Source organism: Falco punctatus, assembly GCF_963210335.1.
Source record: "Falco punctatus genome assembly, chromosome: 5".
In the NCBI taxonomy this organism is placed as follows: domain Eukaryota; kingdom Metazoa; phylum Chordata; class Aves; order Falconiformes; family Falconidae; genus Falco; species Falco punctatus.
In genome coordinates, this window is record NC_137584.1 from 33,718,489 (window position 1) to 34,006,846 (window position 288,358).

At 38.4% G+C, this 288,358-nt stretch overlaps 1 long non-coding RNA gene across 1 annotated transcript; it reads right to left on the reverse strand.

The window, feature by feature from the left end:
* Window positions 1–31,633: 31,633 nt before the first annotated feature.
* On the reverse strand, window positions 31,634–157,522 carry LOC308064076. The gene is made up of 2 exons (XR_013928197.1): window positions 120,383–157,522; window positions 31,634–70,177 (listed from the first exon to the last, which is right to left on the reverse strand). It is a non-coding gene; the product is annotated as an uncharacterized lncRNA (long non-coding RNA).
* Between the last annotated feature and the right edge of the window lie 130,836 nt (window positions 157,523–288,358).

Sequence of the window (288,358 nt, forward strand, 5' to 3'; positions counted from 1 at the left end):
ATTTGCTACAGATTGACCAGCTGAAAAACTTTGTGGGTTAGTTAAACCATCTCTGTTTCCTTTGGCAAAAACAAAGCTTACTTCTTCAGTGGAATAAGGTTCCAAGTGAGTGCCCTCAACATCAGTCTACAGGTACAGTTTCTCTTGGGGGAGGTTGAACAACAGAGAAAGTGGATGGAGATCAGCCATCAAAGACACACTAACCTGAGAGGAAATATAGAAAACTGCTCTTACTGTTTAGGAAATGGCTAGAGGGAGGACCACTTTTTATTAGCCCTTATTATGGTCTTAGGGATGCTCTAGGAATATTTGTCGCCTTTGGCATTGCTGGTGAGGTAGGCAGAGGAGGACAGCACAGGCATATGGCATCTGTACCCAGAGAAGAATTAGCACAGAGGAGTGAATACTGCAAATGCAAAGGCATCACTAGTCCCTGAACTGAAAGCAAGGCTTAACAGTCTGACAAATGCCATCACGGCTTTGCTATTTGCTTTCCACAGCACAGCCTGATGCAGTGAGTGTGTACCTCGCAGGGGCTTCTGCACTCTGCTCCACTGCTCAGCCAATGTGTGCCCCAGACAGAGAGTTTGCACCTGGTTTGGAAACTCTTGGAGGTATCTTGAGTTGGGCTGAGGTACCTAAAATAATTACACAGCACTGAAGTATATTTGCGAAGCAGCCATGTGATGACTACAGGTCAACTATTATTTACAGTCAGGAATATATGCACAAGGTCTTGGTATTGCCAGTGTTACTGTTATCCCCCAGTCAGCTACAAAATATGAAGCTTTAAGTGGGGGGGAAAAAACCTGCTGGACATTTTTGTTGCCCTTTTCTTTCATGGATTTCCTTTTGCTTGGTAGGGTCTCTGGGATGAGGCATCCAGAAATACAGCGTTCCTGTGCTGAGGTGTCTTAGTCGTGTAGGCTAGGTTTGTACTAACAAAGCAAACAGTGCCAGTGCCTGTTCTCTGACCATGGGGCCAGCTGGCATTGTCTTGACATTTATGTATTATTAGGCTTTCTTCATTTCAAAAATGGGGACTATTTCAAACTGCCTGTTCCGAGTGGTCATTCTCCCATATTAACTCCTGTACTGTGCCAAGAAGTTGTTTGGGAAATGCTAGGTGATTTTAACAAAACCATGCCATGGGCCATTCTTACAATTTAACCATGTAAGCAATCGAGTCACAGTGCCCAACATATTCCCTGGCACTGGTTAATTTATTAGCATAGGTATAGTCATAGAAAGGGACTATTGTGTCCATAAGTGGCAATATGATGCCTTCTTGCTTGCAAGCCAGAACATATTTTTGGCATCCAAATTACTCTACAAACTCGTGTCTGTTCTGTTCCTGTGTATTCAAATCACATTTGAGATAAAGATTAAAACAAGAGAGCAAATTAACAGGCTGTTTATCCATCTTCGGTGTTTACATATTCTGGGTAAGAAATTAGAGGCTGCCCATTCCATTATTTGAGGTTTGATTTATGTTCTGAAGTTTAGTTGATCTGCACTACTTCATTTTTCATTTTAAAATAGACCCAAGGACCCTGACCCTCTTAAAAAGAAAGAGCATTAGCTTTGTGGTATTGCTGTACAAAAAGTAAACAGCTAGTTTTATGAGGAAAATGTCTTCGGGATGCATAATTCTTGCATGCCAAAGCCTGAATGTGGGATGCAGTGTGTGACAAAGAAGCAAAATGAGGGACACACAGAAACTATTCATCCAGTAAATTTAAAATGTGGTGGGACCCAGTCCTGCAGTATAAAAAGTCTTGCTGTAACCTCAAAATTATGATTCTTCATTTCTGATGTAAATAGTTGTCAACAATAAAAGTGTGGTACAGCCAAATTTGTGTAGAATGAAGGAATCTGAGTCTGAAACTTAGATGTTGGCTGTTGGAAAGCATGTTATGTACCTATTTAGTTCTTGTTATTGTTTGTGGAAGTCTGAGTCTAGAAGTGACAAATGATTCTTTCACTTATTATATCATATATTTTAGACTGACTCCTCATTAATATAAACTGGCTACTAACCTGAAATCAACACGTCAAAGTCAAATGAGGGAAACGTGGGGCTGTTCTGATTTCCACCAGCTGAGAGTTTGGAATTTTTTTCCTCCTTTTTTTCTTTCTTTTTTTCATTTCTTTTTTCTGTTTCTTCTTTCTTCTCTTATCTTTTTAATACAATTAAGTGGTTTTAATTCTCAGCAGGAAGATGCAAGTAAAAAGTGATAAACAAAATATTACTTTATGCAAAGCTTGTTTATTACTTTATGCAAAACAGTGTTATTCAGTGTCATGAATACTACTCTACTTGGTAGCTAAAGCAAGCCAATCAACTGGAATACTTATTTATGTGCCTGAAATCTTGCTGCAAATTGGAACTTGTAAGGAAGTGCTAATGCAGCCTCTGCTGTGAGATAAGAGTGAAAGTGTGGTTAGTCATGTAGCTAACAAGCAATTTCTGTTGCTTTCTTTACTAAGCATATGGGTTAAAATCCGTTAGACTTGATAGTAACAACATGTTTCTAATCCAGACAGATTTTATAGTCGAATAACACCTTTGACTTCAGTGAAATAATTCCTGGATTAATCTGATGAAAATGAGAAAAGAATCAGGCCACAAACGCTGCAGTTCTAATGAAACCCTTCTCCCTGATCCTGTCTCTGACCTCCCATACTTTATCTTCCAAAGATCAGCTTTGTGGTGTTAATTATGGGGTAAGTAAGCAGTTACTTCCTAGAGCAAATCAGCAAAAGTCCAGGTTTGCTCTGGAGGTCCCAGAGATCAGAGCTCTGTGTTTCTTCAGGTTTCAATTTACCAGGCTCAAAACACTTAAAAGCACAAGGAGGAAAGACTGGGGAGTGATCAGTTTACAAGTGACCTGGGAGTTCACAGTCTCCATCCCGTGAAATTACAGCACATATAATAGGTCTTGTGCAGACAAAACCGCAACAAATTAACTCTAGCATCTTTGTTTGGAGGAGAAAAACACCTCTGGTTTATCAGCAATTCCCAGGTTGTCCTTCACTCTGGTGCCAAACTTTTTTCCAGAAGGAATGTTTTGGACCTGACACACACTTTGCTACCCTGCCAAGCCTGTGTACAGCACTTAACAGTAGTATGACTAGGTTTGAGTCAAAACTAATACTGCAGACCTTCAAACGTTAACATGCACCAAGGGCTTCTCTCACATGTGTAGTTAAACTGAATCTCATCACCCTTTGGCTGTTACCACTCAACTGAGTTCCTACCAAGATTTGATGGTCAAAAACTTGTGTGACTGGTACGAATTTAAAGGCACATAGAAATGTTTGAAAGACTTTGTATGTGGCAAGCAGTGTGTTTTGTCATCCCATGTCATCCGTCGTGCTTGATGCCATCTTATAGGTGCGTCTAGAAATGTATGCATGTCTATATTCTGTTGACTTCCACCAAAACATGAGCATAATGAGTGACCATATCTAGTTGAAATTAACAGACATATCAGAAGCATTGGCTTGTAAAAAGAAGAATGTGCTTTAAAAAGCAACAGTGTTATCTGCAGAAGTGGGGACATTTTTTGTAAAAATGTTTTGAGAAAATATTTTCTCAAGTCATGTTCATTTTTTCCACTCCTCTGTCAAAGGTCATTTTTTTTCAGGTGTCAAGACTGACTCACTGTGAAATCTGCCAATTTTGCAAAAACGGGCAATTTTAATTCCAGGGTTTTAAAATTTACGGTTAGTTCCAGCACTGAATCCCATCACTCCTTTTCAAAACACTTGTATTTGCAGCTAGGGTGTACTGCAGCAATCCTAAAGTTAGACTGCAAGATCAGATTCAAGGTGGTTAAATTAATCTGTCCAGGAAGAATACATTCAGCCATGTATATAATCTGCAGCAAAGAATTTAAACAAAGACCCTGAAGATGGAAGCACATTGCCTTCTCTGAGATATGCAGTTGTTTCTAGGCCCTCACCTACTAGTGCAGTTTCCTTGGAAGGGTTCCAGAGGATAACTTCTCTGCATATAAAAACACCTTATAAATAACATTAGGAATATGTTTTGGTGGGGTTCTGTGCTTAAGACAAAATGTTGCCTGATCCTTCTGTGTATCTGGGGAATAAAAAGAAACTAGTTTCTATTTAGAAAATCATTAGGGCCCTAAAGGACCCAGAAGGGTGTAAGTGTGGCTGCATTTATGTTCTCCCGAGGTACACCCGTCTGTAAAAGCAGGGAGGCAAGCAGAAGGCAGAGATGCACAAAGGAGAAATAAGCTGCCCTTTGTATGCATGCGCTGAGAACAAGAAATATCTAGAAAATACTTACCACTACTGTGTAGCTGCAGTGCATATGCTTAGCTCAAACCAATCAGTTATTACAATTGTGTGATGTTTTGCACTCCAGCCATTTGAGCAGAGTAGCTGGACAGTCATTTATGTGGGTTTTGTGACTTCCCAGTATCTGCATGTATAGAGACTGAAGAATATGCGTGCTCACAAAAGTCCCAAAGGCACTGGAGGAGTGCTTCAGGTTATACCTGGGCATGCACCACAGCCATCTGCAAAGGTGTGCAGAAGACATATAAAGGCAGCCCTTGCCTGCCTGTTGGAGATGTTTACAGCCAGGGTAGGGGAGAGAAACATTGGTAAGGAAACGGGTACAGGATATGACAGTCGTGCAGTGCCTGATCTAATGGGGGATAAGGCATGGATGGCAGACTTCACTTCTGGGCAGAGAGCAAGATTGCTGGGGAAATGGAACAGCAATCATTCCAGCAGATGATTGAAGTCAGAAACCTTCACATAAGGCAGTATTGGGATAACTGTAGGCTCCACAGTGGAACAACACAAGGAGAACATAATCTTATGCTCTTACTCTGCAACACTTGCAACATAAACTTAATCCTATGGAATAATTGGTACTGTGTGAGGCTTAGCTAGCAGGCAACAGTGAGTAGCTCTCCTACTGCCTGAGTACAGCACTGCAGACCTCCCTCATGCTCCTTCGTGCCTCAAGAGGCCATTCCTGCAAACAATTTACTGGTGCCCAGCTGCTGGGAGGTGGTTAGAAGTAGTTTCTCAAACCGCCCTTGTTCATTTCAGCCTGCAAAACAGACCTGAGCATCATATTCTGTCTCACCTTGGACCTTAGCAGCCCCAAGGACTTAAAAACCTGCCATCGAGGGAATTGCAACCTTGTTTTAGGGTTGTAAATTTTTGCACTGTTGGTAAGTTAGAGTTCAGATCCAGAATGCTGACCTGAGCTTGACATGCAATATAAATGTATCCTATGATGGGTTTATTACATCCTGAAGTCTGTTGTTGTTGTGGATCCAGACTGTAGACTTTTTAGCTGTATCCTAAGGTTTCATTTTTACCAGCAACCTAAACAGGGCACAGGCACAGACACTAAAACTATTATCTGTAACGTTAAATGGTGCCTTGCCTGATTCTGACTCAAGATAACTAGCACTCTCCCTGATGATTCCCAGGTGTGGTTTGGGGATAATGTATGGGATGAAGATATTCCAAATGTTGAGTCTGAATGTGGCCATCTTATTTTGGAGGTGAACAGAGTTTAATACTATGGAGATAACCGTATCATGCTCTGCTAACTTCAGGGCCATAACACCATTTGTTTTACTGGTATAGATGCAGGCTTTGAGGGGAACCCAGGAGCTACCATTCTTACCTGGCCGAGACCCCCAGCTGATGGAGAGTCTGTCTTGTCACTTGGGAGAAGGTAGAAAGTGTCTCTGTGGAAAGGGTGCAAGGAGTGTTTCAGTACATACATGCCCTAAAGCAAACCCTCCACTGAAAATGTACAGAATAGCAATATGATGAGTATATTTGCATGGAAAAGTCTAGATTGAGTTACTGCCTAGTAGCTGCTCAAGACAAATTGTCTGAGACATCCCAAAAGGCAATTGCAAGGGTGATTGTGTATTAAATGCTATTTCCTGATAAGTTGCACAGCACATGCTCTTGACGTAACACTTTTCCTTGTAAAATCATGAAAAGGCTGATCTGTGGTCTGTGCTTCAGCAAGGAAATACACCAAAGAGCATGAAGAGAAAAAGAGTGAATGAAGATGAATAAGCACATCATAATCCATTATAAAATATCTTATTTCTGCCTGATGTGGCCTGCAGTTACTATCACAGCTTTGGATCCTCCAGCTTTTATTACTAGAAACTCACCTCTCTCAAATCATTAGAATTGGTGTTTCCTAAATTATTCTTTTAGCATCTCACTAACTCCAGTCACAGCAATACAGAGAGCTGAAGAAGGCATCCTGGATCATTGAGGTCAGTTCTGGGAAACCACATCGTAGAGTCCCCATTACAAAACTGCGAGAACCTTCTTAAGAGTAGGCAGGTTTCAGTCTTCATCCCTGCAGTTTAGCACTGTTTCAATTCTTTGTTGCTCTTTTGGTTCCAAAATTCCCACTTTCAGACTGCATTTATTCCCAGTGAGTTTCCACCCATGCATTCCATCTTCCTTAGCTCTTCTGTTTGCTGCTAATCTCCCTAAATTGTTTGCAATCCACAGACATATCCCTTCACAACAGCATAATTTCCACATGATCTTTTGAAGTTTTTCAGCTGCCTCCCCTTCTTTTCTGAGTCCAAACCAAAATTCTGGTGCATACGTTCCAAGACCCTTCCTCAGTTACCTCCAGTTTGCTTATCCACCGTATTTTGTTTTTTACAGTTAACTAGTACAATCAATGAATAGCACTGTCCCTTCCCTTCTCTTAAACGAGTGTTGTATCTTTATGCACCACTAGCCCTAGTAAGAAACAAGTACAGATACCTGAAGCCACGAGTTGACTTCTCAGTTGAATAAGTGACATCTCTCAGAAGAGACATGCATCTCTGTGGGTTAAAAACTTAATAATCTGTACTAGTCCAGAAAGAATTCACCCGCAAGAGTGCAGTGCAGCCTGTCCTTTCAAAAATGTTGGCAGCAAAAGAACAAAAATAATCTCTGCTTTCTTCACAGAAATTGTTATAATCATGAAACAAGACAATAAAGTCTTCTGCTACTGGTGCAGTTCCTTCTGTAGCACCTCTGATTCTGTGCAAGAACCTGACTCATAACCAGTACAGAAAATCTACTCAAATCTGAATACGAGTTTAGGCAGAGAAAAGAAAATTAATGTATTGGCACTTCAAAAAGAAGCCCACTTTTTTTTTTGTCAAAATACTACCATGGCTTCATTTTTCATAATTTTTAACAGACACTGCTATAATCATTTATGCAATGAGTTTAGAGAATTTTCTATCTACTTTGCAGCTCTTCTAAACATGTCCTTGCTTGCAGTGTAATCATGACGTTCTTTGTCATAAACATGCAGAAAATAAAGGTAAAGCATCCTTTGTAAAATATTCTTGCATTTAGCAGTTTCAGTTTTTCTTTAAAATGTATGAACATTCTCATTTTGCTGTAGAAAAAAAATCTTAGATATCTTTATTTTGACATGGAAATATTTGAGATAAAAATGTTTCAGTGCAGCTGTCAGATATGTACCAAAAATATTAGTTCAGATTACACATATTTAGAGCACTGAAAATGTGGGATATGAGAACTGAGTTAAGAAAGAACGTTTTAATTGTAAACTAGCGGTGTAGAAATTTTTAAACAATGGTAATGAGACCCAGGATATAGACATCTTGAATTCTGCAGCCCCTGTTAAACAAAGTACAGCCAGACGCAACAGTTAAGAATACGTAACCACACAAGTTCTCCATTTGCCCTCTTTTATTTGCTCTGTGTTTTCAATTTGTAATGACAATTTTGTATCAGAACAATAAACCAAGAGGATCATCTTTCTTTTGCCAGCTGTGACCCAAAAGACTAGATTTGACTGTCCCATGAATGGAAACTGACAAATGAGACTTCAAAAGACTTCCCATTGCCAAGTTTAACAAAATTCTGCTATCTTTTAACCAAATATTTATGTATTACATGACTGTGTTTTATTATATTTATGTATTACATGGCTGTGTCCTATTAAATTTAAGTCTCCTCTGATCAGAGATACTCTCTTTCAGTGACATTTGTAATATTTGGTTTCAATTAATATACATGGAACTGAAAGAAATGCACAAAACCTTGTTTATTTTCTAGCAGTTGATGGTAACTGATTAAATCATTGCACATGGCATGCTCTCCATCCCCTGTTTACTGTACAAAGCAGCTGGCAGGCCACACCTGTCAGCCTAGGAGAGAATCTCATAAAGCTGCCAGTAAAACAGTGTAGCTGAATACACATCTGCTAATAAATTCTTTTCATCATATTCTAATCAAACAGCATATGTACTTTATGGCCTTGCTAATAAAGAGTTTGAAATATCTGCTTGTGGGCTTGATTTTATCAATGCCAACCCGTATGACCAGTTTTTATTTACTCCTCTGCTCGGTGGAAAGGTGTGTGGTAAAACAGCGGAAGCACAGGAAAAGGGGAATGAAAACTGGTCTTTACCATAGACAAAAAAACTAATCCCATTCTTTTATTAATCTTCATTGTCCATTAGTGGGGCTGCATTCCTGCTTTGCTTGTGAGTCATTCTGTTCCTGACTCCAGCCACCACCTGCAAATACTTTCCAAGTGGTTCTGATGGGCAATTTTCTAATAGCATGTACTATAACACACAGAGTGTGATTCACAGCTTGAGTTTCAAGGTGGTCATGTCCAACTGCCTTGTTGAATGACTGGAGCTTAAAATATCAGGCAAATAATGATGGAGGATGCTTTTTAACTAAGATATGAGAACAAGGATGTTAACACGGCACTGGCTTGAAGGCTTGATGTTCAATAACGTGATGGTTTTTTCATAGGACAATCCACTGGTAGTAATCAAGAATGCCTATAACTAGAATATAAAAAAGTGTTATTAGCAGTTGAAATGAGCATTTGTGAGACAGATTTTGTTTTTTAGATTGGAATAGATCTCATCCAGGGTGACTTTTCTTGTGACTGATCTTCCTTCTGGACCAATGCTCAGTCCTCTACATAACCCAGTGTTGTGTAATGTGTCAGCACCGCTTGTCACCTAACGTACTCTTCCTCCTTGAAGTTTCAGTGAGGGATACAGCAGAAATACATTGCACAGGCAGAACAGCCCTCTGTGGAGTTGCTGACCCCACTACATTAGTTTCTGGAGTGCTATAGTCCTCAGTAGATGAATAAAAACTAGTGGTTCCTTTTCCTTGCCAGTCCCAAAGATGTCTAGCAAGTGTCCAGCACAGTTTGCTCTTTGCTGTGGTTATTTATGCTATCCCTGATCTCAGCAAAGTCTTTCACCATAAGATAATATCTTTCACAATGATCTAGCAAAATGTCACCCGTAATGTAGCTCCTTTTTAGGTTTTCTAAAGATGTGCCATTTTGTAGCCAACTCTTGCATTTCTATAATGTTAACTACAGGCACACTGTTCCATTGCTTCATATGGGAGCAATGCTACTATTCATGTATTCAAATTAAGGTTCTTCTTCAGTGTCTTCCTAATCTCTCTCTCTCTCAAAGATCTCCTGGAAGGTGTTGTGAGTTACAAAGTCAGGAGCTGGATGCAAGTGTAACCTCTGCATCACTTTTTGCAGCACTTTGCTGCTTCAGGAGTCCCTGCCCACAGCTCTTTTTCACTGTAGCCCACTCACACCCGATGTCTAACTTCTTTATTACCTTTTCTTTGGCACCACTGAGCTGTACAACATCACTATGTGAAGCCTAGATTACTTTCTTTTCCTAGGTGTGCAACACTGTCCTTCTAGCCTGCTCATCTCCCTTCACTTGTGTGGTGTTGGTATCCATGTGAACTACAATAAGTGGAAAATCCTCGGTATTCTTCAGGATATCCTTTGCTCTTTTAGTCACAGAAATCTTTTGAAAATTTTTACGTGTAAAAGACAATCACACAGATGATTCAGCTATGACTGTAACTTTTTTTGTCACCTTCATTCAATATATTTTTTTCTTCTTTTTTTTTTTTTTTTTTTTTGTTTCTTTCACTTTATGCTACATTGTCAGCAGCAGGAAGTTTCACTCACCTTGTCTCATTGTTTTTGTGTCTCTGGACTTTGGATAAACCATAGGACTGTTATCTTCTGTGTATCTAGCTCCAAAGAGCCTAAAGAGGAAGGAAAGGAAAACAAAGTCAAGACATTGGCAATGTCACATCACTTCCTCTCTGAATTAGAAAACAGCATTGTCCTGCCTTTGGAAAAAACTTTGTGTGGAGAAAAAAACTGGGAAATTACAAGGTTTGTAAATGTTATTCCTACTTCAAAGGAAAGGACACCCCTACTACGCCCTGGTATTACACCTTGAGCGTGTGTATTTTAAATACAATTTCCACTCAAAGGATTTCGAATATTTTTAAAATAAATATTTAATATCTTCAATACCTGATAATTCATTCAAAACCTGCAGTGCTTTACATGCCTAGGCTATTAAAACACACCCTTATTTTGCATAAAGACTGACAGAGGATGTCCGTGGAGGCTTGGTGTTTTCTGTAGTCTGAGCACATTTCCCCAGCAAATCAACCTTTACCAACAAGAATTATTCAGTTCCTCAGAAACTGTGTTTCATGGAGCCTAAGAAATATTTTTACTTTATTTGTGATGTTTATAGCACTGACAATTGTATTTTCACATTTCTTTGGGCAAGGAAAACAGTCTCCTGAGGTGATTTGCAGTACTGCAGAAGGACACATGGCTGAGGCACCTGATAGAAGAGAGCTGCCATAAATAAAAAGAGAATAGATTTTGGTGCAGAAGCAGCTGACTTACCCAGAGACACCTAGAAATATCCTTGAAGAAATGTCACAGCCCCATAGCTACCTCTCTTTCTCATCAGCTTTCTCCTGATGCTTACTGTTAAGCTCAGGCAGATGTTAAACATATGATTTCCCTGCCCTGTTGGGAAACCAAAGCAGAAAAAGTGTCCAGCTGAGAGTTTAGAACTTAAGACTAAATCTAGGATGTGGGAAGTGTCCTGCATCATGCCTCCAAAAAGGAGAAACCTATCATGCTGTCTCAGGTGAGTGTCCTGTTCAGGCAGGTGTATATCCCATAATTGTCTCTCATGTTCAAAGCAAACTATCCCTTTACCTTTGGTAGCCCATATTGGATATTCTTTGTACGTACCAGAGGATTAAGCTTGACTAGTGAGAGTTTCCTAGCAAAGCTTCAAAATTCACTGTGAAGCCTTTGGCTGTAGCCTGCAGATGACCTCTGCACAGTTTGTGACATGTAAAGCGTACTCACGGCTGAGGGGAGCTTGGACATACTGACTGACAAAAACTGAATTTATTTATAGAGAAAGAGACATCTGAGAAACAATTCTGGGAATCTCTGTACCTACATGGTAGGTGTCTAAAGATACAGACAGATGCTGAAGCCGTCTGGAATGCACGGCTTCTCTGAAAGCCAGAAATTAAGCCTGTGTATTCAGGCATTTTAACAGCAATTTCCAATCAGCAGCCTAAGGATTTCCACATAGGTTATAAGAAGACAACAAAGCATTGACAAAAATATTGAGTAGGGATTTTTGGGACAGAAGGGTAAGGAACAAGATTCAGCAATAATCTCTGTGAATGGGGAAAAGTTCTACTGGATAGCTACAGCTTATTTCTTTTATACATCCTTGTAGAATCTTAAATCAGATCCCAGATGCCTAGCTGATACAGGATAAATTCTCATTCTAGTGCTACATTTTGGTGCAGAGACCACTTCTGGGCAGCAAAACATTATTAAAAAAAAAAAAAAAGTGCTCAATGAATATGGGATTGAAGCAGACCTTTTAAATTATTTAGGCTGTCACATAAAACAGGCAGTGGCCACTATTTAGAATGTTTTTAAATTTCATGACCAGGGGCTGTACAATGCATTAATCTCAAAACTGGGAATATAATCCCTCCTGGGTCTGTATTTGGCTGTAATACTTTAAGCAGATATCTGTAATTTTGTAATCAAAGCCAAACCAAGATGAACTCTGACCAAAGGTATTCTGAGGTGGTTTCTGTTTGCAACTTCTGAAAAGAGGCTTTCTGCCATAACACTCATTTTACTTTTCAGCTTGTGAAAGAGTCAACAGATCAAAGGCAAAGACTGCCAAAGACATGGGGTAAATATATTTACTAAGTAAATATTGTATTATTAAATGAAATGTGTCATACTTAGTTTCAGCACACGAAGCAAAACTGGCAGAACTGGACAGGGATCCTTTGGTTTCACTGTGGGTTTTTTGACTTTTACTAGCGCAGAAAGTCGGTTTGTGTCTGTCAGAATTTTTAGACGGATATAACAAGCTATTCTTTGCAGTAGTGGAAAACATGGAAAAAGTATCCATTTTTATCTTTAGCAATCTGGGATGAAAAATGTTAATATTGTAGCAGGTGAGTCTGGGAAGAACAGAAGAAGTGATCTTATCTCTCCATTTGACCCAAGAAAAGATCAAGTAGACCAAAACCATTCCTGGCATGTTTGTGTAACCTGTTCTTACAACCTGTCAGCAAGAAAAACTGCACCAGTTGCCAGGCGAGCTACTCCAGGGCTTAAACTCTTCTCACCGTCAGAGAGTTCTTTCCACTGTCTAACCTAATTCTCCCTTCCTGCAATTTAAACATACTGTTTTTCTTCCTGTCGTCAGGGGATCTGGAGAACAGACTATTCTGCTCCTCTTTGCAGAAACCTTTTAATTGCTTCACACCATGGTGCTGCTCCCCAGGCTGTCCACACTGTGTATTGGGTCGCCTCCAGGATGCATTCTGGAGCTGAGCGATTAGGTCTTTCCTCAAACAGCCTGTGGTTCATTTTCTAGATCGTCCAAGGACTGATCCAGTAAATCCGTCAAGCACCTAACATCTCTTCTTATCTGCTAAACCTGGTTCTTCAACTTATACTCAGCCCATTGGACCTTAAGCCTTCTTTGTCCTCACACCATGTCCTTCTGCCCATAATGTCTACTCATATTTTCACTGTGTAGAAAAGCATGTATGTGAAAGATGGTAAAGCAGCCACTCTTCATACCTAAAACAACCCAAAAGAGTATTTCCTCTTAAATACCAAAAGTTTCAGGCCTAAAGATAGGCCACATGGGGGCAGGAGGAGATCTAGGCTTGCAATAGGGTACCTCAGGCTGCCCTCGGCTGAGGTGAGAAAGGGTGTGGAGGAAAGAAAAGGAGTGTGAGAATGTCCCTAGCTGCTGACAGGGATGTGGCAGGGCAGCCACAGCTGTGAGCCTCGAGTGGGAAGAGAGTGATAGACAAATTTTGTGCAGTCCATGAGAGGCCAGTGAATTAGTTTGTGCAGAAGTTCACGGGGTAGGTACCAAGCCAGGCTTTACTCCAGGTGCTGCAGTGTGTGGACACAATCAGTTAGTGTTACAGGGAGTGAACAAAAACATAAGGCAATTGTTAGAAATCAGGAAAATAATAGAGAATTGTTAAAAGGGAGCATGATATTCTACTGTATAAATTTACAAAACCTATAAAAGTTGTGCACAGTGCTGAAAACCCAGATACAGTAACAGGGCTGAAAATGATTTGGAAAAAGGGGTGTGGAAGGGCTTTTTTGTGGAGAATGACTAAAGAAACAGGGGCTCTGGTGTGGGAAAGCAATGACTGGTGGAAACATGGCAAAGGGCTATACACCCTAGATTGATGTTGAGGAGGACATAAGGATTGACTGTTTAGCTGGAGGTAGAAGAGAGACAAAAAAACAAGACACCCATTCACTTGGGATTCAGTTGAGCAGTGGAGTTCCTTGGCATAGGATTCTGTGTGCCAAAATTCAAGAGGAGAAAGAGAAATTCAAGAGAGGGAAATCCGCTGAGCTCAGGAAGTTCCTTACAAGTAGTTGGAGGTAGGTGCAGTTTTACTACGTGTTTACCCTGTTTTTACGCTTTTGGCTTCTGCTTTTCGTGTCTGTTTTTGCAGCTAGGTTGGCTTTTTGTTGGATACAGTGCAACTACTCCAATGTAGGAACACTATGGATATGAGCCATTTTGGGCCAGCTGGTCTTTCCAAGAAGGAGACCAGAAAGGTCACAGGAACACTGCCACGAGGGTCTTGCTCCAACCTTTGGCTCTTCCTACCACCCACCTTCCTAGCAATCCTTCCATCCTGCTGCCCTCAACCTCACCAGCTGTGTCAGCAGAAGCACACTTTGCTGCTAGCAGTTTACATGCTGCTATTTCTTCTTGCTCAGCAAAAGCAGTATTCATCTGTAAGTTCCCCCATTCTTTGGACTGGCAAGTTTTTGTGGTCCCTCATCTTTTTCAGAGATATTCTTAGCATTTCCTGAAAAAGTATGTTTTCCCACATCCACGTGGGCATCACACTGGCTAATTTCCAGTCTTCTGGGACCTCCTAGGTTAACCAGGACAGTCGATAAGTTATAGAGAGCAATTTGGTAAGCTCCTTCTCTAGCTCCCTCAGTTCCATTGGGTGGATCCCATCTAGCCCCATAGATTTGTACACATCTAAGTGGAGCAGCAGGTCACTGACCATTTCCTCCTGGACTGTGGGGACGTCATTCTGCTCCTCCTCATCCTTGTCTTCCAGCTCAGGGGACTAAGTACCCAAAGGGAAGCTGGTCTTGCTGTTAAAGACTGAGGAAAAGAAATCATTAAGTACCTCAGCCTCTTCCTCATCCTTTCTGGCAACGTTCCCCACCACATCCAATAAAGATGCAGATTATCCTTGGCCCTCCTTTTGTTTCTGATATATTTGTAAAAATGTTTTTTGTTATCTTTTACGGCAGTGGCCAGCCTGAGTTCTAGCTGGGCTTTCACCTCTCTAATTTTCACCTTGCATAACCTCATGACATCCTTGTGGTCATCCAGAGTTGGCTGCCCCTTCTTCCAAAGCTGGTAAACTTTCCTTTTTTCCTCGAGTTCCAGCCAAAGCTCTCTGTTCAGCCAGACTGGTCTTGTTCCCTGCCAGCTCATCTTTCAGCACATGGGGACGGTCTGTTCCTGTGCCTTTAAATGTCCAGCCTTCCTGGACGACATGGCCCTTCAGAACTATCTCCCAAAGGACTCTGTCAACCAGTCTCTTAAACAGGCCAACATCATCCCTCCAAGTCCAAAGCAGTGGTTCTGCTGACCCCCTTCCTTTTCTGAGATCTGAAAACTCTAATATCTCACGACTGCTATGCTCAAGATGGTCTCAGACCACCACATCACCACCAGTCCTTCCCTGTTTGCAAACAGCAGGTCCAGCAGGGCACCTCCCCTGGTTGCCTCACTGACCTGATTTTGGTGTAATTTTTTGTATGCCTTTGCTGATGTCTACAAATAATAGAAATAGCAGCACAGAGAAATGTATTTTGAACTTCAAGAAGATGTTAAAGTGTGTTAGCTCACTAATTAGATAGTTAACCAGTGAATTTCCAAGTCTTTATGTGGTCTATTTTATAACTGTATTCTGAGCAATCTTAAAAATGTGATCTAAAAAAAGACATGCTGAGATTTTTTTCCCAATTATATTGTAGCAAGGAGTTCCACAAATGAGGTGATTTTTAGGGAGAAAATTTTTCTGTTATTATTTTAACAGTATTAATCTTTTCACTGTTTTCAGTAAGGAGAAATAGATGTTCCAAGTTACATGTATCTATAACATTAATTATTATACAGAGTTAATGTATAATGTTCAAATTGAATCCTACCATTTTTAGATGCTCCACAAGTGCCTCTGTTAAGTCTTTAATAATTTTCATTGTTTGTATAATGTTCTCATATAAGTAAGTAGTCTCTCTAGAAAAATCATTGTAAACCTTAAAATAGATATAGGTGAAATGTTCTTTAATATTAACAGGTCTCTTAAAAAAAAAAAATTGGTAATAACTATTTAATGAGAAATGTGGTCCAAGCATTGTACATGCTAGCTGTTCTTAAATCACTACAGAAATGGGTTTGGATTGCAGCTTTTCCTTTCAATTTAAGTTGGTGAGCAACCAAATTATAATCAACATCAATAAAGCATACAGGCTAGAACAGTAAAAAATAATGTTGAAACAAAATAGTTCATGTCAGTTGAAAGAAGAAGATAGATTCCCAGGTGGCTCATAAAGAGAAGGAAAATAGCCATAACGAACAGTACATTGAATCCAACCCTCTAGTCCTTCCTGAGGCAAATCTTCCCTTAGCTTCAAGCTGTGTTGTTTGTGTAAAAGGTTGACCAGGGCTCTGGTGTAGGAGATTTTGCTTATTTCCAAACACAAAACCTCTCAATCTGCACAAGTCCTTTAACTCTGTGTGTGTTCCTGTGCCTGCTCCCAGCGACTGAGGCTTGTTGTCCATTAAGAGCTGTGACTTATTTCATTCTCAGTTTTTCTTCTGTTGTTGGGAATATTTATTCTGCCTTGTTTTAGAGTGAGCAAAGCAAACAGGAAAACATCCCAAAACTCAGAATCACAGTGAGATCTTACTTCACACTGGATATCATTTTGTTGTGTCTTCCCACTGGGCTGGATTACTGGGTGGCAATGGAAAGCTGGGCCCTTAGCAAATAAAGACATTTGATGCCTCGTCTTTAATTCCCTTTTGAAAATCTCTTTTTAAAACATAGGGAAAGCATAAATTTTTATTATTAGGTTTTAAAATATGTTTGAGCCTGAAACAGATGGAAGGCAAAATTTAAATAAATACGTGTAAACAGCTACACCTCAAGCACAGAAGAAATGCTGTAAACCTCCACCTCACCTAACCCTAGCAGAAATCCAGGTACTGCCTCTCCTGCTGAACTAGATTTACTGCTCAGGATTGTTTGTCAAAAAGCCTTCTTGACACTCAGACAGAAAACCTAGGTAGGATTCACCTCAATGTATGCATGTATTTTCAGTGGAAATCTCTACATCAGAGCTAGTTATTCAAATTCCCTTTACTCCTTTTTGTTCCCTTTATAGCATCTCCTTTATAATAGAGAGAAACAGGCACTTTTCAGGATTACTCTCATCCTAATGCAGGTTTCTAAAATTGGTGAGATGAATCCAGCCCCCCCAAGTGTTGACTCTGAAGCAACCTTAGGCTACTTAAGGTTCAGATGTCTGCATTACAGACAACTAAAGTTAAATGAGTTGTAACCTACATAAAGTGTTTAAATTCAGAAGGAATAATTGGGCAATTTAATATATTAAATTGAGCAAAAATATCTGACTAAAGAATAGGCTTTGTTTGGCTAAAGTACATCTTTCTGAAACGCAGCCAATGTTGGCACGAAGGGAAGGAGAATTTGCTACTTTCCTTTGTAGCTGCTTTTTCTGACTAATCTCCATCACTGGTGAAAAATGTGCCGTATTTCCAAGCTGAATTTGTCTGGTTTTAGCTTGTACCCATTGATTTTCTTTAGGCCTTTTTTCTTTGGTTTAAAGGTCCTTTCAATGTTCAGTGTTTTTCCTAATGAATGTACATGCATATATAATCAAGCCACCCTTAAATCTACTATAATCTAAACAGATTGAGTATTTCCAGTGCCCCACTGTAAGGCATTTTCTCCATCCTGAAATGATTTTTAAGCTCCTTTCTGCATCCTTTCCAATTTTTCAACTTTTCTTTTCACCAAATATGGACACCAGATGTGTATGCGATATTCTAGTATCAATCTCATCAATATTACAAACTGTGGTAAAATCATCACCCTGCTTGTATTTGTTACTCAATTTATACAATAGAAGGTTCATATATGTTGGGGGGGGGGTGTTCAGAATCACAATAGGAACTTCTTCTCTGTTGTTTGTGTTTTAAGATCCGTTTTAGAACAGCTGCAGAAATTTGGTATTAAAATTGTTAGTTGAAATTGTCTCACCTGGCTAAATAAGTCAGCTAAATTTGTGTGCCATTATATGCTCTTCCACCAGCTTTTGTTTCATTCACAACTGTCTTCTCCCAAAGTTTTAGGAATGTTTTACATTGGATGTGGTCACTCTTCAGGCAATCCTTGAAAGCTGACGATAGAGGTAGAAGTGTGCCCTGGGGCTGGTTACCTTTGGGAACTGTCAGCAAGTTCTTAATCATACCAGTTTATTCCTTTATCAGCTTTTCCATTGTTTTGGCTGGAATTGATGTCCAGTAACTTGCCTAATCTAATCTTTTTGGATATTGGTACAGTATTTGTACTCTTCTAGCCTTCTGGAATTTCTCCAGTATTTCAAGTTTTCAAGTAACAGTGATTCAGCTGCCTCCTTGGGAAGCTGCTGAGGACTCTTGGATCCAAGCTATCTGGCCTAGTGATTTAAAAATATTTAGTAGGTTTTGTCTAAAATCCTTCTTAGTAACTGAAGGACTGGAAAGATCTTAATCATCCTCATGTGAAGTGATTAAATGATCCTGGTTTTCTCCCAGTATTAAAAGTCAATGTTTACTGAACATTTATTTTTTTTCTTTATCATTATTAACACATTTAACATCCTTAACTAATGACAGCATTAAATTACTTCTAGCATATTATTATCTTGTTAATAAAAATTTAACATATTCTTTCCTTTTTTGTTAAAGATAGTGTTGTGTTAAAGGGGAATGGAATAATTTTACAACAGACAGCAATTATTTTCCCAAGATTTTAGCATCTCATATTAATTCTTTTCTTTTGTTCAGAATTTCTCATTCATGCTGCTAACTAAATCGGCCATTTCTGTCTATTTTCACTGTTATACATTGCTTCTATATTCCAAATTTCCACAAAATGAGGTTGGGCTTTTAGCAAAAGTTCTTTCTTGATTGTGAAATCATGGGGATTTAGCCATCTAATAAACTCTTCTAAAAGAATGCCTAAGTTTCATTCAAACTTCTCTGCTTACCTTTCACTTTCCAGGAATTTTGCTCATAACATTCCTCACCTTTTGGAAATTATGTCTTTTTAAAGCACAAACTATGTGACTAATTGGGAATTTTCTTTGTTTCTCTTAGAAGAGGGCAGATCATGATTGCTTGTCTCCAGGTTGCCACCATTCTTTGGTCTAGAGAGACCATCTTTGGTAGACAGAGTAAGTCAGCAACCTGTATCTAACATTAAAGGGCTGTATCTAACATAACAAAGAACAAACTTGTCATAGGCATGTTGTCTTTAGATGAATTACTATGTATTTAATTTTTTAAGATTTTGGTCTTTTACTGCTGTTTGAACTGAACTTCCAATGTTCCTGTTCCAAGCTGAAGCTTGCACATAGCAAGATAAAGTATTTATTTTGTTGGGATGTGTAAGATGTTTTAGAAAGAGCAACTAAAATGATTTGGATTTTTGTCACCTGTGTTTCAACAGACCCTGTGCTGAATAGATATTGCACAAACCAAACTGTTTTGTTCATTTAACCACATATGTTTAGGCATACAGCATTATAACAATGCTTTATGCCTAATAAAGTGATAAGCTGTCTTAAAAACAACTAGAGCTGCAGTGAACTTTGGAAAACAAGTCTCCTAAAGTTTGTAAGTTTTATTGCCATTTTCCAGGTGAGCTCATAAAGAAAAGGGGGGCCTTAAAATGATGGAAATAGCCAAAACACACACAAGGGTGATTCAGAAATTTGGAGGCACAGCAGTCAATACAAATAGCATGCTGTGATGAAAATTCAAGTCAGAACAACAGTCTTGCAGGTCTTTGAAATATGAAATGTTAACTTTCAGTAGGTACATCTTGGAGGGGACATGTCAAGAGGGGCAAATGCCTAAGACAGAGGTAAAGAGAGTGGTAAAGAGGAAGGAAAGTATATTATTCCAAATTCAGGCCAGATTGTGGATCTGCTATCAGTTGTGGAAGACAAGATGTGGTAATAAAAGGCACTTTTTTTGATTTATAAAATGAAGCAATGATTTTCCCTTCCTCCCTTCCATCTGCAAAGGAAGATAGTGGTGACGAGAAATTGCAATGAGGTTGTTACAGCAAGACACTCAGACATCCTCCCACAGATGCTAGATGACTTTCTGGGTCCTGACTCATGTTTCCACCTCTTCCTGAGCATGAATTGCTGTGGATAACCAGAATCCAACCAGTGCTTAAATTCCGAACCCCAAAGTGTAGGTATCCCACATAGAAACTGAAGTGTAGGCGTGCCTTGCCATTCTGTGTGCACTATATCCACTGGTAGTCCAGAAAACAACCTGAAGAGTGTGCCATCTTCTTTCTGCTGAACTGCCTGTGCAATCCTAATATTCATAATGTGACTGCTACCCTGTCATTAATGTCAGGTATTTATTTCCCATTAAAAATCCCAAAGCAAATCTTGGCAAAGACCCAAGGTCTCGGGCAATTAATTCAGGCCTAGATACGAAAAGAAATTGAGTCTCCTGAGCCTTGATTTCTTATGTACAAGTATGTAATAGTGCACAGGGCAAGTTTTTGCAAACAAACAAAAAAGTTGTCCTGCCCTGATCCAATTTGTGTCTAAACATGCACAGTTAGATCCAGTGCTTCCTGGCTGTGGCAAGTCCCATATGCAGATCATCCCAGGACATTTCTCAAGGACCTTACCTACTGTAGGTGCTTGATAGCTCTGCACACAGCCTTGTTCCCTGCTCAGGAGAGGAGCAAACAGGAAAGATCATGGTTTAGATTAGTTTAATGCTTCCAAAGCATGAGTCCCACAAAGCACAATACCATCATGATATTCATATATGTATAGATCTCTTGAAGGAGTCCCTTACAGAGCAAGAAGAGAGACGGCTAAAAATTCTATAAAAACATGCAAAAAACTCAGCAGAGAAGAATCAGTTTCTAAAATAAAATATTTAACAACATTTTTCCTGAAAAGTTTCAGTTTTCATGCACTCTGTAATGAGATCTGGAAGCGAGTGACCAGGAAGAGAGGATAAACTGCAAAAATCTGTTGTAAAGCTTGAAAGTCAGTAGCACAAGAAAGTCATTGCACTTTGATGCATTTTTATGGTTCCCTGTAAGAGATTTTTGTGTGTAAATAATGTAGCTGAGATCACCCAGAGTAAAGTAAACCTTTTCCTTCAGATGCTCTGATTTCCTTCAAGAGCTATTTGTGTATATGCATGTGTGTGTGTGTGTTCCTATATAGCTGAGAGTAGTCAGTGAATTAAATGCTTTCAATCACATTCAAACAACAGCTGAGAATATTCCTGACCCCCATAGTGTTTGGTTCTTTACAAAACAGAACAATCCTAACTCCTACTTTTAGAGCATTTTGTTGTGTTTTCTAAACTACAGAAATTGAGAAATTCAGCTGCTTTAGGGCCTGGAGTAAAAAGGTACAACTTTATCATCATAGGGATATTTCCCATCTATGTCAGATGAGGATCAGATACAAAGATGCCACTTTTAAATTGATGGGTTTTACATTTGCTCCAGTGTCTTACCCTGACTCAATCAACTCAATGAAAGAGGAAAACCACAAATATTATATTTGGAAGAGATGCTATTGCTGTTCCACCAATCTGATCAGGCAGGGCTGTTTCAGCGCCCAGCCTCAGTTAGATCAACGACTGCAGAATTCAGAAGGTATTTGGCATCTCTCAATGAGTGGCAGAGAGACATTGCTTCTTTGTGATCACTACAGACCACAAGCCACACTCTAATGAGCTAGCACAAACTTTTAGGAGCACTGACTGAGACTTTTACACAGCTCTTTTCTGGCCTGTACACAGTATTTGACACCACTAAGGGTTTGCAAATAAATAACCAATGGTTATTTCTTCTGAAATTGTTATGTTCCCAACCCAATCTAACTTTAATCGGAGACTAAACTGCCATTTCATTAATGTCAGTGACAAATGTTGAGTGCAGACCTGCATTTTGTATTTCTATAACTGACTTTCCTGAGTCAGCTTTCAAACTCATGCAGTCTATGCTTTTTTGCAAAGGGGTTATGAGCTTGCTTGGATTAATGTTGATTAGATCAGTTGATCTGAGGTTAGACCACAATTCTTTCACAAATGGAAATATTCCTGGTCATTTTTCTCCACCCACAGAGGGCACTTGGTAGAGAACCTGCCATTCACTACTTTCAGACAGAACTGTCCCTGTTTGCCATCATCCCTTCTTCAAGTCAGTGCTGTCAGTTACATTAGTTATTTCCTGAGGACTACTTTTATCCAATAAAGAAAAACAAATAAACAAATGAGAAGCACGTTAAGCAATCTTCTCTGTTCCCTTCAGTAAAGCATAATGGAACAATTGTGTAAATAAAATTGTCATTTTTATAGACCTCAAGCCAACATAGCTCTCAAATGCAGCAGAGTCTGTGGGATGTGGTTCTACATTGTAGTGGCTGCAGCCTGTCCTATTGCATGACCAACACAATGTGTGATTTCTTGACCAGAGGAGGAAAGACTCACCCAAGGACATTAGCACCTGCGCTAGGAGTCAGACAGCATGCGTTTCTAGTCTCTGTCAGTTGTGGTGGCTGCTGCTTGTACTTCCATGTACTTCAAAGCCCTGTTCTAGTGCATAGTCTTATACCATACCTTTGAACAGTATTTTTCCATTTTCCAATAAATTATAGGTTTCACAAGCTCATTTGCAGTGGGCAGGGAACCTGTTCACCCAGCAGTAAGGTAAACTGTACCCACTGAATATCTTTGATTTGAAGGATGTATATGGCACGGTTTTAGCTTTAGCTCATCATCTTTCTAAAGTAGTTATTAAAAGGCAGTTTCCATTGTGTATCACACATAGGACTGAAAAGATTGAACTTGGTGCATCAGAAAACATACATATGGAAAAAGTATGGAAAAATTGCCATCCCCTCTAATGACTGACTAGTCTAACACAAGTGTCTTTGAAAGATAATGAAAGATACATGTATGGAGTATTCTCGGTTGCATATGACAGAACCTTTTGAAAATGTTTTTCCTCTCAGACAGTATCCTTTGAATAAGTTTTATAAGTAAAAGATATATTGACTTCATTATGGAAACACTGATAGTCTGCAGCTGGATGCTTTTGGTGAAAAAAGCGCTAACTGCTTTGGCATGTATTAGCTGGATTGGGAGCTGTGAGACACGTTATCCAATCAACCACTTGCATCTGGCTAACGGACATCTTATCCAATAGCGCTATAGGTGAATTAATAAACAGAGTATTACCTTTATACTTGTCATTCACTGCTATTAACAGTAATGAATTAATTAACTGATCCCTGATTAGCTGATTTGTGAGAACTTCGTGGTAGGCAACAAAGGTAAAAATCAGAACTTAAACGGTTACCATGTCATTTCATGCTTATTTTTGTATTATCATTTGGCAGAATGTTATGTACCAATTTAAAACAGCTGGTCCAAGTCAGTTAAACCAGTTTAATATCCGGGACATATCACCAAGGGGATTACTTATTAAATTATAGGAAGTGATCTTAGATTTCAATAGTGGTTTATTATTCAAAATTGTTTTGCCTTACAACAAATTGTAGTTTTTGACCTCAGAGTTTGTATCTTTCATTTTAATATTGTGATAGTTTATTAGAATCATAAATATTAAGATATAAAAGTTTATTATCCCAAAATTTCAACAGAGTCTCATTGGAAACTATTATTCCCAAATGATTTTTGATGACAGTAAAATGTACTGTAAGCTAAGTGAAAACTTTTATTCAACAGTTCAGCTACAATGCTATTTCTTTCTGTTACATAAAAAAGACCACACCATTTCATTAGAACTAAATTGTATCATCCTATCAATCATGTAGTGTAAGCTTTGCTGCTATTTTTAAAACATTTGGACCAGGTTCTCACTTCCTAGTAGGTTATCTCCATCAATTTTGATGTAATTAGTCCTAATTTACACTAGTTTCAGTGAGTTCATGAACAAATTCCAATCTTGTTCAGCCACAAGGAGAAAATATGGTTTCTGGTTTCCTCACAAAACAAAACTTTTTCTGAGTATGTCTTTGGACAGATAGAAAGGTAAGGCATAGTGCAGACCTGAATGAGTAGACTCTGACAAGGCAAGATAGATGGAAAGGTTTGTCTAAATCTGAGATATGAGTAACCTTTTGTGGACTTCATCATTCCTGCAGTGAGTCCCATATTTTGGTGTTCACTCTGGGAGAGCAGCTATACAGTATTCATTTGCTTTGGGCTGAGCAGATTGCAGAACAATTCTCAGTGGATCAGTGTAAAAAATATTGAATAGATTTAGGTTTTGTCTTGCCTGCTGGCTCTGTGACTTGTTAGTCTCCCTGCACAGGGTTCATGTGACTGGCTGGAGACATCTATAACAGTTTTTTTTTTTTTTTCTTTCTCAAGTAGTCACCCAAAGCTCCCTTTTCATCAATGAGAAAAACAGGCTTTTCTGGGATATGAGTCAGCTCACAGACATTTAAACATAGGCCAGATGAATTTTGTTCCAAAATTGTTGATTTGTCTTCATGGGCGATTAAGACAATCTATGGTGACTATGGTGGCATACAGTTATCTACAATGCTGACACTAAAATTTTGTAAGTTGTGTCCCACTGCAAGACCACAGTCTATCCAGTTGGGTGAGAAAATTGCAAACTGCCTCCTTTCTCAGCTGTAAGAATAAGATCTCAAGAATTTAAATTGAATATAATAACCTCAGCCAAGATGTTCTTTCCCCAGAACGTAGGATAATCTTTCTGTATGGTGCTGCTTTACACTGTGTATATGCACAGGCTGCTCAGCAATAACGTATGACCCGTGCCAATGCAGGCCCTGCTCAGTGCGCTTACGCTGGTCATATTTATCCAGCAGCAGTCCTATCGCAGAAGTCAATCTATAGCATTTGGTGGTTGGAGGTGCCATATTCCAGAGGCAAAATAACACAACTATCCTGAGATGGTACAGGCAGTAAGGTTGGATTGTGACTTCCTCTGCAATGAATAAACAGGCAATATTAAGATGTCCAGTTCCTGGAGACAATTCCAGTCACTAACTGTAAAAAAATTTTCAGTGATTCATAGCGCATGTTTTGGCACAAAGTGTGATGAGTGATGCAGCTGGACACAAAGTTATCATTTCTTCTCCAGCCTCCTTCTACTGCATTGGTGAAGAGATGCAAAGAACTAGCCATGTCTCCATACTTACTCTTTTGCAAGTGGAATTTCTCTTCCCTTGAATAGGCATAGCAAAACTCTATCTGGCCTTTCCTATTCTGCTTTGTGTACAAAACAGTTCCGCTGTGCACTGTTTTATGTATGCTGAAACTGTGAGTTTGGTGCTTTTCTGGTAAGGGAAGACTGAAGGTTTGCCTTGCCTTTTTAGCCAAGTATCACAGCAATAACTGTGATATTAATAAGGGCAAGAAGTTGGGAGTGACTGTGCTTTTTATCTGTGAAGCTGCACAGAGCAGAGCAAGTGGAACAACTTCTTTGCTTATATTTTTAAAAGGTCAGATTCCAGGCCTGTTATTCATGGTTTATACTACTGAATAGAATCATCTTCTGTATGAAATCTCAGTGATATTTGCATATAACATTGCATGCTAGCTGGGGCCCAAACCCCCTTCTGTCCGTAGCCTTTTGCATTTAAAATTATTTGTGCTTTAGACTTGAGATAACTGGCTGGAATTATGGGACTAATATTGGGTTTTCTTTTCCATGTGGAAAAAAACTAACTACTCACTCCCAAATAAGGTTAAGGACAAATATTAAAAGGCTGGGCATCTTACAGTAGCCACCCATAAGTCCCCAAACTGGCTTGGTACAGGCCAATTCTCTAGTCATTCATCAGGAAAGCATCAGGGAGTCTGCAGAAAGGAGAATTTTGGGAAGCATTATCTTAGACGTCTGTAATAACACTTAAGTAACTACAGTACTGTCACTTTCCTTACAGCTTTATGGCTAGAGAAGGATGACTTGTATACACCAATACTGATGTCATTCTTCTACAGTTCTGTCATGAAAACATATCCTCTATGTCAATTCAATAGGGAATCTTTTTTTCCCCTAAAAATTAAGAAACTTCTGACTTTTTTTTACTTGCTTTGGTGAATTGTTTTAAGCATGATTCCCTTTCTTTTATCCTCATGGTAACCCTCATAAAATATTTCTATTTCTGCCTGTCCATATCTTCCGATTCCTCAACCTGTGATTCATTGTCTGGGAGATCTGCTGGGAATACTGAGTCAGGTTTTCTTCTCCTCTAAGCCAGGATGACTTTTGCTGCTACTGGATGTACTACTAGCACATATGGTAATAACACCTGCTCCAAATTCTGAAGTACTCTGAAACAGCTCTGGCTTGCACTTTGAACTGCCTCTCAACTAATCCCTTCTTTTAAAGAGGTAGGGAAGAAGACGACAGTGGTTCTTTGATGTTTTTAAACAGTACCACTGCTAGGTTTTTTTCTGGTGATTACAGAAGCAGGGTTTTTTGTAGTGGATCCATAGCTTTAAAATATTTTGAGTATGGTTTTGTAGTGAATTTGAGCTTGGAATGTGTATTTTTATCATCAAACTATTAAATATAATTGATCTTTATTGTTACTTTTTCTTACCCCCCTGCCCTGATTTACATAATGTTTTAATTAAAAACCTGATGTATATTATTATCAAAATATGAGTAAAGATGAGGATATTAGATGAAACAGCAGAACAGAACATACAATGAATGTGAGGCAATGTGGAAAATTGTCAGAATACGTTTTCCATTAGTTAAATGGCAATTAGACTTTTATGGGTGAATGTGTATAGATGGCAGTAAGGACTTCAAAAGATGATATTTCTGACAGCACTGCAAACTCAAGCTGAAACATGAGAGACAAGCTTTGTTCTTTCTCCTCACCCTTTCATCATAAGAATTAATAGAAAAGTGCAGTAATCAGAATATAGCTGGCATCTTTGATGACACATGAAGCAGAATGGAATAGATTTTGCTCCCTCATAGATTCACTGTCTGTCTGCTGCTGAAAACAGAAAATAGTTTGTCTTGGTGAAACAAGCAAATGTGATCTGAAGATAGCTGAGGCAGGGTAGGCCACATATCATATTTGCATTACTATTCTTCTGATGGCAAATGTACTTTGAAAAGTGAGGCTTCCCCCTAAAACCAGGAAATGAATTAACCAAAATTTTGGTCTAGCGATTTGTTTCAGAACACTCCAAGTGTTCAGGTCTGTCTGTATGTAAAGAAAGTTAAAGAAGATTTCACTAAAATTAGTCAATCCTCTCTCACTGATAAGAGCTGTTAAAATTGCACAAAGCATCCCTCTTTTCTTATGCATCGTATTTTGAAATATATAACATGATATTCTCATGCCATACATATTGCAAGTGACTGAAAAAAAAAAAAAAGCTACAGAATTTAATAAGCAGAAGAAACCCATCCACCCAGGTATTCCCAGAACAGTCTCATTGGCTGTGGGTGCCTTTCACAGAGAATAATATGGCAAAACCCTCACCAAAAAGAAAACCCAAACCAAAACCAAACCCAAAACCAAACCACCACCACCCCCCCACTTATATAGAATCTGGCAGTTTTCCCTAAACAAGAAATTGTCAAAGCATCAGGGAGAGGGTTTGACCAAACCATCATGGAAACAGATGATGTATATCTTCATATAAAAATTGAGACTGACATGCGCCTCTGCTATATGCTTTTTGCAAAGAGGAATGCAATCGGATGGGCACACGAGCTGCAGTCTGTGTGACAAATGCCATTGTGTCCATCGTCAGATTGTGAAGCACGGCGAAACGTAGGAGCCCTTGTTGTCAAAAGAACCAGCTGAGATTTGAAGCAGATTCATAACCATTGAAGAGCAGCCACAGATGGAATCACATCTCACATGCTTACCAGTGAGAGAAGCCTGATAATTCTGTGCAGGCTTTCCCATCCTCCCCACTACTTGGCTTGCAAGATGCAATGAACTCTTTCTTCTTGTCAAGTATGCAATTGCCTCCTTTGCAAAGGACATGAAATAAAGCATTGTTATGTTGCTTGAACTTCGTAAAGTAGTAAAAAGATAGCAAACTTCACAATAACTAAGGTTGGGCATTCTGGCCTTGATTCAACAGTGCACTTAATATGTGCTCAAGATCATCCCCATTAAGCAAAGCACTTAAGCACATTCTTAATTTTTAACATATGTATAAGTGCTTTTCTGAGTAATGATAGATTTAAGCACATGCTTGTGTGTCATACTGGATTGGGGCTAAAATCAGCACATATTAGTTCTTTCCAACAAATCAAAGCATCTGTTTCAAAAATAACAATGGGTCCTTCATAGCAAACAGCTGTCCTCATCTACAAAGTGTTTCAGCCCAAGGCATGACTTGATGCCTTGATGTGCATAATAAGAGAAATACTATTTAAGATGGACTCAAGTTTGCAGAAAAGGTATTGGTCCTTTTTGAAGAGGAAAGCTGAAAAAAAAAGACCATTACATCTTTTGTGTCTGTAAATCTCTCTTTGTAATAAGAATAGAAATATATGGATCTGAATCCATACTGAGGGAGAAAAAGAGGAAAATGTCACAGTTTGGATTTCACGTCTCTTCAGTGCTGTATTTAGAACAGCTAGAATTTCAGTTTGCTAAACCATTTCCAAAACTATGGCTATTTTCATTTTTCCATGGGCAAAGGTTTGCATACTTTTAGTGTTAATTCACTTTAATAAATAAGAACCCTTTAAAAAGCTGCACAATAGAGACAATAATAGTTGTAATACAAATCATCTAGGGATTAAGAACGAATAATATAACACTACCTATCCCAAAGGAAGTATCAGTCCTCAATCAATCACTCTTTCCCTTTTGGGATAAACCATACTAATGATTTATCAATGCATAGCATTACATTTAAGAACAGAAGGAAAAGGGTATTAACTTTGACTACAACAAAAGAGAGAATTTTACGTACTGTAGACAGAATAATTACCCAAATTGGAATTGGCCAGAGCAGAGGAAAAAAATGGAGGAGGTGAACAGAAGGTCAAAATGAAGAGATGGGTGACTTCTGGAGAGCCATTTGTCACCTAAAGGGGAGGGAAGAAGGAGAGAGAGAAGCAGAGAAGAATTATGATTCTCTGTGGAAATCAAAGCAAAAGTATGCATTCCTGCCTTCAACATTGTTGTTTGGTAATATAAGGTTGTGGGGAGCTTGACAAGGAGCCAGAAATAAGTTTCTTTTACCCAGAGAGACAAGACAGATATAGCTGGGAAAGAGCCTTGGGAGCCCTGTAACATGCTGAACTTGAGCCAAATATTATTGGAAAGGACCTGGGATAAAAGAGAAACTCCAGGCACTGCACTGGCTTTCTTTGTTGGAAAGATCAGATTTTTTTGTATGTGATTTGAGATGTTATTATTTGTATGAGTGTGCATGTGAGGGGGTGGGGGTGGCGGGTTTATTTTGCTTTTACAGGAGCAACTCTTTACCAGCAGAGAGTTCATCTGAGTCTTTGGCTATTTCCAGACTTCGGGGCCAGCATAAATTTCTCTGTAAGCAGTTCAGGCCATGTATTTATTTGGCATCTCAGAGCACATTGGCACTACAATATTGATTGAAGACTATTGCTGCTACTGAATGATTATTTACTATTCATAATCAAGGATGCTTTTAAAATCTCTTGCATCCTGTCTAACGGTATTACAGAGCAAAGACAATTGTGTTGAAATATAAAGGTCACAGCTATACTGTTAGAAGATTAAGCAGAAGGATTTGTCTGGACAGAAAGATCTGAGTTTTTCTCTACTAAGGTCCCTAGGTATGATTCAGAAAATAAAAGATCTGTAACAATTAATCTGTGGAGTCACTGTTACTGCACAAATCAAAAAGGGAGAGGTGGAAAATCTGAATGTTATGCAAATTGCATATCTTGCAATCGTGGCTATGTAGATCATCTGTGAGTCCCTATTTACTGAAGATGGATCATTTATCACTCTGAGTAGGAATTTGGAAATCTAAGTTTTGCAAATTCTTCCATTCCAAAATATGCTTTCATTTCAATCATTTGAAAGCAGCCATAACAAAAGTGGTTTGAGTCAGTTGAAAAGTTGTGTTTTGATAAAACAGAGATATTTTGATTCAACTTTCTTATTGCATCAGATAACATTCATTTAAAATGAAAAATCATTTAAAATGAAACATTCCTTTCTGTTTGTTATCCAAATTCTTCCTAACTATTTTTTTCCTCTAAACATAAGTGAACCAGCTAGATACGGGCAAATATAAAGTCAGATTTTAATGAAACCTCACATTCTGTCAAAATAACAGGACTTTGGTACAAGAAAAAGAACCTCCCTTTTACTTAACATGAGCAAACCTTGTTTCCCTCATGTCCTTGGAAGGACAGAAGGAAAGTAAAGCCTAGGTAGGACTCCAGGGTATCTGTAGATGTCAAACCAAACACCAAAACGCACACATTTTTCTTGACAACTTTATCCTTAAGCATACGTACATGCAAACATATAACAGATCTTCTGGTTATTGTCACCTACTTCTAATTTTCATTGCAGGACTGTGTATCTACGACTTCTTTGGTTTCTTTGCTCTTTGCTTCTTGTTTTGTGTACCATCTGTTTTACATACAGCAGCAACCATTCTTCTAATCTCTGTTTTTATGTGTGTTATTAATCCAAAGTAAACCCCTTTTTCTTCCTATATTTGTTGTTGTACTTATAATTTGGGTGATTATTGTTTCAGCTCTTTGGCTCCATTGATATGTGTCTGAATAAAGGGCTGTTCTTACACCTAACAGATTTGATGAGGTTTCTCCCAACCTCCAGCACAGCTTTATAAATAGCAGTACCTATCTATCTCACACTCTAAATGCAGGAAAAGAATGTTGCATTAAAGAAACAAAAAGGCCACTGGGTTGGACAGGATGGTTGTAAAAATATTTTAAAAGTATTTCAGTGAAGATACCTCCTTAATCTGATTATCTTCAACATAAAAAATATTTTTTTAAGGTTACAACCACTCCAACTAAACCATTTTGCAGGTATCTATAGATACATGTATTAAGAAGCTTGACAAGCATATTCTGTGTAATTGTGCAGCATGGCATGATGTATCCTGGGCACTTATGTGAGTTTCATTCCCTACTTGTCTCTGGCATTCTTCTCTCCCTGGGAAAAGGAATGTAAATAAGCCAACCTCTGTGGAATCAGATTTTTTCAGAGACTGAAAGGTGTTTCTCTTGCCAAGTAGTTCCTCCAGCACCCCTTTTGTTGTCTGCGGGAAGCCGTATGAAGGAACTTTTTGCTTATGGCAATCAAATGCACAGTGCCCAACTTTCCTTAGCAAAATGACAAATAAGAGCATGCATCCCATATAGTAATTCACACTTAATTATTTATCCTGACTTTTGGCAGGTTTATTCACTACACATCACAGAAAAAATGACATCAGCTAGAACAATTTTTGTTTGTGATAGCATTAACCTGAAGGTTTAGAATCATGCCTGTATTGCACATAAAGCAATGATGTGGTGACAAGGAGAAAGCCAGACATTGAATTTGTACCAAGAGTAGTACAACCAGGCTTTGCAGTTCCCTGAAATTGCATTAATTCTAACAAAAATTCACTGGCCTGTAGTTACATCTTTGCTAGTTATGCATGTACTGGTAATTTAGCAGTGCTAGGATTTGTCCTCTGGCATGGAGGCCAACTTGCACAGTTTAGCTATTCCATGTGAAAATATATTATTCAAAACAAAGTGGTTATACTAAAACTGACTGTTATGAATGGTTTGATTCCCAGACTGCGCTGGGCAATTATTTTTTTTTCTTTTCTTTCTCTCTCTCTCTCTTTTTTTTTTTTTTTATTATGATAGGTAGACTTACAAAATGTCTGTCAAAATTTGCCCTAGCAATCCAGAAGATCTAGTTCTCTCTGGCACCTGGGTCTGGGCCCTAGCAGTATTTAAATCTAGCAGTATTTAATTTGTCACTATAGACATAATGTCAGTCTACCTGAGCTTTTTGCTCTTCAGTCTATACTTACACATCAGAACAATCGCAGCCTGGCAGTTAGCATTCCCAAGTCAGCCAGGCATCTTTCTGCATCCTGAATTTAGTGATACAACTGCTACTGATTCAGCAGAGCTCTGCCTGTGATGTGTTTGTTGCTGTGTATATGTGACGATTAATCATCTCTCTATTAACACAAAACTGAAATGAAATTCAGCCCAAGTAAGGAAAAGAGAAACAGAAGGACTAAGAAGAGAGGAAAACAGTACTGTAAGAAACATGCCATGTTTTAGCTTAAATTTGTAGAATAGTTTTCAGACAATCAGTTTAAACAAGATGTTACCTGCCTGGCTGATGTTAGATGTTTTTTTCAATGATGTTCTACAGAAACTTTTTTCAGGCACGAGATGCATAAATTGGGTTTGGAAAGAAATATAAAGCAGTGTTGGAGGGAGCTGTTGTTGACAGAGGAAAGCAGAAACTTCCTCCTAAACCAATGCTGCCATAGCTTGCATCAGTTTATAGTGAGAAAGACTTCAACATAGTTCGGATCCAATATTAAGGGGGGTGGGGGGGTGGGGGCCGTTGGGAAGAGAGAGAATATTCCACTTTACTGATAACCACTGACCTCTATACTGGTGTCTTTATACATAGTGACGGCTTTCTCACAAATCAGCAAAGACTGGATGCCCAACTAATGTAAACTGGTACTCCACTGAATTAAGTCGGATAATTGATTGGAAGCTAGTGCACAGAATTAACCTTTCCCCTGCTAGCCAGACTTCTGATATATTTTAGGAACATTGCCAAATTCATCACAGGCTCAGTACAGGAGTAGTTATGTGTCCCTGTGAACCTTTAGCCCATGAACTCGTCAGCACACTTTCTGAAACTAAGAAGAAAAACTCACTTGTAAGAGGTCCCAAAACTTTTATATGGGAAAATGAGATTTGCCAAGCTTCTTTCTTCTTTCCTGTCAACAGCAATGAGCACCAGCTTTCAGCAAATTCCTCATGCACCTTTCTCAGTGACATGTCGTTGCTTTCTTGAGTTTCTCTGTGCCTCTGGATCTTGCCTGCTTGGCTCCACATGGCAGGTCAGGCTTCCTTGGATAACCTGTGGGCTTCCAGTCAGCCGTAACCAAGGCACTAAGCTTGTAGGAAGACACATTTCAGTCATGAACTAGATCAACAGTAAATAATTAGAAATTAGTGAACTCCTCCTTAGGAATAGACAGGAGGTAGCACTGGTATTTTAGTGAGGTGCACAACAGTTTTTTGTAAGAGGCTGCAAACTCCTGACTTATGAAGACAAACCCTGAGAAAGGCTGGGAAGTAGAAAGCCCAGATATTTCCCCAGTAAATTGCTCAGCAGATGTACAGATTGTATTTTGACATGGTCTGAACTATAAGACTTGAAGTAAACTTGGCACTGCTGTGTGAAAAATGAAATCCTTTTATGTTCACCTAACATTTCACTATGATATATGGATAATGAGTGTTATGATTTTTTTTTTTTTTTGCAAAATATTATTACAACTCTGGAAAAGATTTTTGTGCCTACACATCTTTGGCATTGACATTGACTTCAAAGCAAAGGGAAGAAAACCAAAAGAAATCACATTAATTATATTAGATATAGAGATATTTAGAGAGACCTAAAAGATCTGATTTTGGTCTAAAAGCTTGGGGTTTAATCATTAAATTAATGACATAGGTAACAGTTTTTGTTATTTCCGTCATAAACTCTCATTCCCTTCAGACAAGATTTGTTCTCCAGACATGCAAAATGAATCATCTTTGCTTAAATCAGACATACAGTTCATCTGACAAACCTTAGATACCTTTATTAGGAAAGATTAACTCCACCATTAAGTTTCTTTTCCATACTAACAACAGAATTATAATTGTATTTTATGAATAGTGATATTTTATATTGTACTACTAATATAAATATTATGATTAGAGGCAGAATTTTAACAGGTTCAGATTTTTTTAACTCTTGTTGGTTGCAGCTTCTCAACATGTTCACAAACAGAAGATCAAGAGATTTTTGAGCACTAGTCCCATTACAATAAGTAATGTAGGTACCTGAGAGTGCTAAGTGGTAATTGGACTTCTTTGCCTGTATTGCGTATATTGTGGTCTGTACTGTTACCATGACTTCTTTAAAATATCATTAATTTAACAAATCCAAAGAACTTAAAAAAGAAGAAAAAAGAAAGCATAAGAAAGTTGTAGAAAAAAATCTTCCCTCTTCGAAACATTCAGGTTTTTAAACAAAAAAAAAAAAAGAAATAAATTTTAGAAGGAACTTGGCATTTTCCCTGATGGATAACAACGGCAACATATTTCAGCTGTCAGTGTCTTGAGGTTCTGTGCATTAGTTCCTACAAATGCAGACTCTGAGGTATCCAAGATAGCTAAGTAATGTAAGTAGCTGAGTGAGAGTAGAAGGGGAAAAACAACAACAAACAAATCTATTTGGCTTTGTTTCAGAATGAATGAATTTTTCCTGGATGGTTCATTCCAGAGGCTGAAATATTTGAACTAAGCCATGTTAGCAATGATCGTAGTTCTAGTGTCTTTTCTACATTTTATTATAAATTATTTTGGGGAAAGGAAAAGTTTTGTGTATTTTTAAAAGTCAAAACATGTCTTTAAATATTCATATTTTCTGAAAGAAAGCATATTGCTTTTCTATTGAGTCATGCTATGGGAATAGAACCCAGACCATGCTGCTGGGATTCCTGCAAGAACTTTCTGTTGCTTGTGCATATTGTATAATCTGAGAATCAAGGGACTCAGCTGCAGTTAATTTTCATTTGCTGTTTGTATATAAATGCTTTTAGTACTTAAACTAAATTCAGATCAATTAAACTAATGTTGTTTGACATAATATTCCTTGTTCCAAAATCAATATCCCTTCATTTGACAGACTTATTCTTGAATTCAGGATGTTTATTATTCTTAAAGCTTACCTATAGACCTGGTTTTTGTCTTTGATGATGTAAAACAGTTCTTCCTTATGTACCATGAGCCAGAGTATAATGGGGTTCAAATTTCTCTGGTAAATATCTTTAATTGTAAGATCATGTCCGTTAACCTTTTACTACCATAGTGCTAACTTCCTATCCTTTCCTTTTGTCTTTGCTGTTTTCTCTTTGATGCCGTATTCTCCCAAAGAAGATACTTTTTGTTGTTGTTTTTACAGTACTCTGCTACTTCTTTTTCTGAGACTGTGGTATTTGATGATGTTCCTCCACCAGATTTTGGAGGATGAAATCTTTCAATTTCAGTTCAACGAACCAAAAATCTTTCTCCAGGCTGCATTTGATAACATTTATGCCTGTCTGTCTAGAGACAGACATCTCTCTGTCTAGAGAGGAAGGAGGAAGGGGACCTCTAGGGCAACACTACCTCTTCCAGTGTTTGTTGTCTGTGCATCGGTGGAATGCACAGTGCTGGTCCCCTGCCTTTCATGGCGATCCAGAGTTGAAGTGAGTCATGGAGTCATAATGCTACTTGCTTTCTACCACTTTCTACTGCTTGTTTCATAAGCCCATTCGTACAAAAGGAAAGTGGTTGTGGGGAAATACTGTACTGCCAGGCTGGGACTTTCTTGTCCCACCACCACAAAAAGCATGAATCATAATTTGATCCTCAGTTGTGTAGTTCTTCAGATCTATCCAGAGCAATGGCTGCAAGAGCTTGCCTGAATGATGGCTGGTGAAGGATTGAATGGAGTCCTTAGGATTTGGTCCACCAGGAGTATTTTTCTTGAGCTTTTGTTCTGAGACAGAGCAGGGCTCAAGCCCTTCAGATCCTCTTTACCCTCCCACTGCGGTACTTATAAATCTTGTGATTTTGTTTTGTCTGGCCCTTGTCCAAAAACAGACCTGTCGAATGAAAGGCAGCTTTGGGATCATTTATCAATGTAACGGTGGGAATAGTGGGCTGAACAGTAGTTTTGTGCTGTTACCAAGTGAAACCACCATGAGCAGTTACCTAATTGGAATAATACGGCACATGTTCCCATAATTGCTCTCCTTTGATAACTTTACTTAGGTCATGTTTTCCCAGTTAATTATCATTAGAAAAATATCTAATGATGGTAACAAGGACTAAGGGTTGCAAAAAAATGGGTATAGGCTGCAGTGTGACTTATTTTCAGACACAAATATTTTCTTTACATTAATGGTAATAGAAATGATATAACTTGGCATCAACTGCAAATGTAATCAACAACTATGGTTCCCAGGTATTTATTATGACTGAAGGTCAGAGTGGAAGAGGTGTTATTAATGAAACTTAAACCGAACTGTTTCAATTATTCTGCGGGAGGGCAGAGTCCTGACCTCATCCTCCTCTGCAGCTGCCCAGACCTCCAGACACAGATGAGAAATGAAATCCTGCAGCTTCAGGTAGATCCTCCCAGGCACTCGAGCCTTGCTCTGACTTGAGACCAAAATGAATGAAACAAGTATTACTCCACGCTTAGAACAAGAATGAAGACAGCACAGCTGCAGAGAAATTATATCATGCTTCTCTGACAGACATGAGAGAATATTATAGCTCTGGACAACTGCTCTAGAAAAAGATCTTTTCACCATTCTATAGTCTGTTCTGTTCTGTGGAGAACAATTTAAATCTTCTGACAGGGAAACTTCTCTGTAAGCAGTTCCACAGTTTTCCTTGAGTAAAAACCTATACATTAGTCTCCATGGTCTTTAAAGGTGTGTCTTAACCTGGAAGATATGCTCATAAATTTATTAGTATGTATTAGGCTGGTATCTGTCTCACGTTATCTCAGGTGCCTAATAGCTAGAGGTCTAAGTTTGACCCGGTGACCTCAGACTCACTTTACAGTCAGAAGCAAAAATGGGCATTCCCAGATTGCAATCCATCTTATTTGAGCTAAGTACACAAGACAGGTCAGATGAATTGCGGCCTGGATTTGCTTCCACTAGGTATAACAGGAAGCCAGGGTAACTAGCAGAGGTTTAAATGCTGAACTTTCAAATGTCTACATTAAGGTACATGAATTACACCCTGAAGTTACGCACACTAATAAATTAAACAGTAGAAGGGAACATGCCCTGCCACTTTGTTGCCCACGATGCAAGCAGGTTTGGATGGTACCTGGCTGGTTTTGACCCAGGAGAGCTATTGCCATCCAAATCAGTTCTGGAGTGAGCTGGGGCCAAAGACGGTTGTTAAAGGCAGTTTGGATGTGGCTGCTCAGTGCCTGAGGGCACAAAGATGCGGTAAGATGGATGTAGCCTTTCTGTGCTGGTTAGCTGCAGTGCCAGGCTGGCTGTGAGCACATGTGATTTTCTAGTATGGACATAGTCTCAGTAGCTACGGGAAACAATTCACATCAAACCCACTTTAAAGCTACAGAAGTCAAGTCATGCTTTCCTACAGATTTCAGTGGAAGCAGTCTCTAGACAGGTAGACAAATAGAAATCCCTTCCTCTAGCCTCCAAAGGCCTCCAGAAACCACCAGCAATCTCTTTTCAGAAAGTCTGAAACACTAATCTTACTGATAGAAAATAACAAAGATGTGAGCAACTGTGTGACAACATTTAGCCAAAATATTGTATTTTAAGACTATGATTCTGTTCCCACTGACTTCAAAGCTACAGGATCAGGCCTGAAAAGTTTCTGAGGTTTTTTGCTGGAATGATAATGGCCAGAAGTGCAGTTATTTTTATTCTTTATGAGAAACAACAAATAAGAGACCATGCTTATTTTTCACTGGAAATTCTGAAACAACTAGTTCACTTCAGGGGGGAAAAAAAAAAAAAAAAAAAAAAAAAAAAAAAAAAAAAAAAAAGAAGCCCTCTGCACTGAATTATTTTTTTTCCACTATGGTCATGAACACTTTCAAAGAAGCCTGAGTCAGGACAGCCAATGCAGGATAAAGCCAAGCTACTAAAACATCTTCTCTTTCCGTAGATATTTGGGGCCCGTATCATCTTCGTGTATGTTGTCACTGGGAAATAAAACAGCTGTATTCTTAAATCCCCATTTCTCTTTCTTGTTAGATCAATTCACTTTTATGCATTGTGTTTGACCTTGCTAATATCTGTGAGGGAACCTGTGCTCTGATTAATAGCATTTTGCCTTTTTTTTTCTTTAAACCTGGTTATTGGCAGTGGTTTTCATTAACCAAGCCAGTAACAAGAATCAATTTAACTAAAGCAGCATGTAAAACTGTGGAAAGATGAGGACAATAATAATAACTAAAGCCGATTACACACAAAGTTCCCCAGCAAAAATAATTAAAACCAACTTACGCCACCATAACTTTTGCTTCAAAAATTATATGAAAAGCTGATATACTGTGTTGCAATGTTACTCACAGAATTCTAGAATAATTTAGGTGGAAAGGGTTCTAGAGGTTTCTAGTACAACCTCCTGATAAAAGCAAAGTCAGCTATGGGGGTCAGGCCAGGTCTTCATCCAGTCAGGTCTTCAAAAACTTCCAAGGACAGAGATGGTACTACCACTCTTTGCAGCCTGATCCACCTCTTCACTATTTTCATGTGGGAAAAGTAGTTCATTGTATCTGGTCTGAACTGCTCTTGTTTCAATTCATCTTTGTTGCTCATCTTCCCACCATTTGCTACTGTAAAGAACTTGGCTTTTGATTCATTCAGAGTATCAGCTAGCCCCTCTGTGTTGGTGTCATCTTCACACCTAATGAGACTGCACTCCAACATCTCCTCCAAGTCACCAGTGAAAATGTTAAACAGAAGAGGAACCATGACATATCCCTGCAGTACTCCACTAGTTACCAGCCTCCAGAGTATGGTAACTCCAGTTGCCAGAGTGTGATCCTTTAACCAGTATCCTCTAAGCCCAACCATCAAATCAGATTTTATCCATCTAGTTGTTCACCAGTCCAGATCTTGAATGCTAGGGAGACAGTGTTAAAAGCCCAGGTAAATGATATACACTGCTCTCACCTCATCCACAATTCTAGTTACTTTCCACGTAAGACAATCATGTTGTCAGGCATAAGATTTGCACAGAAATGGCTTCCAAGAGGACTTGCTCAATGATTTTCCTAGGGACCAAAATAAGGCTGACCGGTTTGTAGTTTTTGGATCATCCTTTTGGGCTTTTCTTTAAAAATATGCACAGCATTTACTTTCCTCCAGTCTTTGGGGTCTGCCCCTTATCTCCATGACCTTTAAGAGATGGTAGAGATTGGTCTTGCTATGACATTGGCTGGCACTCAGACACAGCCTATATGCTTCCAAGGACTCACATGGGTTGAGTTCCCTGACACAGTCCCTGACTTGATCCTCCTTCACTGCTCGTACCTCTCTGAACACTTTTTGTAACCACTGGGAAACCCTCTTGGTGAAGACTGAGGCAAAGAAGGTATTGAGTACCCCAACCTTATCTGTGTCTGCTGTCACTGAGCCACGTGCTCCATTCAACAACAATTCCATGTTGTCTTTGTTCAGCTTTTTACTACTAAAATAATATCAGAAGCTCTTGCTGATTTTGATGTCCCTGGCAAGGCTCAACTCTAAGTGAGCTTTGGCTTACCTGACACCATTGCTGTATTCCTGGGTAACACTTAAATTTTTTTTCTTTGTAGCACATCCCTGCTTCCATGTTGCACATCCAGAAGATATCAGGCAGATTAATTTCCCATTAGAACCAGGGTTTGTGATCTAGAGACTGGATTTACTTCCAAATTATGATATTTCACAAAACAAGCCCTGATGGAAAGGTTTTGCCAAGAAATTTCATTACTGAATCCACAGTTAACATGGATATTTAACTGTGGTGTTAATAACTGTGAAAATTACTTATTTCTCTTGACTTGTTTTGATGGAGCTAAAACCACATCAGGTACAGGAATTTTTCAAGATAATTATGAGTCATTTTTACTACAGAGGACTCAGGAATGTTTTATATTTTATTGATGTTCCATAAAACGTTTCTTAAATGTCAACAGTTTTGGTTGGAACAAATTATAGTGTTTTGTTCAGCTTCATTGCTAAGGACCAGAGTGCAGTATTCACTATCACAGCAGATAGTAACTTCTCAAATTGTCTTGTTTAATTTAAGTCAGCTTGACTCCAAAAAGAAGCATACAGCTCAATATGAGTAAAGTTGTCAATATAGTTAAGAACAAGGCATCTATTTCCCCTTCTTTCACTAGAAGGAAGAAAATTATGACAGACATAAATAGGACATGTTTTGCAGAGTAATCCAGCTCAGCAGCATGACGGCCCTTTTCTCCAGACACCAACACAAATGCCCTGTATTTAATCAACATTTGAATCCTGATGTAATTTCCCAGAGCTTTTAAAGAAAGTGAGAACACTGTATCTCATCTAAGTCCAAACTTGAATTATTGAAGGTCTATCTAAAAACTGGAAATTATTTGGAACAAACCGTTCAGAGTTCTAAAACAATGTCCTTTCCCTGGTTGCCAGAAACAGATAATAATATGAAGTTCTAAATTTCATCAAATGTACCTGTGGTACTTTTTTTCTTTTGTAAGTGAAAGGGGAAATCTCACAACAGAAATACAGTTACAGCCTCTCCGCAAAGTCAGGCTAATATCATTGTACTTGTTATAACTGGGACATATTTGGATGCTTTTACTATAATCAAAGTAACAAGAGACATAACAAAATTTATGAAATCTCTAAAGTGCCATTTAAATGTTGTCTACCCCCAGTGTTATCCGTGTTCTAAGCTTCCAACATTAAAATCCCTGGTTATCTTGTTATTTATGCATATGTTTGTAGGCATGCCCAGATGGGTTTAAGTCCTAATAAACATTTAATTGATGCTTGTGTTATTTGGAGATTTACAGTTCAAGTATTCTCTTGCACAAAAGAAGAATTTTTTTCCTGCTTTTTACTAGTTAGTCCTATGATTTCCTGCAGGATTAAACCTGGCTTTGGTCTGGGTGTTTTCTAGCTCTTTCTTTGATGATGTCACAGTACTGTATGTACAGGAATATTACCCAGTAAACAGTATGGATCCAACCATTCTGCTTCTGAAGTAAAAGAGTTTAGTTGTGTGGACAGAAGTCATGCTGTGTCATGCCTCAAGGTCAAACCAGGGTTTCTGGCAGGTTTTATTCACTAGTATGGACATGGTTTATCCAAGCAAATATTCATTTATTCCTTGAGAGACGGCACTGCTTTAATTGCCACATCTCATAGTACCCTATAGCTAATGAGAGGGCAATATTTTAGGAGACAAGAGACCTGAATCCAGATGTTTTATACAAAATAAAAGCATCAAAACAAGAAAATAAAAATTACCTTCCCACATAGCCTCTAACCTGGTTGGTACAGTGATGGGAGGGGCCAAATATACATTCAGTCTGCCCAGGTGAAAATAAATGTGGACACAATTCTTTGACAACTAGGTGCAATCTAGGCACCACTACTCCCACAACTGTTTTGTGAGACAGAGCTTGCTAAAATGTCAGAGCCCAAGACATATTTTGTACCCTTGACTTCCAGATGACAGTCATGACCTTTTCTCCAACCTCCTGATCTAGATGACCTTCTGTCCAGCAGGCTGAATTTTATGACTGCTTTTTTATGTATTTGACACTTCCATTTTGTCATGCAGGGCAGTCCTTGTGCCCACCATAGGGCACATGGGTAGAATGATGCATGGGAAGTAGTAGGGAAGTATTCCCAAAGAATAATATTAGCACCCGGGGGGGTGGTAGAAAAAAAGAAATAATCAGAACAGCAAAGTTAGTAAGTGCTCTGGTAAAATTCTTTTTAATACAATCTTTGTGAATCCCTCTTGCTTCTTCTACGAATCTAACCATTCAAACAGGAAAAAAATCAACTTGGAACAAACTCATCAAAATTTCTAGAGACTGAGAGATCTGCCTGTCTCTTTCCTTACATAACATTTCATCTCACAACACTTTGGCCAAGCAGGACTTGTCCACATTTTGGAAAACTGCCTCTCCAGTCCTTTCCTACAGCCATAAAGGGAGAGCTCATGGCAATACTACTTTCTGGCTCATCCACTCTGCTGTTGAGACACTGGTCAGGACAAATCCTTGATCCAAATGGAGACAAAATGACACCAAAATGATACTTTAGGAACCTAAAGAGTCATTCCCCACCAGTGCATCAAAAAAAAATCACTCTGACTCACAATGTACAGAAAATACACTTAAGTGTATGGAAGTCATGTCAGTCCATCTCTGTTCAGGAAACCAGTTAACAATATCCTTAAACGATGTCCTGACTTGGAATTCTTTAATACAAAGAGACTCAGGTATTTTTTCTCTGGTGGTTTGTAAAAATAATTTCAGTCCTATCAAAAAGTACAGCTGCTATGTAAATAGAACACATTTTCTACAAGGAACTGCACCCAAAGTGAACACATCTATTTCTGTTTCAAGAAAATATATGCCCATTTTTTTAACTCAACAAGGAACTTTCTTGTTTTCATCCTTTCTAAATTTGCTTGTAAGTATATTAACATTATTGTCCTCATGTGTACTAGAAAAGCTTCTACCTTGTTTGCAGTGCTTAGCATTGACACCAAGGTGAAGGACATACAAAAGAGTGACACCATAGTTGTAAATATGATGTCAGAAATCATTATTGCATATAATTTCCATGCACTAAAGGGACTCTGTCAGGTCAAATTAGATCCCAGATTTTGTTTTGATAAAGAAAAGCCTTCAAAGGTCTTAAAAATGAAACATTTTCAGGTTTATTTTTTCAAAATTCCAGTGGAAACTTCCTTTTTTTTTTTTTCCTCTCTGTTGGTTTTTTTTTTTTTGGCAAACAGGCATTGACCTACAGTGTTCATAATGCAAACATTACACTGTTGGGCTGATCAGTGCTGGCCTCTGAGAATCTAAAAGCTCTGAACTCGGTCTAAAAAGTTTGTAAATCTTTACATGAGAAGACTGTTTATTCTGTCAGAATTTCTTTTTAAATATAAATAAACAATATAAAAGATAGGCAAAGGTATTCTCACATATAAGAAAGAAATGAAAGGAGATTTGTTAATGCCCATTTAAAGTAATATGGATGTGTTTGTTTGTTTTTGTAATGGCAGGTGATCCGTATTGAAGAATATTCAATCCAATAAATAAAATACAGACACTACCTTTATGTTACAATAATAATCTGCTTAAATATAGTATTTTATACCTAGAGAACAAATCTAAAGCAAATGATTTCAAGGTTATAATAGATTCAAAATTAAACATGTCAACATACTATAGCTGCAAAATGTATAATATCACACATGCAAACAGGTTGTGAAACATTCCAAAATGGAGGTTTTTAAGTAAACCTTTAATAGCATATATTCTGCCTTATTCTTGAGGATTTTAAGGAAATATGTTCTCTCTAAAGTGAGGGGGGAAAAAAAGATTTGAGGCTGTTATACATCTGCCTGAAAGCCTGAATTTTCTCAGAAAAAGATTAGCCTTTGTGTCTATTTTTTTTTGCATGGAAACTTGACAATGAAAATTGTAGTTAAAACACCAAACTTATGAACTTAGATGGTTTTTCTTTTTTTTTCCCAATGTTTTAATTATCAGAAATACATCTTTCATGTACTCTTAATAACTTTCATAAATTTTTGTATAACTTTTTTTTAGAATACTTTGTTAAAATAATTAATAACAACAGTAGTAGTGATTCAGATGTGTAAGTAGAAATATATACTGATTCAAAAGGAAGATAATTGAGACACCAATATATATGGGGCATTTCAAATGGTGATAAGTATCCATGGTGATCAGATAATTAATATCCCTGTTCTTGAACTGACTACCAACATTTATTTCTGGTCTCATCTCTGGTTTTGATCTTCCAGGTGATGTTAAAGTTGGCCATCTCTACCTTACTAATCTTAATGGTGAAATGGGAATTATATATTTGTTCATACAATTCTTTATGTCTAGTGATGGAAATAAAGAGTCATTGTTACATAAAATTTAGTAGTATTATTTAGTATTAGCCTTAGAATTTTACATGGGCCCAAGACTCCTAAATCTTAGGATCACTTTCTGAATGTAGCAGATTATTTCCTTCATGAATAGAAAAGCCATAAAATCCTTGGTGGTTCTTGTTTTATCCAAAATATTGAGACAATCTTCCCTTACCCTCTTCATTTTATTGATTTAGATTTTAAGATCTTTTCTGAAAGTATTTTGCCTAAGTAAATATTTATACATTACTTAAGAGCCACTGTAAATACATACATATAGAAATGTTTTATGTGGACTCAATTAAGTCAGATTCCTCATAGATGTTCTTTTCAAACTTTTGTGCTTTTTCCTCATTTGACCCTCAGCCTCAAGCTAACATTAATCCTCTCCTCATCTTCTTCTGTTGAACAGCATCTCAGCTCCCAAACCAGCTTCTGGGAAACTGCCTGTGCAGTTTTGGTCCTCTTGCTGTCTTCAAATAACCTGTAAATACAACTGCCCTCTAGCATTTGCCCATCTCAACTCTCTTTTGCTTTGCCTTTTTTATTATAACCTGTGATTGCTCTGCTCTTGCAAGACAGAAATATTTCCTAGTACAGGCATGCTCTGAGATAGAAAAGTCTCTTCAAGGTAAGAAATACAAGCTGATTGTAGTACCAGTGTGAGTGTGTTTATAACAGAGGCAAAATAATTCAAATTCCACTATGCTGCAAAAGCATCCTAGTCTGTAATTCATAGAAGCAGGCTCTCTTTTGTTTTCTGTGTTCTAAACAGATCATTTTTAGTCTTGTGCTGCCAAGAAACCCAGCTTCAATAAGAAGACTAAAGGATATTCCTGTCCTTCTGTCTATCCCACTTACATTGTCTATAGTCTGACAATCAGGGTAGGAGTATCCTTAAAAAGATGCTATAATTTTTTTCACTTCAAAAAGAAAAGGCAGCAAGATCATAGTTGTCATTGTTTGTCTTGCTTTAGCAAATTAGAATAATGGAAAAGCAATTATTTTATAAAACAAATTACATTTTCTTTTCAACGAATTGAGACATCTACTGCTTTGTATTACACCGGTAGGAAAGCAACTAATGCGGTTACTCTGGCAGTAAACCAGAATGAAAAGCAAAGACTGTAGCTCAGAAGTCTAAAAAGAATACAGTGATATCTTGATTTCTTCTAATGAGAGACAAGGAAGAGCAAATTGTCTTTTATTAACCTTTTAACAATACTGGGTTTGAATTCTCAGATAGTTGGGCTGCATGGGCTTGCATCAGCTTGACTTTAAGTGCCCAGTTTAAAAATGAAAAGCCAAAGTCTCCTAAACAGGCCAGAAACTTATCCAGGGATCCAGGAGTTGTTTATTTCTTTTGGATGATGTAAACCCACGTTTTTACTCATAGCATATCTACTGGTTCCAATCAGTCCAAAAGGCTGGAGAAAAATGGAGGGAAATGATTGTGAAGAAGACATTTACATGGAGTTCACCAAATTATTTAGTGAAAGGGTCATTCATATTTTTGCCCATACCTCCATGTATAGGAAAATGCATAGTTTGTCTTTTCCAGGACCAGACTAGAAAATAGCAACTCTTTGCCTTTGCACTCTCACCTCTCTAGCAAAGCAGTGATTCACCCCATAGTGACCTCTCAATTCTCTCCTGTCCCACTGCATGAGCCACTTCCTAGCAGCTGGTTGGGTGGCCATGGCGCACATATTTTTCAGGTTGTAGGACCCAGCGAAATGTTGCACTCAGGAAAGAAGTATCCCCAGACAAGTGCAGTAGAATTGAGAACCAGGAATTTGAATGCCTGAATTTATTTTAGAGTTTCTCATTACCTGGAATTAGACACCTACACTTGATCAGGGCTTTTCTGACTAGACTCTTTTGACCAGAGGTTTTCACCAGGTGGTATGAAAACCTGCAGCTTCTGTTCTCCAGAGCCCTGGGCTTCATTTGCTACCAAGTCACTGGATGAAAGATTGGCCAGTTAGTTCAGTCTGGTATACAGCATCCCCTGAGGGGCTGGCCAACTGCATTTCATGTTTGGAAATGCACAAGCTATGGATATCATGTGAGGGCTACACTGAACAAGTCCAACTTGGATATTGTGACTACATAAATACGAGTAAATAAACCCAAGATGTGGATTTGAATACTGGTACTTCATTATGTGCTTCTTCACAAGGCCTTTGCCTACTAACATGCTCCTTTAGTAAAAGAAAGACATGGACCTCTTGGAGTAGGTCCAGAGGAGTACCACAGAAATGATCAGAGGGCTGGAGCACCTCCTTTGTGAGGACAGGCTGAGAGAGTTGGGGCTGTTTAGCCTGGAGAAGAGAAGGCTTTAGTGAAACGTCTTCTGGTCTTTCAATACTTTCAATACAATGGGGCTTATAAGAAAGATGGAAACAGACTTTTTAGTAGAGCAGGTAGTGAAAGGACAAGAGGTAATAGTTTTAAACTAAAGGAGAGTAGATCCAAACTAGATACAAGGAAGAATTTTTTTCAACAATGAGGGTAGTGAAACACTGTAATATGTTGCCCAGACAGGTGGCATGTGCCCCATCACTGGAAACATTCAAGGTCAGGTTGAACAGGGCTCTGAGCAACCTGATCATGTGGAAGATATCCTTGCTCATTGCAGGGGGGTTGGGTTAGATGACCTTTAAAGGTCCCTTCCAACCCAAATCATTCTATGATTCTGTGATTCCAGGAGCTTGTCCCCCAACAGTGTCCAGGCTCAAGTCACCTGTTTTAGGTAAAAAGAGAATTTAGCTAGATTGACACAACTTACAGAGATATTTGGTATGATGTCCAGAGGATAGACCTGACACATTACCAGCATATATGTAACCTGTGAGACCTACCAGAAGTTGGATGTACAAAGTCTAGCTTTGTTTGAGGCCTGTTCCTAAGCAGCTTTGTTAAACCTGAATTCTTCTTTCTCATGCTGTCCATGGTATCATTAGCCAATGTGAAGCAATAAAAATATGCTCTAACCCTCCCTACTCCCCTACACATGTACAAGTCAAGCTACAATCTGGTTTTGATTAAGTTAAATGTAATCTAAGTCTTGAGCAAAAAGGAAAGAAACACCTTGACCTTTTTTTTTTTTTTTTTCTTTTTTTTTTCATTTTGGTACAAAGCAGACACCATTACTGGTTTAAAACCAACAAGCATACAGGATTTTTATAAACCAGTAATATTTCAGGAAGCTGTCCTGAGAAACACAGAATCTGTTGTCCTGACCATGCTGTAACCCTGAAGTTCCTATGTTTATACAATGTATTTTACTCCCTGTTAAACTGCAAAGGACTTCTGATATGCATCATGCTACTCAGGTAAAAGTTCAGACTTATTTGCCTTATTTCCCATCCTTAAGTCATTAAACACTTTCATTCTCTTTGCTCCTCTTCTACCTATTTTTACAGTGGAAAATATCTGGAAGAGCTCAAAAGGATTTCTAGAAGATCAGGACTTCTGAACTTCGAGCCACTGTTTTAGTGGGACTGTTTTTGACATTTCAGCCTCTCAAAAGAAAGCTGATACAGGCTGGATCCAAAGTATGGCAGGTGCATGTTCAAAGCCTTATGGGGTCACTTACAGATAGCAGCAGCATTTTATCCATCGTGTATTTAAAGCAAGATTTATGTATAGGGGTAAAACATTTAGAACTTGCTGGTTAGTAAAATCACTACCTCCAACAGAAACCTTGATGCTTGACAGACACTTGTTACCTTCACGAATGACACGTCCCCTCTCCAGAGAGTAAGCTCTTACCGCAGCTTTGCACTGACTAGATTTTAGGGAGCCTTTGCATGTGTAGCAAAATCAGAACTTTAAAAGAAGAAATCCTTTGTAAACATAATCTTTCATATGCTTAATTTAGACTAATGTATGTATTAACATTGCAGCAACCTCAGTCTGAAGACAGACATGCAGAAACTTCAGTTTCACATAGGTCACAACAGGTATATTTCAGGGAAAAATAAAAGGGTTCCTGACATTTACAAAGTGTTTTGCTTTGTATTTATTTGTTTGTTTAGGCTGGTTAGTTAATGGGAATATGGCACTTTTGCCACAGCTCCCTGCCTTGGTGGGTTTCTGTTATCTGAAGGGCTTACATTTGCACAAAGCATTCTGTAAATGGCAATTTGTCATCAATAGAGGAGGATTAAAGAGGGATCAGTTGCAAGACAGTCTTCTGCTTATATTTACTCTATCTACATCAACACTTCTTCCTACACTAGTGAAATCACAGCCTAGCACATGAGTAATTTGTGTGTCTATAACAAGTTTACCTGATATCAAGAGCTGACTGAATACAAACCACAGGCTGGAGCCTTTTGTCTCACTATTTGCCCTTCTCGTGTTGTCACGAATCACCCATTGATTTCAAGAGTGCAAACATTTCTCAATGGTGAGAGTTAATCTCTTTTTCATGCTTGTTTACACACTCTGTTCAGTCCAAGAAACCAGTTGCACTTTTCACCTTGGTCTACAAGTAGTCATGCAAACAAATGTCCCAAACCCATGCAATGCCCTTTTGTGTCCACCCCTGTTTAACTCATGCTTCTGCTCACAGTTTCTAACTTGGTTATGTATTCATTTTAGAGCTAGGACCCTGAGATCAAAGGGTCTGAGGGTACACTGTGAAAACACTAGTGAGCAAAGAGCTGGAATGACCTTTGTGCAAATCCTTTATTTTCAAAACTGTGACTGCTGGTAGTCAAATCTTGTGTGTGCATATATATATATATGTGTGTGTGTGTCTGTGTGTATAGCTGCCTATGTATATGTACACTTATACTAAGTAGTGAGTATAGTATAGTAAATACAGAGACATTACACATTTATGTTAAGAGAAAGATGCAAAACATTACTTAACATGAAGGAAAAATAAGCGCATGTTTAATTTAAATCCAAGATTTCTTGGGACAGGGGCTGTAGGTTTTCTTCGAATACGATAGCAAGGATAGCTGGAAAAAAATAGCTTTGTTTTGATGTATCTGTTAGGCGAGCTGCTCAATACATATTTTTTTTCTTCTTGGGATGGTTCAAAATTCATAAATTCATTGTTCTATGATGTGCACATAAGTAATGACCTTGGAAGGGCCAAGCTAATGTGAAAATAGTGATGGACAGTAGTAAGACCCAAATGATCATGAGTGACTTTTACGGAGTGATAAGCACTCTGGCTCCAATTCAGCAAAGCACCTAAGTGAGAGCACGTGTCTATTGAAGACATTATCCCCAAAGCAATTGGGAGCAATACAATCTCATACAGTAAAACTGTTTTTCTTCAACGGTCACTATTCAGGTTTCTTGTGCTTTATCCTTTGATGAACAATATGGAAGGAAAATTAGCTACAATAATACTGTTCTAACTCCAATTTACATATGCAGATAAATTTCAAAATAATCCACTTATTCCAAGAAATAGTAATGGGGATTTTTTGCATTTTTAAAGACTGTTTCTTAAAGACAACTGAATATAACACACTTAGAAGCCACACTGTTGGTTCAGACCAGAGGTCTATGCATAGCCACGCTCTGTTACTTCAGAAGAATGAACCAATGATGGTGCCCCAATGCAGAGTTCATGTGAACATTGGTTTTCACCAAACTACCCCAGTTATGCTGACATTGGCTCTCAGGTAGACATTGAGGTTACATATCTTTATAGCCCATCCTTTCAGGGCCCATCACAACTCTGCTCCATCTACTACCACATCATTCCCCAATATATCTAAATATGAGACTACCTACCTCACAGTGTTATTTACCTTAATAGCAAAACAGAGAGGGAGAGGGACGAGAAAAGTTCTACCATGTCCTGAACCCAGTAAAAACTGTTTTCTATGTGTACCTGGGAGCTCACATAGGACAAAATGATCTTAACTACTGTCCTGGGGACTCAAACTCCTTAGTTCCTACAAAGAAAGATGCCCCTTTTCAGTTTGACTCCTAAGCCAGCACACATCATTGCCCTGACAATTACTTTCATCTCACTGGCATGTAGCTGAGGGCTTTAATATTTTATTTTTTGGAAGGAGCTCATGATCCCAGTCCAGTATTAAGAGAGTTTGCAGGATCCAGGTGCACAGAATGAACTATTGGTAATAGTTGTTCATATGTTGTTAATACATGCATGTGTGTGTATGTTAGTTTTTGGAAATTTTGCACATAAAGCTTCTTTCCACAGACATAAAGTCAACAGATGCCATGTAGTCTACCTGCACATTTTAACCCCGGAGAGAACAAGACTATAATAACCTTACCTCCACAATTTTCTCTCTCCTCTGGTGTGTAAACTTTCATTGCAAGATCCCAGAGAAGAGCATTACCAAGACTCAGTAACCAACAGCTGTCCAGAAGGTATGTAAGACAGTAAACATATGAGTCACTGTCTCCTTAGAAAAAGGGCATTTATCAAGGAGTCGGCTTCAACTCTGACTTCAAGATTCCACAAAATCCAGGTAATATGAGGAGACTTGAAAGGGTCTCTTAAGCAACCATACTTGGAGGGAAATGGGACTAAGCCACGACATACTATGCAAGCAGCTAAAAAGCAGTTATGCTTGCATAACCTATTCGATGTGAGGTGGGTCTCTGCCACCACAGCAGATGATTGGAAGATCACACCAAGGTATCCATAGTTTTTCAGTTTTTCTCAGAATTTCAAACCTAAAGATACCAGTAAAAATGCAGACAGATACTGATGGGCTGAATCTTTGACAGTGGCATGATGTGCAGTTTTCTCCTAAGTCAAACACGTTCTCCGTAGCCTAATTTCTACCTGTTTGCTTTTGTTTTCTTGCATAATGAATCCACTGGGTGTTCAGAAATAGCACATCTACCTGGGCTGGCTGCAGCAGCCTAGCATGTCTGAGCACCCACTGGACATGGCTACTTACAGGAGTTGACAGAAGAGTCAGTGGCTTAGGTTACATGCACGTGTTTGGGGTTGGCATCAAATTGTACTGATGTTATCCTGAACTCTGGTGTACCTTGCTGCTAGACAGATTTGGTTTGTCTGGCAAACTTGGTCTTGGCACTCAACCTCCAATATCAGAAAACAGATCCCTGGTTGGGGCAGCAAAATTTTGAGAAAGCCTGAGAAGTGATGGGAATAAAGGGAAAAATGTGATTGTCTTCACGGGCCTTTTCCCATTTGCCAGTAACAGACAGACATCTTTTAAGGAGCTAAATTTAATACTTAGTCCTTACTAGTAAGAGATTGATATGGGATTTTTGTGCAATATGGAGAAGCCTTCCTCTTAGGGGCATTTTCTTGCTAGCATAAAAACATGGAAAAACTAACAAATGAGAGACTATTGTGTGCTACCTCTGCCACAAAGCTTTTGAAGAGACATATGGGACTGGAATATGCTCACAGCTGTGTTGCATTTCAGGTTGCTCCATGTCGTGAGGCACCGCGGTGTAAGTTTTCCTGGTGGCTTCAAAGGGTGCACTGAAAGGCTTTGTGGCACCTGGGGCTTGTTAGGGTTTTCCTTCAGGCATTCCAGATGGAGCACTTCAGTGGTACTTTGGCGCACGCTCTGAGGCCAAGACTAGTGTATCTACAACAGCAATTTACTTCAGTTCAGAAACATGCTTCTGAAGCTAATAATCCAGTTAACCCTCCAACTGCTTCTTGGATTGCATCATGGAGTGGTCTTGTATCACAGGAAATCAATAATTTTTGGGTCAACACAAACCAAAAGGTGCTCTTTGGCATTGCACCTTACATGCAGCAAGTGATAATGTGCTGAAATTTACAGGACAAAACCAGAGCTAGTTCAAAACCAGGCTCCTGGAAAAATGTGTATAAAGGGGTTATTGCATCCTGAACACTAACAGCCTAATAGACATGCTCCCATCAAACCTTGCTAATGTAAACGTAGTCTGTGTAGACAGTTGGGAAATTGAACTTGAGGGTGCAGCTGGAGGCATTTTGTAATGGCTGATATTTCAGAAGACAGTGTACAAAAGCATCACTTGAGCCTCACCACATATAGGGAAAGGTTGCTTCATACCCTCACTAGAAACAACTATTGTTACAATTATCACACTTTGTTTTTGTGACGGTTGTTACTACAACAGCGTAGTATTTCAGTGGAACCTGGTGATCCCATTGTGCTAGGCAATGCACATGAACTGAGTAACAAGATTTAATCCTTGTAACTTTTAGTCTGACTGTAAAGCCTTTGTTGATCTATGCCCCGAAGCACAAGAGTTTATTTTGTTTCCATACTTTATTTATACCAGTGATATTTGTGCTGTGTTATTGCAATGGATTGTTTAGAAGCCTTTCAGAGCATGTACTTTATGTTATGGCTTACTCATAATGCTCCTGCTTGAGCGATAACTTGCTTGAGTGCTAATATGACAAAGCATGCTCTGTCAGTCCTGAGATCTTCACACCAGCTTTTGATGGCACATTTAAATAAGAAAAGTAAAATACAAGTGAATGTGATACATGAATTCACACCTCCTATATTGTTGTACTAAAAGCTGAAGGCTAAGAACCATTAGTAAAAATAGCTGTAAGTTCATATAACACAATCTTCATGTTGCAAAGATGTCTTTTTGAGATGATAAATAATTATGAAATGTTATTTTAAGTGAAGAAAATGTCTCTGTCACTCACAAGCTCCAAACCCACTGAGTTTTGCATGATTACTATCACAGATCTTGGAATCCAGGCTAACTTTCCCAAGCTTTCAATTATGCATAAGTGGGGAGTCTCATAAATTCTGAGTCTTTCTGAAATCTTGTTATGTTCCAGCGATTGCTATCCCAATCCCACCTGCTAAGTGATGATAGAACCAGGCTTCAAGTTCCTAGCAGCTACTTAGGTCTCCTGATTTCTATTAAACTTTTGTGTGCTTGATTCTGCCTTTTTGCTCATTAATCTGACTTTAACTTAGGTGATGTCTCTGCACGGTATCATCTAAAAAATCAGCTCAGTAAGGAATTAGAAGAAGGAAGACCTGAGAGATACTGACGTCTTTTGCATAGAATAATTGTGTGACCCAGGATAATACTTCTAAAATATACTGACTGACTTTAGAGAAGTCCCTTGACTACATGACCTCCTTTACTTGTTCTACCCTATCTCTCATTCTCCCCCTTTCCTTTTTCCTTCTATCCATTATCACTTTCCTCACTGACAGAAGTGTTTAGAATTTTCTGTTGTCTGATTTATGATCTTTACACTAAAGAAAGGTAATGCAAATTACAAATGGTGGCTCTCCCATGTTTTAACCCTCACTGATTTTTATCTCAATGAAAATCTCAGGTGTCTCAGCACCAGATTTGTACCTCCCTCACCACAGAACCAGACAATTCCCAAAGTTTTTGCTTGGCTTCATGTTTCAGTCTTTAGAACTAATTAGGATACTTCAGAGTATTTGTTTAGGTTTAACATGTAATTAATTTCCTACCGGCAGCTGTGACCCATCATAGAATTACAGAATGGGTTGGGTTGGAAGGGACCTTAAAGATCACCTAGTTCCAACCCCCCTGCCACGGGCAGGGACACCTTCCACTAGACCAGGTTGCTCAAAGCCCCATCTAGCCTGGCCTCGAACACTTCCAGGAATGGGGCATCCACAGCTGCTCTGGGCAACCTGGTCCAGTGCCTCAACACCCTCACAGTAAAGAATTTCTTCCTTATATCTAATTTAAATCTGAATAAACCTATGGGTAATAATCCAATGTCTATAAAGAATCAAAGCGTTTCAGAGGGGAAAAGGTGACCCATAACAAGGCTATCTGCATGCTTAGCTTATCAGCATGCTTATTATTCCTCATATCAAGTTTTCTGGTACATCTGATATTCTAGTATGTCTAAAAACTTCTGTAATTATCTTCTAAATAAATACTGGGATCCTCTATCATAGGAATTTTGTTTTCTTACTATCACAGTAAGAAACGAAGCCAACTGAAGACACTCATAACAGAAATGGATGCTTCTAGTTCTCTTGAACAGGAATGTTATTTAGGAATGATGGCAACCTGGAAATTATTAATATTATGCTCATGTTATTAGTTTCATAAAAACATATGTACTTTTTCCTTCTTGAAATTGTGACCAATATTTGCTGCTATATTGTAGCCCTGGATTATTTGAGTTAGGGGACCCCTGTTTTCATGACCTAGATGAAGATCCTTCCTTTAGAGTTTGAGAAATAATGTGAATATAGCCATAAATGTTTTGAGTTTTAAAAGAAAAAAGAAAACTTGAAATGCAAAGTATGGTAGTGTTACGATGTAATGGCCATGTCCTTGTTGAATAGTAACTTATCTCAAAGAAAGTAACACTGAACTGCATGAGTCCCTATTAACATTTTAGTCAGTATGAGTTAAACCATTAGAACTAAACCCAGAAAAAACAAAAGAAGTTTTTGATAAATGCTCCAAACTACCTCATCTATTATTAAAAGTATAATGAGGAGACAGAAGACAGAGACAATAGAAATGTCTTATATTATTATTATGTTTTGCTTATGTTATTCCATGTTAAATATTTTTCAGTGACATTGTTGCAGTTTACTTTGGGAACTTTTAGACATGCTTGACCTATAATGTGCACACTATAAAATTAATTTAATGTTTTAATACATTTGCCTTTGAACATGGGTCCTCTTCATTTTTTATGGTTAAGTGAAATGTGGAATGTTAAATTCCAGAGTTGGCAGCCGTGTGCTCTAGTAGTTATTCATTTCTACACCACAGATTTTGTTTCAAAGGCATCATTCCTGAGCTGGATTGTATCCATTTTTCTGGGTGTTGCTCTACAAACTACCCCCCAAACATGAACAGTCAGTCTTGTTCTTGCTGATTTTTTAAGTGTATCAGAATCTGTAACTTAATACATGGAAAACTAATTTTGAGAGGATTTTATAAGCAAACTATGTATATGAAGGGGTATAAAAACTTCTATTGTTCTTCTGAATACAGGGATTTCCAATATTTCTTCCACAAAAAACTCTGAAACTTTATTTATAATAATCCTGTAAAATTGTCCTGAAATTTTGCCTGTTGTTGAAGATATAAAGAAGGTTTTATTGACAGCAGGAAAAGAATTTAAATCTAAACTTATGCTAGATTATAACAATACTCAAAATCTTGTGTAGGAGTACAGACTCTAGTCAAAATAGGAGTTGTAGTGACCTCTAAGTAAAGTCTGCCCTCAAAATCTAAAAGAAACATTTTTTAAGAAAATTAATCAATAATGATCATATTGAAACATGTATCTTTGACTCCTGTACAGTTAATAGGTGAAGCGGGGGTTCCTGTTAAACAGTTTTCCCAGAGCGGAAACACCAACTAAGTTTCATGAGAGAAACTAAACCAGTCAATAAAGAACATCTAAAACCATAGTTATTTTTTGTGGTACAATGGAAAATTACATGAGTTTCTAATTACTGACTGTAGAACATTTATTAATAGGGCAGATTTTTATTCCAGTGAACTAATTCCAACTTACCTTTTTCCAGTGATTTTACCTAGCTGTAATTAACTTACCTATTTCATAGATGGCAGAGATATTTCATAAGCAGAAGGAAGTCTTCAACATGCTAAGTAATGGATGTGATGTCAAAGGTTACCTCATGCAGTATAATAACTGTAAAAATTGTTTGGCACTATGTAAGTATATCATGGATTGCAAGATGCCAAAGTTGTTGAAACTAATTTTGATTGAGATTATCACACAAAACTTTAGTCTGAATACAGCTCCCAGCCATATCTCTTTGGAGACAACTAATTGTGTCAAATGTTTAAGATAACAAATGATTGTCAATTATCTCTAATTGAACCTAAACTGACCTCTGGTCAGTGGTTTTGCTTCTCTCAAGTTTGCTTTGCATGGAAACCAGAGTAAGGAAGGAGACAGGTGAGCACCTGTGTCTCTTACAATGGAGTCAGGGCACAGCTGAGATGTGCACAGGCTTTTTTTCTCAGATAACCTAGTCTGGGCAGAGAGTTGGATGTCTATCAAAGCTTAAAATGATTGTGCTGCTAGAAGTTATCTATGTCTTTTTGACTATGATGAGCAAAGGATGACTAGCTTACATTTAGACATAAAACTCTTAGCTGTCTAAGGTTGTTTTGCTTCTTGTTTCTGATTCCTGGAGAAATAGCTCATTCTTATGTATTCTAAACCCTTCATCCCTCACTGAAGGAATAATTGCTCCTCAGCTGTGGTCTATTTATTCAAACAAGAACTATTTTCAAAAATAAATTCAGCAGAGTAGTCCCTGACATTCTACACAGAGAGATATTTTATTTTATAGATGGTCTTATTTACATTGAACTTTTGAAATAGCAGCTCTTTTCCTGTAGCAAATAAAATTTAAGTCCTTAGTTGTTCCAAGACAGAGAAATGGTGTCTTCTTTATTTCCTCCTCCTACCCATGAACTTCTATTTCCAGCAACATTTTTTTTTCAGAACGAAGAAAAGTGATTGCCGTTTTAGAACCTGTGTTTATCCTTCTGTCTTTCCTCTGTAAAGCAACACTGTTTATCTTAGCTGTATTGTGTTTTCAGAGAAGAACAACAGCTAGACATTTCGGAGATTGGTATCATGCTGATAAATTGCTACGGACCGAGAAAAAGCTGCAGTAGAGCCATCATTTCTGTTTCACTCTGCAAAAAGTCTGCATAGAAACCACTCAAACCGCTCTGGCTCCAGGACAAAATTCATGGCAAACACTAAGAAAACTTAACATTTCCACCTCGTTCAAAAGCATTCTTTTGGCCTCTGTTCTGCTGTCGTTTGCTCACAACATCACACCAGTTTTCATGCACTTTAAATAGAAGCTGAGCAAAATGGCTGGCTGTTTTAAAACTACAGTGTTGGTATTCTGCTGCCACACTACCTACATGTATGTCAGGTTGTATTAGACTGAAATAAGAAGTAGATGGCTAATGCATGTCATGTTGACAGATTTTTAGTAGAAATAGTTAAACTTTTGAAAGGGACAAGTTTTGCCACACTGAATCTGTTTTGGCTGCTTAGTTTGTCTCGATTATTGCAAACCTCAGGATGTATCCTAGTATTTGGTATTTTTTTCCATTTACTTTAGCTTGCTACATCAATATAACAGATCAGAATCTACTTCATCTTGTACACATTATTATTCTAGACTCAAAATGATCACTTCTTTAATAAACAGTGTGGTTTAATCAGAGGCTGGAATGGCTAGTCTTTGCTGCCAGCTTGATAGATTACCTATGAAAACATCTTATTGCATCTATTACATTTTCAGTCTTTTGCCTTTCTTGTCTTTTTGGTTTGTAATTTTTTCTGAGCTGAACTGTCTCCTAGTATAACAATGCACAGAATTTAGTATAGGGGGATCCCAAACTCAGTTATCATGTCTATGAATCAAAAAAACCCCAACAAACTAATGCAACTTCACCATTCAGAAGATCTGAAGAGCAGCTTTTTAATTAAAGTAGCTTTAACTGCAAAGAGAGGTTTGATGCACATTTCAGGAAGCACACATAAAGTTTTAAGCATTATCACATTTTTTATAAAAAGTTATCTATGTGCTTATCATGTTAATAAATAATGTTCTTTCTCTTAGAGTTTTACCAATTCCTCTCTGTAATGCTAAATCCCTTAGTTTATTCACAATAATCTAGATCTATTTCACAATGAAAGCCCACCCCCAAAACCCCTGCATAGTTCAGCAACAGTTACACTGATTAAAAGAAAATGAGGCAATACCCTGGGAGAAATATCCTTTGGTGACCAAGTAACAAGTGTGCATATGAAATGACATTGGAATTATAGGTTTGACTTAAATTGTACGAGCTATATGTGCCTTTATCCCAAAAGACACTCATGAGGCTAGAAGCCTACATGTGCTAGTGCACATACAAGACTGGCTTTGACCGTAATTACACAGCAGTATGAACATTGAAATCTGTCTGAATGGGAAAGAGCTGAGTAGAAAGGATGCAGCCCATATAGGAGGGAGTCAGGAGACCTGGACTTCATTCTCAGCACTGTTTCTGACTCCCACTACCTTTCTGATGCCCTTGTTTCTCCAGTAGCTACTGCCTTCTTTCCCCTTGGTGATGGCAAATTCTGTGCGATGATGGCATCCTCCCATTGATTTAAGATCATTATGGAAATCTAGGAATTTAATGTAAAATAGAAAGCGGAAAAAAGTACAAATAGTCACGGCAACACCTTAGGCAAGAGAAATGCCTTTTCTGCAGTTGGTTTTCTTCTTATATCCACTGGACTGAGAAGCCAAGACTCCAGGGCACAAGTGTATAAATATTGTGCAGGAAACTGTGTCATCATTCCCTCCTCCACAATAACAATGTGTAAGGCCGGGGCCAGTTCTTTGCCAGGCATTTGTCTGGGGTTTTCCAGTAGCAGCAGCTAGGCCTAAGGCTTTTTCTTTGGCAGACTGTTCTGATGATCTTTGGCACTACCCTGTTGCTGGTTTGGTTGGCTTCTGTGTAATAGAAATAAGCTTAGAGTTAGGCAACTGCTGAGGATCTGGTTTGTCTTTATTTCTTTCTGACATTTTTTCTGGTTTGAACATAAAATGCAACACTAAACTGAGGTTGGATTTATAACATGGGCCTTGCATTGCAAGAAAAGAAATTGTACAGTAAAAAATCAGTTACTATCCTTAACAGAGCTATGTTTTTTGTAATTGATTTAAGAAGGCTGGAGTCTTTACTGCAAATAAACGCACAGAACAGTGATGACCAGTAATTCAGTTTAAACTTGTAGGGTTATAGGATCACAGAACAATTCAGGATGGAAAAGTCTTTGGGAGGCTCAATGCAGGGACTACTACTAGGTCAGACCAGGTTGTTCAGGGATTTTTCCAACTGGGTCTTGGAAACATCCAAGGATGGAGCCTATGCAACCTCTTTACATATATCCCAGCCGAACCCCTTTTGTTTCAACTTGTGGCTTTTGCATCTTATCATCTCACCAAGTGCCACAGTAAGTAATCCACCTTCTTGCTGCTTTCCTGGGGCACAGGCTGGCTGCTGTTGGGTCCCCCAAAGCTGCCCCTTACCCAGGCTGAACAAGGCCCAGCCCCCTCCTCCCTTTGCTGTTCAGGGATGACAGTGACCCTGGAGCTCCTGGCCCGCAGCCCACTGGTGGCCCTGGCTGCTGCCATGCACACTGTTGGCTCTTGCAGTTTCCCCTGCCCAGAATCCCAGTCTATTTCTACAGAGCTGTTCCTCAACCACAAGCTTTGTACTTTTACTTAGGCCATCTATCCAAAATCAAAGAAATTCAGATATGGAGTGTCAAACTTCAGCTACCTCATATGATTAAGTCAGGAATACAGCTCTTTCGGTTCTGTAGAGCTTCAAGTACTTTGAATTTTCATATGCTAGTATTTTTGTAATGCCACTGATGACTCATTTCTGTATTTTTTTCTGTCTTAACTCTCATCTCCTTTCCTGTGGTCTGAGGCAAGGTTCTGTAAACTGGCTTAGCCTTGTTCACAAAGGAAAATTATCTTTAATTTTCACATCTGATTTAATCTAATTTCTTGTTCCTACTCTTTAACAACTCTCAGGTACTGTTACATGTTGTATTCATACATTTCTTCAGTGATAAATATCCTTGTGACATTACTCAGGAGGAAACAGGCAAAAATCAGAAGCATCATTGCCGAGTGTAACCAGTGTGACAAGAAGGGATGGTCAGGGACTGAGCCCTGTGAGTGCGGTAGTAAAACAAACTGTGAGGAAATTCCGCCAGCTGCTCCATGTGGTCCTTGGCTCAGGGCTGTCTGGAGCTGCAGGCGTTCACTCAGGCTGCCCTGGGCACTGCTGGGGAGCTGGCGCTGGGCAGGGTCCATTGCCCATGGATGGTTGGAATGCATTGCTTCTCTTTGGAGGGTAAGAAGTTTGAGTAGGGGGGGAGTGATGTCAACATGTGACATTTCCTCAGGCCTACAGAAAGGGGTGGGAGTTTTTCAGGTTAATGAAACAATCTGATCTGAGCCCATACTCAGGCTGAGACTTCCATTTCATTTTTATTAAAGACACATCAGGTTAAACATGATGACGTTATTCTTCACCTATCAGGGGCACTCAGTGGATAAATACATCTATTCTTGGTTGTGGAGTCAGGGATCCTATTATCCTCCTTGCTTTTCATAATTTTCTTCTATGCAGTGAGGCTTTGTAAGGCAAAACCAAGGCACATTGTGGGCAATTGTGAGGCTTGAAATAACTCCTGGGGGGTTACGGAGTTCCTGCTCCCACTTAGCCTGCAGCCTGGGATCTTTCAGTGTGGAAAGGGAAAAGCTTTAGTTACTCACTGTTGTGGTTCAACCCATACCACTCACTGTTCAACTCATGGATGTGGCATTCCACTAATACTTCTATTTATTTTAATCTCCCTTCTTGCAGAAGAAATTAAGCCACAGATGAACGACTTTGTGTATGGTAAAGTGGGAAGTCTATCAAACTGCATGGAATTCCTAGCTGAATGCAGCTATGCTGAAGAGAAATTTGGTTTGGTTTGGGGTTTTTTCCTTCTTCTTTTTAATGTTTATCTGTAAGAGCAAGGAAAACTTCTGAAACGTGGTTTAAAGCTGACAGACAAAAACAATACTTGCTGCATAACAGCAGCAAGATTGCCTTTATAAAATACATCTAATAAAACTGAGATCTACTACTGTTTAAAACTGAGCAGGTCAAAGAATTTGACTTAACCCTGACAAATTCTAATTAAAGTGTCTGTAGTTCAAAAGACTTCAGGTTGTTTAACTTTTGGTTTTCTGCATATGTGGTATCTGAGTTTTCCATGCATACACAGAAAACGTGCACGTCTGGGCACATAGAAATAGATACACATATACACACTCACGCAGGCACAAGCACATTAGAACTAGAAACAAAACATGGTGTAGGCTTTTCTTTTCAGGAAAAAGCTAAAGGCTTCTATGAAAACATTCTCTTTCAAATCAAAGAATTTTATTTCTTTGTATATATGAGGGAAAAATGCAAGACAGGAATTATTTTCAAAAATACTTATTAAGTTTTTTGGTTTAGCATGGAAAATTTACAAAAGATATCTCATTTAAAATCACATAATTCATCTGCCCATGACTGCAGGAGACTGGTGTCAGGACAATTTTCTTCAGTTGATAACCCTTTCACCTTTAAATTATTTTTTTATTTCAGGCTGTCATGTCTTCTGGAAGTGAATGCATTTAACCTACTAATTCGAGATCAATTTTGAACCCCTTGAGGAGAAAAAAAAAAAAAAGCACAACAAAGAAAACCAAAAAAACCCCAATAACCCACACTTTGCTGTATGCTGTATGTAATTTTCCAGTTAGAAAAGTGCTCATAGGCCACACAACAAAAACTGAAGGCTCCTTAAGAAATGGTAGTAATTTATGCTCATCTTGAAAAGAAGTACACATTTTTCTTGCAGTTCAAAACTGAATTCTTTTCAAGTCTCTTAGCCAACAGTTACAAATCTGGTTAGTTGTAACACCCAAAGGAAAGTCAGCTCCCCTGGACAAAATCCCCACAGCCCTTTGATATGAATTTATCAACACTACATACTACGTTCAGGCAAATCAGTTCTTAAACCAGTTCTCTTTGTGTTCAGTATTAGATACAGATTGTTCCAAAGATTTTGCATTTGGGACAATTTTTTTGAGAGCCAAAAGTAAAAGCTGGTTTCCACTTTACACCTAAAATATGTTTATAGATTTAGTTTGTGGAATATGACCACTGATACTGAACATGTGCATGGGGTGGTGATTTCAGACCAAACTGCTGAATGTTCACTTGCATTGTGATGCTTTCAGTTTTAAGAAGCCTGTTCTCCACTGCTGGTATCGTACTTACATTGCTGTGGAATATGCAAGTGTATACTCTAGGCAGTTGTGTTTTCTTCCCCTTACTTTTACCAAAGAAACTAGTGCACACTACAGTCAGTGTGCATTCTTGGAGCACAGCTTTTATATTTATGCACCTGTAAAATGAGCTCATCTTGTATTTAATCTGGTTTCATGTTATAAATCAGGAAATAATATACATGGGAAAAACAAAAGGTCTAATTCTGTAATTGCTGGCCAGTTAAGAGGAATTCCACATCCACCTGGATGGGAGCATCACTGCAATATAGGAGCATCACTTAAATTTCTGATCCTAGGAATATATATACATTAATTTAACATCTATCAAACTTACAAAAAATAACCATGTACATGTGTTTAGTAATGAGATGCATCCCCTAGCACTTTACAGCAGAGGTTCTGAACCTCAATATTTCCATTCCAGCAACAACTTCTCATTTACCAATATAAAAAGGCTGAAATATCCTCCCCTCTGGAGAAAAAGGCCTTCCCTTTTCAGAGCCAAATGTAGAATTTCAGTGAATAGCACTTTCTTATTTCCAGTAAAGAAAAGGGGAGAAACCCAAAACAACAAAAAACCTCAGCAGAAACATTTGGTGAGAGTTAAGTTCCTGCAATCAACAGACAAATGCTATGTGATTTTATCTGAAAGGTCAACATCAGATGCATCCTTCTTTTGAAGAAATTAATTTTTTTCAGATTTCAACAAACAATTTAAAAGAAAAATGAGCTTTGGAAAGTAATGGACTCTTTTCAGAAAAACGATTTGGAAAAGGGGAAAAAAGTAAGAGTACAGTGACAGCAAAGCAAATCCCATTCAACAGAAAAATCAAGCTATTAAATTTGCTTTTACACTAGTTTGTAATTTAATAAAAAGTTTGGTATTAGATGCCTACTTTTACAGATGTGTAAACCAATCATCTATGATCTCCACTGAACATTTTTTTTTTTCTTAGAAATCTGTGAAATGTGTGTGCCATGGAAAGAGTGAGCCCTGGAGACTGGGGTAAATCTAGTCTGAAGAAACATCCTCAGCCTCATACAACAAAGTTCTACACATAACTAGCTTTAATATACTTATTTGCTCCTATTACACTGAATTGGTCACCAATACGAATATACACAATAAGATTCTGACAAAATCAGTACTTTTTCTCCAAGGTTTTTGAAGAGTCATATCTGTCCAAAGTGAAATTATCTTTTAAATCAGGATAATTTGGGTAAATAATTTTGGCTAGTGACACCCATACTGTAGTGTTTGGCCCTTTAGTAATCCGTGGAGAACTGTTAATGATTCAGAGCATGTCTGTGCTCATATAGCTCTTCTTCCTTGTATCCAGGTGTCTCTACAAGTATCAATAGCATATTTGGTAATTTCCTACACTCTTATTTTTTTCATGTAGAAGTTACAAATAAGGCTGCTACAGAATGGGGATTTGTATGTGGATTTTTTCTAAGAGGTCATCAGAAAAAAGCAAGCTGTTGAAAGAAAATTAAATGAAGAAATGGTGTCAGATGAGGAGCAGTGCTGGAAAAAAAATCCTAATTTGAAGTGGCAGTGTGGACAACAGAGCTGGAAATAAAAGTGGAAGTAGTGCAGGCTGATACTGTAGTGAGAATACCAGGAAATAACGTGATGTGAGATATTTGTCAGCAGCAAAGTTGTGAAGGGCTGCACAGATGAGTTCCTAGAGCCAACTTTTCCATAAATGGCTTTTAAGTTCAGGTATCTGAGCTGAAAAAAAACACACCCCAAACAAAAAACTTGGTTGATGGCCCAGTTATTCAGAGAGTGTTGAGAATCAGCCTCTCTTTAAGTTTGGAGAAGGTTGTTGTAATAACTAAGAATCCTCAAATTATCTTGTTTTCTAAACATAACTGGATGAATACTGTCTCTTGAAGAAATTTCACTGTTTATGAATTGGCGCTGAAAGATCTGGAAATTTTAGATCACTGAAAAATATTATAATTTAGGCCCTGGAATTTATTGTCTTCAAAACATAGTCTTTCACTAGAGAAATAAGAAGACTTTATAAGCCTAAAAAAGTGTAATACTTGCTTTCTGGTGCACATGTTTGACAGCGAGAGTCTTATCATTAGATAAGAGTTAGAGTAGCTACCACTGCACATTTTCGAAACATAGCCAGATGGTTTGAGGACTAAGTAGTGAAAAAGCTCAGTCTTCAATCAAACAAAGCAGTTTGCGTCTTTATTGTATCATTTGTTTAGTAAGCTGACATGGGATACCTCACATCCTTAAACATCAGTATTTAGGCAGCTGCCTCATTAAATTCTCAAGGCTGCATTTTGCTGGTGGTAATTTATTTTAAAGGAACAACAAAACATAAGCCCTTTCTTGCCCTCCTTTTCTCTTAGCAGATAAAACTCTGTTATCAGTTGCTTCTGGCTGACCACAAATAACAGTGACAGCTTGCAATGAGTCACTGATCTCCACAACCCCACCCCATCCCCTACAAATCTGTCTCAAAATCTGATGGAAATGAATGTAGATGTTTTATAATAGCTTCAAAAGATAAAATACATTTCTGGGTCCTTTGTATGACCCTTAAGTGTTAGAATCTGTATAGGAGAATACTCTTGTTCAGCAGCGGGAAGAGTTTTGCTGAACAAATTTTATCTGTTTATTTTTTACACAACAAAACAATTATTACTTTTACAAAAGCCTCTTCATTCTAAAAATTTAGAATAATCTAGAACTAATAATTGGGGTTTCTTTTATCTTATTGAAATTTATCTTATTTCTTTTATATATCTAAATACCCAACTCTAGTTTTTCAAGGTTGTCCAATTAAAATTGTCATTCAGAAAAAAGCCATGGGCTGTGTGTATTGTTTGCTGGTGGCAGGTAATGCAGAAGCAAGGAAATGTCTGGCCCATACCTGAGCTGTGGTTCTGCTCAGATAAGGTGTCTCAGACAGAGACGTTCTTGTGGTCCTCATTCAGATATCCTGTTTCTCTAAATGCTCATTTCCATAAAAGATCTAAAATAAGCACCAATATGTCTAATTTGCCTCCCAGCCTGACAGTTCTGGAGATGTCAGTCTTTCCTATTTCAAGTGGGGCAAAGAAATGATAAGGGGGAGGAAACTGATATAAGTTATCAGCTTATTTATTATTCATTATATACATATGTACATCTGTTTAATATCCAAGTTTTCTAAATTTAAAGAGGCACTCTCAAGTCAAATATGGCTTTACCATAAATAAGCCAGTTTAACACATTTTCAGGGGAGTTGCCATAAGAAATAAATATGTCCTCTTTTTTTCTCATTTGAGATACTTACAACGTGGTACTTCCTTTAAATTTCACACAGCTTAAAGCACATTGACAAATAATAGTAATAATGATGATGATGTTGATGAAGTAGAATTGTTGATCATGACAGTGATTACAAACCTTTAAAGTTGATTTACATTTTCTAATAGAAGGTGCTCTACCCTGTAAAATATTCACCAAGATTATTCTTCATCTCCTATTGTGATACTTCCTGTGATCATATCCCAGACAAAATTAGCTCCTACTGACTGCAGTGGCTTATCCCAGGAGCAACTAATCTTATCCGAATTTCACAAATACCTCAAATGGTAGCTTGTGACTTTGATTACTAGGAGAGTAGACCTAATCAGATTCCTTCCTTAAAACAGTGGTTCATTCAGATCCTTCACTCCAAGAGATCAAAGCTGTTTCTTCTCTCTATCTGCAGGGAAGCTCATTAGGAGGAGGCTGTCAGGGTTATAATCATGCAACAGTTTTACTTCTGGGTTATAATGCTTTTCCTTTCTTATCAGTCTGTGAGGTCTAAAGTGAGAGGAACAAAGCAGGTATCACTGACATATAATACTTTTAATACTTTTGGAAGTCATTATAGTTTGCTATATTTTATTAATTTCTTCATTCTGAAAGCATTTTGCAAATGTATCTCAACTATACAACCAGTTTGGAGGAGGTTTTATCTGGCTTCTAACATTTTAAAATCAGCAACTAAGTAAACAAGTTAGTTTTAAATTAAAACCTAATCAGTTTCACTGTGTCATAGATTTCATATACTAGCTGCTTCCACAAACTGATTTTAAGGACTATGTGTCATTTACTAATGTCCTCTTTATCATTTCCATGTATATTTTAAAATAGAAAACTATATTCAAATACATTTCTATTATAGACCACAAAAGCAGCTTGTACAGTGGCTAGACTATGTCTTGCAGCTAGGAACTATTTAACTTTAATTCTGGTATTGTCACTGAAATGTTTGGTAATTTCAAAAACATTGCATTTACTAGCTAATGCTACATCCTTTTTCCAGTGTCATTTTCTGTCTCCCACAGCTTTAAGTGCTCGGAGTGTTTGACTATGGATTTTTGATTGGAAGACCACATTTAATGATAATACATTACTGCTGATACCTGGTGAACTGATAGGTAACTAGCAATTGAACAGGATACTTGAAAAGTAAAATGACATGTATGATTTCAAAGCTGTAAATGCATCCTTCACTTCACTTTATTCAGAGCCCCAGAAAATGCAGGTGCAGTACTCATCCAGGTGGTCAAAATGTATTACCAGAGCTTCAGTTATAAATAATACAAACCACAGTGGCATGAAATAAAACCAGTATTTTTTAGGGTCTTCTAATGAGCAATTATTGAAAAAAACCACTTTCCTATAACTAGGTATGACCTTTGGCCATATTTTCCCTCTGAATCCAAAACATCAAAACTTCATAATGGGTCTTATATCTGTAAGAAGTGCATTAAAAAAATAATAAATTATTAGGATTGAATAATTGATTGCGAAATGATGGGACTGGAACAGTTATTGAATGAACTACTCACGGAGCTGAAAGCCGAATGATGACATCTGTATGTGCAAGCCAAACGAGAGTAATGTCATCCCAACGCACACAACTTCCAAGAACAGAGCCAGTGAGCCAGTGCCTACACCGAAGTGCGCTATATGTCTATAGCCTTCCTGTGCATGGGTCTAAGTCTTCCCATTCACTTAGAGCTGGCTCAGTAGTGATGTAGTTTAATGTAGTGAGTGTCTTATACAGCAATGTCCTTGCAGGTTCCTCCACATTCAGACATTGCACTGGGTTTTCCACCTTGACATTGGGTAAGCTCCACTATCTACTGCTTCATCCCTTTCATGAGCTGATCCATGCAAAATACTGTTACTGCCTCTCATGTCTGCCTCTGGGGTCCTCCTGCCGTTTCATCCTCTGCTCCTGCCCCTTCAAATTCCCCCTTCCAGGGCTCTACTATTGCCTTCCAGCAGCAGCTCTTTCTCACCACCATTTCAGCTGCCTGACAGCAAGTTAGTGGGCTGCAGAGCTCTGCTCTGCATCATAGTTAACTTTTAAGGGTGACATGTCTCATAGGCAACATGTGTTTTAGTCTCATGATCTGTTTTCTCCACAGTCAGCTCTCTGGAATCTACTCCCAAAGATATCCTCTGGACTAATGCAACTGAAATCATGCTTCAGCTTTAAAAGTAAGGGAAAAAAAACCCAAACAAAAACTCCCCATAGAACAAAGTAGGGGAAAAAAAAAAGAAAAAAAAGAAAAAAAGAAAAAAAGAAAAAAGAGACAAAGTAAAGGGAAATTTAGGGACAATATACACTTGAAAGGGACATTGAAAGGTGCCTTACAAATATGAAAATCTTGTCTTTAAACAACAAGCCTTTGCCCCTTCTCCAGCCTGAAACCTTTACTGTCCTCTACAGTTTCAGAGGTTGAAGTTAGTAGGTAGTTCATAGTGATCTGAATATCAGAGAAGCCGAACATTGCATTAAAAGCAGATGGAAACAGTTATAGCTGTGGATGCTTAGAATCACTCAGGCTTATATGTTGTCCATCCTAATATTTTATTTTAGAGTTGAACATGAAATTACTAAGCCATATTTACTGAGTCCTCCAGTTCCCTATGCCATGTTAGGCAACTCAGAAGTATTTTATAACTAATTTGAATAAAATAAATTATTTTTTAAATGTTCTAGGGATTAAGGCTTCCTGAAGCAAGCAAAGAATAGTAGAGATGGCTCTCCACCCAACTGTGCTGAAGAGGAGCTGAATAGGTTGTGTTTTCTGTATGCATCTTCTACATCTAATTTACCTGGTCTCCTCAAGATCAGAATGATGGAAGAAAATTAATCCGATGCCCTTTCCAAAACCACACTTATTCAAAGCATAGAGAAGGCAATGATTTTATGCGTTTGAAAATACTGGAAAAGGTAGCTTTAAACATTTACACACAAGTAAATTTAAAAGGGAGTATTTCCTGAAAATCTACTTTAGTTTAAAGATGTGCATGCTAGATCAAGAACTTCCTTGATGTACAAATGACATAAGGAATGAATAGTGCTGTTTTAGCAAATTCCAGCTGGTGGTTTGTTGCACTGGTCAGTGATATTTTCAAGGCTGAATTTCTCAAAGTGCCCAGCACTGAACACGTGTCCATATTCCTGTACAAAGCAACAGAGAATATTTGGCCAACTGGACTGAGTGATTGGCAGAACTTTCAGACGTTTCATTTTGGAAAAGAAATGTCACTTCATGGAATGGAACTTCCAGCAGACTATTCCACTGCCACTGCTGAAGGGGAAAGATTCTCTAATTTTTCCTTTATTTAAAAGTGGAATACAATATTATTAAAACATGGGCATGTGAATATAGGCTGCTGATTTCTAAAATATTATCTTGTCAGATTATAGGAAAAAAACCAACCGAACACTTTCTGTGGGCCTGTAGACTTCTCCAGCTTGTTCCAATGACATCATGGTATTTACAATAACTAATTTTATATCAAAAGTTGCTGGTTAATACTCTAAATATTCTTATGGGTTTACCACCTGTAGATTGAAAAGTACTTTTACAAAAGCTGATGAGGAAAGTTGCCTTCACTTTATATAAGGCAACTTTGAAGCACTGCATTTAATTCATTTAGATGGCCACCAATCTGAGCCTGAATGAAATGATGAAATTAAACAAAAGTAGGCTGTTCTACTTGTGTCAATAACATAAAGCATAGAAATGTTTCACAGCAAACACTTTAAGTCAAGATGTGAGAAAGAAGCAGCGAGAGGTACATCTTCTCTCCATTTTGTACTGGATATTGCAAAAAGTGATTGCAACAGAGGAAGAAAGAGCATTCAGGCACTAACTTTCTTTTACAAAAGAGAGGAACCAGGAAGAAGTAAGCTGTCCAGAGCTAGTGGTATTTTGTGGTCCTTCCTCATCTGTGTGAGGCTGCTGTCAGGTTGCTTAGAAAAGTTGTATTCCTTGGTGAATACCCTTAATAAGCTGTTTGACTAAAGGTACTAGATACTGGGACAGACAACAGAATGGAGGAAGGTTTCTCCATGCAGACCAGCAGATCTGAATATATTTTTTTTAATATAATCACAGGACTAGCTCCAGTTCTCACCAAAATCCTGCTGTTTTCCAGGAAATTGTTAAGAGCCAACAAGATGATTTTTGCTAAGTGACAACTTGGGACATTTTATTTGGAAGTCTGTAATATTTTATATTTTTCATATTAAAGCAAATTGGAAGGAAAACCAACCAAATCAAGGTTATGTCCTGGGAAAAGTAAAGACTTAGTTACTTTAGTCCTGGTCTTCACTCGGTGGGGCACAAGAAGGAGAGGAAGGAAAAAACTGGCTGTGTGCTTCTCTTCTGGAAATATTGCAGTCCAACTAGTGAGACGTCCACCTGGGATCTCAGCTGGATATTACTTTCTTTCTGACAGTTCTGTCCTGAGTAAGGATTTCCCGAGCTACAATCGGGGCTGGGGGGGGTGGGTGGGGGGTGGGTGGGGAGTGATGTATGAGCTGTTTTAGGGCAGATCTTGGGCAAGCACCAGTGTATCTCCTACTGAAGTCACCTGGGATGGGAGCACAACTAAAAACACTTGCAAGAAACATCTTTTCAGCTTATGTCTGGTGCAAGGATGAAATGCTTTTGGACTTAAGCAAGCAGACATGTTTCTTTAGTTGATTAATACTTCAGTTAAAAATAAATCAGTATGTTACATCAGAGGGTTTTACTCATCAAAATCCTGGCCATTGTAAATATAGATCCATGCTGATCATTTCTAGCTGAAATTTTGATTTTCCTGAAGTCTTCCAAATTTTTAAATTAACTTGGGTCAACGAGTGATGATTGACCTATGCATCTATTCCCAAATCCATCCTGATTAAGTTCACCCTTTTCTTCACAGGATATCTTGGCAATTGCTGTGAACTCCATTTTCTTCTAACGGTGTAGACACTCAGTAAGTTAAGATGTTCCTCCCATTTCCTTATTAAAATTTCTCATCATTAGCTTTCTGGAATGAGCAAACACAGGCCTTAAAGAGTTCTTAATGAAGACCTTCATCTTCTTTGGTCTCATTTAGGTTCTTTACCACTGACCCATCCAAAACCACTGTGGCTTTATTGGATGCAACCCATCTGTACATGTCCTTCAGGCAACAGCTTCTGGAATGGAAAAAAAATAGTTTTGTGATTCTCTGCAAGTCTGCATTCTAGACCTTTTTGCCCTCAACATCACCTCCAGAACTGGTTTGGTCTCTTCTACTGACACTGCTTCATTCTATTCAGATTTTCTCCCTGGTCAATGTGCAGTAGTTTTTGTTTATGAACCCAGTGAGGTGTTCCAAGGAAGCGTGACTTGACACATTAATACGTCTTGCTGTACATTCAAAGGCATAGCATGACGCACTGTCAGTGGCAGGGAATGGCTCACCACACAGCATGACACAATGTTCTTCACTTATGTGCATTATTCGCAAACAGATTAGCTGTGTATGGGGATCTCCTTACCTACAAAATGATGAAGCTTTTTGAATTGTGATGAAGATATGGAAAGAAGGGAAAGTAAGCCTTTGTCTCCATGTTATTTCAGCTATATCTCATTTTTTGTTTCTTTTTATTGCACAGAAATACTTGATTCATTTACCTCCCAATGATACAGCTGGTATGAATATTGTTTATAACTTGTTTTCAGCATTAAAAGTCTGAAAATCTCCATTAGAGATATCATATAACTAAAAGCTGAATTAAAGGATGACAGGAATTTGGCAGCAACAGAAAATATATTATTGTTTTAAATTTAAAGTGTATAGAGTTACTTTATTGTTCCATATATTCACTCTCTTTAACTAGTACTTCTATTGTTTTAAGCATCATTACAAATATGTAATATTCTACATACATTCATATTAGAACCTCCTTAGAAATGGAGTCCCATATAAATACATACATATATTTAATTTTCCTTTCCAAGTTATAATTGAACTCTGTTCAATTAAAAAAAGCAAAAAACCCAAAACAAAGCAATTTGAAGCACAATATATTTGGACCTTTTTCACAAATAATTTTAAAAGTAGAATTTTATAAAGCAGATTACTTGTCAAAGGACTGTGGTATAATAATATTTACGTTCTGTGGAGATCAGAAAGATCAAATAAAAGAAAAGAAATACTATTTCACAAAGGAAAAGAGGTGCAAAGAGAAGTGATTTGTGAACATCCCTTTGCAAACTAGAGGCAAAACTAGAAATAGAACCCAGCATTTTCTAGCTAGTGGTCCAATATTCAATTTATTAAACCATACTGCTCATATTGAAAAGAAATAATTAACTTACTGAAGACTTTTCATATCTATTTCTTCAGTTGATTTCAATGATCTTTATATATAACCTTTAATTGACTTCTGCTAGTGGCAGATAGTGAAACACTAAGCAAACTTATAAAATGGAAGTTGGAGGGCGAAGAAGTTCCATTTCTATGATTTGTGGATGAGGAACGCATTCTGTTTCACAAAAAGAAGAGCACAGACTTAGGCATAACAATAACTGCTGCTTTCCTGAAGAGTATTAGATGTTCAGGACTCTGACAATGGTGGACTGATGAGACATACTAGGTGGAAGAAAAATAAGATTCAGAATAGGCAGTTGCACACTATCATCATTTTAGGCTTGTAGAAAATCCCCTAGATGGGATAAGAACTCTAAATATACTGCATCAAGATGAAAGCAACACAGGTGGTGGAAGAACTGGAAGGCACACCCTATGAGGAGCATCTAAGGACTTTAGGTTTATCTAGCTTGGAGCAAAGGAGGGTGAGGGGTGACCTCATGGCTCTCTACAGCTTCCTGAGGAGGGGATGTGGAGAGGGAGGCGCCGAGCTCTTCTGCCTGGGATCCAGTGATAGAGTGGGTGAGAATGGTTCAAAGCTGCATCCAGAGACATTCAGACTGGACATTAGGAAGCATTTATTTACTGGGAGGGTGGTCAAACACTGGTACAGGCTTCCTAGAGAGGTGTCAATGCCCTCAACCTATCAATGTTTAAGAGGCATTTGAACAATTCCCTCAATAACATGCCTTTATTTTTGGTCAGCCCTGCATTGGCCTGGCAGTTGGACTAGGTGATCATTGTAGGCCCCTTCCAGCTGCAATTCCTATTCAGTTCTGTTCTATTCTAATTACCATTTCTTCTGTGAAGAGTTTTTCAGTGGGAGGATATGGGATCAAAGCGTGTCCCTAGTAAGTTGTGCTGCTAAGAGACAACCAAATTGGCACAGCTATAGAGCAGCCATGTCACACGTTCAAGTCTGCAGCAGTTCATGTTTCCCTGAGGTCACAGCTTGTGTTGTTGGCCTTTCCCTAAGAATTCCCCTAGCAAAGGAGGCAATGGCATGCAGGGATCTCTGGAAATAGAAAAAAGGCTTGTGATTAAGATGGGGACAATACTGGGCTGGGAGATAAAATGCCTTCTGTCCACAGATGCATTTGCACTCTGAGCCCACTGTTGGAAAAGCTTTTCTTTTGTTGCACCAAAAAGAGGTGTTTTTATTGTCACGGCAATGTTTCTGAAAGAGTTGAGCCCATAATGGCTAAGCGTTGCTCAACCCCATTCTCACTGTTCTGGTCATGGACAATTATTGGACTGATATCTTGCAAGGGACCATTTTTGTGTCATATACATGTGTAGCAACAACCTCAACTAAAGAAGAAACTCTGGTGGTAGCAGTTTTGGATTTGCTTGGTTTCCTTAAGAGTTTGTGACATGATAATATGGTACCCATACCCGACACTCACAATTTTACAGCAATATTTCAGAGTTACTGAGCAATTTGCAGAGATCTATCTCAAAGTCAAATGATTTTGTGAGATCTGTGCTGATTTTGCAGAAGTTTAGTGTCACATCCTTATTCAGCCACCCCTCAGAAGGCATTTTAATAGAGAAACAACGTACCTTATAAACGTTATTCATAGATCTTTCCTTAAAGACTCCCTCTTCATTCATGAAATGACCTCAGGGATAGAGCTGGAGCTTCTGTGCTGCCTGTGTGTGTGAAAGGTGGCAGAAGTATTCAAGCAAAGATTTTAGGACCAAGTATCTGAACTCACTACCTGCTTTTAACTACCACAGCTGGAGGGGACAAAATCATGTACTCTTTTCTCACTTCTTTCATGGGTCCGTCATCTATTGTTGTTGAAAACACATAAAGAATTTTGTATTATGATGTAATTTATGTAACTTGTCCAAAAAAATATTAGATTTATTCCATTTGCTATATGAAAGATATCGTTAGAATGCAGCCCATTTGGCAAAACTTGTCTCATAGTTCCAGGCAAGGATTCAATCACCTGTTGCTAAGATACTTAAAAAATATTGTCTGTTTTTAAATGTTCCTTTTTAATTGAATAAACTGTTAGTTTGAAATATTGCTGCCGAGGTTATAAAGGTTTAGAAAATTGTATAACTTTTTTTACTGGAAAGCAAGTTTTAGAAGGGCTTAAATACAACAGCTGCAGCTTTTATTTATTCTATTATTTAGGTAGACATTAAAAGTTGTATTGAAATAATGACCATTTGAGTATTTGGGAACTGAGTTATTAGAAGATTGCCACAGAGCAACTTAAATTTTGATTACTGATGCCTTTGATCTCCACTATCCACATCAGCTTTGTACCAATAATTTCCAGGAAATAAAACTGCTCTTAGAGGTTCTGAAAATTCACAGGAATGTTACACTGACACTAGTACATGTTACCTCCACGTAATAGGGCTGAAAACATAGAGCTGTATAATTCCTCTCACTGTACGTTTAGAATTATGTAACATAGTAATCAAAGACAAGACTTCTTTTTTTCCTTTTCTTTTTTTTTTTTTTTTTTTTTTTTTTTAAATTTCTAGAGTAATATTTCTCTTTGTCAGAGGGACATTGCCAGGATCTGGAATTACACTGACCTAATTAAATTACGAATCAGTTTGATGTGAAATTCATACAACACAGAACAGTAGAGTTCACCTACTCACTGATTCATTTTTATCTCATTTCAGTAGAATTTACAGGCAAAAGGAGCATTCTGCTTGCCTAATAAAATTGCACTTAGTATATTAACACTTCCCAGCCCCAACACTCTCAGGTAAATACTGAACAGGATTTTGGAGTCTGAAAAGAATTAAAGATCTGTTCTTTGAGTTTATCTTTTGTAGTCTGTAAAAAGAAAGGAGTGTTTTATATCACCACTCTGGCTGCTCAGCTGGAGAACTGAGTGATACCCAACAATTTAAGTATCCAGTTTTTATATTTCACTGAAGAATTTTGCCACAGAACTGTTTTGATGCAAGCAGGGATAAATTCATGCTTTTGGATAGGGGAAAAAGGCAAATTATTTTCCCAGTACTTGACAGGTCTGAGTTAAAAAAAAAACCCAAAGAAACAACAAAATTGCATAGATTCAGACTAGTTGTTGCTATCAAGATATGATTTATTCCCCTATAGGGAAAATATCTGGTGTAAAACTTGGATCTGAACCTATGCTAAGCTATATCTTAAAGCTAAGGTTTTAAAAATATAATGTCAAACAAAAAGTAATGTAGATGCAATGTTTTAATTTTTTTTCTTTTCTTCTTTTACGTGGAATTTAAAGTAAGTCTGTTTAAGAAAATGAACAAACCCAACACTGTAAGTGCTGATTTTTAATCTTTTTCCCACCCCAGAATGCTTTCCTTTTGACTTTTTATTAGCCCCATGAATAATGGGCTCAGTTAGCCTGGAAGATACTGCTGGTAGGTCACGAAGACCATCTCCCTGCTTCACAGTAGAATTGATTGCTTTACTTCTGAGCAGTTCCTAAATAGATGGGTGGCCCAGTCTTGACTCTCAAGTGATGGTGATTCCATGACCCCTGTTGGCAGTGTGCACTAATTCCCTCAGAGTTTATCTAGTTTTCCCTAACATTTAACCTAGGTCTTCTCAACTCTGTCACATTGTGTTCTCTCTTTGAGGATGAATGTGAACAATTGATCATCTGCTTTTATCGAACATCTGTGCATAAAATACTTCATTATGAACATAATTAGGAATTCAGGTCAGAGTGGCTGAAAAGTTTTCTAAGGTCTGCAAGACTATTGACAGTGCATACAACTGTAGATGTGCTTAGTTTTACTGTCAAAATTTTGAAAGAGGTATATCATTCACTGTAAACTTACAGTTTACAAATTATTGAACTACCAAAAGGATGGTTTAAGAATTGAAATTTGTTACAAGTGCTAAATTCTGAAATTTTGCAAGCACATGAAAAATGAGTAATGCAGAAAATTTTAACAAAAATATAGAAAGAATTTCCTGGTCTAGGACAAATAAATATAGATACCTAACAATCTGAGCAGCCTCTTCTGAAAACCTCATCTGGACAAAATGTTCCACACAGTGAGGTGTCCAGAGAAAGACATTACTGTGACTAAATCTTGATGTCTCTATCCAAGTTGCTTGCCTACACTTCCTTTACAATGACTGGAAATAATAGTGTCTTCTCTGCTGTGATTCATGTCATCTTAACATAGCTTTCTATTGTGGATCACATGAATCATGCCTCAAAAGTGCTTATTTTCCTTCCTCTGCTATTAAGCAATCTGCAGCAATCATTTTATCTGTGGACAGCTGCAGCTATAGACAAGTTGGTTTAGATGAGATGAACATCTTCTTGCTGTCTTTTTGACTAGCAAGTACCTGCAAATGCTCTTTTCTTCTTTTTTAGCTGAAGGAACACCTAACACAGAATCAGACGAAGCTTATTTCTTTGCCTTGTCACTGTGCAAAGTGTGTTTCAGGCTAGCTGGAAGTTGTCATAAAAAACTAATACTTCCACTCACTGATACATTTACTACATTTTAAATTGAAATCTCCCTTTGTCTGTATTTAAATGAAGACTGTAAATTTGCTTTTATCAACTAAGGAGATGAGGCCACTCAAACAGCCAGGAAGTTATTTCCAAGCACTGTCCTTAATCCATGAAGCAGTTAAGATTTGTCTTGGTTCCTGGGAACGAAGAGGCTCTAAACATATTAGTTAAGATTATACAGAGGGGCTGGCTCTGACAAATTTGTGGAATGGAGACTGTACAGGCTGTAGATGGATATAAATGTGTTCTCCACCTGCACACATGCACAGCAGCGTTGTCCAGCTCTGATGTATTTCAAATTGATTGAAACTATAAATAGTGCTGCTGGCAAAACTGCAAACGGTAACTTCTGGACTAAACTTCAGCCTTTGCACAGTAAAGCCAGCTAGATCAGTGAATAGTACAGTTTGTTGGGTTTAAGGTATGTCGTTGAGTCCTCTGCTTCTCATAACACTGTCAGACTTACTTCTGTTTAATCTCATGCAGTAACAAGCTAACAGAGTTTAAATAAAAAATTCCCAGTATTAAAAACAAAAGTGATTATCCTGCAATCCCCAAAGGCCCAGCGATTGCCAACAGTTAACCATTGATGTGTGAGAATGACCTGGAGGTCAAAAGAGATGCCTTTTGCTAACAAGCTTTGTTTGTGCACGGATCAGAGCTGTGACTTAACGCTTTCTACCTCTGGCAGATGACGGGATGTGACACTGGCAAAGCTTTATGATTAAAAATGAGAAAGGAAGACAACAAAAGTCTTTGCTGCTCAACTTTTGCCACTTACCTAAAATCAGCTCTGCAGGACTTCCCCACACTATGGTTATAAGCAAATCATAGCAACTAGTCCTCACAAGATAATTCCCTGAGTTTTACAGCTACAGCCTAAATTTTCAACCCAAATATGATTTTTCAATTAGAAAAACATGACTAAGGCTCAAGTTTTCCAGCCAGCTGTCCCAAAATTTCTAATCTTACATCAGCCACTGCCCTGCTGTGTGACTGCAGGCAATTTCTCAACTCATTTATTTTCATTTATGATTATTTGTATTGCTGTATATCTAGGATCCAAAGCCCTTTGTGCCAGGTGCTGTAAAAGAGAACAGAGGACAATTCCTGCTGGAGAAAACTGAGTCTACAGCTAGGGAACTGGGATGGACACGGACTGACAGCTGAGGACAATAAGAAATGAGCGACATCGTACCTCTGAGCATGATAAGCAATGGTCTTACCATGCCAGCAACATGTCAGTGTTTTCTGTATCCATCATACCAGAAAAGTGTCTTAAAGAGGGGACAAAAAGCCCTAGTAATTGGATGCCTACAGGGATCTCCTTCAAAAGGTGAGAAGCAGGATGTGAAAGAACAAAAGTGCTTAGGAAGCCCACAGGAGGAGGACATCTGCAGACCAGCTGGGAACTGCCTTGCTGGTGAAGGTCCATCCATGGCTGTCCTATGATATGAGGGAGGAGGAGGAGGAGGACTGCCACAAGGCAGCAGTGTGGATAGGGTGATGGCCTATAGGAACAAGCTGTTTGGCAGGACTGCATTTGTCAAGGCCATGGAAGAAGGACACAGCAGTGTTCAATGCACAGCAATGTAGTGAGAGCCTCCTTGAGTAGTAGCCATGGGGGCTGGTGGGAAAGGTTGCATTTTAGAAACATTCTGGTGAAAAATGACATTTGAGAGAGAGCCTGGATAGCAATACCCACAGAGATATGGCTCAGTGATTGCATGTAAATTGTGAACCTAAGTGATGGGACTAATGGCAGTGTGGTGACACTTCTATTCTTTGACTTAGGGATATTTTCTGTAACACTTAGCAGGATGTGTCCCCTCCTGCATCGTGGCAAATAACTAATAGAAAATACAGTATATAAATAGGTCCCTCGGCTCTGTTTAAATTCATTTTATGGATCTAGGTGCTGAAAAGCTCAATTTGAAGACTTAATTAAGAAAATAACAAACAAGGAAAAGGACCAAATATTTCCATGACACCTGCATATACTATGAATTCATTTTCCTTGGCAAAATGCAAAAATATTCATCTTCACATCTAAACTAACACAACTGTTAAGCTGACCACCAGATTTCATGTGATTAATATTTATCACTGCCACGTCCATAGTCCTCCAGGATTTAATTCAAAATGTGAATCTTTCCTAAATCACAGCACTTAAACTTCTAATCTTGTTTGTTTTGATTAAACAAAGATGTTCTGCTTTTTTTGCAGAAGTGATGTCACCTAATTGACTACAGGTTGGTTTAGCCTCTAAAGCCATAAAATGTGATTCTATTCTTCGTAGCTTTTAACCTTGATTAAAGCAAGCTCCCCAAGTTGTTCTCTAATAGCAGGCTCCCCAGAAATGGAGAGAGATTCTCAAGTGGTTTAATGTTTAGAAAATGAAGAAACATCTCCACCCCCTCATGTAACCACAGGAAACAAAGTATTAAACTTGGGGAGGGGGAAGGAATGAGGAAAAGAGAAGTTTGTTCTCTGTCTTCCCCCCCAAATATGAACCACAAAGGGTTGTTTTCCTTTCATGTGAAGAGATTTTCAGCATTTCATTTCCTTAGTTTTCTATATGGTACGAGCAAAACTCTTAAATCACTAGTTAGCGGTTTCGATCTAAATCTCATCATCTAATTATTTTTACAACGCATTCTTGGAAGGGTAGGAATGGTTCTGCCAGGAGATGTTTCACAATAATTAGAAACCCCAATGGGTCTCTTAAGAATGTTTAAAGGGTTCCATATGCAGGCTGCTATGGGGAACCATGCTGTACACAGCTCTTCGTTTGAAGCAATAAGTCTTGACAGCCCTTGTTGTATTTTATTATAGCAAACAAAATCCATGCCAACCAATTGGGTTCCTGGATGTCTTGCCATTCTTTACTGGGAAAAATAACAGCAGAGATCGGTTAGCTACAAAGGCACTGTCATACTCATGCAAATATAGGCTGCTTGGAAGGCTTTTCTCTCAAAGACAGTTCTTTGTGGCACAGTGAAGCATTAAAAGGTGTTTTTTGGCAAATAGAGAGCCTTAAAACCAGTGCATAAAGTTTCTTGTTTCCCTATTCACATGATGAACATGCAGAACTGGTTTTAGCAGTTAAAATGTATACACTGAAATCTGACTTGCTAACGCATGCAAATGGCCAAATCGAGAAGCTTAACCCTCCTCCTATTGTGTGGTAGCCAATGAATAACTGCTGTACACTTTTTAGCTCAGTATCTCTCACTTTCAGTCTTTTGTGCATAGTAAGAGATGCTGCAGAAAGTGTCCCAGACAAGGAGAGTTACACCATATATTTTAAGAATTTCTTTTTACATGATACGTACATGTTAAGTGATGGATAGTTACTTGACTAACAACAGGGGAGACAAAGCTAGAGATCCTCTAAAAGGCTAATTAAAGGACTAATAAGACAGTGTTCATAACGAACACACAAGCACAAATAGGTAATGGAAGCAAAGAAGGAAAGAGAAAACTCACCATTCAAACAATCATTATTACTATGAGGGCCTGGGAAGAGAACAGGACTTTCCATGAGCATCCTTGTCCTTCTCAGTGTCACATACTGCTCTGACTTCTCCACTAGCTGTTGAGGAAACCTTGCTGAAGCTAAGTATTGGTCTCTGAGGGTAACAGCATTTTTCTAGATAACTAGCGATGTCTGTTTTCAGAAATGTGATTTGCCTGCATATGTGAAATACTTGTGGCCATACTAGGCATGCTCAAATCTGTGCACGCAATTGCATGTGCCTACACTTTCAAATCTGCTCCATAATGTCTTCGTGTTAGGATACAGACACGTCTCCTGTGTCAACTGTAAAGTCATTGGCTTCATCTCTGCTTTATTTTAAGTGAATGCTTTGGCAAAGACTCAGTTTGAGACATTGTAGTATTGCACAGATATCTGTACATAATTTTATACCGAGTACTTTATGTGGGATTGCCCAGTATTTAAATATCACAAGATGCAAATTACTTCACTTACATACTTCATTAAAAAGGTTCATTTAAAATACTTTTTCAAGATATTTATGTTTCTTTTGAGAATGTGTTTTGCAGTTTTTATGACCATAATCTGAAACTTAATGGAGTTGTTTAGATAATTTCAGACAAAATTTAGAATTCATATGAGTTTTTTGATTCACTGTTTCTCTTACAGTTTTTAAAAGAGTGACTTGGATATCTGGTGTCTTTGTGATATGGGAGGAATATCTTTACAAACCATTCAATAAGGGTTGTCATTGCCATTTCCCTGTGACATATAGGACAGATAAGTATAAATCTGAAAGAGACCATATGGATCGTTGTTTTCAGCCCCCTACAAGTGCAAGGCATCATGCTGCAGGGATAGTAGCTCTAATTTCTCCACGTACATTTTTCATTAGTGAAAACTTAAGTCTTTTCCTGAAAACTCTGTTTTTCCTACATTTGTGTTGTGTGTTTCTGTGTTTTTCATAGCTCAGTGAGAGAAATAGGCTTGCTTAGATGGAAAAAAATTACAAATTGTTATGAATAGAATCTCCCCCTGGAAATGTCCATCTCAGTTCAGTGCCTGTAGGAGAAATTTAGAACAAAGAACCCTCAGATGTAGATGGCTCATGAAGGTGTCTACAATTAGGTTTGAAGAGTGTTATTCTAACTTTATGGATCTCTAAAGAGCATCGATGCCATTCCACCTGCCCTTCCTGTTGCCCATGGCAAGCTGCAAAGTATTCCCTAGCGAGGTACCAGGTGCAAAAGACAGTACTAAGCATCTCCAAAATATAATGAACCCAAAGGCTTTTTTCAGATGCATGAAATTTTACAGGTTATTGTGCCCAAGTGATCCTGAAGAATGAACTGTGACCTGTGCCACAGAAGACTGCAGGCAGTCCTCACTGACTTTGGCCAGCGTGACTTGGGAGAAGGTTTCTTCCCAACTCCAAACCTGGCAACTGCAAGACCAAGCTGCACTATTCCAACATGTGAGAGATTTTGCAGTGCCTCTGAATATACCAGCACATTCATGCCAATGTTGCAGATCCATTTTAGGTCTATCTCCAAAGGACTGGTGGAAGGAAAACATTCTTTCATTTCCTAATGCAGACAAGTTATGACTCAAAGAATTGTTTTAAAAATTATTTGTATATGTATGTATGTATATATATATATATATACACACTTTTCTTCCTAGACTCAGCAGGGGTCAGAAGAAACTTCAGAGTATAGGTTTAACATAAAATAAATGCAACAGAAAATGAAGCCTCATCAAATGGTGACCAAGTTAACTTTAGGGTGTTCTGTAGTGATATTAAAAATGGAGTACCATTTTTGACAAAAAAAGGATCCTTATTGCATCACTTTTGATTTCTAGTTGTAACATCACACTAGTCAGTTATGCAAGCCTTTTTTTATCCAAGTTTTCAGGTTTCATCTTGAAACAATTTAGGTTTATCATCCCTATCTACATTCTGTAGAGGACTGTCCTTGAAAATCACAATGTGGGTGATTAGAAATCTTCAAATTTCTACTCAGAGTTCTTTTATAAGTATTTTATGCTCTTCTGAACCTATACCAATATCAACTTATAAATGAAATAACAATTCTTTGTCTTCCACATTTATGATCCAGATGTCTTTATTACAAAGTTGTATACCCTAGTTGTTTTATGAGTTAAAACAAATGAAGATTTTTTTAAAGCTTTTTTCATAAAGTAAATATTTCATTATATATATCACCTGGTAACCCTTACCTATCTGTATTGCCATTTAAATAATTTTTATATGAGCAATCAGAATCACATTCTTTAAATGTGACCTTGCTATTCTGTAGTGACAGTAATGCTTCCCATTCCTGTAATTCATTTATTAGTCTTCCCTTTTAGCTGGAAAGCAATTTCAGATCAAGCTTTTTATTATGTTCAAATCCTTAATCTTCTCAGTGTAGGAACCTTTGCCAACTTGATCCCTTAGCTACTCAGTTTGTCTCCTGAAAATCCAAAACATTACTTTGATTCTGTTTTGTAGGTCTAAGATCAGCTTAATCAGCTCATGATCGCCTAATCCAAGAACAGTTTGTATATCTACCTCTTCTATGAAAACGTTGCTCTTCCATCTTACTCCCATCTTTTCTTTTAGTTCCCTTGACTTAGGGATACCTTCAGAAAGAACAGTGCTCATCATCCCAGGCCCAAAGCGTTCCAGCTGGGGCTGGTGCAATCATGAAAGAAATTGTATTGCCTGGCCTGTAGTAATTTTTTTCCTTACCAAGTGAAGATGCTCCCCCTGCTTCCCCCCCAACCCCCCCCACACACCACCATTGCCATTCTATATTATCATTTATTTGTTATTTCGTTCTATATTTACACCCAGCCTGTTCCAGGTGCTCTTTAGACAGTTCTCTACGTTGCAAAAGTCTAATCCATAGAAGTCTCCTTGAAGGCAATTCTTCCAAAATTCCCTGACTACTGCCATTCTGAAGCCATTTGTTGACCTTAATTATTTTGCCATGCATTCACTTCTCTTGACTAAGGGCTTGAAGGGTCTTGTTCTTTTCGCTGTCTTCCATAAGTTATCGTAGTCGGTTTTGATCTGTGTCGTCTAAAGGCTAGTCAAGAAACATTCCAGAATAAACAACTAGTTCTCAATTCCAACATATCCTCTTGAAAGTCAGAAATATTTCAAATCCTGGAAGAATTTTGTACTCTTTCTCAACTCTCATCCTAGTAGACCTGTCAGGTCATGAATCCCAGCTATGCAGAATAGTTTCGTTCTAGCAGTCGTCCAACCTCTTGTCATGACTTTTCCATTCTTCCATGTCTCAGGCAAGACTTTACAAGAAAGTGAGTTTTATTGGGAACCCTCCCCATAACCTTGCACAACTCCCTATATTCAATCACCTTCATGAAGGAATGATCAATGGGCTGTGTGCAAACAGTAACTTTGAAGCTGAAACGTGAAGTAATGAACTACAGTTCCATGAAGTGTACCTTTCTGGAAATAAAATACATCTCTTGAACCTTAGTAATGTAGAATAATTTAAGTTGGAAAGAACTTTGGATCTGTGATCCTCTGCTCAAGCAGGGTCTGAGTCCAAGTTACGTCAGGTTGCTCAGAGTATAGGACTATGTCTTCTCGAGTTTTGACTACATCCAAGGATGGAGATTCCACAGCAACTTTATGAAATCTGTCTTATGTTTAATTGGCATAGTTACTATTTTTTTTCTTTTATATCAATCCAGACTCTCCGTTTTTGCAACTTAAATGTCCCGTGCCTGCTTTCCTTTCAATATGCCAAAAGTGTCCAGATCCATTTCCTCTACATCTGCCTGATATCTAAAGTACAATAAGATTAATTTTTAACCTTCTCTTTTCCAGGTTATGCAAACCCAGTTTTGTCAGCCTTTCTTCACGTTTCATGTGCTGTGGGTCCCTACCCATCCTGGAGGTTCTCCACTGGGGTTTCTCCTGTATACCAATGCCTTTTTTGTTTTGGTGACCCAAAACAAACACATTATTACATGTCACCTCATGAATCCTGAATCAAAGGAAATAATTTCTTTTGATCTACTAGCCATGCTTTTGCTAGTGTAGACCAATATGTGGTTAACCTGTATTGCTGGAAGGGTGCAAAATTCAGTCCTCTGCAGCTGAGAAGGTGAAGACATTTTCCTCTATCAGAGCAGGAGTTTTACAGCACACTGACCACTGGCATGATATATCGCACCTGGGAGGTCTCTCAAGCAGCTAACTTACACAGATAACAGAGGTGTCACACAGAGATTCTGTGAAGCTGTCATTTGTGGAGTGGATTCTTTTGCCTATAGCTAGGGATAATGTGTTGGTGGTTATTTATTAAAAAAAAAAAAAAAAGAGGTAAAAAAAATAGACCATTCAATAATGGTTGGTTTCTTAACCGAATTCAAACCAAACAGAATATTTAAAATGTACAAGGTTGTTCTTGAGAGTTTTTCTTATTATTATTCTTAATGACCCCGAAGGACTTTAAAATTAAGTTTAATTTTTAATTGAAATATAGAAAGCAGCAAACTAAAAAGTCAATTTTTTGTTGTTATCTTGTTTTTTTCTTTACTAAAACATGTGACAAAATTGATGCTCATATGCATTAATATTCAGATCTTCCTGTTCTGGGTGAAAAAAAGCCTAAGGTTAGACACTTCAGTCATTCTCCTCTAGGTTTCCTTCTTAATCTTTCTTCTGGATGTTGATTTGCTCAGTAGAAAAAACCACCACTTCTAGAAAATCAACATTTCATTGACACTCCTTGAAGAGCCGGAAGAGCAAAGAGGAGGAAATATTTTATTTTTCCAGGCAGAATAAAAACCTGTTTTATGGTAGGGTAGGTTTTGTGGTCTTGATCAAGTTCAGTTTCAATCAGAGTTGATAATTCTGTCACTGGTATAAAAAATGGTCAATGCTAATTTTTTTTTATTCCCAGCACATATGCTAGCATGTATGTCATACTAACAGGCAATGTCAGCGGTGGGTGTGTTGAAATAGTCTTCTGAAGCCAAACCAAAAATATTTCTACTGACACCTGTGCAGGTGTGAGCAAGCTCTGCCTGTGCACTGTGTTGATGGGGAGTGGTATGGCACAAACCTGCTCTCACACAGCCTTCCAAGTCATCTGGCTTTGCAGTTGACTATACCTGGGTGGGATGTGGCTTTGTGGCAGCGTTCGCTTGTGTCTTTCAGGGCAAAGTCGATAAACCCATTGCCCCATTACTCTTGAAATCAGTCTGGAAACTGAAATTGCTTTCTTCCCCTCTGCTTGGTTTAGTACTGAGCTCTCAAAGACCAGTTCAGGACTTCTGTGATCACTTACTTGGAAAGATATAGCCTGTAGTATGATAAGTCATTATGCACTGGGTTCAAGGTTACTTAAGTTTGATGAAATTCCTAGCAACTGGTAATAGGGATCACAAGAAACAAGATTTTATTTTCTTTAATTCTTTCATAAAGGGTTTTGTTACCCAAGAATACAATTCCTGCTCTTTATATAGATATCTCTCATTCCAGTATCCAACAACTGTCCTCAGTTCCTCAATTAACCTCATTTTCAGGGGAAGCATAGAAAGAACAGTAGATGAAAAGGTAAAGAGAATATATGATAATCACATACAACAGTGAAAACATATGAAAGTAGGGATTGAGAGGTCCATTTCTTTGACTTTTGTCTGGGAGTAATCTAAGAGGTATATGGGCTGGTGAATGAATGGACCTAAACAGAGTAATCAAGGTGTTGTTATTCATCACACTAGTGTAAAAAACACAGTAGATTCACTGCAACACAGAATTACTTGATGATAAACACAGTAGATTCATTGCAACACAGATTACTTGATGATTTAAAAATAATTAACTCTGCAACCTTGACATCAAGTGAAATATGTTTTCAGTGGTGTGTAATCTTTCCAGTAAAGATACTGAAAGAAATGTGCTTCTTGATGTAACTAACACAGCAGAATTTGGCCCTAGATGAAAAAATATACTTCAGACTGCTCTAACTGGAGATAGACTGAGCTGTTTAAAAATTGTAAAAAAGTAATGGAAGTTTAGGGAACTATTTAACTTATTAACACCTAAATAGGAATCTGTGGCCTGAAAATGCAGACACCAGTGACTGCCATATTCCTGCACATACTATAGCTGATATTTTCAGCTTTCAGTAAAAGCAAAAGCTTCATTTGATGGAGGTTACCTGTATTTATTTAACACAATACAGACCTCCATGATTAGTAAAATGACACATGAAGCAGGTTTTGTAACCAAGTACTTGGCTTCCTGCCCAAAACTATTGGGTAACTATTTGCAGATTAGAAGAGAGGACTGAAGACAAATGGTGTCTTGAAAGTAAAAACGTAACCTTTCCCAAACAACATGATGCTAAAACGCAAAGCGGGAGATAGCCCTGCAGTGTGACTTAAAAGAAAACCACAAGTTGTGTTTGCTTTTCAGCATCCACAAGTTATTATTCTGTAATAACAGAGGGAAAAGTTTTCTCCAGGCAACCCTTCCAGTGGTTGCAAACTGGAAATAACTTGAGCCACTAAATGATGTTTAATTTTTTTTTTTCTTTCCCTTCCCCCACCCCCCCCTTTTCTTATTTCATGCATGTCCATGTTTGCACAGCAGAACAAACGCACTTCTAAGGACGTATCACTGTGAATGCAAAGCAAGCTACCCTGAAGAACAGAAATATGCCATGAGTTGTACACACACTGCCAAAGAAGCAATCTGTAATGACAGTTTCTGTTAGACCAGAGGTGAGTCAGAGCCTTTACGTGACTTTCTGGTACTTCTTATGTTACCATGGGCAAGTCACTTCTAACACCTCTGTACTCCAGTGCTTTAAAACATATCCAGCAAGGATGGTGAAAGATGGTGCACTGATTAGACACTTCAGGTTTTAAGTTTCACTTTCTCCAATATTGGAACTTACTACTACATGTACACTACTGAGACAGCATAAAGGCAAAATTGGTACAATATTAAAATCTTTTTTAAAAGCATATTGCAATGTCAATGTTTGTATTTTTATTTTATGAACACAATCCTATGGTTTTGCCTTTTTTTTTCTTTTCTTTTCTTTTCTTTTTTCTTGATACTCATGTTTATCAAGAGTTGGCTCTTTTGGGTGTTTCTTAGTTTTTCCTTCATCTACATTATGGAAAAGGAGGTAACTAAGAATAAATCTGAAGATTTACTTTAGGTGTACTGATTTACAGCAGGAATGCAAAATCATCCTTGAATAAAAAGTCACCAATTCTTTCTATTAGTAAGAGAGCAGACCTGCTGAATCAAATTTATTAAGGACAAAACCCCACTACTACTATCTATCTTGGCCTTCAATACAATGTAAGAAATTACATTCCAGAAGCAATGGCCTTGTTTTTTTAACAGAATATTTTGGGGTTTACTTAATTATCTGGTCTTGTTCTGAATGTATCATGAGCTGAAGGAAGCACCACTTCACTTACACAGTAGCATATCATTTTACCCTTCTTCTTTCCAACCTGTCATCCTGTGTCTCTGTCCCTTGTCCTGTCCCTGTCCCCCACTTTTTTTTTTTTTTTAGTTTATTTCAAGAATTGTATTAAATGCATGACTGCTGAAAATTCATGTTGGGTTGGCTGTCCACTCCAAATCCCATGCTATAGTAACACTTGCTACCAGCTGAGAAGAAACTAGAAAAAGAAGTTTTAAAATATCCATAATGTCTGATTAGGGTTCAGACAGATTAACTGTACTTCTGTCAGTAATCTCTGTAGATGGAAGATTTGGGAATAGGTAAGGAAATTACTGCTACTTAGTTCTCACAGAGGCAATTTCCTCAATGTCTTGTCCCTGGCAAAACAATCCCTACAAGTTGAATTCTATCCTAGGAGGTTACTTTATTATTATTTTTTTCTGTGCAGAAGCTGAAGTCTCAGTTGAAGTGTATTTCCCATTCCACTCATGTGTTTCTTAGCCACTGATTTTATTCGTGTGTGTTAAAAATCTTTTCTGTTGTCCCTTGCTGAAGCTGTTTCCATGGCTGTAACTTGGACTATATGTAAAGCACAACTGCAAGTAATATCATATTACTTAGTTCATTTTATGCAGCACATAGAAGGTATAGAACAGTCTAAAATATTTAGGATTATTGGCATTATCGAAGATAAAATGTAACTGCATTTGGAAATAATTTGAAAATACAGCTACAAGGTTTTTTTATAATCCAGTGCTCTATAGGAAACCTTCAAAGAGTTAAATTTATTTCTTTTATTAATGTATTTCTTTGCAAAATTCATTGTTCATAATGCACAGATGGTCCTTATGTGACTACCAACACCTCTTTCAGGTGGGATGTTCCTTTTGTATGTCACTTGCCAAAATGGCCTTCTAAAAGTGACATTCAATTGAGTTTTAATGGAAATCACATGCCTTTGAGCTATCTTTGAATATGCCAACTGAAATGTGTGTATTCCCTCCTCTCCTCTTTGTTTTCTTTCTCATGTATGTCTTTTGGGCCTCAGCCCCATAATGAAGTGCATATGCAGAGACCAGTGTATATGAAGGAGTCCATTGGCTGCTGTAAAGCTCCATATGGAGGTGGGTGTCCATCCAAAAGAGTAATGTTCAAGTTGGAGATGTTGAACAGTAAACCATTGGCAGCAGGGACCATCTTCATTTGTGTCCTGTACAATATCGGGCATGTTATGGGTTGCTTTGTCTTTTTCTCTCATTATACAACCAAATTATATATAGAAACCACATGGGCACAGCAGGGTTCCAAACAAGCTTCTTTACTAAATATAGAGAGCATAGGAGAACAAGTTACTTATACATGGAATTGCTCAGAGAATTTTCTAAAACATTAAATGCCACAGCATAGAAAAGTGTTAACAGACTACTTAGACAAATCTTACTCTGTCCACTACTCATTCCAAAATAATACATCATTGCTTAAAAAAAAAAAAAAAAAGAAAAAGTTGTCAGAAAATAAAAATGGGAATTGCTTCTGACTAAATATAATTAAAAGAAATTGTCACGAAATGGGTAAGTGAAGATTGTTATAGTCTGAAATCACATATTTTTCAATAATGCCAAACCACCAGCTTTAAATAGAACCTGATTTTCATTAATAATTCTGCTTTCCAGTTTTTTATGATTTTTTCAGCAGACCTTATGGATCATATGTAACAATAATATGAGACATGCCACAAAAGGTCCATTTTTAGATGAGATTCCAGGATTTTGCTTAGTTTTATGAGTACTGGATCCAAACTCCAACAGGAGTTGCCAAAATTCTAACTATTCATTAACTCAAGCTATCAACAAACTTGAATAAAAGAGCTATTTGTAAAGTTATTTATATATATATTCATACAGACAGATGCCCATATGCAAGCACACACGTATGTGTGCATATGTATACATATATGTTTCTCTGACTATGTATACATGTATGTGTGAGTTTGTGTATGGCATTTGTAAGAATATATGTACATGCACCCCTGGCATAAAATTATATAAAAAACAGCAGCATGCATAATACTGTAACCCTCTGACAGAGATAAAGGTCTCTTTGAAGTTCCAAGAATAAATGACAAAGTGTCCGCGGAACATTTAACTTCCTAAAAATGTGAAGATTCACACTGCAACCACAACCTCTGTTTCTGACTATATGGCCTGTTTGAGACATTCAGAGACATAATACAATTTAACTAAGCTAGCTACTTTGAGTTGTATTTTGGAGTCCTGATTAATTTCTTCCTAGACTTATGGCCAATTTGAGACAACTTGGAGACTGTTGACTTTAGGAAATAATAAGCCTCCCTATCCCCTGAACAATAGATCCACTGAATTTTAAGCCAACACCTTTGGAAAGCTAAGAGCTACGGATAAAACCCAGGCAGTCTAAGTCAGATACGCTTCCTTCATGTCTCTAAATCAGTCATTCCAAAAGTGTTTAAGTAATCTAAATTTGTTCTAAATAAAGGAAAGCAGGTAAGGGTGAAAGCGTGAAAGAATTCCAAGTGCCTAAAATCAAACTAAGAAGAACTCCTCCTTTACAGCTTCAGACACCTCCCTTCATCCATTCACTTTGTAGGAAATTTAGGCATTAACTTGAGGAAAAATGCTTAGAGGCACCTAGCATTCATCTGTAAGCTGGCTGCCAAATTTAGATGAAGTTCATCCACCAGTTTCATTACCTGAAATCTGAATACCCCTTACATAACACTAGCTATCAAAAAAAAAACACAGAAGATGTTTACATTGATTTGTACATCAGTTTCTGACATGTAATGGAATAGTATGATGATATCAAGCTGTTGGCCACTTAAATTACTTTTTGTCATTCTTTTGAGGGTCTTATTGTTGGGGATGTTTTCACTGTGGAAGTAGTAGGTGAACATTCAAGACCTTACAGTAATGCACACATGCATGCAGGTGAAGTTGCATTAGCTGAAGAAAACTAGACTTTCACCATTTTCTATATTTTTTACACTTGACTTCAAACTTTACCTTATCTTCTGACAGTGTTCTTGGGCTTGATTCATTTTACTGTGTCCAGTTCTGGGCTTCCCCATACAAGAGATACAGATGTAGTGGAGAGAGTTCCAACAAAGGGCCACTAATGTGACTAAGGAACTGGAGCATCTCTCATATGAGGAAGGTTTGAGAGAGCTGGGTCTGTTCAGCTGAGAGAAGAGAAGGCTCAGACTGGGGAGATCTTATCAATGTATAGAAATATCTGAAGGGAGGGTGTAAAGAAGAGATAGCCAGGCTTTTTTCAGTAGCACAAACTGAAACACAGGAGGTTCTTCCTGAGCACCAGAAAATACTTTTCACTGTGAGAGTTGACCAAGCACTGGCAGAGGTTGTCCAGAGAGGTTGTGTAGTCTCTCTTCTTAGAGTATTCAAAAGCCATGTGGACATGCTTGGGCAGAGTGTTGACTAGATGACCTCCAGAGGTCCCTTCCAACCTCACTTGTTCTCTGAATCTGTGTTTCTTCGTCAAAGGGCAGGCATAATCCATTTTATATCTTTTTAAAATGGAAGATGTCATGAGACTGTTCTGGTCCTGTTGGCTGTTATGATGTTTAATAGCTCACAGTACTGTATACCTGATTTTCTTTTTGCACTGGATATCTTGACTGTTCAGTTCCATATGAACTGAAGAGGATCCAAGTTCCATACATGGTCCACACTGCTTTCACTTAAAAATAGTCAAAACACTAGAGAATCATAGAATCGTATAATTGTTTAGGTTGGAAAAGACCTTTAAGAACATAGATCCCAACAATAAACATAAAACTAAGTCCATCACTAAACCATGTCCCTAAGTGTCACATCTACAAGTCTTTTAAGCACCTCCAGGGATGGTGACTCAATCGTTTCCCTGGGCAGCCTGTTCCAGTGCTTGGCAACCCTTTCAGTGAAGACATTTTTTCCTAATATCCAATCTAAACCTCCCCTGGTGCGGCTTGAGGCCGTTTCCTTTTGTCCTATTGCTTGTTACTCAGGAGAAGAGACTGACATCCACCTTGCTACAGTCTCCTTTCAAGTAGTTGTTTTCTTTGTTTCAGCTGAGGCAAAGTTAATTTTCTTCTCAGAGGCTGGTATGATGCTGTCTTTTGGATTTGGTGTGAGAATAATGTTGATAACACACTGATATTTTACTTGTTGTTAATTAGTGCTTACTCTACATCAAAACTTTTCCAATTTCCCCATGCTTTGCCAGTGAGCAGGTGTACAAGAAGCTGGGAGGGAGCATAACCAGGACAGCTGACCTGAACTAGGCAAAGGGATACCCCATACAATAGAATGTCATGCTCACTATTTAAAGCTGGGGAAAGAAGGAAGTTGCTGACATTTGGAGTAATGCCATTTGTCTTCCCAAGTAGCCATTACGCATGTTGGAGCCCTGCTTTCCTGGGGATGGCTGAACATCTGCCTGACCATGGGAAGTGGTGAGTGAATTCCTTCTTTTGCTTTCCTTGTGCACGCAGCTTTTGCTTTACCTATTAATCTGTCTTTATCTCAACCCACGAGTTTTCTCACTTTTACTCTTCCCACTGTGGGTGAGAGAGCAAGCAGCTGCGTGGTGCTTAGTGGCCAGCTGGGGTTAAAATCACAACAGTTCTCCAGGCTAAACAACCCCAGTTCCCTCATCTGCTCCTCATAAGACTTGTGCTCTAGACCCTTCACCAGTTTCATTACTCTCCTTTGGACATGCTCCAGCACCTCGATGTCTTTCTTGAAGTGAGGTGTCCAAAATTTAACACAGTACTTGAGGTGCAGCCTCACCAGTGCTGAGCACAGGGGGACAATCACTTCCCTTGTCCTGCTGGCCACGCTATTTCTGACACAAACCAGGATGTTATTTGGCTTTTTGGCTGCCTGGGCACACTGCTGGCTCATGTACAACCAGCTGTCAACCAGCACCACCAAGCCCTTTTCCTCCTGGCAGCTTTCCAGCCATTCTTCCCTAAGCCCGTAGTGTTGCATGGGGTGGTTGTGACCCAAGTGCAGGACGAGGCACTAAGCCTTGTTGAACCTCATGCAATTGGCCTCAGCCCATCGGTCCAGCATGTCCAGGTCCTTCTGCAGGGCCTTCCCACCCTCAAGCAGATCAACACTTCCCCCAATTTGTCATCTGCAAACTACCTGAGGGGGCACTCAGTCCCCTCATCCAGATCATCGATAAAGATATTAAAAAGAACGAGTCCCAGTATTGTGCCATGGGAAACACCACTTGTGACTGGTTGCCAATTGGATTAAACTCCATTGAACACCACTCTGGGCTCATCCTTCCAAACAAGTCTTTTACCCAGTGTAGACTACACCCATCCAAGCCTCGAGCAGCCAGCATCTCCAGGAGAATGCTGTGAGAGATGATGTCAAAGGCTTTACTAAGGTCCAGGGAGACAACATCCACAGCCTTTCCCTCCCCCACTAAGTGGATCACTTTGCCATAGGAGATCAAGTTCATCAAGCAGGACCTGCCTTTCCTAAACCCATGCTGGCTGGGCTTGATGCCCCGGTTGTCCTGTACGTGCCATGTGCTGACACTCATTATGATCTGCTCCATAACTTTCCCTGGCACCAAGGTCAGCCTGATGAGTGTATAGTTCTCCAGATACTTCTTCCTGCCCTTCTTGTAGATGGACATCACATTTACTAATTTCCAGTCAGCTGGGATCTCTCCGGTTAGCCAGGACTGATGATAAATTATTAAAAGTGTCTTGATGAGCATTTCTGACAGCTCCCACAGAAACATTGGGTGGATTCCATCCAGCTCCATAGATCTGTGTGTCTCTAAGTGGTGTGACAGGTTTCTGATCATTTCCCCTTGGATCATGGGCATTTCATTCTGTTCCCCATCTCTGTCGTCCAGCTCAAGGGGCTGGGTACCCAGAGAACAACTGGTCTTACTATTAGTTATTTGAATTCCAGTATTGATCTTCTTGATCAGCCTGTAGCTTAGCTAGGTACCCTAGCTCCATAAACTCATATCAAAGAGCTGGAAAGAGATGAGTAGTGTTACAGACATTTCCTAGCTCCCGTGAGAGTGTTCTGTCTGTGAGATTTTGTTTAGTTAACAAGAATTATGCAGAAGACAGCTTGAATAACCATCTTCAGGGTAACCAACATGTTACCAGGTGCCAGACAGATCAGAACTACATGCTTTTATTATCAGTCTTGTTATACTGGTACCCATAAACCAGAGTACAAGGACCTATTCTCTGGGTTTGAGGTCAACTGGAATGATCGGCCATATCTACACTATGGTCTCCCCAGAACAGGGTAGCCACGTAGTAAACCTTGAACTGTGTTTAGAAACCATTTTGGAAAATGCTAACTGGGCCAAGGCTAAAAATCTGTTAGCATCCATGCTATCAGTTTAGCAGCTTAGTTGATCAAATTTCAGTGGTCACAGCCAATCCCCAAACAGACCTTAATTTATTAAACTAGACATGACATTTGTATTTTAGAATACAGAGCACAAAAGTTCATGGCCATGGGAAACAGACATGTTTCCTCCAGCCCACAGGCTACATGTTGTCATAGTTCCTACTGGAAGAGGGAAGCTTGTGCTTCTCAGTTTGTCCTGTAAATTTCACAGTTAGGAAACAAAAGAAGCAGAAGATTTTGCTGGTTCAGTGTTTTATCTATAAACAAATTTTCCATGGTACATTAGGTATGTAGAGTTCCCATTGTATTTTGGATCTTGGATGAATGGATTTGTACCACATACAAATATTCCCTTGGAAAGGGAGACCTCAGACAAATTATGTACCCAACCTTTCCCTACTGGCTAGATGTTCTGTTTTGACCATTGTTCATGTTTAAATAAAAAACTTGACTTTGAAGGCAATTAACACTCTCCATTATTAGTTTACGGAGCCTTCATGCCTATTCTGGTCATTTAGGTTAGGCAATTATGATCTTGTCCCATACATTCATTCAGTAATTATCCTTGCTACTGAAGTTATTTATTCCAACCTAAAATCATCTCCTAGATGTTTTTTAGATTTCAGCATTCTCGAAGCAGAAATCTGAGACCAAATCCTGCTTTGTATTCCACTACTAAAAATCTGGAGCATTTAAACTGATGGATTTCATGGCTCTGTTCATGGGCTATATTCTGAACACTTTGTTCATTCACTCAGTGTATTTGCAAGCACGATAGATCCTCTTTCATTCACCCTAGCATCAACAGAATCAAACAGCCTCTGTAAAGCATTTGTATTTTGACAAATCGGCAAATTTCCATAAAATATTTTTCCCTGGAATTTTTATGACCAGCTTACCCATCGTCTTTTTCACTCATGCATGAAAAATGCCAAAAAGCCATATAAATATTTAGTTTGATTTATGATTGTGTTCTGGGCTTGGAAAAGGCTGTGAAACAGCTAAGACGAGCAAAGAAATCACAGTCCAGAGAGCATGTGGCAAGGCATCAATTGCTGTTCCTTATTAATCCCTAAAGTACATCCCAGTGAAATTAAATTAATTAGTTAAGCCTGTTCACCAGGCCTTACCATTGTCCCAAAAAGGAATGGCTCCTACTGCCTAAGAATCAACTGAAATGCAGATCATCAAATCACTGAAATTGGAAAGATATGCATAACCTCTGCAATTGCTCCATGCTCTTTCATTTCTGCAGAGATCTATACTAATTCCATGCAAAACGTATGAAAAGCTGAAAGAAAGTCTTTTCTTATAGAATTTCTATCCCATTTTTACAGCCCAAAGTAATTGGAATTCTTTGAACAAGGTTCCGAAAAGCATCCAAACTATCTAAAGTTCCTCCCTAAATTACAGGGGATGCTGGGGACACATTGAAGGATTTTAAAGGGTAGGAAATGTACTATATCATTTTTTGAGTCCATAAATGATTTTCTGTTCCTTCCAACTGTACTTGTGAGACTCAAGGGCACAAACAGACAGCCAAAGAGCATTTTTAATGGATTCTTTCACATAAAAATTTCCTCCGTTTTGCTGCCCTTGCTTATGCTTTTTTTGTTTTTCCCCCAAAAATATTCTGTAGCAATCACTTCTTAAGGAAAAGAGAGAGAAAATGTTTAAGCATCAAGATGTGAGTTTATTTTTAATAATCCCTCATGTTCATTGTGTTACGCATACAATGGTGTTTTTTAAAAGATTGGCAGGCAACCTACAAGTATAACACCAATACTGTAAGCTTTTTGTGTTACTGGTAAAACTTTATTTTCAGGAATTTAAAAAAATATTAGACACAAGCCATTTCAACAATAAACAGGTAGCTAACATGCTAAAAACCCAGGGAGTTTGCTATTTATTTGCTCACTCAGCAGCTCATTATAGAGTGAATTTTCAACCTTGTGTGGAGGAAATTAGGTACCCGTTGATTTCTATTATTTTGGGGGATTTAATTTCAAATATAACAAGTTTCACAGCAACCTATTTTCAGTGAAAAACCAAGCAATCTGATTTTTCTAGGAGTAATGTTTCTACTGGTTTCCGAGGACTCATTTCCTCAGGTTCATGTAAGGGTGTTTTTTTCCCTAAAAAAAAATTGCAAAACCCAATGATGAATGTTTCAACTTTTAACTTTCTTGAACAATTCACAAAATAAAAGAAGCTCTAAAGTCAGGATATTTTCAGTAAGACTGAATATATTTCAAATGTTTCACATGGAAGATTATTTTTATGACAAGTGACACACTATTTTTAGTCTTTATGCTAAAATGGCAAATAGGATAATGCCACAAAGTTTTGCTGTACAGACAAGCCCACATATCTGCCTCCATTCACCTGATTACCCTGACCTGTGTTTAAGTCATGCTGGTTTGGTGGGGACATGATATAGGAGAGAGTGACACAGCTAAACCGTTTCAGGCAGTTGTGAGTCTCCCAGCTCACAGGTGTCTTCTGGCTGAATCAGTAGCAAAAAACATTTAGTGAGAATCTGGATGCTTTGACCAGATACTATCACTAAAAAATCTTTAAACATCTCTTACAGTCATTTTCTATTCAAAATAAACCAACATATGCAGGATAAAGTATAGGAATGAAGAAAATTCTAACAAAAAACAGTTGAAGTATTTTAAAATGGGGTAACAATCTAACATATTGCCTTATCTATAGTCTCAGGTGAATTTTATGGAGCATTTTCTCCAAAAAACCCCATGATTTTAAAAAACTACAATGTAATCTTCTCTTTAATATTAGTGATACTCATAATGCAATTTGCTGAAAAAGGATTGTCTGGTAGAAACCAGAAGGCTGGAGAGAGCTGCAGTGTGAGTTGGCCATCTGCAAAGGTGGGGACACATAGAACACAGGTCAGTTCAGCTGCTCTTTGCCAGCCACCTGTAGGAATTGGAGCACATGTGTGTCCACAAATGGACCTACTTTAGTGCTTCTAGCAAGGATCTGTTTATCCAGGAGAAGATGTTAAACTAAAACATTAATGGGCCAGTGATGAAATGGAGAGTCATGTTTGTAAGCTGAAGCACAACATTGACATGGTTAAGTGACATTAACTACTGGGATTAATGGGCATCGTTGCCTCGCATAGCTGTCTAGTTTCACACAAACTGCTGAATGTATACCAAATGATAGTTTCTGTCAGTGTAGTTTTTAATTGATTTAAAATCATGGCCATAAGGTAGGAAGTCCTGGGTCTTAATACTAGTCCCCTGAGTTAGATAGAGTCCTGCAAAATTCCAGTTCAAAGGGTTTTTAAAAAATCTATTTATTTTCAAAACTCTTCTTTGATTAATATATATAGAATTTACAATTATTGATATAATAATGTATAATTTAAATAGCTCAAGACTTGCTGAACTTAAAAAAACCAAGATCCTTCCATTTTATGGCCTTCTTTCTTTTTTTTTAGGGATGTTGGGAGAAGCTGTGCATACTCAGCATTTCAAAAGGCAGCCGTTTACTGCATTGTGTTAGTTATTGCAAAGAACCCTACTGGAAGGTTGAACAAGTCACTCCATGGCAACTATATCTCCTACTTCAGCTATAATATTCAGTGGGTTGTTTCCTGATTCATGACACTGTCTGTTTCCTCTGCTTCTTATAGTTTAAACACCTAAATCACATTGTCGGGAAGATGCTTCTCCCCACCTGGGTGCTGACTGCCTCCTATGGCCACATAGGTATGCATTTTTCTAAAAGCAGTAGAAAAAGGTGAAACTGATGAAGCTGGTCCATTCAGAGAAAGGAAAATTGGTAGGAATTTGGAGAGTAAGGTTTGATTCTCTCGTCTTGGACTGAAGAAGTTATTACCATTGAGTTATACAGTAGTTTTCTTATTTCCTGTTGAACCCGAGCTCATTGTATTTGTGCAACAAATAGCGACTGGATGGGATTTACAAGAAAGTACAAGACAAGAAAGGTCTTTTTACCATGCATGCTAAAAGCATAAATACTGTTGGGCATTGGTTGCTCCTTGCTTGATGCAGGAACACTTCTGTTTTTATGGTACAATAGCACAGCTTCAGATGGAGTAGTAAGCAGGATCATATTTTATAACACACTGTTACCTGACAGATAGAGAACTCTGTAGAGTGTAAGAAGCTGGGGTTAAGTCCCTCTCAAGCTGTGGAAAGAATTGTACTCAGGTTTAAATACCTCATGGGTAAATCCACTCTTAAGCCGACTACTTTGCAAAAGCCAGTGAACACCATCTCCTTTTCCAGAAAGCTGTTTTAAAAGATAACACAAATGATTACAGCCTGTGAGAGGCCTGGTCCTACTAGAACATATGAACTGGGCTTTAGGCATGTTTATGGGATTAAGCCCTTTAGGGAACTTTGGCACCATGCAGCTGAGTTTCTGGATCCCATTAAGGCCTGGGTAGATCTGGGCATGCACACAATGCAGAACTGCAGGTGCCTAGAGAACATCCAGGTCCAAATGTGGTTTGCCTGAGGAGTTCAGATGCTTTCAGAGTTTCTCAAATGCTGGATGGGGGTTGAAATGGCAGGAGGAAAGAGAATGAGTTGCACTTTAGGGCTTACATATCTAAAGAATATATAAAATGCTATTTCAGATTAATATGTTTCTTCCTTTTTTTTTCTTTTTCTTTTCCTTCCCATCAGACCATTAAGTCTTTCAAATGTAACTGTAAGAGTAGAAAAGATGGCCTAAATTCTACTTACATGGATGGAAAATATTTTGATTTATGCTGATGCAAATAATAGAAGTTAGTCAAATAGCATGAAAAAAAGAGTGATTCAACACTTTCCCAAGAAATAAATTATTCCCCCTTCCCCCACATGGAAGGGTTAAGAATAAGCTAAGTAGATACCAAGTTTGGGGACTAAAATTCTTTGTTTGAGAAAGCAAATAAATCAATGAACATCAGAGAATAATGAGAACCAGATTTCCCTAAGTTAATTTCTGGGATATATCATGGCTTTGGCTAAAGTCTGGTATAAAATATTCATGATGCAAAAATTCTATCACCCATGGTAAACTGTATTTTGTGAACAAAGAAAAGGAAAAATCCTATACTGTACATGGGACCAATTTTTATTTTTTTCCCCTCCTGCTACAGTGTTGTCAATCTGGACTATTTCACTTACTTTCACATATGTGTGTGCATATATACACACACACACTTGTGCATATGTATACACCTATATATATGCACACACAAACAACTTTGTCATTACTGCAATGCTGCACTGTTTCCCAGAAGGCAGTAAATCAACTTGTTGTAATTATAGCAAGTATTTACTTTGCTACCTATCTGCCTAGATTCCCAAATTAAGCCAAAATCTATAGGAAGCCTTTTTACCACCAGTCAATTTTTCCTGTCCTTATGTGGCAAACCAGGTACAGCCTGACAGCGGTGGAGGGGCTTGGAGAGACCTTAACTGAACACGCTCTGATCACTTTCTTATAGTGTAACGTAGACTAGACATTTAATAGAGTGGTAAGAGCCTGCTGCCCATAGTCCTTGGAGCTAGTTGAGCTCTGAAAGTAAGAAGAGCTGAACAGTTAACTCAAATTCTTTGCCAGTCTTTGGAAAAATAGGATTTGAATATGAATTGTCAGGTCCTTAAGTGTTACTGGTGGAAATTGGCTCCAGGCAGCTGAGGTTATGCCCACATCTGTCAGTGCAGGCAGACCCAGGCTCACTGCCTGTGTGCTGAACTAGTTGCAGGCTGGATTACAGAGGACCGCTTCAGCACGACTCGATGCCTACGTTACTCTGCCTGTCATCTTGTTGGCCTGCAGCACAGCCAGAGGAACGACAGGTTTGCCCCTGCACAACATAGTGCAATATGCAGCTCATTATCATACGGACCAAGTTAGTGTGCCATGGATTCTTCTGAACACTGACCTGTGGTCCTCCTTTTTATTGCTTTAGTAATGTCGTCATTGTCAGATCAGTCCTTTGGAATATTACCATTGTTCCAGCCTGTAGTCCTGCTGTAGATAAAAAATCAAGTGTTTTCTCCGCTGGCAGGTCCCACCATCTCTTTCATATTCTGTCTGTCCTGTTTAGGCTCTGAGGCTGCTCTCACAAGCATGAAGACACAACTCCTGTGTAGGACTTCTCATCCATCGGCCACACGAATCTCCATAAAAAAGTCACATGCCAAGTTACAGCATGGCAAACTGAGGCATGCAGGGTGAGAAGCAAATCACCCTAAGTCACACAGCTGAACTGAGAAAAGAAGTAATTCTTCTTGGGACAAATGCTTTATCCTGTGGATGCTGCTGCCTCCTAGATGTTTGTATATACTCTGAGATTAATGAATCATTCACTGAGTAAAAAGGTGGGAAAAAAAGCTTTTACACAGCTCTCCATGGAGTTTATAACTCAAGCAAACAACTTAAACCCTTTCAGTAAAATACTGCTCATAAATAATTAATGATTGGCTTCCTAAAGTCAATATTTTGCAGTAATTTTGAATAAAATTGCTAGATATGGTAGGAGGAAAAATTTGTCAGGTCATAGTCTATCTGACCTAGAGCTATATAAAAATGGGTAACATTCAATTATGTTTAATGTCACAAATTTTGTTTGCTTTAGCTAATTTGCCTTGTGGGAAAAAAAATGTTTTCTAATGCATTCCAGAGTCTTTACAGTGTTGAAGTTGATTTTACTGATCTTAGGATAAAGCTTTCAATACACAACCACCTGAGCCTCCTAAACCTCCTTGGAGGTCTCACTGTCAGATGCTACCAAGATGAAACAGCACATGGTTGGTCTTTGAAAGTATTGGGTTAGCAGATACATTTCCCAGGTCTGTTTGTGACACTAAAACCTAGTTTACCCACACATCATCAGGCTGGGTAGTGACTTGCTTAATGAATAATCAAACTGAAATCAGCATGCTTCCACACGCTCAAGGCAGAAAGTGTCAAACCCTCAGGATCACTGCCTGAACTGGAAAAGGTGCCTAGTGCTTCTGGAAGAATTTGCGGACTCAAAAGACAGAAAGTTTTGACTGTAAGCATTTTCCTCTTCTTTGCAAGCGCGCTGAAGAAAGCATGTCACTTGGCCTTACTGGGTTCTTCCTAAGAATCAGTCTCCTGCACAGATGCACTTTTAAAAGCACAAATGGCATTTTGAGGTGGAAAGTGCTTTTTATGTGCAAGATATACTGTCAAACAAGCTCCAAACCACAAATGTCAGATCTTGAACCAGATATGCATCTCTGATTCCCCAAAGGATTTGTTAGTGGGGGAGGGATTGGACAGTACTGGGTCAGGAGTTCTGTCTTGGCTCAACAAGCAAATAAATTCAAGCCATAAAGTTTGGATCCAAATTTCCCCTGAAGTTAATTGGGGTTTGGATCAGATGTTCCATCACTAATTATGACTCATATTAATAACATTGGGGAGTGTGATTTTTTTTCCAAAGCACTCAGCATTGCTGTTACTCTGATCCCATTGAAAACTAGGGTAAAATTCTTATATTTAATGGGGGGGAGAAAGTCCACATTGAACATTTCTGAAAATTTCTTCTGCTTCACCCCTTCCCTCCTTGTCTCCCTCTACCACCTCTCCCCCTGGCCAAGTCAATGTGTTTAGCTCGTTCACTGTAAAAATTTCAAAGCTGTGAAAATATCATCTGTTAAAAAATCCAGCTCTTTGATAAAAGGGAAAGTTTTTTTGAGAAGTGCACCATTTCAGTGATGGCATGCTAGCTGAAGGAGGCAATGTTTGCAGCAACACTATTGGAATACAAATTCATTTAATGAGGAAGAGTCCTATACAGATAAAACTAGGTAAGATCAGATGCCTTGTGCTATTCAAGTTTTTCCTTCTGTCAGGATCTTGACGTTACAATAGGATCAGTTAAAACATTTTCCTTCAAATTTACTTTTGACTGAAAACTGGAGGGAGGAAGGGAGTCATTGATATGTTTTTTAAATAGAAAATGTTCTGCAGAAAAAATTATTTTTTTGTTGGAAAGGAAACTGGAATGATTAAGCAAAGCTGCTGCATTTGAGGTAGAGGATGGTGTGTGTGTTCTTGTTGCTGTTATGTTTGTGGAAGCTTGTTTTGTTTTTTTTTTTCTGTGGGAAACAGCCAATATTTCCAATCAGCTCAAGTTACACATGCTGCCAGGAAACTTTATAGACTACAAACTGATTAGAAATCCCTTAGTTGCTTTCTACATCTACTTCAGTATGTCAATGCCTGCACATCACCACCAGAAAAAAAAAAAAGAAAAAAAAAAAACAAACCAAAAAACCAAATCAGGCCAGTTTAGCCTGGTGGTTGTGACTTTGAAAAGAAATAATGCTGCAAAAGGTCTCATCTACATGCCATAGACACCTTGGCAGTGAATTCAAAGACAAGTATGTTTTGCTCCAGCTGTTCCTAGGACAGCTCAGCCAATATGCTCCATCTCTTACAGGATGGCAGAACACATTAGAAAATGCTATTTTCCTGTGATGCAGTGTATGTATGTGACTACTTATATATTTATCTGCCTGTGTGTATGGGCACACGCCCACCAGTGCAGAGGCAGCTGTCTAAAGGAAAGAGAGGTATAAGAAGAGTGTCTGTACATTCCATCTCTACTCATCTGAACACTTTTCTAGCAAACTCATGAACTGGGGCATGTAGGAGGTGTACGTGAGTTTTAATGCGACCCACTTAGGCTCTTTAGCCTCCAGCTTATCAAGAGGAAAGCTGCACATGAGCTGAGGTGAGCTGTTCAAGCAAAATTTACGATGACATTTAAAATCAGTAAAGCTTGCTGCGGCCCTAAAGGTTGAAGCATACATGCACACTTCATATAATCTGATCCCAAGCACCCACCAAATTGGAGGTTAAAAGTATCATATACATTGCTACCAGTTACCACATCAACGTTTCAGATATGTGCATGTGATTTAATAGCAGATGACCTGGAGCTTGCTGATGCCATAACTTAAAAAGCAATTGGGCTGTGTGCTGGCTAGAACAACAATGCAGGCATTATAACAATGTCACTTGAGCAGCCATTAAGACATCTCCAGCACACTGTTGCACTACTAAAACATAATTCCCAGTAGACAATAATCCTAGACCCCTCGGCTGTGAATCATGGGCAGTAAATGGCTGACAGGTTACAATGGGCCCTGTGGGCAGTCTGACATTGTACAGGTGCGCATCATCACAGTAAAGTAATTAACAGGTACTTAAAGGAATGTACATTTAAGCTCAAAAAACCTGTTAAGAGACTTCCTAAGTGGACTGCTATTTTTTTGTAAACCCCACTTATATTTTATGACCAGGTAAAAGGACTGCAGAGCACAAATCCAATCTAAAAGTAGATCTGCAATCAATAGCTCTCCTATCAGCACTAGGCTGCTCCATCAACAGTACCATTTTATAACTCTGACATGTTCCTGACTGAGGGTTTAAAGTGATTCAACAACGTGGTCTGATCCCAAGAAAGAAAGAAAGAAAGAAAGAAAGAAAAGAAAGAAAAGAAAAGAAAGAAAAGAAAGAAAGAAAGAAAGAAAGAAAGAAAGAAAGAAAACCCAGTAATTTAGCATTTTAACCCAGAAAAGACTGAGGAAAAAATAATTAAATGACACAAATAATTTATTAGGAAAAAAATGTTTTCTGTGTGCTGTGGTTATTTATAGAAATATGTATTTACGTACATGTGTGTATATGTGCATATATATACATATGTGTGCATATATACTTACACACTTGTGCAAGCCAGGAACTCCACCTGATATATGTCTGCACACTTTTCTGGATAGTATTGGAGTTATTTGAGCAGCAAACAAAGGCCAAATATGAAAAGAGAGGCATTGAATTGGGGGTTGCAGCAGGGACTGCAATTTTATATGCTGAACTAACGAGCAGTAATGGGACCAGCTGGAGTTCCCTCAGCATTTCCTCTTCTATTTCTTCTCTCTCCCCTCTAGTAAATCCAAGTCTGGCATATATAGCAGATAAAGAGTTTAAAATGTACAATTTTATCCAAGGTTCTTTATAAGAGTAACAAGATCATCTGATTAATAAACGGCTGATTCAGTCCTCTGCCTGCAAAATTGGCTGAATACCTTCTAGGCATTAAAGGATTATCCCCAAAGGGTTAGTGTCCTGCCTGCCTGGGTTGGCCACTGCAGGTTTACCAGCATTTTTCCTGATGGGCAGATTTGGACCTGGTGGGAAAGTTTTGATGATTGAACTGGTAGCAAACCAAGAAGCAAGTCATCAAAAACACGTTTCTCCACAAAATGGCATTTGCATAACCATTTTAAAATATGAAGCAACAAAACCAGCCACAGTGAAGTCATCACCCTGTGGCTGGTTACAGGTCTTTGAGTTTCTGAGAACTAAGGTGGGGCTGGTTTTACTGGATACAGTGCAGGACCCTGGGATCTGGAGGACCTGTAGTTCCTGTGTGTTTGCTGGTAAATATGATGGGGGAACCCTGCCTTGCCCCTTGTACTGGGGGCGATGTCTTGTGGTTCAACACAGTGACAATGCATTGATGTGCCTGCAAAGCCATAGGTCTTTCCACTGATTAGCATCTTGCTCCCTTCTCATAGATGAGGTTTTCATGGTCTTTGCCCTTGTAACACGGACAATTCCCTTCTGTAAAGCAAAGCCACCTTGGTTCTCTTGCATCTCATACTCAAGAAGGACACCTGGACTCTTTCCCCTCCACAATGCAGCAGTGTTCTCGCAATGCTTATGTTGCAGAGACTTCTGCACTGCCACAACTGCGCAGAGCTCCTGCTTTGCTTCTTGGCATGGTAAAAATGCTCCTATGGGAAATGTCTCAAACACTCTGGACTACTTTTGCTGCTGCAGGAGTTAAACCCTGAGGAAATCTGGCACACTTGTTTGGACATTTTTGCATTAATACATTTACCTCAAAAAAGTATTAGCATGAGCATATGTTTGTTTTATAAAGTCTTAATATCATCCAAAAGAAAATGCTTTGGAACCATTACACAGATACATGTCACTAGTGTACTTTCCAAGCTCTCCATGCACATTTCATGCTAAGCCTATGCATTCTATATTAGACCCTATTTTTGCCATCCATCTTAGTACTATCTCATTTTTCCCTTAGTGAGATTTTGATTTCATTTCATCTCCTCTAACTCAGGAAATTTTTCACTGAAGCCCTCTGTGTAAAAAAAATGCATATAAAAAACCCTAAACACTAATCCACCCTATTATGTCCTCCTTAAGGGACTAAAAGCATTCTTTGAAACCATTAAAATGTATTGCTATTTTTATTCAAAGTAGATATGGCAATTTATATTAAAAGTCCAGATCACCACCTGGAGTGGATTTGATTTTACTTACCTAAAGCTACCTAGAAGTTATAAGTCTTAAAGTAAACCACACCCTAGGTTCTCTTCAGAGTCAAGGGAAAGATAGAGGTGTTTCCAGTTTTTAGGATCCCATATGAACGTAAGTGTCAGACAGATGTGCATATCATCCTGTAGAAGTGCCTAATTCTCTATAATATATGTGCAATAGAAGCATACATAATTAATTTATACTAATTATCTGTGTTACACCAGACATCTAACATTATGCGAAATGAATTTCACCTCTCATGTAAAGAGCTCCACGGAGGGGTTTAATGTGAGACTGCTTTCTATCAGTTAGAATATGATTCTAAAAAGAGTATTTTTTCCTTCTTTTTTAATAAGCATATGTGAACAAACAGTTTTACTGATTGATGACTGATCTTAGGAAACATACTGAAACAAGGTATGTGCTATAACATGTGATTAATATACCGTTTTAATATCCCTTGTGTTATTTTTCCATTATAAGAATAATACAAGCAGGGAATAAAAATATTTCCAAATTGTCAGCATACCTAACTGGTCCAAAGTGAGCCTCAAAGTCTGATGAGTGCAGCCCTTAAAGCCTTGAATTTTTTGCTAATCAGGTAATTGAAATCATTTGCAAAGTTCTTTGGACATAAAAAGAAAAAGAAAAGAAAGACTAAGGAGGATACTAGTTACCACTAGCTTATTCAGAAGCAGGCTCAAAAAGATGAAATCTGATCAAAATAAATAAATACTTGCAAACTTTCAGGTTATCACTTTCAGACAAAAATGTCTCTAATGTTAATAAGGGATGTAGGCCAAAGGCTTTAGAAATTGCTATTCTTAAAAAACGCATGATTTATTTGATTTTTTCCAACTTGAATGTCATGAACCAGACATAGATAATTATATTATTTGTCTTATGCAAGCGAACAAGAATAAATTAAAACTGGACATGTTGCAACAGGGCTGTTGACATTATATACAAAGTCTGCTTATTGTCATAAGATACTCTTAACCTTTAAGCCAAAATCTTTCAAAACTATTAGTGTTAAATCTAGCAGCTGTTGTCAAATTTTTCCCTTTCTCTGCTTTATGCATTGTGCTTTATTTGAAATGTTTGTTATATTTGTGTATATTACTTTCTGCAAGCTGTCCTTTGAAAGCTCAAGGGATTAAATAAGTAGGTTGAGCTGGTTCAAAGGAACAAAAGTTAACAAATTAAAAGAAAACTTTCTGAAATGAATGTGTAAACCATTAAAATATTTAGCTGTATTTGCATTGGATAGTTTCCTCTATATAAAACAATATGGATTGTTTAAATAAATGGGGTTAAGAGAAACTTATTTCTACTGTAAAGTTTATTAAAGCTTTAGGAATGATGACCTCTATCCTTCAAGCGTTTACGTGTTTAACTTAAGGCATGGAATAATCTCATCCTGGCAGTACTAGCCCGCCATCACAGCTTCGTCTCCCAGCAAGAAAAAGGCACGGAGGGCATCCAAAGACTAGCAAAGGAGGCAAGGGTTTCCCCTGTGCTTCTGTCTACCCCTTGCCTGAATGTTTAAGCCACAGTGTAGAAAATGTGTTTTCTAGCTATTTGTGAATAGCAAGTGAGTCTTTAGATAATCTCAAACAAAAAAAGCCCTCAGAGTTCACAGAAGAAATAGAAGGACAAATTGACAGGTTTTGGGCTGTTGCAATGTTTGATTTTAAAAAAGTTAGTCTGCAGGAATATTAAGGCAGATGCCACATGTCTTATAGCATATGATGTAACCTACGCTAATTTATGGCACACCGTGAAGTGGGCTTAGAAAATCCTTTATCTGGCACAGACCAAAGCACAAGGACAAGCTTTTCTAAAGCCAGTGCGGTGCCTGGAGAATTAGACTCGATCATGAATCAAGTCACAGGGATGATTTGATGCACCTATGACTTTCTGAGGACTCAGGTTCTGTCTCTATCTAATTCAGTGCTGTGATACGTTGGCATACTGGCCTCACGGAATGGCTCAGGCAGACCTCCAGGTGCTTGTCTGTATGAAAAGCAGACATATCACATGGAGTAAACTTATTTCTGACTAAATCTCACACAGATGCTCTCATGACAAGAAAGGGATGACTTCTGGTAGGAAAAAAAGCAGAAAGCAAGGGGCTGGGAGTGTCCCTTCTCACTATGATAAGTGGTTTTAAACCTTGCTGGGTGTGTAATGGCTGCTTTTAATTCACACTGAGTTTGCAAAGCAATCAGAGCCCCTTTCTGGAAAGGGTCAATGAGGCAGTAAGTGCCTCACAGAGAGGAAGCTGTGTGTAAGTCTGGAGTAGGAATTAGCTATGCCAGCCAGAGGGGGTTGATTTTCTAAACTCAGTGTTGGGATTCAGTTAGATCAGCACAGATTTTTTTGTGAGAAGAATTAAAGGAGGAAAAAACCCCAAAAAGTATTCAGGAGGGAGCGGTAAGCCAAGAGGGTCCCATAGACAATAGGATTATGTGCATTAAAGGAAGACCTCTTTGTGGTCAGAAAGCTGGCTGAAGGATTCCCATTAGATGAACCAATGAAATTAAGTCAAGTCCCATCTTACTGAGTATTCCTCAGCTCAGCAAGGTAAGGTGTTACAGTCTATTTGCAAACAGGCAGGGCTGCATCAAAGAAATATCTATCTTAATCTGTGTTAAGAATTAAAAGATGTTCCAAGGTGCCAAATTTTGCCTTACCAAATTCCAGCTCCAGGTTAGAAAGGATGGAACTTTCCAAGAAGTTCACAGAGTTACTCAGTAAAAGCAGAGGGAACTTGGTACCTATTGTTTTTCCATGTCACTTTGATATTTCAAGCCAAATTGAGTAACGCTCTCCCTGAAATTTGTTTCTTTATAGGTAGAATTACAACTTGATGTCCAAATGGACTTTCAAATCTAGATTAGTGTTTGAAGTGCATATATCAGAACAGTCTTTACTATCATAGGTGCAGGTTTTAAAAATACATTTCCAAAATTGAGTCAATGCCTTTTTTTCCTCCCAGAGGAAAAAAGAAAAAACTGAGAAAAAAAAATGAGAAAAAGAATTCATGAAAGGTTTTGCTTTCCTGTGCAAGCCTTACAAATATTGTCACTAGATCTAATCAGTCTAACCTGCTGAGTACATGACATTTAATATAGGATTGTTTTGCAACTTTTTCTCTTCATTATTCTTGCACTATCTAGCCTATTATGTCTCATATAACTGTTAAAGAATTAAGACCTCTTACCTCGCATCCACAGCCAAAACCAAAGAATGTTGACTTTACTCACTAGTCAGTCAGGTTTTTCAGTTTTTCTTGCAGTCTTTACCACTGACATATAATTACCAGGAAAACCAAGCAGATTATTCTTTAGTATGTTCAGAAACCTGAATTCAGATAAAAAATATCTGACCCATGCAAAGATGCTACAGTTCTGAAAAATGTACACAAACAGTGAAATGTTAAAACTTAAGTTTAGTATCACCTCTGTGTTATGTAGTTATAATTATTGGAAAATTATATGCAAAAAAGTAAGATTAATATGTGCTTGATCTCACAGGCTGGAACTCAGCATGCAGGATGGATTCCTTTAGCTATCTGAAAGCCAAGCACAAAGCTCAAGCTGGTTCTTTAGACTCCACCTGTAATCAAGGTGAAATTTAAATACCTCCAGACGCTTTTTTTTTTTTTTTTTCTGTTTCAAAATGTTCTCCTCAGCTGCCCCTCTTTCTTGTTCTTCAGGGTAAACAGACAAAATGATTAACTTTATTTGCCTGCTATGAATGTCACCCTCATTCTTCATCTAAGTGGACAAGCCTGTGCACCGCAGCCCACGTAACAGGACTAGTGCAGTACACCAGAGCCAATACAAGTGAGTTAGTGCAGTTTGCCAGCCTGGAAAGTACAGCCTGCTTCTCAAAAAATCACTGCTGCATGCATTTCAGTAGTGCAGTAACACCATTTGTGGCAATAAGCCTGGTTGTGCATTTCTCTCCATCGCTGCACTCCACAAAAAACATTTCACATAGAGGAGTCATCAGGAAAACCTGCCCTGACCAGCTAGCAAAAGAAACAGATGAGCAAAATAGGTGCTGAAAATGACACATACAACTGAGGAATCGAAAATTATGACAAGCTTGGCACAAGATTTTTTAAGATTTTTTTGGTTTTGCCTGGGAACTTGATTAAACATCAATGTGAAGTAGGCAGGAAGGATCCCACAGGGAGGGGTAGGACAGAGCATTTTGGAAGCCAGGTGGGGCCAGGGGAGAGAATATGCCAGGCATGCTCCATCAGCACGGAGGTGAGGGCATGCAGAACCCCAAACATGCACAGCACCCTGACAGCGCTCAGAGCCCCGCAGAGTGCTCACTGCAGCTGCCAAAGCCGCATAGTGAACACCACCTTCCCGCTTCACGCAGACATTGCCTCTCCTTGCTGCCCCTGCTGCCAGCGACCCACAGCTGTAACAGCCCCTGTGCACCAAGCAAAGGGGAGTTGCAGTTCAGAAACCACCTTTCAGGGGAAAAGAAGAAAGATGTGTCCCAGATAATTTTTAATGACTGACCGACTAGCTGTGCTGTGCTCTTGTGTACCAAATATCCAGACGTGGAGAGGACCTTGACCGACAGATAGACTCCCTTCTGCAGAGGGAGGAAAGTAGTGGATTTTATTTTATTGTAATGGTTTCTGTAGTTTTTGGATGGCCTCCTCTTTAGACAATGTGATATACACAGAATGCCTTCCGCTTGCTGGTGGAGGCTGGGGAGGAGGAGGGTGGGGAGCCCAACCAGTAGAATCTTGTAACATTTATTTATTCAGATAATTTACTAAGGGTTTACTAGAATAATCCCATGGCAACATTCACTGCTCTTAGTTATAACATAGACTGGAAGCTTAAGTTTGTTTGTAAAGCTTTAAAATGACTGTAGGCTGATGGAAGATACGTTATTTAACAAGCATGCTGGTTAAAACAAAAAGCTTCTCTAGCTGCGATGAGCCCTATCACTTTGTATTAACTGAAGTTCAAGTTCATCTGTCTAGACACAGGCAAGATGCATGCTCTCTGGCTTTCGTGAGGCAAATCTGGAGGATGAAATGCAGATTTGAACAGGAGATATAAGGAAATTGTTTACCTGGGTCAGAAAACAAAAAAAGATATATTACAGAAAACATATGGTTGCTATTTAATTTATGCTTTATCATTTTTCATTCTGACATTAACATTGTTATGAGCAGGGTGAGAGCACTGTACATTGTACGATGTAATATAAAATGAGGGTTACCACTCCTTGCCAGAGGAAACGTGATTCAGAAACAATTTGGGGGCAATTGCAAGGTGATGTGGCACAGAGAACCAGAAGCTATTGAAACTTTAAACATCATTTCTGGACAATATAAGACTTGCTGAAAAACGACTTGTAAAAACATGAAAACATTACTTTCCTGACCCCAGAGAATTAGAAATCTTTAAATATCAGTTCAAACAATGCCTCTTAAAGGGCACCACACTTTTTCATTGCCAGCTACCATTATTTTTAACAGTTTGTTAAACATACTGCAATAAAGAAAGATTAATGGCCAAGATATAACCCAAAAATGCAGAAGGCCACTTTGAGATCTGTTACATGCAGGCCATCAGTGGTGAGGCATAAAGGGGCTATTTAAGTGGAAAATTTAGCCTCAAAACATTCATGAAAACCGAAGTGGGTGATTAAAATGGACATTAAGTGTTTGGAGAAAACAGAGTAGAAGACAGGAAAAAAATAGAAAGATAAAGCATAAACAATGTTTTATTAAGGAGAATGAAAAAACAATAATTGAAGGAATACTATTAATATGCAGGTATTAAGAGGATGAATAAATGACAAACATATACTTTCAAAAGTTACACTTATGAGCATATTAATTTTGTGTTTAACCAGCAAAGGAATCAAAACCACCTGTAAGCCGTATTTTAATGATTACTCTAGAACCATATCTGATTAAAAAATTCAGGAGAAAAGTAGTTTAAATAATGAGATCAATCTTACATAGTTGTTGCCATCAAAAATTTCATTGCCTATTTTAAGATACTTGTTTCCTGGAAATGGGGAAGGATAGGAGTTTCTGCAGAATGAAAATTCATCTACTTCTGAAGGATGAAAAGTATCCTGGAGGATGACTACCTGAGGTTAGAAACCAAATTTAAAATTGCTAGTCTTCAGTGAGACTAAAAATTGAGTGACTTTTAGGAGCTTTGGCTCAGTCCAGCTTGATCAGTTGGCAAGAAGGCAGGAAGGGTTATTTTTTGTGTTGTAAAGATTAACCCTTGCCCCAAACGGTGCCCAAACAAAGCCATGAGCAAATCAGTATTCTGTACTCTGTCCAACATATTTATGGGATTAAATGCATGCTGGACTGGTGATTTTTAAGAATACCAGTCTTGCTGCCTGCAGGTGCGGGATGAGAAAGCCCACTCAGCTAAACCTAGACACCTAGTTCCGTAGGTCAGAAGTCAGAAATGCTGAAAGTAACGCTAGTTTCATGTACAATTGGAAGTCATGCACCTTGATATATTCAGTTTAGGCAAATTTTTTTGACCATTTTTTGTTTTGACCAGCTTTGGGTATTTAAAAAAAAAAATATTCACTTTGTATGCTCACATCTATTGAACATTGGTTCCTCAAGTGTCATCTTCTCAAAGAATGACAGACCCTTCTGAGCTTTCCAGTGTTTACATTTGCAACATGAATTGGAAATCAGTATTGGGAAGAAAATTATTTTCTGATTTAAAAATAGAAAGATTTTTAGTATGCACCCTAAGATAATATCCTCAGTGTCAAATTGTAAGGTATTTTGGTGCCTGACTTTGGTTTTGGCCATAGCAATTTGTTTCAAAACCTGTTCACATGAAAAGACCAGTATTTTCTGATGAAAAAAACATGCAAAGAAATCTTAGCAGGGATTTCAGTATACCTTTCTGAGGCCTCCTTTGCGTCTCTAAGGCCTAAAACATACTTTCATTATGAATGCTACAATCCTCACAAAATAAGATAACTTGAAGAAATGGAACTTCAAGAAAATCGAAGCAAATAGAATTGGATTCATGTTAAGATCATGAAAGTATTAAAATGTAAATAAATGTCTTGATCATATTTCAGTAACCAAACAAAACCAAAGAGAGTTGACAGCTTCGGTTTTCCTTAATATGAACATTAATTTAAAGAGTAAAAAATATTCTGGTTTTACAAGGATTTTTATTTCATTTGTGATATGAAAATATTAGGATTTATGGGAAAATATTAAAAGTTATCTGAATGATAAATTATGTGTGTGCATATATATATACATATGTAATGTGCATATGCAGTAAGCATAGACACATGAAATTACACACCAACCCAGACACCAGTTCTGCTACATTTTCTCATGTTTTCTGATCTCCAGGCTGTCAGAGTTATTTATGCTTTTAGAACTTTTGTTCACTACAAAAATACTGGAAGCAGAATGGGCAAGATGTTCCTCGGCACTCTTGAAGCATGTTGCACATTTATGGACTGTTAGCCTGATGCTCACACTCATCGTGACCAGTTAAATCTACTGTGCACATCCTGGTGGGAACAAAGCTGGTGTAGAAAATGCAAATTCAGCTGGTTTTTTTTTCCTGGAAACCCAAGCTATCTATATAAGTCCCTGTCCGACTCAGATTTTTAGCTTAAGAGAAATCGTTCAAATGTAACGAATACCGAAATTCTGCACTGCTTGATTTCAGTATTTTTTAATATGGGTATCATTATTTTGTTATTTTTATTTTCATATGGACAGTATAACTTCAACCATGACTAACAATATCTTAATGGTTTGTTCAAAAGTTGATGAAGTGATCTCAGTAAAACTAATGGCAGAAATACTACAGTATTGGTTTATTAAACCTGATATAGTCATCACACTTGACAGTACTGAATATCAATAAATAATATATGAAGAGTTGATACTTGAGTAATAACCCATTTAGTAAATGGTAAATCATTTATCAGAGGTTATTATAGAACTAACAGATCAATAACACCTACTAATGTGCTTGTAACCATCCATAATAAATGCTACTAAAGTATGCAATATGCTTCTAATATCTAGTATTCAATTACTAACCTCTGTACAAACCATTTAGACTGGATCCTTAATATAATGTTTTATTACTATATTAAAATAGTGATTTACTTGTCATAATTATGCAGTTAATTTACTATATAAATCTTGTTTCTGATCCTACAGTCTCCATTATAGAGGAACCCTCTAAGAAGTCATTACAGAGAGTTAGCCAGAGAAGCAATTGTTGGGTTGCATCTCTTATTTTCTTACCCGAAATGTTTCATCTGCAATTTCTATCTTTGTCAATAGGCTGATGTTTTAAAGAGATTTAGTAGGAAACTTTCCTGAAAGTTATGAACTGCCCTTCAGAAACCTGAATGAAAGTGATGTTGCTATTTTATGGTCCTTGCACACTGGAGAAGCTAGAGTCCTGGTTTTGTTTCACTACCAGTGTGAACTGCCAGTGTGAACTACCAGTGTGAACAGTGTGAATATGCAATTGACTGGTAAGTATTTCTGAGGAGAAAGTGATCCTTCAAGATGTGAGAAGACTTAGAAGTCTGCAGACATGGAAACTTGTAAAACCAAGTGAAACTGATTAAAAAAAAAAAACACCAAAAAAACCCACCAAAAAAACCCCAGACCCCCAAATCTATAAGGGAAACGTCCTGGCAAGTTCAAATACACTGGCAAATCCTTAATGTATTTACCAAAGATCTCAACTCGGCTCTGGAAAGGGGCTACATAAGTAAGAAATTTTGTCCATGACTGTGAAGTCAAAATGTGCTTCTGGAGGCATATTCGGCACCCGTATTGGTTCACGTCTTTGGCTCTTCCTTTTACTTAAGCATTAGAGTCTGGTGCCTCTGCACCCATTTGCAACGATCTGTTGACATTTCATGGTGCAACAGATCAGTCCATGCTGGTAAAACAAATCAGAACTAGAACACCTATTTCCTGCTTCTGTCTCCCCCTTTTCCATAGCAAAACTGAAGGTTGCAGAGTTATCTGGGATATAAACTACTCTAATTCAGCTTTCCTCTGAAACATTTTGGAGCAGATCCATAATCTTTTGTATGAACAGAAGCGAGGGCTGCAATTCAGCCTCCTAAGGCAGCCATGTAACCTCAGAGTAAAGTTTTTCTAGCATTTTCTCTGTGACCCAGAGACTGATTAAAATCTTTGCAGTACAGTGCCACTTCAGAAGAGTCTGTAACCCCTTGACTGAGGTACCTCCACAGGAGATGAGGAAAAATGCAGTTCAAATTCTGCTAGGACTCAAGAATATGTCTGATTTTGGCTCAAATCCAAATATTCTAAGAAATTCCCTCTAGGACTAGGGAGAAGCTGAGTAGAGAAGAGAAAGAATGGGAAAGCTGTAATTTATAATTTTAAAAGTAGGAGTCCAAAGGGGTACTTATGAAGCATTTTTATAATTTGGAAAATCCCACTGTTTAGAACTTTGGGAAATGTTGTCCACTATCTTATTTGATTTCTTGTTTGATTTCTGCAATTGATTAAATACCATCGGGAGAAGATGACAACCATAAGTACAGTAGCAAATAATAATGATATGATAAATTACACAATTTTTAAAAACTTAAAAAATCAAACAAAGCAAAGTTTGTTTTCAATGTTGTGTAACTCTGATTTACCAGATTGTCGGTTTCTACATATCTTTCTTCCTGAAGACCAATAAAAGCCCAATTGATTTAAACTAGGTTATTAAACATTCATATGTTTTTGGATTTGAATACATTAACATAATAGAATAATGGATTGTAAGTAGTTCATCAGTAAATAATCCACAATTATGGAGTTTGCAGACTGATTGAAAATAAATAGCAGCATATTGTATAATTAAGCCATAATCAAATGTCTCTCTCTATACAAATGATAAAGTGTCCCCTTGGGCCATGGCCATGTGCTGAGGGTTTTATTTAGTTCAATAGCAAAAGTCTTTCTGTGCCAAGTTTACACAAAAGAAAGTTACTGGATTGCTAGGAATAAAGTTGACTGATCTCTCCATACAGTGTAATAATTAGAGCCAGCATTACTCCATGCACATTTTGGATACAGACTTTTGCAACAGCTAGAAAGATTAACCCTCACTGGTATTCAACAGTAGTGTTCCCTGGCCAAAGAAATACTATATTTTGGTTTGCATATAAAGCCGTAACATTTCAATTTAATTTTGATGTATATTCCATGATAAGTACAATTCAACTTCAGTTTCAAGCAAAGAAAGTTGAATTTGTTACATTTTAATGTCATCTTAAAAATGATGAGTTTGAGATTCTAAGCAAAGTCAGTCTGGGTCCTGAGTTCTCTCTGACACACTCAAGTTTTGGACAGGTAAAAAGATACAGAAGTTCAGCATCACAATTTACAAGGGCAGAAGCTGGGCAAGAGTATTTTAAAGCAAGAATCATCCCTTTTCAAGTGTAGCCTTTCACTTACAAAGTCATGTGATGGAAGAAAAGGGTTGATTACCTTTCTTCCAAAATAAAATTATTTACATTCAAGAGGGACAATATTTAGCAGAACATTTCAAAAGGTTAGAAAATCCTGAAACACAGAGAAAGTACATTAGTATCCAGAATAAATGTCTGAAAATAGCTTCTTTCAGAAGAGGTCTAGGTGCAGGTAGATGAATGTCACTTCATGAAAGAGCTCTCCTCTGCAGCCTATTAAACAATGCTTATAAAAATGCTGCTATACCTGATGTTGAACTTGGGGAGGGATAAACAGCAATAACTTTTTTATTTTTGGTGGTGCAAGCAACACCACTGCCTGGTATTGGGTCCACATAACACCCTTTGGTTACCCTTTTTCCATGCTGCGTGCTCAGATACCAGTAACGCCGCTCAGAATTCGATGCTGCTTTCTAATAACCTGATTTGTAAACAGCTCACAGCCCTAGAAAATTAGTCCTGGGAATTATGCAGCTGCAGGTGGTTTTGCAGGATCTGACCTACTGAGTAATTTTTAATCTTTGAGTGGTTCTCTGGGATTAAGAGTTCATGTAGTGGATTGAGTTTGATAAAGCCTCGAACAGCACTGGGAGGTATAGACCCTCCGGGGTTGTTGGCTTAGTGCTGAAAGCCAGTATCTCAAGGAAAACAAGCTCCAGACAAACTCTTAGGGTCTTCAGTTGTACTCTTAGTGTAGCACTACAGAACAGTCACTTCTCTGCTTTGATGCTACTTTTACTAATCACAGTACAATTCTGGAGTCTGATTCAGTGATGGTGAGAAGCTGAATGTGTTCACCCCAAATGACTCCTTTGTAACAACAACATGGACTCTCCTGTCTTTTGATTCAACTCTGTTGCTTTGTGCTATGAGTCTTCTATCCTATGAAGCTCCCTGACTGTTTAATGCATAATGTTGAACACTGTGTTCCTCATTGACTTCTTGATACTTATCTATTTTCTCACCTTTTTATAGCTTAAAACACATTGCTGGGATTTCAGCTGGAGTTTTGGACCAGAGGGAGCACCTTTTCAGTTCCTACTGTTTTCATGGGGTTCTCTAGGGAAACCTGTGTCTCGTATAAAGTTTCTCTTTATCAGGAAACTGATTTCCCATATCTATATATTTCTTACAAATGGCTATAAAAGATTAAACATCATGAATACTTCTGTTGAAGTCAAAACTTTGAAACAGGTAGCATCTCTTCTTGTGTGCTACCTTACTTGTTCAGTAATGTTCATGGCCATGTAAATAATTTACTTGGAGGGAAGACAGATCAGAACTAGAAAATTAAGCATAGGCTACCCTGAGGTAAGTGAATATATGGATTTTGTTTTGCTGCACTTAATGTGATCTCACTTGTCCCCTAATAAAAGTTCATGAGAGGTTGGAATATAAATATTACAGAGCAGCTGCTGTGAGTATAATCCACGTTCCATTAATGAAGATATTTTGCTCCCAGTGCTGGATCAGAACCAGACATTATTTTCATGCATTTCATGCTGTACACCTGAATGTCTTTGGTTAAAAATATGTGATATGCTTAGATAAACTGTTTTCTAAAACTAATTTTGGAATATTTATACATTTTTTTAAATAAGGGGAAATGCAGAAAAACAAACTACTGAATTGAGGTCTGACTGTACACTGGAGAGGGAAAGCTTTGCAAGCAGAGTATAAATATACTACCATGTCTAAAAGAAACAAAGCATAACACACAGTACTATATGACAGACAGGAAGGCACACAGTCCAAGAAGCAAGAACTTAGTCAAGACCTTCTTTCATCTCCTTTAAATGTTGTGAGTGTATATAATTCCAACTGAATTATTTATTTCCTAAGGTGCTGAGCAAGACTTAGTCTTATTTGAATCAGCTCTTGTACCAACACCACCAAAATCCTTCCCTTAACGCAAATCTGAAAAATAAAATATAAAACCTCAATCCTCTTAATACTGAGAGATAGAGTCTAGGAAAGGGGAAATGGTTATCACAGTTTAATTTGCTGGATAAGCCAAAAAGAAAAAAAAAAGGTCCCTGATAAATGAGAAATAGTCCCATTATGTTATTATTCTGTTACCTAAGAAACTATCTTCAAAACAGAAGCCCTCATAAATACTCTGGAGATGCATCAGACACTTTTCCCTGCTGTATGACACTGTGTATATGGTTTGGCAGGAGTTCATCGTGTAGAAGATAAACTAGCACATAGTGCCAGGATTCTATTACTCTTGACCCTGACCTTTGGCTGCATGCTGTTTCCAGTTGCACTCCATCTTTAAAAAAAAAGACAGCGCCCATTTTTTTACCCTTTCTTTTTTAACTTCTGTTTTTAAACTTCTCCATAATCTACCCTTCGTCTGATATATATTTGAAAAACAAGTTTTCTGATCTCTTTCTTCTCTCCCCCTTTTTTTTTTTTAACTTTTGTTTTTCATTCCTTAAAACCAGCGGTAGTGCTCCTGCCAAAGTTGGCTTTCCTATTCAGATTTCTCCTCCTTTTTTTTTTTTTTTTTTTTTTTTTTTTTGTCTCCAAACTCTCATTAGCTCAATAATATGGAATAGTATAACATTTCCTAACCACAGAGAAAATACATTCTTGGAAATGGTTTGTTTTTATATGCTATATTTACTGTTCTCTGAATCCAAGATATTCATTTATTGTTACCAACTGTAAGTTGTTAGTAAAGTCATGGGAAAGGATATGCTATTTTCATTGATATAGAATGACTGTTTAGAGCTGTCAACTCTATACAGAAGAGTATAGAACCACCTAGGGCATGTGAAATTTTTAAAAATGTTTCATTCCTACTAAATTATGATCTCTATCAAAAGTCCAAAAGTACTGCATAAGGATGTGATAATTTGCAAAGCACTTTGATACAGAGCTACAATATAAGTACTTGGTAAACTACAGAGATTAGATTAGGCCACAGGAAAGCAGAGGGATATTCTTGAAAGTTTATAGGGCTGCCTTCTGTGCTCTTAGTTCAGGCAAAACTCCCAGTGAAGTCATTGGGAATTCTATTTGTATTAAGCAGGACAAAATTAGGTCTCTGTTTTCCCAGTAGGGATCAGGCTAACTGCCATGGATGAAAATGTTTTCAAATAGAAAGCAAAATAAACTTTTTTTAACTACCTCTGTCTGTCTGGAGTGGACTTTAAAAAAATTAAATGCTGATATATCCAATGGCTTTTCATTTTGGGAACATTACTGTAGTATGATTATACTCATTTGTTTGAGCAACAATTGAATAACAGAACAGAATAAATACAAGAAAACTCCCAGAGCCAATATTTTTAAAGGACAACTGAGAGAGAATCAATAGAACTTCACAGAAATGCTATACTTGTAAGAACAGAAAAATTCAGAAACCTAGTGTATCATATCTGGTGCATTAGACAACAAAGATGTGTTGCAACAGAGCTTTCCTAAATGTTTAGCTTACTTTAGAAACAGAAAATGTTAACACTGTAATTATAAACTGTTAATACTGGTTTGTATTTGGGGGCCAGGACTGAAAACGATATAAACAAACTGTTGTTACAGAAATACCACAGAAAGTGTGGTATGATAAAAAGAAAGAATTTGAAAGCATGAAAGGAATAAAGCCCCAAACCCTGAGACTCACCATAAGTCCTAAATGTCTTGGATCGCTTATTACTGAAGCTGTGCAATTCATAATTACGATGCTTTGTGACCCCAGGACATATCTTTGCCTGAAAATTCTGTCTTATAAAGGACAGGCTATAAAATTATTATGAAGCTTGTGATAAACAGTAATTGAAATGCAGAAAAAATGCAGAAAAGAGCAGATGTGAAAGGAAGAGAGGCCCACATAAGCAGCGCTTTTGAAACTTGACTGAGTGACTTTATAGCAGGTGACACGGGCTGTCTCACAGCAGCATTACCTACTTTACATACTTGATGGTGGATTGCGTTGCAATGCAAATTAAAATTTCATTTTAATGCAAGGTTAAAAGAAGGTTTAATAATCTGTTTAACAGTGAATTTCCACTAAAAACCAAGATTTCATTTAACACCGTCAAAAGATGTAGTTAGCAGAAATACTTGTTTTTAAACTTCATAATTATGAAGCTTATTCCATAGGAAGTTTTTTAGTAATTCTAAAAATTATGGTAGGTATCAAAAAACATTACAGGCAAGATTTTAGGGAGTTATGTCATCCCCTCAAACTGTTGCTGAAAGGCTAAACAAACAGAGGGTAGCAAACGGTATCTAGACCCATTTGGTGGCCTAGAAGCCAGATGACAGAGTCTGGCCACAGTCACACTAATAAATTCTTGCACATTACAGAACAGGGTGGCTGCATCCAAAGTGCTCCCTGGGAATGGTCTTTGGCATGTGCTAGTTCCCAGACAGATAGTGTTATGTGACATGAGCCAAAAGGGCACCAGGGAATAGATTAACAATTTGACCATATGGATAACTATTCTTGGGCCACTGCCCTGATCCTGTCCACTTCACTAATACAACTATAGGCAAAGATTCTGGGTTCAAGCTGTTTTACTTACCTATTTTCAAAATGTGAAACCTCAGAATCACTCCTTAATATTGTATAGGCGTATATCAGTCAACATTAGAGGAATAAACACTTCTATATTTCATTATGCAGTTAGAGATATCCAGAAGAAATCCACTTCAGATGATGAATCTACTCTCCCAGAAAATAAAGTCTTGATGAAAACTGGTCCCCAATCCAAAAAGACAAGGATGTGTAACCAAAGCTTTAGGCAGGCATCATAAAACATATCCAGTCACAAGGAAGTAGGCTAAAGGAATATCTAACGTGTGTCTGGGTGGTCTTGCAGTGCTGAGCTCTTCAGGATTATAGGGATTATCTAGATGACTCAATTTCTATCAGTGTTTGGAGTAACACTGCAACTGGACAGTAGAGTGCAAAGAAAAGCTGACAAAGGAAGTAAGTTTTTGTCTAAAAGAAGACATGTCTACCAATTCACCCTAACTAGTATGTTGACATGTAGAAGAAAGCATGTAAAAGCTCAGGTTTATTCTTCCTTTTTAATTCAAAGCAACTTTTCCCTGTTGCTGCTACTATCACTTACTTTTTTCATCTAAATTTCATGATTGGTTAGGTAAATCTTAGCCTATGCTGTTATAAAAAGCGTTACTGCTCTTTTTTACCTTTTCCCCAATTATGTGGTCATGTCCTCTTCCTTGTTCTTGGCAGTATGCAGTCACTTGGCTTAGGGAGCTCATCCAGCAGTCTGTGTAGTCCCAGGAGTAACAGCACATGCAGATGATCATAAAGCTAGAAAACATGACCGTTTCTGAAAAACTGACAGCACTGGACATGCATAAACCAGAAGAGAGAAGATCTGAGGAGGAAGCATATTAACTATGTTCAAACCTAACACAGCCTGCTGCAGAGAAGAAATGCTCCCTTCTCTGTGCCAGAAGGGGATAGGACAAAAAAGAATGGGCTTACATTGCTGCAAAGGTGATTAAAGTTATACATTAGGAAAAAAATTCCAGCAGTACAGATAGTGAAGGACTGGAACACATTGCTTAAGGAGAGTGTGGAATTACCATCATTACAAGTATTTAAAACAGCTGGTTTTCTAACAGCTGTCCACAATGTCCTTAGCAGAGTTGGTTTTGCCTCGGGCAATGCAATGCACTGTATGACCTCTCAAAATTCTTTTTCAGTTCCGTTTTCTGTGATTGCTTGATTGGATTCAGCAAGTTGTTAATCCATGCCCTGTCACATTTTTTGATGAATAAAAGTTAAAGGGAAAAAAGTGACTATCCAAAAGAAATATTATCTTGTTCTCTGTGTAATCTAAATCTGAATTTGCCTGATTTCATCACCACAGTGCGTGAGTGGGAGAAGAGAGACTGAGTGAGGAGTCAGGAGTGAGTTGTGCCCCTGACAGAAACGGTTCCCTTTTGAGAGCTACATATTCTTTTTATGCATCATTTTCCTTCTTTCTAATGAGTATAATTATGTCACAATACCAATGACTGTGATTCTCCAGATGGAAGCCATTGTAGGTGTATTATGCCACTACTGTTCTATCCTCGACAGAATTATGCCCAAAAGCAGCCAGTGACGATGGTATCTAAACCCAAATACTTCTTAGGCAAATGGTACCTTCCTCTACAGGTTTTCCAAAGCACTTATCAAACAACTGTTTCCTCTGGCAAGGTAAGGAACCTGTTATTTCAGGAGCACTGTTTCTCTAATCCTCAACTATAGTAGTAAACTAACTATGCCAAGGACTGCTCTCTGGCCTCAAAGTCAAATGCCAAGGTCTGGCTCCATCCACACTATTAAATTGTTTTACCCTCCAAAACAGCTATTGGAAGAGTTTATGCCTAGTCCTGAGTTGTGCCAGAAATTGTTCTGAAATGTGCTGATTGACCTTGTTGAAAAAGAAAGTCAGAAAACTTAACAGTGTAGCTGCTGAAATTTGAGTGGTTGGGAGTATTCCATTTTTCTATTTAATTTACTAGTGTGGAGGGCACATGATGGCAAAAACTTTGGTGAAAGTCGTGTAGCCAAAGTCACAATGAATCTCACCATGATGAATGTTAAGCATATAAAGAATCACAGCACATTTTTTTAATATGAATAATACCTTTCCCTTCACTGCTGCTCTTGCTGTAGCTTCCTATGTTTGGGCAAGATGCACTGATTTGGTGAATCTGAAGATACTCCTCATAGCTTTCAAGAAGAGACTCATAAACCTGCAGCTGAAGAAGAGTACACCTCAGTGATAAAAGATGTGGCTTTGCAGGAGGCAACTGAGTACATAGGGAGGAAGGTCATAAGGAGACTGATAAATTCCTGCAGATGCAGCTGTAAAAATAATCTCTGTCCAGTTAAAAAAAAGTAAAATTGAACAAGCACCTGAAACATTCCTTTCCTCATGATAGTTTATCTGCCCCATGGTGCATTCCGGGGGCATAATCCCTGAGTTTATCTGAGAAACATACTTCAAAAACCTTCTTCAGTACATCAGCAGGGCATGCAAATAAAGGAATTCACATTAAAAAAGGCACCCTTCAGGAGATACCTGCTCCTCAGGTAAACATTGCAGAGACTCACACTCCCTAGGAGATGAGTCAAAAGAAAAATATCTAGGAAACTCTGATGCAGCAAGAGTAATTAAATGTATCACTATTTCAAGAACTCAAGTGATTATTTAGGGGTATTATTTAATAAATTTAAGATACTAGAAAAGTACTTACTTATCAAATATTTTTGGCAAAGAAAAAAAGAGAAGGATATCTGAGGTTTCAGCTATTTAAGGACCATGGGGGAAAGGCAAAGTAAATGGGATTATTTATATTTGGCTAAAAGAACAGCTAAGGCACCAAGATAGAAAGACAGCAAGAGGTACCAGGTTGAGAACTTGGTGTTATGATCATGCAGGCAATGTTCCCAGGACAGTTGTGAGGGACAAAAGGCCCCCGGAGAGCAATTAGAGAGAATCTACCCATTTATAGAGACTGTTTTATTTTAGAGGGGACTGTATGGTTAATTTTATTTATTTACAAGTGTCATGGTTACCCAGACAAGTTTTGGTCTGTGTGCTGGGCTCTAAGTGCATATGAGGCTGTCTGTGCCCCAAGCAGCGAACAGGCCATCTGAATGGGATAACACATTTAGATTCACCTGGAAAACAGATCTATGAGATGACAGGAAACATCCCAAAACTGGAGAGGTTCAGCAACCTAAGTTTGCCTTAGCCTCATGACAGCACGATACCTCAAACTCAAATATACCCTTTCTTAGGAACACGAGATTCTGGAAGCATTTTGGTCTTTAAAACAAGAACATGGCCACCACACAAAGTTGGAAATTAATTACTGGTGCTTTGAGCTACGTACTACCAAGGGTGTGTGATGGAGATCCAAAGAAAAAAGAAGCAGAAATAGGTACCACCTTTTGCAAGGGTGTGCCATGAAAATCCAAAGAAGAAAGAAACAGAAAGCTTCAAAGAAAGCTTGTTCCTTATGTCTGTAAGTCAGTGGACCTATAAAGTGTCTTCCCAAAAGACACATTAGATGCAAAAACTTACATGGGTTCAAGGGGCTACTGGACAAGAACATGAAAAAGAAATCTACTGAGGTTTACTGACTCAATAAATCATACCAGACTCAAGAAACCCCCTGAAAAATAGTTGGAAGCTGAGAGTATTTGGGGTTGCTTTTGCCACTGTTTAGGTGTCCATTACAGCCAATGTTAGAGATGGTATGTCTGTTGTTATGACCTTATGTACTGCAGCAGCAGCTGAGTAGAACCCTGATTCATATATGGATTATGTCCAAGGTGTACATATCTTGGTCTTGTGTAACAGGTACCACATGGCACCACATGGAGCAAGAGTATAGCATGGCAGTTTTCTTCTTTCCTTTTTCTTTCCCCCCCCTCCTCTTCAGCAATGCTCTAGCAGCAGATTTTTTTGTTACTCCTCCTTGGGCCAAAGAATGAATGATGTCTGCATTAGTTTGAAGGAATCCCTCTTTGAAGGAATTCCTTTTTCAACTGCTTTTTTGAGTTCCTACATAAAGGTCATGCATCCTTGCCTGGGAAGCAGAAGAACTGAAGTTTATGGACATATTTCAAAGTATTAACATCTAAGCAAGGATTGACATTTACAATATATCATGGGAGTCAAGAAACAAGGTTGGGGCTCTGGAAACTGGTCTCATAGGTAAAACTGAAAAATAAAGGAAGCATATTGAACTAATTCATCCTGTGTTCTTTATTTTTCTACTATTTCCTAAAATTTTCACATTTAATCCTACACTGAGAAGGAAAAAAAAACATACTGTCATGACAAAATTTGCACTGTTGCTTACAAAATAGTTAGTGATAAGAAGATCATTCAGTAGAAGCAAAGAGCAACACATAGAGCTGCCACTTTGGACAATCACCAGCTGTTCTGCTCTAAGCTTTAGCCAAGCACCAAGGGGAACTCTTCCTTCAATTGCCCATGAAGATTTTTCTTCTAATAGAACCTAAAATATAATAAATGTTGCTGATTTTTAATGGACAAGAATACACATACAAGCATACATATACATATATTCATATTTATATTCCAGTGCACCTATACATATATACTTTTACAACTACCTATCTATCTAGGAATAACTACTGTGTATACTAAGCTTACTGAGGTATGCTTTGAATAGTTCGAAATAACTCATCTTTATAATACACTAAAACCCAGAAAGTGAGCAGGCAAAAATACAGTGTAGAGCTAGCTAAGGTTTGGAAAGTATGTGAGTTAAATTAAAAAAAATGCAACAGACAAACCCAAGCCCACCAGAAGCTAGCTAATTTATCAGGTTTCCGTTAAGTTTAGAAGAGATTCTGTAGCACCAACTTTTTAATTTGCTTTTGTTTTGTATTTTTTTTCCTTCACAGCATAACTGGTCTTTTTCTCAAAGTATCACTAGCATATTAAGCAGTACTGCTCTTGCATATATGATTAAAGTTTTGGGTACTTATTATGGAGGTAATTTAGGGTGTTATTAAAATTTAAAATATAGCAAGACATGTTAAGTTTCAAGTTGATCCTAGCTTGGTTTCCCTTTGTCTCTGTGTATGTTTATGTGTTCTTTTGTATGCATACATTATATTTACTTATATTCTCAAATTGGTGTGTGCTAGATGTTTGGATAGCACTGCATGTCCTTGAAAGATATAATCAAATCACATGGACATGTCTTTTTTTTTTTTTTTTTTCTTTCTTTCTTTTCTAAAGGATGCTGCTATTAATGGAAATCCAGAAAGAAATACATATTCTCACAATCTTCTAAACACAGTTGGGCTAACAGGTTCAATATAATTCATGTTCTGCTTCCAATTTGACTTGAACCGAGCTATAATCAGTAGATCACAAAAGGTTTATATATGTGTGTGTGTATGTATGTATAAAATGCACAAGTCAGTTTAAACCCAGAACATATTTTTAAAATTAAGTCTTAATTTCCAGCTCCATATTTCCTAAAATAAATAAAGTCTACAGTATGAATATGTAAGTACAGACTGAAATCATGGAAATAAGTTTGACTTAAATGAAAGCTCAAGTTCACATATTTTCCAGCTTATACCTGGAAAATATCAGCTTTTATTGCAACTTATCTGTAAGGGCTGGTTTATAAGAATTAATGCAAATAATAAGAGTGAAAGTGAGATTAAAACACCAAGATTTCTCTCCACATGAAAATGTTCAGATTTTTCAGACCCATGTACTATTATTGTCCATGAGCCTGGAAACAAACCCTGATATAAACACAGAATCCAAACCACAGAACATGACTTGTTTAAAAAGCTAAATTCTGTGAAGTAAGGCAGGAAACGAGATTTATCCTTCTGGGAATTTTTTGGCATGAGCAAGGAACTAGGCATGCTCAGTGCATGTCATATCCTTCATCTATCACTGCTCTCTGAAGTAAATCAAATTTTTTCTATTTTTTTTTTTTTTAACTCTAACGAAGGGAAGGCAACACAGTCACCATCTGAAATGTGTAGAAATCCTTCTGTTTGACATGGCATTAAACAGAAGAAGGCAAATTACAGTGTGTTGCCTTAAGGATTATTGTTGCACATTTTGTGCCTTCTGGCTGTGGCAGTGTTTGTTCCTCCAAGTGAAATTAACTGGGCCCAAGCCATTTTGCAACACTGTAAAAATAAATTGCTGTACTTGATCAGTGAATGTTAAACTTGTCACTCTGAGCTAACTGCAAATTGTTTTTAGTGTCTTCAGGGTAAATTGGCAATCTCCGATAGGAACTACACAGAGGGTCAGCTTTCTTTCTTTGAAGCCACGTTTAGGTTATAGCTAAGGAACCAGAGCAAACACTCTTGCTTGTGAGTGGGAGAAGGAACATTTCCAATGTGGTCCAAATCTTCCAGATTAAACTGTATCACGATAAAAATTAGGGATCACGCTAACACTACATTACACCATGTTACACTTGTAGGATAATACTATGTAAACATCAAGATGACCTGATGTGTTTACTTAGGAGGTTGGAGAGGAGGGAAGCTCAGAGGAAAAGGATCTTTGGCTGGCCAGTTTTCTCGTGTAGTCCAGAGGGCTTGCTCTTGCAAGCACCCGTGGTGTCACCCTCTCAGGACATCTCAACCCAAATTGGATGCTGCATCTTTCTTCAAACACTGCAGGCTGATAGCAAGAAGGAAATGATGGTGTAAAACCAAGTTTGTTTGGGTGAGATTTGCGAATTAGATCCCTTACACACACAGCCTGTTTGGCATGTGTCACAGCCGAAAGGCAGTGACCTTTTTCTCATTCAGCCTTGCAAATCTGGGAGTCAGTCAGTCAGTCAACTGTTCTTTCAGAAAGTACCACTTCATAAAATCAGTATATCCCTTGGGGAATGTGGCATTTTGATAAAATAACAACTGATTTTTTTTTTTTACATGGAAAAACTGAAACAGTATCTTACTTATTACCTACCTCAGGATGCTTGCAAAGAGACAGTTCGGTTGATCATCAGGCAGCACCATTCCAACAGGCAGGCTGCTGGAAGGAAAATTCATGGCTGGAAAAGTCATCTCCAGTATCCCCCTTGCTGTGTCTCCATCCAGATCCTTCTGCAGGACCTGACTTGGGCCAGAAATGGAGCAAGTGGCTGCTCACATATCTGTGGAACAGATCCTCAGGTGCACCAGCAATCTTTCCCCAGATCTGGCACATAGGGGGGAAAAAATTGCTTCAGTTCTGCTTTTCAGGGAAGCTTCCTGGAAATCTTCTAAGGAAAACAAACAAACAAAACAACAACCAAGCAAAAAAACCACCAAACCACCAACCATCAAACCTTTCTGTCTATCTATTACTAAAGAATCAGTAAGATAATATCAAATGGTAGTTTTGAGAGTGAGTCAAGGAAAGAGAGGCAAAAGAAGGTGGAGATTGGGATATCTCACTACTGTTTGGTTTCTTGCTTTCTTGATAGGTCTGTTCTCTAGCAGGAGCAGTGTGAAATTTTTACCTTCTGTAGAAAGCACAGAGAACAGGAAAGACTTCCAACACACGCTTATTATGAGGTGATATAGCCTTACTACTAGTCTCATGTGGCCTGAGTGGGTGAGACAGTAGTTTAGAACTCAGCCTGCACAGTCCCTGGTCCCTATCTACCAAGACTGCGGCTACAGATGCTTGCTCTAGCAGTGGCTTTTGTGATAGCGGACACCTCCTCTGGGACCTGGATTAAGCCCAAGATTAAGTAACTATAGCAACAAGTTTTACAGAGTCATTGCCAGTAAATATTATGGTGATTGGTTACTGAAATCTAGGGTAAGTCATTATTCATAGCCTCGCTACCAAATGTAATGAAGAAACACATTTAATAGTGACTTCCCTAGACCAGTCCTTGAAAATTGCTTCAGGCATTTCAATACATTTTAAAGTACATTATTAAATAAAAAAAAAAAAAAGACATCTGTAATACAGTGAAAATGCACAATACATGGTTCAAAGTTATAATGGCACTCCAAGACGTTTTCAGGGCTTTAAGTGGAAGCCTTCGAAAGCAAAAGGACAAGAGAGGTTCTGAAGGTTTAAAAGGGATATATCTAAGAAGACAGAGATAATAATAAAATAAATCAGTTATGAAAGCTTGATGAGTTTATCTACTGAAGTACCACTACATTGTGTATAAAACAATACCTTACTCTCTGCCTCACCATGTTTTGCTAAGAACTCAGAACACAGGCTCAGGCAGACAGACTGCAGCTGTCAAGGCAGTTTAATATAGTTTCTCACCCTTCCCTCCATTCCCTTTCCTCTCCTTTTTTTTTCTCCTTTTGTTTCCTTTCCAGAGACACTGAGGGATATCATATCTCAATGTAACGTTATTTCCATTCAGGTGACTGGAAGGTGATGCATGCTTAGCTGCAGCCTCTAGAGAATGGGTTGCATTTATGGTGCAAATGAAGCATCTTTTAAAAGTGTTCTGGTACAACTGGAATTGCTGTTCTCACTATATTTCCAACTAACTCAACTTTCAATCAAGTACATATCTTCATTCATCTCAGAAATTATTTCTGATATTTTGCTGCATTATCTCTGTGCCTTTAACAGCAAATCTAGAACAGGAGTTGTCTTTTGATCAGTATTCTTTGCAATCGAAATACTTCATTGAATTTTGTACTAATAAAAGCTTAATAATGGAAGGGGTTTTTTTCTTCACTGCCATGACAATAAAGAACAGAAACCAGTATTGCCAAACTGACAGATCAGGATAGTATGAGAAAGCCCCACAGAAACTGTGAGATGTAGAAAAATATAATACAGGTAAACATAAATCAATACGTTCTGGGTTCTTTTGCTCTGTCTCCTGGTTTCTGAGCTACCACAGTGAATGCAGGTTACCAAATCAAAACTTTCTGTGCCATTAGAATGTCTGAAAAGTTACATTATTTTAAGTGTAAATGAGATTCTCAGATCACCACTAATTTCCAAGGGCACATATTTATGAAAAAAAAAAAAAAAAAAAAAAAAAAAAAAGATACCAAGAGAATTTTTGGTAAAATCAGGGACTCCAGGCATGATGGGAAATGTAACACCTTTCATCCTGCAAAAAAGCAGAAGTAAAAATCAACCTTTACCAAAGTCTGAAAAGAAAAGATGAATTCACTGTTCCACTATGGCAAGTCCTTGAAACATCCTTCACTTCACTTCTTGCTCATTAACAACAGATTTGCTGCTTTGCTGGGTGTGGGTAATGAGATTTTTCCCTTCTATTTCAAAGTTTGTGGGGTAGGAAGAAATTTTGAGGTGTTTTCACATGGCCAGTTCTGCTCACTCCCCATTGATATTTCTCCTGCAATGCCAACACAAATCTGCCAAGGGTGGAAATAAAAAACTGGATTCTCTTGTTCTGGACAAAAGGGGTTGCTGCTGTCTATGGCCTTGTGCTTCAGAGTTAAGCTTCAAGAAATTCTGTCAAGTGGAGAACTGAATAACCTGCCTCTACAGGAAACTTTTTTGCTTTCTTCTAGTAGCTGAGGTCATCTGCTGGATGAATATAGATGAGAGGGGGTGTGCTTGCTGTGAAAAAAATTATGCCTGAGACAGAGCCATAGGTCAGAAAACAGAAAAGAAAGTCAGAAAAAAAGTTCCATCCTTCCCCCCCCCCCATTTGTTTTTTCTGTCACTAAAATAAACTCCTCATTCTTTTTGATTGATGATCTCCACTTTATAAAAGAAATATCTGTGTAAAGGCAGTGTTTCTTTCCTTTTTGAATTAAAACTGTTGGTCAGTGAAGGTACCTTGGCATAAATTATTTTAAAAGAACTTGTTCTCAGACAACTGTGTTTGATGGTGATATAATCCCAGTTCAAGTCATATTTGGGGTGGCTATTTTTGTGGGTTTTATTAATCTGGTCTTGTTTCCAGCAAGAAAGGCAAGTTCTGACTAGTATACAGTTGGGTTTTTGTTTTGGTTCGGTTTGGTTTAATTTTAGTGAATATTGAATTAATTAATACTTTAACTTCAATCTAAATGTAACTTCCCCCTCCCTTTTTTTTTTTTATATTTTCCTTTTGATTTATAGCACTAAAACTTGAAGCCACATACTAGGTTAGGCATAAAAATCACAACATATTTTATGCACTTTGATAGTACATTTAAGAGTCCTTTCTACTGCCTGTGTGTCAAAATCTAGTCTAGTCCAAAGACTGTGGCGTGAGAACTTGGCCTTCAGAGCTTGTTCAAACACAGCATCCCTTTCTAGACTTAGAGGCATAGAACAGAGCTGGAAAGGACAGAATTTTAGAGCTTACAGAACTCCAAGGTACAATATTGCCAGTGCAGGAGACTCCTTAATCTCGTGTCCAATTATTCAAAGGATAGCCTCTAAGACAAAAAACTGGACAGCACCCGTGCTGCACTTTGAGGCAGCACGGAGCAGTATAAGAAATGTCAGCTCAACCTGCTTCTTGTCTCAGTGGAACTGCAGCAACTCTTTGTGGCATTATTAAGCCAGTACACGATCAGGTAGCAGAGGCAGGAGAGAAGCAGGTGGAGAACAGGAAGCTCAGGGAGGGCTGCAGCAGAGAGTCTTCAGCAGCGAGCGTTCTCAGGGAAAAGCCATCATCCTGCAGTCAGGGTGGACCTCTGTTCCACTGCCTGCAGCCCCGCGCCACGGATGTGGTGAAGGTATGAGTTACTGGAGGCGGAGCTGTGGTTACAGCTTGTACCACAGCTCAGTTGATGCATGACACTAGTTAAGTAGTAGCAACTTGATCGTGTGTCTAAGCTGTAATTGGTGTGGCTTTGTCTACTGTGGTGCTATCTGATCTGGTAAGGGAGATGACAAATATATGGATTTATTTAATTTCTTCATTTACATTTACGATAATTTAAGAAGACGCCTTTCCAAGGCATCTAGCCTCCCCCCAACATCGTTAATAATTCTATAAAATAAAAGCACCATTAAAGTAATCATTTCCACATGCACTGAGCCAGCCAGCTGCCTTCTGAAACTCCTTCCCATCCCTTTATCATTGTGGGAAGCCTACAATCAGCCCTCTCCAAAAACTCTATCGAACAAATGTCTGGACAGAGTGATGCTACATAGCGAGGCTGTACAACGTCTCCATGGAAGACATAAAGCTTTTTCAGAGTAAAAATAGATAGCATGGATTTATGTCATTTTCAACCTGTAATCTATAGCTCTCTTCGAGCTGGGTGCCAAAACAAGTTCCCATTAGAACTGCTGCCTCTTTTCCTCACTTAATAGTTGTTTCCACCAACATCTTAACTACAGACCAGAGTGGATCAGTTTTTTCCTTAAGTTCCTTTATTTATATAGTATCAATAGCCAGTCCATACTGAGGACTGGGCAGCTCACCACTGGCATGATAAAACAAAACTCTTTGATAAAAGAACTCAGAGAAAATACCTGTTGATTCTACCAGCTTTTTGTTGCAGTGTCCCCAGTATCATTGATTTTTCTGCAAAGTGCTCGTACAGGCCTTGTCTTATGTGAATTTGGCTCAGACTATAGCTAAGATAATACAACAGAGGTGGTATATTCAAAGAGAGCAGCTCTCAGTTTCTACCTCTGTCTACAGCCCAGTAGAAGTGCCATCTCCAAAGCCAAATTGCACTGGGGTACCAGAGGAATGGTAGTGGTTCTGCATTCTATCAGAAAGCATTAAATATTAGTCATGCAGTTTGATGAATTGAAGGCTGAAAATAGAAATTGTATCTGCCTATAAACATGCACAAATGGGAAAATTTACCATAAACAATAATATTGGGATAAAAAATAAATGGATTAAAATTGGTAAAGAATTTAAGCTGATAATTTTCTGAACATTGGAAAAGTTAGTGGATAACCTCTCAGGAACTGTAATAGCAGCAAAGGCCCCTAACTTTTAGCTGAAGAGCATGGAAAAATTGTACAATAAGAGGGACCTGGTTATGATCCCCCAAACCAAACCTTACTACAGCCTTACAACAGAGACAGAATACTAAAATATGAAGTGGGGTTAAAACGTGTTTTTGTGCTGAATGCATCCCATGTTAGCACCTAACATTATTCCTTGCAATATCGTACTGTGCAATGGTTCTAAATGCACTAACCACTTGTCATATATACTACTAGATTTTCATACCATGAAGAGTTTGCAATCAAAGCTCCTGAGCCTGCCCTTGTCCTGGCAGATCCCCTGGAGTTCATGAGTATTCTTCAGAGATCCCTCCATCCAGCTGCAAGTCAGCCCTTTTACTGAATGTGCAATGTAGATGTACCATAGCAGTAATTAATCAAAAGACCCACAAATGGTTTAATAGGTTCCCTAAGAGACTGTTGATATGGAGTGGATCCTGCTTTGGGTCAGAGGGGAACAGCAGGTGATCTACAGAGATTTCTTCCCAGCCTGTTTACTCTGTTGCAGCCTTGTGAGCATTGAAATGTCTTTCAGCAACCCATGAGTTCACTCAAGTTGCATCAATCTTGCCATGTTTGGGAACTAGCAGAGTATCAAGACTGAAAAAAATGTTGGGCCAAAAAAAAATTATAATTTACTAAACAGGAAATTATCTTTCCTCCTGAAAATCACAGTGCTAAAACGGGGAAATGTTTTCTTTCCTACTAGTTTTGTGATTATGATGAATAGAGGTAGTAAAATTCCAACATACAGAGCAAAATCTTTCTTTTTTAAAAAGGAGCAAATTGCTGTAACCCAAAGTAATTCAAGAAACACAAGCATTTCCTTCATTTTTTTCCTCAGCAGGGAAGAGAGTTCCTGGGGGAGCTAATGAAGCTCAGCTGAGCTTTGGAGGTCTACAGCAAACTGTCCTTACATTGCACGTTTCTTAAGATCTCATACTACTAGATTGAAGAATAATTATACTATGTAGACATCCAGCCTGAAGAGACAAGCATGATAAAGAATTGCTTTTAAATTACTCTCTCCATTCTGGTTCCTCAAATATGGCTCTCACCTGTGCCAAGAAAGAATAAAATTTAACATTTCTAATTTTTTTAAAAAAAGACACCTGGTGAGGAACAGTAGAGAATCAGGTCTCTATTTATTAGGGGTTTTGAATTTCATACAAGAAAAACATTTAATAATAGAGAGAAGCATGTGATATTTCTCCCACCTACACTCCCAACTACTTCATAGTTTAGCTAGTGAATGCATTTGCCCACTATCTCCTTCCCGCAAGCAGGGTCGTGTGGGACTGATGCCTGCATTTTTCCCTGTTTTGTATTACCTTTGCTAACTATGCTAGCTTATCTCAAACTGAAGTTTCGTTACCTACATATGCTATTCCTTCTCTCATCTCCACAAGAACTGCACCGACAGATGGATAATATATATGGCAAAGTTTTCTTACAACAGCAATAATGATTTTATTTATTCTTATATGATGTTCACTCTGCTTCTAGTTTTAGCCTACTTTTATGATTATTTGTGGGAAAGTCACATCAAATTAGATGTCACTGAATACCTTATCTCTTCAGTCTGCTCCCTCATCTCCCATTAGCACTTCATCACATCAGTTTGCTCCCAGAGTCTTTTCTAAAGTAAACCAGACAATTCCCCTGGAGACAAAAATTATGTGTGCATCTAGATAGGTTTGGTTCTTTGGTGTGCTTCCCCCCCTCCAAAGGTAAGACACAAATAAACAACAAGAATGTCTCAGGACTAAAGAGGTGTCACACAGAACACAAGATGATGATCCCTGTAGCAGAAGCATTGCCAGTTCATGCGAGTGTGCTGGCTCTGAGCATTGTGGACACCAGCCATCGCACTTTTGCCTTTAGAGTAAGTAATAGCCGTTCCCTAAAGCAGAACACTTAGAGATAGCCAAACTTACCAACCAATCACCTTATACCCACAATTCACAGAAACTGCAAAAAAGAAACACTTGAAATGACAACCTATCTACATTTATTTTTATTTTCTTTTAACTACCTTCCTTTACAGTAACTCAGATAAACATTTTTATTCCCCCTATATCTGAATGAATGCCATTGTCTTTTTATATACAACTCACACAACTCCCCCAATCTTATGAAACAAGCTGACACGTTGCATTTAACTTACAAACTTCTATGACCTATCTCTTCTCTGTTCACAACTCCTGGAGGCTTTATGGACGAAAAGCTGTTATAAGGGGCATGAGGAAGAGCAGTGGGACAATGCACAGGAGGGGGCTAGAACAGAAGATTGAGCGTGGATCTGATAAAAATGCACCAGGTCCAGAAAGTATTTGCTGCTGGGCTGCACAACGTTGGTACAGGACAGCTGCCAAATGGTAGCTTCATAAAGACCACCATCTTCTTTACAGTGTAGGGTGGAGTCACAGAAACTCATCCCATAACCCAGGGTGTATTTGGAGGCACCATAGCAGATATTTGATACAAAGATATATGTGTCAGGCCATTCTTTTTCCTTTCTTGCTTGATTTTTGCTTTGTTTGAGTTGAAATCATCTCAATACTGAGCTGAACGAACATAATCACCCATTCACCAGGTTCAGACAGGAGGCTAAAACAAAAGGTTGATTTGTTCACAGAATTATGTGACATCTCTTTTTCCCCCCATCTCTCTCTTGCCACCCAGAGGATATCCTCAGTGCCTAATTTAGATAAGACATTCAGCTTTGACAGACTAAAGTCTTGGGAGTTGAATCCCATACTAATGCAGCAGCTCCAAGTTTGTTGGGCTTCACACAGATGGTCACACGAGTGCCAAGTGCATTGTTGAATTTTACATTGTGCAGTCAGTTTACTGTCAACACTTTAGATGTTACATTTGGCACTGACAGGGTCTTGTGGGAGTCAACACTTTGTTACTAAGCTTTTATGCTCTAAATATTTTGGAATTTATTTGAGGAACTCTGCAATATCCTTGTTCTTTTCTCTGTGTTCAAGATAGGAGTTACCCAGTTAAAGGACAAGAAGCAGTCATTAAAAGTGAGACAAAGAAAATCCTGGGCATCGTGTAAAATATTATTCATGGGAGGAGTTAAGGGCTGGAACAGGTTCCCTAGAGAGGGAATGAAATCTCCATCCTTGGAGACTTTCAAAGCCTGGTGGGATAAGACCCTTAGAAATATGATCTTACTTTGAAGTTAGCATGCCTTTGAGCAGAAAGTTGGATTTGTCGCCTCCAGAGGTCCCTTGCAACCTAATTTTTTCTATGATTGTATGATGGAACTTCTTCATGCCATTTAGCTGCTGCAAGCATGTTTTTGGAAAAAAGATAGGATTCTCAAGTTTACTTTATTCTCCTGTCAGAGCTTGGGTTTACTAACCTTCTAGTTATGCTGAAATGACCGTTTCTCCTCAAAGAATTTTAATGACCTCAGGGATTTGTAAACAGAGGTCCTGTGGTTCGAAGAAGGATTTAGATGGAAGTTTATGACATAGTCAGGTAGTACTTCTAAAAGAGAATATTCAAAAATACTCAGTATTAGCCTAAGTAGTTCCACTGACATCATCGGGTATTCTACCACGGATGTGAATGGCAGCAGTGTTAGGTCAAAGCCAGGTGCTTTAGAAAATCCTGTCAATAGTCTTTTGGGAAAGTCTATGGTTTGGAAAACCCATAATTAGAAACTTAATGAATCAAAGTATCATAATGAACATTGTGGATTTCCTAACTAAGCATGTTAAATTTTAGGAGGTTCTTCTACCTTCCAACAGCCACCAAAGAAATCAAAATAATAAATAATTCTCCAAATTCCCTTTCCAAAACCTATGGCAACAAGAAGATGAAAGTGGTGCAAACATGTGCTGCAATATTAGATCTACAAAGAAAAAAAAAGAAAAAAGAGCCTGTAAAAAGAATTCAACACTACTAATAAAAATACAGACTAATTTGAATAATTTTTCAAAATGACAGCTGTTTTACTAATGAATCACTAAAATATTTTTCATTCAGTCAAACAATATTTTAGAAATTGTGGTACATAGAAAGGATATCCCTTGCTGTGCAGAGAAACATAATATGTGCTCCATGGAGTAGGAAACTTTAATGATATATGCAGTTTTGTTATTAAAAGTGAGTTATATATTTTGCTGTACAGTGGAAAATTGTGACCCAGTATAACATATCTTCACATTGTTTATAACTTGAGGAAAATCAACATTCTGGGTTCTCAGTTCGCACAGTAGGAATTACATTTATTTTGGCCAAATGTAATTTATATAACTGCAAGGAACAATAAAACATGAACTTTATAGTGTTTTCTTACCTAAAAATAATATAGAGCTTGTAAAAGTGAAGAGATTATTATTGTAAAGGAAAAGACAGTAACTTAAAAGCTGAAGCTCATTTTACAACTATGTAAAACTTATCCCAGCTCAAGTATTAAGGCACCTGTGTCCGCATTTTCATTTAAGCACAGTAACCTCTGATAGTAAACTTAGTTTTCTCAGTAGCAGCAATCACTGCTGCAGGAAAAATCTTGGTTTATACACCATGTACCTTTTCTTACTTGTCGGTGAGTTAGATTCACTGAAATCCTGACAAACTCTGCAGAGATTAAAGCCCTCCAGAAATATAGGTATTGGTAAACAATGGGTTGTTCACAAGGCTCCTATCCTATCCTATCCTATCCTATCCTATCCTATCCCATCCCACCCCACCCCATCCCATCCCATCCCATCCCATCCCATCCTACCCTACCCTATCCTATCCTATGCAATCCCACCCCACCCCACCCCACCCCATCCCATCCCATCCTTTCTTAATGGCTGCATCTATACTAACACATTAACCAGCATCAAAGCACAAGCACAGTCAGTGGAGCTGGATCTTGATCATCTCCACTTTTGAGTGACTTGAAAAGCCCAAGCAAACTAATTCTCTCCTGGATGACTTGGAGAGTTTACAGTCTAGCCCGTACCAGGGATTACTCCCAATAAACAGTAGGCTGCAGTCATCTTGTTGTGGAGGTTAAAATAATTCAGCAGTTGTGGTCAGACTCCATCAGTTGGTCCCTGGGACAGTGACTGAGCTTTGACACTGTTTAGTGTATTAACATAGTGTAATGATTAAACTGAAATATATCAGCTTTATCAGAATGCAGTCCAGTGACTCAGACAGTAAAAGCAATAAAATCTGTCATAAATGATTAATTATTTTTCTTATCCTTTCTCTGTGATGGGAGAATATACATAGGGAGAAGTACTACTTGAGTTTTACATACAGGGAAAATAAGCTCCAGAGATAAGGAAGTGAATCTTCCAAAATCTCATGAAGGATTGTGCCAGAGTTGGAAACAATTGATTTGGTCTGTTGTTTTCCAGTCCTTCACTATTTTCACAAGTTCCTTTAAATTTTTTTCTTACCAAAACGGGATACTGCACTAAAGTTAAAGAGAATGCTCTATTGAAAAGACAAAAATAGAACAATTAAAAAAAATACAGTGCCACAAATGACAGCACAAACTCTAATCTTGCAAAACCATATGTACCACAACAAAGTCATGCATATTCTTTTAATGAGTTTTCCAAGTAATCTTCATGAAGTTGTGTAATACCATTTGTAAGGCTAGAGATGGCTGAGTTGCACCTTTCTGAAGAGACTGCAAATGGGAGGTGAGTGGTCCACAGACTTATAATTCCCTACTAGGCTGACCACCCGTGTTCCAGCATATTCTGTGCTCATCATATCTGTTTCTTGTACACAATCCATCTATACATATGCAGCAGCCTCCTGCTCAGAGCAAATTTTTTGCTTTCTAATGGGATGAAGCTAATGGTCCAAAGACCCTGATCTTGCCACTCTAGAACAAAGAATGCAATAAACATCAAAAATCAAGCAAATCTCATATGGGACATTCTGCTTTGGAGTACTTAACAGGATGGCTGAAACAGGCCCTTTTCATAGTTTTAGAAACTGTGTTCCTGATATAATACTTACAGGTGCAGATACTCTGCATGCTTAGCTTTAGGCACTTGTGGGAGATGCCTTAATTAGATATCAATGGAACGATATGGGGACCGGCAAAGGCTGAATCTTAAAACTGATCAGTCTTCTAGATAAGTCCATCCCTTTCCTTTAGACACACCACAAGGCTTGGTTCTTATTTAAACGGCACAACTGCATACCTGAAGTGGGATGAAGCTAGTATGTATATCTTATTTAAAACTACCAAAATAAGCACTCTGGGTTTGTAGAACTAGCAACAAGTTTTTAGAACTAGAGACAAGTGAACAGCTTGAAAGGTCATTGCTGATTTTCACAAAGATCAAAATTAATATCCAAGGCTTTCCCAGCCATGTGTTTCTTTCCTCAATTCATTCCTTACTGAGAATAGCTATTGATATCCTATTGATAAGTAGTTATTATGAAGCAGGGTGGATAGAAAATGGTTTGAGTCCTTAAAATTGAAACTAGCATACATATTTAAAAAATTATATAATTCTGAATATTTTTAATAGAAAACTACCTTTTCAGTTAAACAGCTTTTATGGGAAATTAGTGTTATGAAAATACTGTGAAAAATGTGTCTAAAGTACAAGAAACTTCTTTTTTTCCCCTCAATGTTTCAGACCATTTGTGCTATCTAAATCTCCCACAGGACAGTTCTCTTCATATTGTTGAACACAGGGTATGTTGCTGGCTCACCTGGACATAAGCTTTCTGGAAGATTTCAGCCAAGTACCATTAAAGAACAAGGACAACATCAGACAATCAAGAAACCCATTTGCAAAAGACGTAACAGTTCCTTTGGAACAGTATTTCAGTTTTCCAAAGAATACTTAGAGGATTTTGTGTGTCCTTTTTTAAAAATAAATTAATAAATGAATATTTTCTTAGGAAAGGAATGATGCCTCAGAAAAAAACGCTCATTTTTCAACAGAAAACTTTAGAAGTTTTCTAACAGAAAGCTCTTCCCACTGCAATGTTGAGTTAATGTGCAGTACCTGCTTTTCTTCCTTACTTTTCCTGTTAGACATGCACGGTAATTTCATCACATCTAGAGAACAGCATTATTCCAAAAGTCATGGCTTGTCAGTAACAGACCTAATGCCTGACCAGGACCACCAAGCACTCTGTTGGATAAAACAGTTCTTGAATAGATTTCCCTTTTTATTGTGGTTCTATTGGTTTTTGTGGTTCATTATTGCTAATTGTAACTAATGACTGGAAAACCTATCAAAAATTACTGAACTGCAAAGCAGCAATAAAACGGATACGTGCAATAAAAATGAGGTAATGGATCACAAAATGTACTTTGCATATTTCTTTGGACAACTGTAGTTTAGTTTAATTTTTTAATGATGCTCTATTGTACCTAGTAAATGGTTCTAAGATTTGTTTTTGTGAGCGATAATAAAACTTTGGTAGCACCAGTTCTCCGGGCATTCCTTGCTAAGGGACTAGACGGATGATGGTTTTTGCAGGGATATTCTGTTTTAGTCTGTGTAGTGGAACAAATACAGCGCTTTGAATGAAAATACAAAAACAAAGGGATGATTTTCATTTACACTGAGGTCCACTTACATCATTTCAGCAGTGTAAAGGGGCCTTATAAACTAAATGTAAAGAAGCCTAAAGGTAACTGAGAGGCAAACCCAGTGTAATTATTATGAGGTGCTTACAAATGAACCCAAAATGCTGGGGAAAGTGCAGCTGCAAAACACAGATAAAATGGAATTGGCTTTGCTGTAGGGAACAGGGGGAACCAGCTTGTACATGGCACGCAGAATGACAGGGGCAGGAAAGAAAATTCTCACCAGCACTGGGGAGAAGTCCTGTTTTGAGGTCAGTTCCTACTGTCTTTAATTCCTGAGGCAAAGCAGACTGCTGTTAAGGAGGGCAGGGCTGGCTCCCTCTTGAAAAGCACCATGAAATCTTTAATGTTCACACAGTGCAGCTACAGCCCCAGGAGAAAAAAGTCTGAAAAAGGGGCCAGAAAGCTCAGCAGCTTCTTTGAGGTCATCCTGTTCTAGGTGTGGTGTTTCCTGCCAGTGCTGTGGGCAGGCGATGAGCCTCCACATCCATCAGAGAAATCCCCAGAAGAAAGAATTTCATGGATCTGAGAATATCCATAGGGGGGCTCAGTCTTTTAATCTAAACTGTTTTTCTTTTAGTATTTTCCTGTTTTTTCCTAACAACTTGGGTATTATGGAAAGTGCAGTAAACATGTAGGAATGTGAAGTTATGCTTCCCATATGAATGTAATAAAAACATTGAAATTTCTTACTAAAATCTTGTGATATCCTTTGAATGCTGTGTGTGAAATACACAGTTCTGGAAAAATGTGATTAAAATGCACTTACTGCCGGGTTCTGTTAAGATAAAACACAGTTTAGTGTTCATCCCAGTGTGGTGGACATAATTTTATTATTTAGGCTACTATGTTCTGCCTAATATTTATACACAGTATATATAATTTTATATGCACGCACATTTGCACACAAATATATGTGTGTATGTATGCATGAATTAAAAGCATGCATTTTGGAATCACGGAGATCTCTGCCAAGAGGTCAGTCCCCTGCTTCGTTCCCCAAGCACATGTACATCTGTGCAGCTTTACGAACAGAAGTTATCTTGTTGACTTATTCTATCTAAAGCCATGCTTAAATACAGTCACAGTGAAGAACTGAGAGGGCCTGAGAGGAATGCAAAGCTGTTTTCTTTTATTTTATCACATTCATGATATAATTGTAGTGTATTTTAAAAGATTTTAAGCTTTACGATCAAAACTAGGACTTAAAATAACTTTTTTAATATATAATAAAAGAGGCATAATCACAAATCTGGTATTTTGGAAAGAAGCATTTGCAATGGGGAATGTTAACTCTGTTCAGTTCAGCAAGGCATGTAAACTTTACACTAGGGTTTCCTAAATTAAGAGATTATTGAAATAGCAAATGATCACTTGGAAGCTCGCTTACCATCCTGGACTGAATCTGGGAAACCACAGCTACATTCTGTTTCATGCTCTGGGCTAGGAATCATTTTATCACAGCAGATCTTAAAAATTTAGCTGCAACTGGCATGAAACTACTTTGCTCACTCCTAAACTACGTGGAACACCTATGTCCAGACAGAAGGCCAGGAACATGATTACTGTCCATGAAATTATTTCCTCTTGCTCAAATAGCCAGACCTCTGATACATATCAAAAAGCAAATGCAACCCTCAAAAAATGAAGCCAAATGCAAAATATGCTTCTGCACTAAGAAAATTTGGGAAACACGGGAAATAGATATCTGATGGAAACATGCACATGCCTTAGAAATGTATTACAATACCTCCTTTCCTTTACTGGATGGAATAGCCACATCAAGTGGGTCTTGCAGTATGAAAACACGCTATGACGAAAACCGGGCTCACAAGGGTAGCATAAAACAATTAGTCATGTTTAAGGAAAGAGCAACACTACAATTTAAAGGAATTTATATGAAAATAAACGTGGTCTGTTTATTTTCTCTAAGAGTTGGATTATCCCCTGAGAGTGGGATTAGACATTTATGAGACTGGATGATGAAAGCTATTGCACCATCTTGGATTAGTCTCTTTTTTTATCTTTACTGCCATATTTTTGCAACATGCTTGAAGTAGTAAATTTGCTCTTGTAAATACTCCTTTTGATTTCATGTTGATGCAGTAAACTCCCACACAAAATTTTTGCATTTTATAAAAGAAGTGTTCATATCCTGATTGATATAAACCTGTGACATTCTAACCTATTTCTAATATATCCTGTTTTCTAACCATGCCACTGACACAGGGGTCAAGCCTGGGAGCTTACTGACAGTAACAAGATAGCAAGAACCTCACAGTTGTCCCAAAGGCAATAGCACATTTGAACAATTTACTCAGTGGGGGGTAAGGGTTAGAAACAGCTGATGAACCAAGGAGAAAGTGAAGGGAACAGATCAAATACCCCCACCCTGAGCTTGGAGAATTTCACACCAACAAATATCAATAGTAAACTGATTTTGAAAAATTAGACTCGGTCTGAGCAAGGATTCCTGGCAGGAAGAATGGGGCAGAGAAAAGACAAGTACCTGAGACTGCAATTAAATCCTGTGAGTTTGGCAGTGGAGGAAAGCTTCTACTCTTAACAAAACACCCTGGGCAAAATTTGTGCTTCTTCACTGGTGAACAGGAACGTTTTGAGCTTCAGAGCTTGGGGTTCACTCCCCCTCCCTCCGAGTCCCCACGTTTCAGTGCACCAGAGGCAGAGCTGCGTTGGTGGGGTTTCTTTGCTTGCTACAGCATGTGTTTCCTTGGACATCTACAGTGCCTGTTCCATGAGGATTTAAGCTCTTTCTCAGGACCAGACTTACACACCAAAAAGATGTTAACTTTCAAGCCTGCACCATGAACACCAGCCGTCCCAGGACACAAGCTTCAGCTGGGTACTCAAGCACACTCAGTACCCGCTGACTGCTCCCCAGCCTGTTTGGGCAGCTCACCCTTGTTTAAGCAGTGGGAACAATTTTAGCTCAGGCTGAAGCTGAGGAAATAGCCAAAGGAGTGGAGAGAGTACAGATCATCTGGCTCAGATAAGTCAGATTTGTTTTCAAAACTACTCCTCACCTTTCAGTGTATAACCTTGGCTTTCATCTCTTTGGGACCAGTCTGCAAAAGTGCAAATGCTTTCTAGTATCTTACAGAAGTCAGTATAAAAGGGGGATCATAAATATGTTTGAAGTTACACTAAAGTACCTAGGCAATTAGGTGATACATTATTCCATTTTTACTCCCCTTTTCTTAAACCCACTGTTATTATTTGGATCACAGACAACAAAAACCTCCTAGTGACTGTTAAAAGGTAATAGTTTGGGAGAGTTTCACATAGCCTAACTATCCTAAGCTAGGAAGCCAATTCCTCTAAGCTAATCAAAAATAGACCCCAAAGGGACCTCTGCAGGAGCCTAGCTGTCTCAGCTGTCTATAAGAAGCCTGAACAGGATGCCTGAACACAGGCAGCGTGAATAATCTCCTCCTCCATACCGTCCTCCCTCTCATTTGTTCTTTCTCAGATGCCTCCATCTGTTCTTTTAGTACAGGGAAGTTTCTCAAAGTCCTTTTATTTTTTAGCAGTTTAGTTCTCTGTGTACTCCTTTGAGTAAGGAGTTCATCTTTGCCTTCGAGATGAACACTGTCTCCTCTCTGAAAGAAAGGGGAGGGGGTCTAGTTCATAAGTGATCAGCATGCAGTGTTCTCCTGCAAAACGTGATGTTTTGTTTAACTATCACTGCTGGACCTCGCACAGCTTGCAAATATTTCCTGCTGTCTCTGTAGCTCAGATTTCATTGTTGTCTTCAGGATTGCTCTTCACACTGAACCTAATGGAAGCATTTAGACTAGTAGGGGAAAGCAAGCATGTGCACTAAATACCAGCAGATATATGGCAATGGATAGTCTTCCTTTGACTTCTCGGGTAGGAAAAATAGGTGAAATTTCATCTGCATTCAACATGTGAAGAATCTACCTTGAGATGTGTATATGAGACTCTTGTTGCACCCTAGGATAGATATGATTGACTTATCTGTGCTGGTTTGGTTTAGGGTTTTTTTCTCCAACCTGTAGATTAATCTTGCTGTACAGGCAAACCTTGAAACTGGATTATTGGCATCTACAAACATAATGCTGTGTGAACCTTGATCTCCTTATCCCAGAAACAGCTCTGTTCGGGAACGGCTTTGGTCAAACATAAATGTTAACATGCATATGTATATGTATATGTATTTTTATTTTTATTTGTATTTGTATTTGTTAGTTTGTATTTACAAAGCTTAGAGAGGTCTCAAGCAAAACAGGATTTCCATGAATATCTTCACATGGTGGTAGCAAAAGAACAGGAGAAACAAGGTTGAGACATCTAAGTGGCTTCACATGAATCAAGAGAACTGAGGCAATTGCTAACTATTTTGCCTTTCTTAGGCCTAACTGGTCAGACTAAATGTCAAAAGCTAGGTAGTGTGCATCTGCAATGATTGCAAGACACTCTGGTGACCTGAAAATAGATGGTTTTAAAGTATTATGACATTGGCATGGATGATCTAGTAAAGCTGCATTTTAAATAAAATTATTTGTATTACAAATAAAGTTTCAAGCAAAATGAGAGACAAAGCACTAGAAGATGTGAATATACACAGAAAGACTCACTAAAGAATTTATGAAAACAGATAAACGATGAGAAAATGGGAGAAAACACAGCGTAGCTAAGGTGCCTTGCCAACCCTTTCAGAGAAAACCATATGTAGGGGGAAACCATTCACAGAGCTGGGAGCTGACCCCACATCCCCTGAGTTTTAGCCTAGCGCCTTCACTGCAGTCTTGTGTACACAGAGTTAAGGGCCATGTACAGCTACAGTTTTTGGCAGTTAAAATATGTACAAAACCCTGGCCCAGCTGAAGTCAAGAACGATTTTACCCCTGACAGCAATGAGGTCAGAGTCCCTTTGACCCAGAGGAGTCTGAGGTGTCAGGGAGGTGTCAAAGTTTCCCGTTGGTAGCCACCACTTTCTGCTGACAGGCTGTTCACATGCCCTTAAAGGCTACCAGTGCCTTGAGGTATCATCCTGTGTTAAAGACCCAACGACCTAGCTCCTTCAATTCTCCTGGCCTTCATTGAGGATATAAAAAAATAAACAGAGCCAATTCACATGTTTTCTTTTTTTTTTTTTTTTTTAATCCTCATATTGATACGTGAGGGAATTGGCAACTTTATAGGAAGCACACTTCAATCACAGAGAAGGACTGTATCAGGCTGTTCAAGGAAAACAGAAATATCCATGACACTTATTCTTGGCAGTTACGTCAGAAAACTGCATTTTTTGATCACGCATAGTGATTACAGCATTTGACTAGGCTATGAGAGATGCCATTTCAGCTCTTTCTTTAGTCTTTTGGTCATCTGAACTCATGGCTCTTGTCTCCCACCAGAAGACTCAAAATAGGGAGGCTGAAAAAGGACAGAAATGGATCTGTGAGTCAAGGGAGTTCTCTCATCTTTTCCTTCTCAAGTTCCTCATACAAAAGGTCTTTAGTCAAAAAGAGATTATATGTTCATATACAATCACATAATTTAATGGTTTGAGGACCCACTTCATTTCCTGCATTCATGCCAAGGATGTGTCTATATTTTACCCAATCCTTTAAAACAAAGACCAGCTTTAAGATCTCCCCTTACAGATCTGAAATCTCTAATCACTAAATTCAGAGTCATGCCTATGCTTTGTCATTCTCACTGAACCCTGAAATATCTCAGAGTATCAAAAATACTTTAAACTAGGGAGGGTGGAGAATAATGACTGAGGAACTTCTGGAATCCCCTGAACATATATACCATTTCTTAAAAGAAAAAGCCTGGTAAGGAACTTTAAAAGTTGTTTAGAGAAAACAGCTCATGTCAACACAGAGCTCATGATTCACTTTTTAAGTTTATTCAGAACTACTAAACTTTTATCTGATGAAGTCAATGGCTCACAGTATGTGCAAAGCATGCTGCTAGCCTTCAAAGCTGTGGTCAGTTGGCAATTTAATCTGATCACTGCAGGATAGCCTCATTCTCGCATCAAAGGAGGAATTATTTTTTTTTTAGAACTTTCCCAACTCTTCTACAGGAATCTGTCTTGCCTAAACATAGGCAGGACTTGCCCCTTAAATAAATATGTGTATTAAATGCCTAATTAAAAGACAGTTACTGGTAACAGAATGAAATAGCTGACCCATATTTTCGGGCTTGCATGATCATTTGCCTAAAAAAAAGATACGTGTTCAGTCAGGTCAGCCAGGTCAAGACTTTTCTATACATAGTGATAAACATGTGCTCCTGTTCTGTTTCAGTCATATGTTCTTGGATTTTCAGATGTTCACTACAAAATAAATACTTCTTTCACTTCCTGAGTTTGAAAATCTGAATTATTATTTTTAATCACACCACAGAGTAACTTTTAGAAGTTTACTGTCAGGCTACTTATTAATGGACTACTTTTGAAATATGCTGCCCATAATAACTACCATTGATGACAAGATACTGCCTGTAAGAATAGCTCATACATTAATTCTATAGCAGATATTTACAGAATAAAAGGCCAGTTTACTAGTAAATCCACATACTTTCTTACTGGTTAAATTTGGACCGACATAAATAACAAGTACCAGAGTAAAAAAAAACAGGTGAAAGCAATATTTTGGTTCTGCTACTGCTCATTAGTGAAAACTGAGCCGAACTTGAAAGAAACAGTTCTGGTGTTACGGGAGTCGTGTTAGGACTTGCTGAGATCTAGCTCTGCTTTATCTGAACTCAGCAATCGCCAACTTAATTTTGAAACATTTTGTCTGAAAATACTAAAAGTATAAAAAACAAATGCACCTATGTGTAAAAAAATTCATCCTATATTTGAAGTCTCTTACACTTATCACACATAGAAATGGCATCTGTATTCAGACAGATGTCAGCTAATTACTGACAGCTGTTTTGTCCAGTGTTTTACGCAGGCTGATAGAGATGTGTCAAAAGTCAATTGTGAAATTCTAGAAAATTATATAATAGACAAGAAATGGAGTCATCAGATCTTATAAAGATTGAAAGGGTAAAATATAGCCATGAATCCTATGTAACAAGTAGAGAGTAAAAATCAAAAGAATTTGTCAAGGCTTTATAGCCAAAGGAAGAAAGGCTATCTAGTCAATAGTGAAAGGAAAAAGCTTGAAGTACAGGGACTGGAAGAGAAGTATAGAAGCCAAAAACCCAAACAAATTCCCTCACTTCACAAAAAAACCCAAACATTTCTGATAGAAAACACAAGTGATCAGATTCTTACTGTTCAGCATAATTGTATCATCCTTCATTTCCTAACACCATGTTGAAATAATGGTTCAATGCTTAATTGAGGAAAGTAATGTCACTTTTTGAATTGTCAGACATAATTCTGAAGTGCGTAAGTTCCCTTATATAGATATTATGTTTGTGCCAATCTGATTCAACTCTGTTTAGCTATGGAGCTCAAAACAGCGTCATTCTATGAAACCAAAGTTTCCTTCTTTATCCCCCAGGAAGACAGCTTGGTAGCAATGAGAAGTGCAAGAAAAAAAAAAAAGAAAAAGAAAAAAACAAATAAAAAACAACCCCCCAAAAAAATCATTCAAGGGAGGTAAAAACTGAACCTATATATAGACTTAATGCTTCCCTGGAACTTACAATATTGTAAAATCTGAAAGCTTAACATTTATTGTTACAAATGCCCAAGTGGATCAAATTGGAAACAATCACTGGGTATCAAACTCCAAGTAAGTATAGCTTGACTGCCAAATCTAATGACCTTACACCAACTTGCAGCTAAGATCATAAAGTTTTATTTTATCCTGTATTTTGGCCACAAACAGTCTTCATTAGCAAAGGCATGAAAATAAAAATGTGGCTGTAAAACCTTGGAATGAAACATGAAATTTAAGTCTAAAAACAAAGATATATGTAGTAAATGCTGCTGTACACGATGCCAATTTTCCTGATTACCTAATCCTGTGTAGTATATTATTAATTAATAGCTAAACAATTAGAGATGAGAGCTGTGGGAGAAGAAAAGCACAGAGTTAGAAGAGAAATATAAATCTCCTGTCACATATCAAGCAGAAGAGGGGTAAATATGTGCAGCTGCATGTACTTCAAAGGCATGTCAGCTGCATGCTTATTCAAGGAACAAGAGGCCCACAAAGCAGCGTTACCATAGTTTTACAGAGACAAAATCCAGCTCAACCACCTCACAGTTACTGATCCCTGGTCCCAGTCAGAGCTGACGGAGCTAACCTGCGCCTGGCTCTGGGTTCAGTTGATGCATGAGTGCTCCCTTGCACCCCCATCTGTGAGGAAAGGATGGGTGGGTCTGCACCTTCAACATGTTTCAGCATCACTATGTGAGTTTTATACTTGCACAGCAGCATTTTTCTGTTTGAAATGCCACTTGCCATTAAGCCCATTAGACCAGTGTCCTGCAGAGTCTTGTTATCTCATCCTTAACCACAGAGCTACACATAAAAGTGCAAGAGACAGGCTGGGTGCTCTCTTGTTCCCCTACTGTGAGACCAGTGGGTAGGATTCAGCCCACCTACCTTTAGACATGGCAGTTCAGATATGTACCTGTGGACCAGTCATCCGTCTCCCTTTGCAGCCAGCAGAGAGAATTTGCCACCACTGGCAGTCTGTTATTTTGAATGTCGCCTTTGGGATGAGGCGAAATGCTCTATAGAAATGCCTATTTTTTCCTTTCCCTCTCCTCTAAACCTTCTTTTCCTTCAAAACCCCCCCAAACAGAACAAGGAACAAAACACAAGAAATATTATGAATAAACTTTTATGTGAAATTTTACTTCGGTGTTATCCAGCTTTAATAATGCAATATATAGCAGTGTTAGAGCCTGAAACAAATTGATGAAAACCTTTTGCACATTATGTAAGGAACATTACATCATTTTGAAAAGAAGTAAAGTACTTCCAAAAAAAATATTTTAAAAGTTCTCATTTTAAGAAAGCTTTTTGGTAGCAAAAAATGAAAAGTAGTCCCATTCTTGTAAGACCCCTTCTTTATGCCATTTCAGTACATTACAGTTCAAAAAAGCAAAAGGTGGGGGAAAAGCAAAAGGTGGGGGAAAAAAACATTCCAACGGTGGTGTAAATTATTTCTTTGGGAAAGGTTTGGAAAGAAAAACAAAAAAGGTTGTAATATATCTTCCAATCATTTTTGTTTATGCCATTCTTAAGAACTGAATTTGTACCTAAATGCTGAACCTAGGTCAACTCACTCATAGACATGATCATCCTTGTCTCCTTATCTGTGTATATTCTAGATCTTCTCTGCCCTTTCCTCAGAAAGTGATCAGAACAGGAACAGCATGCTATTATCAAAATACAATGATTTTAGACTAGCAATTTTTTCTACTTCAGTCTCAGATAATTTTCAAATACTTTTTTCTCTGTGCATTGCATTTTTGACCTCTGCCTCATACCAGCTAGTAACGGCTTGTCTAGAGCATGATGTAGCATAAGTGAAACCAGGGTTGTACAGTTAGATGCTAATTATTAACTGCAAGACTTAACCATTTTAACTAGTTCATTTATTTTTAACTAACTCCATCATTCTTTTAAGTCTTCTTCTTGAAAAGAAATGCAACTGTAGAAGGCTTTGGGGGATTTTTTTTTGCTTGCAAAGATGCTAAATAAAAGTTCTAATAAATTAGTAATTGTGACAGCAAACCACAATCAAGTCAGTCTCAGAACTGGATCATCCTGTGCTAGTGCTCATCTCTATATTTATTACAAAGCTAGTTTAGGAAAGCTAAAATCCTGATGCAGGAATGTCAGATAAAAGGTTACAGTTAGAGTGAATGAATCCAAGACTTTACTTCTCTCCCTGCTTAGGGAGAGAAACACACCAGCAAATAGAGAGGGACCATCATTTAAAAAAAAAACTCCAAGCAACAAAGCTTGAGCATCATCCCGCAAATGTATCTCTGAATTCATCATCGGTACCTGAATTTAAACTTCTTAAAAATTAGTCTGATGAATAGTTGTGATGCATGCTTTCAAATAAAAAATAAATAAATAAAACCCTTGTAAACCTTTTTTTCCAGATTTTGTGACTTATTTACCCTTCCTAAAGGAGGCACAAGCACATCAATAAACAATTAATAAAAATGATGGAAGGGAAAGAAAACTCACCTTTGCTAGTTTCCTTTTGCTTTTTGGAAACTGATTTTTTCTCCTATCCCCATTTTACCTTTCTTCAGTTGAAAACCCTACAAAACCATGAAGGCATATCTATATTTTTTTCTCTGAAAATGTGAAGGATTTTCTAAACTTAATACCCTAAGAAATAACTTTTTTGCACACTGTCAAAACAAAATTAAAGAAATAAATAATGTGGGTGGGGTTTTTTACTATTTTCTGTGGTTCTCAATTTTTTTTCTTGAATTATTTCACTCAAGGAAAAATAGGAAGGTAGGGAGCTAGGAGGGTACATAGGTGGGCAGGCAGACAGGCAGGAATGTAAGAAAGCAGGAAGCCATGAGTTTGATTTTTTTAAGCTAAGGAATTTTGACATTTCAATATTTCAGTCTTTTAATTAAAGATGAAACATCTTTCTAATCATCTCAATTTCACACACCTTTACAGACTTTTAATATCAGTTTCTCTGAGAACAACCATCTGACCTAAATTTAATTCTTTCTCACTCACTATAGAAGCTTCTGTGTGTATATGTGTGTGTATGTAAAATCAACCATAGAGCACTGGTGGATTTACAGTACTTTTATAATTAAGTCCATGTTCCTGCATGCTAAGAAATCACCCTATTAAATCTTGCCATACCAGCAGTAGGTGGGCTTAGAGTTTATATTTTCTTCCTTATTTAAATTGTATATATTAATATGTGAAAATTCCCATTCAGTGTACATAGTGCATTGAGACCAAAGCCAGGAGCATAAAACCACTGCCAACAAAAACTGAATATGTAAAACAGGTTCAGTTAATTCTACATCAAAGTTTTCTATTGCTTCATAAAAGAAATCTACAACAATAGCAGGAAATTGTAACAAATATGTAATGGGGGAGGGGATAGCTTGTAAACCTAATCTCATTCCTGTTTAGATTAATATATATTGTAATAGTCCATGGGCACTTGCATACAATTACAGTCATATGTTTCAGAACAGAGCAGCTTTGCTCCCAAAAACAGAAGAAAGGGAAAGCAGTCAGGGCCACCCGCAGGGGAGCAAGAGGGGCAGCTTGCCCCAGCTGCCTCTTCGGGTAGAAGAAGGAGGGGTCACTGTGCAGCACAGGGATTTTCTGGATGACAGCAGCTTTTGCCATATATAGGCTAAGTCCAATGATTCCCAAAAGCTTTAGATTTATTGTGAAAATGTATTAAGTCTGAGTTTGTTTGAAAAACCTTGGCTGTCGCATGACTGAGTTTCATGGTGCAAATGGTCATATCCGAGACTTCCAGGCATGCATTGATCCTTGATGAAAAGTCCTACAATACTTTTCCCATTCATGACCCACACGTAAATACTTGTACAGTAGTGCCAGGACATTTCATTAATAAAAGGTATGTTACACATCTGGAAAACTTGGGAAAATCAAGCAGTTTTTCAAAAAACACCTGCACATGATTTGTAGGCTGGACGAAAAAACTGACACAAAATGTGCTTGAACAGGCATAGACCAGAGTTAAGGGAGCATTTGGTGCTTATGGTTAACAGAGCGGAAGATGCAGAAATGAAACCTTGAGGAAACGCTGACCTGCCACTGGTCTGGTGCTGGGTGGTACTGCCTGAATCTTTCATGATGCTAATGCAAAAGAAGCTATTGCTACACCTCACAGTATGAGCATTACTATTAAAACTTTTGGACAAAGGATTTTGGGTGAAAACAACCCGTGAAATACTTTCTTCCATTTCCACTCGTGGGATGGGAACTCGTTTACTCTCCCTATGTCTCAACTTGCAGACTTACAGGTTAGGTGCACACTAATAAACTTAATGCTGCCAGGGATCATTCACAGGCACTGGCACATCATCTGTACTGTTAAACTGTGAAGTGTCCTTGAACATGTTTCAGGCACTTGCCAGCTTGTGTTCTCCCAAACAATGCCCAAACATGGTTCAGAAGTTAGCATGATGCAGGGAGCATTCCCAGTAGGGAATGAGCACATGAGCACCACTGGCTCATGTTTAACCTGCTGTCCACCAGGACTCCCAGGTCCTTTTCTGCAAAGCTGCTTTCTATCCAGTTGGACTCCAGCCAGCACTGTTGCATGGGGTTGACTCATCAGATGCCAGATTTTTTATTTGCTTTTCTTTAACTTCTTGAGGGTCTAGTCAGAGCATTCGCCAACTTGCTGATGTCCTTCTGACTAGAAGTTCTTCCCACCAGTGTATTGGTTATCTTTCCAATTTGATATAGGCTGCAAATTACCTGAAGGTGTACTCCATCCCAGTGTTCAGCACAGTAACAAAGCATTAAACATTTCTAGGCACAATATTGATCCCTGGGGGACACCACTAGGAACCAGCAGCAGATGGACTTTGTTCTGCTGATCACAACTTCTTGAGCATGGTGGTTCAATCAATCTTTCACCTACATGACCATCCATTTGTACAGTTCCTATTTCACCAATCTGGTAATTGCTCTGGAAGTCTGAGTCAAAACTTCCTGAACTCGAGCTAAACTACATCTATTTTTCTGTGTTTGTCCACCAAGCCACTGAAGGCAAACAGAGTGGTCAGATATAATTTCACCATTGATCAATGCACACCGTTGCTCTTCTTTTGTGCTGTTGGAACCAAAATGTCATCAGATAGCATTGTCCCAGCTCTAGAGAGAGGAGCAGAAGTGAAGGAGAGTGGTAGAGCTACAGCATGTCCAAGCAGCAAAGAAAGGGGAGGACAAAGGGAGAGTGCAAGTGTGTAAAAATGTGGTATCAGGAGAAGTATGAGTGATCCACTGCCCTGGTTTCAGCTGGGATAGAGTTAATTTTCTTCTTAGTAACTGGTGCAGTGTGGTGTTTTGGGTTTGGTGGGAGAACAATGTTGATAGCACACTGATGGGTTTGGTCGTTGTTGCTGGGCAATGTTTATATTAAGTGAAAGACTTTTCAATTTCTCAGGCCCTGCTAGTGAAAGGGCTGGAGGTTCATGGGAAATTGGGAGGGGACACAGCCAGGACAGCTGACCTGAACTGGCCAAAGAGATGTTCCATACCCTTTGACGTCATGCTGAATATATGTAAGCTGGGGGAAGAAAGTGTTATGGCATTTGCCTTCCCAAGTAACCATTACGCATGATGGAGCCCTGCTTCCCTGGGGATGGCTGAAACCCTGCCTGCCGGTGGGAAGTGGTGAATGAATTCCTTGCTTTGCTTTGCTTTTGCATGCGGCTTCTGCTTTGCCTATTAAACTGTCTTTATCTCAACCCTTGAGTTTCCTCGCTTACTCTTCCAAGCCTCTCCCACATCCCGCTGTGGGGAGAAGTGAGCGAGCAGCTGTGTGGGGCTTTGTCACTGGCTGGGGTTAAACCATGACAGCCCTTTTTGGTGCCCAATGTGGGGCACAAGGGGTTCAAGGTAACAACGCATTTGTTTGGAATGTGCTAGTTCAGATGTATTGCTGTTATTGCTGTTTAGCTATTAATAGTCAGGTTTCTGTGCTTGCCATGGGGCTTGCTTGCCTTACTGTATATTAGAGTCTAGTGCTTGTTAGCAACTGCTTTTTGCTTTCACTGCTTTTTGTATGGCTTATCACCTTACTGTGCTGTGCCCAGGAACATTTTGAAAACAGCAATGGCAATGCCCCCGGGCTGGCAGGTGGTCAGGGCATGGCTGCTGTTTCTGGGCTGCTGTACTGGACAGGCTGGAAGTCCAGGTGAACTCGATTTGAAGGGACTGTGACCTGTGAATGAGTTCATGTGGGAGCAGGACACCCCAAAGTCTCTGTGCCTATGAAAAAGTCCATGCAAGAGCAGGTATATCTCAAAGCGTCTGTGGCCATGGTTATGTCTGTGCTGCAGCAGGTATGCCCCTGAAGGAATTGTGGCCCAAGGACATGCCCATGCTACAGAAGGTACACCTTGAAGCATCTGTGGCTGTGGATAAGTCTATGCTGCACCAGGTACACCTTGAAGTATCAGTGGCTGTGCTGGAGCAAATTGCTTTTGAAGGGGCTGTGTCTGTGGGTAAGGTCACGCTGGAGCAGGTCTATGGTCATGGCCCATGGATATGTCCATGTTGGAACAGGTGTACCTCGAAGTGACTGTGACTGTGAGTGAGTTTATGCTGCAGCATAGATATCTTTCCAGTATACCCCTGGAAGAGACTGTGGCTCGTAGCTGAGGCTCCACTTGGAGCAGGTACAACCCTAAGGGACTGCAGTGTGTGGGTAAATCCAAGCTGGAGCAGGGGTAAGGGGAGGAGTTCCTTGCAATGTTAAACCCAATGGGCTGGTTTGAAGGGGACAGGGGTGGAGATTTTAATGGATATAGCTTTAAATTGTTGTAACCCATGATTTGAGTTTTATGTTATAGGAATTATTATGGCAGGAACTACCTGAACCAGTGGAGGACAAGCCTTACAAGGAGTGCAAGTGCAGCACTGACTTGACCTGAGCTGGCTTTGGTGTCCAATAACCCCATACAACACACAAGCTCTCCTCTCCTAAGTGGCCATCATTACAGGTCATGTTCATGGACTAAATTGAATGGACATTTTTTGGACACTTTGTGGACATTTGTGGACATTTTTACAGGGGCAGTCCATAGACCAGGAGAGTGATATCTGTGTATTATATCAAAGGATGGAAAGGGGGGTGGTGGTTAATGAGGTTATGTTGGAAAGTGTGGCATGGCATAAATAGTGTGGAGAAAAAAAAAAAAAAAAAAAAAAAAGAAAAAAAAAAAAGGACTGTTGTGGTCTAACCCCGGCTGGCAACAAAGCCCCACACAGCTGTTCACTCAGTCCCCCTCACAGTGGGGTGGGGGAGAGGAACAGAAGAGTAAAAGTTAGAAAACTCATGAGTTGACATAAAGACAGTTTAATAGGCAAAGCAGAAGCCACACATGCAAGCAAAGCAAAACAAGGAATTCATTCACCACTTCCCATGGTCAGGCAGGTGTTCAGCCATCCCCAGGAAAGCAGGGCTCCAACATGCGTAATGGTTAGCTGAATGTCCCCCCAGTCCTTCCTCCCCTAGCTTATATATACTCAGTATGATGTTACATGGTATGGAACATCTCTTTGGCTAGTTCAGGTCAGCTGTCCTAGCTGTCCAATTTCTGGTGCCCCTCCAGCCCTCTCGCCGGCAGGACCTGAGAAACTAAAAATTCCTTCACTTAGTATAAATATTACCATGCCTCAACCAAACCCATCAATGTGCTATCAACATTGTTCTCACACCAAATTCAAAACAGCACTGCACCAGCTGTTAAGAAAGATAACTCTATTCCAGCTGAAACTAGGACATCCAGAAACAAGTAGAATCATAGAACCATAGATTTTTGGGGGTTGGAAAAGACCATTAAGATCATCGAGTCCAACAATAAACCTAACACTGCCAAGTCTACCACTAAACCATGTCCCTAAGTGCCACATCTACATGTCTTTAAATCCCTCCAGGGATGGTGACTCAACCATCTGCCTGTGCAGCCTGTTCCAATGCTTGACAACCCTTTCAGTGAAGAAATCTTTCCTAACATCCAATCTAAACCTTCGCTGCACAACTTAAGGCCATTTCCTTTTGTACTCTCCCTTATTACCTGGGAGAAGAGACGGAAACCCACCTTGCTACAGCCTCCTTTCAGGTAGCTGTAGAGAGCGATAAGGTCTCCCCTGAGCCTCCTTTTCTCCAGGCTAAACCACCCCACTTCCCTCAGCTGCTCCCCATAAGACCTGTGCTCTAGATGCAAGTAGCTGTATTTTCAGTTGATGCAATGTAAAATTAGAACCACAGCACTACAGTGGTGTGATTATATCATCCATCATTAGTTCAGAAACACAGAACATCATGGTATCTCTGACATTCATTCTAAACTGTGTAGCTGAGGCAGCAAACCTGGTCACTGACTGAGACCCTGGTGACCATAGCTCCAGATCTTGCAGAGAATCCGATGAATACAAGGCATGTCAGTAACCAAATTCTGCTGGCTTTTGATGGAGGCAAGAGACTATGTGCATATCATTTCATGGAGTATTAGGGTGTTAGGGTCCTTGAGGTGTGCAAGGAGAGACAAGCAAAAGGGAACTATTGAGATAAGAAATGTTTTATAACTGAATTGAAATGTTATATATAAAAAAATATGAAAATTTCACATGTACAAGCATGATTTGGAACACAAATCTGTTATATACGTGTAGTTTAGGCACATCGAAATCCAAGTCTTACCACTTTTTACTGGGTGCATCAGTTAACAGGGTACCCTAAGACTTACATTTGTGAGGCCAGAGAGATAAAACTTTGTCTAAACTTCAGAAATTCCTCTTTCCAAACAGGTGCCAAAGGGGAAAAATTACAGGAAGAAGAGGAGATTTTTAAGGAATTCAGAAAACAAACATTCATTCTGCATCTTCATGTAGTCAACTAAGAGAAGGAAAATAATCTAATAGCATACTAAAAAGGGGCTCATCTTTCCAAAAAGAAGCTGCTTTTTGTAACATGACCTTTGAGTGACCCATAATATCCCAGTCTGTGGTCTTTATAATAAAATAAAAAGATAGGGAATTCTACATAAAGCTGTGACATGTTCCTGCTGGCTCAGAGACACTACATTGTGCTGATTATGTTGATGCTTCCTTCATATTGCTGTACTTGGCACAGGATCACAATGAGAGGCTGAAGCACTATTCTTTGCTGGCACAGAGCCACAGCAATAGTAAGGAATAGGACAGAGAAGTACTCTGAGATATCTGTGTTATTTTCAAAGAAGAAAAGAATAGAACAATGCCTAAATGTTGCAAATTCCCCACTTTCAGCCCAAGAGAATTAATCTCATTAAGACTTCAAGGTCACTAGGGCAAGCATTCTGCATTAAGCACCAGCATCACCAGCAAAATGAGCATGTGATGGGTAACTGTCTTCCCTCAACGCTATTAGAGCAGTATGTCCTAGCTCCTGCAAGAATTTTCCTGTAGGGTAAAGGGGTTTTTTTTCACCCACCTATGCATGTAGCACTCTGTGTTTCAAGCAGACCGTTGCAAGCAAGGTTTTGGAGCACAGTTTCAAAACTGCTTCTTCCTGGACTAGGAGCTTGTGTTATTTTCTTATTTGCTTTGTGCTGCACTGCACCACCGGGACAAGAGAAGTGCTGCAGCTGATGGATTTGGAGTCCGATCCCCCTGACCAGAGGTTTTGCTTTATGTCAGTCTCAAAGCTGTGAGGCCTGAGGTGAGGTAGCTCAAAGCAAGCTTTTGCAGTCTCCAGAGGTTGAGAGCTGCTGTTCCACAGCTGGAATTTCCTATGAAGTTGTTCCACCGGACTGAAACATGGTGTTTTGTTTGTTTGTATTTTTTTTAAGAAGCAGAGCTAAACTCCAAAGGACAAGCGTATTCTTCCCTAGGCCCTCTCAGAGTCACTACCAGTATGTTACATAGCGAAAGGGTTATATATTCAGATACCCTGTGACACTCAGAGGATCACCAAGAGGTCCCTTGCAGCCTGATGTCCTTATTCATTATGGTCTACTTTTGTATCATTTTTTCTGCAATGCAAAAAAGGTTTCCACCAGTTAAAATCCAGTAAGAATAGTTGTTTATATTATCATAACATCCACTACATTCTCCTAGCTGTAGCCCAATTAAAATTAGTTAAAAAGAGGTAGGATTTTGCACTAGGGCCTTTGTGAAAATTGAAGGGTGCCAATATTGGATAGTATATTCAGTACAATGAATCTGATATGTTGAAGGCATGTTACTCAGTAACTTATTCATTTAAAACACTTTTTCCACTTTTGTTAAAGACATGCTGAGCTCACAAGGACAGGTCTCGTGTCTGCCTAGGTCGGTACAGGGCACAGTGTAAGCAGGTCACAACCTATATCTATCATGTCTTTGAGGAACAACATTGTTATAAATAAACATCAATAATAAGGAGAAAACAAAAGCAAACATCTTACCTCAATGTTAATGTCTACCATCTACAAACAAATGCACGATGGTGAATATCAGCTAATCAGGTTATGTTTATAAGATGGTTTGAAGCTTCACAGTTTTTAGAAAAGTTATGCTTGAATGTGAGGAACAAATATCTGAACAGTGTAAATATTGGGAAGGAGTGTACTAAAAATCATTGGTGCCCCGAAAAAGGTGAACCCACATCAAATTCAGTGGGAATATTTAGCTTCCCAAATCCCTGTAGTTCTTGTGCCTTTTCTTTGAAAGAAAATTTAGCTGTATTGAAGACTGTGGATACTGTAGCATGGTACCATTATGTATCACATAAAATCAGCTTCCCTCCCAGAAGCAATATCAGTGGTATATTTCCTTCTCTATATTTCCTTTATAGAAATATTTTTTTCCTATAATTCTTTTGATAAGTTCTCTCTTTGAATTAAGAAGCAACAAGACAGTCTTAAAGAGGTCATTAGCTATTTCTGATTACTTATCTCTCTGTTATTGGTGGTAAGTGCTCAAAATCTGCTGTTTTCCCCTCTTCAATATTTTGGGTGATTAAGTACCTCAATTATCAATGAATAGTAACATCTTACAGAGGTCTTGTCAACAAAAGATTTTCTTACGTATCTGCAGAGCAAGGTTCTATCTTTGGATACTCAGTTTAATAGTTTCTATTGACTTTGGTTAGAATTGCTCTAGAGTTGGAGAAGGGTTGAACTGGGCTGTTGCTTGCAATGTCCAATTTGGTAGAAAATCTTGTTTATAAATTTTGGCAAAAAGGGAGAAAACTACCAACTTGACAAAAAGCTTTGGGTAGAGAATCTGTTTGTAACAAAATGAAAGCAAGACATCATCCTATCTCCCTGCATGGTTTGGCAGTTTATAAAACAACCAAAAGGAAGCTGCGTGTGGCCTGAGCCAGGCCATGCTAAAGAAAGCTCTATAAGCAGGCAGTTATGGTCGGTTTCAACACAAAGAGTCAAATGGCTATTCCTAGGATTAGGCTTCCCATTCATTTTTTAATAAACAAAACCCAAATGAAAATGTCCCAGTTATTAACATTGGAAGAGTTGGCTACTGTGCACATACAGTATATTTCCATTACATTTTTAAATCAATTCATAAAGCTGCAGGCCAACATTCCATAGACATACTCCTGGCCATGAATGACGTCCTTATTGTGAAATGGGATGGAAAATGCACTCCTAAATGCACAGTGGACACATTTTGCTAAATGCTAACAACTGGGACATTTTCATTTGGTTTTGCTTATTACAAAAATAAACAAAGTAAACAAAAGGCATGAGTGCAAAGCAAGGGAGTTATTAAAAAGAGCCTTTCACTTAAGTCCTTCTGGCTTAGCCATCTTCTGTACAATTTAATTTCTAGTGGGTATTCACTCAGCTGGTTCCATTTAGTTTTGACTACCAGATGTGAGCATGGGTCCATTCCTTGGCTTAAAGAGACAGCAATGTAGGCAATTAGAGCACTCTCAATTCTTTTAAGCATTGTTTTGCCATTGTAAGAAACTTTTTTTTTTTTTTTTTAATTAAGGCAGTTTTGGGAACATGCTGCCTAGTGAAGAGCAGGATCCATGGCTGAAGTAATCATCTTTTAAAGGTGTGAGACAGGCATTTCCCTTCATAAATACTCAGCTCAGGCTGCCAGTTTAAAGGCAGTAACCTGCAGGGCTTAGCTTACAAGAGCTGCTAGCTCTATGGGGACCGAACAGTCTAGGAGCTGGAGGGGGGAGGAAATCTGTAACGTATGGTCTGTCCTATAGGGAATACCAGAGGGAGGAGCAGCTTCCTCCCATCATTTATAATTACACACGGCAGTCTGGCCATCAGATTGAACAGGGCCTAAACGTTTCAGAGGCTTTAAGTACAAAGGCATTCATTTACAAGGAGATCCAGGTCTCTCGTGCAGCTGTATGGAAAGCAGGAATTTAGAATCGCAAAGGATTTTCAGATTTCACAATGTGTCCTCATTCACATTTGGAAAGAAACCTAGTTATTTCAAAGGGCTCCATGAAGGACAATGAGAGTGGTTTGAGGTCAGTCACAGCATTGTATTACAGTTTTGAGTTTTGTATTATATAATATACTATATATTAAAAACAAATCAGGCAAAGAGTCAGTCTAAAATCAAAACAGCTTGTTCTGGAAAGCTGGAGCAGGAGGCTCTGGCTATGTCCACATGAGCAAGTCGTGCAGCCCAGGAGTGGGTCTGCAGTGGGAAGCTGTTGGTGTCAAGGACCTGACATCTGTGCTATACACGTTTTCGGAGGCTTTGTTTCACACTAGCTTTAGTCTGTTCCCATGGTTTAAACATTCATAACTGTTTGGAGTACATTAGCTGTGCTTCTGGAGCACATCTTCCAGTTGAATTTAATCTGAAAGGAATCCAGTTCCCTCGCTCAGAGACTGCTCCGTGATGTGAACTGGAGTGTGTAAGTGGGAACAAACGGGGGATTCATTTCAAAAGTGCACTCCAGAGCCGAACGAACATGCTGAAGTAGACTCTCACTTTTGCTACCTTTTTAAGGCCAAATTTCAGAGACAAGGACATTTTTTCCTCCAGCTTTTCAACTCTAACAGAAATACGCTTTCTGACAGAGAGCTGTTGGGAGTTCTTTTTGGCAGCTTTATTTAATGCTTCTCCTTTCAGCAGGAATTCAAACAAGAGGCAGGCACCCATTTCAATAACCCACCCCACCCCAACCCTATCGAGTGCAGGAAGGTTTCTTCAGGCCTTGCATTGCTCTACAGCAATGTCACCAGATCCTGCTGTATCTGGCAAATGCCCAGGGGAGACATATGGGAAGCATGTGCCGTGACTTGGGGCGGGGGTTATTATTTTCTTAATCACTGCCACAACTGTGTGCTACGTTTTTTCTTCCTGAAATGCCACTGGATTCAGTTGGAACACAAGTGTTACTCCTCCTTGCCCCTCTGCTTCTCGCCTTGGAAACTCTTCCACACAAAGGCTCTGCCTCACTCAAGTGACATAAAAAGAAGATGAACTTGCTGAGAGATTGCACCGTGTAGGAAGCTAAACTGTTTTGCAATCTCTGTTCCTCATTTCTCTTTTTCCTTTAAAAAAATAATAAAATAAAATCCCCTTTCCTTCCCCAGTAATCTTTCAGAGCTTGTATATCAGCTAATTATAAACTCAATTCCATTGTTTTTCCTCATATTTTTCAGGTACAACAAAACAGCAAGCATATGATCAATATCAAAGTGGCAGGAAGGGAATTTCCCAACATCAAGTTTATTTAACATGTTTTGGTTTCAAGTCCATTCCTTTACGTTCCCAACCAAAATAATTACTTATGATGAAAGAGTCAACTGGATTATGACTACTTTCTCATAAAAATAATTTATTTTTATTTACTTTGGGGACCAAAACACTAAAAAGTTTCTAACAGGAACCTCAGAAACACATTCTTGCTTGGTTTTGAGCAGTTTAGATCGGAAATAGAGTTTAGATAATTAGTGGAACTTAGAATTAGTGCTTACTGAAATCCTCACTAGAATCCTAGCTGGTTTTAAACCAAGCTAAAAATTTTATCCCAGATTTCCTATTCAAGCATTAAGATACTATTGTATTTAGAATACAGACAGGAGATTCTGATGCCAGCCTCATAGCATGATACAGATTGTGACAGAAGTACCTTGATTATATGGAAACTTGCCTATATATGTATTTATAAATGTCCTTTGTTTCCTGGTTTCCATTTCTGACTGTCTTTTACAGTTTACATTTTACAGTCTCCATTGTACCTGTCTGTACAAGGTATTTTCTGAGTACTTAAATAGTTGCCCAAAAAGCCTGAAAATGTTCAAACCTGGAGAAAGGACAGTGAAGTTTCAGGTCAAACCTGAGGTAAGGGTTTGTGAAAACTAGGAGAGCCAGAGTGCAAATTTCCACATTCCAAGGGTGGATGTAGAGCCTAAACACAAGGAGCACACCTGGAACCAGTGCTTCCATCGTTCTGGAAGGTTAGAGGAAAATAGCACTGAGACTAAAAGCATAGTGTTCAGCTGCAAAGCAATTCAGCCAAGAATACAGCAGTTACTATTAAATATTATTATGTCTTTTGCTCTTTATTTTTTGCCTAAATGACCTCACTGTTTAAATAAGGGCATTCACTGGGCTAAGTTCTTGACCTGAGATAATCCTTTTGGCTGTGGATATTGAGATAGAAATAACCATAGCAACCATAGAGAATTTCATAAAACATTTGTTTGCTTCTGTTTAGCTAGAAAAGTCCAAATAAAAAATGTCATATATATCTGGTGTGTGTTATACATTGTGCCATAAATGTCATTTGTTAGTTGTTTCTCTTTTTGTGGTTTGGGAGGAAATTCCAAATGTAGCTGAGGGAATCTGGCTTTAAACATACAGAGAGCCCTCATTCACTATTGAAATGCATTCTGGGAGGACTGCAAGATGTTTTGTGCAAGCAAAATTTGCCTGCACATGATAAGAAATATTTTAGGAAAGCATAGTAGAATCAGAATAACTGATAAAACATAAAGACTGAGTTTCTTAAAGGGGTGTGCTTATCACAGTCCAAAAAAAGATGTAGTCTTGTCAGTGTATTCACAATTGGCAAAATTCCTGGTGTCTCAGAAAGACAGAGATAGCAAAACTTTTTTCACAAGGATAAATTCTTTACAAGATTTGTCCCCAGCAAGGCTTTGTCTAAAGAGATATACCCCAGAGAACTTCCCAAGAGACCTATCGATGGTATCATGTTATAAACACTATTTAAGGCTACATTTTATCTTGTTTGATTTGTTACATGAAATATAAAACAAACATATCAGCACAGAATAATCCTAGTTTGAGACTGTTTTAATTTACCCCATACCCAAAAGGAATGTAACTGTCCAAACTGGAATTATCTTCAAGCAGCAACAAGGCTGTGTTAATGACCATAGCTGGTAAAAATCTGATTTTGTATCTCATCTGGAAAACAGCATTTACAGTAGCATACTGTGGCATTGTAATGCAGTGCTAGCTCAGTGCAAGAAAAAGAGATTCCCTTAGTGAGTAACCCTGAGGTTTTTAAAACCCGTTTTCCTCACAATCTTTCCTCTACATTCAGGGGTATGGTCAGTTCTACAGGATTTGTCCAGAGAGGAAGATATATAAAATTGTACTGAACTAGAGGTCTAATTAAGACATTCTTGCCTCACCTTACCATGCATTATGTTCTGGTAAGAGCCCAGGGAGACACTAAATTCAGTTTCAAAACAGAACTTGATAAGCTTAATAGAGCTGTAATACACAGTGGTCAGTGACAGCCTGCTGATCCAGGAGGTCACTTTTGTGGCATATTCTGTGCCTGTCATGTGAGAAGCAGTACTTTTGTGACTGAGATGGGCTTAGGTTGTAGCTTCACTCGCCTGATCAGGTTTCAGGAAGAAGGAGGGAGAGAGGGTCCTCTGAACCAGAGACCAAGGCTGTATGAGACAATATGACAAGTAGGATGTCACAGGGAAGATCTCTTGACAAGACAGGTCAAAAGGACATCTTTTCATATCTGGAATTTTCTCAACTGCAGGCATAACATGAACTTTGATTAAGCTCAAGATTTGAAATTCATTTTTATATTTGATCTCAGTAAAATTCAGCTGTCCATGAAAGTGATATCCTACTGCTTTCTCTGCTTGCTATAGTTGCAAGTTGTGTAAAAGTGTGGAGAGTGGGCCAGGTACTAGTAACTCATAGTGCAAAATAAAGTCAAAAAAAGAAGCATGAGTTAATCTCATTCTGGAGATATGCCAAGTATTGCTTAAATCAGGAGCTGAGTCAAAGGAACTGAGGACTTTTTGACATCTTGATCCAAGTAGGAAGAAGCCTTCAAAGGCAGCTTGAGGCAAAATTCACTGGCTGAACACATTGGAGTACTATCAAAGAAATCTTTGAAGTAACCCAGCCAGCACAGTGAAGAGAAAACCTCAAGTCTATCTGCACTTCAAGGCTCACTATAAGTCATGCTTGTTTTCAGAATGGCTGATTCCTCACATTATACATGGCCCAACCATTTCTGCTATATTTTCTATCATTGTAGAGTTGTATGACAGCTTGGTGACCTTTCTAAAAGTACAAATGTCCAGTACTGCATGCTGCAATGTTGTATGGGATATGAAGCCAGGCTGACTATGGGAGCAGTGCAGACAAGCTGGAATAGGTCCCAAATGTGCTCTGGCATTCATGTTTTGACAAACACAACTCCTTTCTAATATATCTGGATAATGCGCTTACTAGGGAAAAGAATTGTCTTTTCTTGTTTCTTTCTTGGGGGTCATTGCCTACACCACAGGTGTCAACAGACTGAATGGTTATAACAGAAGTCTCAGAAGTGTGGGGGGTGTGGATGTGTGTGTGTGTGTGTGTGTGAAGTGTCACATGACCAACAATTAATTAGTCTGGAGCTTACTAAAATCTAAAAGAAGAACTATGAGATGCTTTAAGAATGCTAAATAGATGATAAATAATATACACCAGTTCAGAAGAAATAAGACACTGATTGTGATGTAATTGGACAAGAGTGAAGTATTCACACACAGATGTCAGAATACTTTCCGAGAAGGATGAACACGTTGTGCTTCTGCAGATATTCATGCTATCTTATCTTCAACAGAAATATTTACAGCATAAAGTTCAAAAACCACCCCGCAGCTTACATTGCAAACCATAGTCCAAGCAATATGTTTGAGAGCTCAACAACTGTCAGCCTTCCTTCAGTGCCAGTATATATTCTTTCTTTGTCTATAGTGGTAAGGTAATCAAACTACTATAACCTTGTCAAAGGAACATATATTGAGGACATTTGTTTTCAGTTACTTAAATGCAATCAATTGATATAAGAATTTAGTGCTGTTAATTGCATCCTTTATGGATGGCTAATAGAAGCTGCACTGTCAAGTAAATATAATCTTAAACAGCATGGTTTTATGCCACTTTACAAGCCAAGACCAGCAGAGCAATTAACAACTATTACCTGCTAACTTCTCTGTCTGAACTGACTCTTATTGGATCCTAAGCCTGCACAAGAACTTTAGTTGATTTCTTATGGTCATGAATTATGTGGGAAATGCTCAGGACCTCAAAGATGGTCAATCTTGATGCAAAATTGTACTTGGGTAGAGCTGTTTCCTATTACCCAGAGGTATCTGAAAAGGTTCTGGTGGTTCAGTGCATTACAGAATAATTAAAGACATTTTCTGCTGAATACTGCACTAGTCCATATACCTGTATAATGGAAAATTATGTGACATTTATCTCATGCCACTGATTTTTGAGTTATGTTACTTTAAATATAAATATTCCCTGCAAGTTTGTATGCTCAAGTGAACAGAAATAATGGATCATAACTTACGAATCTCAATATCATCTTGGCTATTGTAGTAGTTAGATCACAGAGGTGATTTTCTTACTAAAAATAAGACCTGTGATTCCTCCTATGTTGTAAGATAATCAGGCTCCAGTACCAAGTATCACAGGTTGAGAAATATTTACACTTGAGAAATCCATTGTCAGACTCAAATAAACAAACAAGTTCTTTAATAACTTATGTTTGTGTTTTACTATTCTTTAGAAAAGACTGCATGACTTAAATACTCCATAAAGGACTGTGTTTCACTTCAAAGGGTGACATTCAACTCTACCTTAACTTCAATCATCTGAGTTATTGCTGTGAATTCTGCTGCGGGGTACACTGCTTTCTCTTGTGACCAGACATTGAATTCGCACTCATAAATTTTGCTCACTAACTCAGGTTAGATTCCTAATGTGAACAGCACAGTACCTAAGTTGTTGTTACTTTAAACTTCTTTAGTAACGTCATTGTGATGCTGTCTAAAAACAGGTTCGCCTCAGTATGACTGTTTATATATAAGATAAATATGTGCATCTCTAGTCTCATGAGATTGAGCCTAGGCTCAACAGACAGCTGAAGGTCTTTCTCTGCGCAGAAGAGGGACTGCTTCACTGTAGACTTGAAAAGACCAGCCCAGCTGTCCCAGGACTGGATTCTTAGATAATGTTAGTTTAAACCCCTGGACTGTAACTGCTCTGACAGGTATCTTAAGCTGAAGACAGGTCCAGTGGTTCACCTGAGGAGGTTTGTTAAGGGTACTTAATTAATTAATTAATTAATATTTAATGGGGAGAGGGAGCATGGTAGGGTAAGACTGTTTTGAAAAAAGGGAATGGTGTAGCATTGTTCTCTTTATGCATGCATTTATCTTCTAGTTGTGTACACAAAGTATTCACTTAACTCCAAAGCCTATACTTATGATTACGGGTAATGCATAAAGGCAGAGGTAAATTTCACTTGAGAAAGTTCTCTGCTCAGATGGAAGACAAGCGGTGGAAGGAGAAAAACATTCTATTATTCAAGTTTTATGCTGATGTAATTAAATAAAGTTCAGCTTTAAGACATTAGTCACTGCATATTATTCAGTATTTAATGCTTTATGATCTTAGATTTCATATAACTACCATTTCTGTTTTAAATATTGGAAAGTATTTTCAAAGAAAACATGTATTTCTTCTATTTTTCTGCCTGTCATTGTTATTAAGATGAAAGAATCACATGTGAACTGGGGGGAAAGAAATAATTCCAGCATCTGAGAGAGGTTTTCAGCTTGGTGAACAAGCTTTTTCCAAGTTCTTGCTTTGAGTGGGTATAATTTAATTTTCACTTGTGGGAGAAAGGGATTTACCACCTATGATGTTTTGAACTAATAACTGTGATTACTTGTTGAAAATTCAAGTTTTTCTGGTCCATCTACCTCAAAGTTAAATTGGTAAGTTTGTTATATCATGTTGTCATCATCAACACTGTGGCCAGTTCATTTGGGAAAGGGTCCCACCAGTAGAATGAACTCTCCTGTATAAAAGAACTGACATCGAAATATGGAGCTATTTCATGCCAAGGAAAAGAAAACATTGCTCAGCATGGGAAGAGGGGCTCAAAAGCAGGGCTGCAGAGAAATAGGCTTGACAAGCTGCTTTGACTTGGCAGAGGGCTTGTGTATAACTCAATCTTTGCTCTTGAGAGTAAGTTTATTCCCTTCTTTATTGTTCTTATTTAAACAGTTACACAGGTTTCCTTCTGCATTCTTAATATGTCAAAAGAAAATTGCAAGTACTGTAAGATGAAATGTGAAGCAGATTTGCTCAAACTTAAGGCTATACCCTGTGAGAATCTAAGTATCCTTGACCCTATCCAGTCCCCTAAAGATTCAAACCATGTAATATATATTCCATCATTCCTTCCACGGCAAAGTTTTGTGGTGCACTGAGCTTACTTGAAGGTGATTAAGATCATTAAAGGAGAATAAATGTTGCACAAGAGGAAGATCCTGCATGAACACACCTAGATTCCTTTTGCAAACGTGTCATCTGTGCTAGACATCAGTGACAGTGACAGACAGTGATAACACACAGTTTTGAATGAAATGGGAAAAATTAATATTAATAAAATGCATGGAAATATATTAGCAAGGAAAGATTTATAGATAACCTTTCCTTAGACCAACTCATACAGCTGTAAAACCACACAAACCCTTTGGCGCACTGGTCATAGATTAGGACTAAGATATAAAACCTCAATTTCAGACATGAAGAAGCTTTTCCATGTCTTTTTTTTTTTTTTCCTCCTAATTCATTGTTCTAGTTGTTCCAGAGGTTCCAGTTAAATTATGCCTTTATGTTAATGAAAAGTATCAGACTTTCCTGAGATTCTGTTAGGTTAGCAGTTCCCAGCCCAGAGTCTGAGATCTTATGTTGATCTAGGGTTCCTACCTTGTAGTGAAAAAAGTTTTGGAAGTATTGGTTTCGGCCATAGTGCCAAATCAAGGGTGGAGGAACCTAGCTGGTATTATAAAGTTAATGGATCCATCTGGCTGTCCCTTCCACCGATAGCTTTTTATTCATCCAAACAAGTCATGTAATCGACATACACCTCAGCTATCCTTCTTTCATCTACATACAGTTCAGAGGAGAATGTGCCTCTCTTACTCCAAAACACTGGCAGACATATCAGGAATTAAAATTTCTATTAAAAATAGATTTATTTTGGATGTCATTTAGACTTTGAAAGATTTGGCATCTATGACACCTGATGTGGTTGCTGTCTATTCTGTTTGTGCTGTTTTCCCTTCATCAGAAGCTTTTACAAGTTAATATTGAGTCTTTTAAATTTAATTAGAACCTTATTTGATCCTCTTTCTGGATCTGGCTCTGCTAATCATGGTCTAAATCTTTTTCAGTTCCCCATACCCAGTAAAAATATTATTAGATAGCTCTTTGTTGTGGTATTTCACAATCTCAAATGTATGCTTCTCATTTGAAAATATTATACACATCACTTCAGCATAGTATTTCAGAGAAAACTATAGCTGAGCTGAGGAAATTAATATTTCTCATGCTGAAGTGCATGTTTTAAGTATATATTTTAATACTGCATTTATGCAGAATGGATTTTTACTTACTATTAGCAAAATAGTAGGCCATTCCTCGCTGATAGTTCCAGTGTCTTAGGACTACTTAACCAAGATACTATTGACCATGACTACATGGGAAAATTTTGTTACAGTGAATTACCTCTGCACAAGTAAACTAGAAGGGACATGATACTCATTTGAGCATTGGTATACCATAATCTATATTGACAAGCCTTAGTATGCTCTTTGGCGTGGTATTGGCATGTGCCAGCTAGCACTCTCCCACACAATACAGATCAGGGAACAACACGGGTTAAAGACTATACCCAGAAGATGGCACGGATGAAGCCACTGTGTTTGTGAGGTGGGAAAACAAGAGTCTAGCTATGCAGACACAAGCTATGCAGGTCTAAACAGTAGGCCTGACCCATACTGGTATGTCTAGTAGCAACATAGCTACGTCCTATATTGGAATATAGTAGTTTGTTTTTGTATTTTTATTTATAAATTGCCACATTCTGTTTTTCTGAACTTCAGGAGATTAGCCTAAGAAAACTGCATTTACTTTGGGCTGGAGTAAGATTTGTTACTTAGAGTATGGAAGGTGCTGCTCCCTAATGCTTACCTAGAAATATTAATATTCAGCTGCATCTCAGCAAAGACATAGATACCAAGTTGGTTGGGAAATGTGTTTTTCCTATAAAAACATTTAATCAAATCCACCCCTAGCATATTTTGGTTGCAACGTTTAATACTTCAGTCCTAAAGTGTTAAATTTTTGCTCCACATACCTGCTTTCATTTATAGCTTGGGTTCCCTTCCGGGATGTCATATACTGTTGTATTCAATGGGATCGCTCATGTGACTATGGGGCTTTGGAGCACATGAAGGTTTGTGAAACCCCACAGAGAGTGGAAGCTTGTGGAAAAAGCACTATAGTGCCCCAGTATTGAAAACTTTTTTCAGCAACTGCTACTAGTAAAAAAACTGCTTTAAAAAAAAATAATTAAAAAAAAGCTTCAGGGACATTTGAAAGAAAAATTCATGAGCAGTCCCTGATATGTTCCAATTTCCAATCTACTTACTTGATGGATTCTCCTTGTGCTGTGAATAATTTTATTAATAAAACTATTTTTTTTAGTCTCTGTTAACTCTTAGCTTCAGAAGATAACATTATACATAGAAAAGTGCAGAAACCATCAATGCCAGTACTGTTTCGAAGTCCTTTCTTTAAATAATTTTAATTTATCAACTAGAAAAATAAAAATTCTGAACGAATATCAGGGATCTCCACCAACTCAAACAAAAATATATGTTCCAGCAGACATGACCCCTGCCCCAACATTACAGAAATCTAAATGATTCATAAGCTATAAAAAGAAATCATTGGCATTATAATTTCACAAAATTTATTTCTGTTGCCTATGAGGACAGAAAAACATGCTGTTTCTACTACTGCTTTGCCTGACAAGGATCAATCAGTAGTAGCAAAGAACTCACTCTCTGGAAAACTAGTGTTGTTAATAGTCTAGTACTGAAGTCAAACTTAAGGTAATAGTAAGTCTGAGCATTTTTATCTTGAAAGAATCTTGATGAAACAATAGAAACAATTTTTCTTCTTCCCATTGAGGTTATTTCTATAACTTCAGAGTTCTGTTTGCCAGCCCTGTATTAACACTACCGAGTTGTGACCTTTTTAAAAACAATGACATAAAAATCGGGAATTCACTCATGTCATACCTCAGGTTATATCTTTGATTTCTGGCACTGCCCCAAGCATTGCAGGACTTTTAGGCACGCTAATGTAGTATTTGCATATCAGCTAAAAGACTTTTTTTTTCCTCTGGCCTGTCTGTTTACCTTATAGCTTAGGCATTCTTAAAATGCATTTGTGTTGACGAGCTGGAGCAAAGGAGATTATTAATGCTTTTTGAGCAATGAAAACAAGCAAGCTAAGCAAAAAACACATTTGAATTTTTCTAGCTTTACGTTGTAGGTTCACAGCTCCTTCCACATTGTTCTGTCAGGGTATTTTACTAGGCTATATCATTTTTATAGATCATGAACAGTAGAGGCCTAAATTTTGACCCCTGTCGGGCCCCAGTAAATCTAGTTTTCCACAATCTAACATAGCTTCTCTGTTTTCTGTTTTTCCATCAGCGCTTTATCCACTCCCATGTACTTCCCTAGATCCTGGCAACTTTTAGCTTAAACAGAGACCAGTAGTATGGAACTTTGTCAAAATGTTCTGAAGACCCAAATAAATTATGCTGTGTTTTATCAGCTTTTTCTGCAGCCTCCTGAAGCATCAAGTTAGCCAAGACCTTTTCTTTCTAAATCATTCTTGTTATCTCTGTTAGTTTAGCACTATGTATTTACTTTTATAACTTGTCCTTTACTATATTCTGTATTAAATACCATAGTGATGGGACTGCAGTTCATTGAGAATGCCCTTTTCAACTTTGTGCAGAGCTGTACCGTATTATCCATTCATTTCATTTGTGGTATGTTAACTGAATAAAACAAGCTTTCCAGTACTATTCTGGAAAGCAACCCCAGGTGTTTCATGAATCCTAGCACCTTTTTTTTAACTCAGATTTCTATTTAAGGGTCCCCAGCTCTTCAAAGATTTCCACTGCTGCTCTATAAAGTTTAACCAATTCATCTTTACACATTTATACTGAGTATTGTGATGCCAATAAAGTCTTTACAGCAGAAGTTTTCAAAATGTGTTCAGCAATGTGTAAAACCTTTGAAAGATAGTTGAAATATTGTAGGATATTGTTTTGTTGTCAGAGGATGTCCATTCCATAAGTTAAATCTGTTTCCCTTCCAATTTTGGATTTTCCAATTTCTAAATTTTGTAGTACTTTTTGATTGGCCATCATTTATAAAGGAATTTTTTTCTGGGATAAAAATTATTTTTACAATTTTTAAAACTGGCTATTTTGTGAATCTCAGTTTGGAAGAATACTTGAACAGTTCATTTCTCCAAGTGTATATAGGAAAATTTCTTATAAATCCCTTCACAGAGCTCATTTTTAAAAGACTTCTGGATTTTTTACGTTTCAACCTTGAAACTATCAGTTTCTTTAGACTTGATTTTTACAACAAAGCCAGGCAATTGCTAAGATAAAGGATGATTATCAGTTCAGTTACGTACCTGCGTTTTGGAGCCATTGGCACTACTTTCAGCTTCAGCCCATTTCTTTTTCTTACAAACCAGCTGCAGGCATGATGGTCAGAATAAAACTTTGGTTTGTTAAATCAGTATTATCAGTGACACTAATGTGTCAAGTCTAACTGAGCTTGAAGCTACACTCCTCTTAGCTGTCAGCAGCCAGCAGAGGATCCTTCATGAAAGGAAATTGGTTTTGCTTAGAAAGCCCAATTCAGTTGCTAGACATGAGTTTCCAGTGTCATTTGAGAAAATTCAGGATGCCCTAGTTGACCTTCAGGTAAAATCCCCTACAGAAGGATGCTGGTCTCTTGTAGATTTTGTGCTACGCCTGCCAGCCTTTGCAGATGTCTTTAGGCAATCTGCTGTATCTTAAATGGCATGAGATAAGTGAATTCACAATGGCATTTTAAAGACCCTTCTCTTTAGATACATGCACAAGATATTTTGACTGGGTTTGTCACCTTAGACTGTTTCTGCTGTCTGTTAAGAAATAAGGTCTTCTGGCGTGCAACTCATCCTAACTTATTTTAGGAATAATTCGGAAGAAATTGCTTATATCCAGGAGTCCCTTTTTCTCTCCATTGGTTGTCACTTGGGATTCCCATGGATCCTATGGTAAAGCTTTCTCTGGTCTGGGTGTGTAGGATGCCCCTGTTTAGGCAAATATACTAAACCTATCACCAATGCACTATGTAAGACGCCGTGTAGCTCTTTGGCAGGAACATGACAGTTCTCTGGACTTATTGACTGCAAACAATTTGCTCAATTAATTTGTTTAAAATATGTATCTGTCAGCATCTCGACTGCCCGAGTGTAAGTGAAATACCCACATGGGGCTGGCACATATGACAGAGAACCTCTGGAAGATCCACGTTTACTGGAATGGTAGCTGCAGACCAAGAAAAAAAACACCACAAACACAACTGTGTGCCTACATTTAGGAAACTGACTCTGTGTCTGGATCTCCACTGACTAAAAGTGGATCTCACCTGCAGACACCTACACTGCAGGTCTCCAAAGTTTATCTGTCTGAAGGAAATTCAGCCCCACCCATTCTATAAATATAGCCAAGGAGTGAATCGGTTGAAGTTGGGTACTGCAGATCCATTGAGATGTCTGTAGAACATGTGTAGCTCTACCTCCTCACTTAACCTATGGGAGTCTAACTGCCAGTCCAGAGGGGCATGAATCTTTTGAACTCCAGATTGTAGCAGTTTGTTAGCCACATAAAAGCCTAACATGTCTCTAATGCTAAGAGCCTAGCAGAGCACTAAATGCCTCTGTTTCAGCATCTGAATTGCTCCCTTAAATTTACACCATTTAATATAATTCAGAGAGATCTGGGCTCCAGAATTTAAAGCCTTGAAGTAGGAGCATTAATTTTTTTAGAGAAATCCTTGAGTACACTGATGTTACTAGATCAAAAGGGGCATAAGAGTTAAAGTGTTGAATGCTTGTTCAACAGTTTAGTGAACTCCCTGCCTCTGTTTTAAACTAGTCCATCCTGTTCTTTCCAAGACACTTATATGCTTAAGCTTAGACCTAAGCAGAGTAGATATGAGCCATTTGATGCCACCTGATCTTAAGATAGATACCTAGTTTTGCTTTGCAATGAAGAATAATCCCCCAGAAAGCCTTAGTTAAGGCTCTTATACTTTACCTGGACATATGAAGGTTTGCAGCACAATAAATGATCAGAAAATTTAAGGTTACTGTCTAGTCTAGTGGTTAGAGGAATACATCAGACTGGGAAGTTTCAAGTGGCAAAATTTCAATTCAAGCTGCCTGTATATTTAGCTTGAATACACATGGACAAAGTACAAAACCAGGCCTTTAGGCAGGGACAGAAGCTCAGAAAACCTTACTTGGCCATGCATCTCCTGAAAAGGTTAGTGAGTCAGGCCCTTACAGGCGTGGGCCTTCTTCTTCTCTGAGTCAGTGAAACTTACAATTTTTCAGAAAACTGAAATAGATTTCAAGGAGAGGCTAAAAATGTGTCCCCTCCCAAGCAGCCAGTAGCCTGGGTAGGAAATAAAACCAGTTCTTCCACAGCCCAATGTGGGCTTCCTTTTGGAAGGAAAGCTGCCACATGAAGGGTAAGGCATGGCATTTCTATTAGATCAAGCTTCTCAAGCAAGTTTTTGAAAATCAATAACTGCTTTGTCAAGTGTGGTGGAATTGTAATAGGTGATATTAACCATACTGTTCTGCATCATCAGGACATCAGTGTTGGAAATCACTAAACCTACAATGTAAATATTAACAAAAATTGTATATATAGGGCAATGCATTTCAGGTCTTTCCATGATTAGGTAGGAGTTGACTGGAGCAGGCTAAGAACCCATATTTTGAATTTAGAGCAATTCAATGTCAAACAACAGAGTATGCTCTTGAACTGAGGTTTCATATGTAGCAGCAGAATTGGTAAACAATCTATTTATGTTCACATGCTTCTCATCCAAGGTGTCAAACAACACTGAGAAGACCCATTCTAGTCCATCCAAACAGGACTACATGAACAATCCATGGAAAAGTAGCTCTGTGCTAAACCCTATGTGTTGTAAAAATGAGTGTCCATATTGAATGTATTTGGAGAATAAGTCTCTTAATGATGCTTCCATATCTAAACATAAAAGGGATTTGAACACAGGGTTAGACTATTTTAATTCTTGTGCTGTTTTTCCTCCTGGAACCAGTACTGCAATATTACAGTCTACAAAGCAAATCTTATAGAGCTATATAAACAAAAAAGCATCTAGATGTGCTACTTACTTTCACTTAAGTGTATTAAAAGAAGCAGCAGCTGCCACAGTTAAAAGCAAAACATAAATTGATCTAAATCCCTGATCAATTCACCTTGACCTTTGACATAGTACTGTATTTAATGGCATTGGTCAACATGACTCAATCTTTAAAGAAAAAATCATGAGGTTGCTGGCTGAAATTATGGCCTTTCATTAGCTTATTCTGATGTCTTAACTGCTGTTTAAATGTTAGTATCTGAGCCACCATTCAAAAGAAAAAAGAAAAAAAAGACAGTGCGGGGAAAGGTGCTCAAGACAAGAGTGGGAAAAAAAGGAAAGAAAACTGACTCAGTTCAATAATCCCATATGGCCAATTGCTGTAACATTTTATTTTGGCTTTTTTTGTGTGAGAAAGTATAATAAGCCTGCATTGATCTATGGACCTTATTCTTTGGGGAAATATGAGTCACAGATGCATACTTTGGAGACACTCTTAAAAAATATTATCTTTCAAGTGTTGTGTGAAGCTTTACAGACTTCTTCCTGCAAATCTTCCATATCAGTGTTAGAACCAAGTCCAAAATATTTACATCTAAACAACTTATGGCATCTGTCAATAAAAATTCAGTTTGCTCCTAAACATTTCTAAGTGCAACATTTAAAACTGCATAAACAGGAGTGAACTAGTAGCAGTCTAAAGTTGTCATCATTGACAGTTATGATTTATCTTAACTCTCCCTAGCCATTTGGCTAAAGTTTTAAGTAAACACTTTCAGTCTTCCTCATGTTCTCTTTACTGCCACCTCCCACTAATAAGAGATGTTGCCAAGAAAAGCAGCCAGACAGTTCATTTACCTCCCAAACTTGCCTGAAAGTAGCTTGCCTGGTTTAGACAAGGGTCGAAACTACTACTGCACATTTTCAACAGATGGAACAATGCTTCACAAATTATTTACATTAAAGTTATTTGCTTTCAGGATGTGTGTTTAACGAATGGTTAGTTGAATGAAATATTGCAGCTCAGACAGAGAATGCAAGCAATTCAAGCAAGCCATTTATGGTGATAGATGTAGCTGTGATCCTTAATTTTCTACAAAGCAATGTAGCATTTTGTCCTCATTCTTCAATAGCTCCTTGAATCTGACAAAAGTATGGTTTCCATTTTCACCCTCTTCCTCCTCCACTACCCCCTCCCTGCAGGCATAGTTCCATTAATCAGCTATGTTGCAATAATACCTTACACTGACAAGACTTTCTCTCATTAGTAGATCTTCATAGATATGAAAAAGAACTCATAAATATCCCCATTTAAAAAATGACATAAAGGCGTTACAAAGTTTAATGTTAATTGAAGCCAGCCAACAAAATACAGACATGAAATCTGAAAACCCAGCTCCTCATTCTCTGTTCCATCTCACAGACCATGTTATTTTTCTTAGGGAAGTATTTGAGGTAGTGTCACTGCTGCTAGCTACCATCACCATGGTTCTGAAACTTTACACAGGAGAGTGAATTGCATAGGAACTTCATTTCCAGCAGTTGCTAAAGAAGAAAATCCATATGGAGTTTCTCCCTTCACAATCAGCTTGAATTGGACAGCATATCACTGCTACATGACATCACATTTATTCAAAACACTTATGAAAATAACAGAACCCAGCCATCAAATATGCTTAGGTAATTCTTAGGCAGGCTGGCCTGTTGCAAGAAGAACAGATTAGCTTCAAAAAGAGAAAGCATTCCACCTTGACAGACTTTCTGCTCCAAATCAACCCAAAGCAAAAAAAATTCTCCCAAGTCATTTATGTTTCTGACAGAAAGGTACCTGCAATATTCTGTTTGTCAGTAGACTAATAAATAATTCTCTAAAACACTAGGCCACTAATAGGTTTGGGGGAAGTTTGTTCTCAGTCTGTCAAAAACAACAGGAATGTTCCTGATATCAGTAGGCTTCTGTTTGGACCTGCAGAGAAGGGCACACCAGGTAGAATCCCAAATAAATGTTTAGCATTCTGCAAAATGAACGAGTAATAATAAAGGGTTTTCCTTAAATTATGGATTGCCTCACTACTTTCTGCTCTTCCAAAAGGAACACAGGGTTACGCTTGCCAGGAGGATATTTTGCCTTTATTGGAACTTCATGGTTCTGTCATGTTGGCAGGGTACATAAGCTGAGAGCAAGGATTCCTGAACCTTTTCTTGGGTTGTGCACATTAAAAAGGGGTTGCCTGAAACATCTGTTTTGTCTGAACTGATGACTTTCCTTAAAGTTTTACATTTCATGCTTTCTGAATTATCCCAGAATAATTTTACAACCTAGACAAGTTTATAACAGAAACAAAGGGGTTTTTTTAATGAATGAAAAAGGTTAGGTTCTTCATGTCAGACTGAAACATCTACAGAAGCATAGAAATAAAAAACCATCATCCCTGAGTAAATTAGAAACTAACCGTAGCTGCACCAATGCCTTAGCTTGTTTCACATCCTGTCTACCCCTCCTTTCCTAAGGAGAACGTCTTCTCTTCCTTCTTCAATTTCACTTTCACCAAAATACTCTTTCAAGGACTTTTATTTAATAGGAATTTGGTTTTAACTATGAATAATTCTTTACCAAATAAGTCCTTTTTCCAATCTTTCAGCTTGGACTGGGGTTTTCCTCTTCCTTGGAAATTTGTTCTGAAATTATATTTAGCCAAATTTATACAGAAACTAGAATACAATTTTGTAGCTTTAGTGACCATTTTGTAGTATACAGTATGTTAAATGTGGTTGTTAAATTTTATAAATCATATCTCAAAAGGTTTCACAGTATGTGTATTTTAACAAACCTATAGGACTAATTCACATGATCTAGCTTTAAGCACACAGTGCTAATACCGTTAGGCTCCCTATATAGTGGATGGGGAGAACTAGGCCCCTCTATAGAGCAATTTAGTGCGTGCAACTCAGTGAGATATAAATCCATAAAACTTCTTAGGGAACTTGCTTTCCAGAAGTGCCTAATGCACCCTGGCAGTGATGAAGTTAAGCAGCATACTGGGCTGTATCAACAGAAGCATAGCCAACAGGTTGAGGGAAGCGATTATTCTCTTATTTGGTGCTCATTAGACCACATCTGGAACACTTCATTCATATATTAATTTTCTTGTGCCCCCCAGCTTAAAAGACATCAACAAACCTTAAAGAGTACACTGGAGAGAGCCACCAAGATGGTCAGGGCTGGAGTACGTGCCTCAAGAGGAAAAGCTGGGGGAGCTGAGCCTGTTCCTCTTAGAGAAGAAATGGCTTTGAGGAACATAACAACAGCCTGCCCATACCTACAAGAAAATCAGGCATCTCACTAAAGAGTGTGATGGAAACATGAGAGGCAATGGTAATAAACTGAAGCATGGGAGTTTTTGACTGGCTATGAAGAAAAGCATTTTCACCACAAGGATGGTCCAGCACTGGAGCAGTCTGCCCAGAGCAGTTGTGCAGGCTCCATTCTTGTAGGTTTTCTAGATACAGCTGAGAAAAGTCCTGAGAAACCTGACCTGACATCTAACCCTACACTGAGCATGATGCTGAACTGTAAACCTCAGGAGGTCCCTTCCAATCTGAATTATTTTATTATTCTATGAAATTAAATAGCAAAGGAATCTCTGGTTTCAATTCACAAAAATGGGACCAAATACAGTTTTAAAGCCCAAATGTCTTTTGTCTTCCATTGGTGTAAGTTGAGATACAGCTGAATCATATAGCTACACAATGCAACAAAAATGCTGTAAGTGAAATAGGAATAGACCATCGGGTTTTATGTCTGTGAAGATTATTTCAGGCTAGTGTTGCTAACACCAGAGTGAATATCTCCCTTTTGTGCTGTTCTTTGCCTCCCTGCCGTACCAGACGATGTCGTACCTGCTTCCTAGTGTTATGTGCTGGGGCACTTCATATCTGTTTCCTGTGCAACATCAGGCTCAGAAGCAAATAATATAAAAACATTTATCCACTGATATATACAGTATGGAGAATGAAGACCTGTGAGCCACTAAAATAATGGAAAAAATGAAGCAGAGAGTAGTGCAAGAATAAAAATATACACAAAATAATTTAAACACATACTTATTTAAGTACATCAGGATCTGTGCCCAAAAATGCTCTGGATGTTAAGGTGTGAATGTGAAGGATGGAAATAAAAATATAATGAAAAATTTCCGTTACACTTACCTGAGCTGACTGCCAGCTCCTCTTCTGGCTGAGAGGTTTGTATGATCCTGAGACCAATACTAGAGACCCTAATGAGTAGTTCAAGGGTCTCTTGAGAGAAGACGACTACCCAGAAAAAATACAAAAAGAATAGAAGCCCTAACAATTGAAGAGGGTAGGGAGCAATTGTGTTTGGGTGCACATCCAAAGGAAAGAGCTTGATCATCACCAGCTAACATTGCTAGTTAGGAAGAGGTACTAGGAAGAGCTCTTCAACAGCAGCTTCTGCAGTGGTTAGAAGAAGCCCAAGGGCAGATGATGCAGGAAATACAGGGACAAGAATGGAAGAATTTAATTCACACCGGAAAAAAACTGCTGTGAGTGCCAAAATGTCCAGCTAAAGAACTATAGACTATAGAATCAAATAGTAACATCCTTGCATTATTTCAGGGCACATTCTTGAGAAAGAACTGAAAGTAAACTGATTAATGGGAAAAGTGGCCCAGAGTGGCAGGAGTTCACAGTTAGCAGTGCTGTCCCCAGCAATGAAAAAATGACTGCCAATAGGCAATAATGTCTGAATTATGTCTTATTCTTTCTGAATAGCTCATATTTCAAACCTGGGGGTGCTATGCATATTAGATCATGTATATGAAATGTTAATATAACATCATGTATCATATGTAACTTAATAGTAACCAGAGTGCTGAATAACATGTAATGGAACATAATCATTTTATATTGTTCAGTATTTAATATATTGCAACTATTCTAAGTGTGCAGAAACTCATTTATCAAAAATATTTGTGCAGCTTATTCAGAGAATTCAAAAGTTATATTCTGTGTTTGATACCATGACAAAAATATGCAAAAAGTGAGTGTGATTTTAAGTGACTCCTTTTATCACAAAGTATTTCCCTATCTTCAAAGGCATCTAATTTCTTATAGAAAATGGAAGAACTCAAACTCATTACTTACCTTTATAAATCATATCTCCATCAACCTCTACTAGCCCTATCAGCGAGACTTAGTTTTAGCAGAGAGGCACCATGTTGTAACAGGTCAGATGAATCAGTTGTGGATCTCATTGCAGAAACTTTCAGTTTCACTAGCTGGTTTTGCAAAGCAGACTGCCTTCCCACCTGAATGCAGACGTATTACTTAGGATCACTGTCACAGCTGAGTTATACCAGTGAAAACCAGCTAAACAAAATCATGTAAAGACCATGCAACAGCAGCAGCATCTTAGTAAGTTTGGAAAGGAATGGAAGCCTACTCTGAACTGCGTGCCTGTGTTGAAGCCTCACTAAACAGATCAAGATCTATTTGCTAAAATTAAGTAAAATCAGGTGGAAGAGGGATTTGGTATGATTCAAGTTGCCATATGGAATCAAAACAGTTATCAGTACTTTACTGATAAAAAGCTTAAAAAATTATTAAATAAAAATTTTACTAATAACTGATTAAACAAATGTACTTGCAATGACACCATATCTAAACAGTGATCCCTTTCTTGCAAATTTTATAATTGCTGTATAAGTGTAAAAACAAATTACAAACATCTGATGCTTTTTGGTGGGGAAAGCATCTATACCTGATTTGTTGTGGTCACTGCTGTTGAAGTATTTGGCCACAGATCACATTTCAAATAACGCTTGCTGATGTGAAATTGCTGCATCTTGTAGACCATTTTCCCTGCTTTGCATTTTTTCTTTTATTTTATAAGATGAAACATGCTTGTATGAAACAGCCAGCCAACAGTGAATTTACCCATTTGTTTTGTGCTTGCGGACAATGAAAACCACTGAAACAGTGGAGAATCTCAGTTTGGATCAGAATGTTGTAGTTTAAGCCCAGATTTTATATTTTATCTTTGACTCACAATAACAGTATAAATGACATATTTTTGCAGTTTATTGTGTCACTGTTATTATCTATATAGTATCATAAATGTACATCAAGGTTTAAAGCAATAATCCATAAACTGTAACTGAATGAAAATGGGACAGAAATCAATCCCTGCATCTGAGCTGCTCTGAGCATTGGAGAAATGCTATTAGAAATGTGATGTTAATGCGGAGCTTGTATTTTGGACAGGCTGGATCAAACCCACGTATTTGAACATTGGTAAAGTCTGGATCCAGACCTCAGCTTTTGAGCTGTGGTCCTCACTGCAATTAATTCTGCAGTATGTGGTTACCAGAGATGGTGTCAGGAAACCTCCTCTACTTCTCAGCTGTGTGCATTCTGCATAGATGAAGCATTAATCTTCTGGTAAGTTCCATTACTATGGTCTTTTCAGGAACAAGTGCTGAAATCACTGGATGATGACATAAAGCATTGAAATAAACATGTATGAAATCATTAATAACTAAGCATAACAGTATCATCTTTGCTGCCTCTAGAGGGTTCAAGTGTGCTGTGGGATAAAAATTATGTCCCCTGGTTTATTCCTCTGTTGATTCTAAATCTGGCCACTCTGAGGCAAGCTGGGCAGCTGCAACACCCACATGCCAGTTCTGGAATTAAATTTTCCAGCAGTTAGAAAATGAGCTGGCACATTTGCTTGGCTGGTTCTAATAAAGTAATTTCTGGGCCAGGTCTAGAACAACCTGTGGGACTGTTTCATGGCCAGGCTGCTGGAGGGCTATTTTATTTGAACATACCCATTATATTATGAAATAATTTGCCTGTCTGTAGTATGTCAAAGGATGAAGACTGGTAAAAAGGCAAAATGAATTGAATCTTCAAAATTCTTTATGGGTTTGAGGGAAAATAGGCACAGATAGTTTTAATCTATTTTTCTACAATACATTTTAAGTGAAGACATTTCTTACTCTATAAGATGAATAGTTCCCTAATGAAGTGGTCCTGTAGCATTTAAAATAACTGGAATCAAGATTTCTACAGAAATATATTGTTCTGTAAAAATTGCTTGAAACAGAAATTTATGTATAATCAGATGTTAAAAATATATCTTAATTATGTAGTGGAGGGGTTCTATGTGATGACTACTTTGATAAAAACACTATTGAGAGGACACTGTCCAATACTGTTTTCTATTGAAGTCTATCAATGTTTCCATAAATCTCTCACAGCAAGGGCACTGGCACCTTTCCCCACTTGAAAAGCAACCAAAACTTTCACTTAGCTAAAGGGAAGAGGAACCCTGCCTCAGAAACATGTCACTTTGGGGGTTTTGCAAAGTCTGTGGGAGAAATACTAAAAGTGAGTAAATAATCATTTACTTTCACTAACTGGTAAAATCCTGGCTCAAATGAAGATAATGACGAAAGTAGTGGGAACAGCATTCTGAAAAAATCTGTTGTATTATGATTACGATGTTTGTGCCACAGACTGTCTGGTCTATGATATTTAAAAGTCTTCCTACAGACCAGATACAAGCATTTTGTATAAATATTTTAAAATATTTACTAAAGAACAAAACCATATTGAAGTTGTATTCTAAACCCTACTTTAAACTGACTTCAGACTTTGCATAGCCACTGATGTTTATTCTTTGATCTGACACAGAAAAACTAAATCTTAAGCATTTTCCATCACCAGAGGTCATTTGAGCCATCCGTATTGTAAACCTTAGCTTTTGTCAAATCTCCAGTTGCTCAGTAGTGATAAAATCAACAGCGTCGACAGAGAAGGCCCAAGAAACTCTGAGATTTCCTGGTGGCCTTCCTTATTAATGTTCATTGTTTGAGAGCTGCAGAGGAGCAAAGGACATAGCCTCCAAAGCAGCCTGAAAATGGAGTTGCATGATGTAGAAAATTCTGCCCTGTAGAAGAGCAATCATGCGATGATCTTGTTAGATGTCCTCCTTGCTTGCTGAGGGGGTAACTGTATCATTCCCTTTAGATTGCGTAGATCTCAGCGGTTAGTGGTGGTTTTCTTCCTTGAGGTCCAGCACCTGGAGTTGTAAGAAGGTGTTTTAATTTGAAAGGGAGAGGGGAGGAAGGACATTTCTAGTTCCAAAGATTCTGAAGCAATGGTAAAAAATGCAACACCATTCTGACCTAATGGCTAAGAAAACAGATGGCCCCATATTTTTTTCTTTTTTTCTTTGAACAAAAATAGATTATTTCATTTGTGGCACGACTTGTGGTGCCTGAAGGATTGAGGCCAGATGCAGGTGCTGTACTGCTCCTCTACATTTCATTCATCCATCTGCATTGTATTTTTCAGTCTAGGCTTAGAGGCACAACTTTGATTCTACAAGAACCTTCTTGTTAATATCTATTGGATTTATCTGCTATGGAACAGGATCTCAAGGGCTTTCTGGCTACACTTCCATGTCCTCTTCCAAGATCTGCTCAGCCCCTATGAAATATGTATGCCAGATAGTTCTAACCTTAAAAAAATTAAAATTCAGCCCTGCAGGAAATCCCAATTTTTAAGTGTTTCCTTTTCACCCGAATTAGGTCCATATTTCAAAATATTATTTGCATACAAACTTTTACTAAATAAAATTATATCGACAAAGCGTCTGAAATGTTTCACTTTAAATGACATTCACTTCAGTCAGTGAAGTGTCTCAAAAGAGCCATAATTCTTGTCAATCATGGTTGCATTCTTGTTTATGTTTTAAACTACCTGTCTAAACTGCATTTCTGACAATGTAGTTCCTTTGGCATTTTTGTGCCACTTTTTTAAGTTATTCTTCCCTGGACAAACACCTTCCAGAGAATTAAGTTTTTGGCCTAAATAGTCCTTTAGCTAAGTTGTGATGCACAATTCTAGGGATAAGCAGGGATTCACCTTCCTGTTAGAGAAGGTTTACCCTTCTCAGTCCTAAGGTAAGATCTGTTACTGCTTATTAGTTCTATTATAGCTGTGTGTAGAAAATGCTAAATAGCATGAGAGTCGTGATGTATGAGGTACAACCAAATAATGGATGATCTTGGTAGACCTAAATATCCACAGTGCTGTTGTCTCACCTGAAGCAGGTTTTAAGAAGGACAGAAAAAGCAACAATAGCGTGACTGAAAAAATGGATGAGAATTTCTTCCCAAGCATGAGGGGAAGTGGGAAAGGGTGCAGAGGCGTCTGTGAGATGATGATAAGCACTGGCACCATTAGTGAAGTGATGGTGGAAGTTGACTGAACAATTCGACATTAGATTTGATAGGGAGTATACCAAGGATAAGCCCAAGGCCAAGTGTCTGTGAAGAGAGTGGGAAATGGTTCAGGCAGAAACAATGTAGAATTTCTAGTTAAAGCTAGATTTCTTAAGAATTTCCTGAAAACTGCAATTCCTATCATACATATGCAGTACACATACATGGAAGAGTAAAGGTGTCAGAGGAGAATAAAGTGCCATCTTTTCATAAAAAAGCTTACAGTCAAGAGAGTTTGGCATGGTCATAAAATATCTTGTTTCAGTTCCCTGCATCTGGAAATTTTAATTGTACTATCGTACCATCTAAGACATTGCCAAAATGACAATCTCCTGGATATTGTAAGACTTATTCCTCCCAGTGATAAGGCAGTTCTAGCTGACAAAGAAAAATTAAATGTGACCCAGAGCACAGATCAAGACTTCCTGGGTATGTGGCTTGTTGCTGGGCCACTAAGTCACTCTCATACTCTTGTTCTTTGTCTTCATAACCATTTAAATAGACATATTGATGTAGCTCCATCACGAGTGATTTCAGCCTCGGTGACATTTACGTAGTAATGAAGGTACTCAGCTGCTTGCTGGTGACTGGTGCAAATCCACCCACTTCCAGTTTCAAAACAGCATGCCTTCCTCCCACACCTGTAGCCTGTAGTTGTGTGAGATAAGGTGTTTTTCTACAAGCAGTAAGAGATAGCTTCTGATGCCCTGAAACAAGCTAGAGAATTGAGGCAGTATCAAAGATCTTGGCTGTAGTCTGTAACCCTCTGCTACCAGGTAGGAAAGGATTAGTACTACCTCCTCCCATGGAGGTGAATTTAGCCCTCACTTTCTTTTATCCACTGGAAATGGAAAAAGTGGTTTATTTCAGTTAGAAACAAACCCACTCCACTAAACAAAATAATTTTTATTTTATTTTCTCAGTATGACAAGGTATGTAAAACCAGTCACATTTGTTTTAATCCCAGTTAGGTCAGAAACAGGTTGCCCAAGAGGTTGTAAAGGTTCCAGCCTTAAAGGTTTTCAAGACCTGGCTGCATAAAATGCTGAGCAACCTGGTCTGATCTCACAGCTGACTCTGCTGTGAGAGAGTGCCATGACCTCCTGAGGCCCCTTCCTGCCTGCATTACCATTTGATTCTATCATCTTACATTCAGTCAAATTTAGTGATTTTATTGAGTTGGTCAAACTAGAAAAAACAATATATATTCTAGTATCTACTTAGCACTGATACCACTGTGTGAGTTCATTAAAATTTAGCTTGGTCTGAGGCAATTCAGCAGCTCGCAGGAAGTTTATTTGTTTTAATTTTATTTATTTAATTAGTTATTGACTTTTTTCCATGCCAGATTAGATCAGGTGGTGGAGAAAAAAGACCTATGTGTTCTAGCAGAACTGATGAGTAACTGCATGATACAAACCAAACCATCAGCATCACAGAGTATCAAGGAAGCTACCTACCAATTGTTGATCCTTGAAAGAAAAATAATAAATTAAAAATTATTCTCTGTAGAGTCTGGTAAACTATAAAACATCACATAATGTTCCCACAAACAAAACCACAAGTCTAATGAGGTTTAAGTTTCATTTAAGCATCAAAAAAAATTAAATTTAAATCAATATTTTTGGAAAAAATCACAAAAATTGTAACTTAAAAGTCACACCCATTTTTAACTTAAAAACAAAGCCTTAGAACATTTATCATGGAGAGCTGTAGGAAAAATGGCTGAACGCCATTCCCAAGTGATATGAAGTCATACAAGTTTATTGCCTCTGACTTCAGCTACTATTATGTTACGCTTTCAAAGTGTTCTGAGATGTATACGACAAAAATTAAGAAAACCTCCTGTAAAGTTTTCTTCCTTTTATGGGATGCTGTTTCTAGTCTGGAGAGTTTTAGGGCAGAAGAGCCATTAAATCAGTTAACCTAACCTTGCTATATAATTAAATTATAACTTTAATTTATATATCTGTACATTAGACATAATTATTATGTTTAACTACTGCATTCTTTCCAAAAAGACATGATCTGAAGATGCTAAGAGATCAAGCATCCACTGATTCTTTGGATCTACAAAAAGCTGGTCGGTGAGTCTGCACTAATTTAATCTAAATTTCTTTCCCAGTTGCTTTCCATAAGAGGTACAATCCCTTTGTTTAACATCTTTTTTCTATATAGAACCTACAGATCTTGACTTCCGTATTAATTTAGGTTTCTCAAATTCATCTGTAAGTAATTCTGAAATCACGTTACAGTTTGCTTGAACCTGGTAATGAATAGGGCTCGGGATCAACTGCCCTTGAAAGAGAATTACTATGTAACTACAGGATGAAATAATGAATCTATTAGAGAATGCGCTACACCACCAGTAACAAGAAGAAATGAGCTTGAACAAGATTTTGAGTAACCTCAAGATGAAATTAAATGTTGAAATAATAAATACTGTTTGGTCTCTGTCTAATGCTCAGGACTAATTTGTCCAGTCATCCCTGACAAAGCATCACGTATTTCTGAACTCCTGTGTCCTAGTTCTGTTGTTATGCTTGGCTATGGCTACAACGGCACTTGAAGTTTTTATCAAGAACACAGTGGACAGCTGTTTGGTCTTTTTCTGTCTCTTTATCTGCATAAGGTTTGGTTGTCGTTGTTGTTGATTGGGATTTTTTAAAATCTCTTCCCACTGTGCTATTTCACAAAGTCTTTGTTCTGCTGTGACCCTCAGGACTCTCGTTCTTTCTCAGTATCAGTGTGCCACAGCTCGGCTTCATGGTGACACAAAACAGGCTGCTCTGCTGGAAGGGCATGTGCAGCTAGCTGCCACATTTTCTTCTGATAGCCTGTGTTCAATGCCCTGATGAAAAAGTCCCGATATCATATTCCCTTCTTTGAGAACTCTACAGACGGACTAAAGTGCCACTCACAAAAACTGGGACAGTGGCTTGAATAACTGATAGGACAATTCCCCTGGGGGTAACATTCCTGTTTATCCAGCAGCTTCCAAGTTGTATCAGGACTTTCATCTTGATTTTCCATATCCTGATATTGCTATATCAGTATCTGCATTTGAGTCTTCAAGCCACTTCAGGATAGATGCAGTTGAATATCTTTGCAACTGATCATACAATAAAGGTCAGAGAAAGCAGATAATTAAGTCAGGCACATAATTACATTTTTAATTAACAAATTAAAAAAAAATGCTGTGAACAGCAGTTGTGAGTTTGATTTATTTAAGAACAAAATTGTTAGATTTTCATATGAAGATAACAAAAAACCCAATAAGAGATAGCCAATTTCAAGAAAATGTTTCATTTGATTTGAAATGAAAAATAAAAGTCCTTTTATTTCCAGCTAATTTTCAGTTAATTTCCTTTTTGAATGGTTTTCATTTAATAAAGGAAAATTGTAAAACTAAATAGGTTGGCTAGTCAAACATCTTACTAGTTTCTTTCTGACCCAAGAAATTCAGCAAAATCAAGACAAACTTGTGAAATTTTGGTTGTCAGGTATCTGTATTGCAGTAGATAAACTACCCAAAAGAAAAAAAAAATCTTATGCCTACTTTATACCTGCTAAAGAGGTCTTTCTATTTTTTTTCTCTAGTACAAACAGAACAGTCTAGTATGCCAGCATCTGATTATTTCTAAAAGAAGCAAAAATGTACACTTTTATATACTTTTCTAACAAACTGGGAGGCTTTTCATATGAAAGATAAAATATGCAAAACTGTCTAGAACTCAAGGAGGGAAAATAGTATGAAATTTGAGATAAGCTTGACTCTACAGGTCCATGGAAAGTTTGAATATTGCAGTGACTTTTGCTAAAGAAACCACTGTGATAAAGACCCATTACTCCTTGAAAATCATCTGTTTATTTAACTGCAATAACAAAATGCAGATTTTCATCTCATAAAGTTTCTATCTGGAACATTGTTAAAATGCAGCAAACCCAATTATTTATTAAGAAAGCAATGCAATCAAAACAGAAAACAATAGGTGGCAATATCTCCTAGCAAGCCTCATATGTAAAGTTCAATGCCATGTGCAATCTGCTGCCATATCCACTATCAATACTTTCCTTCTGAGTCACATGTAAGTACTGAGAACACAGATTTAGTGTGTCCATGGAACAAAATGTACATCCAACAGAACGGCATGTGTCCAACCCTATGGAAGGACGTACGTCACCGAGCTCTGCTGAAAGCCATTGGTGCCTCATTCAAGCAAGGGCAACTCCTGAGCATTCAGGATCTACAGCAGGCAAGACTTGGACATTTTTTTATTTTAAGTAAGTGTTGTTCTACTTTATGCCACTCTGTTCAGCTGCAGAACCACAACATGGTCTCTAGCTTGCTCATTTCAATTAAATAGTAAATGAAATAATTTTATGTAAAGAGCTAATTTATCCCAGAGCTGTTTCTAGGCTACTTTCATTCTGGCCTTCATGTTCTTTTCAGCTGACTGACTCATATGCAAATGGATAGACCAGAGCAATTCATTCAGTGTTAGTAGCAGCAGAGAGGTTCCTGGGAACCAACAAACCCAGATTTTATTCCTGGTCTGATCACTGAACTGCTCTTTTTGAGGCCTCCTGCGCACTTTTTGGTCTATTTAGAACATGATTCCCCTGGGTTGGGATCGGGGCGTGCTGTGTCTTTCTACATGACTGCACAGGACCTCCTGCAGAAGGGTCCTGATTTTGGCAGAAGAGTTTATTAACACTGCAAGGCAGCTCAGGAAAACATCACTGCCTTTGTGCTTCCAGAATTCAGAATCTTTCTTCAAATGTTAATTAAATATGGGAAACCAAATATCATGCCTCATCTTCACTTTGTGGAAGTACTCTGCTGCTCAACGGGTTCTCCTGCACTTGTAGAAGTGACTATGCAAAGGACACTGTAGAAGAGAAATAAAATAGACCACTCTGGAATTTTCATGCTGATCTAAATGAGGAGTAAGGAATTGTGGTACAGCAGCACCACCTCTTTGCAGTTCAGCTTTTAATCTGGCTGATACAGCACTTTTTTGGGAAGGAGGGAATGCGTACTAAGGAAAGGAAGGGACATGATTTACCTTCTATAGATGTATCTACAGATCCATATGTATGAACATGTCTCTGCAGCTTTGAATCAAACACTTGAGCTACCTTCACACATGGGAGGATTTTCTAGCATTATTTAATTTTTTGTGCCAACTGGCTGTTTGTTTGTTTGTTTGTTTTAAAAAAAAAGCTGTTTAAAATGTTGCTTTTGGCAAGCCATACATTCTGAACTGACAAATTGTGTGTGTGTGTGATCAGAGTTAAACCTTGTATGTCTGGACCACTATCCTCCTGTCTTTTGTAGTTGTTTGTGTAGTGATGTATCTATCATAGAACAGCCACAGCTGAATAAAGTTATAAATCCCTTTTTTCGAAAGTTAATAAACTATCCTCCCATTTTGAGTTTGAGTTTTGCTCTTCCATTTACAGATTTTACTTTTCCCCTCTCTTTAAAATGTACTGTAGTGCAAACTAGGATTGAAGGATGGGATTTCCAGAAATATTCATCAACTCTATTGCTCATGAATTTCCAGACAACCAATTCAGAGTAGCACTCAGTGCTTATGAAACTCATAGAATCATAGAATCATTTAGGTTGGAAAAAACCTTCAAGATCATCAGGCCCAACTGTTAACCCAGGACTGCCAAGTCCACCACTAAAGTATGCCTCTAAACACCACATCTACATGTTTACATGAGCTCCTTTCAATTAATTACCTGAAATGGAATGATTCAGGCTATCAAATGACTGTAGTAAAGAAAAGAGTTCCTGAAGGTATACAGCTTCATTTAATCAGACCATTTTATGGTGACACTACAGCCACTACAACTCAGGTCTGAAAATCACAAACTTCTTTTCACATCCGCTTGGCTGATATTTATCTCATGTTATCACTTGACTCCAGTTTTTATTATCCTTATTTGTTCTGAAAAAAGTTGGCACATGGCTTGCAAAAACTAGTGGTGTACCAAGAGAAGTCTTGTGGAACTAGAAATGGGGGAAAGTGAACTTAAAATATGCATGTACTTGCTACTTGAAAGTTCTATAGTAGATATCTACAAAGTATACACAGAAAAATATTCCTCTGTAGAGAGACAAGCACCAATTTAAGAGTATGTTTTCAAACAACAACAATTCAGAAAATAATGGGTGTTTGGATTCCTGTATTGTGTAGGAGACTGGATTAGAAGATGGTCATAGTACCACAACACTTTAAGGCTGTAACTTTTGTCTACTTCACTATCCTTAAGAACAACCTTGAGAAATACAGTATAAGGTTCATTCTCTATGTTTCTACTATGTCAGCTGTCAATACTAAATGAAACTATGAGCTACGTAGTCGAAGCAAGTGAAGATGAGATTGGTGTGTAGGGTGAGGTTGACATACCCCTGACAGCTTTAACGCAGTTAGCATTAACCTGGCGGACACCCTCAAAAAGTACCCTCACTTCTAACCCTTGTCACAGCCAACATTTTTGTTTAACTGCTACTCCTGCTCACCACACTAAAGTAAGCATCCCAGTGACTAGCCTACGATTATAACCAGATCTTCATTTGATTACCCAGGAGTATCTCAAGAGTAGCTTCATTAATGAAAACAGACTGCTCTGTGTCCTTGGGACAAGTGCAAGAGAAACATTGATTTGGTCTGCATTTGGATGGTGGACTGAGCTTGGAAAAAACCTGCAATTAGTTCTTGGCTTTTGTTGTACAAGAAGAAACGAAAGATCTGCTGAAGAGGGGATGTTGTATGAAGATATGTATGTGTAGTTCATATGTATTGTCCATGTTATCAGCTACTTCATATCTTCAATCAGTGCCTGACTTAGATAAGAAGAAATATGTTGAATGAGGTGTTCACATCTCTCTGAAATTGAGCTTCAACCAAGTGACCAACTCTCTTAAACTCCTTTAAAACCCCAGCTCTTAAGTTTCTTGGGAAAGTTGCTGTTCAGTTTGAACAAGAAAAGGAAATGGGCCTGGGGGGGAATCATGGTGTGGGGACAAAATGAAGGAAATTGAAAACCAAATGCTTTTCTTTCTGTAGCTTCACAAACATTTGTTAGATATTTAATTAACTTCATATTTGGTTTTTCAGGCCGGATCCCACATTAGTAGCTTCAGTTGCTAAATATGTAAAATCCGAACAGTTATTACTGTTTTAATCAGCAAAATTGTTAGCTGTGTTCTCTTGGTGTTGGTTTATGGAGGCCCCATAAACTGGCACACAAACATCCAATCTCCTGCCAGTTTTGTTTTCTATTTTGGCTGATTAATTCAGACACAGGAAGAGGATTAACTTCCTTGTTCTTCATGAATTGTTGGTGTAATGTTGAGCACTGATACTATCCTCAGTCATGTGCAGTCTGTGAGCACTCACAGGAATTTTATTAGTGCTTGTTACCTTTTTTTTTTTTTTGTATAAAACTTTTTTCTTTTTCCACAGCACTTTTCTCATCTAGGGGGACAGAGCAGATCCGTGACCCACAGTGTGTACTGGCACCCACCCAGCTGCTCCACAGGGAAAAGGGGTCACCTACTTCTGAATCTCTAAGAGACAGCTTGAGAGTTTTGTTGCCTTTTTTAGCTCTATCTTTGTGATTTATGAAATAATCATGTCAACTTTCTACAATATAGGAATTCATTACAGATTAACACTCAACTGTCAGATCCAAATGGGGGAAAGGCGAACAATTAATGCTGCCTAACTTGGAGAAGTATCTAAAGAGCTGCGCTTGCAGAGACAGTTAGAAACCTGCAGCTCTTGCCAGTAAAAAGCATGGCCTTTCTTTCAATTATTGAAAAGAATGGTTTGCTTTTATTTACTGCATGCTATAGCTTAGTCTTTGGTAGCTCTCCTTTAGTTTGGGGTTTGTTTCTGAAGCTGAAGAAACTTGTCTTTGCTTCCATGTATGTATAATTGGATACCCAAATAACTTCGTCCCTCACTGCTCACTGATTTGTGCACTTGAGCTTCAAGTAACAAGATTGCTCTGAAGAAAACTTTAAGAATACTTCAGTCAAAGATGACTCCATTCTGTTTGCAATTGAACAGTAAATTTTAATTTTTTCTCCAAACTCAAGTCTTCAGTTTACCTCTCTACCAGAGAGAAGGTGTTTGCACACAGACTTTCCACAATACAGCCAGTAGTAGCTTTGACAACTTTAAGGCTTTAGATATTATGGAAAATTTCACTTTAATAAATTATTTCTTGCAAAAAAATTTCTTAAAGGTTATCCTGTTTTAAGTACAGCAGTCAAAACAATAAGCAGATATAAGGCTAAAAAGCATGAGTTTGTATAAAATAGGCTTAATTTATGATTTTCTAGTCTCACGCTGCAGAAGCTAGTTGTCTGACAGGACTTAAGGGTGAAGCTTAAGACCATGTTATGAAAGATCGGGGAGACATGGGTTGAGGTTTTTAAGCTGACATTTTATTACTTTGATTCGGTGACTAAATTATACTGTAACTTGCATATGATTTTTATACATTTTTATGGAATTGTCCAATTATCATTTAGAATTGTAAATATAAAACTTTACAGCATTTTTACATAAATACAAATAAGTCTACACTGATTAAACCTCATACATTTTAACCAATTTGTTTGGTTTTATGCTTCTGTCAGCTGGTACACTGAATATTTCTGTCCCCACTATAAAGTAGGTCAAAATATTTGGTCATCTATACTGTGGAGGAATATTTAGGTTTTTTAAATTCTCTGTACTGGATTTTTATCTCTTTTTTATTTACCAGTTCCTCTATCTGTATTACATGTTTGCTCATAAAGCCTAAATGTGCTGCCTGGGCTGTTTGTCAAGGGTTCTTTTAGGAACAGGGCCATATCTAGTGTTCCTTGTCCACCTAAAACTCTTTTGTCAGCAGAAGGATTGGGAATATAGAAATGGATCCCAGGAGGGATATATAGTAGCTATGAATAGTATGTTAGTTGACCACAAAGCAGAGCTGTTACTGGCACAAAACAGAGACAGCTCATTAGAGAAAAGAATATTGCAGTAGTGGAAGAAGTTTTGCTTCAAATTGCTTTCCAAATGTGGTATTCAGAAATGAGATGGACTACAACACCCAAAAAGGATGGATGATCTTGAGGTTAAGTTATGGGATTTTAATTCCACGAGAGATCTTTGCCAGTGAGGTTTGTACTAATGGACGCACTACAGGCTCTGTCTGTGCCTTGGCTTTTTTCTAAATGCATATGGGGTGCAGGCTTTTTCTTTGCTCTAAAGCCCTTAAATGGATTGTAAGATACAGTTTTCAAAAGACAGAACTGACCATGTAAAACTGGACAAGGACTGATAATACTTTACCTGGCCTGTGGGTTACTTGTGAAAATATTTGTGCAGTAACATTTTACAGGGAGGTTAAAAAATTTGTTTGTTTAACAGAATAAAAAATTTACAGCGTTTTTCTGTTTTCAGAAACAACAATCCTTTTGTATTTCCCAGGCCTCAGCACAGAGCATGATGTGACTTGCACAAAATTTCACAACATGGATCCAGGAGCCCAAGAGATGTCAATGTTGCAATAAAAAGGCTGGGCAGTTCCTGAAAGAAACCTGAGCTTTCCCATCCTTCCTGCCTCAAACATAAAGGGTTAAGTTATATCTTCTTATGACAATGTGAGTTATCTGTGACATTTACATGATCACTTAATATGCTATAAACTACTTGGTATATCTTATAAAATGCTTTTATTTCTTATTGTTTCCTTTTTCATTGTAGCCTGTTGTAATACAAAATTTCAGTCACCTAAATGTTGAGCTTAATCTAAATTCAAAATAATTTCTTAAACAGTTGGCACACCCCCTAATTAAAGACAGCATAATACCTTCTACTATGGCAGGCAACTGTAGATAGTAACTAGAAATACTGCATTTCTAAAAGCTACTTTTTTATGGTTCTAGTGTGTTTTACAAACCTTTGGTAGGGTCAATCTCATTTATGAGCTGCTTTAACTGCGTTTTCCTCATACCTTTTAAACATCATGCTTTATGTAGTGCACAGTAGGTCAGCTTTGTGTAACCCACCAGAAATATTTGAACTGGGCCATAAGAGGCTCAGTCTAAATTGTTTAGCTTTTCCTTTATCTTATAAGCCTGTCTTTTCTCTAGCTCTGAGTCTAGGGTCCTTTCTTTCGATGGTCATTTTGTTACATTTCAAAGTTTAAGCTATTTTTTCTTTCCCTTCACATTTTATAATGTTCTTAATGTTGAGATTAGGAACAGAGGAAGACAATATATACCCTTCTAGTTCAGACCTAGCGTCCATCTTCTCAAGCACTTGATTCCAACAGTGGCCATAAGCAGATAGATCAAAAAATAATAAAAGTTTTGGCTGAATCCATTCTCACTGAAACAATGACATGTGGGGTAAATACATTTTGTGCTTTACTAACGGTAGTAGATTGAACAAATTGAATTCAATCACCTAACTATAAACATCTGCAGTCTAGACATGTACAATCTGAGCTTATCACTTTAGGCCCCTTACAGTCAATGGAGAGAAATAGACCTTTCTAAAGTGCAACTCAGTTTATCCTAAAGTCAATATCTAAAATGCCTAAGACACATTGTACTAAAACATCCATTTTGCTCCCCTGAGTCTAAAGGGAGTTTGGGTTTACTAGCTAAGATACAGACAGAAAGCATTTACATTTCGTCAGGTGACTTTTACGTGATGTTTCAAACTTTATAATGAGTCATCTCAATCTTGTTCCTGATACTGCATTTTTTTAGGCTTAGATCTAAGTTGTTCTCCTATGGAAATCAGGAAAGGCTTTGAGTTTTCAGGGGTAAAACCAAACAGTTCTAGATCTACAACCTATTTTATTGGAACAGCCTTAAATAGCAGGAGTGTGGGAGTGTGCTTGTCTTTTCTTACACATTTATGCTACCTTTACAAGAGTTTACATTGTCCAGGAGTACCCTGAATCAATAGATTTCCTCACAGTCTGGCATCTTGTTTTCATACCTTCTTTGCAAGTAACCTGAACTCCTGAGGAGGTCAGGCTGCTTCAACTTTTGCCTTCTTTGCCTGAGTTGGTCACACCTATGATAGTCTGGTGGTTAAAATATTAGCTTGAATATACATATCCATCTTTTCTTTACCCGTCTCATGGCAATGTCTTAACCACAGGCTGTAGACAGTCACTCTCACTTATGTGTAACAGGCTGTAGACAGTCACTCTCACATATATGTAACAAATAATATATCTCTCTCAAATACTTTGCCTTGTATAATATAGTATAGATGGGTGAAATTATCGATTTTCAAAAATCAAAGGTGAAATGACTGCTTGAGAACAGCAGTTCATATGGGTGAGCTGGCATATTGACATGTATGCCACACTACAGCAAGCAACAAGACTTGGGTGATTCACAACAATTTTTATTTAAATCCTTCCCCAGACATTTTGATAATGGATTAATGCTTTGCTGATGCTGATTTTGTGCCATTACAGTCTAAAGGTCCAAGTCTCACGGGTGTTTAGGCATCTGATGTCCATGGGAGCCCAGCACCACAGACAGTCTGAGCCCAGATATATGGCCCAAAACTGTCAGGTTGACTGAAGTCTCTCCAAGTGAGACTGAGGATCAATAACTCAGTCCTGCTACAGCTCCAGTGATGCCAAAGCTTGGCTGGCTCAATCTACATCTCATCAGGATGCAAACCAACCTACATGGCTCAGGAGTCCTGTAATGCTGCAGTCAGCCAGCAATCCCCAAAAGCCAGCTAGAACCACACTGTGCTGTAAATCTTTCCCATGAAACAGTGGGGGGGAATGCGGAGGGGGGGAGGCTCAATGGATGCGTTAATCCATTTAAAAGAGAGAGGGGAACTACTCTCTCTTCCCTCTGGAATTGTATTAAGAATATTTTATATTGGAATTGTAATAAAGCATAGCAATTTACCATCTTTTATCTTGGTAGACCACATATGTATTCTCGGTGGAATAAGTGGCAAACACAACAAGGAATTCTGAAACATGAGATGGTCTTTTCCAAACTAAATGATCCTATGACTCTAATTCTATGTGTTCAGGCTGCTGGTGGCTGCAGTGAGTAGTGGAAAATCTATGCAAACTCTTTCCAGCATAATTTTCTGAATTCATAAACCTGCAGAAATACTTAAATGTGAGTTACATCTAAATGCATCATTTTAAATGTTTTGTTATCAATGCATTGATAATAAATGTTATAATCTGGGTCACTAAATGGGATTAATAGAAAAGATCTAATTCAATATTTCTAGAATGTGTCATTGAAAAAAGGGTTTAGTTGCATAAACAGACACTAGCAATTTCTCTCACAGTTATGCTTGCATACACACTCACATAGTGCAGAAAAAAAATGTTTTCATTAAATGTTGCTAGCAAAAATAATATTTTAATTGTGTGAGAACTTTAGAAACGCTAACATCTTAATTTTTCCTAAGCCTGTCATATAAGTAACTTAAAGTTTTTTGGCAAAGAAGGTATAGAAATGTAGCTTATGTTTTGGTGGAAATAGCTATGTGAGGTAGCAGATTTAAGGGGCAATTAAACAGGTGTGCATGAACCATCCGCAAAAAAAAAAAAAAGTAATAAAATAAAAATAGATGGGTTTGAGACACTCTAAAAAAGGATGTCATTGCAAAATTATTCAGGAAAAAAATTAATCCAAGGAAACTGAATTCTGGGACCCCACTGAGGCTCTTCTCCATATATGTTGGTGGGAATTCACACACTTATTTTTTGATTACTTTTGTCATAAGGTCCCACATTAGTATTTATTCTTCCTAATTTCTTCTGTCTTATTTCCTATGCTGTATAACTGTTGATCATGGTTTTACATTCTTGAACAATGTCTACCCATTTATAGGGATGGCCCCTCACTGTTGCAGGACTCACTGGTATCCCTAAGGAAAATAATACAGATGGCCTATGAGGTCAATAGCAAAGATAATAGGAAACACAGCCATTATCAGATATTTCTGAAAACAGCTAAAAATAGTGTTCTGCACTTTGGGAAAATTAGTCAGTAAGTGATAGTGCTGATAAGGTGATGTAACTCAGCTTTCTGCCTCTTTGTTTTCACACAAATGTTCTTCTGGAACTAGGCATAACTGGACTGCTCTTTCCTTGAATTGCTTGCACAGTATCTGTTTCCATTCATTCAGCTGAAATACCTTCTTCCCTTGAGAAGAGCCAATACTGTTCTTTTTCAGCTAAGACTCACAACTGTTATGAGAAGTTGTTTGGAGTTTTAATAGTTAGAGTCCACATGTGAAGAAAAAACAGTTCCCTCCGAACAAACTCACAGCTCCCTGGAGATTATTCCCTGGATCCAGATTACTAACAGTGGGAGAAAGGCCAACACAAAGGCATAAAATAAAATGGAATGACTGAAACAACGTGGCATGGTTCTTAGGATGAATTTCCATAACCCAGTCTTCACGGATGTTGATTGTTTGTTGCACAAGATATGGTATAAGATGTTAATTATTTTATTTATAATTGTTGAAAATATTCATTTAAGTTTCAATATAAATGTGTTTATGCCTTCTTGGTTTGTTTCTGACTTCCCTTGTAAAGGATTAATTTATTCATGTATATGTTCTCTCACACTTGCCCAAGCATAAATTTTCAAAATTCTATACCATGAACAGCACCTTCTATGACACCAGCTTAGTACTGTAGTTAGTTGACCTGTAGCTATGAGTAGATTTGTTATAGAAAATAAAATTGCACACTAGCATGAAATATGCATGTAAATAATATATATAGTGAAATATTTTATTTATAAGTTGGCGCAGGTAGAAATCAGTACAGATCAGTTGCCTAAGCTAATTAATTACTCATAGAATCATAGAATCATTTAGGTTGGAAAAGACCTTTAAGGTCATCGTGTCCAATCGTTAATGCAAGACTGCCAAGTCCACCACTAAACCATGTCCCTAAGTGCCACATTTTTTGAACACTTCCATGGATGGTGATTCCATCACATCTCTGGGCAGCCTGTTCCAATGCTTCACCACCCTTACCCTTTCAGTGAAGACATTTTTCCTAATATCTGACCTGGTGCAACTTAAGGCCATTTTCTCTTGTGCTAACACTTGTTATCTGGGAGAAGAGACTGACCCCCACCCATCTACAGCCTCCTTTCAGGTTGTTCCAGAGAGCTATAAGGTCTGCCCTCAGCCCACTTTTCCCCAGGATAAACAACCTCTGCTCCCTCAGCCTCTCCTCATAAGATTTGTGCTCCAGACCCTTCACCAGCTTCATTGCCTGTGTCTGGACACACTCCAGCACCTCAATGTCCCTCTTGCAGTGAGGGGCTCAGAACTGAACACAGTGTGCGAGGTGCAGCCTCACCAGTGCTGAGTACATGGGGACAGTCACTTCCCTGGTCCTGCTGGCCACACTGTTTCTGACACAAGCCAGCATGCTGTTGGCCTTCTTGGCCACCTGGGCACACTGCTGGAGCATGTTAATCTGGCCATCAGACAGCACCCGCAGGCCCTTTCCCACCAGGCAGCTTTCAAGCTACTCTCCCCCAAACCTGTGGCGATCTGTGGGGCTGGTGTGACCCAAGTGCAGGACCCGGCACTGAGCCTCGTTGAACCTCATATAGCTGGCCTCAGCCCATCGATCCAGCCTGCCCAGATCCTTGATTAATTCTGGTTTCTGTAAAATGTTTTTATATCATCTACCCAAAACTGCTCATTCAAAACACTTCTGTATACTTTGACATATTATTTGTGCACATAAAATAAAGGAATAAGGCCTTCAGAATGTGAGTTATTGTGTGACTAAGGCCTTTAGAATGTGAGTTAATTGTGTGTTTGTCTGCAGCCCTGGGAGTTTAAAGATGGCAGAAATGTGGGGTTAGTATTCAGTTTCTGGAGGAATCCAGATCTTGTGCATATTCTTCAAAAGGAAATAATAAAATCAATAGTCAGAAAGTACAGATTCATCTGCACCATTAACATTAATGTTTATTGCAGCCAGTTAAAGACAGAAGTATTATGTGATTGTAACTGACTGGAGAAACATGCCTGAAATTTTATTTTATTTTTTTTTAAATAAGATTTCTTTTCATTGTAAGACTGTATAATGGATCCTTCATTTATAATATAAAGGGACAAAAGCAGGAACAAAAGAGGTGACTTTGGTTGGAAATTGATTCCTTCACCCTGAGCAACCTCAGGAACCTGCAAGAACAAGCTCCAGGGATAACAATAAGCAAGTACAAAAGAATGATCTTTGCACTCCCTCTATCTGTGTGAGGGTGTTGTCTTCTGATTAGTTGAAATACCTAAAACCAAATTATGGCTCCAAAATGGCAGCCCGTTCACAGTCCTTTTATAAGGGCAGGAGCGCTTTGGTGTTGCATCAAATCTGAGAACTTGTTAAGACAAAAGCCAGATGTTGTGTTGGCTTGTCTGTGGGGCTGCTATTCAGCTGGGTCAGCAACCTGGAGAGAAGGAAGAGTCTACATGCTGACTCTTCCACCTCACTTCAGGAGCAGGAGGAGGGAACATGGTCAAGAAAAGGCAAGAAAAACTTTGGAATGCCCTTGGCTAGCAAGGTCAGGATGTGACTGTGAATGTATAACTTCAGGGAGATTTTATTTCAAAATCTGATGACCTTTTGGTGTAGCAAAGCCTGGGTTTCAAGAGGCTGGTTACTAGTTCCTGAACCTAAGCTCTGAACAAAATCTCTGTAGCACTAGAGAAACTGACTTGAATTTTGCTGCCCAAGTCTGATCCTAAACAAGGTTAAATCCTTATGTAGACATGTGGAAATATCTTGGTAATGCCACAGAATAGTGATAGAGTGCTACAGTAATATGTCCTGGTCACAAGTCTACAAAAGCTTATATATAAACTCATTGGCCCTCTAGCAATTCAGGGACAGCAGGGACAGCAGGAAGAGGCACCTGCATGCCCTTTGAGGGACTACTTCAGGAAAACTGCACATTCAACAAGCATCCAAATTGCAGTGTGTTTGTTGAATAGCTGTGAGAAGATGTGCACCTGTCCACTGGGAACTGCACTGACACTGATGTCAGCGACTCTTTCCACATACACAACTGGAGAGATTCCAGGCAGCAGTATTCTGAGATAAGCTTCAACATTCTTCCTAAATCCAAACCGTGCAGGGGTTAGTGGGGGACTCAGAAGTGGGCCTGAGTCTTTGCTGCTCGGGCTGATCTCCAATAGGAGCTTTCAGTGGCTGTGACCAAAGCTGGACAGGAATCAGAACAGATTGGTAAAATCTAAGGATTTTATTATTAGTTCCCTGAACCATCCAAACACTTTTTGTACCAGGCTTTCTGCCAATTTATCCCAGGTCATATTGTTTTGCCTCAATGTACAAGTCATTTCAGGAGCACTTCTTTAAAATATACACCTTTTAAGGTAAAGTTCAAGTTTTCTTTTACTTTTTTTGTAAAGTTATAAGAAAAAAAACAACTTAGAAAACCCTTTCTTTGCCAACAGAAAGACAAGAATTTTCCACCTTGCTGCTTAATTGGCAATACAATAGTTTAAAATGTACTTTTAAGAGGATTGGACACACTAGCTGTTATTATGTTGTCTAAATGGCATTAGTGCTTTGTTAACACTCACTTATACTGTACTCAGCATGCAAAACACTTTCTTGCTATCATAAGTCTAATTTCTAAAATGTCTCCAAAATGTCAAACTAGCACTTAGATATAGACATAAATGATGCATTTGAAGTAACCTAAAAATCTGACAAAAAAAAAAAAATTATCATCCTATAAAATATTACATTTTATTTTTTATAGTAGAGATTGGCATTTTTTTTCTGGTCTGGCTTCATCAAGGTGTTATTGAGCACATTCTGGATGAAAATGATGTTCCCAAATTCTGCACGTGATGAATTTGCAAGCTATAAGTATGCAGGCGTGAAATCTGGCACCTTCCAAGCTGCACATTTGTACTTACAAATTCACACAGGATTTATAGCCATTACTAGCAGATGATGTCATCAGCCATTGCACATATTCCCTACCTCATTTTCCCAAGGTAGGATTTAAATTTTTTTGAGGAATGTTGAACTGGCAAAGAGTATTGATAATGAGCAACAAATAGCAGGGACATTGTCAAATTATTTTTAATACCAGAACACTATTCCTTTGCGGTTAATACCCTGCAAAAAGCTAATGCATCAGCAACTTTGTTACCATGTAAATTAATTTCCCACAATATTAGAAGGTTTTTCTCTTACCTATAATTTCAAAATTGCTAATGCAGCAAGAAGGTGACCAGCTCAAAGAAGCTACCCTCCAGGGAATGGACATAAAATCAAATCCTGCCCTAATCAAACAAAATACCTTCTAAGATTACTAGAAACTTTTAGAGGAGTTGGGCAAGTAGATTTTGGCCCTTTTTCACTCTAAATAAGCACAGCTTAGCCATTGATTTATGGTAATGGGCTAAATTCTGCTCAGTAGGATTTGGGTAAATCTGGAGTATCTATATGGATATCAGTGGGCTTTTTGTCTGGACAGTCACCAGTGCAAATAAAAGTATCTGGCTTTTTGCATACGATTGCTATTTATTCAAAATATGCTCCTATAGGCTGTTCACATTCTTTCTGCAAATATTTCAGTTGTTACTCAGGGCTATGAATTCAATGTGAAATGAATCACAAAAATGTTAGACTTCTAATGAACGATACGTAAAGAAAAGATGAAGTCCATATTGAACAGTGATTTGAAAAAAAGGGCAGAAACATTTATAGCTGCCCATAAGGGGCAATCATGAATCGTGACTTACACTATACCTTGTCCATGCCTTATGGGAAATTTATTTCTTATAAGGAACTGGAGAAACATTTCATGGAAGAACTATTGACATATGCCAGCATCTTTTATGGCTAGATGTTGATGTCCAGCAATAGAAGAACAGTGGTTGTTGCCCAGTAGTAAGTGTGCCAAGTACTATATAAAGCATGTCCACTGTGAAACACTGCTTCTTCCATCAGATAATACCAAGCTATGGCTAGTGGTAAAAAGAGTGTGCTACTTCAGGCAACCAAAGCAAACTACATTCTGGTTGAGATCACGTTGCTTCTTTTCTTCCTGGAAATCATGAAGTCACCTCAATTTTTATTTGCTCCTGCAAGTTAATTTGCTTATAAAACTTAATGTAGGCAAGGAAAGTGTAAGTTTTTCACAATAAAACCCCAGTATATTTTGTCATAGGAGCCTGTTCTTCCCAAACTCTCTTTTGAGTACACAGCATTTGTCTATTGTTGCTATATTGACCCTGAACTGGATTAGATCCTCATTCTGAGCTAGCAGCAATGTTGAAGTAGTTCTTGGCAATTTTTTTTTTCCAAATAATATATTTAACATATTTATCTTTTATTCTGATTATAGATGGTCCAATGACAGGCTTTTTACAAATATGTGTACCTTTAATCTGTAAAATAACTGTCAGTGTCTGGCTCCAAAGTTTTTAGTACTGAAAACTTAAATATCGAGTTAATGGGGGAGAGCTTCCATAGAGCTATTGTGATCTTGCAACTATACTGAAAAATTTTGACTTACTTCATCTAACGTTATGCCTCAGTGACAGAAGAAAAGCACTTTCAAAGTCAGTATATTCCTGGGACCAGCCTCTGGAAATGTCCAATCTCTCCATTGACTACAGAAGGGGATTAGAATGGTTCCATTTGTACCATAATAAGTACTTAAATTTGTTGGAATGAACTGGGACCAAAGTGTCTGAAACAAAATTTTATTTATACTGGAAATGCCTATGCTAACAGATATTGATATTTATAGACATACAAAACTACCACTTCAGAGAAGTGTCATCATCTTTTTAAATCACACCTAGATATTTCTATAATTTACCATGTCAGCTCATCAAAATAAAGCATAATGGTATATCACATGATATATTGTCTGGTTAGGAAACTCACAGTCATGAAAATAGTATGGTTTAGGTTTGCAAAGCATGCAGGAGTTTCTGGATAGAAATGCTCAGTGCTCACCCAAGGATTTTTTAGTTTTGTTTTGGTGGGATTGTTTGGGGGTGGGGGGGTGGGGGGGTGGTTTTCTATTTGCAGTGAAAATGCAAAAGACATTCATCAAAACTTTCTTCTGAGATTATTTTTTCCAACCATCTCTCTAAATAAATAAGAGGTTTGGCTTTTTCCCATATTAAATATTAAAACCTATCAAACTTAATAAGCATGACATACCAACACTAATTATGAACTATAAGGTCTGTGAAGCATGAAGCCTCTTCTTACTGTGTCTATTTGAATCACCAGTTCTCTTGGGGTAAACCTGGTTGCAACACAAAATACTATAAATAAAAACAGTAAATTCATGGCTCAGATAGTCAGCTGTTGTGAGCCATTCAGGACTCAGACATTTAAACATTTTCAGGAAAGATGCCTCATTTTATATGTATATGTATATGTATATGAATATGAATATGAATATGAATATGAATATGTATATACAGCTTTCACTGTGACCAGCATGACTCTGGTTGTTAAAATCCTGTGGAAATAATTACTCAGAACTTCACATTGTTCTTGTTCTTATTTATTTATTTATTTATTTATTTCCTTCCTTCCTTTCTTTCTTTTCTTTCTTTCTTTCTTTTCTTTTTCTCTTTCTCTTTCTTTCTCTTTTTCTTTCTTTTCTTTCTCTCTTTTTCTTTCTTTTTCTTTCTCTCTTCCTTTCTCTTTCTTTTTCTTTCTTTTGTTCTCTTTCTTTCTTTCTTTCTTCCTTTCTTTCCTTCCTTCCTTCCTTCTTCATTTATTTATTTATTTTATTTATTTCCTCTCATTTCATTTCATTTCTTTCTTTCTATTTTCTTAATGTCGAGTTGTACTTCTTCACCGTAGAAACCATCCATTATATTCTGACAGTGTTCAGCTTGCACACAGCCTCGTGCAGCTCTGGTTCAGTTCAGAAGAGCAGAAATGCACAGCAGTCAGCTCAGTGTTCAGGCTTTCTATCTGGTCCTCATATTACATCCTTTTTTTTCGCGTACATCTGGTAAGGTAGTTTTCTAAATTTGTCACTATTAGAGCAATGCAAACTATTTATGAGAAAAGCTCCAAAACACATGGAACTCACCTGCTTCCATGTTTCATTACAGATCTGAAATTCAGCCCAGCTTCATCAAATATTTTACAAAGTTCACAAATCTTTCAAATACACCTGACAGAGGTATAGTTCTGCATTTAAGTTATCCAAAGCCCAGAGTGCATGTGAAATCAAAGGAACCTCTTTAGTTTTGTGAGGGTTTTTTTTTTTTTTGCTGTTTAATTCAGTTTTGCTCTGGGCTGGCTCAGTTTATTCAGGCTCCAAATGTGAAATAAAACTTTTCCTTCTTTCCGAACTTTCACCCAGCCCTTCTCTGTCTGCCAAAAATGTGATCAATAGGAATAGGGCTGAAGACCTTACCTCAGGCAAAGCTCCCATTTCCATTTTCCTCAAGGGAAGCTTGACCTGGCTAAGAGAACTGATAATGAGCAAGAAATAGTAGTGGCAGCCTCATGTATTTTTAACACCAGAATGCTACTCCTGTGTAGTCAGCAGCCTGCTGTGAAATGCATCAGCAGCTTTGAAACTGTGAAAAAGTTGCTTCCCAACAGAAAGTCAGTATTTGCCTGCAGTTATTATTTACTGTATGTTTTGCATGATGTGCTCAGCACTATATAAGGTACAAGTAGATATTACCTCTAACCAGTAACACAGAACATCGATTAATGTAACAATATCTTTATCTGAAAGTTTAATGTTTCCAGATTGACCTGGCAGGGAACAGGCTTTAGCAAATTCAATTTTGGTGTGTCCTAAGGAACCACACTAAAATACAGACACTTCTAGGGAGAATCTTATACATCTTCATATCCAAATAACTTTCTAAAGAGCGTGATGTCATAACTAGTGTCTGTCATATGCAGTTTATCTTTCTGCAGTGCGAGGAGATACTCTATGCATATCATTGCTTTTGGGTAACAGTTTTGGGGAGGGAGAGCAGGAGAGCTGAGTGATAAATGTGCTGCATGTATCTAGCAGAAAAGTGGGTCGGGTGAACGGCATGTGATAGACAGGACAACACGGGTTGTTGGGAATATTTTTTAATGTTTCTTTTCCTGTGAGAATTAATTCCAGAAACTTGGACCAATCTCTTGAAAGGAATGTTTTCTCCTCTGCACAGACAAGTGTTACCTTCTGGGTAGAAAGCCTTACTGTGCCTGGGGAGGGGATTTTGCACCCCAGGTTCCCACCCTCGTGCCAGAGAGATTCTTTGAAAGCCTGTCCACACTGCCAGCTGCAGACAGATTCGCTTCTCCTGCGTTAACCCCAGAACAGAAGGGTGGTTCTGGATAAACTGCCAAATCAGGCCTGGAAGCAGAATAGTCACGTTCACACACAAAGGGCAGGGTATATTAGCTTGGGCATGGTGCCAAGTACATGCAGCTATACTGTTTCCAGATGCAAACTGGTGAGTCCACAAAGTCCTACTCTGCACTTGCACGGACTTACTAATTTGGATCTCTGGACCATGTCCTATTTTGCCCTTGGCTATCCTGAGCTCAGGCCATCAATCATCTTTCAAGCAAGGGGGAAGACTCGCAACTCACTTCTCCTTTATTCTTCTTAGAGGAAGCCAATGGAGAGAGAGGATGTTCTGGGATAGTTATATAGCTTACGTTGTTGGGTTACACAACTTAATTTAGTTGCAGATTCCTAGGAAAGATGGCTTAAGGCCCAGGTACATCACATTACTGCATTCCAGATGGAAGGTGAGAAAAGCCTGTATAAATTCAGACCGAGGTCATGATCTGCTGAGGTGGAATCTCCTTGTCAGAAGCCAGGAGCATAGGAAAAGGGAAAACAGTTATACTGTCATCATTGCTGCATGGGACATTGGAAGTTTAGAGGATATTGACTTAGCATGAAATCAAATAACAGGATAGGATAGAGTAGGACAGGACAGGACAGGACAGGACAGAATAGAATAGAATAGTTTCAGCTGGAAGGACCTGCAATGATGATCTGTTCCAGCTGCCTGACCACTTAGAATCATAGAATAATTTAGGTTGGAAAAGACCTTTAAGATCATTGAGTCAGCTGTTGACCTAACACTACAAAGTCCACCACTGAACCATGCCCCTAAGCACCATGTATACAAGTCCTTTAAATATCTCCAGGGATAGTGACTTAAACACAGCCCAGGGCAGTCTGTTCCAAGGCTCTACCACCCTTTCAACGAAAAATTTTTTCTTAATACCTGATCTAAACCTTTCCTGGCACAATTTGAGGCCTTGTCCTGTCACAAGTTACTTGGGACAAAAGACTGACTACCTCTCTACAACCTCCTTTCAGGCAGTTGCAGAGAGCTATAAGGTCTCCCCTGAGACTCCTTTTCCCCAGGCTAAACAACCCCTGCTCCCTCAGCTGCTCCTCATAAGACTTGTGCTCCAGACCCTTCCCCCAACTTCGTTACCCTTCTCTGGACACGCTCCAGCACTTCCAAGTCCCTCTTGCAGTGAGAAGCTCAAAACTGAACACAGTATTCAAGGTGCAGCCTCACCAGTGTCAAGTGCAGGGGGACAATCACTGCCCTAGTCCTGCTGGCCACACTGTTTCTGATACAAGCCAGGATGCTGTTGGCCTTCTTGGCCACCTGGGCACACTGCTGGCTCATCTTCAGCTGGCCATCAACCAGCACTCCCAGGCCCTTTCCCACCAGGCAGCTTTCCAGCCACTCTACCCCCAGCCTGCAGCGTTGTGTGGGGTTGTTGTGACCCAAGTGCAGGACCTGGCCCTGAGCCTTGTTGCATCTCACACCATTGGCCTCAGCCCATCAGTCCAGACTGTCCAGATCCCTCTGCAGAGCCTTCCTACCCTCAAGCAGATCAACACTCTCCCAAAAATTGGTGTAATCTGCTAACTTACTAAGGGGATACTTGATCCTCCTGTCCAGATCATTGAGAAAGATATTAAAGAGAGCTGGCCTCATTACTGAGCCCTGGGGAATACCATTTCTAACCAGCTGCCAGCTGGATGTAACTCCATTCACGATCATTCTTCAGGCTCAGCCACCCAACCACGTTTTTACCTAGCAAAGGTTATGACCAGCTAAGCCATGAACATCTAAATAACAGATAAAACACATTATTAGGGGCATCATCCAAATGCACTTTAAACACTGACAAGCTTGGAGCATCAAATACCTCTCTAGGAAGCATGTCCCAGTGTTTGACCACCGACTTGGTAAAGAAATGCTTCCTAAGTCTAATGCTCCAAGTCTAAACCTCTCCTGGTGCAGCTTTGAACCATTCCCATATGTTCTATCACCAGATACCAAGGAGAGAGATCAGGATCTCCCTCTGAAATTATCAAGTTTAATATGACTGCTTAACTTCCTTTAGATTCTGGGATTACCAACACATTTGCATGGTTGGTCTCTCTTGATGATAGAAACATAGACTCATAGAGTCATTTAGGTTGGAAAAGACCATTAAGATTATCAAGTCCAACCTTAAACCTAGCACTGCCAAGTCCCACTAAACCATGTCCCTAAGTGACACATCTACATGTCTTTTACATTTCTCCAGGGATGGTGACTCAACCACTTCCCTGGGCAGCCTGCTCCAATGCTTATTAAACCTTTCAGTGAAGAATTTTTTCCTAATACTCAAGGTAAACCCCTTGGTGCAACTTTCCTTTCATTCATCCCTTCTGTTATGAAGTTGCTCAAGCCAGAGCAGTTGGAGTGCACATTGCTGAGAGCGCTGTATGTGGCAGTGCATCTTGGTGAGAAAGGAAAGGTGGCATAACACAGACAAATATTAGCTATGTTATCTAGAAGAATTAATTATAGAAAGTCTATCAAATCGTTGCTTAAAATGATTTTCAACCAGACAAATTTCTCCAGACACAAAAAAGGGGAAAATATCTCACCCAAGAGCAAGGAGTGAACAACCACTCCTGGTTCTTCTGTTGGGAAGGCTTAGAGGCTTTAGAGCAAACCACTGCTTGTCTGAGCAGAATGGTTTATTCACTTCATCCTTTCATCCTAACGTTGGGAGTTCAAGATAATGAAAGCCAGTGTCATTTAATTCAAAACCATGCCTGTGTTCTTAATATCCAGGAAGAATCCTATATGTCAAGGACTAAGACATGGTTTTATAGAAACAATTAGCTTTTTGTCCAAGAATGTAGTTCTCATAAGAATCCAATGAAAGTAAAAACAACAGGCAAGAATTATTTTCTATTAGAAATCATCCAAGCTAAATAACCAAAACCAAATCTGGATCTTAAAATCTAACCACCTTTTAGAAACCAGTTTAAAAAGGGATACAACTAATCTTAGGAAACCACATCGTTATCCTTCAGGCAAAATGAGATATTGAAAAGCTTTCCTTTGGAGAATTAGGGTGAAAAAGCACAACTGAAAACAATATTCAGAATGTCCGACGCCATCTGTAGAAAGATTTTATTGTTTCCATAATCTCTAAACAGTTAATTTTAATTGTCATAATAGCAGCTGAAATTATGAAACAAAAGTTATGTGAAACTGAGAAAAACAGGTATTTTCCATTTTCAAATATTTACATACAATACTGTAAAAAGTATTTTTAAAAATCCAAATTTTTTCAAGTATTAAAAAGTTATTGCTAGTGATCTTTCTCCATAGAAAATTTCAAACTGAAAATGATAATTACACCAGATTAAAATCTCTGTGAAATCTGAATCAGCTGCAGAAGGTAGTGGGAGCTATAGATGGGCAGATGAATGTCATGATCATTGGCTTTCATCTGCAGTAAACTACATTTTAGCTAACTCCTGCTAATCTGGTCTTGTCATTACAATCCCATCCATTTTCTCCTAAAGTCAATAAAAAACAGCTATAAGCTTCAGTCCCCAGCGATTGGCAACTCAGAAGCTGGAGCTAAGATTTCACAACACAAACATTTTCGGCTTTGTGTTGCAAATCCTCAGCTACCCTTAAAGTAAATTAGAGATTAGAGGAAGGGGAAGCAGATGTGTAACTAAGGGCTCACTCAGGAAAGGAAGGGGAAATCTCCTCTGCCCACAACATCCACCTGCTTATTATCCACTAAGGTAAAAACTCCTCCTGCTTTAATCTGCCATAGCTATTAAACTAAATGGGAGTTGAGAGCATTTAACTCCACAGAGGACTGAGATGTTTAGAAGTAACAGTCATTCCATTCATTTTATCAACACTAAAAGTAGCAACAGTCTTCTACTATGTTGCATTCTCTACTTTTTAAAAATGTATTTCTTGTTAAAGATATAACTAAATCCAAATTACTAGGGTTAGAAGGAAGGAGTTGAAAATTAATTAATTCCAGGTCAAGGGGACTGAAAGAAAGGAAATAGCACAAAATTTGTTTAAAAGATAGTTTGTGTAAGCGACCAACAGACAGTAACTAGGAGTTATAACAGTAATTTAAAACTGACAGAAACTTGTACATAACATTCTGTTCTTTTTGAAAGCTGTTACTTGAAAGCTATTGATGTTAAGAGCTTAATATGGTTCAGAAAAGGAGTACATAGTCTATATAAAGCTGATCACAAATAGCTGAAAGAACTTTATTGTGTCTGGATAAAGCAAACATTTTTGCTTGAGATTCATTAATTCTGTGAAATAAAAATAGGGGATAATTCATAGACAAAGTATGATCTCTTGTCCTTCTGAAACTGTCACACATCCAATATTCAGGTTCCGTTTATTAAGTTTTCTTCTTTCTTTCTTTTTTTTTAAACAATAATACAGCTCAAAAGACACAGCAGTGTTTATGAGGCTTTACATGAAATCTTTCATGTAAATTATTGATGTAAAAACTGTGTGTGTGTATTTATATATATATATATATATATGTTTTTCAGAATAAATTTTTGTCATACAATTCCAGTAAGATTTATGATAATACCAAGAAATTTCTGTGGCATCCTCAAGAAAACTATGACCAAGTAAAATTTGAAGGGAATAATGACTGTTTGATAAAAAGTTTGGTCCTACCCAAAAACTTTCCGCAAGGAGACTATATCTGTAGTACTAGGTAAAAGCAGTTCTTTCTTCAGTTAGTATAGCATACAGCTCGTTTGTTACAGAAGAATTGATTTCTTCACTGAAAAGCTGAAGGGTAAAATTTATATATATATTTGTAACTACATGGTAATTGTCAAGGATTTTGGAAACAATATTTCCAGTGAGAATTGATGTTTGCTTGGGATTGAACAGCTGATTAACAGTGAAAAACAAGCAAACAAAAAGTCCCCAAAAGCCCTTAAGTTTTTCTTTTTTCATTTTAGGGAACAAAATATTAGCCTCCTTACAATTTTAAATAATGAAGTGTAGTGTAATAACTTCAGGACTGACTACAGACTTTTTTTTCTATTTGGGGTGTCTGTGTGTGGAAAAAAACACCCTGACAAACAAACAAAAAACCCAACACACACACCACAAAATTCCCACTTGACAGAAACTTCCAAAACACTGTCCAGAGGAAACTGCTAATTAATTTGCTGAAGTATACTGCACAGTGCTACATCTTTAATTTGGATCTTCAATGTAGATTGACAATAATAGTAAACCAGTAAATCCTTACAAATAGTTGTGAGCACGAAGTTGTCAATGGAGATTATTGGCAGTGAGGTGTCAGCTGAAGCTTGTTCTGTCGCCTACATCCTATCCTAAGAGAGGTGCTTAAGGTAGATGTGCTGAATCAGCTGGGAAGATGCCATCCCTCTCCACTCCCTGAAAAGAGGTCTAGGTGTCAAACTGATAGACGTTAGAGTAGGATGTACCACATTCTACTATTATTATGTTCTGAACTGTGTTTCACATTACAGTGATGACAAAGCCTGCAGAGACCAGAGCTCTTTCTCAAGAAAACCAAACCAAAAACCTCAGTTTAATTCAAAAGTGTTCGCATTTTAATCATTGCTACAAAACTGTTGTTTGCCATACTTCTACTGCACACTGTACAAATACATTGCAAAAATGTTTCCCATTAAGAGCTTTCATTGTAAGTAAACTATGCAAACACAGTTTAATACCTAGGACTTGTCATTTTTCTGGGTGATGTAGAGATTGCCTGAGCTGAAATTGTAAGAACACTTATAACCTGCATCTGAGCTTCTTCTTAACAGGCAAAGATGGCATGGATTTTTCTTTACATAAATTGCCATCTGAAACATTATGGGCAAATCCATTGGCTGGACCACACTGGTGACTTCTGAATCTGGGAGTAGATGGCAACCCCTGCACATATTTTTCTGATTTATCCCTTATTGACACATTTCCCTACAGAGCACTCCTTGGGCTCTGCAATAGACAGAGATGAAGCTCATTCTCATCACTTCTGCCATTACTTGCAGAAAAAGAATGACGACAACAGCTCTGGTGCTTCTTACTTGGCATGACCCTCCTGTGGCCATAGTCTTGGCAAGAAAACTTCACAAATGCTTCTCAAAGTGCCACGCTGGGACCCAGGAGCAGGGGTACTTGCTGCAGCCAAAGGTTGTGTCTGGCTCCAGGGCTGCTTTAAAGCTCTCTGCTCTCAGTAGTTAAAAAAGTTGCCAGGAGTTACACCCCCTTTCTGGTACATTCATTATAGAAGAGCTATAACCTCTTCTGTCCCTGACTTCTGCTTTTACTTTCACTCTAAGATTATGCTGTTTATTATTCATAAAAAGAACATCAATATTTTGCTCTGTAATTTTGTAATATGGACTGAAACGTATGGAGAAGGATGGCAGGGAATTAAGGTGGATCTTGCTGAGAAGCAAGGAAAAGCAGAACCTAGCTCACTTACAGCAGCTAAGCAAAGAGGAGGGCCGATACAGGAGGAAATTATGAGGATTACCCATCTTCTGTCAGGGAAAATCTATCCAGCTACCATCCTACCACCTCCATTTCACAATATTACTGAGAACATTTATTTTAATTTCATCAAAAAAACCAAACAAACAAAAAAAAAACAACCAAAACCCCCAAAAACAGAAGAAGTGGAAGATGCAAAAAAGAGAGCACTTCCCAAGTAGATCTGATTAAATAACTGGGGGGGAGGAAGAATGTACTAAAACTTAGAGCTGTTCGAGATTTGAAAAGTTGCAGTTTCAAGGTTTTTGACAAGACTTCAGAGAGGAACTTGGCTGATTTTCTTTAAAAAAAAAACATTGTGACAAATATTGTCTAATTGTTTGGACATTATAGAGTGTTGTTTCAAATAAATAATTTCATTAGTTGTTCCACTGCAGCTTCTAAGACCATGCAGAAAGGTAACGTTTAATGAAAACTACATACTTTTAAACTATTTGTAGCTAACACATAGCACTTTAATGTTATTCTTCGAATGTAATATACATTGCATAGTCTGATATCAGCTTTAATTAGTACTGAAGCACTTTGTAACAATGGTAAAACTAACCACCAGAATATTTTGGTATTTTACTTGTGATTTGGCAATCTGATCACCTAATGCAGAGAAGCTAGGACTATCAAATTTTTTCATCTGGTCTACTGAGAGCTAGCACAATGATGAAAGAAAGATTTTCAAATATCAGACAAAATTTCAAATGTTGCACTAAGTGTGAGACATTACTCTGATTCACATGATTAGAGCTTTTGTCAGATATTAATGTGGAATATAAGAATAAGACACTGAAAAATAATATAATTGATCAAAATTATATTGGATTTCTATAATTACATATCGTAAACTTCACAACAATTTTTCTGATTTTTGTGAAGCACCAAGGCAAAGACAAAGAAGTAATAAAAACATCATTGCTTGAATATACTCACTAAGTAATTCATTATTTACCAGCTTTGCAAAACACTGTTAATAGTGAGAATTACAGAGAGGTCAAATTCCCACTGCTACTAAAGAAATGCCAGGGACACCATGCAATATAAAGTAGCTCATTACGAAGGATGGAGTAGGTGCAGGGTTCAAATATAGGGCCCAAACTGAAAACTAAGTAAAGAGGGAGGAGTATAGACCAAAAAAGTGAACCAGGTATGGTATATTCCAAAAGCTAGCTGATGATGTCATTTTCAGCAGGCTTTTTTTTCCACAAGATGCTAGTTGCAATGACACTGCATCACATAAATGTCTGCTAAAACATACTACAAAGATGCCTATGTATCTTGCATAGACAGCTAAAGTTATAGATGCCAACAGCTGTTTATTTCTCAGATACCCATATTATAATAAACGTAAACAGTCTTTCAGCCCTGAAATGTCTTGAACAAGGCAGTGTTTGGCAACTCATAAAGGATGGAGGAAACCTTTCATCCACTTGTCCCTCTCTGTGGACATTTGACAGCCAAGCCTTGCGGTGCAGCAGGCAAGCTCCCTTTCTGCAGCGCAGCGTACCTGGGCACAACTACACAGTGCTGCAGGGCTTATGCAAACCAGATTGCAAGACGTGGGAAAGCACAGAGTGTGTGGGAGAAGTTACATGGGCTTTAGCAAAATTGTTTGGTGCAACCATCCCTTCCATTTCAGACCACCATATAATGCAAGAGCAAGACACTTGATGAAAGGGTGGTAAATTCACAACAATTATTTTATTTTTTGGTAAAATGTGATAATTCCAATTGACTGCTGGAATTTACTGACAGGGAAGGTAAAGACACAAGTGCCTTCTTTAGACATAAGAATTAGGATAATTTGTTGACAGGTTATATTTGTAGATGAGCAGTATGTTTAATCTTACCTTGAAATTGGTTCTTTGGGGCTTAACTGTATGCAGATGTTTGGACACACTTTTTCAAGTAATATCAGGTATGTGAGGGTCCTAAACAGGTGCAAACCCCTACTGTTCCAAAAATTTAGAGGTGTCATGGCAGTTTACTACCTTTGTGGATCTGGGAAAAGATCACTGTACTTGCTCCTTTAATATATTTTCAAGAACAGGTTATGCAGTTACTCTACAGCAAACAAGAAATAGATTGGATCCAGTTTTCAGCCAATGTAAATTTTTATAGCTCCATGATTTCAGTATACCTTAGCCAACTTGGCCAGCAAAGGACAGCTGCTAACATGTGCTGAAATATCCAAAGGAAATGTAATTTTTACCAGCACCTGAAGGATGCTGCTTCTTGCTCTAGTCATTCTTCCAGAGCATCAGTTCCTCAAAATATTACTGGTCTTGAGCAGAGGTATGATACATGACTGAAAATCTAAGCACCATGGCAGAAGGCAGATGACTCTGCTCAGTTCCAGTGCCCTTGTATTTTTCTAGTGATTCTAAAGGCCAACTAAGGATACACTTGGGGGGATTTTGAGCTGGTACAAAGCCAGCAAAGATGACTAAATGGCCAGGGAATGGGTGTGGGTAACTACTACAGCTTTCAGTGATTTGCAGCTGCCAGTGTTGCCCTTGAAGACTGATTACTGCTGCTCATAATTTTTAGATTTTAGCGCCTTAAGATGTTCTAAATCATGCCAGGGGCCAAGTCTGGAAGACAAAAGCATCAGTCTACTAAGAACCCATCTTTTGCTGCACTCCTCCCACTGCACAGCTCAGCCAAACCTGAAATTTGAAAGAAGCAGTGAGTCCAAACCACAGCACATGGTGAGTTAGGATCTGGGGGTTATTTGGCCCACTGTGCAGGACGGAGGGACCACCCACCCCAGTAGTGTGATTTATTCCCATAGAAGTCAATGGGAAAACTTTAACTTGAGTGGAGTTGGATCAAGGCTTTGTATCTGTTTCCAACCTAACTTTTTCCGAATGTTTTGAGGGGATTGTCAAAAACTTGATTTGACTCCTCCTCTAAAGCAAAACAAAAATATTCTAGAGCTCCGGAAATCTCCAACTATATATGTGTGTATATACATAGCAGCATTTATATTTCTCTATCTAGCTTGTGAGAGCAGACTTCCTATTAAACAGGGATATGCCAAAGACATGTATTGCTGAGGGGTTTTAATTTACTTATGCCTTCAGCAGCCAGAAGGTAAAACCAGCTGTCCATTCCAACATTTACAGTGCCATGGTCTTTAACTGACATGTCCTTGCAGCAGTAAAGTTATAGGGAGTTCAGTGACACGTCTTAATCCACTGATCACTTTCTGGAGTGGATTTGACTGACCTTGCTGGGTAAGAGAATGTCCTTTTGCTTTATAGAATTAGCAAACTATAAATCTTTCAAGACTGGATAAGACTGAAGATTAGAGGACAAAAGGCTACATGGTGTAATATGAATACCAAGTCTTTTCCCTCCCTTAATAACCATTTTTGAGTATTTATTACAATGTTTTATTCAGGATGTTGCCATCTAAAGTTGTGTCATCACTTCCATTGAAAAAAAAAAGTTTCCAGCAATATAATGTGGTTTGAAAATTGCGTCTGCAATGTCTATCTTTGAATTTTATTTTCTTTTATTGGCACAGACACTTATGCATTCTAAATTTAATTTACAATGAGCAATGTCTTCATTATTTTGGCTTGGCTATATTAGTCCATTTTCATAAAAATGAAAAAACTGACAGTCAAGATTGTATGAAAATGAGAAATGAGCCTGAACCAAACCCCAGGAGAAAAGTCTAAGTAGGAAGTTTGCAATCAGGCCATCCATCTGCCTCTGAATCATGTAATAAGATGTAATCTTTAGAAGGGGTAAATATAAACTTCAGATCCAAATCCCTTAAATGAAGTTACTTCAGATTAAACCAATTTTGAATGCTTGAGATGAAGTTGGTACGAACTTGTAACATACAAATTCTCACCACTTTTTTTCTGTGTGGGCTGGATCTCCATGGATGTCAGTGAAACATAACCTGCATAACACTCGACAAGCCATCATGCAGCAAAGAGCGAGCAGCTCAGGTGGGGTGGCTTATGGTAGGACCAAAAGTCAAGAGCATTGAACTCAACTTCTCCAGGTTTCAGTGGAGGCAGGCACTATGGTAATTGCTGTTCTCCAACTACTAATGAAAAATTTGTTTTCTCTGTTGTAAGCACAAAATGATCTCAAAATAACATCATTGTGAATATAGTGTCTTATCCTATAGAATATGGCTTTCTGTTAACTCAGACTACCTTTTTTCAACCTTCAAAGCAGGTATGGAAAGGGAATTGGAAGACTTTGACAAAGTCATCTTCAGTCCTCTTCTTATATGATGATTGAGCTTTTTGCCTTTTATGCTCCATCTCCTTACTCTGTTTGGAAGTTAAAAACTGCCAGCAGCTCATCTGGCTTGTTGTTCTGCTGCGAGAGTCAAGAATTACTTCACTGGAATGATACAAATAATTAATTTAATCCTGTATGTTTGTGGCATTATTTTCATCCCTCTCCTTGTTCTCTGTGTTGCTGCTCTGGAACTGTGAGTTGTCAGTGTCAAGATCACTATTTATATATTTTTTTGATACCTGAGAGAGCTCTTTGTACCCTCCCACATCAACCAGGTTTTCTGGCCATCCAAAATAAAACATGTTGAAATGCTTAAGAACATTTATGAGGCAATTCTGGGCAGGTAATAGCTAAAATGGTTTCCCATAAGATCACTCCATTAGCAGTTTTGAATGGGCTGTTGTGGAGATTCTCAAGTACAAAAAGAACTTCAGCGTGTCCCTTATTGTCACAGGGCCTTCCCTCTGTTGCATGCTCTTCCAATAATGTTTCTGACCCCTCTAACAAGACAGCTGTGATCATCCTCTTTCTTTAAATCATATGAAATCAATCTTTTGCTAAACAAAAAAATAGATTAGAAATAACAACTCACATTCTGCTTGTTTCTTTTTTTTAAAAAAAAACAGGAAAAATTTTATCAAAACTTGCTCTGTGACAAAACATAATTCATTTGTATCTCCATTTTGCAGGAAATCTTACTGCCCCTCCACCCATCTTACACCAGCTCCCAGAGTCTTTCCTCAAGGAAACAATATTCTGCGGAGGATTCCTTTAGCTAAAGAGTTATGTTCAGTGTCTTGCATCTTTTTCATGATGTTCCCCCATCTCTGGACTATGTAGCTGGTCCTCCCAAGATAATCTCTGGTGCCACAATATCTTACAGATTTGATAATTGAATGATCATCAGACTGTTGAATTTAACTCAGTCCTTGAATCCTATCTTTCTCAAAGACAACTTAATTTCAGGTCAGCCCTCTCATCTCTCTATGCTGCTACAACAGTACCAAGACTCTGGCCTTTCCTTCATTTTTGGGAAGTACAGCTTCATGAGGAAAAATTTCTGACTGACAACAGAGAAATGATTAGCTGGACCACAGCCAGGGTTTGTGGACAAGAAAAAAGATCTTGCACAAAGCACACACCCCACAAGCCATAGTGCTCTTCCTCTACCTTTTGCTGCCACATGTCCTACCACTGTCTGAATATCTCAGCAACATATGCGCTAGTTCTCCAGACTTCCATCATTAAAGTCAATTTACATATTAACTCTGGACAAACCATGACTGGTAAAGCAAGAAGATCATAGATTTTGCAAACAAACTTCTTCAACTCACCCATTATTGACAGGAAACACAAGAGAATTACAAATCTGCAGAAGAACAAACACTGCCATGTCAACTTTCTGCCACGCCTAAAACTCTCTAACCTTATGTAATTTTTGTTGTCCTTTTTCTCTCTGTTCAACCTTCACTTTCTTTAGGTTAGTATCTTTCTTTGACTAAAGGTCATGTGTATTTATAAATATCAGCTTACAAGTCTTTTTCTATTATTTTAGCATTCTGCTAGAGTACTTCTATTTCATTACAGAGTGACCTATTCTTTTGGGGATCGTCAGTTGTTGATGATCCTTTCCTTTCAGAAGTCTATTTTGTGTTAATATGGCCTTTGCGGTACGCTAGGAACTGCATAATCAGGGTGATAGTGCATTTTTCATTCATAAATTCAAAACTGAAGATGCAAGCAAATCCACACAGTCATTCTTCTTTTTTGATGCATATTGTGGTTCATCATGTTTTACAAGCAAAAAAAAAAAAAAAAAAAGTAGCAAAGAACTGCAGCAACGTGCTTCAGACTTCAGCTAGGCATGTTGCTACAGCTGAGTAATGAATGCATTGATATTGCAAAAGGTAAATAAACATAACAAAAATATCCTAATGGGCTAGCTCTTCCAAATGCTTAGTGGAAGCCTGCTTTGTTTTGAGCAGTTACCATTTATTTGGCGAAGATACCATCCACTGAAAGCTGGACTAGGATGCTCCTGTGGAACCGCTGGAATTACTCACTTTGGAATTGAGTAATGTTACATCGTATTCTTCTGGGGCCATTCATTCAAAAAAAAAAAAAAAAGGACCAAAAAAATCTCCCTATTTCCTGCTCCTCATTAAAGTCATTGACAGACAATTACTGGTCTTGGCCCACAACAATCTATATGAGCTAGTATTAAAACCTGGAGGAGGGAAGAACCACCAGTAATAACTGCTTTTCCCATACAAAGCACGCTACACCAATAATCATTAACAGAGACAGTGGGAGGGAAAACATGTATTGTAAAGCATATCCTTTACTATGATATTGTCAAGGCTGCTTCTGTACTGATTTTTACTCCTTGTCACATTTTGGAATATCAACAAGGTTGTATCAACAACAATCCTACAGAAAAAATGCAGCTTCATGCTTGATTTTTGCTACCTGAGGGTATAATGAACTTAGATGTGTTAGTTTTTATACACTGCCTAAAGTAACACAGTTAAGTATATAAATGTCCACCTCTCTTCTTCCTTTTACATTTTATATGTATTATTTTTAAAGAGTTATATACAGATCTTTGCTAAGATCTTAGTAACTGATTAAGGCATTTCATTTTTTGTGGTAAGATGATAAGAGAGGTAGGACTCACCTCCCTGAACTTTCTACTTCGGTATCTGCAGTGTGGATATTTCCCTAAACTCCCTTTGAAATCTGTCAGAGAAAGAGAAGCTATGAGAATGGCTATTCAGCTGGCTAGTTCTAGTTATCTAGTTTAACCTGAGATAAATCAAAGCCTGAAAGTGTCCTTTTCTTGCCAATGACTACAGTAGGAGTTTATATGGACCAGTTTAGATGTAAACATCTATATTTGGCCAGATGGAACCCATATGGCTGTCTTTATTCATGTGCATTGTCCAGAAGGCATCTAATTTCAAATGTTAAGCAACTAACAATAGTAACAAATTCTTCACAGAGACTATAGCAGCAACAAGCTTTTGCTTGGACACAGTGGTGTGTGCTGTCACTGGGCACAAGTCTCTACACATGAAAAAAAAAATCAAGTCTGTATGAGTTCCTGGAAAGTTAAACGGGGTTTTCCTCTGAGTTTTCATTAATAAATGAAAACTTTGGAAGAAATAAAAATGTTGTGGTTTTTTTTTTTCACTTACATATCACTATTTATCACATTTTTAATGGTGCAAACAAATTTACAAGTGCTCTGGCAATGAACTCCCCTGTCATGTACTATTCAGGAGAAAAGAGAGGACAATTGCATTGACACACAAGCTCCAAAAGCAGGCTGTGTAGGTGGAGCAAAGAGGTATCCCCATTGTTTAGGACAGTATGATGTTGTTAGCAAGGTCAGGGATATAATCACAGCCCCAGCTCCGTGCTCACACTGTGCAGCCAGCACTGCACCTGTCACTCAAATCACATGAACTGCCCATATCTATTTTGTCTTACTTGCCTGATACCTGAATTCTTTCAAAATCTTTCTGAGACAATTTACATCTTTCAGCATCAAGATAGCTAATTCTTCGTTGGACTGAGTGACAATGCAACTTCTCCGGCAAAACTGCTCTAACAATGAGGTTTTGTGCTGAGTGTCTTTGAGAGGTATTTATTACTTGAGGCCATACAGTCTTTTATAGGCCAGCATACGCTCCCATTGTTTTATGTGAAGAAAAAAAAATTATGCAATGCTGGGTTAGTGTAAGCTCCTTGGAAGCAAATAGAGAACTATTGTGTAATAACAGATGTTATTGTATAGCATTTTTCAACATTTACTATAAACCAGCAAATAAGGGCACACTTTGGAAAGCATTGCATTAACATGTCTACAAGTCAAGGCTGTGCTTTCTTTCAGTGCTTCTTCTTAAAAAGAAAAATTATATCTGATTTCTAACATGGACAACTGATTAAGCCACTGAAGAGTAATCTAAAATATTGGCAGTCCTTGAGTGGCATAAATGGGGGTAATATATACGTGCTAATAATTTCTCAAAGTTTTCGATTAAATGAAAATAGTTTTCATTCCTTTGGTTGGCTTTGGCTTGGAATGCTGTAGTTGCCTAGGGGATAGCTGTGAAGGATAACATTCCCAGGACAGGGAGACAGTGTCACTCATGAAGTGAAATGGCACATACTCTGACAGCAGATGCAGGAGGATATTTGAAAGGAGGTAATATGTTTTTTAAAAAAATAAACACCCAGATTTCTTTCCCCCTTTTACCAAACATTGAATTCAGATGCCTACTCAGTTAAACTGGCTTTACGACAAGTTACAAAGAGAACCATGAGCACTACTACTCAACTTGCACGGAGACACAGGATCAACCTGTCTTCTGAGAACCACGCTGCATCCTTGGAACACATGGGAATGAAAGGAAGGTTGTTTAAATAAACCAAGACACAGTTTTAACCCTCATACACTTAGTAACCCACACATCCTTCCCTTGCCCTGTTTCCATCTGCATGAACTCAAATCTTAGAACATTCTTCAAAGCACCCAGAAAGAGCTCAGTGTGAACTTAAATTTGGTATGTCTAAAGCAGAAATACCCACAAAACATGCCTAGTCCTGGCTTATTTTTAGTTTCTACACACAGAAATCAGCTTGGCAATATCTGTTTACTGTGAAACAGCAGTCATAGCTGAGCTGGAATTTTTTTCTGAACACATCATTTGTCCATGTTGAATATTTTTAAGCCTGTAGATTCTGGTAGCACACAAATAACTCTAAATGTACCTATTTACCTTGCTTCTCAGCTTACATTTAATCTGCTTCTGTCATGAATTTATTTACAGTTATTTCAGATAACTCTAACCTGCATTTCATTCTGTTCTGTAAGGTTTTTTCCCATAACCAATCTATATCAGGCAGAATCAAAACAACTTTGACAACTGTCAATATAAATTAGATTGCTAGTTTCTACTCCCTCTTCTTCTGTAATTTTGATATAAATTTATCCTGTTTCACTTAAAATACTTTCAGAACAGTGTTCCAAACATAATTTTCTTAGTTGGTTCTTTCAGACACATCATCTTCCTCTTTTAAATCTTCAAGTTATGGTCTTTCAGGTCCTGATCCTGCTTTAGTTCTCTGTCTTTGCACACCAGCCAAATGTCACCTGCCACCTCCACCTTCATGACAATCAACTGAGAGGGCTGAAAGCTTGTAACCAGTCTGGTTACCCATCCACTGTGACCCATACTCCAACATCAGCTGATGTGAGAGCAAGGATGACAATAGCGCTCTGTCCTCCAGACAGCACTCTTTCTGTAACAAATGATTCCCCACCTATACCACCTGTTAGACCAATTTTACCAAAAAGAGCTTGAGGATTTATTCTTGCTACCCCTGTGTGGAAGGAAGATCCATCAAGCTATATCAGGATCCTCCTAAAACTTTTTCTCTTCCATAACACCTTCAAACAACATGATAATTTTGATGATAATGGCTGGAATTATTATTTTCATTCTGTCAATAACCAACTCACTGCCCTCTGTGTTTGATATATTCCTTTACAGCCTCTAATACCATACTCAAGTTTCAAGCCCTTCAGGTATGGGACTATCTTTTGTTACATGTTTGTACAGCACTTAACAACCAGGCCATGTTACTAACTGCCAGCCATGGGAAGCAGTTCAAGCAGAGCTTGAACAAGATCGTCCAAGGAAGATTATCATGTTACTCCTACAGTTACATATGCTCTGTGGGACAGTTTCTCATTTCAACCACAATAGTGTAAATCTGGAATAATTCCACTGGAAAGCTGCTCTTCTGCACCAGAACATGGTGTATTGTATCTACTGTTTGCTGTTAAACATGGGGGATGACTTTTCCATTTAGACATCATCTCTTTCAGCTTTAGCATTATTTCAGGCTTTGCATGCTAGGCTAGCTATGATTCATATGGCACCAAAATAAATCTCTTCCTCCTGCCTCTCTGACTTTTTTTCTTATTCACAGAGGAAAAGATGTGCTAATTAAGTCCTTTCTTTATTAAAGACAGATGCACATTTTCAGCAGTTTACTAGAGAAGTGTCATTTCTAAAATAAAATATGGGAAACTGCAAAAAAAAATCATCACTTCAAAATATGTCTGCAGGAAGCAGGGATGCTTTTTATGTGCTGTTCAGCAGTACTGTAGTACTAGCAGGCAATTCTGTCAGGTCTAACCTACCCCCAGACATATTGTATCCCCACAGGGCTCCACCTTGGTCTTACTTACATTCATCCCATGCCTAGATGTGCTTTTTCAAAACTGTCAGCAAATGTCAAGGGCTGTGGCTGGCAGAATTAGATGCTGGTGTCCCATCGGAGTGTGAAGCACTCAGGAGACACAGGCTTTCAGAACACTTGTAGCAGAAAGGAGGAGGTGGATGTGGGTCACAATGATAAGTCTCAGCTGGCAGGGACCTAGGCAGAAAGGGCAAGGAAGGGTCTGGGAGCAAATCAGAGGTGTCTGATGGGGAGCCAGAGGGGTCCACGGTAGATGTGTTGCTTTGGAGCAGGAAAGGACACTGGGGGGGTGAGAAGGGAAAAGTGGTGGGAGCTCAGGGGTGGTAAGAAGCTTTGGTTTAGAGGCAGAGACACATAGAAACCTGATCTCTCTTATTCCGTAAGTTTCATCCTTGCTAGTAGGAAACTCCTACTGCTAACTAAAATTAATGTCATCAGGCAATGATAGTGCTCATCCTGACTGCAGCTTGAGCTGGGTGTTTTCAGAGCAGTATATTGTGTTACAAAGAAACACGTGAACTTCTGCAAGTCTGCAAGGTTCTGAGACTGAGAAGTCAGGTGCCAGAGGAGTTAACACTGACTAAAAATCATAAAGTTCCCTGAAGTGTGTTTTATTTAATAAAGTAAATTTTTCAACCTTGATAAAAGAATGAACAGTAATCAATAATAGGGATAATGTAACTGATTTTTTTTTAAGTTAATTTACTTCCAAACATAAATGCTTCCTAAAATGTTGACAATTAACATAGGTAACAAAACTAGTACATTTCTTTCAGTTCTCAAGGTATTCTGCCCAGTGGCCATGAGAGAGAGAAGAGTGTCATCCCAGAAAGAGAGACACTTTGGTAATCATATTTGTTTATTTCTGGTAACATCCATTTGGCAAGTCACTAAAAAAAAATAAATTAAAAAATCACAACCACAGTAATTCTTCTACAAACAGAAGAGTAAATGATGTTTCATAGAAAACAACAAAATAATGACAAGAGTTTCAGTGTGTAATTGGAAATTGTAACTGTTTTGATGATATTCTAACTGAGAGAGATTTTCAGAAGCAGAGAAAGCACTGAGCCCGCCAACAAAACACTACAAAGTGACTTCTGAAAACTTTAGGGATGAACTGGCACATGAACACATTTGTGAATGTGTCTTGAATTTCTTGGTGCCAGTTATCCTCTCTGATCTGTGCAACTTTCAGCACACAAACCACACTATGCAAGCATTTTATACATCCTATATAACTATAAAAGTTAAAATTTAAACTGTGTGCTCTCCAAAAAGCATGTGGAAACCTACAGCCAGACAAAGTATTGGCTATGGCTGAATGTTAGAAAGAAGCTCCTAAAATCTATAAATAAGCAAAAACTGACAGATTAGCTGAGAGGAGCAAATGCAAGTCTTTGCTGACTCAAATATTCACTCCTGTTACTAAATAGTGCTTTTATAAAAAAGCAATAAACTATACCCACTAACTGTCAATGTCTCTATTCTCGACTGTGTTATGAAGATCACTATCCAGAAATAAACTTCCTCTAAGATAAAACAAGACTGCGAGTTTTGGACACAATAGCAAGATTGTCCCCCTAGCTGAAGACACTAATCCTTAAGCTTTTTAAAGAATATATTGTGTTCTTCAGATTGCACCTAACACAACTACACTTTGTTAAAAATTGGCTCCTGGTAATACAGGGGATGTAGGGATAGGTGTGGTTCTAGCTTTTTTTCTTTTCTTTCAAAAGACCACGTGGCCACATTTTGCCCTCAGATTATGTTTGATTGTCTTCCCCAAAACTGCATGTATAAACATTAAGGGATATTTTTCCATATGTTTCTAGAAAGCTTGGTACAGTTAAATGTATTTTCATTACATTAGTGACTCTGATGTAGATAGCTGGCATCAGATTTTATGCAAATGAATGCAGACAATATAAATCTAAGTTATATATCAAAAATATAAACAGAAAAAAAATAACGTTAAAATAACTTCTATTGCCAGTAATGCAGCTGGCAATACAGCTGTGACTTTGCTGAAAATAACATTTATCTCCAGGCTTCTTAAGTAGAACAACAATTAAGTAAAATAGAACCATATGGAAATACTGATGGGAAGGGGTTCTTTGAAATATTTTTACTGTTTAAAAAAAGGGGGAGAAAAAAGAATATGAAAGTGTGTCTCTATATGTACTCATTCCACTAGATCAATTTCAAAAAGTGGAGGGGACAATACAGCGTCTGAGACTGATAAAACACAATTGGTTCTGCTCTGCCTGTGGCACGTGCAGAACTTATGCTGTTGCGTAGTTTGAGCTACTTATACAATGCGACATGTCTAACTGCTTCCAGCTTTGTCACACCCACTTGCGATTCCTGCTTGTGAGCTATCCTCTGTACAGTGCACACAGCACATTTATCTACTCCACAACCACAGTCCGGCTGGGCTGCAGCTCTCCTGATGGTGAACTACTCGTGGAAAGCAGGTGCATGTGCCCTGGACAGACTGTCCTGCAGCTTTTGGAGGGCAAGGCGCATTTAGCCTATCTGAGCTGCTCTGTGAAACCTGGAAGGTACATGTGCTCTAGGTCAGGTGCTGATGATCACTTTCAGGCAAAAGCTTTCAGCTCTTCAGGTATCTGAACACCATGGTTGGTACCCATTGTGTTGCCTAAATGCAGCTTTTCAAATTAATTGGCCTCCACCTTCACTGCATGGCAGTCAAAACTGGGCTGCATGACACCTGTATGATGCATCTGTACAATAGACGCATGATACAGAATAGCAGGTGACATAGCATGGACATACTCGTCACATTAAAAAGATGGCACGGTGGAATGTAATTTGTATGAGGCTCCACTGGTTTGGGGATAGAGATAATTTTCTTCATAGCAGCTAGTATGGGGCTATGCTTTGGATCTGTGGTGAAAACAGTGCTGATAATACAGAGATGTATTCGTTACTGTTGAGCAGTGCCTACACGGAGCCAAGGCCTTTGCTGCTCCTCACCGCACCCCACCAGCCAGGAGGCTGGGGGTGCACAAGAAGCTGGGAGGGGGCACAGCTGGAAGAGCTGACGCCAACTGACCCAAGGTATATTCCATAACATATGGCATGCTCAGCACACAAAGCTGGGGGAAGAACAAGGGGGGGTGGGGTGGGGTGGGGTGGGAAGTTTAGTGTTGTGGTGTTTGTCTTCCCGAGTCAGTTATGCATGACAGAGCCCTGCTTTGCTGGGGATGGCTGAACACCTGCCTGCTGGTGGAAAGTGGTGAGTGAATTCCTTGCTTTGCTTGCACATGCAGCTTTTGCTTTACCTATTAAATTGCCTTTCAACCCATGAATTTTCTCACTTTACCCTGTCAATTCTCTCCCTCATCCCACTCTGGGGCAATGAGGGAGCAGCTGTGCGGGGTGGAGCTGCTGGCTGGGGTTAAACCATGGTGGAGGTACATCTAAGCCCATGGCGAAGTAAACATCTTCAGCATCTCCAGTAGCCAAATTCAGTGGTGACTGTGAAGGGTGCTCCATTCTAGCAAGCTAAAAGTAAGCCACAAAAAGTGGCTTTCTTTCTTTAAACCAGTAAGCTGAAGGCAGGTATGACTGAAAACAATGGCTGTCAGTATGAAGAATTTCTCTAATTTTTCTAGTTTCTAAATTTTCTAAATTCTAATCACCATAGTAGCAAAAATTTTAAAAAATAACTCTTTTTTTCTCCATTTTTACCAAAGCAACAGTTACCTCTGCAATGGCTATATGAGATATAACATGTATCAATCAATTCAGCACTAGAGGACACTGATTTTAGGAAATTTGGAGGGCTTGTTCATACGTGCAAGCTTGATATAGATTCTATACAGATATTAGCTTTCCAGGAGCAAGAGGAGCTTGTGTCACAGAGCCTTTTGGCACACAAAGCCATTCACCCATTTTCTCCCTCTGCAATGGTGTAACACAAATCAGCATGAGGAACAGCAAAGCAGAATAACTCTCCTGGCAGCTGCCTGCGTTGGGAAGTTGCTACAAAGCTGGCTGGTGGGCCACAAGTATTTGCTCATGTAACGGGTCTGTCAGATTGGAGAATATCATGTGGGTCTGAGACAGTCATTGAAGGGCTTTGGTTCTTGTCAGCTTGTGACTTACACAACCCTGTTCCCATCTGTTTTGTATTATTTGGAAGAAAGATGGATCCATTTTACTTCAGATGAATTCTAGAAAAGATAAACATGTATAAATCTAAGAAAGAAATATAATTTGGTATTTTGCCTTGCAAGACTGGCCTCCTGCGATGGGGAGAAAGCCATCTTCCCCAACGGCCGCAGTGCTGGCGGGGGCTAAATATTATATTCTAAATGCCACCATGGTACATAAAATCATGACGGTGCAAACTCACCCTCTCAGTCCAGCCTGGGAGTTGGTTTTGTCTCCTTTTCAGTTATGAGAAAACTGCCGGATCAGCTCTTATTTTCTCTCCTTTCTGTGTCTCAGCTTCATCAAGGCCCATATAAGTTTTCAGCATATGGAAATATTCCCTCTTTCACCCTGAACAAAGCTTCATGACAAATCAGGAAACATGTAGGCCTCTTCAGATCACAGAAAGCCAGCTTTCTGTAAATTACCCACTCTGATTTTAAATTAATGTGAAAAAACGTGTTTGCAGTGTTCTGTGAGGAAAATCTAACCCCTGAAGTGCGTCAGAATTTAAAATTGCACTGGGATTTTTGTGGGGTTTTTTCTTTTCCAGAAGGGCTCTATAGCCAAGGAAACCAATAACATTTTGCTGGAAAAAGTTTGTTTGTTTTGAACTAGGCTGACTCAAACAGTAAACTTCACAACTTTGTTTTCTCTTAATTGTGTTGCACGTTTTGCCAAATGTTCTTGCTGATAATCAAGGCAGCAGTCACTCCTTGGAGTCTGCTGGGAGCCGGCTTTCAGCTGCAGTTCTGTAGATGCTCAACCAGAGCATGTGATTGTGCATAAAAGGGTAAATCTGAAGCTGAAACCTTTGTCTATCAGAAGCAGGTGCGGCTTGATTTCCAACAGCCTGCTCCCGAACACCATTCCTGGCATGGCCGGGCTCTGCGATGAGGCAACATGACACGGATGAGGCCAGCGGGAACCACCCTGACGGGGTGGGAATGCAGACGTTTACCATCTCCTTCAAAAAGATGGTTGAAATCCTTTTGGCTGCAATCGGGCATTTTCTTTTTAGTTTGGTGGGAACGGGGAAGGCTGGGGAGAGATCTTGCTGGTTTGCTTCTAGTTTTATAAGTAAAATTATTTCATTATAGCTTGCTCAAACTGTGAAGGTGGGATTATGAGCTGGGAACTCTGAGATATAATGGGTCAAAGGGGAAAACTGCAACAGAAAAAAGATGAAGTCTGGTTCCAAGTATCATTCTAATACTTTTTTCAGGTTTTTAACCCTAAATTTGGGGTTAAAAGTTATGATATTGAAATTGTTCTCCAAGGGAGAGGGATCTAAGTAGTTGTGAGTCACTAATTGATCAGTATTGTGTTTTGATATATTTTTTTGAGAAATACATTGATATCTCTGAATCTCAATGCTTCAGTCTGAATTATTGAACAGAGTGGTATGCCTGGTATTCAAAATCAGTTCCACATTAACTATCACTCCCAGAACCTTATTTATCTATGCAACCTTCGTTACTTTTAAAAAGTCTCTTTTTCTTCCACATGGATCAGACTTCTTGGCCACAGCATGTTTCCTGCAATGTATTATCAGCTTTATCAAAGGAGGACTTTAAACATTTCATTTAAAATATGAATGTTTTGTGTCAAGCCAACAAACTAGTAATGCCAAAATGCAAGAAGTCTCGGTTGGACTGACCTGAAGCAAAATTTTGAGCTTCAGCTTTCTCAATGGAAAATAATTCTTTTTTCAGTAACATTGAAATTTACTTATGGAAAAGTGAACAGTACGCTGATAAAAATGGCTCATGAGCTCTCATGTAAACCATGTGTATGAACTACCCAGCCACTAGATTTAGTGTATTAGACTGATTATTTCCCTCTGGAAATTGGGTACACACACATACACACACACACATATATGTATTCATGTTTATTTATAATATATGTGTACAGTATATCTTGTGATACTTTTTTTAGTTATTTAAGGTTAAATAACATCTGAGATAAAAAGGCCATGTGTGTCCTTATAAGAATATGGGGGAATAGAATGAAGAATTTCTTATTACTCTGAAATGAGAAACTCTAATAAAATTTTTTTTGGATAATTTATCATGTTGACATTACCATTTCTGAAATGTTGTATTTTCATAAGAGACTTTTAAAACCAGTTTTTATCTCTCTCTTGGTAGCAAAAGACACTCTGAAACTAGTGAATGTATGTTAGAAAATGTTTACTTGAACTTTCTAAAACAAACTGTTCATCTTGGGTGTAACAGAAATGCTCTCTTTTTATATTACTGTTCCCATGTCACTCTCCAGCAACTGGCCAACCAAAACACCTACTTACAAAGATGAACTATACCATTGCAAGCTCCTTGGCTACTCTACCATTGTATTTCAGTCGATAAATTTGCATTTAGCTTATAATTTGTTCAGTATGCCTTACTAATTTGGCAATATTTATTTTGGCACGTAAAATAGAAGGCAGCTGCTTTAAATGTCCTGCTAAGTTCTTTGTTTTGTTTTGAGAGGTTTCTTTTTTCTTTTCCTTTTTTTTTTTTTTACCCTTTTCTTTTTCCTTCATAAAAGGATCTAAGATATGAAAAAGCTCCAGTGTCGTGGACAGGGCTGAATTTCCTGTTTATGAGTCACCATAAATATGAAAGGTGCTGGTTGACGTTTCTCAGCTGAGGGATCTGACACAACTCTGTGTTGAGTGCAAATCCCCAACCAGGGTGGTCTTGCGTTGACTTGTCGACCTTGTACGTTGTTGAATGGAATCACTTTTAAAGAACAGTAGTTAAAGGAAAATTCAGCTTCTCTAGCAGCTCTTCTTACTGTTACTCTATTTAGAAAAGTGTGTTATTGTAGGAGGGACTGTTGAATCATGGCTTTTAAAGGGAGAGCAATTAGCAGCGTACACTTGGATTTATTCCTCAATGCAGAGCCCTTAATTTCCCTCATTTCCTAGTGTTTTTGTGTGCCCTCTCAAAACTCAAGTAGTCAAAGCATTGTGAAAATGTTGCTAATGTGCAACCAATGCAAACACAAGTGAAATTTTTAGTGTATTTTGTGTGCACATGTCTGGCATGTCTCTCAGCCACAGCAGTGCTTTCATTACAGAGATTTCTTTAGGCAATTAATTGCAGGTGCAAAAATAAAAATGTAGATACTGTTAATGTCTGCTAAAAACAGGCAAGCTAGATAGAGGAGGTGTATGTAAAATTTATATGTCGAGGTTTGTGGTAAAATATGACTGAGTCATAAATAAGTGTAAGTAAATGAATGCATCACTGGTAAGTGTTGGCTCAACCCGCCCTCCTCTCTAAGCTGTGAAATACAAAAATTACCTGTGAGTGTGAGTGAGTTTTCTATCTAAACTCTGTCATTCTTGGGTTTAGCATTATATAGCCCTGGGTCAGTCCCTTTGTAGTAGTGTGATGCTGCAATATATCAGTAATGAAATCAGCAGCATATATAATGCATACAAGAATATATATGGGAAGACACAAATTATGAGATACATCCAGTAAATTCTGAGCAATACACTGCTTCTTGTGGTTTTATTTAACATATACATGAAGGGGAATGTTTCACATTAGTGCCCACAGCAGTAAGAAATTCCTTGGGGTTATTCTATATGTTAAAGAAAAAAAGCCAATGTATTTTTGCTCCATAATACTTTGAAGGTATGCACCTGTCCCATAAGAACATAGACTGGAGAATGGAAAATTGAGAACATGGAATAAGGAGGAAGAGGTGCAAAGAATTATCTGTGTAAAAGAAAATTACAGAAGAGATCAACAGATCGGAGTGTGTGGAAAGCTAGGTTGGAGTAATGACTGGAAATGGCTAACAACAGTCATAGTTAACTTTTCTAGTTTCTGAAGTCTAACTTTATTGCCTTATTTGAAATTTGATGGTGGTAAAATGCCCATAGATAAAAAGAGATGTGTTGTTACTGTATGTCAGTAAAGGTGCAAGTTTTCTGCATTTAATTACCAGTAGCTTTCGAAGACCTACATTTTATTTTCCTTTTCTCCTGTATTTCCCCCAAGATTATGTCACCTAGCATATGCAGGCAATATTCCAAAGAACCATGTTTTTGCTTCTAACTTAGCCAACATCTGGCCAACCAGCTCAAGCACCAAGCTTCCTCCTTATTATAAGCTTCCTCCTGACTTTACCTGTTTCACTTGCCCTTGTACTTTAGATAAACATAGTAGATTTACATTACTGAGTAAGAAATAGGAGAAAAAAATAATCTACAACCATTTCAGGTATTCATTTGACATGAGTAGCTTTGTAAGTGAATGCATTAAGAGCATGGAAATATAATGATACTACCCATGAAATCCTCACTGCTATCATAAATACATTCTACTGGGTGACACCAACTGTCATGCAAACAGATTACAAGCTGTAATCATTCATTTGAAATTTTTATTGAAAGTAAAATTGTCTTTCTGGATAAATGTTCACAGAGTTGGGACACATGATTTTAATGTTTTGTGGACCAGGAGGAAGGAGAGAAAATACCTTATTTCCCTCCTATTTTTTGTTTTCTTGTGTTCCCTAATGAGTCAGTTCTCTTATTCACTGTTACATGTGTTTGTTTATACTGCCCTAAATTAAATTATTTTAAAAATACTACATCAAGAATTCAGCAACATCAAGGATTCATTCCTCCTCTCATGTGATTGAAAACAAATACTCAGTGAAATGGTGCCAGGGTCAAATAGCTTGACTGCCAACATCTGCCCATGTCAAGACAAAACATCCCAGGATACTTTCATATTTTGAAAGAGGTAATGTTTTTCTTTCCCAGCCTTGGCCGAAGTCTTTCTTTGATTTATAAAGCCTGAGTAAGTGGGTAATAGTTTTACACAAACTCCTGCAATGTATTTACAGCAAAGGAAAAAACATGCTATTCAAACCAACGAAAGACTTCCAAAAGGATATAGTTGACCCTACTCTATTTTGGGGATCTAAACTGCTGTTCACATTCCCGCTCTTTGCCATGAGATACAGTATACATAATATAGTGCAAATAAATAAGAGGAAAAAACCTGAAATGCAGTTTATGTGGAAGCCTCTTGGTTTATGCAGGCATATGATGCTGGGAGAAAAAAATTACTTCTCACATTAGTTATTCTGTTTTTCGTGCATACTCTGATTATGTCCCTCTTGCTAAACATAAGGGATATTTTAAAGGGAAATCATAATTAAATATCGATGGCTTGTAATCTGAATCCAGAATTCTTCAGTTTCAAATATGTTATCTGAAGATAGTACATTTTGTTCGATAGTCATCTTATCCCTTATAATTAAACACTAGATTAAATAATTCCAGGTAGAAGAAGAGTCAAATTCCAGTTAAATTTGAGATATCCTGCCAATAAAAATAATTCCATATAAATTATTTGCATTCTATGTTTTATTGTCCAAATTTTGACTTTTGTGAAATAAGAGTAAAACTTCCCCTAACTGTGGAGTATTTCCTGGTTTTAAGAGATTAGTCCAAGTTTTTTACAATTGTTATCAACTGCTAAATTGAGCATAAATATAACGGGGATAGAATCCTGCAAATATTTCAGGGAAATTATTCAGAGTAGTTTCTGACAGCACGATTCTAAAGAAACAGAAAATACATTTCTTTTGATGGTCTGACGATAACACGTAGCTCTGAATCTCTGCATGCTCTATTAATATGACCCATAAAAAGCCCATGGTTCCATCTTTTGTTTGTATTCTTCATTTTATTATCATTCTCTCTCTAAGGTCAGCAGTACTGGTCTCACAGAGACCATTAGCATGCTTTTGCTTATTTAATTCACTAACTGCTGAAGTGCATGATGCTTTTAGTGGCACTCATACAACTCCAAGCACTGAAAGGTTTGATTTCATGTACTTGAACTCAAGTGACACAAATATTTCAGTGGTGAATCAATACTGGGAAAGGATGGTCAGTAAGGTAGGGAGTGTTTATAGAAGATGTTTCATCACTACTAGTAAAACATGTCTTATTGTTAGTTCAGGAGGTGCTGGTATTTAGCTCTTTGAAGGAGCCTTCTGACAAGTCAACAACTTTCAGCTTGCTAGTAAAATAAAATTTTAAAAATCGCACAAGGTTAGAAATGTAGCTTTTTGCAAAAGATCTGTGGATTAACCATTTAGGAATTCTGACTTCTGTAAAAAGACATTTCTTCTGTTCCTTCATCATAAGCAAAACTGACTACATGGAAATGTTTATCATAAAGTACATTTAACTATTTCATTTGACCTGATTATAAATTAATATTTGTTCTTTCTCTACAAAAGCCATGTTGTAACACTTTCAGGGGCACCTGGAAGTTGACAGTTGACTCACTCAAGAATCCTAGCTGGAACAGGAATAATACTCCTGTTCACCTGCTTCAAAAACTGGCTTCTAATGCTACATTCAAACTGAAATGCCAGTAGCTGCTAAGGCAGTTCTGATTCAGAAATGGCATTTGAGGGAATTTATTCTGCTTTACAATGGCCATTTCCCTACCATAAAAAAAAAAAAAAAATCTGTATAAATAATTCCACACCAAAGACAATTATCTGCTTTTTGCAGCACTTCTTCAACATAAGATGAGCTTTTTTTATTTACTGAAAGTAGATGGAAAAGAAGGAAATCAATACTATAAACATATTTCTGTACTTCAGCATTGTACCTGAACTGAACATATTAGGCTGAGAGGCAAATGGAAAGCTATTTTTGGTATCCTGTTAACACCACGAGTGCTTCTGAGCAACTGAAGCCCTTGAAGCACACTTGTGGCTAATCTTGGGTAATATAGCTGGCAGAGGGACCAAAAGAAGATTACAGTTATAAAAACACATGGAGGCCTTTGCCAAGAAATGCAAACAAAAAGGAAATATTTTAAGAAAATAAACAAAGCTACTGAGTAAAACATACACAGAGAGGAAAAGGGAACAAAAGAACATTTGAGTCTTGATGCCTTAACATTTTGTGGCAACATATGGGATAGTCCAGCCACAGTGTGTGAAAGAACGTTACAGCTGTGTAAGCTATGAGATATCCACACACGCCCTGAGATCAGCAAGCCATCAGGAAAGCCCACCTAGTTTGCCAGCTTTGCAGGTCTTCTCTGATTCTACTAAAAATAATAAGTTCCATCCAGTCCCATCCATCTGATTGCAAAAGCTACACAGTGAATCAAGGGGCTGTTTGTAAAGGCTGCTTTAAATAGAAACCCCTATTCTTTTTCCAAGGTGGAATGGTTTATAGCAATTTCCTGAGGCTATAAAACATGTATTTTAAAAGAAGACAATTTTCTTCTGTTCCACCTAGCCTATGCTGTTCTAGTCTTATTGTGGCTATCTGCCAAAGACCAGCAAGTGGCTATTAGAAACAGAAGGCTATCACAAATATTCAGGCAATTGTACAGCAAGCCATGGCAGGTGAATAGTGTTATATAGTGCACTAAGGGAAGGACGAGATCAGCAAATATTATGACCAAAAAGAAACACTAGAATAAGAATACTCATGTGCCAAATTCTCCATTTTGTCCCCGTGGTTATAACTTCCAGGCCATGGCTATAACATCAGAGAATTTGATCTGGTGCCCAGTCTCAGATTGCACACATCACCTAGACACTGCTTTATGCTGTGGCATCTCTTTAGAGCAAGCCATCTGCTCCCCTCTCCCAAACTCGCTCCAGCTCTGGCCCTGCAGACACAACCACCTCCCATCATCTCAGCCTTTGCTGGTGAAAGTTTTACCTCAGCTGCCCAAGGAACTGTACAGCATCCACCATCATTGTGGTGCAAACTCAAAGTTTTCACTTTTTCTCCAGAAACTTATAATAAAGACACCTAGCTTTAAAGATTAATTAAGATAATTAGAGATCCAGGATCAGCATCTTAAGCTGTCATTTCTCTAGGCTGAATGCCATAGGATATCAAGCCATAATGGAAGACTGAATGAAAGCAGACCATGGAATTAAAGACAAAATATTCCTGTAGCTGTTGTTCGTTTTAATTATATAAGGAATATCATAGAAGATACTTTTTAGTGTCCTACGAAAAGATTTGCATTTTTTTTGTATTTCGTTATTATTTCAGTAATTTCTTAACAGATTCCATTATATTCTACACAATTTTAGCTGACTTTTTTTTCAAAGAAACTCAAATATGGTTGAAGTTCCTACTTGCTCTAGACTTTATAGAGTTCTGAAAAATTATCCACTGTCACTATCCAGTACAGAATATCTTATGTAGCAGAGGTCCTCAAGAGTTATCAAAGAAAGAACTTTGCTGAGGGAGTGCATAATGAAAATCTTTGTAGTACAGCCAAAGAAAATGAGACAGAGGGAGGAAAAGCAACTTTTTGTAAATTCATATCCTATCCTTTATTCTTGCACTCTTTCTAAAACTATAACTGAAGTTTTGTGACATAACAGTAGGAGAAAATTGGTGTCTGGAGAGGTGCTGTTGATATGACAGTAGATCAGCACTAGTGTGTTTTCAACTTTATGTAAACACGCCCTTAATACTCCATTTTTTTAGATTGCATAGACTGAATATCAAATTTTAAATGCAGAATACTCAAAACAAACCTGGCAAATAGCTAGAAGAACTGTGAATACAGAAAGGTGTGAAAGATTTGGGTCTCAGGAGGCTTACTTCTCTGTCACATATTTTCCATGTGACAGACACAGATCTCTTTAGCTATGTAAATAGAGTTTGATTTTTTTTTTCACAAAAACTTTAAATTAGACTACTTTTACAATAAATTTACCATTACGTAAAGTTGAAGTATGCAATATTTCTTCACTGCCAGAAAGTAGAAGGTTAAGGTTGGATTTTCTGTTTTACTAGAGACTTCCCATAGAGGAATTATTTTGCTCGTGGTATGTTGGGTATTTTTGCTGTAAATGAGGGTAACAATCCTCCTCTGCCTCACAAGGAGGGTAAAAATATTGGAAGACTGAAACATGAAACTTGGCTGACAGCAAGAAGCTTAAAAATTCATATTTCAGTTTAATTCCTTCTTGTTTGTCATTACTTTAAATGTATGGGGTGTTTTAACTTACACAAGAGCGTGATTCAGCTGCCAAAATACAAGCAACTAGTAGCACTCAAGATATCCAAGCTCTTTGTAGATACCCAACATATGTGACATATGCCAAGGCTGACAGACGTTGCAGAGCTTATAGAGTATTTGTACCCTTCTGGAGTGGCAGCCTTGCAGCTGGTCACAGGGCATCTCAGATGGTGTAAAATGCAATCCCACTCTCCCGAAGCAGCAACAGGCCCATAAGCATCTAACTCATCTGTTGATTCTTACATGAAGGCATCTTAGTTTCAGACTGATTCTTACTCTAAGTAACATTTTGAGCCCTGTGAAACTAGTCCTGTTACTCCCAATGGGGTCCATATACTTAAACATACGAGCATCTGGAGTTTTAAAACTTTAGCCTGCAGGAGAAAGGACAGTCAAATCTATCCATATATATATATATAAATATATATATATATATATGTACAAAATTTAGACAAACTGATTTTCCTCAGAAGTTGGTGTTGTAATAGAAAAGTAGTAAGCATGTTGGAAAAGAGGTTGAATGAATGCAACAGATATTAAGTCATAAATCCATATATTTTACAATGACTATATTTTACACCTAGTAACATCTACTGTAGTGATTTCAGATTAATCTTTGTTGTTGATGTGTGCAGCTACAGCAAACCTAAAAAGTCCTACAAAGGTAAATAGGTTTATTTCAATTTTCACTAAAAGCCAAAGAGAAATATTTAAACTATGGACCTACTTAAACCTTGCTGATGCAATTACATTCAGCATTGTGTATAACACAGGCCCAAAATTTAAGTTTTCTTTTCCAGTTCATAATTTCTATTTTAGACACCGTACATCTTTTGAACAGACAATTCTCAATTTAACAAATTACAAAAAGCAAGACAATCCATCACATCTTTATGCAAATTGTACCAGTTCACTGTTAAAAATGTGTATTAACTTCCTAGTGTGAACTTGAAGTTAAGCACACATTTAACAAGTTGTTCCTTATTAGAAATCAGGATCTTCCCAAACACTTCACACTCAGAGCCCCTTACTTTTCTCTATTTGTTTCAGCTTCTTCAGTGTTGTTAAAAAAACATTTTTTCCAAACCTTGAATGTTTCTGGCCTTACTTTTACAGACTCTTTCCAGTTTGCTGACAAGCCTTTAAACTGCAAGCACTAGGAATTTGATTAATTTGCTTGTTTCTAGTATTCTTATAAAAACTTTACCTATCACACCTGGCTCTAGCTGCAATTCCAGAAGTCTCCTTTGGATCTGGGGCTACAGCTGCTACTCCTGTACAGACACCATGGATACGCCAGGCATTAGTGGCTTAAAAGGCTTTGGGTGCCACTTTTTAGGGAACTGACCCAGGCCCAAGAAATACTAAGAGCTTTTCAAATACTACCTGCAGAATTAGCATAATATGCCACATCTGCATTAGGTGTGTCCTGTCTGAAGACAGCACTTGCTTCCCACCCATGGCAGAACAAGGGCTTGGCTCTACCTGTAATGACCAAAAGGTTCTTCTTTGGTAAGTACATTCTGAAAGAGAGTCCCTCTTTTTACAGCTAGGTTTCTCATTCTGTTCTTTTGATAGCTCAACTTATTTCAATAGGAAAATGATCTAAGACTCTTACTTGGAAGATGAAAGTTCTATCACTATTGTTTGCTTACTTTTACACAAATACTTGTGGCACCTAAAGCTTTCATTGCCAACAAATACAGAGTTTTTCTCACTTATTTCTATCTTGCTTCATTTCAAGACCACTATTTCTTGCCCTGTCCTAAGTGGTCAGGGAGAACAAATTATTGCCCAATTCTTTGCACCACAATTATACATATTTGAACACTGTTATCATGTCTCACTTTAGTCTTCTCTTCTCCAGACTAAACAAACCCTCTCCTCTCAATCTCTCCTCAGAGGTCATATTTTCTAGACCTCTGATCTCTGTGCTGGACACTCTCTAGTGGCTAGATGTTCTTCCTGATGTGTGGGTTCCCAAAACCCAGGAAAGCTTTAGAAAAGGCTTAACAGCATTAAGTAAAGGATTACAAGTCTTATACTGAACTTATCTTATGTGTGCTCTTTATATATGATTCTTGCTTTTTTTTCAGAAGACTATGACATCATGTTCCCAGCATCTCCTACTGGAGATGGCCAAAAAGAGACTATAAAAGTATTTTAAGATGAAGTAAAATGCCAGCTGAGAATTTTTATTAGTATTTGGCACTAGTACACAGTTGACTCATGTACAAGACCATGTACATTGAATTGGAGTTATATTTTCACCACATTCTGGTTTTTCGTCAAAAGAAAATAATCTTCAAGAAAAAAAAGTAGAAGCAGTAACAGAGTTCAGTAAGACTGAAAAAATATTTCACGTTACAACTATAATTATTCTAAATGAAATGTCCTACATATCAAATAAACATTTTACTTTTTTTTCCTGAAAGTAATTTAGCAAAAAATTTCCCCGTGCCAGACATATTTGCACATCTCATGTTGGAAGCCAATAGGATTTTAGCTTTAATAATATTATGAAGCCTTGCATGTGAAAAAGGTAGTATGTTATTTTTATATGATATTATTAATTAGAAAACACCCTGCCTCTGTTTGAACACATTCAGGTGATTGCAATAACTTTCATCTTGAAAAAAATTAAGATATAAATTTAACTCTTAAATTTCATTTTTTTCTGAAAAAAGGGAGAAAGGGAAGATTTCCTGCAGAATGAAAGCTGACTCATTCACCTACTCTATGTGTGTTCATTTGTTATTTAGACCATTGTGCAGAACTGAAATATAGCAACATTTCTACTGGCATGTTTGTTATAGGCTTTTCTCTCTGACACGTATACTATATCATTCTTTATTCTTATTTAACCTTAATCTATTCACGTGGAATAAATACAATAGAATTTGACTCAATACATCTTTCCACAACTATTTTAATGTGAAATGGCAAGCTTAGCCCAGCACCCCTCAACCTTGTCCTTCAGACACTGATATGTATGGCTAACTATGTCCATATGAGTGATCCCACTAACTTCAGACAGGACTTCCAGACACTCTGAAGTCACTTAACTCAATCCTGCCCATCACTGGGAGGCATTATGGAACTGACAGGGAGGACCAAGAGCAGAACCTGCTATGCACTAAACACTCTCTGGTCAAGCAGAAAGTAGGGGAAGGTTGTGTTTCTTGATATGCCATTTGAGTCTCCAACTCTCAGCCAGGGGTCACAGTTTTGGGTGTAGGAATTCCAGCACCCAGCAATCTCTATTAAAGCACAAATAATAAATAACAAGAATAACATACGCATGTGTTTTGCTTTAGCTTTTAGACACTTAATGCAAACTGTGCCATTAATAAGCAATGGTTTCTTGTTTCTTAAAATCATAGCACTCATAAAATGTGTTGCTTCCTCTAAATTTTTAGAAATTAAATTACAGAAATGATGTTACAACTTGTCTCAGTTCAACAGCAGATGAACCTGAACTAAGGCATCTCTTAACACGTTAAAGAGACGGTTACAATAGCAGATAAGGTACAGTCTCAGGAGCAGAAGAGACATTGGACTTTGGAGGTTCTATCCACTGACAAGTAGTTATAAAGCAATTATACTTGCAAGTATGAATGGATTACAAACCACCATTCCTCTAAGTAAATTTAAACAGTACCCTTGATCTCTATCAGTAAGTCTTTTTCTGTTAACTAATAACACATTGCAGCCAAACCTTTCACTGCCATCTGTTCAAATGGAAACATGTGGTATTAGAGTTCTAATACTGTGCCCCTGGTAAAGATATACCTTAGAGATTTCTTTTGGAAAACTTTATAGTTAGCAAACAATTTGCGGGCAGTTAATTTTCTCCCTTGCTGGGGTTTGCATTCCCACGTGTGAAATGTGCTATTCTGATGGTAATGTTAAATTAAATGAATGTACACAGGATCATATTTACATAATATGGATTGTATTTACTCTGTGGGAAACTTGACTGTCCTGCAAAAGACCATTATTGAACAGAACAGAGAGTATTTGAATTTATTTTTGTTGTTCTTGAGCTCTTCCTGTAGTATAAAGTTGTAGAACGAAACGTCCTCTTCTTGCACCAGTTCAAGCCTTATTACATCGTAGAAATGAAAAACACCTTCAATACATGCAAACACACATGGAGCCACACACACTCATCTTGCGGCACAAATTCTCGGGGGGCTATTCTGATTGAAAAAGCATAATGTATTCGCACTGTAAACACATTTCCTTTTGTTTTTGCTTTTCCCTTTTCCCTAAAAATCACCAAAAAAACTATTTTGAGAACATCTTCAAAAAGTAATGCCAGATTGTGAGACACTTATGGTGAACAGTGTGTTTCCTCATTCAGTAAAGTTGTTCTGTGAGTGTGGCCATCTCAATTTTACTAATTATCTTAGGAGCTGAATGCACAGAGCAATACATATCTTTTGTGATCAAAGGTTATCAGTAGTAAAAGCTATTCATGTTGGAATCGTACAGGTTATTGACTGTGTTTGACAAAATAAAATGAAGATCAAAAGATGAACACAAGAATTTTGCAAGCACTGCTAAGTGCTTGTTTAAATAGCAAGGAAAAATGTTCTTCAGTCCCTGAGATTTATAAATTAATTCAGCAGATCACACGACCATTATCAAGAAATGGAGAAAATATTAAAAACTAATTTAAAAGTTTTTTGGATTAAATCCCACAAAATAAGCGCTGCAACTACAATTAGAGTTCTCAATTTCTTGCCTTCCAGACTTACTTTATGTCTATGTTTATGCAACCCTTTTCTTTATGTGAAATGTTTGGGCCCAGCCCAGCACCTACCAAAACATGTGGGCATTCATGCTGGGCAGGTCAAGGGACACTCAAATCTGCATCCTGCCTGCAGCCCTGGGTGAAGACTATTGCTAGCAGGCGAAACTAAGGGAAGTGTAAGAGGACCAACCTGCAGCAGTATTTCTTTTGTTACATCTCAATTTCATTTTCCAGCAGTGAACAGCTTGGAGGCTTCTAGAGAGGAAGGTCTGTAGCTGCTTTTCCAAATCTAATCCTTCCATGATATTTAAATAGTTTTTAAACCCCTCTATACTTTTTATTATCTCTACTATTTATATGCAGCAATGAATTCCATGGCCCAAATATACGTTACAAAGCAAAGTGTTTATTTGGTGGCCTTTATGCCAAGTTCATGATGGGAAAGCAGGATACATGCTTACTTGCCATCATTTTAATTTCTGGTAGAAAACTCCCATACATTATGTTTCAGATTAATATTAACTTTTACAAAGTCTTTCATAGCCTTCCTTTTATAATACTGCAGCTCTGTGGGGTAACAGGATTTCTACCCACACAGATCAGATGGGACTCCCTTCTCTAGCGAGGCACCACTCGTTATCTTGCCACTTCCTTGCAGGCTGGCTCCTGGCCCCCGCTATGTTTGCCCATGCGGTTGTGCTTCCTTCATGCTTGGCAGCTACACTGTCAGCCATGTTCATGGAAATACTTCTTGTTTTGCATAAATTGGGAAGGGAAGAAAGGAATATAGCACCACTGGGGTGCGACCTTACATCTTAAAACTAGTGTAACATCCACTGAGATGAAAACGTTACTGGGAACATATTTTTATTAATATAAAGGGTGTGGTTTGGGGAGTTTACATGAGAATAGACATAGAATCTTTTTATGAATTCAAGTTTTCTTCATTAAAGAAATATCCTGATAAACACATAAAATGTAAAGTCTTATGAAGAGTTTAACTGAAACCTGCCTTTAGGGAATACCATTTCTGCAACTTTTCCACATAAGGCTTTATTGTTTTGCTTTTAAGTGATATCATTGACATTTACAAACAGACCTTTCCAGCAAAAGTAACAGTTGAAAAAGCCACATATTTCTCAAAGCCGAGCTGACCTAACACAACGTTAGATTGAAGTTACATTTACATGACATGCTGTTTTGTTTGTTTTCAGTGGGGTTACCATCTTATAAAAACATTTGGAAATGATAAAAGGATAAAGTGAGGACCCCCTTTCTGTTTATACTAACACTGTATATTCATAAACAGGAACGAACCAGTGAGTACAAATCCCCTTAATTGTTTTATGGTTTTATTTATTTTTACTACATTTTATGTATCCTGATGAGAAACACTAAGTTATTAATCATGTAGTAAGGCATATTATGTATTAACAGAACTGTATGTAAAAAATCTCTTTCCAGTTGTCTTGGCTGCCAAAGCGATTACACTAAATCATCTACAAAATAACTCCACCCATAGTATTTATTATAAACAGACTAATATCACAAGTGTATTAAGTATTTATGGTATTTTCTAAAGTCATTTGTCATCATACAGAATATATAACAAACAGTGAAGATCAGAAATATTTCTGAGATCCCAAACCCCTACAATTCTGGCACTACTAACACAATTTCTTAACTGAAAACTTAAATCAGCCTCTAGGGCTTTGAAGAATTATACTGGTATATAACCTTTTTCAGGAGACTGGGAAGGGAATCATAATGTGTGTCAGAAACTTTATGCTGTCTTTATGAGCAATATTCAGTTAGGTGAAGAATCTGTACAGGCTAAGAATAAAATTTAGTCTGAGACAGAATACACTGACAGTCCTCTGAGATGCAGATAGAGGGGTTGTAATTATACATGTACTAGAAATAGTGTGGATTTGGGTAACCTAAAGCCATGAGAATAGCATTTTTTTATTCATTAAATTCAATATATTGAAGTTACACTGTTTAAGCTGAAGTAATTAAATATAATGTAATAAATAATTAACTACTTCATATGTGAATAATATCTGTTCAGCTGTACAGACTGAACTCTATTGATCTGTCAGAATAAAGCATTCATTCTTAGAAGGATGGTTTGCTATTAATCTGTTGACCTAGAGCATCATGCTTTGAGGTGCATAGCAATGACTTTTTAACAGTGAACAGGAAAAACATGTAATAGCTTTGATAAAAAGTAGAGAAGCAGCGATACTGAAAACCAGATAAAAACTCTCAGTTGCTTTGAGGCAAGGTGAATGTGATCTCCCAAAATAATAGAACTATCAGGATAAAAAACTTCTCTGTACAAAAAAACACTATTGGATCTTTAACAGCAAGATAGCTGGACTTCATTTCTACAAAATGCTGTCCAATTTTCACCAGGTGTTGGAATTCTTCTTTCAGAAAGAAAGATGCTTTGTTTACTTTTTGCAGACTAACATTTTGGCCAATTTAAAGAAGGCAACCATCACAAATTTTTTTGATTTGAGAAGAAAAAAAAATCTGTGCTTGAGTCTAAAGTCACATATTTATAGTTCTGATTGATTGCAATGTCTGATCATTCAAATAGAGTGAAGGATTGTTTACTGTATGACAGAGCCTATTCTTACCTCAGAGGTATGGTATAAATTTATCCTGCTCTGCCTGGGTAATCTAGGCACCTGTGATGCCCTTATCACTGTAACACTGGCAGTAGTTTTTGCTGCCTTTGTAGGCTTTTTCCTAAAATTAATTAAATACAAAATTGTTCTTATTTTGTCATCAAATCATGTATTTGAGGTCTATTTGCAAATCATTAGATTTTCATAGCATCAGTGATCAAGGAAAGTGAACATTCATGGAAATTGAATTTTAAAAATATTGTGAATGAATCTCTGAAAAGAAATATATTTAAGGAATAAAACCAGATGATATTATTCCAGCCGATTATAGCTTAGCAATGCAGGAGAATGTGAATTTACATATCAAAGTTTCATAAAAAATAATTTAAGGACAGACAAATCTGTTTACTGACATTCCTGGAGCAAAAAGAGAAACGAAAATAATTTCAAAAATATTCATTTTAAATTATTTATTTACCTTCAAAACAAATCATAAAGAACCTAGTGCCACCTCCGACACTTACGTTGCTTCACATGTAAGGGAGAGATTTTTATTAATTACTATGCACAATCTTAGTTATGTAAATACCTTTCTTTTTTTGGTGATGATTTTTGCCTCATTTGGCACACAAAGGAGGTCAGCTACAGTTAACCTACATCATTGATGCTTTGTAACTTTTGACTGTGCCACCACAGTACCATTTCTTATTGAGTTGACTGGTTAATACACCCCTAGTCAAAAAGGAAATCTACAAGTCCTGGCAAAAAAAAAATAGAAATTATGTTCTGAGAGGCATTCCTTCATGAGTCCATGCTGGGAAGGCACTGCATGCATGCCTGGGATTCTGCGCAGCATCAGTGTGAATTACTGTTTCAACTGCTACTTGCACCCACGTGGTAGCAATTGCAGCGAGCTGAGCTAATTTCAAAGACCGATAAAAGCATCTCTGAGCAACTGCTTTCCCACATCAGTGAATAACTTCATCTTATTTTACTAATGTATGCCAGTTTATGTTTGTTATTGGTCTTTTGCACTCTATTGGATTAGTATTTTTGGCACTGAAGATGTAGCCTCATGAAATGGTGCGGTACAGCATAAAGAATCCCAAAGAAACATCAGCTTAAGGGAAATAAAGTTTCCCTGATGGCTTTATGATTCAGGGACTGGAAGCAGAGCTCATTTGCTCAGGCACAGCACAGTGCCACCTGGACAGCATTACCTGCTACCTGCCAACCCATGCTGGCTTGCACAGAGCTAAGGTGTATGGCCTGCTGCTGTCCTTCCATGGGACACAAATGTCTCCTCTGATGGCTTGACACCACCCTGGTGCAAAGGTGGATTTTAGAAGGGTGTGACTACATAAATTAGACAAGCTTTAAAATGATTTCACAGTGTCAGGGTTATATAAAACATCTTTATTTAGCAAATTCAATCCAGCAGCAGATAAATGCTAAATTCATTTAGAGAAGAAACTAGTTCTGTGAATCTGATCTTTTGGTTTCTTAATAGTTAAATCTTATTGGAGCTGCTTCTGATTTACAAGGGCATATTAACAAAAGGAATCAGGCTATAGCTGTGCTTCCCAATCTCTCTCACACATCTTTGTACCTTTTGAAATGTTTGTGTTTTTTTAAAAACTAATTCCACTTGATGTTGGAGAGAATAAAAAGTTTCCAAAACACTTTATTCCCCCAGACTTATTTTGTTTCCGGCACATGTAGAACAATGCTCAGAACTGAACTGGAATAGCAAGCGTTTCTCATTTTAAAAGAATGCTTACATTGTTATATGCAGTGTTGAGTCTGCTTAATAGGAAATCATGAATTTTGTATCCCAGTTCAGTAAAGCACTCCAGCATTTGCTTAACATTAAACTTAAGCATGTGCTTAAGTGCTTTTCTGAATCCTAGCGTAAATAGATACCACCTGAGCAGGTAGCCAAAAAGATCTGTCAGATTTTTGAGTTTTTAATCAGTGGGTCTAAGCTGGTCTATGGCAACGGAAGGTTGCAGCTGCCTGGTAAAAGTTTTAGTGATCTCTGATATTTATAAAGACCCTAAAAAGCTGTAGACTTTTTTCTGTTGTATTCATTTACCCAGTTTTCTTACCATGAATTTCTTGTGTGAGCTTAAGGCAGTCATTAAGAGTCAACTATCACAGGCATCTAACAAGATTTATAAAAATTCCTTAGCAAGTTGAACGTCCTTAAAGATATTTCCAGTATTATTCATACACTTTGAAAATCTGGTCCAACATGTCTGATTCCACCTCCTGAGCTAAAAATTATTATGGTACTCATAAATATAACTAAGTAATACTCACTCATTCATAATTGTGACCTAGTATCATTAACGTCATTAACCTCTACAAAATTTTCATGAGATTGGCCACAGGAACGTTTAAAAAAGAAAGAGATATGGCATAACTATTTAAAATTGTCTTTCTGTTAGGACTGCTATAGTTAGCCCAATATTTAGAATCATTGAATATTTTCATTTGGAAGGGATTTGAGGACATCAGTGCCACCTCAGAGAGCAGCTAGCTTCATCATAGGAATAGTTCTCAAGGTATTATGGGGGACCTGTTTTTGCTTCACTGTGGGCTATGTATAGCTATAGTAGATAATCTATTCCCCACTATCTGGTAGATATAGTGGTGACTGCATTGTTGTTACTTGCATATGCGCATTGTTCTTCTTTTGTAAACTAGCCCTTGGGTCCCTTGTTACTCTTCCTAGTAATATTCCACATCTAACCTTAGCACAAGAAAATGGTACTTCCCTTTTGCAGCATATAAACCTCAAATTGTATTCACATTATTTTCCTTGCTCTAATGCATTGCACACTTCTAATGCTGCTCTCCACGTTTCTGTCTTTCTTTGATTATTAGGTTAAGGATAATGTTTCACCTGATGCCTTTGTATAATTTCCAACAGTAATCTTATTTTGTCATTTTTCCGATACATCATTCTAACATCTCTGCTGATCTTCTCCAAAACTTATGGAAGTCAATGGGAACCTTGGATTCACATCCAGGTTCCTTTGCATTATCTGTCTTTCATCACCCTTTGCAACTGCAGCCTCTTATTCATTATAGAAGACTTTCATTAATGAGTGGTTTATTTCTTCTGGATCATTAGTGAAAATGTTAAATAAAACCATACTCAATACAGATCCCTGAAATACCTCACTAGAAAAAGACCTTCCCACAAATCTATATTTTAATGTTTTGTCTTCTGCTTTTGTTTATAGTCCTTCAGCCACTTTTCATTCCACAAGATAGTGCTCATACCCAAGGCAATTTAAATTAATTCAGCATTTTCTATCAAATAATTTCCACATCCTGGGCCAAACTCTTCCCTAGTTTTTCATGCACATACTTACTGATGTCAGTAGGTTTACACAGAAGCACCACATAAAAGAATCTGTTACTTTTTTATTATTATTTTCCCTATGGTTTCCTTTCAAAGATAGATTTTGAGGTTTGTTTTATGATAATCCGGAATTTGAAAATCAATATATTTGTTCTCTGCATTGTCTGTGAGCACATTGCAAACTGTTATCCAAATAGATAGAAAAATTATGCTAACAGAAAGATCTTTTCTTCTTCCCTAAAGGGTAGGCTTAATTTATAATAAAAAACATGATGGAAGTTGTACTCTTTTTTTGAAATACATACACAATTTTTAAGATATATATATATATAAAAAACACCCATATATATATACACACATTTATTAAAAAGAAAGATTCTTCTTTCAGAGTCTAATTAATTTTATGGCAGTAATCTTTCTTGAAGCTCAACTGATCTTTTGGGAGAGTTATGCCTATATTCAATTTAATTGAAAACTGGAACTTTCTGAAGTACTGGAATGCCGTTGGATTTTTTCCCCCAACTTCTTGTATGAGTTGGAACAACTTCATTATCATTACATGGATCTGACATACTGCAGAAGATGCATCTTGAATTATTTTAAGTGACAATCTGCGGAATGGAATCTGAGTCAGAAATCATAAAAATTACCATAAGATCAGCCAGCAAAATGCCTTTTTAATTAACATCCTATCTGGATACTTAAATAGTATCCTCAATTAGTATTAATAAAACCTCTCTAAAGCCAGATCTAGCTGGAATATCTGAGAAGCCTGTTGGTAAAGTTCCTAGGTCACTGATTAAATCAGTACGGATCTGTAAATGACTGAAATTTAAGTTTGGAAGCAAACATGGAACATTTTGATTGATTGAGCCTAGTATCCAGTACAAAGGTGACAATATAGTTAAAAATGAAAGTAATATTTAGAACTGGGTTTACCCCTGGGAAGACCTCAACAGAGCACAGAGCATGCAGGGGACTTTCTTGTGTTCACAACAGAGAAGTCACAAGTTACAAAATAAAAAATACTAGCAAATAATCTTGCCCTTTCCCTAGTCTGCTCTTTCCTTGCTATGCTCATCAGCGCCTATCAATAGAATTAGGTAAATAAAATTGACATCTGTCAGCCTTCAAAGACACGTGCCTCTCTTCCTTAACTACATTGGAAAATCAATCACTTATTTCATGCAAAGTGTTTTATTAGGAACCTTAAACTTGAATGCAAAGCATGTGCCTAAATTGGGGGAACTGAGTCTAATCTGTAAAAGAAGTTTTAGATATAAGTATTCAGATAAGCAGCCTCATCCCCTTGTTTAAATGCTTAGGTGATGTTCTGGAAGTTTGTTGTGTCCTCTGGATGGGACTGGCTCAGCCCTTTATGTTGCAAAGCCTGACTTTCTGACTCCATCCCATGAAGAGGCTGGTTTGCTAACTCTGGCAGGAGGTATTTGACAGGACATTGACAAAAGCCGGCTCCCACTAGGGAAGGGTGTTACCCGGTCCAGACCAGTCCAAGGAAAGGGGAGGATCCAGGATCTACACCCATGTCAGACAAAAGTGGTGGGAACCCACCAGTCCCACACTCTAGCAGGGTTCATTGACCAGCACCTGTAAAGTATTCTGAGTAATAAAATGCCTTACTTCCCGGTCCACTTTGTAACAATGCATGAAAGATTCATGGGGCTAGGGAGAGGGAAGGCAAGCAGATCCCTGTGCTTTCACGAGTTTAGTATTCATTCATTCAGCATGGAAAAAACTGATTCTAGTCACCACAGCTGGACAGTTGTATTTTTTCATAGAAAACAACAAGTGGCAGAACAAAAACAGATGGAAGAAAATCTTCCTTCTTCCCTAGACATCCTAGCCATAAGGATCCTCTTGTGCAAAAGGTAGATAAGCAACATCTGTGCCATCATCACCTCAACCTCATTCTCAGTTTTTAGAGGTGCTCACACATCTGATGGGTTGATATCTAAATTTCACTAGAACTTAAATACAAGCTTGTTTTACATCTTCCCAGACTACAGCACTTGCAGAATGACCAGGAAGTCATGATGATAAAATTAATCCCTCCAGCCAGAAGTGGGAAACAAGGGTTAGGTAGAAGGAAATGTGTGCTTAGACCTTTACTCTTTCAGGGCTTTACTATGGGGACCATAATCCCCAGAGCAACAAAATGAATCTTGCTTTGTTTGGAGTAACTAATCTGCTACTGTCACAGTGTCTCAGAGGGAAAGACTTTGGGATCAAATGCATTTGTTGCCTGAAATGTGCACTCTGGAGGGGTGCACATTTCATATATATGAAAATGTATCTGTGCTGCTTTTACCCTTCAAGTTAAGATTTCAGACAGTATACAAAGCAAAGAGGAGTAGTGGCAAAATATATATATCATAATTGGAGTGTATCTGATTCCTGTGAAGTCACTGAATGCCGTACTGTCTTTTGTTAGCCATAATTAATGTATTAATTTCTTGTACATGTAGTCATTAGTGTTAAAGTCAGAGATCTAAATGATGGCAAGGTAAAAGAGACAGTGGGTAGAGAGAGGTCCTAGAAAGAGCAGAAGCCAGCACGTAATTGTTATTCCTGGCTCCTCACCAGCAACAGCCATGATTTCTTCTCTTGGAGATACCAGGGGTTGCCTTTCCACATCTCCCGTGTACCACTTAGAGGTCTGACTTCAATGTTAGGTTTAAAGACTGGAAAAGCAATAGTTGTTGAAAAGATGTAGACCATGTCACATGGTCTCAGCAGTCACAAGCTGCAAGAAAAAATACATGCAAGGATGTATTCCTCCTGGTATATTAGAACTCAGTTCATTCTTTAGGGGCAAGCTAATAACATGAACTGGCATTGAGCTGTCTAGCCAGGACAACCATTTAAGTCAATGAGGAGAGGTAGGTGCCTTTGATGCTTTCAGAGGTGAACTGAGCTCACAGAACTGAAACACCTGTGTTTGGAAGTCCCTTGACCTTGATGCATTGAGAACTTGGGCAATGAGAAGAGGGAATTTATATGCAGAATTTTTGAGTGCAGAACATAAACTGAATCCCACCTGCTTTAATACTGGCATTAAATTCTTCTCCTAGACCCATCTTCACTAGTGGATTAGCTTTGCCATCTCTCTACCTGACTGGGGTTTGTGTTTCTGTCCCAGAGACACTGTTTCATCTAGTCTTCCCAAAGATGCCACTTTTAACCTAATTCATCATCTCTTTTTTTAAGAAAAAATAAAAAGAGGTGTGTGTTTGGGGAAGGAGGGAAGAAAGAAAGAGAAAGAAACAACTCCTGGAGCAGGTATAAGATAAATATACCAAAACCATGGACATGAAACAGACACTGATCAGGTACACAGCAGGGTGCCTGTTTAATGTCCACTTTGTACCTATTGCTTGTACAAATAGAAAGCAGTGGCTTCAGACACAGCCTTCACTTTACCTGATCCGACACTGAACAGACCTGCTTTCCTACAGGAGACAAGAAGCAGTGGAAGTGCAGGTGCTGAGTAATAATAGCCACAGGAAAAATCTGGACACACAAAGTCAAACCATTGAAACTTGCCTCTGCTCATCTCACATATAGGAAACAGCAAACCCAATCCTTTATGTTTTACATCAGATGCAAGAATCCATTAATATTCACATACACACAGAAGAATGCCTATATGCGTGTATATATATGTACGTAAGCATAGAAAAAAAAAAAAAAAAGGAGAGAAAAAGGAGAAATGCAGGTTACAGCTTATGTCATTTGACTAATCTTGCAGGATTTCAGTGCCAGCTTGATTGTTTATGCCTCTTTCTTTTCTTCACTGACATCTTCTTCATACCAATACTGTAGCGATTTGTTAACTTTATAACTGATAGCTTGAATTGAAGTTTCAAAAACTGCCTACATTATATCAGTTAATTGTCCGGTGACTGTGGAGAAAAGAAACCAGAACTACGTATTTCAAGTAATGCCCAACACATGGCAAACATCAAGTGAGGAATGCAAGGCCTATGCTAGTGAAGAATGCAATAAATATAGGCCAGATCATAAACACAGCTATAATAAGACGATTGAGGAAGAAGATTTGAAAAGATAAAATTGATTTCTGTACCTTTGCTTGTGCAGCTTCTCCAGGAAACAATTGAACAAATAAGCTCAAACCCATCACCTCCATGTCTAGTTCAACCTCAGCTTTTGAGATCAGTAATCCTGACTTTAAAAAAGGGAGAATTATTCTCTTCACAGCATGAATTAATCTGCAGAACTCTGGCTTGTGTTACTCAGAAAATAAGACTTAGATGATTACAGTGCTACCTCTGGTCTTGCAAGCCTGTTAACTTTGAAATGACCTGTGCTTCACATCATTTAAACATAGTGGTCCATGTCTTATTTTGCTTCAGTCATCCACCCTGCTCCATAAGTCTATTGTACTGAGCTAAATGGGGATATCATCCTGCCCATTCAGTTTTATACTTCTCTGTCCAAGGCTAATAATTCAACAGTTATAACCAAGGCAATTGGCATTGTGCCAGAATAAAAAATATATAATTTAGCCTTTGGACTGTAATATGTTTATGGTAAGGTTGTCTTATCCTTTATTTCATTATATTGCCAGTTTTCTTGCCTAACAATATGTGAATAAAACACATTCAAATCCTCTTTCACTGGCCATAGGGAATGTTGTGCCATCTCAAAAGTTCTTCCTTTGTGCAGTTTTGGTGATGGATAGAGGAATTTGAAGGCATCACAGTGGCTTTAACCTAGTTGAACATATGCTGCATGATTATGTATGAAATTACAGCTTTGCTTAGAGGGGCTTGTGATGGTTTTAAGATATACTAAAAGAAAAGTTTATATTAAAAAGGGCATTGGATCAATCAGGCTGGTAACAAGGGTTGTCTTACCAATCTGGCAATATGAGCAATCCAGTTCAACTCCAATGCTCCTATATATTTTTACAGAATCAATAACATTATTATTGGTCTCCATTAATGGTTCCACAGTGTAGTATCTGCTGACAAGCACTGAGCTTTTCAGTGAAGATCCTGGTACCTTTAACTCTATCCACAAGAATTGCTTGTATATTAAACAGAAATTTCTACTGACAAGATTAGGAGACTGGATAACTGAACTCTGCCTCAGCTTTCCATCTAACTGATTCTCTGTATGTGCTAAATGACAGTATTGTAAACTGTCTGTAATAAAACTTACATAGCATATACATATAAAGTGAGGGTTAATTTTAATCTTTCTAAAATGTTTTCAGATTTATCAGATTAATAGCATTCACAATGCCTGGAAAATATCAAACCTTTACTATTGTTAAAAATAATCAAAGAAACAGACAAGATAGGCTGCACACAGAAAACAGTTCCATATTTATTTCTGGTTTTACACATGCAGCCTTTTTCTTCCATGAAAAAAAAATGTCCAGTAACTTCAGGAAAGCTACATTGACCTCCTGGATTAGAAGTCAGATATAGAAAGTTCACCATTCAGTCTGATGTTATGTATACCCAGTGTTCACAGAAAGAGTGAAATAACTATACAGGCAGGTTGCAATGTTTTCATGTTGTGTCTAATGAAAGACATAGAGCATGTGAAAATACCTGTGCAGTGTGACATCTCCTGGCTCCCTTCAGATCAGCTGTATATAATTTTGCAAATATATCCCATTTTTTTGAACCAGGAAGAGATTTTTTGGGTTTGCAGGATTCCAAGCTCTACAAGGTCCTAAGCTCCTCCACTGACATCAAGGCAAAGCTCCTCTGACTTCTGAGCTGCAGGTTCAGCCCCTCTCCTGCCTGTAGGAAACATGGATGGATACCAGATATTTATGCTTCCAAGCCTTAGGGTTTTAATCAAAGCTTTGGGATAAAAATGTCTGGATGAGGACTTGTGATCTCGTGTCAGTGGAAACTGGCACTTCAAAAGGGGACCTAAGTCACCCCTTGGTCTTAGGGTGGGTTGAAGGGGTGGGTAAGAGTGTCTGCCTTTTCCCTTTGAGACCAAAGGATTAAACAGAGTAAGGGCAGAATTCAGCAAGAGATTTAGACACCCTAATTTAGTACATGCAAAGGAGCACAGAGAGTGATTCAGCTAAGTGTGGGCTAGGAACACACTTGGCTGCCTAAACACAGGTTTCTGGTGACTTTTGAAATGCTGTAGGGTACCTGACATACCTGCTTCCACATCATGTGAGACCTTATCAGTCCAGACTGGCCTCTGTGTGGCAGCAAGTAAGGTGTCCACAAAAGCATGCATGCTTTGGTGTGTACATGGCTTTGTACATGGCTGAAGCAGGTGAAGTCAGTCCCAACTTTTAATTTACAAAGTTGAGGGAAACTGTTTAGAGATTTTCCTAAGAATTTTTAGTTGTATAGAATGTATAATAAGTTTTAAATGACACTCAGTGAACGTTGCACCCATTCAGCTCTTGTGGCTGTTGTGCCTTCTGGTACAGATGTTTTTGGGTTCCACTATGCCCGTTAAATCCCCACTACTATGCCATTGAATATTTAAAGGAGTGAGGTTTAACAGCAGTCCATTTCTGTTACAAACAATGACTGACTCAGCAAGGGGAAGTTTGAGCTGGACTTGCACAAAAATTAAGAAATGGGCAAGGGCTGTCAGAAAGCAGAATTTCTAGAAAGCCATTCCAGTTGTCTTACAGCTTTGACACATGGATTATGGAAATATGTTTCCTGTTCCAGTTACATAAAACTGTCATTTACACATAATCAGTCCACAGTTTGGCATTTTAAAAAAATATTTGTGCAGACAACTAACAGTACCATCCTACTCTGCCTGCTGAAGGCAAAATGACTAAATAATTTCTAGCAATACATACATAATATGTAATTAAAACTGTTTTTCAGGAGCCCAATCTGTATTGAATAGAAACTGAGCACATGATGCTTAGTTTCTGTGAAATGCTATATTCTTCCTATTTTTTTTCCACCATTCACTGACACGTTGGAACATGAGTTTGTAGTTTCCCTGTCAAAAAGTTGCCCTATGGTCTTCTTAGCCATAAGCATATTTAATCTTGGTTCTGAAACCTACTGAGATCCTGACCTTCATTATATTAACTTTTCCCCAGATGCTGAATACCACTGGCATCAAAGTACATGGTAAATATGCTCTGACTCAAATACATTAGTACACTATCTGATCATTGTGTAACTTGATTGAAATGTGGTCAGAAAATAATGAATTGTAGAGCAAAGTCACTCAAAAGCTCCAATTATAGCAAGTGCAGAAGAACACATAACATCAGCACCATTGTTTGTTTTTAGAAAGGTAGGGAACCTTCATACTCCACCTCTTACAGTCAGCAAGGTCTTAAGTAGGGGCCCAAAGCTGAGCTGCTTGGTTAAATTTTCTCAGTCTTACAGGTTGTCCTTATTCCATGGACACCTCAGGAGTTATAGCCATCAGAATACACTGCACCTCACTTAAGTCCCAGGTTATGCATGTTTTTAGAGCTTTTGGATTTGCAGTCTTTTCTCTCAAGGCATGACTGACAAAATTATATGGTGGCTGGATGAATTTTTGTAATAGGTGGGCTAAGTCTGAGAAATAAATTGTTCTGAAACTCAGAGTCAGGTGTTCTGTGAGGATGAGATGTCAGTAACTTTGCAGGCTGAACTTTGCTGAGGGAGAAAACATCATTTTAAGACAAGTTCAACTCCCATAGGTTTCTAAGGGAAAAAACTACTTTTTCACTTGCTTTGGTTCTAAAGATGCTGCTTTCAGATCAGGAGGTTTTAATGCAAATTGTAACTGTGGGAACATGCAAGGAGCACAAAAAATATGTTTAATCTCCAGATGAGGGAATATATCCTAATTAGTTATGTCTGCTCCGGTGTCTGGCTACCAGCTGACAGACTCGACAGCTGATCTCTCTGAATGAATCCAAATAGAAAAAAGTTTTGGGTAAGGGTCAGATTTTGAGTGGGCAAAGGTTGGGGCTGGTTGTTATTTAGACTGAATTAGTTCATTCATCTCTAGTTACCCATATGTCAATACAACAGATTCCCTTAACGTAAAATGCCGTGGGCTAGAAACTTTCTGTTTTGTTTCTACCTGCACATTTTCATGGGCTGCTGCCAGAAGAGGAAGGCAATATGTCCTAGGACAAAGAAGTTCTGGACACTTCTGGAAGAGCTCCAGAATGCACTATAAAAGCAGACACTTTGGATGTGAAACCTCCAAGGTTTGTGCACTTCAGTTCAGAGCTCAGGTCAGGCTCAGCCAGTCAACCAGAAGCTTATTTGTATGCCTGTGGACAATACAGTACATGAGAATTTGGGATTTTTAGACATCAGACCCTCTGTCACTATCTCTGTGCTAATTTACCTTTTATTATATACAGAAAGACTCATAATAGAGGCTGATATAAGATGCAATGAAATCAGTAGAAAACCTCTCATCAATTTCAAAATAAACTGGTTTAAGTGTTCATCACATAGGTCCAGGACAAAAAAAACTTAGATTACTGTGCAATTAGTAATCATTATTTAATTAAAACATTCAGTTTGCTTATCTTATCTTGATTTATGAAGTGCAGATTCTAAAAATTCAGCATTGTAACTTCATTATTAGTTTTGCAATGACTTCTGAAAAAATATGAATAAATCTGCTAAATTTGTAAATGAAGAGAAACAACAAGTCAGAGAGTCAACTGGGTATACAGCTCCTGAGTCCCCAGATCTTTACCTAAAGGTACACAAGTAATGCTTAGAGTGATACCTGGTCATGACCTTTAAGTCAGCATTCTATTGCCAAGATAAAGCGAGACTTCATTTTCAGAATAATCATGTTACCATCAACATCATCTCACTGGCATTAGAAGAATGAGTAGTTTCTCTAAATAGTAGACATTTTTTCACTACTTTTTCTTCCTACTTGGAGGACTCAGTGTGTGTGAATATCCACAGGACTAGTATAGATGTTCCTTAGAGCAAAACAGGGTACATTATTAAACTGCCTTTGGCCCTTTCATAAACAGTTCTTGGGCACTGTTTGGAAGTATGTATGCTTGAGTCAGAAATGATTCCACAAAGGTGGAGTGGTTGCAGTCCTCTGAAGCCTCTGAATCTCTTTATGCCACTGACCTCAGAGCCAGAGAACAGTCAGTGGTCCTACTCGTATGGATATAGCCAAGGAGTCTTGGGAAGTGCCTCCAAGAGCTGTAAATGCTCTGCATTCCTATCAGGAATAAGAAGCAGAAGAAATTAGTATTTCAGGATCCATATCGCATGGTAAGAGCAGAATATTTTGCAGCAAAGCATTTCCATTTTTATGTTGACTGACTTGCTCTCCTAGGCTCATAAAATAGACAAAACATAAGCAGGAAGTACAAAACAGTATATTATATACGGCATATTAAAAAACTTAGAAAGGATCTTTCATTTAAAGTTTTTCCCTTTTCACAGATGGATGACTGGGTGGTATTGTTTTGTTACCTTCCCTTAGCTTTTCACATCTGTCCTCTGGCACGCTTTTCAACCCTTTCCTTCCCTCCCCTGACCCAGTTCCCCTTTCTGTATCCCACAGCACATGTGTAGGATGTGCATAAAGCTAGTAGTTAATTATAAAATCTTGTCCACACACTTTAATAGAAATATGCCGCATTACGCTGCTGAGTACTTACTCTCCAATACGTAATCTTATTATCTTTTTCCTTCTTGTGTTGTTGAAGAAGGTTACAGGGGTCACCAATCTAAATTCCAAGCATGTAGACCTTCTGGATTATCATCTGGCAAATATTACAAACTTCTCCCTTCATTATTATTTTCTATCTGTTTTATGGTCTTAAAGCACTGCACACTAGTTCCACTGATTATAAATTACAGGATGGGGAGAAATCTGATGAAAATATTCACCTTTAAGTGGCCCAGAATTTTATGTCTGTGTGAAAACACAGATTTTTCATTGCTAACAGATGCAGCTCAGACCACAGCCAAACAACTGCGCATAGCACATAGATACACACCTATGTTACCCACATTGCACTTGCACATGAACACACACCCTGTATTATTACAAATTCAGCTTTCACTTTATCACCATAAAAAAAACAACTGATGAACAGTCCAGAAGTTGCAACACTTTGCTCTGCAGCTGTCTGGCATACTCAAGTGGCAGAGAGCAAGTGCCATGACAGCAAATTGGGTCACAATAATGAATGACATTTGCAGATTTCTTTTACTTTGTGCCAGAACTCCTAAATGCACCACTACTAGCACACTGGTACTCCTTAAGACCCACTTCAGCTGCTGGAAATGTTACTGAAAAGACTATCAACTTCTGTTCCTAACTGGAAACTAATATTCAGGTTCTATATTTGGATACCACTTCACAGCTAAATGCTTCAATTTCCACATACAAAAAATGGGGGATAAGGATATTGACCTTTGTAGAGCACTTTGAAATCCAAGGAAAAAAGAGCAACAAGAAAAGCTGGCATTATTATTTTTCTCTTACCATCTGTGGAGAGAAAAAGAATGAAAGTTGATATAATAGAAACAAAGAAGTAGATGTGTTTTGACAACTTCGTATAGGCTAGAACTATCTGGGTGGAGGGTGATATTAGTGTGGGATACTTTACCGATATTTAAGAACAAAGAGAACAAAATCTAAGAAACAAGAGTTTATACTTCACACCACTGGCATGTTTAAGGTTTGAATCAAAAGAGGGATTGTAGACTGGTTAGCATTCTATTTTTGTTTGGTAGTTTTATCCAGCTGTTGCAGACATGCGGCTAGATTTTGGCTTCTGGAGTCCTTGTACATGCATGTCAAGATTTGAGACCTGATTTTCCTGTTTTAAATTGGGCAGCCACCCTGGAAACCATAATAAGATGCAGCACTGTTGTCAGACTTTCTCATGGAAGGTTGAACAAAATGCTATAGAAAATGCTATATGCAAAGACTTGGTAAAAAGGACTATGTGGTTCTACCCGTCATATATGTCCCTTTGGATGGGTTAAACTGCCCTCTGAAAAACCTTTTTTTCTTTCTGTTTGCTAATGAGGATGCCAAAAAGGCAAGCTCAGACTAGACGCCTATGTGTTTGATGGCTAAAGTTAGGTGAGAAAAATCCCACTCCCAGTTGCACATAATAACATCAAGATCTTCACACAAAGCGTAGAGAAGCAAGGTCTTGGCCCCCAGTCTGGAAGCTCAAATCAAAGTGATGGACATACCAGAGAAGTGAGGGTATACCAGGAAGGGCAATAGTTATGGAAATACCAGTACACAATTACTCATTTTAGGAATCCATCTGGTTAGGTGTGTTGTTTCATTTAAATGATGTGTAAACGCACTCACTTAATGGCCCTCATTTATACATTTATACATGTCATGTGAACACTATAACACACACGGTTTTAATTTTAAAACCTAAAGCACAAGTAGCAGACCTCACCTTTGCTGGATGCTGTCGGGTGTCAAAATTGAAAAGTTCAGCTTGTGCCCCTTCCAAGGAAATATAATACATGCGCATCTGTGCACCCTGAGGTCTGCACACAGCTGCACAATGTTTTATGAGATGTTGCAGTGGCTTCTGCTAGACTTCCTGACGTAAAACTACAAACAATCAAACCTCCTTCCCCCGCATCCCATTCTCTCAAGTAAATGCCTGAGAAAAGAGATTTCTTAAGCCCTACGTCTTTTAAACCTTTTTGCTCTGAAGAGCAGAAGTTATCTCAGCATTTACAAAAGGAAAGCCTAATCTTGGGTATTTCAGCTTTCAGTAGAAGGAAGCCAAACTTCTTAGATTTGGTTCAAAACAAAAGTTTCTCTCAATAAAGTCTAAATCAACCTTAGAAGACAGAAATAAGTATGCTCCACCGAGCAGAAAAGCATGAGCTGACATTCAGAATCTGCACACTGCTCTCAACCACCCAAGAGAGAAATGATTCTGCATTAACAGAAGGAGAATGCAACCCTGGAAGCTGATGTCTGTGCGTTTACACCAGGACAACTGCATCACAGTGCCTTGGCACTCTCTTTTGTCATATTCTAGCTTTTTCAACTCAGCTAGTCTCATTTTCTAACTAGATCTGGGTCAACAAAATAGAATAAAACAGAATACCACCTGTTTTTTTCTTTTTTCCAAGAAAATGCAAATTTGATAAACCAAAATATTTTTAAATTGGCGTTGATTCTGGAAAATGGATTGTTTAGTTTTTTAGACTTCTTTTTGACATTTTCAGAACAAAAGGTTTTGATTCAAAATGTTATTTCATTTTGATAAGTGGTTTAGTTTCACTAAAAAATGAACAAAGCCATGAGTAAAACATTAAATTAAATTAAATATTTGTAATTTTGCAGTTCACCGAAAAACTAGAAATCTCTCTAATCAAGTCAACACAAAGTGACTTATTTCTTACTTTTTTAAAACTATCAAAAAAATGGAAAAATATCAGGCAGTCTCTCAACTACCTAAAACCTGGCCTCCGATAAAGATCAGGATATACCCTGAGTGCAAAAACTATTTTAGCATTTATTTTCCTGTTTCCAGAAAATGAACATGAAGCTGTTAGTACAATATTTTCAATATTTTAAATGAAAATAGCAATGAAACTAGTCACCATCAGGACTGCTCTGAGCTCCCTTTCAGATTGACATGCCCATATTTTTCAAAACTAATGTAACAATACTTTGTTGATTGTACTTGTTCTCATACAGGGAATCATTAAGGAACTTCTTCTATCATAGTCATACCTTCAACAACTAGGCATCAGATCCACCAAATGATCACTTTCAGGTATTTCACAGTGCTATGGGCTGTGTTAGTCTGGGATTTCCAGAAAAGCTTGGCCAGAAAGCATGCAAATTCTAATATCATCAGGTGTGAACCAAGTACCTAACCAGCCATCCCTGGAAAGTCAAGCCTTATGCTCTTATACAGTCATTTGCACTTTCAATTGTCAGTATCTACAGCAATACACTTCTAGATGGAAATCTTTTGCTGGTGGCCCTTTCCTTGGAAAATGGCGGGGGGGGGGGGGGGGGGAGGGGCGGGGGGGGGGGGGAGGGAGAAGTACTGTGACTGACATTCCCTCCAGTACAACCTCACTTTGCAGGACAGTACAACCTCACTTTGCAGAGATCCTGCATAACACTTGATGCACGCACAGAGTCATGGTGGTGTCCTGCTATACAAATGTTCAACAGCCTGACTCTAAGGGATATACGATCACTCTTTTCAAGTGTTACCCTGGAAACAATTTGTCTCTTGGCAGACGTTGCATACTTATACAGGAAACTAAATTTAAATCCTTAGGCATAACATCTTGGTCATGCCTGCCCTTTTGTTTGAACTTCTTTAATAAAACTCTTGCCCTCACACTTGGCTGTACTAAATCCAAGTATGATCTTTGCTTCCTTCTCATTATTAGTTCAGAGGGAACACTCTAGTAGTTGTATGCCGGGTTATCCATTACCTAAAAGGAAAACGTGCCAACTTGGAGCTCTGTTCATTGACTTACACGATGTTTACCCAAGAATTTTCATGCAACTGGCTTATAATGGCCATGTAATTTGCCTTTTCTGAACAGCTTTACAGAACTGGTATTCATCATCAACTCAGACTTTTCAGCATACAACAGGTGAGTCAGTTCATTGGTGGCTTGGAAATAAACAACGGAAAGGGGTGGAGCATTTAAAAAAAAAAGAGAACTAGGCAAATAGAACTTGTGCAATCAATCAAAAATATGATTCCTAAATTAGTAGTTTCAGAGGGGGGCGATGACAAATGAATGGAAATGTTATGTACACAACTTAGCCTCATACCTGGCTGAAGGCATACAGCGCAACTGGAAATTTTGGAAAGAAATATCTGCCCACCTGCCTGCTTTGTTGTTAGCAAGAGCAGCAATTTCTAAACAGATGAGAGACGGAGGCAGCTCTCCACCTTTTCACACAAACACAGGCGTACCCACAGGACAAGGGAGAGCAAATCATCCTGTTATTCCACAGTACACATAAACCTGAACTCACTGCCTATTCTAACAACCATTGCTTCTCCAACACCTACAGAGTGGCAGAGGTGGCACACAGCTGAGGAGCTCACATTGTCCTTTGGTGATGGTACACTGCCAACATTTGTGTCCAGATGAACACGCCTAACATCTCACAGGCCTTCTGGGGGATCCAAGACCTCCCACATTAATAAGGTGATTTGGAGATTCTTTTTCCCCTCCCTCTTGCCTTTTTTCTTTTTTTTTTTTAATTGGTGATGAAGCAATCCCAGTGTACCCGGAAGCACATGTAAAGGGAGAGAAAAGTGGATACAAGTCTCAGAAGGATGGCATAAGGATTTAACAAAACCCCTCAGACTTAACTCCACTGATGAGGTAGATGCTGGCAGGGGACTGTGAGGAATTATGCAGAGTGTTCCCTCCCGCTTTTTTTTCTTCATAAAATAACCTGTAAGGCAGAGAGTGCCTGAGACATGAGCAATGTTTTTGTTGGGAATGGATGAATTTTAGCAGTGGTGGGAAAAACAATTTTCAAAATTTACTTTTCACCACTGTGCAACACCTTGAAAACATTTTGGCAAAAAAGCCAGGTGTTGTGCAGTTCCAAGATTCTATCAGAGGTTCGATTTCTTTGGCGGGTAGAATAGAAAACGCTACCAGCATATTGGAGGAAATATGAATAGCTCTAGTCAAACTGTTTAACACTGTAACCAGGGAAAAGACAGATCGCATGTGAACTTTTCTTGTCTCATCTAAAGCATCATTAGGCATGAGTTAAGGAAAGTTAACCTTTTTTTTATAAATTCATCAAAAATTAGGGCTCTGTTGTGCTGGGTGCTTTTCAAATACATGCCAGGAAACAGTTGCTGTATTTCAGTATTTAATGCAAGTAAATGAGACTTACAAAGGGTGAAAGAAAAAAATTCCACACTCATTTTACATGTCATGAGCCTGAAAATGATGTGTTGCAGAAGATCCCACAAAAAGGTTATGGTAATGAGGAACTGCATGCAGAGCTCTCAGATCCTATTCTAATGCTACAAATACAAGCATTTTCTTTCTCAGAAGTATGCTCCAGCTTCCTCATGTGCATACCAGGTACTACTCTACTGATGTCAAAGGAATTATTTTTGCTGAATTATACAGATAAGAATAAAAGTCAAATCTGGCCAAAAGCTTACTCACAGCACCAGATTTACCAAAATGCTTCAGTGGCTTTATGTTACCCCCGTGATACAAGACACTCATAAAACTAGATTAACTAATGTAAAGCTGCTGTGTGTCACCAGAGAAGTACAGAGCAGCTGGAGCATCTATGGGAAATCTATATTGCAGTGTTTTATCGTTTCTACCTTCTCACCTTTCTGACTTTCTCATCAAAGATTAGTACCAATTCCAGATGCACTGAAAATATATGGAAAATAAATACTGGAAAAAAGAAAAACTTAGCATTTAACAGCAGTAACCCAAACAGGTTGTAACTTCTGTTTCTTAAGTCAGTATGCAAGTAAAACCACTGTTGTGGTTTTCAGACTCGTTACAATCCAATTTCTTTATAGGAAGAGATAGCAATATTGAGTTAGTTTTTATTAACACCACACCATGCTCTGCAATTCTGAAACCAAGTCCTTCTGAGCAGCAATAAATGAAGCCTAGAGTAGGCTGAGAACCCCTTAACTGATGATAGATAATGAAATAATATCTAAAGATTTCAGATCCACCATCTCTTATGTGTACCAGACTCAGGCAACTTCATTGTGCACAATTATCATTGTTTGAAATTCATATAGATCTATAAAACACACTTGGAAAATAGTTTCTTACTGTCTAGGTATGGTCTAAATGATCCACAGTGGAATGGGTGTAAAATTCTTTTTAGAATGTAAAATCTCAAAAATTGCAAATGAAGTGGGAAAACGTGCAACTTTTTCACAAATCCCTTTCCCATCTTCAGAGCAATAGAAGATGTTAAATAACAATTTCAAAAATTTGAAGGAAAAAAATGTTAATATTCTATATCTGAGGTTGGTGCCCCATACGAATTCATGTAATACTGTAGTAAGGTTTTAGACTGACATCTGAAACATTTGGAAAAGGGCAGAAAGAATTTCCTTAAACAGACTTAAACAAGATAAAATCTTCTAGCAGTGAAGATGTTGAATATTGGAATGACTTACACTGGCCTATCTGTAAGAAAAGACAGGAGATGACTTGCAGCCTGTGTGCAAAGCAGGAAGATCTGGCTGAACATTGTGGTTTGTATCTTTCTGTCATGGGTATCTCTGAATCTGAAGTCCTCTGTTCATCCCTTACCTTTTGTGCCACAAACTTAGCTACAATGTTTGCTACTCCATAATAAGATAATGAGGCAGAAAGTACCTTCAGAGAATTTGAGGATTATAATAAATTAGGGGAAGTCAGTGACAAACTCAGCAGCAGAGATTCAGTTCAGAGGAACTCAATAAACTTGAAGACAGGGTCAACAGAAAACTCCTGAAGTACAATGAAGAGAAAAGTCCCTCACCCGTGATGGAAAAAGTCCATGTAATAGCACGGACTGGGAACTGTTTCAACAGTAGCCTTGGTGGCAAGATGGGAACCGGACTGAGCATGAGCCCACAGAGTACTCTCGTTGTTAACAATATGTGCTTGGCTGCGCCAGAAAGAAAGTGGTTAAGGGATCTGGGGAGCTCACTGTCCCCTTCCCTTTGGCACTGGGGTGGCCCCACCTGTGTGCCACGTTGAGCCTCCCAGTACCTGTTTGAGGCTAGACGATGAAATCAGGATTTAAATAGTACCTGGAACAATTCTTAGGGGAATAGCTGCTTGGATTGGAGATACAGATATTTAATGTTTGGGGATAAACAGGAGGTCCAGATGAAACAGTTTTTGCTTGTCTCTTCTGTCCTTAATTTCAATGAAATCTGAAATAACCAGCTCTATGAAGTCAGTTTGTTTCACTGATGGTTTTGGCAGAGCTCCTCTCCCACAGTGTTGCCAGGAAACATGGCAGAGTAAAATGACTGTTGGACTGTCACAGCTTTAGGCCTTATGACTCTGAGGGATGAATGCCAAGGCAATCAGCATGCTGGGGAACTTGCAGACTTTGCAAGTTCTGCAACATTACGTGACCCTGCAAAAGGGAAAACTCATGAGGTTAGAGGAGAAAAAAAGACACGGAAGGAAGGAGCTACAGAGCAATTAATCCCACCATTTAATCTGTATTGGACTACTACTGCTTGTATTTCATTTGAGCAGATGATATCTGAGCAGATAACCTGAATACAGCAACACAAACAGAAATGAAATGGTGGTAGCACAAGCACAATAACCCCTCACTTCCCTAGTAGGGATGCAATAAAGGATTCTGCAAACCACCCCAGTCCACCTAGCTTTGCACCTTGACTTGTCTTGCCTTGCCTCATCTTGTTCTATATTGTCTTATTTTGCCTTGCCTTATTTTATCTTATCAAGACTCTCCTGTCTGAGCTAGCTGAGAATAGCTCAATCCCAATTTTTCCACCAGATTTTCCACCCTGTATTAGATTTGCCACTCATGGATGAATGATCTGTTATCCTTCTGCAATAAATTAATTGCAGGCTGTTACAGAATGAGTGATGTGGGTACGAATCCTGTGAGTCTCTGCTATATAAAATTCAATATAGCCTTTGCTGTTGGGATAATCTTGTGCCAATATACTTGGCAAAAATACAGAATGTGTGCACACAACGCGGGAAACTTTAAGGTCAGTATTAACAGTTGCAATTTTTTTTATTTTTCAAAAACCTTGAGCAGTTATAGACAGGATTGTTCTTAAGTATTCCTGCTACCCTGTGTACTTTATAAACTGCCTTGGGTTCAACATATGGTACATTTTTCTAAAGTAAATGCAAATAACTGCTTCTGATTGCCTTCAGATCTGCACCCAGCTCATCACTGTAATCCTACCACAAAATATATGCCAGTTATTAAACAACGAACCAAAAATCCACAGACATGTGAATGTCATGTTCTGTTAACCTGGCTTTGCCATCTGCACATATGGTGGATGAAGGAGTGGAACAGCTATGGTATAATTAAGTCCTGCAAATAACTGTATAAGCCTAATGATCACTGCTATACCGAGGCCTCTACTATGACTGCAATTCATACCAGTTGTTGAAGCTGATTTATCTTTAAACAGGCTTGTTAGGTACTGCTAGAAGAGCGATTATCCTGGTACAGAACACAGTATGGGTAAATTCTATGAATCTTTACACAGCCTCCTTGTGGGTTTTGCATCCAGCACTGAATCCTTCCTTACATTGCTAGCTACATTTCTAGTAGTGTCCAGGCTAGTTTACTTGGTAAATGGCTTGTGTCTACACGTATAAGTTGTAGTCACACTATAGAAAAATCCTCAGGCCATGAGAACTATTTAACACAATTAGTCTTTTGCAATAGTGTAGCCATAAAAAATGTATTTACACAGGAATATAGACCTCTCCTGGGGACAAACAGATTCCACTGACTGGCATAGCTGAGGCACTGAAGAACATGACTTCTTGTACTGGAGGGAGCTCTGTTCCAAGATACTTCAGAAACTGTGGTTAGTCTGTACTTAACATAAAGCTGTGTGTTGTGAATCTGCAGCCTCAGTTGAAGTCGGCAGGAGCTGCATGTGTGTAAGGGAAGAATTTGGCCCATTAGGACCTAATATGGTACATCAAAGGAAGATAGAGCTGGCATCTTTTGGAGTACTTTCTGATATTCACATGCAACTGTGCACTGTGGGTGGCATTGAGCTGGGTATGAATTGACTGGAGCATAGACAGGAACCAGAACAACTGCAGCTAAGAGGAGGTCTGCAGACCACCCCCAGGATGCTGTAAGACCACCGGTTTCCTTCAGAAACGGGAAGGAGGCTAGGGTAAATGGAGACTACAGGCATTACAGGCTCTTGCAACAGAAAGCAATGTACCGTTACCAATGAGAACTGCAGTTAGTGAGAGAAGCTGAGTGTAATTTTTTGTTTGTACTTCAAACTGGCTTCTGAGACCTTATTGAGAAAAAAAATCAGTTGAGAAAAATCAGTAAACTGGTGAAAACATACAGCTCAGGCAGGATGGGGTCTGATTCTACTCTATTCAGTTCAGTAGAGTTTTTATCCAGTCATTTGAAGATCATATCTTGTTATAATGAAATGCACACAGTGCATTCTTGTTTTATAATGCACAGGTGTGTGTACATACACATGCTCGGGTATCTGGTGGTGTGTACTTGTTTTGGGATTGGTTGCTTTCCTCATGGTCACAGCTAGCAGATTGAAGTTACATACCTGAATCTAATATGCTGTGTTTAAAACTTTCTAATACACTACTTTCTATACTCCAAGGCTGTGTTCTCGTTTCTCCTTTCCTAATGTGTGTGGGCTATTCCATGTCCCTCATTACTCCTCAGATTCACCGTGCCAGACCCCTCTCATGCTGGCAGCAGCAGCATGTGCACTTCAGTGATTTATAACACCAGGCTCCTTGGGGAAGAGTGTGTTTCACTGGCAGTAAAAGGGGTTGTTGTGCAGGTGGAAACTTGTTTAAACAAATCTGAAGTTGTGATATAATGGAGGTCGGTAGCTTAACATAAGCTCCGAGTGTCCAGAAAACCTAGGTTATTTTACACATCAGAAAACTGCCTGAGCTGTTCATTTCAGAGATTTCCATCGACTGAAAAAGAAAGTACTATTGGATTAAATCTGTAAGGAAAATCAGATGTTTTTGTATATCAGACTGCAGGTGATGTGTTAGAGGAAAAAAAAAACCAAGGTGGTGGTGTTGTCAGCATGGTTAACAAATAAATTCTTTTTTTTCACAGCTCACCAAAGTATTTGTTTTTACTTCCATCTTCCTGAAAACAAACTTCAGATATAAAAATGTTTCCCAAATCCTGTCATTCTACAAAACACTGAGGTTGTATGTGGTAGAAAAAGTGATGTACTGGTAGATAAATCTCAGAAGATGCTGACTAAATATTCTTCCTTGAGTAATATACTCCCCAGATAATGCCATTATCTACAAACTATTAATGTGATTTTCTGTTCAAACAGTTGAATGGAAAGGTTCAGAGTGCAAGTTTGGTTCAGACAATCATCCAGAAGTCTGAATGTTTATTGAAATTATCTGAACCTATCAAATCTCCAGTTTGAACTGGCAGTCCCCTGAAAACCAGCATTTCATGTGAGATTTCTGGCATTTACCTTTCAGGTGCTGGCCAGAAACATCATTTTTGTGGTGTTACAATTTCAGACCTTGATGGCAATTACAATTGTCAAAATAAAAACTCTCTCTTTACTTGTTCCAGGACTTCGAAAATATTTGGTTGCAGTTTGGTTCTGAAAGTGTGAAAAGACTGAGGAGAAGGTTTTTAGATTTTTCTTTTCTTCTCTTTTTTCTCTTTTTTCTCTTTTTTCTCTTTTTTCTTTTTCCTTTTCCTTTCCTTTCCTTTCCTTTCCTTTCCTTTCCTTTGCTTTACTTTCTCTTTTCTCTTCTCTTCTCTTCTCTTCTCTTTTTTTTCTTTTTTCTTTCTCTTTTCTTTTCTCCTCCCCCCAATTCCTTTTGTCTCTATTGAACCAGTTCTTCATTATCTCAGATTAAATGTCCCAGCAGTGAAACAATTCAAAATTTTGTTAGATCTAGTAGTTCTTGTGCCTCTTCAGAACATCAGACCTATAAAGCAACTGTTACAGTAGTTTATTTCTTTGTCGTCAGCTCTGTCTGTTGAAAATTAAAACATTTTCGTCATCTTGATGTGTGGCATATCTGACTGTGAAAGGCATCACCATCTGTTTTCGGGCCTGTAGAACTTAGCAGGGAGTGTGAACATCATTGTAAGAAACTTCCAGTGTTTGTTTTATTTCATTTCAGATACAAACTAGCTTCATATAATGTCAATACAGAGCATTTAATACATTTTTTTTTTTAATATAAACTGCTTTAGATTGAAAAACAGATTTCACATCCAGGCTCCAGGAAAAATTTGACTAAGGAATATTTTTTATTTTTTTTTACAGTACACAGGCAAAAGTCTGGGCTGTAAAACAAGGCTAAGGTTTCTCTCATCTAACTTTAGCTGTTTAAAAAAGACATTTAGCTGAAGCTAACCATGTTAGGGACATGGCTTAGTGGTGGACTTGGCAGTCCTGTGTTAATGGTGGGACTTGATGATCCCAGAGGTCTTTTCCATCCTAAGTGGTTCTATGATTCTATGTATGTTCCCTCTCCTGACTATTGATAGATCCCACTCAGCCATAAGCCAGTCAAAAGAGAAAGTTTGGCAGTCTGAATCCTAAAGTGTGGTCCGTTTGGGTGGAGGAAAGAAGTTGCACTGCACTGACACAGAGCTTCCTCTGCCTGCAGTAGTGGATTTCACCATTTGGAGCTTGGGACAGTTCAGTCTTTAATTTTGAATCTGTGCAGTCAAAAAAAATCTCTAGAAATAAAGCCAGTTAATTAATACAAGCTTGGTTAATAACAGGATATTGTCTGTTGGTACAGGAAGGTATTTATTACAGTGGACCTGCTTTCTCACTACAACAGGAGACGAGCAAAATAATTTCTGGTTTCATTCATGGTTAATTACCTCTTAGAGCTGCTATCTGAGAAAGGAGAACATTCTGGGTCTTCCTAAATGGATGGAGCCATACTTCTTTTTTTAAAAAAAAATAATTCAACTTTATCAGCTTAAAGCCTGCAGAAAAGCTCCTGAGTTCATAGCTGCAGTATCTTCAAGCACATATGTTGTCATGTAAAAATTTGGGTTTATTTCAAGCTTTCTTTCTAGTATATATTTGTTTTTCTTGGTTTATCACTGATAGCATCTGTTCTTATTTCTAATCTTACTGGGAAAATGCCTGTATCAACACACTCAGACATAAATTTCTCTTAGTTTAGCTATCTTTCCTATACAGCCTCTGGGTTTCTTCACTAGTTAAACTGTGGCAGGTAAAATTTTGCATCCTGCTTAAAAATCTTCACTGCCAGTCTCATGACTTTAACTTAATATTTTTAAAAGTGAGTTCTGACATGGTGTTCTGTTAACTTTCACAACTCAGCCACAAACCTGGCTGCTGACTATTCTGGCTTATGAAACTGACTGTGAAACTTAAATCTTTAAACAATTATTGAAGTCTTGGGGTTATAGTGATTCCACATCAGTTAAACTAATTACTTATAAGACATATCACCAGACTTGGCTGCTAGTAAGAATTTCTGCTGCAATGTACAATTTTTCATATACAGAAGAGAATTATTCATCCTTTATCTCTGACTGCAAGTTTGCTTGCAATCTTCTGCAAAGCTACTTACCTTTGGTCTAACTAGTGAGGACTATTTGGCACTCTTGAAAAGCCCAAAGTCTCCTTTCTGGCACTGGTGCACTGTTGCCTTGAAGTTAAATCTCCTTCCTCAAAGCACAATTCTGATTTGAAAACACTGACTCCCAAAAGAAGCTGCACAAATATCTTAAAGATTAGAACTCATTTACAAAATAAAGAGAATATAAACAGGTCATAAACAATATATGTGCAATGGGTTTCAATGTTGTTTTTTAGCTTAACAGTTCATCACCTAGTGATTATACAGAACAAAAAGACGACAAATAGTCCAAACACACATTAGGTACTGTTTTCTGAGAATACTGACAGCAATGGTGACTGTCCCCAAAATCAAGAGGACATTAACGAGTTCTGTCTTACCCTCAGTGTATAGAATGCAGCCATGCAAATATGAAACCACTTGTCAAATGTAACAAAATACTATGTCTGGGAGCAGGATAAGTGGTAGACTGCACCAACTGAGACATATAACACAGTCCTTGGCTATATAGCTACAGTGTCTAGAGGTCTCATGGTCCTGCTGAGATACACTCTTCAAAAAGTAGAAAACCCAACTAACCTGAAATGCTGCTACTTTCTGAAACTCCTTAGAAATCAGCAGACTTCAAATGCCCTCCAATTTCATTATATTGAGATAATTGAGGTTTCTTTCAAAATTATTATGAGAAACTAGCATTCTGGGCATAAGCCCATTGGCCTTTCATTCCTTCCTAGCCTGTTAAACCTATAATTTATGGAATACATAGTGTAAAAAGCTATTATTTTCAGCTACGTGATATGTGGGAAATAATTTCCCCACATTCTGTATTTTTTTTAAAAAAGAGTGCTTACAATGTCCTATCAGCATCATCACACATTGCCTGGGGCCAGAAATTAAAAATCCATTTGTCTTCTTGTCACAGACATGAAAATGTCTCTGCAAGTTGAATGCTATAGTAAGTGATCAATATTATGTCAGTCCTTACTCAGGAGATATCACTAGAAGCTTTCTAGAACTGGTAGTGGTTAAAAGTATAAGGACCTCAGGATCTGGCAATCAGCAGATTATTTCCTAAGCAAAACCTGAGTATGGGATTCAGAATTTGTTGTAAGATTGTTTAATACCGAGGCATTGTTTTAATTTTCCACACATGTAGAATTTGGCAGGAAGTAGTGAACGTGCTTTGTTTGACATCTGTTGACCTCATTTAATAATTGTTATTAATTCTTCTATTGCAACTTCAGAATCATATTACTTTCACAGGTCCATAGGGGTGCCCTCTGGTGGCTGGATTAACACCTCACTCTTTGCTGATATTATGTGATCACCAAAAAAAATAATAAAAAATAATAAATATTTCTTTATTGCCCTCTTCACACAAATAAACTTTAATTTTACCTAAAGACTCCAATCAGAGATTAGACAATTTCTGAAACAAGGATGCTAAATTCAACCTGAGGATGAAAAGTGCTTGCTGTTATTAAGGAATAATTATTCAGATGCATAATTAAACTGAAAATCAAGTTCAAACATTTTTGAGATCATGCAAAATGGAAACCTAGTTTGTCTTCTGTTGAGACTGGAAATCTTGAGAACAGCCTTGTCCTTTAATATTCTGCTATTTCTGTTCTGAAGCCAAAACCACGAAATGCAGGGGAGAAAAAGGTGGGGGGCAGGGAGAGAGAGAAGAAAAAAAAATTTTAAAAAATATACAAAAATGGAAAAATAGAAACACAAAAGTTTTCAATAAGAGGAAAAGTCAGCTCGTGTTTTATTCAAATAAAGTTTGATTCTAATTTCAAATGCATTTCTCCATCCATAAAATAATTTTGTTACTAAGATACGTATTTCTCTCTTCATGTGACAGGATTGCACACAGACTCATCAGACAGCTATTCATATTTCCAAACAACATTTAAACTGATCCAAAACACGGTATACATTCAAAGTGAAAGCTAAGTTAGGAAACTAAGCGGTCACACTTTTAGCAGTGTGATGTTGGTCAAAACAGTCAAGGGTTTTTATGTTTTGGGTTTTTTTAAAGACAAATTAGGGTAAACACATTCCTTTCTCCCCTGGGGACAAAAACAAGTGCTGATTTATCAGCTGTTCCAGAGACAGAATTAAATTCTTTTTTTTACAGGATTGCTATCTGAAAAACAGATGAGACTAAACAAGATGAGATGAGATATGAGATGAAGAGAAAGGAAAGGAGAGAGGAGAGGAAAATAAACCTGATGCAACACAGAGAGATGAATAGTGGGAAAAGTGGTCAGCCTCATAGAGCCTGAAGCACCTTCACAACATACCTGACTATAGACAAGCAGTGTTCTTGAAACCAGGCAAAACGCTACACCTGTGACAAGTTTGCTTAATCAAGGTGAATACATGAGCTTTACTATATGGACTTCCAGGGAAATTAAATGCAGAACACTCCTCTCCTCATGTTGTCTCAGGGTAATGGCATGAGTGAGCTTTGAAGCTCCATCTCTGTGTGCAACAAGGAAATGCACTTCTCATAACTGTAGAAAAGGAGAAAGATTGAACTTGTCTCTTCCAGCTTCAGTAGCTCATGGTGACAGTGCTGATGGTTCCTGTCCAAATCCTTAACTGTCGGCTGTCAAGAGGGCTGTCGTGGTATTTTTCCTATTTCAAGACATACATTACACTATTTCCTTATTGATGTAATGGAAATTTTACACTTTGATGGTGCTATGCGATTTGTACAGTTAAGTACCTGCCAGGTAACTTTAGGAATTTTATTAGGAATTACCTTGTAATCCTGCCTCAGTGTTACACTTATTTAGACTTTCTGCATTAAACAGTGGTGTTTTCCAATGCTTTTGCTGTAGAAGTCTGTCTGTTTATCTTACTGTTTTAATTTGTCGCTCATTGCCGCAGTGTTTGCAAGTTGCCCATCCCTAACAGTGGAGTTCATGAAGCCTCTGACGCTTCTCTTTTTGTAGCATTAAATCTCTGCTTGAGGTCAGAGACTGAGAACCAGGGGTGACATGGGCTTTAGGAAGAAGGGTGCTCACAAGGCTGCCTTGGTGGAAAGACTCTTTTAAGAGGAAGACTTTGGGACTTTAAATACCTTGTTCTGGTCTGTGACAGCAGCTTTGCCCCAAACCCCTGCTGTTAATTAGTGTGTGTTCATGGACTGCAGTTTAATTGTTTTATGTAGCTGGGAAGTGATTAAAAGTTAAAATCAAACACTAATCCAGCTCTGGATTTGTCTGACTGTCACTGGAGGATTTGTAACACTAATCTGAGGCACTCGTGCTATCTCCAACCTCAGGAAGGTGGCAGCTGTATGCTGTGCCAGCTGGAAATTTTGCCTCACTCGATTTCAGAAGCGGCCTTTAATGAGATTGCAAACACACAGACCACTGACACCTTTCCTCCTTATCCCCTCCAGAGGAAGGGATGCAATTTCCTCAGAGGCTGGAGGAGAAATTAATTTTTCAATGAATCATTCTGGCTGCTCTGCCTTAGAAGGACATGAGACAGAACCTTCCCAAGCAGCGAGAATATTAGTTACATTTAGTGTTAATAAAGCTAATGCTATTATCATTTTCAACTGGGCTGCTTCATTCGGAGGCAATGTATGTGCTGGTGGAAGCACCAGTGGGAATGACATTTAAGGCAACATACCAACCAGCCTAACCAGTTTAATTTGTTCATCAAAAGAAGAAGAATCAGAATGGACTCCATTAGTCTTCTGCCTTTGAGTTCTCAAAAAAAGGTGGGGAAAACAATTGGTGCTCTGAGCAGTCAGGGAGAAGCAGCTGGAGTCATTTCTCCTCCTGAGTCACATGGGAATCTCAAGGATCACTGCAGTAAAACAGGATATGTTCAGGTCACTAAGCATGGAGATCTTCCTCTAGACAACTGTGAGGAGACATCTTTCAGAGTCACTAATGCCATCTCCATGTTCTGGTTTGTGTGAACTGTGGCAATGTAGAAGGCATTTGTTCATAACACATTTTGGAGCTGGGTAGTTAGCACATTCTCAATTACTTTTAGTACTTTGAGTTATTTTTCACCTTCAGTTTTTAAGACTTTTCTTCCTTTTTTCTGCATTCTCACCCTTTTTCTTCATATGCTTCTTTTCACCACCAGTTTCTTGACAGTAAAAAAATAAATGTGTAAATGAGAGAAAGTTATTTTTCTTGTGTGAAGAAGGAAAAAAACAGCTGGAAACATTTCATGAAAAGAAAAAAATCATGTAAGGCATTTAGAAGGAAATACATGTTGTTTCTTGCAAATTTGCCCACTATTTTTGAGCAAATCTACCTACTGTCTGTTTTAATGGTTTACATATAAATATATATTCTAATCATAATTCATAAAATAAATCTCATAATTATGACTGCTAGGAAAATGAAATGCAGTGTGGTTTCCATTTCTTTCCCTTGGAAAACGGAGGTGTTCCGGTGTACTGAAGGAATAAGAAAGATTTATCTGAGACTCATATGTTCTTAACATAGAAGTGAGTCTCCTGGAGAAACAGAAGAAATAATCTCAAAGTATCTATACACATACATTCACAGTGCTGTAGCCCAGATTTGTAGATAATTCAAAACAAAAAAAATCTTGCAACACTTTATAGAAGTAAGAGTAGAAAAAGAACTTCAGTATCAGGATTAATGTCTAGAATAATGGACTTTCATTTGTATCTCTATTCTTTTGGAGGAATTATTTCTTTAGTAGTACCAATGACTGGTTTCTCTTACATTTTCATCGCACTAATGGTAAGTCGAGAAAATGGTAAACTCACCTCTGGTCTTCCAGGTGAGGAAGTGACAGGTGAGCACATTTTCCTGCCCAAATTGATGTGGTAGAACTCCACATAGCTGCGCTGACCTGTGACTCGCCCATCAGTTCCACCTCTGATTGGCACATATCAACTTTATAGTTCCTGGTGCTTTAAATTCCAAATTAAAGAGGTATTTTTGACAAAAGCAATTGCACCACATGGCTCCTCCAAAAAAATACACTTTAAAAGAGCTTGCAATGTATTCTGTAACAATACTGTTTAAACAAATCATTTTTGTGTTTATAAGAACGTGGAAATCGAGAACAAAACCCCTAAATTATCCATCCTGCTATCCTAGAAAAATGTCAGGTTTTGAGTCTCACACGTCATCAAATCAATGGCACTAACTGTCTCTTGAGTTCCAGGAGCTTTACAAGCCCAGAGATATGTTATGATTTTCTGTGCAAAGAGGAGGGAAAGTTAAACACAGGAAAACTTTTTAGAATAACCAGAGGATCAGTATCATCAATATTTTTCAGTGTCATGTTTCCTGCCTCTTCAAGCCCTTTTTTATCATTGAACAACAGCAGAAGCCAAACAATATTTTATTTAATGTATTTAGATCAGAATTCCTTGCCGTTTAGGAATACAGAGTGACTTTAAAGTAGATGTAAAATAGGGGAAAATCATTTAATGCATCTTTTACTAGGAACACAGTAATATCTTAATTTCAGCCAAAAGAGACAGGCTAAGCAGAAGTTAAATGATGTTGCTTAAAATAAATAAACAAACATGAAGACCTTAATCCTGTAAATCTTCCTAGACATAAAAGTTCTGTCCATACTAACAGTGGTTCTGCAAATGAGAGACATTTATACGAATCCTTGTTTATTTAAAGTGCTGGTATCTCACAGTCTCTCTGCTTTAGTTTTGATGGAAAACTTGACAATAGCACTAAACTATGCGATGGTTGTTACATACCATCAGAGTGTCTGAGGTGGAAGGCTATTGTCCCCGTTCACAGGAGAACAAAAAGTACAGAGAAAATAAGACCAGTGTGATAGCCTGAGATAAACAGGTTCCCTCTTAATCACAGTTAGCCAGGCCATGTGATTTACAATAGAAGGTTGCTCATTCTGCTCTTCAGGAAGACAGGTGATGGAAAAATAAGCTAACTCCTTTTCTTCCAAGCACCCAGAACATTGTGCTCTGAATTTTTACAGATGCTTTGAAGATATAGAGTTGCAGTCTTGATTTCCAGTCCTTATTAACCCAGGATGTGCTGGCATCATCTATATTAGGAAGTTAAACAATCCCAAAGAACACTGATAAGACCTGGAACTCAACTGCCAGTACTATTAAAAATGTTAGACTGGTTGGTGGTGACCTTTTCACTTAGACCAACCAATATTCCCTCTGTCAAACAACTCTCAGCACAGTGCAGCTAACACAGGCCAAGGGCCACACCAAATGGATAATGAGTAGAGCTGACAAGTTTTGGAGACTAAAGGAGTTTAATATCATGCACATTGTCAGATTTTGCCAGTTGACCTTAAGCTGAAGAATAGACTCTGGGACAGAAATTTACAAACAAAGGTGTGCTACTAATTCCAGTTCAGTAACACTGGTTTTACTGCTAGCCAGTTACACAGGCAGCATGATTGCACCTGGGAAGAAAAGCAGGTGGATGGAAGTGGATACTAGTGTACACCGTGATGGTTTTTCCCAGCTAGCTCTGCATTTCTTATCTGTGGCTCTCTTATCCTTCTTTTTTTCACTGGGTTATCTTCAGTTACCAGGCATTCATTCACTTTATTCTTTTCAGGAGTACCTTTGGTCAGAGAGTTCCCTGATCATTCGTTTCTCCACAGAACTGTTTGAACCAGAAGAGATATTTCCATTTTCATTCCCTTTTGAAATCAGTGAGGTGACAGCCCCTTCCTGATGCTCCTCCCATTCTAAGAACAGCTTTCCCAAAGCAAATACAGAATCACAAATCATGTGAAGTTCCCATGGTTATGGCCTGTGAAAGGTACCTTTGTGATCACAGTAACAGGGATATTTGCCACACAAGTGATGTCTTGGATATTCCTCTCCTTGTCATAGTATCAATTATTGTTTGAGCATTTGAAGTACTCTCTGCTAGAGATGTTAGAAAATGCACTGAAGCGTGGTATGAACCGGTTATTCCCGGAAACATGTAGAGGAACCAGTTTAGGTCTATCTTCTTGTCCATCATGTAGTGTGGACTTCAGCAGCTGACTAAATCTCTTAAATTAGTAGCTAATTGTCCATAATCAGTGTAGAGAGAACAGGCTAAGAGAGTTGGGATTGTTCAGCCTGGAGAAGAGAAGGCTCTGAGGAGACCTTACTAGCCTTTCAATATATAAAAGGGACTTCTAAGAAAGACAGAGACTTTTTACCAAGGCCTGTAGTGACAGAACAAAGGGCAATGGTTTTAAACTGAAAGAGGGTAGATTTAGACTGGACATAAGGAAGAAATTTTTCATTATGAGGGTGGTGAGGCACTGGAACAGGTTGCCCAGAGAAGCTGTGGATGCCCCATCCCTGGAAGTGTTCAAGGCCAGGTTGGATGGGGCTTTGAGCAAGGTGGTCTAGTGGAAGGTGTCCCTGCCCATGGAAGGGGGGTGAAATTAGTGATAATTAAAGGTACCTTTTGACCAAAACCATTTTATGATTCTGTGATTCTAAGCACTTCTGGAAAGCCATTCAGCCCATCCAAAGATATGACATATGATTGTCCTCTGGAAGCACCCATCTTTCTTTACTGACAACAAATGTAACCTGTGGTGGTTATGCACTTAGTTAAATGGTTGGAAGTGGAATTATCATTAGGAGGTGACTCTAAGCTATTGCCCCTCATTATCAGTACCACCTGGAATGAATTTATAAATTATAATTAGCACTTCCTTTCAAATTATGGAAGAAAATGCTGTTATTGAAATAAAATTCTGTTACCTCACAAATGTAATACTTCATATTAAGTTCTGGACATTGGATGCATCCACATTCCTGACTGGTGCAACACAAAGACAGAAGAACAAGGGTTTGTTTCACTGCTACCCATTATGGCTATAGCAGGATGTGTCCATACCATGTCTTTACCAGTAATGTAGTTCATGCCAGCTGCTGGTGCCAGTCACACACTATGCATATGTGGAAAGATAAATACTGAAGGACCAGGTATCTATATTACAGGTGGATGCTCTCAATAGTGTCTCTAGGAATGATTTCAAATTCAGTTATACCAGGAAGGAAACTACTTCAAGTCCCTCAGGTGTGCATTTAAGTGTGTACCATGAAACAGCAACTGGCAAGACAAATGTGCTCCTAGGAAGAACCCATTCAGTTCATTAATCCACCTATTGTCCACTAGATTTATAGAAGAGGGTATTCTAGAGCAAGACCATGGCCCAGTTTTTATCCCTAGTCAAATTCTGTACTAGAATTCATACTTGCAGTACATGACACCAGCTTTCAAAGAGATAAATTTAGAGATCGCTAGAAGTTATGGCTGGAGTGGAGCCATGAATCATGTAGACCATTTTCCCAGCCTTATCCCCATGCAATGGTAATTAGCAAATTTTCTGGATTTTCAACAGTTTTATTAGTAAATCATTTACTAAAGCTTAACTATTATTTTAGTTTGAAAGTTTTTCTATTATCTAATTATAATTTCCTCTTTTGTAAATTGTCAATTTATTTTTATCCTGCTTATGAAAGGAAAGGGAAAAAGCTCATAATATTTCTCTCCCTAGGTCTTTTACATATCTTATCATAGCACCAATTCATGTCTCACTCCACTCAACTGCAATCTTCCCTTTTAAAAAAGCAGTTCTTTTTGCATTTCCACAGAGGTCATATTTTCTTAATCCCTTGGTTTTTTGCTCACCTTTGGACTCTTTCCAATACCTGTTTCTTTAAATGTGGTGCTGAAACTGGGCAGAGTACTACATTTGAGATTTTTCTGGTGTTGAGTAGAATGGAATAATTAACTCCTCTACCTTAGAAGCAACAGTCCTGTTATCACACTCCCAAATGAGACTTGTCTTTTTTGAAGCATCATCAAAGACCAACGGGTAAGTTTTGTGCTTCCCTATAGTCCCCTAGAGCCTTTTTCACACTGGTGCTTTCTGGCTGGTTTGTGTAGCTGATTTTTCTTTCTTACCTAACTCAGGGTTTGCAGAGTGACAGCATGCATTTCCTGCACCTTGATGATAAGGGGAGAGGCTTGTTGATACAGTGAAATATTTCACACTGATGTTTTTTCAAGATAATTTATATTCTGGAATTCATACAGAAAATTGTTTGATGAACTTATGCAAATTTTGTAATTGTCTTTCAAACTGGGTTACATTCACTTTGGAATAACTTCGTGAGAATGAAGCTAACACAGACATGCATCCATGCTACAAAAGTAAGGATTTGTTACATATGGTTTGCACTGTACCAATCTATTTATATATGTAGCTTCTAACGTTCTACTGTTATGCTACATTTTGTGGTTAGACTTGGCTAACAGCCAAACACCCACCCAGCTGCTCACTCATGTCTCTTACCACCACTGCTCACTGGGACAGAATGGGAAAGAAATTGGATGAGAAAGCTTCTGGGCTGAGAAGAAAACAGGAAGATTGCTTATCAATCACCATCACAGGCAAAACAGATTGAATATGGGGGTGTAGGGGGGTGGGGGGTGGAATCTTGCCAAGTAAATTAGATTTGGGTGGTGAGAACCAAAAACACAAACATCGAAAGCAAAACTTTTCTTCCTCCTCTACCAGGCTCAACTTCACTCCATCAATCCAGGCTCCTTTATGTGGCCCCCAGCAGCACAGGGAGGATGGAGGATGGGGGCTGTGGTCAAAGCATAACAGTTTCTCTCTGCCACTCTTTTCTTGTCACACTTTTCCTCTGCTCCAGCATGGGTCCTTATCACTTGCTACAGTCCTTCAGGATAAACGTGCTCTGTATAGCACAGGTTCTCCATGTGCTGCAGAGAATGGCTGCTCTAGCACTTGCAGCCTTCTACTCCTTTTTCCCTGAGCTTGGTATTCCTTCTTTCATTTCTCACTCTCTTCCCCAACTACCCACCCCAACCACCCCCACCCATCTCCATCTTGTGTTATTTGCCTTTTCTTGCATGTGTTTTCTCAGCAGCAGCACCAACTCTCCAGGGACACCGCCAGCTCACCATGCTGGCTGAGCTTTGGGCAGTAGGTCTGTTGCAGAGGTGGCTGGAACTGGCTGTGACCGGCACAGGGAAGACCCTGGCCTCTCCCTGCAGAGGCCTCTCCTGCAGCCCCACTGCCACCAAAACCTTGCCAGGTAAACCCAATGCCTATCTGAATGTCCATTGCCTAAGTAAATGGCTGACACTCACTTGGGAGTCTGTCTGGGGCCATGCAATTTTGATATTACCCAACCCTTCCCACAGCAGCAAAGCTGCTACGCAGTGCATATGCAATGCTTAGTTATGCAAAGACCCTGGCCTTCCTCTTAAACCTCTGCCAAAATCACAGGAGGGTAGTGAAGGAAAGCTTGAGGCAAGTTAGAAGAAAATAAAGTCTTTGTTTCCAGAAAAGGCAACAAGCATCAATAGGTACAAGTGCATTTCAGCTTTGAATACTTAAAAAATCAGCTACAACCAGCATAATAATACTACAAGATAAACAGCCATTTTAAAACAGAAGAGACCTAGATTTACTACGATAGCCATTTTATGGCCAGAATGTCATCCATGTTATCAGTCTGAGCAACATGCTACACAAATAATTCTAAAATGTTGATATTGTAAGAGTATTGCTTGCAATGAAGTAGACTGTCAGAATCTAATCCAGATACATTTTCTTAGTAAGCATATCTGTGGGATTTTTACTTATTTCTATTCAAAAAACAAAACATGTTTACAGATGTTATTGTCTTTACAGAAAGAACCTTTTCAGGTTACAAAAAAAATGTCACTTTCATTTACATTAAAATATAGCTTTCTGTGGTCATTAAGCAAATTATACTACTTGAGAAAAAGCATATTCAAGAATCTACACATAAATAAAACCAGGTACATTACAAGCACTATTGTGATATTTATCACTGATGGAGCTTATGATTGCAGAACTATATAAAAATCTTTAAGGGTTACCTTAGCTTAATGGTGTTCTTCCCTTTCACTCACCATCCATTTCTTATTGCAAACATCTGCTTGGAAATAAAAAGGGGTTTATATTTCCCTGGGACATACTTGGCTCTACAAGAACATTGCTCATTTTATTTAAGAAATACTTAAGTTTAATCAAGTTTTTAATTCCAGAAATATTACAGCCACTCATCTTGAATGACTTGCAACTCTAATCTATATATTTCAAAATGTCATTAATACAAAAGAATAACGTAATAGCTTTTGTTGGATTACATAGCAGAAAATTAACTTCTTTGCTTTCCGTCTTGATTAGTGCTTTGGCATTTATTCAGTGGCTTAGGCTTGCTCATTTTAGCCTTGGTGCAATAATAATAACAAATGAACCCTACTACTCTTACTGTTTACTTACTTCTGTTCTGATGTTAGGTACTCTCCAGTTCATCTTGTAAATTACAGCTAATATAAAGGAGAAATATCTCTGTATGAATAAAGGAAAACAAGCTCCTTATAAACTTTACAAGAAACTTTCTTTGTGAAATAAATCTAAGGGTTTGGGGGAGAAGAAAATTATGTGTTTTGCACTCACACTGATGAATGCAAAAACTATATACCGTATTTTACTTACTAATATGAACTAGTAAAATTCATGGCATGCTGTTTTACAGGCAGTAAAATACTTTTTCCAGATGTGGCTTCATAATTCTCCAAAGACTATCATAGTTATCATAAGATTTATGGGGGATAATTTATTAATCACATTTTTTTTTAACTTTGGAAATCTGTTTAGTAAGATGAAAGGGAGCTTTAAAATAAGTCATTTTAACCAAATGTGGATGGCATTATGATATCAAGTTACTCCTTTTGTTCAAATTATTTTTAATGACTTTATTTGTTTTATAGCCTCCACAAGTCAGTACCAACTTGGTGGTAATGATATATCCGGCAAAACTCTAACATTTTGAAAACCAGCAAGAAAACTTTTTCTAACATGCTAAATTAACTGAACTGTGCTATACTATTGTTATAGTTTATTTAGGGATATGTAAGCTACTTAAATTTATTTTTATAAGATTTGAAGGAGACAAAGCTTATAAAAACTATGCCTCACAACTTTAACCCAGCTTCCTTAATGAAAGTTTATAAGTGAATCATATGCATAAAACACTGTAAGAACAGAATGCTGATCTATATTTTACAACCAAGTTTATATTGCTGAAGCAGTTTCATTAAATCTGCAGTGAATATTAAAGTCATGATAGATCTGATCCTGGAAGTTATTCCATGCTCAGATGGCCTGATTCAAAGTGTAGCATGGTTAGGGAAAATAATTTTCTTAACCTTTGTAACATTTGGGCCATACCCAGAGCTCCTGGTTAATTGATTTCAGCACCTAGGCTACAGTTCCATGCTAGATCAATCCCTTCATTGCTGCCTCCAGCTGAACCATGTGAATGGTGGCAAACACCATTATAAACATAGCCCGTATGTTAGATTTGTGAATGGCAACCCAGACCACAAGGGTTCAAGTTCAGTTGCCTGCCCATGGGCTTCTAATGCCTACTGATTTGCCTTAGTGTCCTGACAGGCCTCCAGATACTAAACCAAGACATTTCACTTCCCCAAAGGGCTTGTGTTCAGTTGTCTTAAGATATTAAGGGCATTTTAAATGCCACTAGAGGCCTAGGTTTAGGCAAATGAGTTGAGCTTTAGTTCTCCATTGGCTCTAATGGGATCTCAGATACTAGCATGCTTGTAGACACCTAATTCCTGACATCTGAATGCACCTTAAATTGAATCATGTCCTGTATGTAATGAAGCTGTGAAGGAGACATGAAGGCAGTTTGATACCCACTTGACATTTGTCTTTTTGACTGTAACAGAAAGGGGGGAAAAAACGTTTAAAATAGATTAGGGTTACTGGCTGAAGTTCAAGAGAATACTGTCACAAAAGATTGGCATGTTGAAAGAGCCAACTGGAGGAGATGGTAAGGATTACATCAGCTCCTGTTATAGGAAATGATTCAGCACTTGATATATGGGTTTGTAAACTGATGTTCTTAGGTAGAAATGACTGTCAGAACTATTTTTCATCTATACCATAAGACAAAACCCAAGTTTTATCTTTGTGATGTGAGCACTGAGACACTTATCAGTGCCTTCCCCACTTCACAACAGACTACACAAAGTGGAAATTAAGCGTACTTGCTTTTTAAGGATTTCCATACAGCCTTTACAACTCCAAAAATTTCACCTTTTGTTAAGCACTGCCTAACAGCTAAGCAACCCCTTAGCTCTATTTCTTATAGAATGATTCTTAAGATTTTAGGATCTGTGGATTAATCTGGCTAAATAATTCTACAGCTTACCTTGTGTGTTACGTATTTTAAGAAGATGCTTGTAGTAGAGTCACTCTCAAAAACCTTCTGGTGCAGAACTAATTTCCTTTTAATTTCCAAACATATGTATGAATGAGTTAGGAGAGATGATGTGGCATTCATTTGGAGTTGAGGCTTACAAAATAAGTGATGGAAATTTCCACCCCAGTTGCTGTTAATGTTCTTGCTCAACTCCATAATATTAATTTGAAAACCCTGAGTAACATGAGTGGTTTCTGAATGTGACATTACAGAGGCAAGTTATCAAGATGAGTATTTCTGATCTAAGTCTTGACAGAGACTATACATCCTGCATATGAACGTAAGTAGGTACATGTATGTGTGATTATGCATGCACAGATTTTGAGGTAACCAAGCTAAACCTAAGGAAATTCAACCATGTAGCTGATTTCTGTGCCCAAATTGGAAGTAGACAGTTTACATCTATTACAGTTCTGAAAATAATGAAGGTGTCTTGCCTAACAGTAGACTACATTACGGATGTTTATGTCCAAGGTAGTCAATCATGTCTGTATTTGTGTTCAATGAAGAAAAATAAATATTTTCTGGGAGTAATTCATCTGGACCATTTCAGATGTGGTTTAGAATGGGGATGAATTTTTCTCTGCAAGAGGCTGTTTCTCTTTATTGATTACCTAGGGCCTGGAAAACTAGTTCAGACTTAGATGTCTACTTTGTAGATGACTAAATTTGAGCAAATGAATCCCACACTCTGTGTTAAAATAATTTCCTACAGATTTTGAACGTTCCATATGTTCACAATTTCACTATATGAAGGTTTTAGTCAGGCTTACAAAAGCAAATAATCTGCATTAGGGGAATCCACCTATTTAAATGAAGTGTTTTGTGTTCATGCTGTTATTTCTTTCTTTTTCCTTATCCTTGCCAAACTAATTTTCTTCAAAGCAGTGAATCAGTATAAACCATTTTTGCAATTTTTAAAATTGATTTATAATATTTTAAGGCATTTAAAATATTTTTATGATTTTGGGAAGTTCTGAAAATTTCTGTTTCTCACATCGATAGAAAGACTGGTATGATATCTGAAATAATAAGACATCAACATGCTGTTTCAATTTTTCATGTGGTTTTATTTTTCATTTCCAACTGATACTGAAAGAGCTGGAAGGCAGTTCACAGTCTAACAGCAAGTTCACACAAAGCTTTATATTCTCAGCGAAACCCTCCTCACTGGTACAAAGAATATTGGAAAGCTAATTTCTTGGATTCCTCTACAAAAATAGGATTTTTTCTGACACTTAACTAAACTTTTCCTTACAAATAGTTCAGTAATTAAAATTCACTAGGAGAAGAGAGGTTGTATTATGAAAATACGTATTTATCTTAAGAGTGGGAGTATTTCTCAGATGATACTGACTGTGACCAGGCTGTAATAATTCAGGCCTCACAATACTTCAGAAACATTAAATATCGCAACTTTACTACTTATACATGGTTCTTATTTTATAGCTTCATTTATGCTGCCCTGAGGGCTAGAAAAACTTTTTTCAAATTAACTCTGGCATATTTTCATATTATATAACTCAATGACAGGGGAAGAGACAAACTACTAAAGATCTCAATACCCACATTAAAACAAAATAAAAATAAAAAAGTGAGAGTTGGCAATCCTGTGCCATTCTCTAAGAAACTATAAAAGGCTTACAGACCACTATGCCTTATCAAGCAAAGATGCTAAATAAAGCCCTAACTTTGACGCTGGTGTTTAACAGGTTGGCCTTCATAAGTCTAAAGAGCCTCCAGTTATTTTATTTCGAGTTCATTGCTAGAGAAGGCCTTCAAGACTAAGCTGCCTGAACTTCAAAATCTAAAAGCAAAAGCCTACTCTTCATTAGGGAACTTTGCCCCTTCATGAAACCCTGGAAAAAATAGGCATTTCCAGAGTATGACAGACCTACTGGTGAATAACTCTCTGAAAGTGCCTTTTTCTCCCTATGTACCACTGAGAAAACCTAGAAAATGTTTGTGAATCTCAGTGTCACTGATTTACATGCAAAATGGATCAGACTTTTTAGATACCTTAGGGTTTTCTGTTGCAATGTTTCACCTATATATTTTAGTTACTCATTTCCTGCCAGTTGTGTTGGTAGTTTATTGGAACTGAATTGCTAAGACTCATTTTGCATTCAGAATTACTACTAAGCTTCCACTAAGACACTAATATTATCTTGCTTTATATATCAGGGCAAGTACAATAATAGCTATTACAAAAGGTGTGCATAACAGTAACGAGGTATTGAAGTTATTTGCCAAAATCCTAGCAAAAAGTAAATTGCCAAGAAGAACAGATCTCAATGCAAAAAAAGTTACACTATTAACAACCGAGGGACAATCATAATGTCTAGCTCTGCCAGATGTATACTATAGCATATATAAAATCTGGACTGAACTTTAAACTGCGTTTTCCAACTTGTTAACTGAAATGTGTACATTATGAACTGGTTGGGTATTAAACAAAACATCCGTGGATGAAGACATCTTCTCTAACAAAAGAATGATTGTAGCCCAGTTTAAATTATCTTGGAACCGTCCCAGATTGAAGACAACAATTCACAACTCTCAGGATAGCCTGACTGAGAAAAGGCAGGCATTCTTTTAACAGCCACGTTGGAACATGATCAAGCAAATTCTGGACTGCCTCAAAAATGCCTGACAAGGATACCTGAGAAAATGCTTCTGGAGTATCCAACTATAAAAAATGAAAGATCCATTCCTTTAACTGATTAACAGCTATATTTTCACATCTTAGCTGTATTCAAAAAGCATGCAAAAATATTATAAGATGTCATTAAACAGAATAAAAATATCCTTGACCAGTCTTTCACTGAAGAAGCTTATCAGCAGAACAGAAGAGGACATCATGATAATTCCTTTCCTCAGAGATAATTTTCTTCCTTTACTGTAGATCCCTGCCAAGGTCTTGCAACATTCTAGCATTCCTAACCTCTGTTCCAGGCAAAATCCGTAGCTTGGTTGCTGCCTTTTCATTCAAGGGCATAACACCAACTGCCATTTAAAAAGTATCATACCAAACAGAATAAAAATTATGCATAGTCTGAAGGGCCTTGTTCCATCAAGTCCAGGACATCCTTCATAAGAATATGAAACGTATGAACTCCAAGCAAGATGGGTACAGCAGGTTTAGCACAAGAAAGTTTTGAAGAGCAAAGAGTTCCTCTGTTTTCACCTTTGTTTCTTATTACAACACACAATAAATGAATGTTAGTATCCCATTGTAAACAGTTTGCTATTTTGAGTTTGAATGTGCCCGTCTTCCAGCACTGACTGAAAAGATGGCTAGTTCAAATTAGATGTATATGCTGTAGATGGCTAACTTTAGGTGCAGTAAGACATTTCCATTTATTTCAGAAAATAAATAAATCAGCAGCCACCCAGAGATTCAACGGGACTTAAGAGACTTCTTCACTCCCCCTCCCCTCTGCCATCCCTCATTAGTCTTTTCTGCCTGCTAGGGGATCCTGCTCACCAACTCCTCCTCCTCCTCCTCCTCCTCCTCCTCGGCCTTTTTATTATGTCAGGATCTGCTCTGATCACAGGAAAGTGAAAGGCACAGGGTTTCCAGCACAGTATCATCTGCCTTAAGGAAAAAGAGCTGCTAGTGAACCCCAGAGCTCAGGGCTGTGATTCTGCCACTCTCACAGGGCTTTCAGGTCACCTTTATGCTGTTCTCCAGATATCCCTTTAAAGAGAGAGACAGAGATTGTGGGAACATGGGCCCACTCTATCCTACTGGTGCCCGCAGAAGCATTTTTCTATTATTCCTCTTGCCTGTCCCAGTGCAGACAGGAGAACAGACACTGGGGCCTCCAACTTCTCTGTTCCATGGTGGATATCAAACCTCATTGGCTTTCTGACGCTTGCTGCCTTAAAGGACCTGCACCACTTCTAGCCCAGAAACAAAGCTGTAGTGTGCAGTTGGGCAGCCCATGCTGTCTCTGGAAGCCTGAAGTGTGAGACCAGTCCCATGTGGCCCTCCTTAATAACCTGGAGAGCCATCATGGTCCTCTCCACAGAAACTGTCAACAAGAGCTGCTGCCCAACTGGCCCATAGAAGGAGGAATAAGAAGTGAGCAGGAGCCACATCTCCTCCCCAGGTGTGGTGCGTTAATATTTGCTGGCTGCCAGGTGCCCATAAAGCTGTTCTCTCACCTCCTGCCTCCTCAACAGCATAGGGGGAGAAATTAAATTAAAAAGAACCTGGGTGAAAATAAGGATAGGGAGATCACTCAATACTTACTGTCATGGGCAAAACAGACTTCATTTGGGGAAGAGTAGTTTTTTGCCAATTATTAAGGAAGTAGGATAGTGAGAAACAAAACTAAAAATACCGCCCCCTACTGCCCCTTCTTCCCAGGCTGAGCTGCACTTCCCACTCTCATTTCTTTCCCCTCAAGCAGCACAGGGCGGAGGGAATGGGGATTGTGGTTAGTCCATAACACTTCATCTCTGCCACTCAGTCTTCCTCACACTCTTCCACTGCTCCAGCATGGGGTCCCTCCCATGGGGTACAATCCTTCATGAACTGCTTTAACATGGGTCCTTCCCATGGACCGCAGTTCCTCAAGATCTGCTCCAGTGTGGGTCACTTCCACAGGGTGCAGTCCAGCCAGAACAGACTGCTCCATGGGCCACAGTTCCTGCCAGAAGCCTGTTCCAGCATGGTCTCTCCACTGGCTGACACCTCCTTCAGGGCATATCCATCTGCTGCAGTGTGGTGTCCTCCACAGTGTGGTGTAGTTGTCTGCTCAGGCATGGTCCTTCATGGGCTGCAGGGGGACAACCTACTTCACTATGGTCTCCAAGGGCTGAAGGGGAATTTCTCCTCTGGCACCTGGAGTGCCTCCTCCCCCTCTTTTTTCAGTCACCTTGGTATCTGCAGAAATGTTCCTCTCACACTATTCTCACTCCTTTCTCTAACAGCTGTGGTGCAGCACTTCTTACCCTTTCTTATCACAGAGGCACCACCACTGTCACTGATGGGCTCAGCTTTGGCCATGCATGGCTCCATTTCAGAGCTGGCTAGAACTGGCTTTGTCCAACACAGGGGGGGAGCTCCTGGTGTCTTCTCACAGAAACCGTACTTACAGCCCTGCCAGCTACCAAAATCTTGCCACATAAATCCAATACACCAGGAAAGAAGAGACTCCCATGAGTTCACTTAAAAAGAAACATGTTTACTGGAAGAGCTCCTGCTGCCTCATAGGGCCTGGCAGGGATTTGCTGCTCACTGGGTCCATGCCCTGCCGGGCCCTCTGACCCTGGACACCTGAAATGGGAAGAGCATGGTGACGCAACTTGATGACCTCAGTCTGGCTCTTATTGGGCACTCAGGCTTTGCTTCCCATCCCCTTTGTCATTTTCACTTGAGGGCTCCTCAACTCTTCTTTCTGCTGCTGGTAAATTGGGCCATGTCTGTGCCTAGGAGCTTGGTGCACGGGCGCCCTAACAGCAAAGCAGGGTGAGGGCGAGCACACAGCAGCTGCTGCCTGGCAGAGGTGGTGTCTCTGCCTCAGGACTCCTGGGTCTGGCTGCTCTCAGGGGGGCACGAGCCTGGTGTGGTCCCACCGCACTAGAAGCCGCCCATGCCGATAGAGAGGGATCCGTAGGGTGGACCCGCACACGTGGAACTGCAGAGAATGCTGGGCGGCAGCAGCCCTCTTCTGGCTCTGCTGCCTCTTGGGCCTGTCCTCGGGAGGAGGCCTTTCCTCCACCATCCCTCCCGTTCCTGCTCCCAGGCCTGCTGCAGCAGATGGAGCTGAAGTCTGGGAGCCTTCACTGCCAGGCAGGCTGTGGCGTGGGGCTTCGCTGCGCTCGGGGCAGAGCCTGCTGGAGCCAGCCGTGTGCAGATCCAGAGGGTCGGCAGGGTCATCCTGCGGACCAGGGAGCTGTTCTGCCGGCTTCGTGGTCTCGACGTGCCTGTCCCCGCGCCAGAAGGGAGAGCGTTCGGGCAGCTCAGTGCACCCCTGCAGAGGGGGAGGCTGAGTGGCATTTTGCCCCAGGGCAATGTCTTCAGAGCTCTCCTTGTCTTCCAGGACCCTGGTTGGCAGTGGGTAGTTCTGTTGTGTCTTCAGGTTTGCAATGCGATACTCCGGTGTCCATTTCATAGCCTCATAGTCCAGGAAGGGTGGGTCGTTGTCCATGGGAACCACCACCCCATTGTGTTCTTCTGCTTGCTGAGGTGGAGGAGTTGAGGCTGGGACAGTCTGCGGAGTCTTGTCCACATTGGCTGGCGGGCCCAGGTCCTTCAGCAGTTGTGCTTCTGGGATGAGGCCCTCCAAGGCGTCCTGGCCTCTGTGGTCTTTGATAGGCGTCTCTGTTTCCCTGGAGCAAACATCAGGTGCCTCTGGAGGTGGAGTGGGAGCACCCAGCTGGATCTCAAGATCTTGCTGGTGCTGGTGCACGGTGCCGGCCTCAAGGCATCTGTCCACTTCCTCCCTGCAGGGTGGGCGAGTTGCTGGGCCAGAGTGATCCTCCAGGTCAGCCCTGGGGTGGCCCAGGCCAAGGTGGATGCTGGAGGCATGAGCCATGTCTGCTCCATGCACAAGAGAAGCCAGAGACGCCCGTGAAGAGCAGCCAAAGTCACTGGCCCTGGTGTAAGGCCGGGAGTCGTCACTTGAAGGTGTCAAAGAGACACTTGAAGAGGGCCCATCTTCACTGGCCATGAGGGAAGTCCAGGAAGTGTTGCTGTCCTCAGATGTCTCCAGGCTGAATTTGTATGAAGAGGAGGAGGCAGAAGAAGAGGGAAAGCTTAAGCCCAGCACTCCGGAGCATCCTGGGACCATCCTTCCAGCCCCCAAGGAGACAGCAGGCTGTGTCACTGCCCACTGCTGTGGGATCCCACCCAGCTTGTGCCCGAGGCCCCCTCCGTGCCTGCTGGGCACAGCGGTTCCCTCTGCCCCAGGAGAAAGGGGAGTCACGGACATCGTTGCCTCCAGAAGGGCATCAGCCCTTACATTTTTGGCCCATAGATTTCCTCTTGCCCTCCCCAGCCAGCAGCCCCAAGCCATGCCCCCCATTGCTGTCCCCATTCCCTCCTCGGTGGCCTCACATGTCCAAATCTCTCTTTACGTCCTCCATGCTCCTCTTTAACTCATGGATG